This window comes from Apis mellifera, linkage group LG1 (genome assembly GCF_003254395.2).
Source record: "Apis mellifera strain DH4 linkage group LG1, Amel_HAv3.1, whole genome shotgun sequence".
In the NCBI taxonomy this organism is placed as follows: Eukaryota; Metazoa; Arthropoda; class Insecta; order Hymenoptera; family Apidae; genus Apis; species Apis mellifera.
This window is the reverse complement of record NC_037638.1, coordinates 26,092,737-26,329,155: the sequence shown is the minus strand read 5'-3', so window position 1 is coordinate 26,329,155 and position 236,419 is coordinate 26,092,737. Positions and strand designations below refer to the sequence as shown.

At 36.5% G+C, this 236,419-nt stretch overlaps 9 protein-coding genes and 2 long non-coding RNA genes across 16 annotated transcripts; 5 read left to right on the top strand and 6 right to left on the bottom strand.

Annotated features, from left to right (window-relative positions):
* Positions 1-12,484: 12,484 nt before the first annotated feature.
* On the bottom strand, positions 12,485-37,921 carry LOC113219249. The gene is made up of 3 exons (XR_003306103.1): positions 37,113-37,921; positions 34,031-34,301; positions 12,485-14,814 (listed from the first exon to the last, which is right to left on the bottom strand). It is a non-coding gene; the product is annotated as an uncharacterized LOC113219249 (long non-coding RNA).
* Positions 37,922-42,950: 5,029 nt separating this feature from the next.
* LOC100577577 (peritrophin-1) lies at positions 42,951-43,966 on the bottom strand. The gene is made up of 2 exons (XM_003251743.4): positions 43,831-43,966; positions 42,951-43,462 (listed from the first exon to the last, which is right to left on the bottom strand). The coding sequence occupies exons 1-2, from the start codon at positions 43,835-43,837 to the stop codon at positions 43,179-43,181; spliced, it is 291 nt and encodes a 96-aa protein (XP_003251791.2). The 5' UTR covers positions 43,838-43,966; the 3' UTR covers positions 42,951-43,178.
* A 28,471-nt stretch (positions 43,967-72,437) lies between these two features.
* LOC102655819 (extensin) lies at positions 72,438-81,551 on the bottom strand. The gene is made up of 2 exons (XM_006571742.3): positions 81,111-81,551; positions 72,438-75,864 (listed from the first exon to the last, which is right to left on the bottom strand). The coding sequence occupies exons 1-2, from the start codon at positions 81,123-81,125 to the stop codon at positions 72,877-72,879; spliced, it is 3,003 nt and encodes a 1,000-aa protein (XP_006571805.1). The 5' UTR covers positions 81,126-81,551; the 3' UTR covers positions 72,438-72,876.
* A 15,268-nt stretch (positions 81,552-96,819) lies between these two features.
* LOC107965634 lies at positions 96,820-109,784 on the bottom strand. The gene is made up of 3 exons (XR_003306522.1): positions 109,175-109,784; positions 108,278-109,118; positions 96,820-98,621 (listed from the first exon to the last, which is right to left on the bottom strand). It is a non-coding gene; the product is annotated as an uncharacterized LOC107965634 (long non-coding RNA).
* Positions 109,785-116,043: 6,259 nt separating this feature from the next.
* On the bottom strand, positions 116,044-133,182 carry LOC408607 (SEC23-interacting protein). 2 transcript variants are annotated; one of them, XM_003251734.4, is made up of 9 exons: positions 132,809-133,182; positions 122,210-122,659; positions 120,153-121,834; positions 119,553-120,038; positions 118,899-119,076; positions 118,382-118,821; positions 117,885-118,248; positions 117,489-117,810; positions 116,044-116,994 (listed from the first exon to the last, which is right to left on the bottom strand). In XM_003251734.4, the coding sequence occupies exons 1-9, from the start codon at positions 132,939-132,941 to the stop codon at positions 116,757-116,759; spliced, it is 4,293 nt and encodes a 1,430-aa protein (XP_003251782.2). In that variant the 5' UTR covers positions 132,942-133,182; the 3' UTR covers positions 116,044-116,756. The 2 variants fall into 2 exon arrangements, with proteins under 2 accessions (XP_003251782.2, XP_006571761.2); XM_006571698.3 differs by having other exon boundaries at positions 118,899-119,049.
* LOC100576425 lies at positions 122,666-132,246 on the top strand. Of its 2 annotated transcripts, none has more exons than XM_006571697.3 (13): positions 122,666-123,901; positions 124,114-124,202; positions 124,267-124,358; positions 124,420-124,542; positions 124,646-124,775; positions 126,058-126,270; positions 128,829-128,929; positions 129,026-129,313; positions 129,844-130,181; positions 130,860-131,019; positions 131,085-131,211; positions 131,503-131,676; positions 131,925-132,246. In XM_006571697.3, exons 1-13 carry the CDS (start codon positions 123,669-123,671, stop codon positions 132,110-132,112), a joined length of 2,256 nt encoding a protein of 751 aa, XP_006571760.3. In that variant the 5' UTR covers positions 122,666-123,668; the 3' UTR covers positions 132,113-132,246. The 2 variants fall into 2 exon arrangements, with proteins under 2 accessions (XP_006571760.3, XP_026301971.1); XM_026446186.1 differs by having other exon boundaries at positions 123,661-123,901; positions 124,267-124,353; positions 131,925-132,112.
* A 1,181-nt stretch (positions 133,183-134,363) lies between the features above and the next one.
* LOC724199 (early nodulin-75) lies at positions 134,364-135,707 on the bottom strand. Its single transcript, XM_016917951.1, has 2 exons — positions 135,578-135,707; positions 134,364-135,038 (listed from the first exon to the last, which is right to left on the bottom strand). The coding sequence occupies exons 1-2, from the start codon at positions 135,582-135,584 to the stop codon at positions 134,440-134,442; spliced, it is 606 nt and encodes a 201-aa protein (XP_016773440.1). The 5' UTR covers positions 135,585-135,707; the 3' UTR covers positions 134,364-134,439.
* A 1,893-nt stretch (positions 135,708-137,600) lies between these two features.
* LOC551530 (putative U5 small nuclear ribonucleoprotein 200 kDa helicase) lies at positions 137,601-144,249 on the top strand. Its single transcript, XM_026446345.1, has one exon. The coding sequence runs from the start codon at positions 137,837-137,839 to the stop codon at positions 144,239-144,241; it is 6,405 nt and encodes a 2,134-aa protein (XP_026302130.1). The 5' UTR covers positions 137,601-137,836; the 3' UTR covers positions 144,242-144,249.
* Positions 144,250-145,491: 1,242 nt separating this feature from the next.
* On the top strand, positions 145,492-148,984 carry LOC724240 (flap endonuclease GEN). Of its 2 annotated transcripts, XR_003305726.1 has the most exons (7): positions 145,492-145,794; positions 145,882-146,158; positions 146,226-146,512; positions 146,600-146,761; positions 146,868-147,033; positions 147,120-148,527; positions 148,602-148,984. XR_003305726.1 is itself a non-coding variant. In XM_026443919.1 (6 exons), exons 1-6 carry the CDS (start codon positions 145,637-145,639, stop codon positions 148,239-148,241), a joined length of 2,172 nt encoding a protein of 723 aa, XP_026299704.1. In that variant the 5' UTR covers positions 145,492-145,636; the 3' UTR covers positions 148,242-148,984. The 2 variants fall into 2 exon arrangements, 1 of the variants encoding a protein (XP_026299704.1); XM_026443919.1 differs by having other exon boundaries at positions 147,120-148,984.
* Positions 148,985-151,146: 2,162 nt separating this feature from the next.
* LOC725725 (peritrophin-1) lies at positions 151,147-152,227 on the top strand. Its single transcript, XM_003251731.4, has 2 exons — positions 151,147-151,293; positions 151,730-152,227. The coding sequence occupies exons 1-2, from the start codon at positions 151,287-151,289 to the stop codon at positions 152,011-152,013; spliced, it is 291 nt and encodes a 96-aa protein (XP_003251779.1). The 5' UTR covers positions 151,147-151,286; the 3' UTR covers positions 152,014-152,227.
* Positions 152,228-154,604: 2,377 nt separating this feature from the next.
* On the top strand, positions 154,605-235,683 carry LOC410755 (tyramine receptor-like). 3 transcript variants are annotated; one of them, XM_006571623.3, is made up of 9 exons: positions 154,605-155,236; positions 171,887-172,074; positions 222,706-222,935; positions 224,223-224,360; positions 230,805-230,917; positions 231,815-232,148; positions 233,686-233,881; positions 233,999-234,103; positions 234,407-235,357. In XM_006571623.3, the coding sequence occupies exons 3-9, from the start codon at positions 222,780-222,782 to the stop codon at positions 234,580-234,582; spliced, it is 1,218 nt and encodes a 405-aa protein (XP_006571686.1). In that variant the 5' UTR covers positions 154,605-155,236; positions 171,887-172,074; positions 222,706-222,779; the 3' UTR covers positions 234,583-235,357.
* The last annotated feature ends 736 nt before the right edge of the window (positions 235,684-236,419 follow it).

Below are 236,419 nucleotides of genomic sequence, written 5' to 3'. Positions count from 1 at the left end.
TATACACGTTTCGATATCGACGAAGCATTAATCTGGTCGAATAAATATCTGTTCGTTCGTTCATTGTTTATATCCTGGGTTTCTTAATACGCTTTGATTTACGTTTACGTTGAAATTAGTTTAGTGTCGTTCCTCGAGTCGTACACGTCGTACAAGCTCCATATAAAAGAATTTTTATTAAAGTGCATAATATTGTTGGATCGATGTGAAGTTCGACGCAAATATTTGAATTATATATATATAAAACTGTGTTAATTACGCGTGTTTGCACGTATTTTAATATCAGTGGATATTAATCCCGTCGATTAAATATTTACTCGTTTATTTCGAATGTGTTTATTTATAATTAAAATTTGAACTGTGTAAAACGCACGGAAAACGAAAGGAATATCGAAAGCAAGGAATAGGAACGTGGAGGGCGAAGAAGGAGGGCTTTATCTTCGGTGGATGCGCTTGACGAGGCCTCGAGGAAGAAAGCCGGGTATCTGTTAACAGAAAACACGGGTGGAGGGAGGAGGAAGGGGCGTTAATATGGAAGACAGGGTGAAGGAGACGCGAGGCAGGATGCGCTCGAGGCGCATTTCGCGCAAAGTTCCGCCGACTAGGTACAAGTTTTAGACCGAGCAGCTTCCTCCATCCTGCGTTCCTTAATAGGACCCAGTTTGTGGGCCACACCTACCGTCAACCACTGCTCAAGACCATTCTTCGTGTCGTGTACACACCTGTCCTCGACACCCTTCCTTTTCTTCCTCGGACGTCCTCTCCACGACCGTGCTTCCTTACGAGCCTGGTTCAATGGCCAAAACCGTGTGGTCGTCTTCTTCAGCAGAAGAAGATACCTTTGTGATGACTTTTGCACGAAGAAACTTGGACATTGCGCGAGTGTATGTCTTCTCTTTATCTCTATTATTTCCTTCTCTGATACGCTCTTTGGAAGGAACGAGGATCGATGAGTCGTGGAATTCTTTTTTTTTTTCGTGTTGTATTATTAAATCGTTAGAAATGTATCGTTTGCAATTAGCGTCGTATATTTTCCTTCAAATGTGTACGATTCTCTGCGCGAAAATGAAGAGAAAGAAAGATGGCTAGTTAGATTACTCGGTGTAAACAAGAACTCTTGAGTTTCGCGCGGCTAAATACGATTTTGTCGAATTTTTTCAGTAAGCAACATCTGTGTTTTTCTTTCTTGTTCGAGGGATAAATAAATCGAACGTCTATACTTGATTAATTAATATTATACGACGCAAATTGTTACTTTTCCATCCTCGAATGAGCGAAAAAGTAAGATACAGTTTTTAAACGTTGTGTTTTGTGTTTTCAAACGATATCGGTATATCAAAACTTTCGATTAATCCCGAAACGTGTCGTCAAATTCGCAATATCGATATGTTCCATTCAACGAGAAAAATACATATACGTGCGCATATATACATACATACATACATATGTACATTTCTTCGTGTTTTATCCGATAAATCGATCACCGTTTCAATTATCCTCTATCAGGCAGGCGCGTATATACGTTTCTTATGGAACAACGGAGGCATTAACAACTAATTGTAATTTCGCATTTCGGTATTTAGCAGCTTGCCAACGCAAAATTGAACCGAAATCCGTGGCCGCTGTTTAATGATCGTATACATTACAGTAACTATTAAACAGGGTTTAATGATAATTCGTGCATATGGATAGCTGGAAAGTTATAGAAATCGCAACTTAAAATCACCGCGATTAGCATAAATCCCATTTACCCCCACCCTTCCCCCTCCCCTCCCCTCCTCCCCTTTATTCCCACGAACGAACGAGCGTAAAAACGTACATTATTACGCACGGTGTATCGGTGTATCGAATTATTTCCAGTATCATCATCATAATCATCAGATCTCCTCCAGGATTTCACGATTCGATTTTTCTCCCTTTCTCTCCTTCTCCTCCCTTTTCTTTCTTCCTCCCTAAGGAGGAGAGCAGCGCGTTAATGATCGCGCGTTGTCGCGAGAAACGGGGAGGGGAAAGGGAGAAAAGGTGGCAGTGTTTAAGGCCAAAGGGGTTTTTTCTTTCCTTTCTCTTTAATAAGCGACCGACACCCTTCTGCCTCGATCCGCTTACCAACCCTTTCTTCCTCGTCGGATAGAGACAAATATTCGGCCAAAAGGGAGGGGGGAAGGGAAGGGAGAAAAAAAAATAACGGAGACTCTAGGGTTCTGCCCTCAAGACTCATCCATCCTCTGGACTGTGATAAATGCAGCTGGTTAATAAAAACAAAAAAAAGGAAGAAGGGAAGGGAAAAAAGGAGAGGAAAAGGCGAAAAGGAGGAGCACGGGGCGCGAGAGAGTTTAAACGCGAGAAAAAGGCCGATTTATATCGTTCATTTGGACAATACCTTTTTCACCGCGTGGTTTCAAAACGCGGTGTCGTCTGAAAAAGGGTTTGAAGAGGTGAAACGAGGTGTATACCCCGGATTTTGATTAATTTCGTTTGAATTGAACGTTTGTGCCTCGTTATATCGGACGTAGATTTGGGATTCGATTAGAAATTTGGGATTCCAGCATTCCCCGCTGTTAATAATTCCGCGTTAATGACGATCAAATCGAGAGGCGTGAATCCGGAGAACAGAGCGAATAGAAGAAGCGACTGTAACTTGGCCAAGATTAAGATTATGCGGGGAGAGAATTTATTACTCGAGGAATGATTAAAATGCAGATTCGTAGCACAAATCATCTCTCTTCTTTTTCTTTTTCTCGCTGGCCAATGGCTAGCTTCTTGATCTTGAAGGAAAGTTTCTTGCTTTAAATCTTGGATTAAATATATTCCTACATTGAATCGAAGATATTAGAAGAAGAGTAAAGAAGGAATTCCTTGGATTTTACAACTGTTAAATACAGGATAATACATCGTTCGATTAACCAGTTAGATTTATGGAGGCCGGTAATTCTGCAAGGACGCGCGCGTTTAGTGGTTTTCCAACGACGGTGACTCTCTCCCATGGGTATACTGAATTACATCCTGAGAAAAGGAAGCTCCAGAGGGCTCAGTCATTTAATCAAACGTAACCAGAGAAATCTATGAGCATACGATTAACTTTATTTACGATCGTCCTCTTCCTCCATTTATATAATGAATCTTTAATCTTCGCAATAATGTTATATTACAATATTAATTTCGCATTAAGAGAGAAGATAATAAATAAAGATGGAATAGCATGTATATCATTATTATTACCAATCGATCGTTTAAATCGATTCACCAAATAATAATCGGAATTTTACCATTCAACGCTTCGAAGTGAAATCACAAGGTTATAATGGCGCCAAGTTTTTTACAACGTCTGGAATAAATGATCGATGATGGATTTTTCAATATTATATATCGAATTGGGAATAGGTCGAATGAAACGATTTGACCAAAAGTAACAGTAAGAAAGAATATATTTCATGCATAAATATTCATGCATAAATATACGAGACATATTTTTACATGTATAATCTTAACAGGATATACATATATACGTTTAAGATTGGACGAAAATAACGTTAATGTCGCGAGAAAAAACTCATCCCACTGGTCGTATATTTCATAAATGGTAAAAAGAAAAGGTGGGGTACGTGTATCGTGCCCGTGCACGTGTATTATTAAAAATCGTAAATGGGCGGCTCTCTCTCGTTTCGGCTTTTGTAAACCAATTATGATTTCATATTTAATCGGATCGCGGGACGCGCGTTTGTTTTATTTAACCTCGGCGTGCACACCGTATATTTTAAATATACGGGGAATGATGACCGAGAGTCATGAGAACCGAAAAGGTCGAAATTCTATATACATATATAAATAAATATATGTATATGTATATGTACCAATACAATTAGCGTGTTAATGGAATTATCCTAAATGGAGATTAAAAATTAAAACGGTTGAACCCTGTCCAACATGCCAATTGTCACGAGAGCATGCATAAAGATAGGCTAACGAATGAAAAATGGGGGAGGGGAGAAAAAAGGAAAAGGAGAGGGAGAGAAAAGAGCTAACATGGGAGCATTTTGATACAAATTATCGAAAATCACGTACACCGATCGTATCGACGATTTTTGTTTAATTGATTAATTCAATAATCGTTTGTTGCAGCGCAACGTATGGCGTTTTAATGGAATTCGCCATCAAGCCGGCGTCGATAATGAATGCATCTCCATTTTGCGAGGATAAATATGGGATCTTTTTTTTTTTTTTTTTTTTTGATTCCGATGAATATTTATGCGATTCCATTTTTTTCTTTCTTTCTTCTTTTTTTTTTCCCTTAATTTGTTTATCTTAACAACGAAGAGAAGGATTAAAAAATTTATTACGTTTCGCGAAGATGGCGGAAGGGAGGAAAATTGTATCCCATCTTTTAATATTTTAATAGTGATGGGATCCGTCGAGGGAATACGTACAAAATCCGCTTTATTTGGACGAAAAAGCGAATAATTAACGAGTGTTTAATTTCGAAGAGAAATTTTTTGTTTATCTCTCTCTTTTTTTTTTTCCCCCAGAATACCCCCAAAAACGGAAGAAAGATTTAAATTTTTAAAACGGACGGATATTCACGCTTTATATCTTTGTTCGACCGATAAAAAAGTATTAAATCTCACCGCTTGTGTATACAAAAATTGTATCGAACTTGAATAACCGAATTTGAATATTCGATCGCAATTGTAAATAATTAAAACGCAATTTTTACGATGATATAAATATTTCATGAGATGCAGATTTCCAATTTACTAAAACTACCAACACCTGGCCAAATAAACGTAAACGTACGTACGATGATAAAAACGTTTAAAAAAAAAAAAAGAAAGGAAAAAGAACTCGATCGAAAGCGAGTTTATGTTATCGATTATTATTCGAATCGATTATCTTCCCTTCTATAAAGAAATACACTCCCACCCAATAAACTCGCGATTCTTTCTAACCACGATCCTTCGAGATAAATGGATGGAGACGAGGAGAGGCCAGGTTGGGAAAGCAGGTCGAAAATATAACCTCGGTCCCCGGTCGGAGCAGCGATCCAACGAATTGATAGTTAATTACCGGGAAACGGGGGTGGCTCGGATAACGGATGGGACAGGATGTCGGTGTAATTCACGGGGAACGGATTTTCGTGTTCCTTTATACGGGACGTAACGCCCGCCGACCGACATCAAGCCTCTCGACCCACCTCCTCCAATCTTTAACCTGCCGGAAACTGAATATTTAACCTGTCTAAGGGCGGAGGGGACGAGCCGAAACAGAGGGAAACACTTGGTCCACCGACCGATGGATGTTCCTCTCTCCGTTTTTTAAAGACGATTCACTTGTCTAACGGAATTCCAATCACCTCTTTCCGGACTATCTTGCTGGATCTGTCGAAACTATTTTGCCAAACGAATCCGAAGGGGATGTTCGAATTAAGTGAATAGGTGTCGAATTTGTTTACTTTTTTTTTTCTTTCTTTCTCGTTTAGAGGAAATCTTCAACGAGTATATTTTAATCGTAGCAATTCGATGTTGCATCTGCAATGTTATTTCTTTCGAGGATATCTCGACTTGCATATTTTTATTCGCCTAGTTATGATGATGAGCAGCAAGTAGGCAGGATATCTCCTTTACCTTTCTCCCTCTTCTTCGTAAAGAGCTTTTAAGCAAAATTAATAGCAGAGATCGATAACAGGCACCAAGTTTTTAGGTTTCTTTTCTTTCTTTTTTTTTTTAAGAAGGAAAGAAGTTCATTTAAGGTTGAAAGTAGGCTGTGAAAGTCTTTGCGACGTGTCAAAAGTGTAGGTGGAATTTTTTGAATGCTTCTTGCGGTACATGTAACTTCATCCCCGTCGTAATTTTAAACTATAAGCTCGAAGGAAGAAGTTTCTTCGTGTTTAATTCCCCGCTTCCTTCCTTCCACCGGTATTCATCCCGGTGGAAAAGAGGGATCCTTATCACTCTCGAGCTCTATTAATTTCGCGAAACAATGGTTAACGACATGTAACTCGTAAACTCTTCGATATATTGTTTCTTCCCTTCGTATCATTCGAATCTGTTCAACCGATTCAAACGTGAATAATTTGAACAAGCTTTGATAACGTAATTTAATCAGATCTGCCATTTTAATTTTTCATCAAGTTAGAGGATTGACAAACGACTCTATTCACTTGAATGTTATTCAAAATGAAACAGAAACGCACGTTTTTTGACTCGAATTTCTCAGAAATTCGACGAACGAGAATTTCTCGCGGAATTATCGATGCAAATTTACACCGCGATACTCGTTTACATACTTATTAACGGCATCACGTTGGAGATGAACCTTTCTTTTTTTTCTTTTCCTTTTTTTTTTTCTTCCCTCCCCCCCTTTATCAAGGCTGGGTTAAATGCGCATCATATTTCAGATGCACAGGAATAATACTATTGTCACTGCTGCCAGCTGTTACTAAATGACGCTATAAAGTAACTTTATTCCAGCTGTCGCGTTCATATTATCCGCTAAATGCCCTACAGTACACTTTACACCGAATTTAGACGTGAAAATATGCAGTTAATCTTTTAACTCGCTCGCGGGGAGGGAGGCGGATCGAAGGAATCGTTGTTTTTTCCCGTATAACGATTTTTTAGTAAACATTCGCGAATCTCTTGCATTAATTTCGCATCGGATTTTTGTCTAACTTAACTGTGCCATTAATAATCGAATAATTCGTCGATTTAAATTTAAATTTACTTACTCCCGCGCGACGAACGTGTGTAAAATAGATCGATGAAAGATAAATAAAAATGTATGGGTTGAATAGATATATTTTGATCATACGTAATTGCGCGTATCTGTTTACGAAACATTTGAAATATCGAAGAAAAACAAATACCAACTATGAAAGCAGTGCTGGCAACATTGAATGATAAAATCATAAATAAAATTTCAGTTAAGTTTAAATTCTACAACAGAGTTAGTTCGTAACAACCGTTGAAATATTATCGTGCCAAAATTATATGAACAAATCTATCCGTTTATCGTTAACGTGGGCCGACAGACGCTGTGCATCTATCTATCTATCGTTCACGGGCGGACACTTATCGTTGCCACTGTGTCGAGCAATTATCTATTGAATCGAGTAGTTTATCTTATTGATTCCGTTTGACAGTGATTGGCTCGACTGATTAACACTAATTATTGACGATTGTAAACCCGGGGTTGGAGCCCCGTCGAATTCGATTCCGCCTCGTGTCGCGGATACGGATATTAAGCATTCCGTATTCGAATGCTAATTAAATCAAGCAAAGCGATCGTTCCATTACGATCTCGTGTATACAATACTTGGGAGTGATATATCTCACGGAGAACGAAATTTTCCCATCGATAACCCACCAACGATACCATGATATTTCATGACGATTCGAGAGAATTGGAGGGAAACACGTGGAGCAAGAGGAATCCGAGAAGGGAAATCTCGAGAAATTTTCCTATCGATAACCCATCATCCATGATGATCATGATATTTCATGGCGATGACGATTCGAGAGAATTGGAGGGAAACATGTGCAAGAAGAATCGGAGAACTACTGAAGGGAAATCTTGCGAAATTTTTCCATCGATAACCCATTATTCAGCAACGATGCTATGATATTTCATGGCGATGACGATTCGAGAGAATTGAAAGGAAACACGTGGAGCAAAAAGAATCGGAGAACTACTGAAGGGAAATCTTGCGAAATTTTCCCATCGATAACCCATCATCCAGCAACGATGCTATGATATTTCATGGCGATGACGATTCGAGAGAATTGGAGGGAAACACGTGGAGCAAGAGGAATCTGAGAAGGGAAATCTCGCGAAATTTTTCCATCGATAACCCATCATCCATCAACGATATTATGATATTTCATGGCGATGACGATTCGAGAGAATTCGAGAGAAACACGTGGAGCAAGAGGAATCGAAGAACTACTGAAGGAAAATCTAGTGAAATTTTCCCATCGATAACCAATCATCTAGCAATGATACCATGATATTTCATGGCGATGACGATTCGAGAGAATCGGAAGGAAATACGTGGAGCAAGAGGAATCCGAGAAGGGAAATCTCGCGAGTTGCGTCGATGAGCGGTGCAAGAAGAGAAAGAGAAAGAGAGAGAGAGACAGAGAAAGAAAAAAACGGAGAGATCCTTTATATTCTTTGGAACGAGGCAGCGCGTTCCGTCTAAATGAAGTGTTGAAGAGCTCTGTCAACACGAATGCGCGCTGGTAAGAGTAACACGCGCTTTGAATCGCGCAACTACAAAGGGCCGCCGCCGGGCTAATTTGTCTGAATGAGCGAACGATGGACTATAGGGGTACCACGGGGGTTGGACCTAATTCTGGATAAACACCCTTTCATTATTTCCGGACTGTAGCCCTTCCCCCAACCGTTCCACAGCCCTTTTTCCCAACCTTTCCACCGCTTCTTGTCCTTTTGTTCTTCTTTCCACGTGTTGTCCTCGAGGAAGACACTACGCCCGCTTGTCGATCCGCGTTTGTTCCGCCGAAAGAAAAAGAAAATCCAGGATCGTCTTAAGCTCCCTCCCTCTCTCTCTCCCTCTTCTCCCTCACTCCCTTCCCTCCTTTTTGCTTAATTGATTCGAGTCGGGCGAGAACGGGAGGTTTTCGATCTCGCCCTCGAGAGATCGAGAGGATCGTTGGCCGAAGGAGGGAGGGGGAGCGTGAATGTGATTATTATTGACAGAGTTATAGAGAAGGGGGAGGGGAGGAGAATGATTTGTGTCGGTTGCTCCTCGCCACGATTGAATTATCGAACCGTGGAGGATTATCGATACGTTACACGAGGGAGGGAGGGAAAAGGATTTATATGCCGCGTATATATATATATATATATATATATATATATATATATATATCTAGCTTCTTTCTGATACGTTCGCGAGTCCAGCGATTGAAATTAAATCTTCGTGCGAAATGTACTCGGTGTTTTATCGAAGATTGCCCCCCCGATATTCGTTCGATCGAACGATATATATATATATATATATTTCTTTTTTGTTTAGAAATCCTCCGCGATTCCATCGAGAGATTAATTACACTTGCCATTGTTCCCAGCGCACGAATCACAAGGATCGAGGAGAATTAAAAGTTTCTCAAAAGATTCTGATCTTTGTAATTATCCGTTAAAAAAATAATTAGAGAAATACGACGAAATATTATACGAGAAGAAATCTCTTTTTCCAGGTTTGGATTAAATTATAATCGATTAAGACTTAATTTGCATGATTGAAAACGCTAGATCGATCTATTAAAGTAGATTAGAGGTCTGGTTAAAAAAAGGAAAAGAAATCGATCGAAGGGGATGTGAAGGGATCGTGAAAGGATGATCGAAATACGTCCGCTATCGATATCGAATAGCGGAGGTATTTTCACGTGTTGAGATTACCGCGGCAAAGGACGAATTAATCGGCGATCCCTGTACGTGACAAAGTTTCGGCTCGTCTAACTTGCGGTACGCAGTAACGGATGCGAAGCTTGGTCTATACGTATACACGTCGTTGGACGCACGATGTGTACGTCAACTGATTTAATTAACATGGATCGCAGCAGGCAGGCCGTGCACGCTTAATGATGAGAACGGCTTGCGGCTCAACCTGTGCTTCCTGTTGCGTTGTCTGTAATAAACAACCAACGGTATCACGCGAACTGAAATTCTAACCGAGCTACTTCTCTATGCACGCGTCCCTGTCTGTCTGTCGACATTATTCCCCCTCCTCTCCCTCCTGCCGGTCCGATCGAAATTTTTTCCAGATCAGTGTTGAAATATTAAAATAGTAATTCGTGCAAAAAGGATATCGTAAGGATCGTGAACGAATGTATATTTGAACGAAACGAGATTTGTGGATATTGGCGAAAAGAAAGCGACGAAAGCTGGAGAAAAGTTCAAAAAAGGTGAAATTGTACTCGTCGAATTTAAATTTTGACACCTAATTACGAAATTTTTAATATCTCAGAAGAGAGGCGGGACGTAGATATAATTTAATTGGAAAAACGTGATACGTTTCGCGAGAGAAGGAAGACGTGAGTGAAGGTGAAAATGTAACACGAGGCTGGTTAGTCGCAAATAAAAAAAATTAATGTCGGAGACGGTAGAAGAAACACGGTCCATCCGGTTCTAGCTATTACATTTAAGAAATGAGAGTACGAACGTTTGATTGATAAATAACGTTATGAAACGCGAAACCGACCATTCTTCTCGAGACCATTCGTTTAAATAAAAGTCGTCTCAAATTTTCGTCCCGTTTCTTCACATTGCGTTCAACCAATTTCCATTTTAAAATGCAAACTTAATCTAATCCCTTAAAAATCTACTACTCTCGGCTAAGAGTTTCGTTCGACGACGTATAACTCTGTGATCGAGCAAACGAATACAAAAAAAGAAAAAAGAAAAGACCGAGGATGGTGATAACGTAAAATCGTAGAAGAAATTGGAGGAAGACGGTGGCAAAAATTAAGGTGGGAGGGGGCGAAGGAAGGAAGGAAGGAAGGAAGGAAGGAAAGGGTGGAATTGGGCGATCGTAACGGCATGTCGAAACAAGCGGGCGTAAAAAACGGGATGCAATTGGCGTTGGCTTAGAGTAAGTCCTCCTCCTCGAGGCCAAAACTCTCTTTCTCCGTTTCACCTCGGGGCTCACGGGTGCGCCGGCACGAGGGTGAAGCCCCCGGCTGTAGCCCACTCTCTCTTCGCGGCCCACCCTCCCGTAATCGATCAATTGAGAATCGTTCGAACGACAATCGATTTCGAATCAATTGGAGCCACAGTGTAAAACTAACTGGATACGTATTTCTCCGCTCGCCACCCTCTGCCCGCACACCCGACTTTCTCCTCTCCCCTGCGATTCCTCCACCATTCCTCCCAGCGTCCCACTGCTTTCTTCCCTCCCCGACCGTGAAACGAGACTCCCTCTCTCGCCTCCTTGCTCCTCCGCCATCGATGCCTCTGGTCCGTCGCTCATCTGGCCGCCCCTCCGCCAAACCTTTCCCGTGTCAAACCTCTCTCTCTCTCTCTTCGCTCACCTCCCCCCCTCTTCCTTCTCGCGCCGTCGCCCATTTCCCGATCAGTCAGCTCTTTGTTTTCCATCGGGCGAACACAATTTTGGTTACAGTTCATTCGATTCTCTTTTATTTAATTTCCATTAGAGGGCAACGTGCATCGGCCATCTGCTCTTCCTCTCTCTCTCTCTCTCTCTCTTCACCTTTTATTTCCTTCGCGTTGATGCACGGTTCTGTTTCGTTTCCAACTCGGCTCGATCTGACGCCCTCGTTTTTTTTCCTTTCCTTTTCTCTTCTTTTCTTTCTCTTTCCACCCCTTTCATTCCGCACCCTCTGCATTTCTTCCCTTCCCTTCCCCTCCGTCGTCTCTACGTTTGTTTCGTTCGCTACGTCGTCCAATCTCTCTCCTTTCTCTTCTTTTTTTCTTTTATATATATATATATATATATATATATATATATACCAAGCCTCGTCCGAACAAACGACTCGATTACGACTGGTTGCGAGTCTGACCTGTACTCATCTTCTTCTTCTTCTTCTGCACAACTGGTGCTCGATCGTTGCGGGCCCAGCCAATTTCGCGTAAGCCCCTGTTCTCGTTTAGATGCGAGTTTCGAAGCGAGCATCCGCGCGCTATGAATATATGCAAATCGAGGAATGTTTCGAGAAAAAGAGAGGAAAGAGAAACCTCGAATCTTTGAAATTAGAGGGAAACGAATGTCGTTGGAGATTAACGGCGATCAAAGATGCGAAATCTCCCTAAGCCATTAAAATTCCACCTGCTGGTACATTCAAGTTTCTCTCTTCTCTCTTTTTTTTCGCCTTATCTGTCTCTCGATTTCTCTTAAAATATCCCCTTTCTCTCTTCTCTTCCACCATTTATCGCGATAATTCTTCCTCTCTCTCTCTCTCGCTTCGTTCTTTCATCTTCTCTTCCTTCTTTCCTTTCTTCTTTTTTCCCTTTCCCGTACTACTTTTCAGTACCGCTGCCTCGATATTCCCCTTCTCGCTCTCTCGAGGCCGGTAGCATAGAATTTGTTCGCCGAGCCGCGAAGCACCTGATAATTTAAATCGAACGAAAACGAGGTACGTGTAATTCTGAGCGCCGCGAGCTAAACGGTCACTTGGCAATGCCTGGCAATCTGCAAAGTTCGCGAAAACGTAGCCCATTCCCTTTCCGTGGAAAATCGTCCATTAATCTCGCCATAGATTTCCTATTATCTCGGTAATGCGATTCGTTGAAACGAGAAAAGAAAAAAGAAATTCTTGGTTTCGAATGGATTATTATTCCATCAAAAAGTAATTCGAAATTTCGATATATATATTAATCTCATAATTCGATCTACGTTTTAAAAAATTTAACTTCGATTCAACACTCGACGATCTCTCACAGAGATCAGCATCCCTGTGTTCCCAAATCTTATAATTGATTTGATTGATGCTCGAATTTCTACACGATACTTTCTACACGATACTTTTTATAAGGATAGAATATTCTATCAATGCATTCCGTCTTTCGTGTCGAATAGGAAGAGCTCTTCGAAATTGGATCGTTAACAAATATCATTTCCGGAAACGGAGGGGGCACCATTAGGAAATTAATCGTTTCTCGGGAATACATGTCCCGTGTATCGCGTTGAGAAGCTGGGGGAAATTTCTTCTTTCTTCTTCCCCGTTGCCCGTTTTCGTTCTCCCTCGAGGAGAGGGATGAAACGCGCGAGACAGGAAGAGAGGAAAGGGGTAAAGAAAGGTCCGGAAAGGAGAGGATGGAAGAAGGATGGAAAGGGGAACTTAATGAAACGCGTCTGACGAATAGACCAACTAATTGTATCTGAGAGGAATTAATAAAAACGTCTGACGGGGCCGGTACCGGTGGAGGAGTACCAGTCAAGGGCCTCGCTTCTCCATCATTTATTTCATTTTTCACAAACTAACGGCAACTCCGTTCTTCTACACCGCGCCACTGATATCCTGTCTGTCATTCAACTTCATAAGTTATCAGCTTCGAAACGTAATCCTGCTCCTCCTTCTCCCCTTTTTCCGCCTCCCGTGTTTCGCTCTTCAACGCGAAGGGAGAGGGGAGGGGGCACGTGCCTTTGAAAAAAAAAAGGCGAAGAGATACGAGGGAAATGATAATTATGATTGATCACGTATACGTGACTTTTATCGATTTTTCACGAATGTGTTAATTCCTTATGTTACATCCATCACACTTGTTTCTTTATTTTAAGAATGCATCGCGTTTCTTGGAGTTCGAATTCGGATCTGGTCCAGCGTTAATTTTCGATAAAATTCAATACGATTTTTAACACGGAAAGCAGATCGAAGCGGATCAAAATATCGGAAACGAGCTTAATTTCGTGCAATATTCGAAATACGGATTCGCTTTCTAACAACATCGTGGCGTGTTTGAATGAAACACGCAATTGACACCATCGCCGGAAAATCGATCGAAAGCATCGAAGCGTGGACAAAATTAAAATTAAAATTTCTCGAGCGCGAAAACACGGAGACCCAATTTCGAACGATAACATTCCAGCGTGCTCGACGCGGTATTCGAGGAAAATTGCTCGACCCGACCCGAGTTCGTCTCGGTGAACGATGTCAGTTGGAGAATTCTACGAAATCTACGAAATCGTCACGTGTTTCAACTTTCGGCCAAAGTGCAGCGAGCTTTTTGCGCGCTTCGAGCTCGGCCACGAATGAATTTCTGGCCGGGCGAGGAGAAGAGAGTCGAAGCTGCGGCCGGGCGGCAGACCAAAAATAATGGCCGCCACCGGTGAAACCAAAAATAATCGGGCGCCGCCTGCTGTTCCCTCACTAAATCACCCTTCTCCGCTCCAGCTTTGACCAGCTTCCGTCTCTCCTCCTGTTGTTGCCCTCCACCTGCTTGCTTACCACCGTCACCCGCCTTCCGCCATCTCATTATTTCCCCTAATTAGTGGCAATTAACAGATAATTAATCGGTGCGAGCGAGCGGAGCGCGTGAAAATACGCGCGAGAAAATTCTTTTTCGACGAACATTTTTTTGCCTAGCGGGAAGGGGAGGTGGAACGTTTTTGATCAGCGATGCGAAAATGAAATTTTGCTCGATCGAGATGTTTCGCTCGTTCGAGTTTTCCCATCGATCAGCGTGTGAAACGTTTCTCAAAGTGGTTTAAACATTTTTTTCACCTGGACATTAAAGTAACACAAAAATTTAAGAGAATGTAATTTAGAGAATGTAACTTTTCCATACATACGAACACGTGGTTACTCTCCTTACTTTCATTCATAAAATAGTAAAGTTAAAATACTAGATCATTTATTAAACATTATCCTCGAGGAAAAAAGAGAAAGAAGAAATCTTTCTCTCTCTCTCTTTTTCTCTCTCCGTCGCGTTATTTCACGAAAACGTCCACGAAATAAATTCCTCGATTATTCCAAACGAGTAGCATTAGGATTTTCCGCGGGGCGGGGGGAGGGGTAACAGCGGCTAAAAAATAAAAATGCGCTATAATAACGACAAGCCGCGTGACGACGTAGAACGAGGCAGAAACGTCCGCAACGCTTTGGCAAATGCATCTGTCAGCGATGGAATGGCTTTCCTCCCATCCTCCCCCTCCGTGCCCGTCATCCCCTCGCCGTCAAACCCCTCCCGAAACCGGGAGAGGGCTCCAGCCTCCCTCGGCCGAATCCACTCTCCTCCTCCTCCTCCTCCTCCTCTTTCGACCTCCTCTCGCTTCGATCGCTCCGTCCCGCTCGAATCGGACGGGTTTCGCCTCGCTTCCCCTCGCTATCCCTCCGGCAATTACTATAAATCAGAATCGCAGTCAATATTTAATCCTCGTGGAATGGTGTTCACGGGGGAGGGCAAGAGGGAGGGAAGAGAGAGAGAGAGCGGTGACCACCGCGGGGGAGGAGGTATAGACGGATGGGAACTGATGCAACAATGCCAGTAATGCGATAAAATATACTACGTGTCGAGGGTTGGGGGTGAGAGGGACGTCCAACATTTTCGCGTACGTCCGTCGTTCGTTCCATCGTGCTCGTTGATTCGTTTGCGTTTCGATCCTTTTTTTCGATCCCGTTTTTGTCGTTCAAGATGGACCGCCTCGTTGGAAAAAACTGCGAGCGAATCTATGTATATTGTCTATGTATATGTATTCCATTTTATCGTATCGCGCGATAATTTCGAGAATCGATTTATTCAATCTTCGAAATGAATGAAGCGAAAATGAGAAATGGAAAAAACGGATATTCGCATAATCGATCGTGTGCGATCGATAATAGGCAATAAGTAGTTGTAGAAGAGAATGTTTGATCGTGTTACGAGGTGACGAATGTTTTTTTCTTCCCATGATCGATGCACAGTGAAAGAGGAATCGTGTGACCATCGAGGAGAACCTTCTCCCTCGTACGGCGGCCAATATTTACAACAGGGAGTGATCGCGTGCCGTCCGACCATAAACAAGTTGGAATTGCAACAACTTGTGTTTTATTAGGGAGGCAAGTCCGGCAACGCAGCAATCCCGATGTCATTATTGCGGGAATAGAGGTTCGTGATCTTATTATTGTCGTTATTGTTGCCATCGTTAAATCGGTTAAATCGTGTACGGTTTCGCCGTGCGATTCGAAATTGGATCGGTCACCGCGTATTTTAATAGCTCGATCCATCTAATTTGAAAATGATCGATCGTTAATTTATAGAAAAAACCATCCCGATTCTTAACTTTCGGTCACCGCGTATCAAAGTATTTTAATAACTCGATCCATCCGGTTAATTTGAAAATGATCAATCGTTAATTTATAGAAAAAACCATCCCGATTCTTAACTTTCGGTCATCGCGTATTTTAATAACTCGATTCATCCGGTTAATTTGAAAATGATCGATCGTTAATTTATAGAAAATCGTCCCGATTCTTAACTTTCGGTCACCGCGTATCAAAATATTTTAATAACTCGATCCATCCGGTTAATTTGAAAATGATCGATCGTTAATTTATAGAAAATCGTCCCGATTCTTAACTTTCGGTCACCGCGTATCAAAATATTTTAATAAACTCGATCCATCCGGTTAATTTGAAAATGATCGATCGTTAATTTATAGAAAATCGTCCCGATTCTTAACTTTCGGTCACCGCGTATCAAAATATTTTAATAACTCGATCCATCCGGTTAATTTGAAAATGATCGTTAATTTATAGAAAATCGTCCCGATTCTTAACTTTCGGTCACCGCGTATCAAAGTATTTTAATAACTCGATTCATCCGGTTAATTTGAAAATCATCGATCGTTAATTTATAAAAATCGTCCCGATTCTTAACGTTCGAACGTAAGAAGCGTAATTTCGAGGAAATATTTCAAGAAGATGATGGTGTATAGAAGGTGAGTAACAGGTTGCTCGAACAATTGGTCCCGATTATATTTGGGAAGCGGTGACGGTGACGCGTATCCGTCAATAGCGAACGCGAGTTGGCTGGGAATGGAGATGAAGTGGCTCAAGGGCAGGGAGTCATTGCGGGCAGAAGAATGGTTTCTCAAGGGTTGCCTCCTCGGGGAAATCAGAAGCAGTGGGCCTCCGGGATAAACCGAGCAAGATCTCGACGAAGGGGAGGGGGTTCGGCAAAGTAGCTTGTCAATAACTTAAATCTCAATCGTAACTTGCCGCTCCCAACTGATTTCCGTTTCTGCGACTCGTCCTCGCCTCTTCTCCTTCTTTTTCCACGTACGTTCGTTCGTATCTTCGAGCGCGCGGTTACAAAGACCGTCCGCTCTTTCATTTCTTGATCCGCAAGAAACCACCGTTTTTTCCCGCACATTTCTATTTTTTATCGAGAAATAAAAATCTATCTTCCATTCCTCTCTTACGAATCAGAATATTAAGCGTGTGTAAATAAGTTCCTTCCCTTATTTCTTTTCACGATAGTTACTTATGATCGAATTCGAATTTCTTTACTGTTCTTTCGTTTTTTGAAAAGAGTCGTGATGAGAGTTTTCTATGCAACGATTTCGAACGATATTCGTTTACTTCTTGCATTTCAGCTTAGATCAGCTGTTGAACCTATTGAAATAGAACTACTACTAGTTAAAAAAGATTTAAATTTGGAAATTTTAATTCCAAGACGACGTTAAACGAATGAAAATCCGATCCTGAAGAATCTATTCGACTGAAAATCTATCCGATCATCTTGCACCCAATTTAATCCAATGAAATCTTGAATTTCGAGAAAAAAAAAAGAGAAGGAGAGAACATATTTTAAAGCACGTCTAATATTTTTGCAATCAGAAAAGGGGGAAACGATTTTGATCAAAGGGCGGTTCCTCCGTCTTTTCTTCCGATCCATGGGAACGGACGAATCCTCTGGCCGAAAGAAGAAACCAAGGAAGAAGAAGCGGTAGCGTGAAGTAGAACGAATTTCTGGCCACGAACGGGACACGAGGAAGAACGATGAGTTGCATTAACGCTCGAAAACTAGCAAGAAGGGAGGGAGGGGGGATGAAACTCGGCGCGATCAATCTGGAAGTGGGAGATGCGACGTCTCGAGATGCTACGGGACACTTTGTTAATTCGATTCGAGGCTGGAAAGGTTGGAAATCGCGAGGAGGAAGACGCAGGGTAAGGGGTAGGGGAAGGGGTGGGCGAGAGGGGTTGGCGCGCCAACTATCTCGGATCTAAGGTAATTTCACGGTGTTGCCCCGCATTAATACGAAAGTAAGTCGGAACGAATGTGTGCCTTAAGTACCGCGTGTTCTCTTTTGTTCAAGGTTGCCGCGACGAGGTATTTCACGGACTTTTCGCCACCGTTTCGAGATTGAATTTAAAGCATCCCCGATAACCTCGTTACCTCGACAATCGGTGCATCACTTTCCTCCTCCATCCCCCTTGTTTCGTTCCTCGCATCCTCGTCGACTTTACTTCTCTGCTGCTCTCTTTTTCCCCGTTCGATTCGACGAATAGATATATTTCGATTTCTCTATGTGTTGGAGTTTTTTTTTTTTTTTTTTTCGTTTGGAAAATTTGATTCGTTATTATTGGATTTGTAATTACGGGATAAATACAGAGGCGAGATAAATCGATATTGTTTTTTCTCTTTTTTTTGGAAATAGATATATTCATCGTTCAATTAATCTTAAAATTCAATAGGATTCTATTAAAATTAGAAAAATTTTGAAATAACTTGGAAATCTTTTTCGATTTATCTCGATAAGAATTTCAGTTCTCTTAGATTCGATTTATATTCGTGTAAAGAAAAGAATAATTTTCAATCATTAATTATTTTTTATCATTTATTTTGTTTCACTATTCCAAAGTCCAAACAATCACGAATCCATTCATAATAATAGTCTCAAATAAACGTTGAATGAAAGTTCGAATCCTTACGTCTCGTCGAGATGAATCAAAAAGTTTAACACGATTTCGACTCTGAATAAGTTTTGATGATAAAATTTTTAATTTTTCCTCGCGTGTTTTTCACGCGAGAAGTCAAAGTTTTATAATGCAATAATCCGACGCGACGTAAGGTGTGTACACAGATTTGACATCGTTAAACGAGTGCGAATTTGCATAAATTATAGGTTTGGGTGCAACGTTATTACCATATTTAACAACGCATCATCTTACAATGCATCGATTCGAAGCTAGAACCGTTTAACCGATATATCGGACTAACGTTTAGAAATTCAGGCAAACAACCGACACGGTTGACCTATTTATCCGTGCGATTGCCAATTTGACTAACCGATTAGTTACTCGGCCACGTGACTTGGCCATTCTAATCGTTCGCCGCTGTTACGCAATAAAATAACGTTACACGCCACTACTACATTTCCCATTTTGCCGTTTTGCTCTTTAATCCTGAACCAAATTATCCCCATCCACCAGAATTTCGAAAAAAAAAAAAAAAAAAAGAAAAAGAACGAAATTGCGCGAATAACGCGATATGAACAACCACAAACGTTTTATTATTATTAACATTTCCCCTCTCTCTTTCATTCCATCCTCCTATTCTTCATTACGCTCTCCTCTCCCTCCACGTGATAAGCTCCTCGTTTTTATTTAGCATAAAGGGAACATTTTTTATACGTGATAAAACGCAACGATGTTAGCAGGGCAACATCGCGTAAGCCATCCCGCCTTCCTTATCAAACGCATCCATCGGCGTAATGTCTGGAAATGGAATTGCCAATCCATCTGTCCGTCATTTAATTTCAATATGAGCTGTATTGTACTTGTATCACCGATGCCGAATGACCGCCGTTGCATTCTCGTACAGCATTCAGTTAATAGATCCGTTACAGTAAGTAATGCGCGTTTCCTGGTTCCCCTGTGTTTGCACCACACACAACACGGACACAATCATCTTAAGTGGATATACGTATATCCTCCCTGTGTAAACCGTCCCCCTATAAATCTTGCTCAAAATATTATTCGCCATCCGCTGTTTCCTGTCTCTTCTTCGAATCCACCAACTCTTTTCTTTCGAAACAACGTTTCGAAAGAAAAATAGATCCAAGAGGAAAGAATTTTATTTAACTTAACTACGCACTTGATTGTCAGGATTAAGTCATTCCCTATGAATGAAACACGCAATAAATTCGTACGAGAGGATGCGCATCTTCTTCTCATCCACGAACACTTATTTTGAAACAATCGTCGAAAGAATCGTTCGAAAGAAATATAGATCCAACAGGAAACAATTTACTTAACTTAACTACGTACTTAATTGTCAGAATTAAATCATTCCCTATGAATGTACACGCAATAAATTCGTATGCAACATCTTCTTCGCATCCAACAAAACAACGTCGAAAGAATCGTTCGAAAGAAAGATAGATCCAAGAGGAAAGAATTTATGCTTATTTAATTGGCAAAATCAAATCATTCCCCGTGAACGTACACGGGGCAATAAATTCGTAAGGATGTTTCGTATGCGACGAGGGTATTCCGTGTATCGGACCCTCCATCTCCACCTTAACGGAATACGCCGTGGTAATTCACGGTGGTGTGGTATCGGTATCGGTCATGATCGACAATAACGCGGAAACAGGGCGGCAAGCGACGCATCCTATAAGGGGTAACGAGATAACGGCGACGTGACGGAGCCGATTCCGCGCGGCATTGTTCCGCGATTCGGCGATGGAGCGCGGGGAGGATCGTGAATGCGAGACGGTATCTCGGCGGTATTAATAATCTTCCGCTTCTCGCCAGGATTACTCGCCACGCGCGATCGCGTTCGTCCTCGTTCGTCGTCGTCGTCGCCGTCGTTCCTCGACCCACTCCTCGGCCGAGAGTATAATTCGAGCTAACGAGCACCGCGTTATATATATGTGTGTGTATATATATATATATATATATATATATAGGAAGAGGTGGAAGAGGGAACGAGGGGATAGTCCGGTGGTGGTATGGGACACGGGGGTAAGTAAAGTAAAGTCGGCGGGTGTATCGCGCTTAAACTTGGGGTTAATTCTCCTCGTTACATAGCGAAATGTTTTCCTTGGTAGCGATCGCGCCGCTCAGCTGCACGCTTAGGACCGCATTGCGGAGTAGGCATACCGTACCACCGCCTCGGCCATAAGAAATTCCAACCGGTCTCCTTCCATTCCTCTCTTTCTTCTTCGTTCGCCAGTGAAATCTTTTTCTTTCTTTCTTTCTTTCTTTTTTTTCTCTCCAACGATTCAATTTATAAAGTCGATAGACGAAGAAGAAACGGAACGAAGGAGAGGAAAGAAAAATTACTTATAATATCGAATGACAAAGAAGGCGGAATACCATTGTGTCCATTTGCATACGTCGTTAGTCGAAACGCGGAGGGTAGGCAGCGATGCGAGGAGGAAAGGTGGAGGAGAGGGTGGTACGAGGCGACGAGTGAAAGGGGTTGGCGTGGCGCGCATTAGTTGGCGTATCCAAGTTCCAAGGCATCCAATCTATTACGACCAGTTCGGCATTAGTAATGTGTCGACGGTGGTAGCGGCGAACTCCGGATATTCCGGTATATAGAGGGGTTGTCTGAAAGACGGGGGTGGCGGGGGGGGGGGGGGAAGTGCTGGTTGCCGCGGAAGGTGGAGGAGCCGTGTTCCTCCGAAGGGTATTCGACGTGGCCTTGGTGAGTAGACGCGGGGGAAGGACGGGTGACAGAGGTTCCAGGAGGGGGGAGAGGAGGAGGTAGGCGAACACGACATCAAAACTTGAGCGAATCTAAACTAACCGAGTAACTCTGCGCGTTACTCGGTCCGCGATGTACGTCGCGGAGGGGTAGCTTGAATCGGGGTAGCTAGCGACTGTTGATGGTGATGGTGGTATGAAATGGAGGAGGCCTCGCAACGCGAGCCAAAGGGGTTTAGAGAAACTGCGAGACGACAGTTGGGTGCGAGACAGGTAGATGAAGCATCTAACCAGGATGAGGCAAGAATCGGAGAAGAAAGGAGACAGGAATGGAGGGGGCGGTCGGTGAAGTTATGTGTGTACGTAGGAGAAGAGGAAGAGATAGAGAGAGAGAGAGAAACGAGGGGGAGAACGAGGTAACTCGAGCGTATATCTCGAAGCATGTATAATTCTGACCGCATCCCACCAAACTATGACATATTCGAGCATTAGCTATTCCAGCTGGATCCCAATACCTTCCTCTCAACCTCTGCTCAGACACCTCTAGCCTTCCCTCTCTCTCGTTCTCGTTCTCACCCGCATCGAGCCTTCTCTTCTAAACCGCATTCTAACGCCCCACCGTTGATTCCCCCCCGCAACCGACGTGCACCGCGAACACGGCTTGTGACCGTCAACGAGCGAACTTTAACCGTACGTAGAGAATTGGGGGAGGATGGGAAGGAAGGTGTGGGGAGGGGCGAAGGAACGCGAACCTCGGTTGTTCGGTTGTTGCTTGCTTCGAGGCTGCAAGATCTCGAAATCCCTAGCAAACTTATCCTATCCTCCTCCTCCTCCTTCTCCCCCTCGAAGCGGTTTCGCTCGCGCGCCATGTTACCACCGCGTGTGACGCGAAGAAAAGCGACCTTCCTCTTTCTATCGAGAAGGAATTCAAACGAACCGCTCGAGGAAAGGGGGAAGGGAAGGTTACGCGCGTGGCCGCGATAAAACAGCTGTAAACTGCGAATGAAAGATAAACGGTTGCAGCGGATGAAGAAAGTGGATGAAGAAAGTGAATGATACAGTGGAAGCTGGGGTTTGTTGAAGCTCTGTGATGCGGTTATGCGAACTCGATGCGTGGCAATTCATTTCCACGTAATGATGATGGCAAACGTTTTGTTTCCAATATCTTATATAATCTTATATTTCAGGATTTTACTCTTCATCGTTTATCTCGACCGATTTATTCCTTCTCTCGTCCTGTTACTTTTACCTCTTGTTAACAAGAGATCCTGACAAGGGAGAAGGAGTTAACGAGGAACAAGAGGAACAATGGCGGTTTCTTTCAGAGATTCCCTTTTGAATGGAACGAATCGTAAAACGTTATCGCGCGAGTTTATTCGTATGCATCATCGTTACGTAAATATGGACACGCGTGTCGTACAAGTTCGCGATATGTGACGTTTCATCTTCGCAATCCTTCAACAATGCATGCCGCGACCGGCCCTACGTTTATCGCGTACCGCCACACGTAATAACGACGGTTTATCGCCCTCCCCTGGGATCGGGAGAAAGAGACGCTGTAAATTTTATTAAGGTCCACCCTTCCATTGTGTACACGATGAGAGATACACGCATAATTTCCAAGGAAACGCCGTTACACATCCTTTATTTCCAAAGGATACAAACGAAGAGTTTCCATCCTTTTGAGAAGAGATGTAATCGCGGCAACGTAACGTAAATTTACAGCAAACATCTACTTCGCAACTTATTATTATCTTTCGAGATTCCTCCTTTCGAAGGATATAACAGGAAGTTGTTTTTCCACAGCGAATTCGGGAAAAGCGTTGGGGAGCGCAGAGGAGAGACCGGCTACTTTTGCCTCGAAAAAAATGCCGCGATAATGGAAAAACGCAGCTGGGCGTAAGTTAATTACAAGTAGCTGGTCGCAAGGGCGTTAATTACTTATTGTAACTTTCGCGTTAATTGCACGGCCGGTAATTGCTTTTGGTAATTGACCATCCCCTTGCCTCCGTTTACCTATGTAATCTCGATATCCTGTGAGAGAGAGAGAGAGAGAGAGCACCGTTAAAATATCAAAATAGTGTGTACGGAGAGTTGATCTTCAACTTACTTCTTTAACCACCTTGGTCGAAGTGTCTTGGACGAAGGGAAACGGAAGTCGAGAGAGAGAGAGAGAGAACTGTGACCGAGAGCGTCGAGCGAAACAGTGGGACGAAGCCGTCCAATTTGAGGAGTTAGCGCGAGATCGAGAATTACTGCTAACTTTCCAAATGAGCTCCACTCAGTTTTCAATTCCTTTAATCCAATTCCACGACCTCTTATTGATTTACCGATCGAAAGCGAAGCGGAAATGCGTTTTAACTGCGAGCGAACGACTGTTCGTATTTTGACGTAGGTTGGATCGTTAAGAGGGAATCGTTCATCCTCTGTCGTCGTTTCGTTTCACACGAGTTGGACGATTGATAAAAGTGAGAATAGCTCTGTCGAGGGAATTACAGGTGCGTTTGAAAAAAATTTGATCGAAATGTTTCCACGCACGCTTGACATCTTTTTACATAAGAACTTTTTCAAAAGAGATCTATTCGAACGATTCATTTTGGTGAAAAACTGCGAAAAGCGCAACCTCTCTCTATCCCGAAGTGGAAATTGAGGAAAGCGTCGAATGTAGTAGAATCGAACGTAGTAAGTGAATCGAGATGCTAACAACGTGGAAAACAAGACACGATTGATTACATTTTTCGGAAACGATTGTGTTTCCGAATCTATGTTTGCTAAGATTTTTTTTTCTTTTTTGTTTTTTTTTGGACACCATGTATACAATTCCATCAATCTCCTTCCGTTTCGGTTATCGCGTTTCAACTTTTGCTTGAATTTCCTCGCGTTCTCGTATTAATCAACGAATCGTACCGCCGTTCTTTCGTCGAGCAATTTTCCTTCTCAAATAACTCGAAACGTTTTTTTTTTCTTCTCCTTTTTTTTTTTTTTTTTTTGAATACACGATCACGATAGAGTTTCGAAATCGTTAGGCGGAAATTGGAATACACGGTTTAATTGTTGCAGGCGATAAAGATTTTTAATGAATGCTATTTAACGCCGGTTCTTTCGCCGTTTCGTTTTTTTTTACGCGAAAACTACTCGGCAATTCATTATTATTTACGAGCGCTGCGCATTATCCGGAAAATATGTGATATTTGGCGCCGTTTCTACCGTCCATTAATCTCGGTGACGAAAATTGGTTTGCATTTCGAAAACCCTCGCCTTCCTCCCATCCCTTTTTCTACCAACAACAGTTTTTCTACGTAAAAAAAAAAAAAACCATATTTCACTCTCGATAATTCGATCGATTTATTTAAGGAAATATACGTGTTATAATTTCAATTTAAACTAGGGAAATTTGAATCTCGATTCAAGGAGGTATCGAATCGAAATAAGCAGACTACACCCGTGAATAATAATAAGGATGCCATCCCTTTCTACGATCGTGATGAATTAATTTCGTTATAAACCGCGTTAACGTTGGAAATAATATGGAATATCCACAATACTGTAACAATAACTGCTGCGCGCTATTAATATAATTGCGTACGATCCGGATGCTTTTAATCCATTAATTATATATAACAAGTTGTAGTTTCCCTACAACCTTCGTTACGTTAGATAAATTCGTCCGAAAACGATATTCCGCCAACTGGAGTGTTCCATATTCGATCGTAAGATCGATCCCTGTTACGTCGCACGATCGGATTAGAAACGCGCGTCAAAAAGCATGGAAAAAAAAAAAAATCCATGAAGAAGAAAAAAAGGAGTGAATTTGGAACGAATCCTCGTTTCCTCGATCACGGAAAGAAAAATATCTAACCCGGTCAATTTCCACCGCAACCGATTTAACCGAAAACCGATTCGACGACTAATCATTCCACCTTCGGAGTCCCGGAGCCAATTCACCAGTCACCGCTTACAACTCCACCGCTTTTTCCCGAAATCAATTTGCTCGCTTCACCGACTAATTTACCACCACTCCCCCTCCTCACTTTCTCCCGCGAACAATTTGTCAAGCTGTTACTTAATCGATCGTTTCCACTCCTCTTTCCCGAAAAGGAGAAAAAAGAAGAGGAAGCAACGAAAAAAAAAAGAAGAAGAAAAGGAGGAGGAGGAGGAAATCACGTAGCAACGGAGAAACAGTGGTAACAACTTCGTTAGTTTGAACGATTCGAAAGCGCGTGTACTCGACTCGAGTATCCTACGACACTCCTCCCTCTTTTTCGAAAGAGGAGGGGGCGATGACGCTCGACAACGCGCGACAATATCGACAGATATTGACAGAGCGTTGCAAGGCGGGAGCGGAGCATTTCGATCCGGCGGTGCATTTCGGTGAACAACGGTGTGCGGGAACGCATTAGCCTCGCTGTTTGTATTTGGAGGGAGGAAGAGAGGGAGGCGCTGGACATTGTAATTAGGCACGACACATCGCGCCCCTGGGATCGCCACGAACCTTCACCCTCGATCATCCGCTCTACCCCTTCCTGCGCTGCTTACCAGGAGCCCGGCTCGGTCCCAGAGGCGAGTCGAGGAGGGAGAGAGAGAGAGAAAGGTTATCCTCTCCTCTCCAGGAATTCGAAGGTGCGTTGTAAGGGAGATAATTTGCTAGAACGGATCATACGGCATACCAAACATTCCAGTGCGATTATTGCTGACCGCTAATCGCCATCATCGTCGTCTCGGCTCACCTTTCACCTCCAAGTACCTTCTCTACGCCGAGATAAGGATTGCTTCGATTTCCACCGATCGACCATGCCAGGTGTAGCGACGCGACTATATATATATATATATATATATATATATATATATATATATATATATATATGTTTGTGTGTGTATATGTATATATATATATACATATATGCACGTTCGGGGACCGTCCAGCTAAATCACTCCCTAATGGATCGACCGGTTAATCTCTGATAGACTGCACGCTCTCTCCACCCTTCCTGCCCACCCCCGTCCCGGGCCAACTATATCGTTTCCTCTCCAGCCTAGATTTCCGCCGGTGGATTCCTCCTTCCTCTTCGGATCCGCGCGTACTTATGGAGGTGGCGGCGGTGAACCCTGGCGCCAGCTGGGATCGAACATGCACGCATGTGTTGCACCGTTAATTCTGCCCTGGGACCCGGTGTCCGTGCCTTTTGTTACCGCTCCCCGCTTCCAGGTTACTCCCCAAGGGATTTAACCCGTTCCGACTAACAAGCGCCCCGCTCCTCTTCTTCCAGAAGAACGTGGAAATTTTTTTTTGATCTCCCCTCCGATTTTTCCTATCGCATCGTATGGATAGTTGTGGATTTTGTTGAAATAAACGTAGAGGCCTCGAAATTGCAAGTAATGAAACAGGGTAATGTTTAATTAATTATAAACACGTGTTAAACAATATAGGCTTGAGAGATAGGCAATCTCGAGGGGATCCTCTTTCTTTCCTTGACTCTGTGTGATCGCCGAATATAAATTCTTCGAGTCGTTGGAGGAATTTAAACCGCGATCAACGGTTGAAATCACGCGAACGAAACGAAAGAAAAATAAGAGGGACGTTAAAGCGTGTGCATAACGCAAGCGGAGGGGGAGACGCTTTTAAATACGGGGAGGGAGGGAAGGAATGGGAGAAAAAACGATGGCTCGGGAGAGTTTCGTAGCGCGAGCCGCGAGCTTTGAAAGCGAGCTTCTCTCCGAGGACACGAAAATTTCCCGGAATAAAATTCCGTAGCCAGGACTCCCCCCTCGTCACGCGATCCAACATTCCAGCGGAGGAGGTTCGAGAGCACAACAGGGAGAGGAAAGTTTCGCGCGGTGTACCGCGGTTAAACAACCTCGTGTGTATATTTTTCCTCCCAATTTTTTCCCTCTTCTCCTCCGCCCCTTCATCGCGTCGAGGAGTAACAACAACGTGCGGATGTAACAACACAACTCTCTCACTGTGCTCCACGAGAAAGGTGTGTTACGAAAGGGGAGAGATAGTTGAGGCCTGGGGAGAAATTGACGCAGAAGAAGAAGAAGAAGAAAGTTGGCGTGCCAGGGGACGGTAAATTTTCGGTGTAGGTTGAGAAGAGGGAGAAAAGGGCTTGCATAAAATTCGATCCAACAATCAATTAACCCGCAGGAAGCCTCGATAATCCCGGCCTGGTCGATTTTCAACGAAAATGCTTCGAAAATGCTTGGGACTTCCTATCACGAAACTACCCCCGTTGCGAAAGGAAGGGGAGGATAGGGAGAGGGGAGGTTAGGTACATCGTGAGTGCCGATCCTTTTATCGCGATCGTGTATTCAATTTTGAGAAATGGAAGGAATTAGGAGAACATCCGGTTTTCCTGGTTTCGAAACGCGTTTGATAATTATCGATGTATCCGTGGTGTTCCATGATACTCGATATATTGGAAATAGGGGCGATGAATTCGTGAATAATGGGTATGGCGGAGGATTATAAATACGTGCGGAGTAGTTTTAGTCGATTCGAAGTTTATGCACGCGTATGTGTTTGTAAAATATGTAAATTACAGGCAGATTAATGATTAAAAGCGGTACTTGCTACCCGGTTACGCGATCGATGGATTGCAAATTTAAATTATTCATCAAAGTTCTAATCGATGATGGTGTGTAAAATCAACGATGGCCAAAGTTTTCTAAACCTATTTATCCTTCGAATTCTAAATACCCGTTAAAATACAATATTAATCTCGCTGATAATAAAATCGATAATAAAAATAAAATCTCAAAATTCGTGTGAATCGAACGAACAATTCTTTATCCAATGCAAAAGACGTATTATAACGAAACGTGGATCTAAATTTTATCGAACTTGAATTTTCCCTTCTGTCTCACTTTGCGACTGATTAAAAATACTTAAAATCGAACAAAGAATCTTTCTTTATCAATCCAATGCAAAGACACGTATTCAGCGAAACGTGGATCTAAATTTCACTATTTAAACTCGAATCATCTTCCTTTTATAATTGATTAGAAACACGTAAAATCGAACAAAGAATCTTTCTTTATCCCATACAAAAACACATGTGTTTAGCAAAACGTGGATCTAAATTTCATCCTCCCTTTTGACTCACTTTGCGACTGATTAAAAATACCTAAAATCGAACAAGGAATCTTTCTTTATCAATCCAATGCAAAGACACCTATTCAGCGAAACGTGGATCTAAATTTCACTCTTTAAACTTGAATCATCTTCCTTTTATAATTAATTAGAAATACATAAAATCGAACAAAGAATCTTTCTTTATCCTATACAAAAACACATGTGTTTAGCAAAACGTGGATCTAAATTTCATCCTCCCTTTTGTCTCACTTTGCGACTGATTAAAAATACCTAAAATCGAACAAAGAATCTTTCTTTATCAATCCAATGCAAAGACACCTATTCAGCGAAACGTGGATCTAAATTTCACTCTTTAAACTCGAATCATCTTCCTTTATACAATTGATGAAAAACACGTAAAATCGAACGAAGAAATCTTTCTTTATCCCACGCGAAGACACATCGCCCCACTTTTCGTTTACCTCGGCCGAGAAGAGATGGAGGACGAGGGTGTAGCGGAGGATTGACGGGGCGAGCGATCTGGCCAAGCGATCTTTACTACCGAAAATCCATTATTTTTCCCCATTAGATCGGCCGACCCGATCTTCCGGCGCAGCCATTTTCGTTTAGCAGTTTTTCTTCCGACTCGCGTCTAGTCTGCTTTATGACTACCAGCCTGCTCTCCCCCCTCCCCCCTTTGATCGCCCAGCCGTTCAGCCGCTGGGGGAGAGGAGGGAAGGGGCCCTAGCCCCGCGACGCGAGGCTATCTCGCGCCTTCGACAGCCGCCCGTTTCAAGCCGGCCCAATCTCTCGTCGATCTCTCGTCGCTCCTCTCGCACCCCCGTGGTTTCGCCGCTTTTTATCCCCGTTTACCGTAAGCAAAACACTCGCCCGGTGTTTGCACGGGTGACAGGGGTTAAAGGGGAACGTTTTCGTTCGAGAAAGAAAAAAGAATAAAAGTGGATGGATCTGATTTCGAAGAGGCATTTAAGGGAGGCATTCAAGGGTGAGAAATTTAAGGGTGAAGATGAAGATGAACTTTTTATTTATTCTTTTAATTTAACGAAACTTGGAGAACTTGTACTCAATATTTGTCAATATTTTAAATCAATTCGATTACTCTATCAGCTAAGAAAGAGTTGAATTTTTATATGTGATAAGAGAAAATTTATTATTTCTCTGTAAAAGATCTCTGTTCGAATATTGAACACGAGCCACTGTGTGTATATATATTGTTTCGTTAAATAAAAAGAATGTATAGAATAAGTATGATTATCGACGTTGGATTAAATGCGCCAAGGCGGGGAAAACTTTGTTAATCGTAACTGGTATCGCGGAGACCAGTTAGCTAAGCGGTTAACGCGGCAAACAGGTTAATGAACTAAATAGGTCAGCCGGTCAAATTGATTAATCAACTGAATTGGTTACCTAATTAAGCACACTGATTAAACCCGAGTAAATAATCGTGAGCATATTTTATCTCGTTTCGTTATACGAGTGTATTATTATAATGAAGAACGATAAATACGGAAGCGCTGTTATTAGTGTCATTAACGGATTATTTAAATGCATAACGCGTCATTAAAGAAGCGTGCAATTATAATTCAAATCTGAATCTAATTCGACCATAATCAAATATATATATATATGTATCGAATATACGTAATTTACCGATTTTTCGTGAAACTAATTTTTCAAAATTTTATTCCGCAACAAATTTTCAAAATTGATCTCCGGGAATTTTGTAACGATGAGGGGTGAGGGGAGGAGATGGGAGAGGAGGATTGGTTACAGTTGTTGCATTTAACTACTCTACATCCATCTATTATCCGTTATTAAATTAGTTGCGCGCGCGCGATTATTGGTTACTAGTAACGTAATTAAATTTGATTCATGCGAACGTAGTGATTGAAAATGATCGAACGATTACGAGTTTATGACGTTTATGGATACGTTTATGGAAAAGGAAAAACGATCCGTAATAACGTTTCGATCAGAACGATAAATATTAACGAAATATATCTTCGTTGACCATAACTCTTGTATAATAATTATTCGTTAATCGTCTAATCTCTGTGCCATTAACCGAGACATAAATTTCACGACAAAATTGTTGGAAAAGTGGGATCCCGATGAAAATTAACGAGGATCGATCAAGCGTGAATTTTCCGAATTTTTTTTCATTCGAAAGAGACGAAAAAGTTACGTTAAAAGAAGAGAGAAAAGAAAAGGAGAATGTCATTTCCTTTTCCTTTCCTTTCTTTCCTTCTCGATCCAAAGCGTTTGAATACGTTAACGCATAAATCAAAGATGAGTTTCATAAATTTGCATTTACCCTCCCCCCCGTTCGTTATTTTTATATTAAATATTTTCTCGTAGCTTGAGCGCGATCAACATAAAGCCGGCTTCCACCCGTTAAGAGCTTCCACGTTGTCCTTAATGCAAACGATAAAAGTGTACCAGGTGATCCTGTACAGCTTTTTACGTGGCGGCCCCAATGTGTGATATAAAGTTAATAAATTTCCCCGGCGAGGAAAAGTTTATTCGCAACGGTGAATATGCTACCGGTGGATGGACCCCCGGATGAAAGGAGGAGAGATACGTAGATAGTTAACCAAACGAACATTTAATCTTGTGATATAATAAAGATCGTAAAATCTGTCGTACATAAAACTGATAAAGTAACGAGTTTGATGTAGCCCGAGGTAATACAGCCGGCTGTATATTTTCGTATATATATATCCCTGCATATTTGAAAGATTTTTATTGCCTGAAATTCCCTTTTTTGGAGGGAGATGCGCTTTTGGAGGAGAATTCGAAATTTCCATCAAGAATTTTATCCGCAAGAAATGAATAACCGGTTGAACGAAATGATGAGAGCACGCGAGAATTTCTATTTGTTCTTCGTGATGCGTTGAAAAGGATGGGATTTATTTTTAAATAAATAATCACTGTGCATAATCAACACTGTGTCTTATATCGAAAACGATTTATCTCAAACATATTTCTCGTCGTATCGAAATATAAAGCGACGCTTTCCTTTCATAGAAACAAAAAAAACAAAAATCCCTCTACCCTTCGACTCGTATACATAAACCGAAAAAAAAAAAAAGAAAAATATAGAAAAGAAGAAAAAAATCTGCACGCGATATACACAAAACGTCTCATATTCCGAAGTAAACTCTTCCATTTTAGCCGAACTAGAGGCACGACACTCGTTAGCGTCGATAGAAGCTCAAAGCTTGATGGGAATGAAAGGTTAGGCAGGATGGAATTCGAGTTAAAAGAGAGAGAAAAAAAGAAAAAAAAATTTACTTCCCCGAACGTTGATAGGGATGTCGAATCCACGTGTCGCGAAACAATGCGTTGGCGTTTTGTATATAATTCTTAAAAAAATCGTGAAACATTTTCGACGAGGAGAAAGGGAGGGGTTTTTCCAGGGGGGTTTCCATGACTGGATATATTCCTCTATCCATTCATCGCTGGGCCCCCGTGAAAAATCTCGGCGCGACGATATTCGAGCGACAATGTATAATCCTCCTGTTGTGGCTGATGTTGCAGGATGTGCGTAAAATATTATGAAAATGCGTAATAGCCGATGATGGTTAAGCCACACCAACTTTTATGGGTTTTTTTTTTTTGTTTTACAACTCCGTGGAGATCTACGCGCTTCTCCCTCCCTCTCTTCCTCCCGTTAGGATAATCTTTTCTGTTCTGGCTACAACCGGAAGCACAAAAAGAAGAAAAAAAGGAAAGAAAAGAAAAGAAGGGAAAAAAAGAGAGGGGGGAGGGAAGGAAAAAGAGTAAATGAAAAAAACGTGGACGCTGCCGGTTGAATGCCGCGTTATGGACTGTAGTATCTAAAATGGGTCTCTTGCGAGTCTGCCATTCAAACTACCGCATTGAAGTGTGCAAATAGGCGTAGCCGTGTCCACGGGCGGAACGTACGAGCGTTTGAATACATACTCGTGCGTGTATTTTCATTTTCGCGCCTTCGCCCGAAATTCCGACCGAGCCACCCCTCCTCTCCGCTTCCATTCCTCTTCTTCCGATCGTTTCGATGGACCAATCAATTTTATTTTCTCTCCGCGCGAGTACAATATTTCCGAGTACAAATCTTGGAATAATTTTTGAGAAATTGGGAATTGGGAATTTCTCGAGAAATGGAATTTTTATATATATATCTACGAGAGTTTTATTGACAAACGACGAGGATAAACATGACATTTAACGCGAGAATGAAATCGATAAATTTGATTCTGACTTCTGTCGTAATTTATGGATCAGATACCGGTTCTTTTTTCGTATGCGTTGATGTCAATGCATTGACACAAGTTGACAATATCTTCCAGATATTATAGATATAGAAAGGTCCGTTTTGCATCGATCAATGATAAGAGCCGCAAACATTGGATCCCATTCGACAGCTGATCGAAGAGATAGGGAGGAGTTGAAACTGTTAAAATATTTTGACACTGCGTGATAACGATTCTACCAGAGATCATGCGCGAAAGATCATCGCATTAACTCGAAAACGAAACCGAAATAATAATAGAAATTTATCGCGATCGTTTCGAAGAATACCCTTTTTCAAAGGGTAGAAAAAGAGAAGGCAAAATGCAAAACTATTAAACACGTTTCGAGCGGAAACGGTTCAGTTCGCATTCTCTTTCGTTCGAAAATAAATTTCCCCGCCGCTTGTATTTCCTCAATCGGCTTTACCAAAGAACCACGATCACCTACCTATGTATATATAGCTGTTTGTATATCTTGGCAAAGTAAAGACGACGGAGAAGGCCGTTTCGTAGTCGTTTCAGAAGCGACTCGATATCGATAAAAGTGTTGCTACCTTTTCCACCCCCTTCCCTCGTTTCCCGATGCTCAGCCACCCTCTCTCTCCCCGGATCCCGCAACAGAACCCGCTCCCAAACCCCAAACCCCACCAAGATCCTCGAAATCCAAATGATTCGGTTATTTCTGGAAGGTTGCTCGAGGCGGTTCTCCTCCACCGCTTGCCCTGTTGCAAAGTGATTTCCCTCGTACCCCGTAATCCCGAATTCGAATCGATCGCCTCGAAGCGTTGAACCAACAACCACGCTGGGTGGATCGTCATTGGAAATTTTTAATACCCTCGCACGATAACCAAACAGCGATCGAAATCGAAAGGCCCCAATCAAACAATAATAATAATTCTATTGCTAAGAGGATAACTAGGAGGGAGAAAATTGGAGAGGATTGATTATAAATTGATTTTTTCCTCTCTGGTGTTAATTAATTTCATTGGGGAAAAAATTATCGTCTAATTGTAAAGGGAGAATTTACTTTCTCTGTCGACCAATTTTAACTTAAAATCTTAATTTTGCCTGGTCGTGGTTTTGGCAGGAAGGGGTGTGATATCTTACGGGTAGGAGGTATCCGGGAATAGGGAGCAGAATAAATAAAGAGAAACAAGAAGAATACCGAGAACGTGTGCAAAGTATATATATATATATATATATATATAGATGGTCAGTTTCTGGTACCAACGTGAATGCCAACATAGGCCTGAATAAGAGGGTGGATTTCAGAAGCTTTAATATGAATAGGTATACTACGTATGTACTCTATTTCACCTACTCTGCAGCTATGGATAGAAGGTGGATTGTGGTCTTGCCAGAGAAAGAAAAGGAGAGTCAACGAGGGGGAGAAATGGGGGAGGAACGAACGTCTATATATATATATATATATATATATATTTTTCAGGGAAGAGGGCCAGCCAAACGCCTAGAATTGCCTCGCCTCTTCCGTGTTGGTGTCCACTACGATTCATTACCTCTCTATTCATCGACATTACCGGCTGGGTACGTACCGTCGGGCCCTCGAAAATCACCCTCCACTCCCACCATCCCTTCCGCCACTCTTCAACGTCCTTTGACACTTGGCCTTGCATCAGCTATCCTTAATGCGAAGCCAGAAATGACGTCGCCTTGTTCCATCCTTTATTCTTGCCGCTGGTCAATTGTCGACCGAGCCAAGTGTGAAAGATGTGGCTGCAACCTCTCTGTGATAACGAGATCCGGACCTCTCTCTCTCTCTTTCTCTCTCTCTTTCTCTTCATTGTTCCCTTCGCCAAGATATTTCTACAAAATTAACCGTCAAGTGCATTAACAGCTTATTATTACAAGTGGAAGCTTTTCTCTCTCTCTCTCTCTTTTTCTCTCTCCTTTTTTGATACGTTTTTTTTTTTTAGATAAAGATGAAAGAAGAATAAAATTTCCTTTTCGAGAAATCGATCTTGTCTAACGATTAACGCGGAGGAATATGAAAAATTTCGAAAGGCCATTTGCTAGCGCGTCGATACGTTTAATTATACTGCCCGTTAAAAGCTGGTGAAAACCAGGGGAAACGTAATGGTCGCTTTTAGTAGGCGTGTTTCATACGCGTGATGTTCAATTGCCAAAAATCGTACATAATGTACGCGCCGCTTCAACTCGTAATAAATTAAGAGGCTTTCAGCAGCCGCGCCTATTAACACCGATGGGAAAACAAAATAATACTGGGAGTATAATTCAATATTGTGTGCATGCAGACACGCGTATCCCCGTGTATTACAGTCCACGCTCGAGACGGAAAAACACGGGAAACACGTGGGAATGTATCGGGCAAACACGTGCAAACGCGCGTTTGTGTCATTGTCAGTGATCGTGATAGTGCTGGATACTGTGCACGATTGCGTGGGTCGAGGGCGTGTAAAATCACGATGAAACCAAAATCAAAATTATATTTCGACTCGAGTTGTTCATTTTAATTTCGACTGTGAGAAAACCGATATTCCATCCGAATTTTAAATGTTTCAGAAATTCCACGTTAAAAAAAAAGAAAGCAGAACATTCTCGCTCTCGAGTAAGAAAACGAAAGCTTTGGAAGATGTTTCTTCGAGAAAACGAAAAGAAGGAAATTTGTTACGTGTGCAACGATCGCGTTCCTCCTTTTCAACTTTACTCTCATTCAAGACGTAATCGAAACGTTAACCCCGCGTATATATTTACAAGAAAACGAGGCTTTTTACCAAGAATATTAGACAATTGCGAGCAAAGGTGTTTACATATCCAATATCGATGGTATCCTCTTGTTCAACCTTTCCCTCGATGGACCAGAACAACGAACAAATATTAAAAACTATAAATTCGTTCGTTCCGGACGGAGCTTCTGCCTCCTTTTAATGAAATTTGCCACCTCTCCTCTCGAATTCGACTCGCTTCCCCTTACGGCGATGAAAGCCCCTTTCGAGGGCTAATGAAACAGTCCTTAATTTGAAAATTGATTTCAATCGCTTTTCTCAAATATATTTTCCAGTGCTTATATTTGTATTTTTTTTCTTCTTCTTCGTTACAAATCGAAAGAAACGCGAAGTTCGAAGGAAGAAAAAGAGAAACGATTCGCTTTCCTTTTTTCTTTTTTTTGGAAAAGAAAATAATTTCTTCTAAATATTCATAACGAGCACAGGTGAGAAGTTTTCGAGTTCCCGCGAAGAAAAGGCGAGCCCGTGAATTTCCCCCGTGGAAAATCCTTGGGAGAAAATAATAGCGCGGTCGCCCTCTCCTCGTCGTCGTTTTAAACGATCGAATACGTCCGCGCCACGCGACGAGATTTATGCGCCGATTATTTATCGCGTCCCTTTTCGTCCTGGAAAATAGAAAATATGCTTAAAAGAGAGAGGAGGAGAAGGAGGAGGAGGAGGAGGAGGAGGAGGACCCTCGCGCACGCGTCTCTCAACAACCCCACCGCGATATGTATACTTAAAATCTCATTTATATTGTCCTTGCTATCTGCCGGTACATAAATTTATCCATTGAAAATTCGCCCTACCTGTTATAGAAATATCGCCACCCACTTCGCGGCGAAAAAAGGTTGCGAAGGGACGCCATGAATGCGCGTACTCAGCTTCGTCTTACATCTCTTCGAGCAATTTATGCATCTCGTGCTCTGGAATTAAATCGGTCATACGAAGGGACGAAATTAATTGTTGGGATGGAATGATATTGTGTCGATAAATGGCTCGTTTATTATTTAGAAAGAAAAGTTTTAAGGGAGATTTCAATTGACGAAATCGTCATTTACATTTCATAAATGTACGCAGATGAAAAAATAAATTGCAATACGTGATAGATTTGGATAACTATTATTCTGAAAATTGTTTTCTGCTTGTAAATAGCCTCTATACGAGAGATCGAGAATTGCAGTACAATAGGTATAAATATTCTCTAACTTAAGTAACTTAAAATAATATGAAGTTATAACGATTTTTCTGTAGACTTGCTAGACTGTGATTCTTCAAATAAAGAGTTAAAATTCGCACCTATTCGAAAACTGATTATCTAAGAGAAGTATTCGAAATCTTCTCTCACCTTCCTTTTTATACATCGTCGAAACAATCGAAAACACGCATCTTAATTAAATCGAAAGAAGATGAGAAGAAGCTCGCCGTTAAAACTATGGCTAGTAAATATTGATATTTCTTCAGTCAGGCAGATCGAATCGATATGAAAAAGGCAAGTGGTAACCGGGCCGCGAATAAACGGCCCCTCCTCTCCCTCGCAATCGTAAGAATTTATTGGCGTAAACTCGGCTCGGTGGATGGCATTTCCCTACTTCGATAAGTAATGCAACGATGTTATAAAGGACGCTCATAACTTATTCCGACAAGTCCACTCGTATAGGCGTGGGAGGGAAGGGAAAATACAAGATGTGGAAATAAATAAAGGAAGCCGATCTAACGTGCTTACGGGGCAAGGTAACCGGTTTGAGATGGTTTAAAGGAAAGGGTCTCGGTCTGGGGTCTGGGTTCAGGTGGTGTTGCAACCAATATCGTAAATCCAGATCGACTTGGAGAGAAAGAACGGTTTTTCTCTTTCTCTCCTCCTTCCTTCCTTCCTTCCTTCCTTACTTACTTGCTCCCTTTACAACCGCCTTCTTTTGCATCCGTGCAATATCTTCATAAACTCGTCGATGGAGGATTATGAGGCCACGGATTCTGCACGAATTCCATCGACGGCCACCTTTCGAACACCGGCCGCTCTTCCTTCTCGATTCTTCGCGCCAATACGATGAGTCTGATAAATGGTCACACGATCGTGGAATATTTTTGATATTTTTCGCCAATTCTCACTTCCCCTCTTTTTCCACTCTTTTATGGTTACGTAAGAGACGGAGATATATTTCTTATCTTATTTCCAGTGAAATTGGAAGGTAACTTCTTATCCTGTATCACGATGCAGGAAAATAATTTCTTTTCGTAAGAAAATTTGTACACTTTGAGAAACTAAAAAAAACTCTCTCTCTCTCTCTCTGTTTCCTCATTAGATATATAAAGAATCTTTTTCGTCGAAATGTTATAGCAATCACGTAGTACATTTGTGAAGGGAAACAGATAGATTCCCATTCCGATACAATTCCCAATCTCGATCTTTCAATCATACATCTTATGGAAAAACGTTTAATCCATTAACGAGTATATTTCGTGGAAAACGTACTCGAAAAACTCTGATACGAAGCTTCGAGTTATTTATTTAATAACTTCGTCATCGTTCAAATAACGATCCTATACACGCTCTCTCTTATCGCTTCTCTCTCTCTCTCTCTCTCTCCTTTTTATCACAAAATATCTCCACCGATATTATCGCCAACTCTTATATACAACACGGATTATCTCCAAATTTTTATTTTTCTTTTCCACTCGTCACGAAATATTCGAAAAAAAAATATACATATATTCTCGTTCTCGAGAAATATAAAATATCACGCGTAAAATTTCGATCGACGGAGGAATCGAATTCAGCGTGGACATCGAAAAAAAAAAGAAAGGAAAAATCATATCTCAAGGATATGCGCAGAAAAAGGAGTAGGAAGATTTTCCATGTGGAAAGTCTGGACGAAATTTTGGAGAAATAAGGAGGAGTGGCGGCGCATTTTTTCGAGCGCACGCACACACGCGCGCATTCGTGACTCCGCGCAGGGCCGAGAGCAATTGCCGATATCGTGGTTGTCGATCAATCGATGCGCTGGTTTCAATAATCCGGCGGCCGATTGTTATCGGTGCCTCGTACATAAAACTCGGCCGGAATATATCGCGCGACATTCCGTTGATAACCGATCGAATTTTAATCGGGGGAGGAGGGGGGGGGGGGGAGGGAGGCGGAATTGGATAGCCGACGTGTGATCCTCTCGAAAATCCACGTAAAACGCGATATGCCAGAAATCAATCCCCGATGTGTCATCGTCGACTTTGGCCTTGCGCGCAGTAATACATAACCGATTCACGACCGATCCCACTCCTCCACCTCCTCCCTCCCCGCGTGTTTCGAATCAGAGAGAATATTCGACCAAGTACGTTGCGTCGTTTGTTCCCTTTTCGTCTGTTGTTATTTCTGTCGTTCTTTTTTTTTTGGTTTGCCCTCTCCTTTTTTTTCCTTTTGACATTGAATTATTATTAAAATTCGTGAATTTTTGGCAACTGTTTTTCAACAGATCTTTAAATCGATAGACAATATTTTGAATTATTGTAATTTCGTAAAAAAGAAAAGAAAAAAGATGAAAATTTAACCTTTCTACTAGATTCGATCGTAAGTACAATTTTCTCTACAACTAATTGAAATTTTCGAATTTTAAATTACGAAAGTTTTCTTTCACGCTTTAAAACTAATTCAAACTGATTATTCTTTTTTTTTTTTTTTACAATAATATAATCGACTCGATTTTTCGTCAAGTATCGGTTCGCTTTTTACCACGAATCAATAAAATTCTAAGGGAATCCAGCCATCCATCCATCCATCCATCCATCTTTTCACGAGGCGCACAAATCTTGATCGATATAAAAAATCTCGAGAGATCTTCTTTGGTCACAAAAAAAAGAAAAAAAAAAAATAAAAAATCGGTGTGCTCAAAAATTCACTGCGCGCCGTTGAAAAATGTTACACACGCGAGAAATTCGGTTATTTACGAAGTTGATCGCGTTAGACGAGCGGAGGGCAAGCCGATGGGCGAGTAATTAAAACTCACGTTGCTCGCGGTGGCCGTTGCTAGAAGTGGCCCGCCTCGTTGAAAGCGTTTCTAAACTGGCCAGGTTTCGAGTTTTCGCCACGCCACACCCGGACGACAAAATTGTTTTCCCTCGAAAACGAAGCGTTTATACAAAACGTAAAAAGTCGCGCATTTCGGTGTCGCATTCGCAAATCGGGCGATCTATTAAATTTTGATGAGCCTTTTCTCGACGACGCTTTTCCTTTTCGTTTCGAATTTGTATTTCGACTGAATCACGATGGAAGAAAAGAAAGGAAAAAATATGGATTTAGAAATGAAATGGAATCATTCGAATCGCATTTCTGAAATTCGTTTCTTTTGATCCCTCTCACGAGACAAGAGATATAAAGAAATATGATGAAGTTTGTCAATTGATTGGAAATAGAGAGCATATCATATTATAAGGTAATTTCTTATGGAAATATAAGAGAGATAAAAATATAGAATGAAATTTTTCATTGAAAGTTTCTCATGAAAATCGAAAATTGAGTTTGAAAATTGTTCGATTATATCCATGACGGTGAAATTGACTAATAATAATTAGACACGAATTATAATATATTCTATGAAAGTCTAAGAATTAATTTTCGTTTAAAAATTTTCTCTCCTTACATTTCCGTAATAGAATAGCCTTTTAACCGGATATTTCGCTCGTAAAATTTAAAAACTTAATTTTCAAATTTGATGAAATTTTCTTCTAAAATCTTGGACGAACGAAATTTTCTTCTATCTATCTTTTTCCTTCCATTGATGGTTCGTATCGAATTGAACAATCGTTCGAAAAAAATAAATAAATGAATGAATAAATATCCCAATTAAATCACAAAAATATATATTTCGAATAAAATAATTATCTCCTATTTCCCCGCGATCTCAGAGATCATAAATTTCCGGGACAATGGCTCCTATACTGGATGGAATCCCCATAAGTTTCTACGGCATTCAACGGTCAACCACGAAATCCGTTGAAGGGTGTACGAAAAGGGAGAAGGCAGGGGAGATAGGGAGACAAGAGAGGGACGGAGGGCGGAGGGGGAATGGAGAGAAGTATGCACGTTTAACTCGGTTCGTAATGAACTTGTGAATATTTAGTGGAGTAATTACCCTTCGTGGCGTGTCTCTGGTACGTCTACGACGATAAGAGGCGGCTGAACAAAATTCGGAAGCAAAACCAATATCAACGGGCCACCTGTGCCCCGCCTTCTCGTTACGCCGTTCGCGTACGTGTGCGCCACCGAGGCCTTACTCTCCCTCCCCCCCTCCCTGTTGATAATTCGATTTCCTAGGGGATTGCCGGTGAATGACCGGCGAATACATCACAATTTTATCTCCTCCCTTCCTTCCGCTCTTCTTCCCCTCAAAGATTCCCCACTTTTTGCCCGATCCTTTCTTCGAAAGTTCATTCTTCCCAAGATTTTTTTTTATAATCTATGGATTCTCGTTTCACCCTCTTCGCTCGAAGAAGTTTGGACCCGTTGAACACGATTCGAGTTCCGAATCATGGAACGAAACAAGGGACAGGTTTATATATAATAATAATAATAAACTGGTATCGAGAAAGAGTTGGAATAGGAGTTTTCCGTGTACGTTGCGTTACTTTATCATCAGGTGGCCGAGTTTTTTCTTCGAATATAACGCATAAATCAGTCCGGGAAGAGAGTGACACGCGAGCACTCTCTCTCTCTCTCTCTATAACGGCTATTAATCATAACGAGTCGCTCTTGCCACTCGGGTGGGGAGGGATGTGTTTCCACGACCCTCGAGGGGTGGCCTCCTCCCCCTCCTCCCCAGTTGCTCGTTTATTTCGCGCGCGGAGACTTTACAATTCAATCTCTTCTCCGCGCCATCCATCGAACTCCGTTTCGTCCTTTTCATGAATAAGTCGAGCCGTTTCCGCGCGAGCGAAGCCGGGGAACGGGCACGCTCGATTCAACATTATCGATGCGATACGATTCGATTCGACTCGACTCGATTCGATTCGATCGATGGAGGGAGGGAGGGAGGAGGAGGAAGGAAGGGGCGCAGAGGAACGATGAGGAACGGATGAAAGGGGGGAGGGGAGGCTTACGAGGGGACTTTCGAATTCTCTCGGGGGGATTGGACCGGTGTATCGTGTGCAAAACAGGGGGAGGAAGGATGGAGGAAAGTGGGCAACGGTGAAAAGGAGACGCGGGTGTGTAAGGAGAGAGATCTCATCAGAGACAGCCGACACTTAAATTCCCTATTTCGATACAGCCACGTTTGTCGCTTGCGTTCCAAGCCTTCGCTGCTTCTCACCGACCTCTCTCCGTCCTAGTTAACGTCGTATTCTCGATGTGAAGAGAAAAAAAAAAAAAGAAAGAAAGAAGGAAAGAGAGAACGATCGAGAGAGGAAACGAGAGTCGAGACCTTCTTATCGGTACGAGTCAGCTCTACCGGGTTAGTCTCTTTTTCCCACCCTCGGCGCGCACACTCCCTCTCACCGCCGATTTCCCGTCGATCACCAAATCAATCTCTTAAATCGTGGGATGTTAATGGAACCTGTTCTCGGATCGGATCCGGACAACTCCCGATCCCTCGTCATAAACGATCCAGCTGTGTCTTCGCCTTCGAAACGAAACGAACAGTAGAAAGCGTCGAATTTGTATTTAAAAATTCGTCCATCTCCAACCTCGACAATTGTATTGGGACTCGAGAGAAAACGCCTCGCCTTCTCGAGTTAAAATAAATCCCTCTTTTTCTTCCTCCTCTTCTTCTTTTTTACAGATACATTAGATCTAAAAGAATCTTATTTATTCTCGAAAGGGTGACGGAGCTTGGAAAGTGTGTCCCGTCAAAGCTTATCACTTTAGAAAAAAAAGTGGAGCCAAGTTTCACCGGAAACCGATGCTTGTTTCTTTTCTATTATCGCTATATTATCGCGATATAACGTCGCGTATACGAGAGCGGCGTACCTTTCCTCCCCTCTCCCCCTCCCTCTTCCTCTCCCCAGTTATTATATCGCGTTTACATTTGCATTTCAACGACATGAGAAATGCACTCGCGATGCGGCATCCCGGTTCATTTCGAATCCTTTCCGCGTTGCCGCGCCTGCGCCCCACTTCTCCCTTTTCCTTTCCTCGGATCTCTTCTTCTTCCTTCCATTTCTCACTGCAGAAACGTAACAAAGGAAATTCGAAAGGCACGATCGGGCAGTTAATTTATGCTGTCTGTCTCGAAGGTGGAGGTACGTTCCGTCAAGCCGGCAGGAGGCGAGATCAAATTAATAGCCAGGCATTTTTCTTTTTTTCCAACTGCGAAAGGTGAAAGGGGATGAGGGAGGCAAAGGGAGAAGAAGGGGGTAAAGGGGGAGGAAGAATACCGATTATAAAACGCTCAGATGGCGTGCAAACGAAGGCGTTCGCGTTTCTTCTTTCTCTTTCTTTCTTTTTCTTTTTCTTTTTGCTTTTTAGAGGGACGCGCGAGCTCGAGCTTGGCAGAGATTGGAGCTTTGTTGCGTGTCTTCGTCGAGACTTGTACATTTATTACACGACTGATAATTCTCGTAGCGGGTGAATTATCGTTTTTTATAAATTTAAACGCTTCCTTAGATCCTAATTTTTCCTATTAAGACTGGATCTTTCTCGTTAATAATTAAGATGATTCAAGTTTAATATTGTACATATATAGATTATGAATCGATTCGAATATCGAGAAGTGATTGGGAGGTTTTTATTAAAACATTAATAATAATTTATTTAAAACAAGCGTTCGTATATATATAATCGATACAATTATAGAGATTGGAAGATATATAATATTTTAATATTTTTCTTTTATTCCGCTTCAGATAGCTCGATTCATGGATGAAAACGCGAAAGCAGATTACAGATTAGATTTGGTATTTTACATAACATTTAAATCGTTAATCGAGCGATTATTAAAGATTTCGACATATCGACTTAGGTATTGTGAATCCGTTACAATCCGTTCAATAAATCTGCGTTCTTCGGGCATTCCTTTCTCGGTTTGCATTTCACGCGCCATTTGAAGTCGCAAACTTGTTTCTTCTCGTCGAATTGAAGACCAGCCGGGCAATCCATGGGAATTGGTGGATCCGTGGTGCACACGAAGAACGTGCTACAGTTGCACGGGTGTACGATCATCGTGTTGTTCTCATTTAAATCTTCAGGGCACTGTGGTTTCAGATTTTGATCAGAGTTTACGTAGACCATGAACACAGCGATAAGAAAGATGAAGAAGGCTGGAAATAAAACGAGTTATTGTTTTTTTTTTTTTTACGTTGAAATACAAAGTAAAAATACGTAACGTTCCATACTGTTGTTTACAAATTTAAATTTATACGCAGCAATTTAATGGCGAGACGAGATTTAATCCGATTAACGAATAAATAAATAGATCGAAGATAAATCCGTGTTTTTTTTTTTTTTTTTTTAATACGGATATGAAAAATCTCGATTTCTTTATTCTATTTTTTTTTTTCTCTTTAGAATATTTAAAATACGAGTATTCTTCCTTATCTCGAATTCTTACGCAATTTCTTCTTTTTTTTATCGCGTAAACGATACTAAAGTCGAAGTCGATTTTTAAAAAAAATTTTAAAAGCCTTACCTTTCATCTTGTATCCGTGAAGCAATACAAATGTTCAAACTCTGTGTCACCGTAGATATAACTGGTCAAATTTTAGATTCGCTTTATATACTCGATCGATCGATTATTTGTCATTATCTATACACCGATCCTATTCTATTTTTCGGTTCGTTCGACTTTTTTTTTTTTTTATCAATCACATCATTATATGATAAATGACATTAGAATTATTTATCGAGATCGTAGATAAGAGAAATTCGCGATTAAATCTTTTCAAAAATAATTCGGTATTTCTCAATGGATTTTTCTACACGTTCCTTTAAATTCAACCTTCTATTGTTTTCTTTACCAACATTTCCTATTAACTTTTAATTATTGTCCTTATCGATATAAAAATAAACAATCAATTTTTATCGGCAATATTCCTCCTTTCCTTGATCAACGAAAATTTTTAAATTTGCGGTATAATTAAAACAAAAAAAAGAAAAGAAAAAATCACTTCGATAGCGTAGAGATTAGCGTGATGAAGGTAAGAAAATTTCAAAGAACGTTGCAGGAAGCACGAATACTCTCACGTAGAAAAGAAGAAATATCGAAGATTAAGACAGGTTTAACAGGATAATCGCTGTTAAGAAAGATTTATTCTTCTATTTTCAAAACAGACGTTTAATTACCCTGACGAAACTAAGAAGAAAAAAAAAAAGAAGAACCTTTTCTCGATTTCCTCGGCCGAGATCCGAGATCATCCCTTAAATTTTTAGATACCTGTAACACCGCGCACGATACAGCAAGGGGGGCAAGTAAGAGGGAGGGAAAGAGAGCGGGAGAGGGGGAGAAGGAACTTTGGCTGACATTCGGACAATGGCGGCGTGGTGCTGTCGCGTTCGGTTCCTGGTTATGGCGGGTGCACAATGCCTATTGTCGAGCAACCCAACGTACAAACGTGTGTGCCAACGCTTCCACACAACGGGCCACCACCACCACCGTCACTCCTCGTCCCTCTGTTTCTCCTTAACGGCCACGCACGCCGCCACCCCTTTCACCCTTACGATTTTTTCGCAACTTCTCTTGCGTTTGGCAAGGGCAATAAGATCGCGCCGCTGGAAAAGGAGGAGGACGAGAAAGAGAAGGAGGGCCGATACCGACTTTCTCCTCTCTCTTTCTCTATCTATCTTTCTCGAAGGAAATGAGCAGATCCAAGAACGACGCTCTAGAATCTTGGATACGATGAGGAGTTGCAGGATTTTGCACGCGAAGGGAGATGGAGGGAAACCTTTTTCGACGTTTTAAAAGGAGACTTTAATGCATTTTCGATCGGCGAGACGCGTGGCGAAATATTCATCCCGTTTTCGCTGGAGTTGAACGCGTATAACGCGAGTTTTCGTCGAATGGAAATTAAAAGTTAACTCTTTACGTTTCGTTCTAAGGAAAAAAAAAAAAGAAAAATAATACGTACCCTATGATGATTGATTCATAGATTAAATTTTTGAAATGGAGATTAGAAGTTGACTCCCCTTTTTTCTTTTTTTTTGTTTTTTCTTTGGCTTTTGGTCATTTTAAATTGTAAAAAAAATAATATTACATTAGGAAAGATAAGATTATACGCGATGATATCGAATTTGTTTATTGGTGATTGTAATAGGTTTGTAATATTTTCATAAGCAAATGGCCAATATAATAGGCCAGTTTAATCGACAATGGACGGAATGTAAGAACGTAGAATCTAAACGAGGATAAGGAAATACACGTGTAAGAAGATTAATTTCTCCAAATCTTATCGTTATGTCACTCGTCACCGATTACGTTATTAAATTCACGATAAAAATCGAAACGCAGTAGTTTATATCTTTTCTCTAGCGCAACTATTCAGACATAATACCGTGACAAATCAATGTTTCGATTCGATCTTAAAAAAAATCAAACATCGATCATTGCGAATATCGTGAAAGATTAGAGGAATAATTACAATTTATTTTTGGCATTCGTAAATAACTTTTAATTTTAATCTTATTCGCTATTATTTAGAAGCTTAAAAGTTTAACGAAAATAATAAACGAAAACCGTTCATCATTGGTAACATTGGTAGATAGATAAGATTATTGATGATTTCATCGTTCGATAATATCATTGTAGCTCGTAAAATTTTGTCAAAAATATTTCTTCGATATCTTACAAATTTATCTATCTTAACGTTTAAAATCAATTTTTATGCGTGTTTTTTTATCCAAATTAAGCGTATTTCCGAAATATATAATATAAAATTATTTCGCAAATAATTATCTCGATATTACGAAACTCGGTATCGATGAAAGAAAACGAAGAGCGATTTTTATTTATTCGACGCTGTTTGACGTTTTATTTATTATATAATGCCATTAATTTTTAGAACGACACGAGTGTTCTTTCCATTCTAATAGACAAAGGTTTATAAATACTGAATATTTGCTAATTGACAGCTCGTATAAAAATGTGTTGCCAACATTTATCATACTCTACACGACGTGAATGATGGACTTTTCATTCCAGTCACTCGATGTGTTTTAACGGCAGAAAATTTATATCTGGTGGTAAAAAATATTTCGCGATATTATTATAACGCACTCTTAAACACATTTAACGATTAGCACAAGAAAAATATATATACATAAATATAAACTTACAATCGATTAATTTAATGTAAATTATCTTTTCGTGAACAGAAACAAAATTATTCGACGAATTTTCCAAAGAACAAAAAAAAAAGTGAGGAGAGAAAAAAGAGACAACTTCTTCGAATTCTCACCGGATAATCTAAACACGTTTAACAATTAACAAGAAAAATATATATGTATAAGTTTAATCTAAATTATTTTTCAATGAAATTAGTCAAGAGAAAACAAAAAAAAGAGAAAAAAAGTAAACTTGGAAAGGAAAGGACAACTTTTTTTTTGAATTCTCCAAATACGAATAACACGGGAGGGGATTAATGACAATTAAGGGAGAGGGGAGAGTTTAATTCAAAATTATTTTTGGGCAAGCAACGGTATTGGTTCGAAAGGAATCGACGAACCCGTTCGGGAAGAGGGAAAGGAGTGGAAGAAAGTGGCAACTTGTTCGAGTTCCCGCCAGAAACTCTCAGCAGGATTTGAAATTCGAATTTAATCACACTTTATTGTTGGGAAACACGCGAGGAATCCTTGATCGCGGGGAATCGCGCGTCGTGTCCCATCGCCGTAACGAGATGTACCGAGTAAACGAGAAAAGAATTCGGTTCGTTACGCGGTGAGGAGGGAGAGGGGAGGAAGAAGGAAGAGGAGATTTCCCTGTAACCACCCTTCACCCTGTCCCCGCTTATCGCGATGCCCATAATTTGAATTCAATCATTTGCAAATGTCGATCTCTTTCGACCGTTGGAGCAGATTGTTCCCAACGACGCGGAAATTGGGTTCACTTCGGGAAATGAGACATTCCGATTCTCCCTCTTTCTTTCTCTCTCCTCTTCCCCCCGATTCACTTCCGTCGAGACGGAATCAATCGCGGCCAACTCTTGCACGAGATCTCGAGGAAAACGTACGTGCGTATGCGCGAGAAAGAATTCATCGTGGGAGAAGGGAAATTTTGAGATACGAGGGAAACGATTATTTCAACGATCTTCAATGTTAATCGATCTAATGTTATTCAAAAAAGAAAAAGAAAAAGAAAAGAGAAAATATTACCGAACAATTTCTAACGAGAGAAAAAGAGAGAGACAATCGAGGAGGGTTTCGACGAACATTTCGGGCGCAACGTTAACGTTAATATCTGGATTTTGCTCGCCGATTCGTACGAGCGAAGGGGGACGGGAGAGAAAAGAGCGTGGCAGCCACGCTCGCCATATTGGCATACACGCCGCCTGCATTTTACGGCCGTATTCAGCGATTTTGCATATCGAACACCCCTGCCTCTGTATGCGTATATATATATATATATATATATATATATATATATATGTGTGCGTGAATCGCGGAGCAGAGAAAGAGAGAACACGAGACAGAGAAACCGAGATAAAGAGAGAGAGAGAGAGCGTGATCCACGAGCGCGAGGCGAGACTAAAGATGGCAAAAGAAGAGAAAGAAGAAGAGGAGGAGGAACAGGAGGATGAGGAAGATGAAGGAAGAGGACGGAAAAAGGGACACACCGTCGTTGTGATTTCTAGAGCGAAAGACGGAACTACATATCCAAGCCCCATTCACCTTTTCCACATCGATTCGCGTGTATATATATATATATATATATATCGCGAGGGAATCGCAGACCTCCTTGAGAGCTCAATTTATCGCGAAACGGGGTGAGCCACCGGCGGGCTCACAAAGCGAGCCGGTGCATGGAACGCGTACCGATCTCCTCCTCTCCTTCTCCCTTCGAGCAAATTGTCATAATTGAATAACCAGCGAGATAAGCGTCGCTTTGACCGGTCTACTCCCCTTCTCCTCCTCTGCAACTCGGCTCTGCTCCCGCCTTCATACGGGCCGATCCATTTAATCCTCGAGTGTCTCGAGTCCACTTGATACGCGATCCCTTCCCCCCCATTCATTGTATTCGCCCTGCGTCCCGTGCCCGCTTTCATTTCCGCGGAATCACCCGGTTAATCAATTTGCAACGTTGCCTCCCCCTCCACCGTTCGATCCGCCTTTTTCTCTCTCCCTCTCTCTCTCTCTCTCTATTTTCTTTCCGCCTCCACCCCCTCTGATCGAGCCCATACCACCCGCTGATCGAGTTCGGTTCCGTTAACGAGCGTATCTTGAAGCGCCGCGAGCGATTCGTGCGGGGAGGGGAGAGGGGAGGTGGAGGGGGAGGGATAGTTGAAGAGTTCGCAACGAGATTAGCGTCGTCGTGCACGCTTTGTTCTTCGAGATAGCGTATCGACGCGAACCGCGTTCCTTTTTTTCCCTCTTTTCTTTTTTTTTTTTTTTTTCCCCTCAACTCGATGGCCCGCTCGGCTAACAGGCCATCGAGCAACCGAAATTGACCTCGCTTTTGTGATTCGTTTGCTCCATCGAGAAATTCCAGGCTACGTGGTTGTAACTCGTTGTTGTTCGCCTCGGTGGTCGGTTTTCGTGGCGGTGCAATTATGGTGTAGCGTGGTTTAGTTAGCCGTTATCACGGGGGTTCGGTTGATCAATCGATGAAATATCGGGATATAACGAACGAAAAGCAAATTTCTTTCAAATTTTCTTCGAATGTTCTTTCCTTATTCTGCTCTTTCCTTTCTTCTCTGTATCGAATATAACAAAAGTTATACGAGAAGAAAGTTTCTCGTCGAGTGCGCAACGCGGACGATTTTACAACGTTCAATTTATAGGTTTTACATTAAATCGTTGTAATCAAGGGACAATGGCCGCCTGATACGATTCCGTCGAAAGGCAGGGAAGGAACAAGAATCAACCGAAATATCTGACGGAAATATCTGAAGGGAGAGGAGTTGGAATAAAACGGAGAAGTGGAAGCGGAGGTGCGGATATCGAGGGTTGCTTTAATGGCCTTTTGTTTGGTTAACTGCATTGCTTCCACGACTCGCCGTGGTAATTGCCACAATGCGGGGCGAGGAATCGAGAAGAAAAGAAAAAGAAAAGAGAGAGAGAGAGAGAGAGAGAGAGAATAGCGAAACCGGGAAATCAGGGAAAATGGTTAAATCGAACGACAAGTCGATCCCTAATTTTCCTCTCGAGACGCATTCCTTTCATTGTACTCTTCTCTCCTCCCCTTTCATTTTAAATAAAACGGGGACATAAAATCGTGAAATCGATCTTTATCACTCCATGATATGACGCGATCGCATAACGTTCGAATAAAGCGTCTCGTAAAAAAGCGTGTTTCCCTTATTATCCCTCCGTACACTTTTGCGGAAAATTGCGGATGACTATGTTGCCATTCGAGGCACGATCGGGCCTCGCGAAAATTTGGATTGACCCTCCTTCCCTCCTGGCGTGGAACACCAATTCTTGGCTTAGTGGCTGGGGGAGAAAGAGGAGGGCGGGGGACGGTAAAAATATCTGACCGCAGTGGCGTAACATCTCTCGGCGGCAATCTCATATTTATGAACAGCCTTTGTGACTCCACGGGATTCCATTCGAGTAATACAAAGTACCCTCGGTACCGTTGCCGGAACCATAACTTGGGAGAAAAATAGGGGACAAATCGAAAACGTACGATCGGATGGAGGATATATATATATATATGTATATATATTTATGGATAAAAAGATTCGTATTCATCTTTCGTATAATTCGAGAGATCGAAGGAAATTATTATTATTATTATTATTATTATTATTATTTATAGATAAAATCGAATATCGAACTATGGCGTAGTTACAAGTATCTCGAACTATCTATAGGCGACAAATTCGAGTTTTTATTGAATAATTAAAAACGTCAGTGGCAGATCTGCTCGCTCTTACGATCTCGAGTGGGGAAGAGGTCCCTCTTGAAATTTGCATTCGCTGCTTCAACGATGGGAGTTTCGGTGAAATATGGGGTTTTATTATTTTCGAGATACTTCACCCCTGTTAAACGGGGGCGAGCAGGATGGAAATAAGCAGAAGAAAATGATAGATAGATGGACAGGCCAAGCGGAATCGTTAGTTTTCGTACAATTTTTCTTTTTTTTTTTTTTTTCTTTAGATTTATTAAAATTATTATACTCGATCGTTATAAATTATTATTATTATCTCGCGAATACCGTTTGAATTTTCTTTAACTGTCTGAGAGACAGCGGGGGTTTAAAATTTCTCGCACGGGATGGAAAGAGAGAAAAACGGTGTCCACCAATATGCCAGATATTGGCTGACCAGTGCAGAAGATACTACTGGCAATGTACCGGTTGTGCAGACGATATAAAGTAGGGACCTGATAAAGCGGCACATCGGCGACGTGACGTTTATCACACGTGTTCCACGTGTCGACACTGCGTTTTCAAATTCATATTTTACGACTCGACGACGAAACGGGTATGAAAGAACCGGACGGGAAGAGGAACGAGGGAGAAAGGAAGAAGAGGGAAGAAGAAGAGGAGAGAAGAGAGACTCGATGCTTTTTTCGTTAATTAATAAGAAGGAGATATTTCATCGATATTAATCGCTGCGCGAGTGCGTTGCAGTCGATCCTTCCAAAGAATCGAACGTCCAACGCGGATGATGCAATCCGCGGATATTCGGTGTGGCATTTCAGGCAATGTCCAACAACGAAACGTACGTGCGTTTTAAACAGCGTCGGCGGAAAGGAAGAATAGTCGCCGGAGGAGGCTCTATACGCCAGCGTGTTCGCTATGAATTTTTCATTTCGAGATGTCGACCTGTTTGAAATCTTGACGCATATTCAACGTTTCGAGAGCCTGCGCGAGATACGTTTATCAATTGTTACTCCCGCGTGCGTACCGTGCACTATCTATAAAATTCTCTTCTCAACTTTTCTGCTTTCTTATTCAATCCCTCTAATGCTTTGCTCTAAGCGAAAATCTATTTTCAACCGGAAAATAGATTTCGTGTCTTCTGAATCCCTCTGACGATGCTCGATAATTTGATATTTCCTACGAGTTAAAAAAAGAAAAGAAAAATACATATATATATATATATATATATATATATATATATACATACATACGTTACAACTGTATTCAATTACGTTTCTCGTTTCATCTCGGCAATCGCGTCCATTGTGGGGGTAGAGCGAACGAGAAACGGAATTTTTAACGAGGGAAATTTCATGCGTCCAACCGAAATATTATTAAAAAATTCAATTCATCGCGGCCCGACGTAGACAACGCGGCGCGTATATACGCGGTACGTAAGCCCGGACCTCTTTGAAACGGGAAACCGCGTCAATGCGATTTAACATGTATATCCGCAAACAGCAGTAGGGATAGGATAGTAGGGGGTGAGTCTATACCCCTCTAATGCAACGCGTGTATACGTGTGCATACATGCATAATGCATGCGCACAGAGGGAGAGGCGAGGCTGGAAGGATCAACCCGGCCGGCTCGAAATTTCTTCGGCCTCTGACTTGTGAATATTAAGGACGTCCCGGCGAGCAACGTCAACTCGCCGCTATTTACTCGATTTTCAAGGCCAGTTTGCGAATTACTCTCGCGTCTTGCCCTTCTCGGTCACTTGGCAAATTTCACCGTCGCCGTCCTCGTCCTCGTCGTCACTCGCCGCTAATCATCACCATCGCGCACTCCACGACAAAGTTTCAAAGAGAAATGAACTATTCATTGCGGTCGACCCTTACGCCCTGCACCCTCTCTCTCCCTCTCCCTCCTGCGCAGAGCTCAACTTCCTTTGTCGCTCTCCCTCTTTATCCCACGCTCGTTAATTCCGTCGTGCTCCACCTTTCTCCCTCTCCTTTCTCCTTTCTATATATACTCGAGGGTATATCGAAGAAGGTAACGCTGGGGCGGTAGTATCGTGGCTGTTGCTCCTATTACCGCATCCCTCCGCGACGCTAAATAATTCCATTTAATTACTCGCCCTTCGCCCTTGGCGCGCGCCAATGGCCACCGGGATATTATTTATCGCGCTTTCTCTCCACTCCGCTCCCGGAAGAGGAGCAACGGCTTCTTCGTCGCGTCCTTTAACCCTTTCCACAGGAGGGGATGGTTTAACGGAGGGATTTAAAGGCCGATCTCTTTCGCCGTTACTTCGTCAATTCTACCCGTACATCTCTCTTCAAAAGCTCGTGGAACGAATTCCTCTCCCTCGATCGTGTTTGTCCTTCGTTCGAATTAGTTTCGTTTCGTTTCCCGTCGTCGAGAACGTTTTCGTAATTTTACTTCTCCTTGGGGATCGCGGCACGATTCCCTCGAAGCAAATCGAACGTGACGTAGTTCGATACAATATCGTCCGCCCCGTTCACGCCTTGCTCCGGATCCGTCCGACGTTTCATATGTCAAACGCACGGATGCCAATACGCGCGAACCCCTTTGCAACCGGGTTCCAAACGCAACAGTTGGAGAAACATCGTTTCCTCTTCGAGAACGTTGCACGCGAAGTTAACGAATAATTGGACAGGCGAATCCTCCCCTCTTTCCTCCTCCTCTTTGGATTCGGTATGAAACCTGCGCGCTCTTCTTTAAATAAACTTTCGAGCGTTCGACGTTTCAAGGGGGGAGGGAGGTTAACGGCTCATCCAACGGACAACGCAACAAGAATTTAACGGAGGCGTGCGTGGAGGGGAGGTGAGAGGGTCATTTCCGATCCTTGGAAGGCTGATTCCGCCGATACAACCGAGTCCAGGATGCGATGCACGATCGCTCTTAATGGGAGGGGGGGCGGAGTTGGAAGAGGAAAGGGTGGCGCAAGTTTGCCCCTTTCAAGAGTCGTGGAGCGAGCAGGTCCCTTAATCGGGCTTAAGGCGGGCAAGCCCGCCCCCTTCTATTTACATTAATTCCCAATAATCGGACAACAGCATCCGTCCTTGGTACGGGTCCGCCTTATGGAACGATCTCCTGAAATCGTTTAACCCCGTTGCACGTTGCAACGCGCGATCACGACGACACCTACGAGTGTTTCCCTCCAACACCTGAGAAGGCCGAGTTTCTCCATTTGCATCGAGGATGACCTATTTCCATAATGTTTTCCGCCGTTTCTAACCGGTTATAACAGCCCGATGTGTTGCAGCGAATTTTCGAAATTGCCCGTCCTACGCTCCACGTGTATTAGGCAGAGATTACAGAGGTTAGAGACACTTTTATATTCTCTCTCTCTCTCTCTCTCTGAATTCTAGACGTCATCTTCTTCCTTTTTATTCGCCTCCTAGTTTGTAAAACTATGAGTTATACGTTATGAAGCTGGATCTAAGATGGAGTTAAGATGAAAGTTAAAGAGTTAGTTGAGGGAGATCCGAAATTTTCGGATTCGAAAGAAATTCGATCTACATTGTTCGAAACATACGAGTTGTTGTTAGATGTGCAAACGTTTATTTATATTTTCGGATTATATTTTCGGATTATTGAAATTGTTGCATAGGACTGGAAACTCTCTGGAAAAGCACTCATCACGACTTCTCTTTTTAAGAACAAAAGAACGGTCTTTCGGATGAAAATAAAAAAAGGGGAAGGAACTTATTTATGCATACATAATATATTGCTTTTTCGTTTGAAAGAAAAATTGCAAAGGTAAATCGGAAAGATTTGGAAATAAGAAACGCGTGAAATCGACAGAGATGATCATTTATTCTTTTTCGGCATTTAAGCAGAAGTATTTTCTCATTTCGAAACGATGTACTGTTCACTGATGAAAAGAAGTTTCGCGAAAGGACATCTAATTTCATCTAGTATACTATATTAATCCAAAATGACGATCTTTGTAACGATACTTTAATTTATAAATATTATTTTAATTAGTTAAGATAATTTTTTTCTTCTTCTAATTCTTTAAAATATTCTTACGTTAATACTAAAGAATACTGTTGGCATTCTTTTTCGCAGCTGACACGATATACAAAATTATTCTATTTCATACATGCGTACGGGCATTCAACACTTTGAATAATAAAAGTAACATTCTACAGATAACATCAACATTATATCCAAACGATAAATAATAGTTTAATAGAAAATATTTCAGTTTCCAATCTCAGATGATTATTAATTCAAATTATAACTCTACGCAGCGCTCGATGTAGATCGTCGAATCGCAGAAATAACCGATCCAAGGTCTCGTCCCTTGTGCCCCCTTTCACCACACGCCACGTTTAAAGACCCAACAATTTCTTCTTTCGCAATTGGCGAAACGCGCGCTCCACAAAGGAAACCGTACTGAAGGAACTTACCAACCCGAACCCAAAACGAAACTTCGCTTCCACGAAATATTTTCACGTCCAGTTATCGGACAATCGTGCAACGAATGTGAGAGAGAGAGATAGCCAGATAGATAGCCAGAGAGAGAGAGAGAAGGGCACAAAGCACGGATGGAAATCGATCGACATTCGATATTCCTTTGATCTAACCATTTACCCTCCCTCCAAATTTCCCCTCCTCTTCCAACGGTGGTTGGCCTCGTTTAACCGATCGCCGAACCGCTCACTTTGCTCGCGTAGACACTGGCCCGAGTCTCTGCTTCGGCGGAAATTCGTCGTCGCCTATTTTCGCGCAGGGAGGAGGAGGAGAAACAATGAAATGAGCGAATAACTAGATTCTCACGCGCAGCGGAACAATAATAGGGAGGGGAGAATTTTTCACGGGCCCGTGGGCAAAATAATTTTGGCAACAGATGCGTCGCGCCGCGTTTCCCGAGCCACCCGACCAAGAGTAACCGGGCAGGAGTGGATGGGACGGAAAAGGGGGCGGCAGCCTGTTCGCCCACAGCGGGGCCGGCACACGATGCGGTGTCGCGTTTCCTCCAACTTTTCCCTCCTTCGATATTTAATTCCGTTCCGAGTATCAAACGCTTCTCAAGAGATATTCGAGGGAATAATTGTGTCGCGCGCAGGCGAATCGACGCGTCTCTCTTCCTTCGTTAAATATTTTCGAGAACGCAAGAGACGGACTATCTTTCGTAAGGAATCGACGAAGAAAGGGGATTCTTTTTTTATTTTTAAGCGAAGAAAGGAGGGGAATATAAAATTCGTATATGGATGTACGTGATGTAAACGTGGATACGCGTGTCAAAGAGGGGGACGAGAAACGATAGATTTTCGGAAACAGTGTCTCGACGTACGTTTCGCGAATGTAACGAAACTGAGTTGAGTGACAAACTGCTTTTGATTTTTATCGCCCCGAAACCAAGTGTCGCGTTGAGAGGGGGAGAGGAACGATCTCCCTTTTTATCGCGCCACGACGCGAGAAACAATTTTCTTCCACCCCTTCTCTCTCTTCTCTCCCTTCCTTCCCGTATCCTCGCGCTATCTCGTCGAATTGGAATCTTGTCGACGACGGATAAACGATTTTCGCGCGTTATAAACGTCAATCGTGTATCGATAAGGGGGGAACGCGTTTCACATCCGCCGTTACATCGACCGAAAGGGAGAAAAAGGAAGAAAGATCGACCGAGAATAAACAATTCCACTTCGAGATTGTAGTACGACAATTAAACTGCAAAAAACTTGGAAACGAAATTGGAAAAGTGAGGAGAGGGGAATGATAATCGTTGGATACGTTCGTTGAATGTAACGATATAAAAATATAATAAATAAAAATGGATATCGAGAGAGAGGAAGAATCCTCTCGGATTCGGCGCGCGAGAGAACGATCGTTCCTCTTGTCCGGGCGGGAAAATAATTCAATGAACCGGGTCGAGTACGTGGGTAAATGCGAGAAACCACCCTCCTCCTCCTCCTCCTCTGCTCCGTTTCCAAATGAATACCTGATGCCTATTGCCCCGTGGCCACTGTTCTTGTACCGAGGAACCGGGAAACTGTTCGACCCTTCGATCGTCTCCCGGCCGAGAAAGAGAGAGAGAGAGAGAGAGAGAGGGAGAGAGAGACGGACGGAACTCGAGCTCCGCTCGAACGGCGGGAAAAGAAGGGAGGGGCGCAACTTAGAAATAACAAGGCCGAATGACAAGAAAACAGTGGAAGAAGGGAAGAAGACTCGTTTCGTTCCTCCGTGGAAGGCTGAGGGTGTAAAGGAAGGAGGGGGTGTAAAGATAAGGGCGTTACGTGAGCGACTCATTAAGGGATGCAAATTAACCAGAGGCAACGATGCCGGTGCCTAGCTCCCTTGAAACTTCGCCTCTGAGCACCCTAGACCGCCTACACCCCCCTTCCCCCCCACCTAGCCTCCCCTGTAAGTACAACGTGCTTCGAATCGGCGTTCGAGTATGTGCCGCGCGAGTACACCGGCCGCGTGTCCGGTGTTACTTTTATGAGCGAGGAATAATATCACGGTTAAAGCTGCGCAGATTTGCATAAACCGCAGGAGGGGGGGAGAGAGAGGAAAGGATAAACCCTGTCCGTCTGATATCCGAAGTCGAAGGATGGCGAAGTGATCCTTCTCTTTCTCTCTCTCTCTCTCGGTTCCTAGACCGGGTCGGATCATCTTGGAAGAAAACTTTCGATGCAAGGTGATCGAGCGAGTTAGACGGAAATATCCTCGTTGCAACGCCTCTCTCGGCATAGAGAAAACGTTTCGGGCGATCGACCAAAGGCCCTTAATGCCTTTCCTCCCGGATACGTGAAACCTCTGCGATAATCCTTTGAACGAGATGCGAATCGAACGTTGAAAGGAAAAAGTGGAAATTCGATATTTTTGGAACTCGGTGGAAATTTTAGATGGATGTAGAAAGGATGTGAGAAGGTAAACGATATCGATTGTTTATGCCTTTTCTTTGGATAACACGCGAAATCTTTGCGACACGAGGTGTTCCTCTGGCAATTCTCTGACTCTGAGGATTGACTCTGAGATATGAATCGAACTTTGGGGGAAAAAAAGTGAAAATTCGATTGTTTTAAAGGATTTAATTCCAGATGGATGTTCGGAGTAGTAATAAGATAAACGATATCACGGGGTTGTTTATCAGATTTCAGCTAATTCAGCGAAAGCTTTTTTGCCCAAAAGGTTTATTTCGGCCAAGGCAATTCTGAGACTTCGAAGGTCTCCTTTGTAAACGATTGTCCAGCTGCCCTATGATTTATACTAGCTTTTAGTCGGTGCCCTCGCAAAAAGCCACCCTCGGGTAGAAATATGTCCCTGGACAGTAGAGGCGAAGTTTTCGCGATACGTCGAGAAGCGAAGAATATTAAATTGGCGAGATTTCGAGAGAGGAGATTGTTCGAGAATTTGAAAAGGTTGATTTGAAAAATTTGGGAGATAATTGACGACGATGTCGGAGATGGAAAATCTTGAAAGATCGATCGATACCACACCCTGGCCAATAGTGAATCGGGAATGGGGATCTCTAAATGCTGGCAAATCGGCCGTTGGAGAAGGGGTCTCCTAATCAAGAAGGAATGCATTCAGTGTTGGTAGGCAGATACGAACTGATGGGGAACAACGTTCCACAGCTTCCACTAGGCGTTCTTAGGGAGTATTAGTGACCACTCTAGAGATCACCCTGGGGCTTACCCTACGAATTTCCGCCCCGAACTACCCAGTTCATTCGCCCTATTCCCACCTCTCGTCGTTAATTCATCCCTGCTAGATTGACTGAGGATACAGGGAATTCGACAACTTAAGCCCTTGTACGACTGCATAAAGCAACGTTAACGCGTTACTCTCCGCGTATCTGTTACCCTCCTTTCTCGCATTCCTCCTTCGCTTTGAAAAGGAGTCCGCTTGGATTTAAAAAATATTGTCGATCCATGTAATAGTTTTTATCAACGATTGTGATATTACCTTTTCCTTTCACCTCTCGAGATCCCTTTCGAGTTAACAAGAAATAATATCTTCAAGTAGGATTAAAATATAAGTCCCAAAGTCTGTGAAATATAATGCGCTATTCGAAAATCGATGTTCACTATAAAAATTATTGTTCCCGGAGAATTTATCAATTTTTCTCAAAGGAGATATGTAAACCATAGAAACTTTATGCGACCGTAAATTGAAGGGAATTTTCAGCTTTTCGGATAACCGCATAATTTCCGTAATGTTATACCGAAATTTTCTTTCCAACACACTTTTCCTTCGTATACACATATATATACGTATAGAAAAGGGAATGAGGAGGGAAAAAGGGAGAAAGAGACAGGGTAGAAAGAAAGTATTATACGGGAGGGGAAGAAGGGAGGGGGAAGGAACAGGGACGGAAGAAAAGGGGTCTGAAGGGGGTCGTAGCTACCAACACCGTCACCGCATCTCCCGCGCGTCCTAATTAGAGAAATTTAAATTCATAGCCACCCCATGCCGCTCAACTTACCCCCCTGCCTCGCCCTCCCTCCGCCAACCCGCCGTCCGCTTTTCGTCCGCGTGCCGCTTTCACCTTCTCTCCACCGTGCCTCCATCTTTTTCCACTTTTCACCTCTCCTCCCCTCACCTCTTTTCCTTTCGCCCTCCGCCCATTCTTTCTCCCCGACGACCGTCTTTCCGGCTTTTATCCCGCGTCCAAGCCCGAAGCGCGACGCACATTCCTTAACTAAAGCAATTACGAATCGCCTCCCTCGTGACTCGGCCGACTTACGCCAAAAGATAACGTCATTTTCCATCAAACCTTCTTTAGCAGCCTTTAGCTATAACCCTTCCTAGAGAAAGCTTTCACGGAGACCGCGCCAGACCCGAACGACGAAACCTTCTCCTCGTTACGAGATGATTAATCGGGGGTAATATGTACGAGTGACGAAGCTCCATTCCGGGGGAAAAATCTTTTTTCGTAGATAAATCTTTCGAGATATCTTTTGAAAAATATTCAGGGCAGCGATCTTCGATCCAACGCGGTAGTAAAAATTCGATAATTGCTTCTCTCGGGAATGGGATATCTTTTGAGAGGATCCAGTGTAAAATCTTTGATGTAGTTCTTTTTTTGGAAATGTTCGAGAGTAATTTTCCATTCGACGTAAAATTCGATGGTTAATAACTCGAGAATGAATATTTCTCGCAAGAGAATCCATTCGAAATCTTTGATAATTATTCTTTTGAGAGTAGACATCTTTTGGGAATTAATCGAGATTAATTTTCGATCCAACGTTGTATAAAATTCGCTAGTTATCGTGAACAGATGTCTTTTGTGATAATCTATTCGAAATGACAAATTTTTTAACAGTTATTCTTTTGTTCAAGAATAATTTTCTGTATAAAATTCGCTAGTTACTCTCGAGAATAGATATATTTTGCAATAATCTATTCAAAGTGGCAAATTTTTTGATATTCTTGAGAGTAGATATTTTGCGATAATCCAATGGCAAAATTTTTGACAGTTATTCTCGAGAAAAGAGGTATCTTTTATTTTCGATTCAACGTTGTATAAAATTTGCTAGTTACTCTCGAGAATAGACATCTTTTGCTATAATTCAATGACCAAAATTTTTGACAATTATTCTTGAGAGTAGATATCTCTTATTCGAGAGTAATTTTCGACCCAACGTTGTATAAAATTTGCTAGTTACTCTCGAGAATCTTTTTCGATAATCCAATCACAAAATTTTTGACAATTATTCTTTTGTTCGAGAATATCTTTTGCGATAATCCAATGGCAACATTTTTGACAATTATTCTTTTTGTTCGAGAATAGAATATCTTTTGCGATAATCTAATTGCAAAATTTTTGACAGTTATTCTCGAGAGTATCTCGAGATATCTTTTGTTCGAGAATAACTTTCGACCCAATGCTGTATAAAATTCAGTAGTTACTCTCGAGAATAGACATCTTTTGCGATAATCCAGTGACAAAATTTTTGACAATTATTCTTTTTGTTCGAGAATAGAATATTTTTTGCTATAATCCAATGACAAAATTTTTGACAATTATTCTCGAGATATCTTTTGTCTCGAGAATAACTTTCGACCCAAAGCTGTATAAAATTCAGTAATTACTCTCGAGAATAGACATCTTTTGTGATAATCCATTCGAGGACAAAATTTTTGATAGTTATTCTCGAGAATAAAGATTTAAACACTCAATTCACAACATACACATAAATAATTTTCATAGTATCGCAAACTTCGCAAAATTCTTTAATAACTCTCAAGAATAGATAAATGGAAATATTCGTCCTAGAATAATTTTCGATTCATCGAGATAAATCTTGGCTAAATTCGCAATTTACTCTCGAAGGTAGATATGTTTCGCGATTATCTATTGAAGATGGAGTTTTTCGATAGTGCTCATTGTCCATCAAAGGAAGGTAACTCACGTTTCGTCCTCCCATATTAGAAATATTGAACGAACGAATGGTTGGGAATGCTATGATGGACGATAAGATAGTACGGTGCGTATACACGGTTATAATACAACCTAGGAAAGAAACGTTTAAGTTTGGTAAAGCAATAATTCAGACAGCTCCTGATTCTACTTACCATTACATTTTCCTTACGCTTCCACGCGAAAGTGTGGAATTTTACTCTTTATAGCCCGGCCGTCACAAGTTGCCAGAGGAGCGGACAAGATAAATAGTGAGCAAGACAAATAGTTCAACTTTTAAAATCAAATACATATTTCATCGTATATGAAATCCTGTTCACCGAAACACTACCGTTATTATAGTATACCGATCTTTCTTCCCTCCGTCGAATCCTCGCGCGAAAAATTTAAATTTAAATCTTATTTCGATCTCCATCAAATTGGATCCTTTCTAACTAACTAACGAACCAACCAATAATAATTTCATTCCAATAATTTAACATCGAATCCTATATCGCATCCCCGCCACAAATCCTTCCTCTGTTTACACTTTTATTTACGTATTTACATATTTACATACGCGCGTGTGTGTGTGTGGCCGTATCCATGGCCATAATACAGTGGCAGCCGAAGTAACTCAAGCAAAAGGTGGCTCGCGTTCGCCGTAGTTGACACCACCTGACTCAGATTTGTTGCTTCTCACGTTCTAACCGAAATTTATTTGATGCCGGCTCGCGTGGTGGGTTAATTAACGCTTCCTGGAAAAAGAGACGCGCGAGAAAGGAGGAGGGGAAGAGAACGAAACCGCGGAAGAAGGGGAAAGGAGAAGAAAAGAGGAATGGGAGAGGGAAATAAGAAGGAAATAGTTCGAGATTGAGCAGGGAGAAAGGAGAAGGAACTGTTCCTCCGGCGAAGAATCTCTCTCTTTCGTGTTATGAACGCGATAAGTGGTACGACTGTACGTGTGATCAGCCTGGATATTTTCTTAAACGTACTTTCAGATCAGTTTAAATGTTTTTTCTTTTTAATTGCGATCTAATTAACGGTTTCTTCAGGTACGAATTCGAACGTATCGATCGTGGAGGGATGACAAAAGATCGGGGTGGAAAAAAACATCTGGATAAATTAAAGGGATCCGCTTTCGTCGTTATCCGTCCGAGCTGGCTGAGTCGTAAGGGTAAGTGAGGAATTTTCACGGAGTTTCCAGCGGCCATTAGCGAGCCGAACTCGACGATTCGAAGAAAGTTGCCGCGGTGCATACATTAAGCCGTGGTCGGCTCTGTGTATGCGCGCGCGCGCGTGTGTGTGTGCGAATCTTAATTCTTTCTTTGTTATCTCTTTCCACTAATTCACGAGAATCAGTGACGAGGGGAGAGTCTCTGGAAAGAGGAGAAAGAAAAAAAGGAAGAGAGGAAAGAAGGGGGCTAAAGCCAACGTCCTTCCTTCGTCTTCTTCTTTGTCCCCAAAGATTAAAGGCTTAAAAAACGTTCACACCCGTATTTCGTTCCTTGAAGCAACTCGATTTGGACGAGTTCGATATTTTCCACGAACAATCTTTCGATAATCGAGCCTTCCGACTTTTGAACATTTTTTTTTTGATTAAAATTTCGAAAGAATTATCGTTCCGGACTAATCGACTTTTTGAAAAAAGAAAAAAATCTGGAACAAAGGGCGGAAGAGGAAAGGATGTTAATAAACGGCCGATTATTCGCGAAGGCATTCGCGGCGAAATAATCGAGCGATAAATTTAGAGTATTCCCGGTATATTAATTAGAAGCGTGAAAATTGGTATTGGGATATATAGGTATCGTCGATTTCGTATTTCCAATTAAAGACTAAACTACAACCGAATTCATAAAAATGCGGTAATTAAAAGTATTGATTATCGAAGGGTGACCGATGCGAGCAAGCTCCTCTCTCGATAGTACGGCCAGTGCGGGAGCAGGTTGCCCCGTACACCTGTTCATTAGGTAATGAACTTATTAAATCAGAGTGGCGCGGCGCAGTAAAAAAAAAAAAAAAGAAAGAAAAGGAAGAAAAGGAAGAAAGAAAAAAATACCTATCCTACCTATCCTCGCGACCTTCGATCTACCGCTCTCCTCCTCCTCCTCCGTCATTTCTTCAATTACCGCGCCGAAAGGAATTAAAACGTTATTGGATACGGTGGATAGTTTATCGGCCGAGCAATAATACTTTCCAGCGCAACGCGGTATTGAAAATATATATACAATGGAATAAAAAAAAGGCAAGTAAAAATTGTCGAATCGTGGCGAGCGAAATTGTGATAGATTAAAGGACCAAAAAAAAAAAAAAAGAAGAATTTTAATCGTTGATCGGAGAAGAAGCACGACACACCATCCTCTTCCCACCTCGTAAAACTAAATCATTTCGAACTTACGGCCGAGCTTATTCGCTTGCTCGGACCCTCGTCGTATTATCACGTCTCCCTTAACCTAACCGGTATCTCCAGAGAGGGACGGTATGGGACAAGTTTTCAGAAGAGCTAACTGAAACGCTCGAAAACGGAGGGTCTACCCTACCCCCCTCCGCGCCGTATAACCCGCATAACCGAATTAACACCGGTGGAAACGTTGGTGCAGGTTTACCTCGCTACAGTTTAATCCTTCGTTCGGCGCAGCCAGCGTCCACGAGGCGGCGATGCTGGTCCTTTGGCCGATCCCTCCCTCCACGAGGTGGGGCTGGAGGATCTGGTGGAAACTGTGCGACGTTAAAATTTAAGAACCCGCCCGCATTAAAATCACCGCCTGGCCGAAACCACCCCCAGCCCGTCTCTCTCTCCTCTTATATTCTCCGCGGAAAGGGAGGGGCGGGCGAGGGGAGACAGAGTGTATAAAGGGTGTCGCAAAGTGACTCGAATTGCCGCACAACCGACTTTACGAGACTTTAGCTATTGCTAATATCAGAAACGTAAGGGTCGCTCCTCTATCTATCTATCTTTCTCTCTCTCTCTCGCTCGAGTCGATAAGATCTAGCGATGGGATCGAGTTCGATGCGAGCATCAAATCAAATCGATCAAATTTTGTACGATTCATCTTGTACGACTTGTAATATATATTTTAATTGAAAGCGTTCAAAATTGATATTATTTTGATTTTTCAAGCATCGATTTTTCAAGTCGAATAGGAAATGAAATATCATCATTGGTTTCTTTCTTTTCTTTCCTTCTTGTATAAAATTAAAGTGATTTCGTATTCGTATTCAAATTCTTGAATTCCGTCCGGATTCTACATATTCGAAAATAAAATTTCAAATTTTTGGCAGTAATCATCTTGGTTTCGATGCGCTACGCTTGCTCAACTCCATCGCTAGAGGATCTTACCCTTCTCTTCCATCCCCCCATTGGAGGGGAAGGGAACTCGAACATCTCTCGGAGAATCTCTCCGCGACATTTTTAGTGGCCATCAAAAACCAACGGTGGCTTAATTATGAGAGCGGAAGCGGAAATTCTCGTGCACTCCTGTCACCAGGTTGGCCGCACACGAAGACACCAGACTCGCCCATTTCGGTCCATCGTCGTTTCGCCGGGGATTCTCGATAGTCCTCTCGAAACTCTGCCGTACGAACGCCTCGAGGAATCTTTTGTCAGTTTCTGTTTTTCTCCCCGTCCCCCTCCGAAATGGAGAAAAAGAGGGCGGCTACGTACAATGGGATCTTTTTCGCAACACGGAATAACCGTGGAAAGACAGTAACGACAGCAACTTTTGTTTCCTCGTGGTGGAAATAGATGAATCGTGAATTCACGTTTCGTAAAAAAAATTGTTGGATAAAACGAAAATGCGCGAAATTCGAAATATCGAATAACCGAATCTGGGAAAGAGATTTCTCGTTTTTCACCAACTAAGACTTTCTTCTTCTTTTTAGAAACGGTTTAAAAGAAAAATGACGTGTCCCGTCATTTTTAAATCACAAACAACGTAAATATTCCCTCAATCCCGAGTTTTCCGCTGGCGCAGATTAGGAAAAGATAAAAATTTGTATGAAAAGGTGGAGTGATTAAAGTAATCTACGAGGTGGAGCTTTAAAATACCGTGTTCTTTCAACGTCGTTTGCATTCGTTTGCTTCTGAAAGAGAAATGCAGAAATTATAAAACATTTCCATACTTTAGTTTCAACTATGAGCCTCGAGAGAGTATATCCTGTCCCGTTGAAGATTCTCGAACTTTTCCCAATGGTCGTTACGAAAAAAAGTTGGAGCGACGAGGCAAAGGATCGTTAGAATGCGTTACGAATATTATAAATAAATTTTCCAGATAGGAATGGAACATCTTTCCAAATCTCGTTGCAAAAATTGCAACGAGTACATCTTTACTAGCAGTCTAGAAAAGTGAAAATGGATCATCATAGATATACTTTATTCATTAATCGTACTCTACATACTCGAATCTACATATCGTATGTCGGTATTGAATATCCCAAAGATACGAGTGAAAGTTTTTAGAGATCCCCCCATTTTTCCAATCTTTCCAACCATTTAATAATCGCGCGTGTTCAACCGTTTCCAACCATCGATTCGACCCATAAACAATCGATAACACAATTGCAAACTTCTGGCCAACTAGTTCGCGTCGATGCGATAGAACGCGTTCCGAGTTTGCTCCTCGTACATTTTGTCCAGTTGAGCAGCAGTTACTACCCCCTGTAAAGCGTACAACCTTACCCCGTACAACAGGTTGGGAGCACGAGTTACCACGCATTGCAACGAGAGAACGTTTCTTACCTTTCGTATCCTTTAATCGTTCGAGAGCAGTTATTTTATAATTCGTATCTGAAATCTTCGCCGGCTTTGTACACGCCGTTCCAAGTTGGCCAAAGTGACGGCAGTTTGGCAAAGAGACGAGAAACTTTATCGACTTTTTCGCCTCGTCGTGAGAGAAGGGAAACGCGGGAAAATTTCAACTTTCACGAATCGCGATAAGAGAAGGACGGGGAGGGAAGGGCGTGAAGAAGGGAGGGAGGGAGGAAGGAAGGAAGGAAGGTGTGAAGGGTGAAAAACATGGGCGTAGCTGCGCGTGCATATTGCGGAGAAAATAGCTTAGTTTCGCCGTGGGACCGAAATTAGATTTCGTTCGAGAACACGTTCCAAATGTTCGCTCTCCGACCTTCTTTCCTTTATCTGTCGCGCGCCACCTCCCTCCACAAATCCTCTCCTTCATCTTCCTCCTTCACCTGCCATTCTCCTTCCATCCCATATATATATATATACGCACACACATACACCTATCTCCTCTCCTTTCCCACCTTTTCTTCCAATTCGTCCTCCTCCTCGTGCCGGGATTCCCGTTTCCCCCGGGACACTCGACGACGTCGCGACGCTCCTCCACATTCCGCGGTACTATGCATATTTCACCGATTTTTATGGAATTCCTTCTCCAGGCCCCTCCTCCACCACCCCCATTTCTCGCGCTCCCTCTCGCACTCGGCCATCTCTCCCTCGTCTCTCCCTCGTCTCTCCCTCGTCTCTCCCTCGTCTCTCCCTCGTCATTCGTTGTTACGCTTAGGCGTGTACACTTGGGTAGTCGTAGCCGTAGTCGTCGTAGCCGTCCCCCTCGCCCACCCCTCGGGGAGCTGGATTTTCTACGGAGATTTTCCGATTAACCCCGTTGAACTGTCGATCGATCAAGCGGAACAATATTCCGGCCGACGTCTATGAATTCCCCGCGAAATCTTCCGGGGGGATTGCGCCACCATTTGCCTCGGCCGAAGGAGAGAGAGAGAGAGAGAGAGAGGGGTGGTGGCTAAATAGGGCGAGAACAGGGGGAGAGACTTTTCGCGAGTTCGGATCTCTTCTTTTAAAGAGAGAGGATTAAAAAGGGCTCGTGCGAAAGATATTTCGGCAATTTTGAATTTTGATACGGCGTACGAAGATGATTTTATATGGAAGAATCACAATGAATATAAAGAAAGTAATATCGAGGGATAATAAAAATATTATAATTTATAACGGGGATTCTTTTTCTCAATTAAGTGGATAAAGAGTAAATAGAAGATGGCAAGATGGAAAAGTTATGGTTGGATATTCGTGACTAAAATACGGCGATGTATTATCGTTGGCCGGTGTCACTTGTGACGGGTTATCCGGCAATAAATTAATTATGCAAATGAAATAGTGTATCGCTAATTCGATATCAACTTAATGAGAAATTGTATACGCGTCAATTTAAAGTTGTCACATCCTTAAATTCCTAATATTTCTCAATTATGCAGTTAATTGCAATGTCACTTGGCAAGTGACATTTACAGCTTCCATCAGCTTTAGAGCCTTCTAATAGAGATTCAGTAACGCGAAACGATCACATTAATGACTATCTAAATCACGCGTTGCGCGTAACAGTCATATGCAAATTGACGCATAATGCGCGTCGCGTCACGCGATTACGTTTACATATAATGCATCGTTTGTCGTTATGCACGTGTACGAAATAAGAGAATTACACGGATCGTTCCCTTTTCGTTTGAAAAATTTTCTTGGGAAAGGTCAAGTATTCTGTTTTCAGTAAACGTTCTTTCCTTTACCTTTCTCCACTTACCGAGTTGGAAACGAGCTACATTCTCCTCCCAGTGATACAATAGTACGTTTAACTTTCATCCCAAAAGTTCAAAAGTCACCTCTGAAAGTTTAAAATTCAACGGGATACAAAAATGAAGGAAATTTTTATATTTTTATTATTTATTATTTTATTATCGATCCAACATCGATCGTGTTTCCGATCGATCGTCCATTTGGAACATCGAATGCGTAGATACTTACTTAGAACGTGTATAGTATAAGAAGATAACAGTTCTTTCAACGTACGGAGTACAAACGGTTCATTATCAGACATTCCGTTACTATTAAATAGCCCCTTTCATGCTACCGTCTGTAAAGGTAATAGAAACGAATCACTCACGAACGAGAAGTCGAGATAAAAGGGGCTTCATGGGCGAAACGTTCAAAGTAACGTTCTTAAAAGAACGTCACAGACGTGCGCGTGATCCTATGGGAAGACTTTCTTCTTCTGCACTAAAATGAAATATTCAGACCGATTCTATTCCGGGTGACTGAACTATTGTCTTTTTCAATACGAAAGAAACGACCGAATCATTAATACCACCAAGTGTCGAAGAATAATGGAAGAGAACGTCTAATTTCAGAACTGAAACGAAAACTTTTTATTCCAACAACGAGAAAAGATATCTTAAAACTCGATTAAATCCTATCCTAAATTAAAAAAAAAACTATGAATCGCTATAACTCCGAAGATAATGACTTCCGGTCAACGAGCGAGAGATCATTAGAGGCGCGAAATTTCGCTCTTTGAAATCCTTTTCGATTTATCCCGATACGACTTCCGGTTCCCGAGATATCTTCTTGTAAAGAGAAGAACAATTTTTAATAATTCACTTTTACATCTGGTCAATCCTATTAAAATTAGGAAAACTTTGAATCGCTATAATTCCGAAGATAATGACTTCCGGTCAACAAGCGAGAGATCGTCAGAGGCACGAAACCTCGCTCTTCGAAACCCTTTTCGATTTATCCCGATACGACTTTCGATCGCCGAGATATCGTCGTCGAGAGAAAAGCGTAATTTTTTGATCGTTTATTATTTTCATCCTCGTCATTTATTCGGATCTCTCGCTCGCACCTCGTCTCGCTGACTCATCCCAAACTCCAGACGAGCGACAGACATAGGTTCTTAGAAATAGTAAGCGCTTCTAGAAAAAGATCACGAGTCCATTTTATATAATTCTTACACACCTTTGGTTTTAAATATACGGACGCTTCGAATCGTTACATCTCGAGAACCGATAGAGATATCGGGATGAATCAAAAAGGAAATTAAACGGCACGGTTTCCCCTACATTTTGAACAACATTCGACGAAATTCTAACTTTCTTCTGTTGTCTTTTTTACATCGTTATCGTAACGCGAAGACGTAATATAATAAAATTCACTTAATTTCATACGCGACTCGAATATATACACGAATACGACGGATGCGCGAGACAGAGAGATACGGAAAATCGTGGAAACAGTTCTGGGAGAGATCCCGTGGGGCTATTTTATTTTCTTAGATTTTTACTTTTAGCGACTATTCGCCGTACCAAAAGAAAGACAATTTTGCCCCGGGCGAACAGGCTGCGCTAAGCATACCGACCAACGATACGCCTGAGACACTCTCTCCCTCCTTCTCTCTCTCTCTCATATTCCCGTATATAGCACCCGGGAGGCAGCCGACGTACCTCTCGAGATCAGTATGACTGTCGGTGTGTACAGATACCGACCCGCTATGGAAATAAAGCACTTCTGAGCTCCGCGAGAAATGCATACGTTCCCCCTGGCTACCCGTGAAAACCCTCCTTCGAGATCTTCTCGCCGATCCCTTCTCGTCAACCAACCTTTCCGCCAACAACCCGCTGATACCTTCCCTCTCCCCCTCCCCTCTTCTCCTCGACTCTCTCGATTAAAGGTAGAGCGCGAGAAGGAAGTCGCAGAAGGGCTAACGAAATTCGACCTTCGTAGAATGTCGCGCGTCGTTGACGCGGGCAGCATTTTCTCCGCCATTTCCATCTTTCTTCTCCGTTTCTTGTGTTACGGTGTAGGTGTAGGTGGAGGGTTCGTTCGTTTCGCGAAAATTCCGCGTGTTGGAAGGGGAAGGGAAAGGATGAATTCTTCAGATGCTTCTTGGATGCATCCTGTTGCGTAACGAAGCGACAGGAAAGGATATGGAGGAGGGAGAGATGGTAATGCGGACGGATTAAGACTCGTGCCCAATCGTAATTCGTTGGATTTAACTTGCAAATGAAATCGAGGGATTCTTCGAGGCGAGATGATTCGGGAATTTTCGCGACCAGCGAAATTTATCGCATTTGGGCAAGAATCGGAAGTAAGGAGGGAGTAAGAGAGGAGGTTTATGCAACGCTTGCGGAGAAAGTGCGTTGTTTGCTGGAACTATCGAGGGAACAATTGACGCGTATTTGGAAATAACGATCTTTTATATAACCGAAAACGGATTATGGATTATATTATTCTTGTGATTCGAGTTTCAGTTTCAGACGGAGGAAGCGATCGCATTGTCTCGCCGCGAGAAGGAATAATGGAGAACCAGGATCGCCAATTTTAGAATAAACGACAGTCAACTGCCACTTGTAAACTCTCTGCTCAACCTATATTTTGCTTGGCAAATATTTTAAAGATGTCTCCTTGCGATATCTCCTTGATAAATTTTTTTTTTTTGAAAAGTGAACGATACGATGTTATGCACGAACGAATTTAGAATATTATTCTTGTACGAGTTATCATTATCGTGGTGGTTTCAAAAATTCAGATCTGGGGACGAGAATTTAGATCGAAATGTTAAACGAAGATAAATTGAAAGTCAAAGTGGAAAGAGTTGGAGTTTGAATGACAGTTTTCAGACGTCGCAAAGTGAAAAAATTCGAGAAGGAAGATCAAAAGTTTGCAACTCCATTTTTGAATAGAATGATAATCATAGTTGATCTGGACAATGATTGGATGCCAATGAAAATCCCAAACGAATGTCGAAACCATTATAGAAAAAAAGTTATGATAATTGTACGATGATCTAAATAAGAATAATTCATTATTCTTTCCTGAAACGAGGAGCAGCATGCCAAGAAATTGATTAAGAAACAACCAGTATTCTTCTTCTGCATCGCAACGCTCAATCATAACATCAGAAACCATTATATTCGCCACATACTTCACCAATCGAATCATCATTCGTTATTAGTGATTTTTGCAAAATAAAATATTCGACGCTGAAGAAGAAGGTATAATCACAGTGTTCGAAGAATTTCTTCACCGTGAAGTTTTATAAAAATGTCGGTTGAGAAAGGATCATTAAAAGCAATGGCTGGTATTTCGTATGAAGATTATAGTTTCGAGCAACAAAAACGATAATTTCGTATGGCACGATCTAATAAAAGTACGAAACGATTTCGAACAACTTTGGAACACTGTTTTATAAGATAGCATTTCATTTACATATTCTACTTGCAATTAGTTACGGAATTTTTCTTTTTCAGAGCGTCTCGTTGAAACTTTTCTACAATAACAGAATATATTTTATCATCTCTAATTTTCAAATTTTAATAAATATCCTGACTGAATTTTATTTATTATTAAATAATGATGAATCATTCAAGGAAGATCAACTCTCGATGATGAATCTCTCCCGCCTTGTTCGAGGCAGTTACCGTGGAACAGATCCGAAAGGTGAATCTCGGTCGCTGAAAGTCAGAATTACACGGAGCGGAATGAGCAACGTGAAGGGAAAACAGCGGCGATCGAGATAAACGGAGGATGGAAATTCTATCGGGTGTCCGTGCATAAAGTGGCACTCGAGTTTAAACTTTTAAAACCGCGCTCGACAATTGCGGTTTTTTCCCCCTCTCTCCTCTTCTAAAACTTCCTCTTAGTTTTCTCTTTCTCTCGGCGCCTTAAAACGTTCGCCAATAACAGGTGTTGCGAACGTTTTATTCTTGAGAGTGAAGGACAGGGATGAGAATGATGATCGTTTCCTTGCTTCTCTATATTTTTCGTAATTAGAGTGCCTCTCGTCGACAGAAACGAGAAAGAAATCGTAGAATTTATAATTTCAACGAGTCGAGAATAGGGAAGAATAAGATAGAGCGTCTATTTACAAATAGTAGATCGTATATTTACATTACTTAAAAACACAAACATATAAAAAGGGGTGCAGTCGTACACGCATTATGCTCAACGAATAATAAGCATCGATCGCTCGTTACCATATGCACGAGACGTACACGTAAAATAATAAATTAATCCGTTTAAAAAAAAAGAAGGAGAAGGAATGAAGGAAAGAAGGAAGGAAGGAAGGAAGGAGAGAGAGAAGGAAGAAGAAAGAAGGGGGTGGATAGAGGAGTTAGAGGGGGAGGCGAGTTGACGTGTTTTATGGCTTGGCAGTATCGTCACTGCGTATTTCTTAACAATGAGCATCTCTCTTAAGCTTATATACGCTCTACTTATTTTACGTATCTGCAATACACCAAGTTATGCATAACCATTTGCCAGGCTAGCGCTATAAAAGTGGAAGAGGAGTTCAAGATTACTCCGAAATACGGAATAACCTATACGCATCCCGGGTTTTAAACTCGCGTCGATGAGCGCACATGCGAACGCGTCAACGTTTTATTATCTACATGTATATATATAGACCAATTATTACAGTGCATTTGTGTGTGCATGCTTGTGCTTATCAACGTCGATTGGATTTTTGGATACTTGCAACATGCGCAATTCTCCGTTTCAAGATTGGAAAGCCTTTTCGTGTTTTGCAAGCAATTTAAATTAAACCTGTCGATCGAATATAAATATATCTCGCGCTATTATTTCCACGCGAAAAGGGAACGAAAACACTTTCCAATGCTCTATAAACGAGGCTACTTCGAGGCGGTCGAAAGAACGGATTCTAAGGTTCTATTTAAGAGCTTAAGTAAAGTGAAACTGTTTCTATCGAAATCTACCTAAGAATTAACGCGAGCCTACTATTATTAACGATATCTCGTTAAAAATATCTCACAACGATGGCTCTACTTTTACTCGCCGGTCACCACCGGCCTCGAGGCGTTCCAGAAAAGGATAGGAAAGGGAAGAAACTCGTGATCCCCCGGCGTGTCTCATCGCGAAACAACGGACTAGATATACGCGTATCTCATCGTCGCAAAGTTATGCATAAACCTGTGTGCATCGGGCGCAGAGTGGAGCAGAGTGTGCGCGTTTCACTCGCGAAACGAGGTATCGCGAAGCGGTTCGACCAGCTTCTCTGAACTTTCACCTCGGTGAAGGTTAAAGACGTGGAAGAAGCGCGCGCTCCTCTCGACGATGAAAGTTGCTCGGCCCTCCTCGGTCTGTCTTTTCTTTTTTCTTGTTCCTCGAACAATTCGCGGTCGAAAGAAAAAAACGAAACGCGCCGCGTGAATTCGTTGGAAGATTCGTGGAATCGGCCGCGTGATGCGATTATCGAAGTCATAGAGGTAGAATCGAAACTCCGATTAAACTCCAAGGCGGATAAGATCTATTTCTTTTCCCGCGCGAACAGAAATACAGAGGGAAGGAAGGAGATACCAGGCAAACGTTCTCGTCCAAGATTTTTCTAACTCGTCTTCTTCCTTCACGGTGTATCAAATATTTCGTATCTAAAGAACGATCGAAACTCGAAGTTCGAACTTTGTCGATCGTGATTACTCTTACCCTTGGTCGAATCGAGCGCGCGATCGAATTAAATTAGTAACGAACAAACCTACTAAAATTACACTCGAATTACTCCCTACGTAACCGAGGGAGAAAGATCTAGGAAGACGCGGAAGTTTGGTCGGCGTTTCGATCGTTCTCGCCCACCGATCTTACCTCCTTCCTCGCCCCGTCGCCGTACCGATTGTCGAAGAAAAGAGCGACGGCCTCCTTTCTCGCGGACTCGCTGGCCGACTCGATCGGCCCGCTCCCGTCGCCTCGACCCTCCCCCTGCAGCTTCGCATCTTTCCTCTCGCCTGCCCGCTCGACGTAACGCCCCTCCCCGTCCTTGGTCCCGATCGCGTCCTCGCCGTACACGCGTTGCAATTGCTGCGCCTCCGGCCGACCTTGCACCCGCAGCACTTGCCCCTGGTCGGGCTGCTCGATGGCCGCGAGGATATCCTGGAGGAGGCCGTTGGACAACACCTGGTCGTGCCTCACGCTCCCGTCCGAGTTCTCGGTCCCGAATCCCCCGTCTGCCGCCTGGATCTGCAACGTGTACGTCCCCTTGGAGCCTTGGACCTCGAACCCGTCCCCCCCGTTGACGACCAGGCCCTTGGCCGCCAGGGAGAGGGCCTCGCTTCCCTCCTGGGTGTTGAGGAACTGGTCCACCTCGTTCCTCGCCTCCTCCCTCGACCGATTCTCGCCGCTCTCGGGGGCGGGGGGCGGCGAGAGAAGCGAGTTGGCGAGCTCGACCGACTGGCTGCTCGACAGCGCGTTGTCCGCGTAGCTCACGCCTATCGCCGCCCCGTAGCTGTCCCTCAGCTCGGCCCTGGGCTGGTGGTAATCGCGAAGGGCGAGCTGGGCGAGGGGCGGGGAGGCGAAGACGGCGGCGGCCGCGGCCGCGGCCTCGTTGAACGCCGCGGCCGTGGTCGCCCCGTCGCCGTCCAGGCCCGAGTACCGGTGGAAGCCGCAATCGTGGCCGCCACCGGTGGACAACGGCGAGTTGACTACCGGCGTGCCGTAAGTGGCGGTGGCGCCGTTCCCGAGGCCGTCGTACAAGTTGTTGCCGAATCCGGTGGAGGTGGAGACGAAGGAGGACGCGGGGCCGAAGTTGGGCGCGCCGTACGTGAGCACGGGGGCCGGGGTGTTGAAGCCGCCGAAGGACAACGGCGTCCCGTAGCGGGCGTTCGGGGCGGCTATCGGCGGGTCGGGGAGGGCTTTGTTGAAGGCGAGCGGGGCGTGGAGGGAGGGCAGCTGTTGCTGCTCGACGAACGCGGCGGAGGAGAGGGCGGGCGGGGGGAGGTGCGCCGCGTTGGGAGATTTGGCCTGTTCGTGCCTCGGCGGCGGCGGCGGGAAATATCGGTTCAGGTTGGTCAGCAAGCCGGTTGGGATCGGCGGAAATTCCTTGAACTTGACGGGTTCCCGGTTCCTGGGCGGAACGAGGGAGGCCGGGGGCGAGAGGGGGTGCCTGGGGGGAGGGGGTCGGTGGTGGTGCAAGGTCTGCTTGTAGAGGGTGGAGGAGTGGAGGCCGAAGGAGGAGAAGGAGGAGGGCGGGCGGGCCGGGGGCTCGGGCGAGGGGTAAGGGCCGTTGGGCGAGTAGGAGGAGGGCGGCGGCGAACCGTAGGAGTCGAGGAGCGAGGGGGGCGGGGGCAGGGGTATTCCAGACTCGATGGAGTTCAACTTGGGGGCGAAGGGGAGGGGTGGCGGAGGGCCGTAGTTATTGGACAAAGCGTTGACCGACAGCTGGGACAAATCGTTGGCCGGATTCTGGAAGGAGCGCGGGGCGTCCGGGGCGGTGGGGTGGAGGGCGGGATCGAGGAGCGGGAGTTTCAAAACGGGGAACGAGGCAGGGCCGGCGAGGGGGTCGGCGGCGAGGGACGGGACGGTGGGCAGCAGCTCGAATCCGACGGTTTTGACGAGGGAGAGGGGGTCCGCGTTCGCGGCCGGCTCGTAGCGCGGATTCGACGGCTGGCCTTGTTGCGCGCCGCTCGTACGATGATCCTCGTGGGGCGGTCTCTCGTTGTGGAACGGCTCGTACTCGGGCAACGGCGGAGGCGGCAAACCTTTGTTGCTGCTCGACCCTGACTTGACCGAGCTCTTCAAGTCTTGCGCCTCCGGGCTGTGGATCGGCACGCCGTAAGAGTCGCTGGGCACGTTCTGCGAATTCTCGAGTCCGTTGCCCGCCGACTGTTGAACGTGGCCCGCCGACGACAACCCCTCCAAAGCCTTGTGCTCGTCGATCGTCGGCGCGCCGTACACCTGCACGCCGTTCCCGGCCTGTCGATGATCCGACGACGACGACGACGATCCCGCGATCGGTTGCCAACCGTCGTACTTGATGTCGGGGGGTGTCGGCGGTGCCGGGACGCCGGGTGGCGGGACGACGACGGCTGGAGGCGGCGGTCCGTAGAGATCGGCAGCGGCGAGCGGCGGAGGTCCGTGGTCGTGGTTCGCCGACTGGGGAACGAACTGGACCGCCACTTTTTGGGGGAGTACCTCGTACGTGTCGAACGACAGAGGGATGGTGGGGCCGTGAGACGGTTTCGCGTTCGACCCCACGGATACGTAGTGGGTGTTGGAAAGGGAGTTGGCGAATTTGAAGGGTGGGCCGTAGTGGGGTTTCGGGGGCCTCAAGGAGGACGGGAAAGAGGAGTAGGGTGGGCCGTACTGCTGCTTGGGTGGACCGTGGTGGTGAAGTTTGAGCGAGGCGAAGGCCAGCTTGGTGGGCAGGGGAGGGAGAGGGGGGGCGAAAGTTTGTTTCGGCGGCTTGACGTTTCGCGGTGGTCCGTAGGAGGACAATGGCGGCCCGTACGCAGGGGGCGGAGGAACGTCCGGTGGCGGCGGTGGATATATAGGCGTTGGTCCGTGATCGCCGACCAGCTCCGGGGGGCCGTAGACCGGCGCGGGCCCCTTCGAGCCCGAGCCGAGAGGGGGCCCGTAATCGTCCGAAGGTGGACCGTACGAGTTGCTTATCCTGTCGTCGGCCTTGATCTCGTTCCGCTTCTCTTCCTCGTTGTTGGCCGTCGTCTTGAACTGCGCTTTGTTAACCACCGCGCGAGCTTCGCGTCCGATCAGCAACAGGACGCAGAGCAGAGAAATTGTCATCTGGAATGAAAAGCAATCGGATCCTTTATTCCATTTCGATTCGTTGATTTATTTTTTATTTTTTTAACTAAATTACGACCATAGCTGAGCACGACTGGCAGTGGAGCAATTCGATCCAATCAGAGCGTAAACGTGACATAACGAGATGAGAATGAGAGAAACAAGTTTCGCTGATACATAAATATATAACGTATGTATTTGTCTTTGCAATTTTATTAAAAAAAAAATCTTTCTTTAAAAGCGAATAGAAAGTTGGAGGAATTTCTAGAGTTTCGAGAGTTGTAATCGTGACTAGCGCAACGCCTTCTCCTCTTCTAATTAGTTGGTTGGAAACATAAGTGTTGCTTCCCTGGTATCGTGGTACATCGTTTTACTCGTGCCAACACACATTGTCTAGGGTTCGGAATTGAAGGCCGTGAGAGACTTTAAGCTAGTTTACAACCTCGGTTGGCGCAAGGCGAGCCACTCATCCCGACGTATGTATGCGAGTATTATGTGAACCTGCATTTACTCCCTCCAACTATTAAACTGCGCGCGCCCGTGATAACTTCGTTAATTACAAAGATGGCGCGATGCTAAAAGAAATTACATTTTCTCTTTAATCCCCGATTGTTCCCAACTAAAATCACCGTGTTATTAAGCGTCGTTCCATTAACACATAAATCGCCTCTTACGGGAGAGAGAGAGAGAGAGAGAGAGAGAGAGAGAGAGAGAAATGCTATTCTTTGATCCATTTTAAACACGTTAAACGAACTTCGTTCCATCGAAGAGTAACGAAGAGTCGACGTTGCTGCGAAAATATTTTTAGCGACGTTAATATTCGAAAGTAGATTAATCGATCTATGGATGTCGCTACAAGCGTTGTAACCGTCGCGAGTCTCTCGCAGTTTTTGACGAGCGGATAATGAAAAATTGCGGGAGATATCTTTTTCCATCGAATGGAACGAAGTCGAGAAAATTGGCCAAATTTTTTATTACCGAAATTCCGAACAAAAATAAAACTGGAAGCGATTTTAGCGTTCTCTTTTTGTTTTCTTTTTTTCTACGATAACAACCATTCCCCACCCAACAACCAGTTTGTTTTCCATAAAAGATATTAGCCGGAAGGGAAAGAGGGGGGCAAGAAGCGGTGCGCAAGTTTGAAGCAGTAAATGTCATCGAGAAACCATTCTTGGAAAAGTCTTAAGTGGAACGATGACCGAGATGCAAGGTTAACATAATATGCCGCACTTTCTCCCAAGTGCATCGAGGAGGACTGCGCGAAGTACGTTCAAAGAAGAGTATACGGATATCTTATCCGTACATTTATATACGCTCTCGTGTATTTCTAATCGATCTTCTTTCCATCATTTTCATTACATTTCCGATTGATTCGTTCGCGATCCTTCGTTCGAAACGTTCACTCGAAACGTTCATTCGACGAGCTCAAAAATAAAACGTCCAATTTTACAAAAAAAAAATATATACATCACGCGAATTTCAGTCATTTTATTCTTTTTTTTTTTACAAATTTATCTACCCACCCCGCACAGGTCGCGCGAAAATACCGTATAACGCGTAGATGCAATCTATGTAAATATGTATCCATCCTCGTTCGCTTTATCTTGGTAAATGTAAAATACCTTTCTTCCGTGTCGCGCAACTTTATGTATATTTAATTGAAATACTTCCTACTTTCCGCGACAGACAGAAAAATGTGTCGAAAAATTGTACGGATTTATTATTTCAGACGAATCTTCCGTTTTCCTTTCTTTCGTCGATCGTAGAAACCACGAATATCAATAAAAAAAAAATCACATTTACTTGTTTCTATCTTCCAATTAGAATACGAATTTTTGACGAAATTCATTCATCGCGGAAATAACGTCTTTCGTTTCACGTAACTACGTTCCTTGTCGCGATTGGTTTATCTTATCGAAGGGATAAAACGATTATATCGATTGAAACGTGCATGTCGAGTCACCTCTTTCTTAAATTGTACGCATGGACACGTGAACGTTCGACAACGATTCCGATCCGATGATGTCCTCGAACAGCGAAAGATTAAGATGCGCGCAAATCGAGTACAAGTCGGGCCTTGTCGTCGAAGGAAAATATAGCGCGCATAAGAAAAGAAAGAAGGTCGAGGAAACGTTGCTTCGGTTAACTTTCCTTCCAATATTGTATTCGCGTCAAACTTTTCACTGCGAAACGCTCTCACGAGATCGGTAAGAAAATTAGTTCGAAAGGTGAACGAGGAGAGTGATTCTCATGGAAGCGTAGCCTAAATGTATTTTGGATACGAAATAATGTTACAAATGAAAGGAAAGTGCGTGAAAGGGAAGAGAAAAACGTTGAAAAGATGAGGAAGCAAAGAGAGATCAAAATTAAGATAAATAAAAATTCGTGTTGCAAGATGATTCGATACGTGACGCGTGGCGAAATAAAGTTCAATTAAATTTCATCTTCGGAATTGAAATTTTTCTCGGCGAAACGGGGGAGTTTTTCAACTTAGATTAAACAACTTGAAAGTACGCAATCACACCCGAGCAAAAAAAAAAAAAAAGAACAAAAAAAAAAGAAAAAAAGAAAGAAAAGAAAAAAAAAGCTTCTGTAAACAGTTTTACCAAGTTTGATCGAAATCTAATTGGTAGATTATTCGGAAAGTTGTATCAGATTTATTAAGAAAAAGAATCTAGAATGGTTCCCGCAAACAATTTCGCAAAGTTTGATCGAAATGTAATTGCTAGGTTACTCGGCAAGTCCCGTTAGATTTATTAAAAAAAAAAAACAAAGAGAAAGAGAATCTAGAATCGTTTGTACAAAGGGTCTAAATTTTTTAGATCCTAATTGAACACATTTAACGAACAAAACACAAATCTGAAATCTATTTGAATCAACACGTGTTAAGGGAAACTCACTTTGATTCTATTCTATCTTTATTAATTTCACACGAACAAATTAATACTCTTTCAATCGATAATTAAATAAATTTATCGTCGAAAGGACAATCATTATCGACTATAACTGTAACTTGGAATAAATATTTTCGATCATTTAAAGTTTCGTTCTAATTCAATCTCAATTTTCCAGTAGCTCTCGGCCTCTTTCCGTATCACTTTCACGCGGCAAGCCTCCGCTTAACGAAGCGCGCAATAGTTTACACGTAGGCAGTCGAAACAATCGAGCGCATCGTGGGCAGATCGCGACTAAGATCAACAACACCTCCTTCGCGCGCATACAGTCGTGCGTACAGTTATGCGTTATTGGAACCGCGTGGAGAACCGCGTGGAACGTAACAGACATCACTTGTTATCGACGTACGATTCACTGCGGAAAATTCGATGTTCACTCCTTCGATACCTTTCGATGTATCTCGTGCAACCTTCTCTTTCGAAGAGAAAATTCACTCGCGACTTTTGATCGGTTAAAAGAAGATCTTCGTTGGAGGATCTCGTTAAAGGATTGAATTGCATGAATATGGGGAAAAATGCGAAACACGGTCGAGCGTTGCGTGAAAGTGTGCTACCGCTTACGTTCGCGTCTCGAGCTGTTGCTTCGAGTAATCTTCTCTTTTTCCTTTTTCCTTTTTTTTTTCCTTTTTTTTTTTGTACGTTTGCCCGGTCGATTGCAAAAGCGTGAATTCACGTGACTCGAGTGTTAAAACGTATATATAATTGTTTGACTATATAATAATGAATTTCAACGCGGGTGTTTAAAAACCTTCCTTTTCTCACTTCTGAGGTGACGAAATTTTTATCGCCAAGGTGGAAGGAGAGTTAAAATATCGAGACGGTAAAGGAGATGGTAATTGGCCGTGCGATTGAAAGACGAGTGAATCTAGTAAAACGGTTGCTCTTTCGATTTTTAATGCAACAATTTGTTCCGTCATACTCGTTAAGTCAGTTTCCGCTCGGTTGAGTTGGGGACTCGGTTCTTTGGGAAAATATGTGAATATCTATCTTGAATAGATGGATAATGATAAAAGATAACGCGAAATTATTGAAATTCGCGAATGTTTCTTCTTCTTCTTCTTCTTCTTCTTTTCAACGATATATTTCTTTGTATCAATCGTCATAGTTGAGATTCGAAAGCGCGTCGATTAATTTTACGCTTGTAAAATTTCTCTAATTATATTTTAATATCTCGCCATCATCCCTACGCCAATAATTATCCGTCGATTACGACGTCAAACTGCAATCTATACTTGCTTTCTATACTTTCAAACCTTAATTGAAGAGCAAAAGGCTATAATCGCTTTCATCACGTTTTAGTTATCCTCATAATGTTGATGCAACAGCGTGCCAAGGAACTGTAACATTGTGTATGATTAATTCAATCGTTAAAATTATTTTCTTTTTTTCCTTTTCTTTCTTTTTTCTTTTCTTTTTTTTTTACTTTCACATTAAAAACATTATAGTTTCGTTAACCCACGTTTCTCAAGAGTTTCACTTTTTGGTATTTGTTGCTCGATGCAATTTAGATTAATAAAATTGATATTTCTCTTTCATTTTCCTTATTTTCCTATATATGTTGATAAAAAGTTGCGCTTAATAACCGATATTCACGAGTTGAAACAAGACCTAATTAAGAATATTAAGAAACCTGCAATTAATCTTTGCTTCAAAATCGTTACTGTGCAATTATATAATAATAATAATACGTTTTACAATTTACGCCCTCTTTTTTCGCCGAAATTTTAATTCAAACGTTGCTACTTTTGAAACTACATTTTTTCTCTGTCTTTCTTTTTAATTTTAGGGACAAGTTTTGAGCAAAATTTTGCAAGAGCATCGTATCTCAAAAAAGTAAACATTCTGCCATTCGATCGATTAAAAAAAAATTTTAACCGCACTATTTCTCTTTGGATCCGAATCCAAGTCCAAAAAAAGAAAAAAAAATTAGGAAGAAGAAAAAGAAGAAGGACAACTTGCGAAACGTTTTTGCTCGCGTCTACAATTATTTTCCTCCGCGACGAAAGTTCTTCCGCTCGACGCAGCGTTTCTCGAATTCGTGCGCCTCGATCGCGGATATCCCATCTCTAAGATCCCCCATCTTGATCATCACTTGTAACGAAGAAAGAAACAGAGAGAAAACAGAGAAACTCGAATTCCTTCTCCGTCGAAGCACTGAACGAACAACACAGCAACGGTCGTCGAATAAATGAATAAGAAAAAAAAAAAAAAAAGATCGATCGTCATCGATCGTTCGACGAAAGATCATCGGAGAGCGGAGAGATCCCACCAGAGATCCCACGTTCCACCTACCTTTCCTCGTGGCATAGTTGCATCCGTGCACTATCCGTGTGTACGCACAAAAAAAAAAGAAGAAGAACGAATTCTTGCTTTCTTCTCTTCCTCTTCTTCCCCTCCTCCTCCTCCTCCTCCTCCTCCTCCTCTAATCGACGACACACCGGAGGAAAAAGACAAAAGAGGGAACGAACGAAAACAAAAAAAAAGGAAAAAAAAAAGAAAGAGAGAAAGGGGAAGGAAGAAGATTTTTTTCTTTTTTCTCTCCTCGACGACGATTTTCCTCGACGACGGTTTTTCAATCGAACACGGTTTTTCTATCGTGTCGCGTGGTGCACACCATCCTGACACACTCTTCAACTTCTTCTTCTTCTTCTCGCAGAGCGAACCTCTTTGACGGAGGAGACCCGTCGGCTCCGTCACTACTAACACAAAAAATGCTCGGTCTCGTATGAACACTCCGCTTATATAGACTCTGAGAGGGGTACTAGCCGGTGGAATTCTCGGCTGAGCTTGTTGGGCAAATCGAGGAAACGACACGGGCCGAGAGAGGAGAGAGAGAGAAGAGGGAGGGAGGGAGTGAGAGCGCGAGAAGTAATGAACGGAGACGGGAGGGAGGGAGGGAGGGAGGGAGAGAAAGAGGGAGAGAAAGAGAGTTCGCGGCGATGTTGTGAGGGGAGGGAGAGGGGAAACCCTCACACATCGGTTAAAAATTCTCTTTGCAGAGAAAGTAGGCTAGCCCTGTCCTCTCCTCTCTCTGGCGAGGAGGAAAGATGCGCTGCGAGAGAAGAAGAAGTATCGGATGACTGTATCGGAACATGTAAAATTATATCGATCAACTTTCTCGCGTCACGAACTTCCTTATGGACCTAACCTTGGCCGTCGAGATCGTAAGTGTAGGAAAGTTGTCGGTTCGATGATCTAATGTTACCTGTTTCCATATTTATTCGTCCAATTCCTTTCAATTTTCGATCGAGGCGGATCGAAGGAACGGGGATCAGATTTATTTCCTGTAAAATGTAATAAAATTCGGGAAATTTTTTCTATTACGTATATACGTTATAAAAAAAAGGGAAAAGAATTAACTTGTTATAACTTGAAACTTTCTTGGAATAAAAATATCCGTTTTTCGATTCGAAGCGAAAGAATTCGAAGAGGGCGTCTCAACTTTTATCAAGACCAAGAAATAAAAGAAAAATATTATGTAGGCAAGATTTCGGATCGTCGTAAATAACATGCTGTTAAGCATCCAATTAACAAATCGTGTTAAAGGAACTTTTCATTTCTCAATTTCATTCATAAACTCTCGTCGAGCCTCGAATCGGGACGAATTTAGAAGAAAAATTTACAATACAATTACGCTCAACAATTGCATAGTTCAATTATCACAATTTTTTAACTCTTTGAAAAATCGTATTTCCGATTATCGAGCAAACCACTCGTCGACCTCTTAAAATTGTCTTAATACCAACATCGTTTGTTTGATTTCTTGACAAATAAATTCCAGCTAACCAAAAACCTCGTGTGAGGCGGTTAATTACAGCTCGACGGTAACGCAATTCTCGCACGAGCGCGAAGCGAGTGCGCAATGGAATAGAAACGCGACCCAATGTTTTCGCGAGGTATTCGCGAACGAACGATTTCGCGTGTCAAAATCGAGGTGAACTCGATTAATTTCGCCCGTTGTACAATTCACGATCTCTCGTAGCCGAAAGGCTTCCATTCGACCTTCGATCACGAGTGAAATTCAACTGTAGGTGTAAGAGGTTGGAGGCCCGGTTACGAGGCCTTACAGACTCGCTTCCGGTTCTGTCTCGTGTACACGGCTCGTGTAACGCAAGCGCCTCTCTTTCCGCCTCCACTTGTGCAAACTTGTGCGAATTGCGCGTAACGCGCCTTCTCTTAATTAACAAAACGCGGTGTAAACGTGTATTTCTCGAAATTCGACTGGAATTCGCAAGTTTGCACACATTCGATTTCCTGCACGTCGATCGAAAGGATTTATCATTTTTTTCTCCCTTCCAAATGTAACTGAATTCTACGCTTTTTCTCGATTGATAATAGTGGATTAATAACGGAATGCATCGGATATTATATTTCGAAATGATTGTGTCAAAAAGCTCAGAATGCTGTCCATCTTGGCCTTTTTTTCTATCGTCAATCGAATTTCGATTTTTTCTCCGATCTCGAAAAACTTTCGTGTAATTTAATATTAATAATTTTGATTAATTTCGAAAATTTAAATAATTCAATAATTTCGATCGAATATTCCGTTTCTTCGAAAGATCGTTCTCGTAGTCAATGTTTTTCGATTCCCTTCCCTTTTCTTCCCAATTAAAATTCCTTTTTTTTTTTTTTAAATCAAAATATACAGAAAAACTGGACGGAGGACAGAGGAATTTTTCAGAGAGTGGCCATTAAACGAGGCATCGATTCTCAGGCAGAGAGGATAAAAGGTCAAAGTTGGGATTAATCCGTGGCTCGTCCAAAGACGTCGTGGTGTAGGTGGGAGAGGCGTAGTTTCCGGGCGCGTGCATGCGAGACGAGGGCTCGCGTGTATATCTGCGCAGCCCCATTCACCTCCATTACGTTGACATCAATAATTCAGCGCAAAAGTGCCGCCCCTCGCGGGCCTCGCTTTGCACGACCCGTCCACGAGATGCATCCGTCCCGGCCTGCCTTCGCCCAAACCTCGAAATAACGGGGAGGGGAAAAAAAAAAAAAAAGAAACAAAATTGTCTGCGCGAAAAAAGAAGATCTTTATCCCATTTCTTCTCTATTTTTTTCTACGTTGAATACGTTTTCGATTCTACGTTTGGGGATTCATACGTAATTTGAAAATAGAGACAGAAACGATCGACGCGTTGATACGTTTATATTTACGACGTATTATGCACGAAAATATAGAAAGTATTTTTTGCAATTACGCAATTGGATCGAGGAATTTTTCTAGAAATTATTTAACGCGCGTTTTTTAAAAGATGGAATAAAACGATAGCGGAGAAATTAATTTGCGTGGATAACAGCAAGACGAGCGGGTTAAATAAATTTTTACGACGTAAAATTGATATTAGAGAAGATCGAACGGGAGACGATCAAATAAATTTTTCAATTATAAATGCGGTATATTTAATTTTCTCTGTTTAAATCGTGGAAGAATGCCGTTCAAACAAGCATTGCATCAAGTTTCACCGCGAGTAAATATCGATATAAATATAAATATATTTATAAATTTCAAAATCTAAGATTTTCGTATAATTATTTCTCGCTTGACTCATCGTGTTTATTTCGCGCGAAACAGCCAAACCTTTCTCAACTATTTTAAAAAAGAAAGAAAGAAAGAACGTAAATTAATTCCATTATTATTCCTCTTCTCTAAATTTCAACGGCATAATAAACACTTGACACAGCGTGTGTGACGTACGGATTCGATTGCAAAGCGGGAAGCAAATCGGTATCTCGTCGCCCGCAAAGAGGTAAGTGTTCCACGAAATGAATCACGCGAGAGAAGGCGCGTTCCGAACTTTCACTGCGCCTCTTCTCTCGATCCATTACACCGCGTACCGTATACACGAAACCATAGCCATAAGCAAAACCTGTTGGACGAAATCTACAACAAAACAAGCCTCCGGGTAAAACCCGTCGGCCGAAAGTTATTGGGAAACGATCCGATCTCGGCGGATGGATCGAAAACCGACCACTTTCTCGCACTCTCGGGAACTTCTCTCTCGCGTAGACTCCGTGTCGTTTCGGCCCAGAAATTTTCGCTGAATATTCAAGAGGCGATCACCGACCCGTGCGTCCCTTCCCTTTCGACGCTCAAGGCCCCCACGTGGAGAGGCTCGCTCGTCTCGCCTCGTGTATGTACACAGTGCATACGGACACAGGCAAGGTGAAGGTATCGAGTCCTGGTCGAGCTCCACGGTCAAGTTGAACGTTTGTTGCGAGTTCGTGTCGTGTATCGAGTTGAAATTTTTTTAGGGTCACCTCGAGTGGAATGCGCGGCAGGTGCGGCAGCATCTCGCATTCTCGAACGCCCGCCACAAACTTTCTTCTCTCCTCTCCTCGTTCGCCGAGGATCCCCGCCGTTGGAAGAAATCGAACGAGGAGGAAACGTTTCTTCATCTTCCTTTTCTTTGAAAAATTCTAATCGACGAGACAATCGTCTCTCTCTCTTTCTCTCTTTGTGTCTCTGATAGGAGGAAACGTTTCTTTCTTTTTCTTTTTATTTGAAAAATTCTAATCGTCTCTCTCTTTCTTTGTCTCTGATAGGAAACGTTTCTTTTTTTTCTTTGAAAAATTCTAAAAACTTTATCGACGAGAGTATCGTCTCTTTTTCTCACTCTCTCTTTGTGTCTCTGATAGGAGGAAACATTTCTTTCTTTTTCTTTTTCTTTGAAAAATTCTAATCGACGAGACAAACGTCTCTCTTTCTCTCTTTGTCTCTGATAGGAAACGTTTCTTTTTTTCTTTGAAAAATTCTAAAAACTTTATCGAGAGTATCGTCTCTTTTTCTCACTCTCTCTTTCTGTCTCTGATAGGAGGAAACGTTTCTTTCTTTTTCTTTTTCTTTGAAAAATTCTAATCGACGAGACAATCGTCTTTCTTTCTCTCTTTGTCTCTGATAGAAAACATTTCTTTTTTTCTTTGAAAAATTCTAAAAACTTTATCGACGAGAGTATCGTCTCTTTTTCTCACTCTCTCTTTGTGTCTCTGATAGGAGGAAATGTTTCTTTCTTTTTCTTTTTCTTTGAAAAATTCTAATTGACGAGACAATCGTCTCTCTCTCTCTCTTTGTCTCTGATAGGAGGAAACGTTTCTTCTTCTTCTTTTTCTTTGAAAAATTCTAATCGACGAGACAAACGTCTTTCTCTCTCTCTTTGTCTCTGATAGGAAACGTTTCTTTTTTTTCTTTGAAAAATTCTAAAAACTTTATCGACGAGAGTATCGTCTCTCTCTTTCTATCTCTTTCTCTTTCTGATAGATTCTTAAGGAAAGATGGATCGAAGAGAATGAAGGAGGAGGAAACGATCGTTGGCCCAAGGGGTGAATTAGTTAAATCAATATATAGGGGATCGTAGTGGAGGATTAATTAGGAGGAAATTATTATGATATCGGAAAATCTGGTGAACACCAGAGTCATTTATCAGAGGCTGTTGCCTTATCGCACCTGATCTCGCCAGCTAAACGAGGTAAATGTGTCCGGATGGGTTGGATACACGAGCGCAGCTGCTATCCAATTCGGTCTAGCAGTTAGGTATCGAGGAGTGACTCGAAACGAATTAACGTATTTGGTTTACGTCTTACGGTAAAAGTAATAGCTGCCAACGAAACTTTACGAACTTTACTTCTGTTAAAGCTTGGATAAATAACACGTAGAGTGGACATATCGTCGCCAAAAAAGGAAAAAAAAATCTCGTTTTCTTCAGGCGGATAAAAACACATACAATTTAGTCGACCGATTTGTTTCCTCTTCCCCTCTTATCTTTTAATGTTATTGATTTGTTTTCAATTCGAATATTTTCATTATTAGTTATGGAGCTAGAAAAGCGTTATTTTCAAGATGGACAATTTTCGAAACAGTTATGAAAAAAAAATGTTTTATATGTTTACTCGATCTCGAGAAGCAGCGACATCGAATTACATAAAAATTCGAAATAATTGGCAAGACCAGTCCCACCAGTTCCTTCCTTCATTCTATATAAAAAAAAAAGGGGGAGGGGGAAAAAAAAGGAAGGAAAAAACACGATGAATACGTAATGGTATAAATTAACATATTCAGGAATATGCACGCACGCGTTGTTTCAACCACGTAGAGGAGAGCGACGTGGCTCGCGTGAAGCGCGAGAGCCCACCGCCAGTTTTGCGACTGCAGGAAAAAGGAAATAACGCCGGTGGAGATATTTCCCTTCCATAAATTCGTCCTCGTAAAAAGGAACGCGAGGAGGGCGAGGAATTTTTTGCAAAACAACGCTCATGATCGAGCATTGTAACGAGACATTCGAGGGGCATCGCGGCGCAACAATGCAATTCCGTGCATCAAGTGCTCGCTCGAGCACCCCGTACCTCACTTCCGTTTACTTCGATCCCATAAATTAAACAAATATGGAAGAATCGTATACGTCGTCGTTGCTGTACACCCGTTTCCGCTCGACAATTTGCACGAGGGACGCATAAGTTGAAGGGACGTGTAATATCAATGTTTTTCAGAAGGACGTCATATCTTTTTTTTTTTTTTTTTTTTTAGTAGGACAGATTCTTCGTGAAGAGATAAGTGAATAAGTAAGTATTTATTTCTTCAATTTCTAATTTCTAAGATCATTGATATTCTAGGATTATTCTAATGGAAGGATATGAAAATAGGAAAGAAGAATGAAATTAATTTTAGTTTTCGATAAAATAAAATTCGATCATTTTCGCAACGCGTTTCAATTCTCGATTCTCTGAGAAAAAGCAAGAATGGAGGTTAATCTCACTCGTAATTAAAAAAAAGTTTTCCAACTGACTTTTGAAAACAAAGCGAAGAAGAAAAAACATTACTCCATTCATATTTTCACGTATAAATAATTCACACTTTCGAAATAATCAAATCAAAAGGAATTAAATTGATTTGTTAATTAAAATCGTTGCAAATTATTTTCTTTTCCAGATAAACGATTGAAACTAAAAACTTGACCTCTGGTTACCGTTTTCTTTTTTCCTTTTTTCCTTTTTTTTCCTTCCTCGTCAACAATATATCGGGTAATGACGCGGGCGCGAAATTGGTTTGATGTCGGCCATTATCGGAGAAAGTTTACAGCGTTCGTGTTTTACCGGAGTTTATCACCCGGCTTGCCTCCTCCCTCCCCTCTCCGTCTATCATCTACTTCGTTCTACTCAGGTAGAAGCCGCCAGTTAAGGCAAGGTTTTATTCCACCGCGGTTTCTCAGATTCTCGGTTTTTTCGAATTTCGTCTCTCACTGTGAATGACTGTCCCGCCGAATCTGAAAATCCATTCACCGTTTCCGTTCATCCTTCGACTTTGCCTCCGCCTCGTTCGCTTCGAACGTTGCAAAACGTTCGTCTTCTTGATTCGATCGGAATAATTAAATCTCTCGGCAGCATACCGTTCACGTGATGTCACGATCTTTCGAGCGCGAATAGCTGGCTAAAAATTATCCATCCAACAATAAGGCACAAACACTTTGTTCTCTCGATCTTTGTCGACGACCTCGAATCGACGATCTTAAATCGATCGAGCGTACGCTTTCACGGTATACGCTCCGTGTATATACCCCGTTCTTTCTCCCGTGATCATCACATCAGCGCGATTCTTGCGCGGGCCGCGAAAGCGGCCCACGTCATCAGCCGGAAGCGGCCAGGAAGCGAGTTGACGACCGAGCGGCCATTCTTAGCCGCGCGGTTTTGGGTCGAATCCTCGACCGAATGCGATCGAAATTTACAATTTAAAACCGATCTCGGTTTTCACCGCTCCAACGAATCATTGAAACGTTGGAAATGGAACTGTCGTTGTTCTTATCTCGTTCGAAGAGGAATTTTAATTGAAATGGAGATAAAAAGGAGAGGAGAGAAGAAGAGCGTTCAGATTAAATCTTTCGATATCCTCCGTTGAAGGGGTGGAACGTTACGTTGCGAAATTAGATGAATGAAAGTGAAAGCGTACGCGTGGTAACTTGTTGGTAAGAGAGACACGTTTATGAATGGTGAGGTTAAAAATTTTTCTCAATTTGTTCCATTTAACCTTTCAATAACCTATTCCTAATACGCGAGGAAGAATTTATGCAAATTTATCGTTTTTTCTCTCTCTCTATCTTTCTCTCGAAGAGAAAATCTTCGTTTGGTTCGACGCGGCCAATCTTCTTAGCAGAACTTCTTCTTCAGAAGAGCGCATTCTACGTTCATACTCCGTACATACTCTCGATTCACTTTCCTCGAGGAACAATTACCACGTTTCACAGGTGTGTCGCACGCGTTTAAAGAAATTCTGTCGTCTTACTTGCTGCGCATACTCTTCTCTTCTCTACGCGTGGAAATATTTAAGTTTTTTATCACGGAGTGGAAGGACTTTCCGCGAGCGAAAGTGATGTTCCGGGAAATGGCCGTTCCGACCAATCGCGAGTTTTGTTTTATTATGCTCGAAACACGCGGAACGTAATCGTTCCTTACAAACAAAAGAACAAAAAGACACCTCTTTTCCTAGCTTCCAATCACCTATACCGAATCTATTGAAAACGATAAATTTGTTTCGAAACGGGTGAAAAGAGAAAGGAGAGAGAGAAAGAGAGAGAGAGAGCAGATTTTTTCTCTCATTTTCTCGACAATTTTTACAAATTTTTCTCCTCGATTTATTATCCATTCAACACTTTCTTCGAATCGCAGAGAGAGAGAATTCTTCTTCTTCTTTTTTCAAGCGTAATCATTAAGAAGAAGAAGAAGAAGAAGAAGAAAAGAAAGTTTACCAGGCCACGTTTACTTTTCTTCTCCGTCCCTCGTCTCGGCGACACCGTTCATTAATATATTCCCTCCTCGGCTTCAGGGTCGATCGAGTTGTACTTTCTCCCGAGTATCCGAGGGAACTGAATTCCGTGCACCGACCGAGCATCTATCTCCGCGTACACGTGTATCGAATCATTTTTACCTGGGCGGACATGACGGGGGAATCGCGAGACACGTATTCCTCGCCGCCACGCAAGATTCTTCTCACGAGTTCGTTCATCGTGCCTGTCAATACCTGATAAAACGGCTATTAAACTTCGTATACCCGTTAACGATAAATATAATATATATTTATAGAATATTTATAAACTTGTGCTACACGTTCGTATCATTATCCTCCTCGATTTATTATTTATTAATAAGTTAGTTCACGCTTTCAACAATTTAGAACAACGAAGTTAAATTGTTAAATTGTTCCATTGCAAAGAAAACGGTGAAAGCGTCCTTGTCGCATGAACTTGATTCACATCTGTTATAACCGGCCCCGTGTTACAAGCGAACCAGTTGGCCACGCATCCGTGTTTATGATCGAAGAAAAAAAAAGAAGAAAAAGCGGAGGAGTGAGAAATTTTGCGATATATACGATTTCCTTCTGGAAAATTTCGAACCTTTCGAAAAATCGTCTACGCTTTTGACGTAAGAAGAGAGAAATAATCAAAGTCGGGAAGAAGAAAGGACGTTGAATAATCGAGAAAACGATATTCGATAAAAATTAATATTTGTAATTGTTCATCGAGTTAGAAATTACGACGAGTAATTACGTAGTTACGTAAAATACGTAATGGACACTTACACGTTCCGATGAAAAGAAAAAAGAGAAAAAAATGAGCTTTTTCGAAATGACATTTCCCCCCCTTTGAAAGAATAAAAATAATTTCCCGTTAACAGGCGTGAACAAGAAGGATCCTTTAAACGAAATCAACGGGATAACAATAAAATCAATCTCGCCGCGGCTTGTATTATGTTCACGCGAAAGCCTGGCCGGAAAAGAATCATGAAAGCGGAGGACCGAGGGGGAGGGAGGAGGGGAAAAATGGCACGCGGGACGACAATGGGAAACCGAACGCGGCCATCCAATGAACCCCGGCATCCGACAGTTTCATCATGCCTGCAGCAGATCTGATCTCCCACCCGGAACTTTCATTCTTCCATCGATCAGAGAAATCGTAGCCACCCGTGGCTCGTCGCGATTACACGTATCCGACTCCTTCGTGTGCCGACGTGTCATCGTGAACGTTGCGTCACGAGCCAGCCAGCCAGCCAGCCCCGTTCCCGGGAAAGGAAACGAGCGGAGAATATCTAAGGTGGCCGTGTTTCTCGAATTCTCTTTTAACGGCTCAATTTCTCGAAAATTTCTCCAGATTCCTTCCCTTTTCCTGATATATTTCTCGCCTCGATCGGAGCCTTCGATTATTCGAACAATTGGTGGGACAAGGAATATTTAAAGTAACCGTTGTTTCTGTTTAATCTTGTTTAATTTCTCGAAACGAAAGATCAGTTTCTATGGTTTTGGTAAGATTTTTTCGATCAGTATGTAGAATTTATTTAATTCGAATTATCTTATTGGAGGATCGATGGGATCGGTCGAAGAAAGGTGAAAAGGAAACATTTTCTTTTGGTGTCATAGAACCATGTTGCGTCACGCTGTTCCCAGGAAGAGAAACGGAATATATAAGGTAATCGTGTTTCTGAATCTTTTTTAATGGTAAATTTCTCGAAAGATCAATTTCTTTTATTTTCGATCATATAATACGTGGCATTTCTTTAATTCGAACAATTCGATTATCTTATTGGAGGATCGAAGAGATCGGTCGAAGAAAGCTAAAAAGGAAACATTTTCTTTGGTGTCATAGAACGTTGCGTCACGCTGTTCCCAGGAAGAGAAACGGAATATATAAGGTTTCTGAATCTTTTTTAATGGTAAATTTCTCGAAACGAAAGATCAATTTCTTTTCTTTTGGTAATATTTTTCGATCGATGCATGTAACACGTGATATTTCTTTAATTCGAAAAAAGATGAATTTCTGAATCTTTTTTAATTTGCTAATATTTTTTGATCAATGCATATAATACATGGTATATTTCTTTAATTCGAATAATTCGATTATTGGAGAATTGAAGAGATTCGTTGAAAAAGTTGAATTTCTGAATTCTTTTTTAATTTCGAAACGAATGATTTCAATTTCTTTCTTTTTTGGTAATATCTCTATAATCCGAGAATAAATGTGACATTTCTTTGATTCGAACAATTCGATTATCTTATCGAAGAAAAAAGAAATATTTCCTTCGGTATAACGTTGCCGCGAATCTCCTTCAAATTTCTCGAAACGAAAGATCAATTTCTTTCCTTTTGTTAATATTTCTCAACGAGCGTAATACGTGGTATCTCCTTAATTAATTCGGAGAGGATTGGATCGAAGGAATCGGCACTGCGCTTTCTAAACCGAGCGCGAGCTAAATTTCCCAATTCTGTTGCCCAAAACCAATTAAACAATCACTCGATCAAAGTTATTCAAATATTTATTCTACCAGCTATTATTACATCTTTCATACGTAACTCATTCTCAATTACAATTACTTCCGATTATTATCGCATTACATTCGGAACAAAAATAATCGAAAATTAAATAATCGAACCAACTTTAACTTAAACTATTGGATTGGCAACTAAGTAATTGCGGATTTCACTCATAGATGGCTTCAGTTGAATTTTTAGGTTTGCTGGCGTAGTCCAAATGTAAAACACATTTTGTTATTTGATAGTTGGCAATTCAGCTGTCAATCGGTAAAAAAAGTTTTTTGATCGGTTGCGTAGTTTTCGTTTGGCGTTCGTTGAAAAATGGAAAATCAAAAGGAACATTATCGTCTTTTTTATTTTCGCAAAGAGAAAAACGCATCGCAAGCTCACAAAAAGTTATGTGCTGTTTATGGCGACGAAGTCTTAAAAGAACAGCACTGTCAAAATTTTGACAAATTTCGTTCTGGTGATTTTTCGCTCAAAGATGAAAAACGCTCTGGTCGTCCAGTTGAAGTTGATGACGACCTAATCAAAGCAATAATCGATTCGGATCGTCACAATACAACTCGTGAGATTGCAGAGAAGCTTCATGTATCACATACATGCATTGAAAACCACTTAAAACAACTTGGTTATGTTCAAAAACTCGATACATGGGTTCCTCACGAACTGAAAGAAAAGCATTTAACGCAACGCATTAACAGCTGCGATTTGCTAAAGAAACGTAATGAAAATGATCCATTTTTAAAACGAATGATAACTGGCGATGAAAAATGGGTTGTTTACAACAATATCAAGCGGAAAAGATCGTGGAGCAGGCCACGTGAACCAGCTCGAACAACATCAAAAGCTGGTATTCGTCGAAAGAAGGTTTTGTTATCAGTTTGGTGGGATTACAAAGGAATTGTCTATTTTGAACTCTTACCACCCAACCGAACGATCAATTCTGTTGTCTACATCGAACAACTAACGAAATTAAACAATGCGGTTGAAGAAAAGCGGCCCGAATTGACAAATCGAAAAGATATTGTATTCCATCATGACGATGCAAGGCCACACGCATTTTTGGTTATTCGGCAAAAATTATTGGAGCTTGGTTGGGATGTTTTGCCACATCCACCATATAATCCTCACCTTGCACTATCTGATTACTTTTTGTTTCAATCTTTACAAAACTCCTTGAATGGTAAAAATTTCAATAACGATGATGATATCAAATCGTACCTGATTCAGTTTTTTGCTAATAAAAACCACAAGTTTTATGAACGTGGAATTATGATGCTGCCTGAAAGATGGCAGAAGGTCATTGATCAAAATGGACAACACATTACGGAATAAAGTTCTTTAGTTCCATGAAAAAATTGTCTTTGATTTTCTAAAAAAAATCCGCAATTACTTAGTTGCCAACCCAATACTTGACTAATTAAATTCTCCTCTCTGCCCCATCGAAAATATAAACCGTGAAGAGATTACTCGCTCGAGACGATTCCGTTCCGGTTCCGTGGACGAAGGGGTTAGGTAAGGAGTTGCTCTCTGCGGAAAATCCGGTCGCGAGGCGATTCGAAGCGTTGGTCGCGCGTGGAAAGGGGGGCAGAGGTGTGGACGGAAGCACGGTCGAAGCGCGACGAGGATCGGTGCGAAGCACGAGGCGAGGGGTGGGGTGGGGGAGGCGAGGGTCGTGTGCTGGCCTGGCATGAGAACTACCTTCGCCGTTCCGGACGTGGCCAAATGAATTCGTTCCGAATGCAATTCGCAATTTGTCGTTAACGGTCTCGCGCGAGACAAATGCCTCTTACCTCTGTCGAGCGTTGTAAATGCTCATCGTGGTGTAATTAAGTTGGAGCCCCCTGAATAAGAATGCTGTGTACACCCGATTTGGCCCGAATAAACTGTCACGCGCACCCTGCCGCCACCGATCGATCGCCGCCACCTGCGAGCCGGCTGTGTGTATCGTTCACGATTTCGAGTCGAGTCGAGTCGAGGCGAATCTCGGACCTCGACCGGATACGTGGACGGACGCGAGAAAGGAGTTGCAAACCTGCCAATGCATTTTGATCCCCGTTGATTAAAGTATTCCCGAATCTGAGGATTCGAGGGTTGAAGAAAGATTGGGGGAGAGAGAATGGAGAAGGGTTAATGGAATTGGAAAAATTTCGTGTCAATGTCCTCCATGAAGTTTAAGTCTCGGTAATTTTGGAAAAATTAATTTTCTATTAAAGCGTTTTAAGAAGAATCTAAGGATTTGGGAAGGAAGATGTCAGTCGAGATTAAAAGTTTGGAATTTGGAAAATATTAGGATCTAAGAATTAGAGAATGAAATTAAAAAAAGAGAATATCTTTGGAACAATTTGTAAGATCTGTAAATATTATTCGATCAATAATTTAAAGTTGTTAAAAACGTTTTACAGGATCTAAAAATTCGAGAAAAAAGATGTAGAAGATTACTCGAGATTAAAAGTTAGGAATTTGGAAAATATTAAGATCTAAGAATTAGAGAATGAAATTAAAAAAAGAGTATATTCTCTTTGGAACAATTTGTAAGATCTGTAGATATTATTCGATCAATAATTTAAAATTGTTAAAAACAGAATCTAAGAATTTGAGAAAAAAGATATAGAAGATTACTCGAGATCAAAAGTTTGGAATTTGGAAAATATTCTGTAGTATCTGGTAATTCGAGAATGAAATTAGAAAGGTGAGAATATCTTTGGAACAATTAAGATCTGTAGATCTGTAGATATAGATGTAAGATCTGTAGATATTATTTGATCAATAATTTAAAATTGTTAAAAACGTTTCACAGGATCTAAGAATTTGAGAAAAAAGATGTAAAAGATTACTCTACTAGATCAAAAGTTTGGAATTTGGAAAATATTCCGTTGTATCTGATAATTCGAGAATGAAATTAGAAAGGTGAGAATATCTTTGGAACAATTTATAAGATCCGTAGATATTATCCCATCAAAAGTTTAAAATTTGTAAAATATTACTTAGAATCTGAGAATTTGAGAAAGAAATTAGAAAGAGCGAGAGATCCGTAGAACTGCGTCGAAAGTTTGAAATTTGTAAAATATCGCCTAGTATCTAGACTAATATCTTTGAGCTGAGAAAGAAGTGTGAGAGGGGCGAGAATATCATTAGCGCGGAACAATTTTTTATAGATAAGATCCGTCTCAGCATAGTGTGCACCCTTCGAGTGCAAACGTAAGAAGAAAGGGCAAAGGAGATGAAGCAGTAATCAAACTAACAAGTTGTTTCGTGATTGGTATTAAATAAAATTTACTTTCGCAGAGGAGCGGAAAATTGTAAAGGGATAAAACGAAAAATAGACGAATGGAGAAAAGAGCGGAAAGAAGAAAGAGAGGGAGAAAGAGCGGAGGAGAGTGAGAGCGACGAGTAGTTATCTCGGCACGAAGGAACCTTTACCTCCATTCACGGTATTGCGGATGTGTCCAAATGAATTCGTTCCGTATACAATTTACAATTTGTCGCGAGGCGTGCGTAAAGTGAGATAAATGGTGTTCTATATCTTAGGATGGCTGCTAGACAATTAAGTTTCAATCTAGCCGAATAAATGAATAATTCGATTGTTGAGAGAGCGAAGCTGCTTGTGAAAAGGCGTTGCGTTCGTTTTAAACATTTAAATAAAGAAAAAAAAAAAAAAGAACATTTAAGAACGGCAATCAACGTCGAATCAAAGATCAAAATTGTTTACTCGTAAAATTAATTGCAATGAAAGTTTACTCCTTCCTCTATCGATCCATCGAAAAATTAATTTATATTTATATTTATGCTCGTATAAAAAGAAAAAAGGAAAAAGAAAGGAAGGATCACAGCCGTTGCTGTCAAATTTACTCATAAATATTTAACAGGATGCTCGTCGATTCATCGTCGTCAACGTGTTCTACAAAGGTCAGACAAATTAGTATTCCTTTTTCGCAAATGTTGACTCGATGAAAATGGGGGAAATTTTTAACGCTTGACGCACGCTCTTGCTCGTGTCACTGGTTAGCCGCGTCGCACCAGATCGGAGAGTGCATTCACGTATCGAGAGAAATTTTCTCGTTGCACAGGGCCATCAGGGCCGCTTTCCTTTCCGATATTCTCTTTTCGAATCGACAACAAGTTGCCGCGAAAACTTTTTCACGTCATCGTTTCGTCTCGAGCGTGTCTCTCGATGAATCACACCGTTCGTTGACGTAAGTGGTGAAAATAACACCGATGCTCGATACACCGGCGTCGGCACTTTTTATTTATCACGTTTCTCTCCATCTTATCTCACCAATATTTGACGATTCGAGATAATTTTTTTTTCCTCGAGAAGGAGTTTGTTCCTCGAATTGAGAAGAGTATCTCGTTCAAACTTTTCAAGTCGAGAGAATAAACTGTTCGTTTATCCTACTTTCACTTCAAATATTTAGCATTACCACGTACTATAAGCGTTCGATAATACGAAAAACTCATCCGTTCGGCCAAATGATTTTTTCTCTTGGTATGCAATTGGTATGTATATTTATATTACACGGATTATCGGATGAAATAAATCATTCTTTTCAACTGTAAAACCAGTTTGCTATTAATTAAGAAATGCAACGTTACGACACTTTTTATCGTGTAATAATACGCGATAATTAGAAAGATAAATAATTAGAAAGATCGTGATGATATTGTGTAAGATTTTATTTATCTTAAAAAAAAAGAAGTTACACCGATAATCATAAAATATAAGCGACGAAGTAGATTTATTATGTTGTCTATTCTATGATAATATACGGATGGAAATATTTCACAATTTCTCAATCTCCAAATCCGATAATTAAACACGTATCGCGTTTACATCTGTCTAAATCAAACACGTTTTCCCTCTTCTCACGGTTTTGTTTCAATTCGAACGAGATCTTGCAAGTTTCGCCCAACCCGTTACGCGATAAACAAGTATTCCTCTTCGCTTATCGCTTCTCTGTTACGACATTTCTTTTCCAAATGAAAAGAGATAAGTGGAGAGGCAAATATTAGCGATTTATGTAACGAGAAGGAAAGCGCTACAAACGAATCTGCAAATTTAACGCACTTATAAAAGAAAAAAACGTATTGTAAAATTTCATTTAATAAACTACGGGTATTTATATGCAAACTTTAAACATTCTTTCAGGAACATTAACATTCATTCTTTCACGAATACACGTGCAAAAGAAATTTTACAAATTTTAAATCATCTCTTACTCAAAATCGTAAAGAAAAATTTCCAATTCTATTTCCTCTAATGTTTTATAGATAGATTATACAATCAGATTTATCACGCATGTAAGAATATAAATTCGACTTTGCTTGAAAGAGGAAAGAATGGAGGGAAATAAGTTCGATCGATTAAAAACGCTGTTTGTAACAGTTTCCAAAAATCGAGATATTATTACCGCAAGAAAAATCTGGTATCGGGACCACTTTCTTATTGGAAAGGACGCCATTCACTTACGAAACGAGAATTCTGACATACTCCCTGGGGCTCGTTCATGGCCCACATACGAATACCTTTTGAATACGATTTCCGGACATTTTTCCAAGATTGTGTGTATCCCCCTGCACTTCGGGGGTCACCTACTTTTTCGTAATTTTTACTCGCTTCCATCGCGAGGGGATGGGGAGAGGAAGAGGAAGGGAGTATAATACGAAAAATTTTATTTTTGCGAAACAAGTTTTCCCCTCCACCACCGCTCCTATCCCTCCTCTTCCTCTCGCCGATTCCGCGGGATGAAATCTGGAAATATCGGAGGGGAGGAGAGATGGACCGAAATTGAAAAGTTTCGTCGTTTGAGAAAATTGCGTGGCCTCGGTTTCCAACCTTTCGATTTCGAAGTTAAGGAAATCTATATTTCGTAACAATTTTCGATTCTTATTTCACGGGGATGGAACTTCTCGCCGCGATTGACGTGTAATTTAACCGCAGAGGAGGAGGAGGAAAAAGAAGAAGAAGAAAAGAACTCTTCTCCCAGTTTCCTCTATAATATAATATTTGGTGGGATTAATTCAGTGTTAAAATTAAGAGGAACGAACTAATTCATGCATTGGAGCGAAAAGTTCAAGGACATCGAGATTATACCAGAAATCTGACGGACAGGTGAAAGTTTCAGAAGTAAAAATACCGAGATATGTAAATTGTCCGGCTTCGTTTTTTAAATTGAACGCACGAAGACGAAATTGAAGGAAGATTGGGGAAAAGCGGGTTAGGAAAGAAAAAGGATCGTAATTTTCGATCGAATCGCGTTAATTTAATCTTCGATCGATCCATCTTTCGAGCCGAACCACAAACCACCTCTCCCCCTCCCCCGAGTTGCGGAATTCGATTCGATTGCGATCCTGCCACTGTCACGGCTACGTAACGAGATGGAAGGGCAAAAGGCCAAGGTGTCGAGCTGTCACACGTGGTCGAAGGCCTAACCGATCGTAACCGTAACCAGACAATCCAGATTCCTGCACCCTTGCCGGACGATACGGAGCGTGAAATCAGCTTCGTGTTCCTGTAATGAGGAGATCGATTCATGTGTAGCATATAAACACGGTGCAACGATCCTTACGATGACGTAAGGGATTTTTTTTTAATCCTATCTTATTATTTAAAATTTCACCAGAGATCGAGAATTGTGATCGACAGAATTGGATTGGATTGAAAATAAGAAAGCAAGGAATAAGGAATAAAATTTCGTTTCAAATGGACGAGAGCCTCGTTTTCCAGAGTTTGAAGATTTTTTTTAAATACATTTTTTTAAATAATTGAAATCGATCAATTTTCGATCCAGTGACGAGTCAATAAGAGAAATAAATAAATAAAATAAAACGTAAAATAAAATTTTATCGTTTTTCTTTTCGAGAAAATCGAGATTGAATCGTGTATATAATCGACAATTTCTACGAATTTACATTTTCGAGAATTAATTTTTAAACGAAATAAAATTGATTCTACATTTTTTTCTTTTTCCTTTTACTTATTTTCACGTGTAGAATAATCGATAATTATTCGTTCGTATCCAATTGTGAAATTATTAATCAATTTCGCTTGCAGTCAGAAAAATTTTATTCCGTTTTTTTTTAAATAAAATACGAAATCGTCAGAGTGTCTCTTACAAATGATCATGATTTTCGAAAATAGCGAAAAGTTGGAGAAAAATTGTACGTAGAGAGAGAATTAAACAGTCTAGACATCTGGTCCGACATGTAAATATGTCGGAAGTGATTTGATTTTAAGGTCGCTTTCATTTCTTTGAATTAAACATTTCGAGTTGCTGAAAGTTACCCGATATAACGAGCTTAATTGCTGGAAATTAAATGGCGCGAAAGAAGAAGAATGCAAATGGCCGATGCGGCTCAAGGTTATGGATGTTTCTTGGAAATATGTGCATAATTTATCCGGGATAGATTGCGAAATAGAGAAAAAGAGAATGGTGCGGGTGTCGTGCGTGTAAGATGCGTGTGGAAGGTATGAAAGAAATCGTTGAGTAATAGTTGATCAAATGGAATCCTTGAAAATGTTAATTACCTAATGATACTGATTGTGAAAGTACATAATATAATTGACTTAATAATCTTATCTCGTTCAATTTACAATTTTTTAATATACGTATCTACGTGATGAATCTTACAATTCCATCCTTGTTTCATAGAAAATTGTACAAGTGAAAAAGCAAAAATTTCTATTCCATCCAATCATTATCGTAATATACGATTATTGGTGCGTGTATCATCGAGGAAAGGAATTTAATTTTTTTCAAGAGATATCAAAATGTTAATTTTTCAATACTTTTAATCATTAGAATGGAATACTTTAAAAAAAATCAACGAACACGATGACTTTTGTAACATCTCGTATATATATTTGATAATTCCAGAAAAAAAGTTTTAAAAATTAAGGAACGTGTGTCTTATCGAATTCACCTTGAATTATATACGTACACAGATCTGAATGTAAGAAGAAGAGGAAGTAATAAACCTGGATGGACCTTGTTCTATAATTGTGTACTCTGCTTATCGAATCCTGGCAAAGAAACTGAACGAAACTTACTCAAAGCACGCACAAATAATTTATTTACCAAATTCGCGCATCAAGTTCGATTCTTATTCGTACGTAAAAAATAACGATACGAAATATCGTGAAATATCACTTGTTGTACGCTCACAAGTGTGTACAGAGACTTTAATTAAATTTTTATTATCGCCCAATAAACTGTTGCAAAACATTTCGAGTAATAAAAACTGGAACGGCAACGATTTACCACTTATTTACGTCGCATTTAATAAACGCATTTTCATCGGGCGATCGACGAAGGTTGGAGGAATATCGGTTGCAAGAAAAATAAAGCCATAAAACTGTTGTCGAACCTCTTTGTCTCTTTGAAGAAAGGGAGGAGGGGAAGGAAGGCAACAAATTCGATACTCCCAAACCACAAAGTTGATTGCTTTATGTCGATTCCCCTCGAGTCGAGTCGAAGACATTTCAAAGGGGAGGGAGAGGAGAAGGAAGAGGAGGAGGAGGGAGAAAGAGAGGAGGGGAGTAGAAGGAATCGACAAAAGGAGAAAGTATCCATCCTCTCGTCTCGTGACCGATCTTTCGTGCTCTCAGCTTCGTTCCAGTCATTTGTCGTCTATCATAATCTTCTTATTGCGAAGAATGGATTTCATCACGTAATACACTGTTCACAATGAAAAGTCGAGCGATCGAGCTCGAGGTAACGGAGCTCTCGTCGATCGTCGAACAGAAGAGATCGAACATTTGTTTTCCCATTGTTTAAATTCGTTCTACGTACGCCGGTACACGATTTTTCGACGCTCCTTTCTTTTTCTTCTTCTTTTTCCTCTTCTTCTTTTTGTTTCTTTCTCCGAAACGGACGATTCGATTAAGTGGGGCGCGCGTGAAATTTTGTACGCGAGAGCAAAAAGAGAGGAAATGCGTGCTCGTAATTGCGAATGAACGAACGAGAAAAAACAGTTTTTGGAAATTTTCTAATCGACAAATTTCCTTTTCGAAAAGGAATGCTATAAGGGATGTTAAAAAAATTTCGATTCACGAACTGTGAAAGTACTCGATCTGTTAATTTGCAACAAAAGATTACCCTTTGAACTATCAAACTTTAAAACGATCACGATTCACGATGAAATAATTCAGACTCGTAAAAATTAGTCATCTATACGTTTCCTTTCTTGCTGTGTAGGCACAAGTTTCTCAGGAAAAAAAAAAAGGATAGGGTAAAAAATTTCAACAAGCTCGTTATATATTAATGTCGAAGTGGTGTAACAAACGCATACACCGACCGATGACGATGTTACGACAAGGAAAGTTCCAAAAACTGGTGTCGCTTAAAAAAAAAAGGAAAAAGAAAAAAGGAGAAACACGAAGTTCGAGAATGTATTAGGTCAGCGTGGAGAGGAAGGAGCGCAGAAGGCTTTCTTTCTTTCCTTCTTCCTTTTTTTTTTTCTCTCTTTTTTCTGATGAATATTTCAGCGGGAAGGCGTTGTAAACTGTGTCGACCTGCAATACCGACTTTTAAAGTTATTTAATCAAATGAAACGAGCCCCCGGCCGTGCAAGTTCGCTCGTTACTCCCCCGTGTAAGTTTCATTAATTTGCATAGCTCCGTTTCGAGAAGGAAACTATGATTTTTATAAAGTCGCTCGCGCACGTTCCATCGAGAATCATGGAACGCAACAGTGAAATGGAACGGATCTTTTATTAACGTTTAACATTTTCCGTTATTGCCACGACACAAGCGAGATTGATGATACCTCGAAATGGGAATATTGTGTAACGAATTAACGAAAATATTAAATTTGTAGATAAACGTTCTTGCATCGTTTAAAAATGAATTTCTGCTTGCAACGATTTAATTGATACAGGTAGATGATGGATCGATTTCAATTTTTGAATCGAATTCTTTCGATATATATTATAATTCCTCCTCAACTGTTATTTTTCTCTTCTACTGCAAATAAAATAACTGTAACCAGAAAGCGGTTGGAAAGCGACGTCGTAACATTCTCTAATTTTTTCTTTTCCTTTTTTTTAAGCACAAAGAAATCGTTCCCCTTCCGCTCCATTTGATTCGATACAATTTTCGATCCCACGAAAATTATTTATCGTTGCATAAATAACGAAAGCGGGAAACTGCTTTCTTCGTGCAATCGTAATCGTTAAAATATTATTTACGTAATGAATTTTTCTTCTCGACTGCAGAGACAGAAAGGGGGGAAAACTCGTGGCAAAAGAAATATCCATTCTTTCTCCTCGTTCTCGCGAATAATCTCGTCTCTGGAATCTTTTTACTCTTCAACTCGCTGTCCCTTAAAGAGCAAAACAAACAGTCCACGAAAGAAGTAAGGAGAGGCAAAAAAAAAAACAAAAAAAAAAAAAAAAATACTCGCTCGCAACAAAAAAAAAAAATGATTTCAATTCATTAACTCGAAACGTATATCCAGCTATATATATGTATACGTACTTTGAAAAGTCAAAAACGCGATTAATTTTTTTTAACCAATCAACAGTATTCTTCTCGTCAAACGTAGCTCGAATTAATTCAAATTCAATCGATACGTGGGTAAGATAGATATCGCTCGCTCTTTATTAAACGTCAGATTTAAGGGACTTGCTGTCCCTTAAAGAGCAAAACAAACAGTCCACGAAAGAATTAAGGAGGGAAAAAAAAAACAAAAAAAAAAAAAATACTCGTTTGCAACAAAAAAAAAATAATTTCAATTCATTAACTCGAAACGTATATCCAGCTATATATATGTATACGTACTTTGAAAAGTCAAGAACGCGATTAATTTTTTTTAACGGAACCAATTAACAATATCCTTCTCGTCAGACGTAGCTCGAATTAATTCAAATTCAACCGATACGTGGATAAGATAGATATCGCTCGTTCTTTATTAAACGTCAGATTTTTATATCTCTCTTCTCTTCTTTTCTTTTTTTTTTTTCTCAGCCAGCATAGATCGTTCGTTTAATTTCCGCGTCAGTCAAGGACGGGGCCAAGTATCGGGGCCCGGTTCCGCGGGGGGATGCGGAGGGGAATGTGGAAACGAAATCGAGAAGGAAAACGAAGGAAGGAATGGAAAAAAGAGAGCAGCGAAGAAGAGAAGGCAAACGAAAGAATTCCCGGTGCCGTTTTCCCCGAAGCTTTTGTTTGCTTCGTTTTCTCTCTCGTCGTAAAATGAAACTATTGCTCTATCAATCGCCATTCCCCTTTCCTCGTTCCCTCTGCGGCCGGCGAACGAACATCCAAGCCTCGCTCGCTCCCTCCCTCGTTTGCTACCTGTTTCTCTCTTCCTGTCTTCTTGTCCATCCATCCCTCCTCCTCCTCCTCCCGACTGACCTTTTCACGCTTGCCAACGTTCGAACGCGCTCACGCGTCTCTCGTCAAGTTCGCAAGGCTGAGAACCAAGCCCACCTTCTTCTCCTCCTGCACACACCCCCGCCGACTGCTCGGATACCTAAGATTCCTTCAGAGATTGCGGACGGAATTTTCCTCCTCCTCGTCTTGTCTTATCTTAGCCCTGTCGGTATTACAGTCCCTCTCGTGCCCTCCACGGATATCCCTCCCCCCTTTTAGACAGATAAAATTCCTCGAGGAGAGGCGAAAAGACCACCTCCCCTTTTTTCGTCCCTCTGGAAACCTGAAACCGGTGCCTCTGTACTAGAAACTACTACTACGCCATTACCACCGACCGCTGCTACTACTACTGCTTACTCTACTACAGAATCCTGCCGGTATCCTATCGCACCCAGTGTTTTCCAACCTATCCTCGCGAATAAACTCGGCCGCGTTTCGTCCTTGGAACGCGATTACCAAGATCCGAGGGACGATTATGCTTCGTGTAAGAACAATTGAAAAGCGAAACGAAGCGAAACAGAGGAAGAGGAGGAGGGAGAGGGAAGGAGAGATGACGAACGAGGGAATTGAGAGCCACTGTTTTCTATGGGAACGGTGCGTGGATATACCTTTCCCTCCTTGCCGAGGAGTTTAAATCGAAAGATCCCCGTTTAGATGGATCCATGGTTTCGGGACGGGATATCCCGTCGAATCGATTCGAAATCTTGGAATGGCGGAACGGTCCAATCTAATAATTCGCACGGATTACGATTGCTCGGCGTAAGGCGTCCTGTGGTTAATTGAATCGCGTTCAATGAGACGATCGATTCGATCGATGACAACACGTGGAATTTGGAATTTTTCGTTCGGGCTCGGAATTCGGAAATTTTTTCTGTTTGACGATTCGAAACGGTTTTTTCGCCGAGGAATTCTTTTTTTCTTTTTTTTTTCCCCGTTCGTGGAAAATTTGTATCGGGATTACGGGAAGCGGATTAATCGTATTTCGTCAAAGCGGGGGCGGAAATATCGACGCTTGCTCGGGAATGAATCTTGGAATTGAGCGAAGTTTTCTTTGAAATAAATGTTTCCATAGAAATTTTCAGCTTCGCGCCGTAACCCCGTTTCCCCTCATCCGTTCAGGATTTCGTGGTCGGAATCGAATATTTTTCTATTCCCAACAGTTTTATATTTTATTTTTATCCTTTACGTACGTACACGTTGGCCCTTTTTTTTGCTCAACTTTTACCAGTAGGCAGTCCACGGTCATCGTCCATTACCGTGGACGGAAACACGACTGTACCTGTCGGTTTGTGTTTCCAATCTTGTTTTTGGAAAATCGAATCACGTGCGATTCGAAACCCACACACATGTATACATCTAATATCCTATACGCATAAAATAATGCCTCGATTGTAATTGAAACGAACATTGTCAAAATATCGTATAATTATTGATAAAAGTTTCTAAAATCGATGAAGAAAATCATTTATTGTCGATTGAAATCGTTTCACGAAGAAAATGGAAAGAAACTTATATCGAAAGTCATCGAGTATCAAATGCAAAAGTGAAAGTCGTCCAGTGAATTAAATTTTGGCAATAATTAACGAGTTAATACAAAGAAGATGTTCAATCGAGTATTTAATTTCAATCGTGGAGATTTGCATTAATTATTTCACGAAGCGTCGATCGAGCGTCTATTTCACACGTGTTACTTAAGAAAACAATTCGTCTGATATTTTACAGCTACAAATCTGTTGCTTCCAGTAGAATCTTTTCACGTAATTTCAACGATGAAAAGGAAACTCGTTATTAATCAGAATCGAGAATAACATTCGCTCAACGCGCTCTCGCGCCGAGTAAAAATCGGTAAAAATGAAAAGACTCATTGTGAATATGTATTTGGAACGTGTGCCCTTGGAAGACGGATCGCGACAAACAACAATTGATCTTCTTAACTTTCTTTCGATCGCTCGAATGAAAAAAAAAAAAATTCGTATCTAATTACGCTTTACTTTCTCCGTTCCGTCTTTGAAATATTAAATATTTATGAAATCGAGGAAAAAGAAAGAGAGAAAAAAAAAAATAGTTTTTAAAATAGCAACGTACAACGGACCGATTTTCGAATAACATTCCTCCGAGCACGAGACTCATAAATAGAATTACAACCGTCGGAACCTGTTTGGCGAAGAAGAAAGTTGATGGTCCCAAACTTGAGGTCTCGAACATTGACCTCATAACTTTCCTCGTTGGCCTCGTTTTCCACGTTTCGTTTGATTTCCTCGTCGCCGCCCTTCTTCTTCTTCTTCTTCGATATCGTAGCAAATTTATTCACCACAATTCGCAATTCGTTTCGAAATTTCTCTTCAAAAAAGGAAAAAAAAAAGAAGAAGAGGAAGTGAATTTTATTCCACATCTTCGTCGAACATTATTAATTAAAAATTGGCAAAGGATGATAATTAATTAATTCTAATCGCGTCAGGACGCGCGGCTTGCAAGCGACAGGGACAAAAGTTATTGCGTCGAGATACGTGCTTGCGGTATCTGGCGATAAAATTTGCATTAATCGTTCCCCGCTGTGTGGAGAAACGAAAACTCGAACGGCCGAAGACGCGGGTAGATTCGGCCGACAAAAATTAATTACAATCCATGTGAAAAAGAAGTCAAGTCTGAAAACGAGCAAAAACGAATTTCGTTCGCACAGAATCCTCCTCGAATAATCGAAATTTCAGAAGAAATAATTCATTTTTTTCTTTTTTTTAAATTCAAACTTTCTTCTATCTCGTTATATTCTTTATAATCAGTTGCGGCGATTATAACCTCTCCCCTCTCCCCGTGCTTTTCCCGTCCCGTCGGATATTCGAGGCGGAAATTGGTCTTGGTCGGAGATATCGACAGTTAATAAAGTTCCATAATTACCGCACAGTCGGAGAAATAAACGGAGCAAAATAATTCTCGAAGCGGGGGGGAGGGGGGAGGAGGAATGAAATTTAAATAGACACGTCGCGATCCCCCTGTTCCCCCGCCGTAATCATAGAAGTAACATTTTTCCGGTTAATTAATGAAAAGCCCAACTCCAAAGAGTTTCCCACCAACTAATTGACACGTTTCTCCCCCGCTGTAGCGTATCGCTTGATTAACCCCCCCCCTCCCCGCCCGAATGGAATATAATTGCGCGTTACACTTGCGAATTTATATCGTTTGCGAACACCACTATTTGACCATCGCTCTAATTAATCTACTAATTACTCGCGGACCGCACGGATCGGCAATTGTGCGCGGCAATAGGAACGGTGGAGCATCGTTTTATTAACCCCGTTGTTAAGCAAAAAAAAAAAAAAAAAAACAGATTGAATGAAGGATATAACGCGATCGTTGTAATTAGCTTAAAAATCGTGTTCGAAAAAGAAAAAAGAAAAATCCCTCCCCCTCCCTCAATCAGAATGAATATTCGACAAACTTTCTCAACTTATCAACGTATTTTATTACTCGATTACGGAATTTTAAATGTAACCGCCTCTCGTCTCGCGTGATACCCCAGGTTCGGAAACAAAAGAATTTTATCGATAATTAAGCTCGCCGGAGCTTTCTCCGAAAAGCATTATAGTCGATTGGGGAAAATTCAATTTCGAGTTAACTACCGGGGATATATTAAAGTAAATATATTAAAAAAAAAGAGAGAGAGAGAGAGAAAGAAAGAAAGAAAGAAAAGAAAAAGTACTATGCTTCGAGGTTTAATAAAACCTGGAACGGTTGTATGAAACGGTTGTATGGAAGGGTGTATTTCGTCCGTTCAACCCTTTATTTCTAGCCTTCGATTCGATGTTTTAATATTTGATCCCCCGTGAATTTTAACTTTCGCGTTTAATTAATATAATCCGTGTAGAATAAGAAAAAAATATATATATATATATTTCGCGATAGAGAAGAGGGGATTTTGGTAATATGATGAAAATATTATATGCAGATATCTCTCTACATACATACCTCTGGAAACGGCGTTAGTTTGGAAGAATTAATGAAAATTAACGTTACGAAACGTGATTGGCAACCCCTCAAACGATCCACAGGTTGGAAATCCGCGAAATTTTAAATCGAACTCTTCGTCGATGGACGAAGAACAAGGTTCGGTTGTTCAAAATACAAGCAGAGAAAATAGGAAACAATCCAACAACACTTTGAAGTCCGACACCTTTGCAGCGTGAACTTTTTATTTATGAACTAGCCGCGATCGTTGTAAATTGTGTGTGTGTGTATACACATATATATATATATATATATATACGTGGATCTAGATGGCGACTGGTACGAGGAAAGGGTTGTTGTAACAGCAGAGGAAGAAAGGAGCACGAACGGCGTCAACGAATAAAAGGGTTGTGGGATGGGTCTGTGGAAACAGGGAGGAAAATAAAAAGAGGAGAGTAGGGGGGGGGGGAGGAGATGGGAAGAAGGAAACAGAGGCGAAAGTAGCGCGCGGAACGGCATTACGTAGGTGCAAGAAGAGCAAAGGAAATGGAAGAAAGCGGCGAAGCTGAAGGCAGGCAAAAGGGAGAGAGCCGCAAAGGCCACAGAGTCACCCAGTGACTGCACCTACACCCTGGCCCGTCTCCAAATCTACTCTACAAGCTTTTTCTATTTTAGCCCCTTATTTTTCCGTTCTTCTGATTTATCGTTTTATTGTTCGCCACCCGGTCGTCAGACCGCTAAACCTCGCCCGCCCACCCTTTGTTCTCCTCCTAACAACTCCTCGATCCTTTTTTTACACTCTCTCTCTTTCTCTTCTTCTTCTCTCTTCCCCCGTTTGCACAGAGGTCTCACCTCTGATCGACACGTAACGACGCTCGTCCCGGGGCAGACCTCATCCTCCCTCACCTACCACCGATGGATCCACAAGTCTTTTGGCACAGAAATATCGATACAAGCTTTGCTCTTGCTGGATGCTGGCCATATCTTTTTTGACGCGTTAACGAGCGTCAAGAGTCGTTCTTAATCAACGATTCTTCATCTTTTTCTATCTTTTATCTTTCTTCGTTTATCTATAAACGAAAATTATTAACTTTAATTCGTCATCTTAGATCATTTCCAATCAATGATAATATATTACACCATCGATCGAATATAATGATAATCTAATAATCGATATTCTCGAATAATCTGTGCTTCCAATCGAACGACGATCGAGTAACGCGACGAATTATTTCGAGGAACGTTAACGTGACCGAATAGATACTTTATTCTCGAGAAATCGAAGGAGGAGAATAACTTTTATAAGTACCACCACCACTACTACTACTATTACTACTACCGCTATTACTATCTCGTAGCACTTTCGAGTCGTTTCTTTCGGTCGCGCTGTCAAATCATGAAAGATTCTCCTTGTCGTCGGGCTGCGGGCGAGGCAACAAGGGCAAGACGCGTCCCATCTTGGCTGGATATCCGCCAAAAATCACCATCCCCGATTCTCAACCGTCTCTACCATCTATTCGAATCCTAGTCCACTTCGTGATCCGACTATCAGGCCACCCTCTATCTTTTCACAGGGAGGCTCGAGTGAACTCGACTATATTGAGAACCATCGTGGGAACGTCGATCACCACGAGGAGAGTGGTTCTGCGCCTCGTTTGCCAGATACCAGCGGCAACATCGGATGCGGGAACATCTTAAATCAGAACTAACAATAAACTTACTTACTTACTTACTTACTTACTTGCTTACTTTCTCCTACTTTGCATTCCGTATCCTCTTTTTTTCTTTCTTTCTTTCTTTTTAAACGTCTTTCTGCCCGCCGTGATAAGGCAGAAATCCGCGGGGAGAAAGTTTCGACGACAGAAACCTCTGGTTTAATTAACCGTGCTTTTTTCGCTCGAGAACTTTACGTTTTACGATCGCGAGAAACAATTTTTATTATCGTCGACGAGTTTCGAATATCGAAAAACAAAAAGAGATAAAATTTATATTGTCGTTGCGGAAGGGATGAATCCATGAAAAATCTATCGTTTTCTTTTTTCCCTAACTTTGTGTGTTCGTTAATTTACTTGTCGTCGAATCGAACGGGGAAAATTTCGTGACGCCGTTCGTAACAGCTACACCGTCGCGGCCCGTTTTCGTGGAACACGCTATGTTTTTCCAGCTACGAGGGAGGAGGGAGGGGTGGCTTTTAACTTTAAGGCGGCTCCCCCCGTTTCTATTAATTCGAATTACGGTCGGACTTTGCACCGCGACGCGGATACGTGCGACGTCTGTTTAACGATGTTTCAGCGTCGTTTGTATGCCACGCGTTCTATTCTCAGCGCCGTGCAACCATTGCGAAATAAACACGATTATACGCGGAGACTGGCGCAAATTTCGAACTGGTGCCCAGCGTTATAGTTATTTCTGTTTAAAAACGAAATAAAAGTGTGCAAGGAGGAAACAATTCGAAGGAGAAATATAAATAAAAAGATACGAACGATAAGATCGCCTTTTCGTTTATATCATCCGATTATGATTTTTCGTTTGATCAATAAAGGGTTCCGAAAAAACTTTTAATAATTTTAGCAAGTATAACAAATAATACTAATGAATTAATTTTTTTTTTTTTGCTTATTTTGTATCATATATATGTATATCATCCATTTCTATTTATATTCTATGTAAGTGGTTGGGGATAAAAGTAGCTCGGCTAAAATTTGAATAATCAGACGGTACGTAAAAATACAGGGTACATCTTTTAGGAGAATGGAAATTTTATTTTTCCTCGCATATTTTTAATATTTAATTTTACATAACAGGGGAGTAGCAGCGATCGATGTCGTCCATACCGATCGTTTCAAATTTAAAATGCGCGCAGTCAATTTGAGCGTGAAATTATCATTATCGAGGCAAAGAATTCTTAATTATCCGTTAATTAATGATAAAATCGATACTCCTCTTCCCTGGATTGGCCGCATAGTTTAAAACATGCCAAGTTATCCGCGTCTTTAAAACGTCGTCTTCACCCATCCAGAGATGATATTCTATTAATTTGAATCACGAACGGACTTTGCGTCACGTGCGACGTCTGTTTAATTGCGATCCCGTGTATTTCGCGAATGCCACGAATTTAATGTCTATGCCGTGGCCGAGAGTAGTATCGAGAAGTATCCGGGAATATTCGAAAATTTCGTTAAATTATTTCAAGTTCACCGTGCGTAATTTAACGCAATGAAATGAATTCGTTGAATTTTTACAATGATTTTCATATAACGGAAATTCCGAATAAATGCGAACACGAATTTTTCGACAATCGTTGAATGCACCAACGATTCGATACCAGGATGTTTAAGATGGCCGAAGAACTAGAAAAGTACTGGAAATTTTAAATACTTGCTTGGTATGCTTGGCAAGGAAGCAATAATTAAACGAAGATAAAAAATAGGAAAAAATTTTAGACTTTACCTTTTTAATAATTGATAGAAAATGAAACCATTATTATTATATTACAATTTATTACATATCAGTTACAATTTAAAAACAAGCCAATATGAAAGAGGAAATATACGAAGAAAGCTATTCTTTTCTTAAATATTAATTTCTAAATATCAAAATAATTTCCATGCATTTCCTTGTGTCGTATATTTAAACGGTATAAAATACTCGAGCAATCTTCAGCGCATGAAACCAAGTTTCATCCAGAAGCGTATCTCCGCTAAGCGTAAGTTTGTGAACCGTAAATCTTACGGGGTTGAATCTCACCTGCAAGGTTTTATGGTTAATAAACGCAAATACTTGGCGCATTGCTTATGCGAATATTGATACACATTAACTGTCGAAGCGATAGGAACATTGCCGACGACAATGGCGGGAAGAACGGTGCCGCAAGCACCTTATTGAACAACGATATTAATGCTCCGTGCGCGTGGAAGTTTGCAAACGGTGCTGGGGACGCGTAATCGCGTGAAACATCGCAGTAAGGGTTGGATTTAACGACTCGCCAGATTCCTTCGCCTCATCTCGTCTATTTCAGTCCCGAAATCGCTTCTGTGATTGCACCCACTCAAATTAGGGAAGCACGGATATCTATAATTATAGCGAAAAATCGTATTTATGTATATTTTCTTTTCCGTTTCTTTAATTTTTACTGTTTAAACGAATTTTTATTTCAGAGATACAAACAAATATCGATAAAAATCAATTTTTATTTGGCCTTTTCTTTTTCCAAAAGTGAAACGAATATTGAAAGAACACCATTTCGCGATACTAAGCGTAAGACACTAATAGCAGTTTTTTAAAATTCCATAAAATCACTTTCAATATTTTTTTTTCAACGGTGGATAACACGAGAAATGCTCGCTTCTTTACCGTATGGTAAAATTATTTAGCATGGCAAGCGACATAAAAAAGAAGGAAAGAAGAACAGGTGGCGCGATGTGCACACGAAGCTGGATGATGTACAAGTGTTAAGTCGCGCGCGAGAAGCATGCACGTAAGACGAGAGCGTATGTTTCGCGCATGCAATCCACCGGTATGGAAGAGAAATAATATATAACGAGCAGGAGAAGATGAAAGGTGGTGGTGGTGGTGGTGATGATGGTGGAAAAAAATAAGAGGCGAAATTTACCGAGAATCAAGGAGAAAAGTGTAGAAACCTTGGTGGTTCTTGACGTGCCCGCTCTTTTTCGCGGTTAAGCTTCGAATGGACCCGTCTCTCTTTTGTCCTCGCACAAGTTCCCACAACTGAACGCGTGGCTGTGCCTCTGAAAATATTAACCTAGGTCTTAAGAAAGCCATGGTTCCTCCAGGTTTTCGCAGTTTCAAAAGTTAAGAACGCAACGAAACAATTCACATGGCTCGGCTCGTTGCTTCGTGCTTTTTTGCAAATTGACTGCACAACCGATGAGACTTTAAGGTATGGGAAAATGAATTGAATGTTTATTTATATTGTTCATTCTCTTTGCTTTCTCTTACCAATCTTACTTTCGTTAGATAAGTCATTAATATAAGTAAATATTTACGAAAAGGTAACCACTTTCCATCTTGATGATTTTTTATTAACTTCCTGCATCTGTTATTATGGTGAAAAGTTTATGAAAGTTTTATTTGGCGTTGTTTATTAAAAAGTTATTAACTTAACTTAACCTAACTCAAACTGAATCATAAATCATGAATCACCAGAAATTAAATAAATTTTTATTCGAGATTAATTAATTTGACATGGTTAATTACAAATTTAGTTTCACGCCAAATTAAAATTAAATAAAAATTCATTATATTAGCCGATTTAATGGTTATCATTGGGTTTAATTTTTTTAATCCAGCCATCTCTTAATTACATATAAAATTATATTTAATCTAACTTGATTTAAATTATTTCAAAAAAATTTTTTATTATATACAACTTTTTGTATGGAATAATAATAATCTTGATAACATATTAAAAAAAAGAAAATATCAAAATCGAAGAACGAATTATTTTATAAATAATTTTATAAATTTTTTTAAATCATTTCAAAAAAGAAGATATATATTATTCAAATCATGTTAATATATTTAGTCATAATATGATTATATTAAATTTAAATCATATTTATTTTATAACATAACGAATATTTAAAATACATTTTCGTTGCGATTCAACCACAACGCGTATCCTGCAAATGACAGTGTGATACGCAAAAGAATACATGAATAAAATATGATTTTTGTCACGTAACAATTTCGATGCATTAGTTATGCTGTGTTAAACTTCTTGCATATAAAAAAGAAAAAAAGGATATCCTTCTCATGGAACATAGTTATATACAATAAAAATAAATTATTATATTACTTCACAACCGTTATCCGGTTACAAAAATTGTTATTTCTGCGTACAAGTTGACTTACAGTTAATCATTATCACAGATTAATATTCGAATATCAATAATATTAATATTCCTATGATAGATAATCAATAATACGAACGAAAAGTTAAACAATAAGATTTCTTGCGAACAAAATGAAAAATCATTTATAAATATAAATAACCTAGCTTTGAGAAGCTGAAATTATTGGAAATATTTCACGTTAAAAGAGGAAAAAAATAAAATAAAATTAGGAGGCGGAAGAGGCGGAAGAGACGACATCCGACATGTAATTTATACTCTTCACTCTCTGCGATGATCTTGCAATCTTGATGACACCGATACGCGCATAATGAATCCCCCGAAACTCTTTGATCTAAATTTTTGACGTAACTTGGAAATTGGGGAACGATTGGATTAATTCTGCTAAAATATTTCGAATTGAAAATTTTTTAACGTCTTAATCATTTAAATATATTAACATAATTTTGTTAATTTCTATCTATTTAATATTATAATTTACAAAGATTCGAAAAGAAGAAATATTATAAATACACTTATGTGCGATACACTTGCAAAAGAGAATGCGTGCGTCGGGAAATAGGAAAGTACGAACAATTTCATGAGCCTGTTATCAGTGTCAGCACGTTATTTTAGCAAATGCTGTTTCACGTTAAGGCGGTCATAAATGGGAACGGTGGCCAAAAGCCGAAGATTAATTCGAAACTCGAATTTGATCGCCAAATGTTGATAAAGAAAAGCGGGGAGCGGTCTGTAATTCCAGAAAATAGCGACAAATGGATGCGTGCCAGGAATCCGTGTAGCTTGACCCACTCGGTCAAAATGGACACCGGCAAAAATCCAAATTTTCAAAATGCGTCAAGTATTGTTAATGTCTGTACACCGACGGATTCTCTATTCTAGGATGAGTGGGACAAGAATAGAGCAGCGATGAATGTCATTGACGTTAAAGGAATGGAATTGTTCTCGATTTACCTTGAAAATTATAAAAAGATGACTAAAATTAATTCCAACTGGTGTCGTTGATTCGTGGACGATGTTACGAGTTTCGTGTTACGTTTTACGAGCTAAATCGATGATTTTTATATTCTTATTCAACGTTTTGCATTCTAATAAATATTAATAACAGAATATAAATTATTAATTAAATCGAGCTCAGCCAAATATTACCAAATAAATCGCTGTGGTGACGTTATTTTAACGTTGATCAATGTTGAAACAGTTTAATTCGACAAATTATTTTTTCGCTACGTTACAATATAACGTTTAATAATTAATTTTAATTTAATGTAAAACATTGTGATTTTTTAATTAATTAGAAATTCTTAATGAAGAAAAAATTCTTAACAGCAGTGGCTATGAGTAATTCTACGGCTAGATACCGTAAATGTCGCGCAGTTTTTCCAAGGTGTAAATCATTGTTGCCGAGTCCCGTTATAAAATCTTATCCCTACTTCACTTTCCAGCTACAACAGCTGGACATAAACGTCTGTCCTCTGATGTCTCTATATATATATATATATATATTAAAAGAGGAAAGTTATATTCAATGAAATATTACAATTTTACGTACATCATAAACAAGTATGCAAAGAAGATTTCAGAAAGGAAGATAAACTTGAATTCTTCTATGAAAAAGAAAGTTTTAAAAATTATTATTGAGAAATTCTTTTATTGCGCGATTAACGCGGCTCTACTCATATATAAAATATCGTGATGTGGTAACATTTCAAAGTTAGAGATATGGCTATTATAAATATCGATAATGATTAAACTATACATATAGAAATTCATTTCAAACGAAAACCACTTTAATGGTAATTTAATGGTATCAAATTTCTTATTAATTGAGAAGTTTAAATTATGGTTATCTTACATTAAACGTTAACATCTTAGATGGAAGAAATCGAGACGTAAGAATAATACGTTTGAAAGCAATTTAAAAGAGTTTACACCGTATAACATTCGTCGATTAATGATATAGGGTAAAGCAAAGGAGTTAAACACTATAGTTGCATGTACAAAGGTATTACCTTTCAGAACCTTCGAAGTATCGCGAAAAACTTAGTTTTGCCGGGGCGATAAATCATCTTGAAATTCGCCGGGCTGACAGGCATGTAGTTTTACGAAGACCTGCACGCAAAATGCAAAGCAGTCCCCAGCAGGGGCCGTGGGCTTGCACCGCAATTAATTAGCGTTTCGTGATACTACGTGCATGTGTCGAATACTCATATTCTTTTTTTTTTATATCAGCTAAAAGTAAAAACCACTCGCACGATAAGATGACGCTATTAGATGATCCGTGGGATATCAGAATTCTCAAAAGAGATTTGATCCATGATTAACTATGCTGTCGCGGAATTTTTCGAAAGAGACAAGAAAAGGATAGCGTTTTTCTTGATCGCGATGATCCTTGAATTTTTGAGATTCTATATTTACGTTTATCGTAATCATATTCTTTTCTTTTCTTAAATAATAAATTTATTCTTTGAATATTGATATAAATATTATTATTTATTTATTAAAATTATCAACGACACACCATAATAATAATAATAATAATAATAATAATAATAATAATAATAATAATAATAAAGTAATCAAATTCATTTTTTTTAAAAATTCCCAAGACCAATTTAAAATAAAAAATATTTTCAGAGATTAAATTAATAAAATTAACAAATTAATCGGTCAAAAATAAATGAACGGCATAAAAGAGCGCATAAGGGGAATAAGGTATGAGATACAGAAGAATTTGCCAAGTAAAAGAATAGGGTTTTTTTTTTTATTAAAATTCTTGCATGAGATGAGAATCGAATGAATTCTCATAAGATGCAAGCATATTTTGAAAAACTTCATATATTCTATATATTTACTTTATATCCACTTATATAATCATGTATATTTACAATAAACAATATGATTAATCTTTATAACATATTTTTTTTTTCTTTTTTGTATTACAAAGTCTCACTTTCGTTCGCTTCTCCAATATATCAATATCCCTAAATTTTTAATGAATATTTATAACATTTTTAATTTGCCGAAATGACGATATTGCGAATAGTTCGACTATATGTATAATTTTTATATCACATCTAAGGATTAAATTGTTTACGATTTTTACTTTAATTATTATTTTTTTTCTTTTTCTTAATAATTTTTTTTTTTTAATTACTTTTTCAGTGCTTGAACGTTGTTGTTGCGTAGGCCGACGGTGAATTTGAGAAGATACGAGGAAACAATCCACTTGGGTAATATTTTAGAATGTTTCGGCAGATTCGATAACAATCCCGGATCCCCAAACTCTCTTGCAGAATATTTTTTGATTTTCAATAATTAAAATTTGTTGAACTCGCGTTAACATCAGGTACAATGCCCGCATCAACCTGATCGGCAGCAATTATATGATTCATGACAACATCTTGTCCTTCATTGTCGTGAAACTTTTCAAGGAAGTTAAAACGATTCCGTTTCGATCATGATTTTTTGACAAATCCACTTTTAGGCGGCGGACCAACAAGTTTCTCGGATACAGGCGCGGTAGGATCTATTCCCATAATAGGATTATGCAATAGACCATCCGTCTCGTACACTGTAGAAGAATTTGGCGTCGGGCACACTTGCAACGATAATGCTGGAAGTTGAGCATCCGTTTGGATACCAGTTGAGCCATATATTTCCTTTAAAATCAACAGCATGGTGTCCTCGGACTCCCTGAACAAAAATAGACACATTTTTGAAGATATTTTAATTGATTGAAACTTATCTTTATCGATAATTGTGTACATATGATTCATTCGTATTGAACAACGTTTCTACTATTATAGTACAGTTAATATAACTATACTACATTATAAAAATGGAATTTTAATTGAATATTTTCTATTATTAATACATTGAATTCCTTTAAATTTAATATTTTTAAAACTTTATTTTATTTAAATTTTTGTGATGTTTAAAATTAAAAATGGAATTGAATATTTTGTATTATTAATACATTGAATTCCTTTAAATTTAATATTTTTAAAACTTTATTTTATTTAAATAAGTTATAAAAAATTAAAAATTTAAATAGTTTAATTTAAAATATTGATTTGTGGGATCAATGATATAATATAAAATTATTTTAAATTATTATTAAAATATTAGTTTGTGGAATTTTATTATCTGGATTTAGAAACTAACTATATACTATTAATTATACTAACCAATAACAAACGTGACTCGTCAAAGCAAAAATATACTCGTTAATGTATTCGAACGGAGCTTCCTGGAGAACGTAATCTATTCTTCGCCCATTATTCAATTTGCCCACTTTAAGTTCAACACCGGTGTCGTCGTTGGCCTGATGTTCCGGAACGGTTTGATGCAATTGTTCTTCCATAACTTTATCAATTTCACGCTCGAGCGTACTGTTATCCGGTTTGTGAAACAACGCCAATTGATAAACGGAGTTCCATGTATTTCTCACGGAATCGAGCAACTTCTGTTTCAGATCCGCGCCGACACGCGCCATTGTTTCTTTCAATTCTACGCAAAATGCACAACCCGTCAACATAATTTCTTTTAATTGTAATTCGAGGATAATTGGAAACGCCCCTTACCCAAATGCATTCTTTTCCGTCCTTTGTGGTGAGGGATCAACATTGGTCGATATTTAGGAGCATCCGGATTAATGAGCGCCTCGATCCTGTAAGCTACAGGATCGAAGGGGTGGAATATATTGAAGAAAGCAGGACACGTTGGCAATGCAAAGTCCTCTCCCAGCATATCGATGCCTCGAACTGTCACGAACATACCAATCGGGCTACCAAAGGCGAAAAAGGCACGTGGGTGAAAATGTAATTGCGTGTAATGTATGTAAGGCTGACCAGTCCCAGCGGCGCCTATTACGTAGCTTATTTTTTTACTGAGACGTCGTTTTAAGACACTATTGGGTAGTTCAGAAGAATCGACATCTTCTTGTTTCTGAAAGAAAAAAAACACGATTGTTTTAATGTTTTAGATCATTTTTAAGTTGGAAATAAAATTTATTAAAAATCATCTCGAATTTTCCTTTATACACATCTCTTTCATAATTGGTTAAACGTGATTTAATCACCTGTTCCTCGTTAGATTCGCTATCATTCTCACTGGATTTATCATCCGACAATGGTTTCTGATGACACAGAAGATCAAACAAAATTAAGCTGCCCAAAGAATGGCCGCCAAGGTAAATTCCACCGTCGAAATCTGGATTTCGTTTCTTGAAAAGAGCATACAGCCTGTTCAATTCATTTCCAACCGTTGTGATAATAGTTTGACAATACACAGGGCTGGTATAAAAAAGTATGTCGAGCAACGTGTCGTTGGTGAAGTGTCGTAATTTCGATATACTATCCAAGGTGATAGCTTGTAACTTCTTATCGATACCAGTGTCGGAATGGAGCGTTGTATGCCACGAGATTGGTAAAACTTCTATCCTATTTACAACTCTCTGCTCACTGGCCGTTCGATAATGAGATTGTACCAATTGCAACGAAATACTTCGAAATTCGTCAACTGTAAACACGAAAATGTTACGCATATAACACAAGATTTTGTATGATAACTTGGTGAAAGTAATCAATTAAACGTACCGACTTCTTCCACAGTTCGAAATTTCAAATCGCAGACGCTACCAATGCCGTGGACGAGGAACAGAACGTGATCTATTTTCTCGGGCTCGCCATCTTCGATGTGGAACTCGTTAAGACCTCTTTTTATCTCCCTAGGTCTACTACCAGCACCCTGTAAATATGTACTGTCCTCTGAGCCCTGTACAAATTGCGATTGAACATTTCTAACAGAATCATTTGTGCATAATGATAAAAATAAATAGAAAAAAATTGTGTGATTTAACGCAAAAGAAAAAGCAATGCAGAAAAATAAGTTTGAAAATAAAAATTCAACAAAATGACCAAACATACAATTTTATGAAATGAATATACATATATTAGGTAAAAAAATAAAAAATATAATGCAATACTTAAATTGCATAAGATAAGACTGAATTAAAAATATTAAATACATCAAATATAAAACAGTTTAAGATAATGGAAAAATTAATCAATTATATATATATATTATTAAAAAAAAGATATTCTTTTATCTCACTTCTTAAGTTAAAATAAATCTTAAGCATTTTACATACTTTTTTTTGTGTTAATAATAATTGATATTTGAAAAAACTAGCAATAAAGATGGAAATTAATAAGGAAGTAATAAAAAATTAAATAAAATATATTATTTACCGCGGTATTTCCCCACGAAGCAGCCAATTCCGGTGAGGCAGCCGTCAAATAATGGACCTGAACAGAGGCACTGTGGAAGATGATGTATTCCCCATTGTTCAAATCGATCCTTCGATTCCAATTGTTGAGCAGGCACGCTTGTTTATACTCTTCCTCGAGTTTACAAGCGGTGTTCTCGTCGTAAGGAACGTATCTCGATTCAGTGGGCCCTTTGAAGAACCACGAGCATCGCCTCACCTCCGTCGATTCTCCGCTCCAATAAACGGGAGATCTCTGACGTCGTAAAATGTCAACGTCGTAACGACCTCCATCCGTGGCCACTGTCGTTTCAGGGGTAATCTCCGTGGAATTATGAACCCCCTCCAGGCGCAAACTGTCTTGCATAGAGAACGGAACCCATAACACTTTGTGCTCCACTTTCTTCCGATAAAACCAATGGTGATACACCCCTCTGTACTGCATGCGTTTATCCGAGGAACCGGCGGCCTGAAGAAAAGAAAGAAAACAAAGGTAAAACAAGAAGACGAATACAAATAAATAAACGAACGGGATAAACTAGAAAAGAAAATAGAAATATTTACAGATCCATGGTATATTTACCAAATTCTGGAAACTTGGAGGCACACCGTCCGTAACGGCGCGTCCGCTCAGCGGATTAATTGACATCTGGACAGGATTTAACGTAGCCGAACCCGTGGGCTCGAGCACGGTCATAGAAGGCGGGGTGGGAAATTCAAAATTCCCGATCCCGCTCGTTATATCGGACGTATGCGTCGATCCGGTAAAATTATCGAAATAACGTTGACTCGTGGCCGTTGCCGGTTGCGCGTACGTCGGTATTTGTTTCGGCAGTTCGTCTTGGAATTGAGCGGGATTGTAGAACAAAGGTTGTTGGCCAGCCGATTGGGCAGCCGCGTTACATGTTGCAATCACAATCTCCGAGATCTGATTGGTATCCCACGAGGATCGAGATACTTGAGGATCGTGGGCGAACGTGGGATCGATCGGGTTGTTGCACGCCGCTGCAACAACCGAATCGTTTCTCGAGGCGGCCACGTCTAATTGGCGGGCATTCGCTGTACTTTCCTTGTACTGGAAAACGGGGAACGAGGCGCTACTCTCCGGCTTGTTGAAGAACGAGCTCGCCGGTTGCGTGACGATCCTCGAGGGATCGGTATTGGTGGGAGGCGGGGGCTCGGTTGCAGGGATGTAAGTCAGATTCGATGATCCCCGATGATCTGGCACTTCCGCAAAGAAGCCGGCGCTCGATGGGAGGAAAGGTTGCGGCTGATAATATTGTTGTTGCGCGGTTCGCACGTTCGTTGATGCACCATGACTCTGGCGCGTTCCATTGAACTTTCCTTGTTGTCGCGCCTCTTGGCGAGTTATTATCGTTGAATGCGTTATCTGTGGACCCTGTTTTCTTGAAAACACATTGCTCGATAAATCGTCGGGCCTCGATAAATCGTTCAGCGTTCCCTCGACGCCGATCAACTTTGCATCGTCGTAATTTGAAACGGGCCGACGCTCCGTCACATCCTCGATTTTCGTTTCGTCGCAGGGAGACGGGTCTTCTTCTTCTTGTACTTCTTCTTTCTCTTCCTCACGCTCGGCGAGCAAGTGTTCCAACTTTTCCGTGACTTGAACCGCGGACACAGGGGCGAAGGTTACGCTAGGCTTCGCTTCAACGCCCACAGATTTCGCTGTACCCTCCTCTTTCGGGATCTGCAACGATGCCTCTATCCTGTTCTTCCCCGGCGCTCCTCCCCTCTCCGGGTTCTCGACCGCCCTCGGGGGGAAATCTCCCCTCCCGTAAGTATCGTAGCCGAAATAATTAACGTTGGCTGGAGTATTCTGCGGCGTGGCCGGTTCCGCAACTTGGTGAGGGATCGGTTGAGCGGTGGCGGGAACACCTAAATTCGAATTTTGATTCTGAGGGGTGACGCTTCTCGATGTGTTAGCTGTCGAGTTATAAGCAACACCAGATATCGCGACCGGACTAGATCTAAACGACTCTTGCAAAGAGTTAGCCTGGGATAAGTACTCTGGTGTGGAGCGTTGCAAAGAGGGTGAATTCGTAGAGATCGATGGTTCGACGGGTTGTTGGCAACTTGGGATCGTTCCAACGGACTCGTTTGGATTAAATATATTCGGTGTCGAGATCGGGTTATGGGGTGCGAGAAGGGGTTGAGTCACGGGCGAGGAATATTGTTTCGACGTTAAATCGGGCGGTGGTGCGTACTTGAGGCGTCTCTGATTGCCCAAACGATACGATACCGGACCTGAAAGGAAAGAAGAGGGCAAAGTTGAATTATTCCGTCGAATTAACTCGTTTATTTTACGATCTTTGATACTTGAGAATTTTCGTTAAAGGAGTTTACTTTTTCGTACCGATATACATTCTAAAGACTTTCCACTTTTTTTACATATTTTATCAACGATGATAAAATAAAAAAAAAAACGTACAAATATATTATTTTTTTCGTAATAATTAACGACCACGAATACGAAGTAACTCGTGCAAAATATTATTCGCAATATAAACACAAAAAAAATTCTCTATTCCAATTTTTCTTATCTCTTTTTTAAGATTAATACGATGATGGTCGGATTTCACAATCTGTTTATTTTCTCGTTAACAGATCTAAACAATTTACCATTCGTCGTGGAAGGAAGCGTAGGCGGCACCGTCGACTGTGGCGGGGCTGGCAGCTGCAAGCTTCCACCACTTCCGGGATTAACCTCGGCGAATCCCGTGAAATTTGCGCGCCGGGAATCGTGAAAATTGGCGATCACAGGCGGTGATGTGTCCCTCAACGAGTCATGGCGATCGTGCAAAGGGGCCTTCGTATTTTGTACGCTCTCCGCTCCCTGAACCGTCCCGGAACCGTCGCCTGTGATCGACGACAAGGATAAATTCGGCAAAGAGGAAAGGATCGAAGTCAGGTAACCCTGCTTCGTCGGCTGGCACGTTGGATTCTTGCTCTCCTCGGGATGCAAGGGGATCGGCGTGAATTCCGTATCCGTGTCCGTGGGCACTGCCGTTAAAGTTTCCGAATTGCGCAAATTGGTCGGCTCCTGTTCTACGAAGTTGTTCGATTCAGCGTCTGAAAACAAAAATGTCGATGAATTTTTTTGGTACAGTTTGTTAAAAAAAGAAACGATGTCAAGGAATGTACAAGATGTTTTTATGATTGATGAATTACAAACATCTCTCTCTCTCTCTCTCTCTCTCTCTCTCTCTCGCCAAGTTTTACAAAACAACAACATCTATTTTCGCCGAAAGTCTAGAGTAGAGTCTTGCGCAAATTAGATCATTAGAGCAATTTCTAAAAATATCCAATTTCTCGAATATTTTTTTATTTAAGAAATAACGCGCGTGACCTCGCATCGCTGTTATCGAAACTACATCATAATTACAAACAATATACGTAACAATTTTATCGTCATCTTTAATCTTCCATAATAAAAATCTGTTTAATAGAACAGAAACACGTTCTTAACCGATTCTTAAAAAGAGCAAAATAAATAAACGAGATCCGAATTCTCGAAAATATCCGCTAAGTGTAATCCGTACGTATGACGCGTGTGATGAAAGCGTGTAGCAATCCACCACAGGCTCGGTTTATCACGCGACGACACGAGGTTAAAGATCACAAACTACTCCACGATCTCTTTCCTCGTAACGTGACGTATTATAACCGTGACACCCTAGTGGAATCTCGGCTGGATTATTCACAGTGTGTCAATATTGAACAGGATACAATGAACGCAACTCCCTCTCCCTTCCCTCCTCGATGACAAAGATAATGGCCTGTATCTCTCACGATACGCGGCTGGCATCCTGTCAGATCTCGGATTACCGATTTCTATACGCGGCCCACACACATCCTGTACATGACACGCGTGTACACGCGTCAAACATACACACGCGATTGTGCAACAACGCCGCGATTTACACCTAGATTTACTTTGTGTTATCGTCCACGTAATTGGCGGACACCTTACCCTTTTTGTAAACGCTAAGCTACGCCCGCAACTTTATAAGTAACTGTCTCGTTTTCACGGCGAGTCTTCTTTCCCCGCAACGAGCGCTCGAAAGATCGATCGAACGACATGCGAACGTTTTATACGTGTTTTTGGTTCACCTTGATTTCCTGCTACTCGATATGCATCGTGGCTTCGGCCGAGGATTCGTTCGAGGATTCGAAGGAAAATCGGGGGACGATTTCGAGACGATCGTCGAGCCTCGAAGATGAACGGCAGATCGAACGGGGCCTGCGACAAGATTTCCGGATATCGAACGATTCCGAGGAAAATGTCTTTTTCTCCACGGATAAGTGCTCCAGGTGAGATGGGAGATCGAGAGAGTGTTAACTTTGGAAAGTGTTAAAGAGAAATTGAATAAATTGAGTATCGAGGGATCTTATTTATTCCGATGTGATGTAACAAGCAATGTATGTGTAAAAGAGATATGAAAGATAGATTATTATATACTGGGAATAATTCGAATAATTGGATTTATATCGAATAGGAAATAAAATTTCAATTTGTTCTAAAGGTATTGTATCAAAAGGCAGATCGATAAAAACAATGGGAACGGTGTACAAAACATTAATCTGTTCTGGACAAATGGCATCGACGCAACGGGTAAGATAATGGGAAAATATACGGGTAATTGATGTAAAGTATTAATGTTCAAATGTGTTCTCAGATCGATCGAAAGATCATTCGGAGGTTCTGTCGAAAACAGAGTGGACAGATGCAATCCGAAATCCAGGCATCGTCCAACATAGAAATTGTCAGGTACGATTCAATTAATATTGTTATTTCAATAATATCCGTGATTCTCTCTTTACATTTTTAGATTTACCTTGACCTGGATTGTAACATCACCGAGGCGATAATTAATTGGAATCGTGCGAACGGGGAATTCCACTTGGACGTGGAAAACGATGGAAAGAACAAAGGGAAGAAAATTAGAGATATTGTAAGTGTAATTATCAGATCAACATACTTTGAATCATACTCGTGTGTCAAGCGCGCACGAGGAGCGCATTGTTCTAACACGAACTCGATCGACCTTTTGCCAGATAAAAATAGCAGAAAAATACAATTTGACCGAACAGACGCAAATGAACTTCTCGGTCTACAACACGATCCATAGAATCGTCATAGACATCGATGGAAACGTTTCAAACGCATTGCTTCGAATACCTATGAGTAAGTTCCTCTTTTAATAAAATATTTAAAATTTAGAGTAGAGCAATAATCGGAAAGAAAAAAAAAAAAGGAAAAAAAAAGAACGGAAAATAAATAAGGAAATATATAAACCGTTTACGTCAATGCAAAGGTTGCACTTCGATGCACGTGTTTTAACACTATAAACACGGCCAATTTCATCGCGTGTCGTAAACTAAAAATAATTTTCAATGGCTGGTAAGAAGGTGACGTGGCGATTAATCATCACACAATCACATTTTTGTATTCGTGTATTCATTGTTCGTTGACATGCATGTTATTTCGTACATGTAATAGTCATGATTTTATATGTGATGGTCAATATAAAAAAAATATATATCCACGTAAAAATTTTTTACTCTTTACGCCATTTTCGAAACGAAACGTTTAAATATATTTTTCGAAAAGACCTTCAAGTTGTTAATTATTTCTGTAAAGAAATCTTATCTTTGCGTATTATTTATAATCACGTATAAAATTTAAACAATTTTATTCAATTTTTCGTTCATTCCAATTTATAACAAGAATAATTAAGATTGCGGACGAATTCTCGAATTTTCTCGAATTTTCTCGAATTTTCATCGCTCTCGCCATTTAGAAAGAAATTATAAAACGATAAATACATTCACATACCTAGATATTGACTAAGCCTAATAATAGAACCTCGCAAATAAGTTGAAATATTTTTTAGTTTCATATCGATAAATTATTTAGCTTTCTTTCTTTTTTTTTTTTTCTATTATTTGCAAAAAAATATCTTTCACTAGCAAATTCACTACTTCACTGTACCTTACACACCACAAATCTTTTACGAAATGAAACAAACCTTTCCAGGTATACAGTTTCTTCAGTTTCACCGAGAGATAATCCCCAATGTATTATTCTTTCCTTTTGCTTCGTTTACAACCACTTTCATATTTTCAGATACATTCGGTCACGTTTATAATAGTATCGACCGCTTCCTCGTCTCGGTGAATCCCGTCTGCATTCGTTGCATCAACCTGAACGATTCTCATTTTAGATAGAAAATATCCGTCCACTACGTCGTCGCACGCACAAATCCATCGATTGTTTCGCTTATATTCATCGTCGATTCTCTCTTTCAAACTACTCGAGACGTTCGATATCATCTAGTTCCTTCCAAACGTTCTTTCACCAGCGAATTGATCAATCCGGTCATCGACATTGGGAAAATAATGAATTCATCGTTCATTCGAAATTATTCGAATATATGCACAATAGCTTATTGTATTCCAATTAACAGACACAACAGTTTCGAGGCACGGAACGATCATATCTTGGACGAGTAAGGGCGATGCGGAAGGTGTGCGAATCGAGACGCGGAATCCGCCATCTGGCGAGTGGCGTCTGAAGCTCGTAGGGGAGGATGGTTCGAAATATCAATTGACGGTGATGGGTTTCGTCGGTGAGAATTGCGACCAAATGAAAAATCTTTCTCTGGAATCAGAGATGAAAGGTGAGTACAAATTTTTACGAACGATAAATAGAATTGATCGAGACGAATTTCGTTGTTTTCCCTTTTGACCCATATTACTATTCTTCGTATTTTGTACAATGTGAGGAATAAATAAATAAGAGAACGAAGGAAATTTACAAACGTAACTATTACACGTTGAATGAAATATGTAATATAATGTTTATGTAACATGTTTATATAATATGCGGAAAAGATAAGAATGAAAGTGAAGTCAAACCGTAAAATAATTCAAGAAATACGTTAAATAAGTATTATGAAGTATTAGTAATATGATACTAAATCAATATTATCGATTTCGATTTGTAAATTATGATACCGTATTGAATAGTGTTAAACTATATATATATATATAAAATCTACGTATGAAACATAATCGATAATTGATATCAAAATATAGATAGCCATTGTTTTAAATTATAAATATTTTAATAATTCATCAAAATATCGATATTTTAATAGAAAGAATTAGTTAATTATCATTTTTCTCTTTAAAGATAAGAAAATCGATTGTTTTCATCACAGTTATTATTATTAATTATTCTATAATATTCACAAAATTTTAGCTTGAATATAAAATTAAATGAAATTTAATGATAAAATATTATCTAGAAAATATATTGATAGAATATTTACATAATATAAAACTATGCATTAGATAAACAGTCATATAAAAAATTATTTTCTCTATCAAATAACAAACAACTCCAAAATATTTATTATATTATTCAGTCGCAGATAAATATATGATGATATCATGTAAATGGAAAATTTATAATTAAAAAAGATTGAATATTCCGGACAATCCCGTCATTCCCGGGTGCATAAAAACGTATCTTTAAAGCAGATACTGAATTTAAAAAAAAAACGAAATATACATAATACAAATTTCATGAATACCGTGTATAGCATATCATTTACATATAAATAATATCTTGATTGATATGTATTTATAAAATTTAAAAGAATTCGTATTCAATACGTTTGTTCATAGAAAGCTAATCTAATATTCAACACACATATATATATATATACAAACACATTCATCAAAACTGATATCAAATCGATATAACCATTAACACTTTTATCATTCACTGTCAAAGACGTTATCCTAGAATATTATCATTACACATTAAAAAAGCATCAAACGTGTTATTTGACATGGAAACACATATACATATTATCACGAAGATTCAGACAAAGTGTTCAAGTCTGTCATTTTACTTTATTACAACAACACGATAAATATCGAAAATTTTATTTCACAAATCTCTCGTGAATACCAATTCGCGATATCGAAAGTTCACCTAAATAATTTTAATGAGAAAAAGTATCAATCGATAACAACGTGTGAAAAAGATTCCAAAGATGAGTTACCTATATCCAAGATTACCAAAACGTTTCGACGAATGCATATATCGCGAGCAAACAGCGTCGTGTTCGCTTTACGTTTCCACCGTTCGTACCGCGTACGAGACTTGTTCACGCCGCGTCGTCTGTCTGACAACAACTGCCAACAACCGACTTCGTTTCTGGCTCGAAGATGCACAAACTATATTATGCAACACGTGACACGACAAGTTGCCCTTTGATCAGCCAACATGCAGGTTGCTGACGCATTCAGGAAGAAAAACGAGTTTTATCCTTTTTTTTCTTTCTTTTTTCTCGGAGATTTCTGTTCAATGGTCAACAATAGTGATCAATGGAATACAGAGAGAACAAGATTTCTGGGAAAAATGCTGAAATTGCGAATTTCTACGCAGTTCTATTATTAAGCAGATTATACCTTATATCTTACTTCCGATTTCGCATGCGTTTATGTGTCGTGTGCGCTCGTATGCGAGAACTGTCGACACGTTTCAGATCCGTTCTATTCACGCTCACTGACCGAGTTTACTGGCGATGAACATCTTATCTTGTTGAAAGTTTTAATTTTGATAAGAAGTATTCTCTTTTTCTTTTTTTTTTTTTTTTTTTGTTTCAATCGTTTGATCATACAATTGCAAACGAAAGAAACATTTATATCTGTTTACGTATAATTTACATAGTTAGTTAAAAACTAAAAAATAACGATATAATTGATTAATCGTTAAACATGCGATTATTTTTTACGAATAAATAGATAATAATTTGATATTACATTGTTTTCTAATATTTCGCTATATTATATATGTTAATGATTCCTTAAGAATTAGAATCTATTAAACAAATACTATGTTTTATAAATTAGATAAAATTAATCGTTTTTTTTATATAAATATTTTATTATTCCTTAAATCGTGATAATCATGTATATAATTTTAATGCGTGTGTTATTTTGATTTTTATCTTGGATTTTAAAATAATTTAAAATTATTTTTAAATATTTTTATTTATATATAAACATTTAGTAAATATTGATAATATTAAATATCGAATAAAATGTTATTACTATAATTCTAATTTTTAAGTTCCCATATAAACAAATTATTTAGAATTATTTAAATAAAGGATATATGAAAATTTGTATTCCATCTTATAATGAAATTGCTTGTTTGTAGAAAACATCAATGAAGATGCGATTAAAAATTATCGTATAAATATTAAGATGAAGGATGGTATTTTAGAAAATGATAAGGAGACATTTAATAATGAAGCAACGGTAGTGTATATGAAATTTGGAATAAAAAATAAATAGTATCAACATTATTATCCATAAAAAACAATTGTATCAACGCATAACATTTTTTTTTTTCAGAAAATTAATTCTGAAAAAATTATGGTGAAACAACAAAATTCAAATTCTTCGATGAATTTCAAAATGATGGAAAATAAAAAAATAACTCAAGAAAGATCATTGACATATCGTATGCGAGATCAAAAAGAAAACAATCGCTCGAGAAAAGAAAATTTTAGCGATAATGATTTATCGATAATCTCTACAACTGAAAATATGCTTATTAATTTCGTTGAATACGTTACTTTCGTAGACGTTGACAAAAATGTAATTACTACATCGAATGAAAAATTTTTGGAAACAAAGGAGGTAAAGAAATTAAAATTGATATAATCAATATAATAATAACATATAATATTATAATTATATAATAAATAAGGTAAGTATTTTATTTATTTCATTTCTATTTCATGTATATATCGTAAAAGGATTTTAATAAATGAAAAAATATTAATGATAGCAAAAACAATATGAGTTAACGAATAATGGTATTTTCAAATATATAATTCTCAAATTAACTTATGACTTTATTGAATTATAATCCTTTTAAATCATATTTACATATTTAAATATTTCTCATTCATAAGTTTTATCTCTAAATTAAAAATTGTAAACATTTATATATACGCATTTATATATATATTTATTTATTATCATTCTATCTATTATCATATTATTTATTAAATTACATCATCATATTAGTATCAAAGAAAATTCAATAATATTTACGAATTCAATTTTAGGAAGTCTTCACGCTAAAAAAGTTAATATTAACCTATCGCAAACATTAGAAATATCATAAAACAATGTTCACACAATAAAACATATCGTTGATTCAGGAACAGGAAAATCTTCATACAAGACCCTCGACTGGAGTAATTGAAAACCTCGACGTTAAAAGAACTCCAATACAGAAAAATATTAACATATCGATGAGAATGATCGAAACTCTGAATAATAAAGAAATGTCCGAAGAATTGGTAAACCATGTCGGTAAAAACATCATCGAGAAGAAAAAGATGCTGATTGAAGTTAACAGAAATAGCAATTTGCTTGTGATTCCCGGAACTATACATAGAATAGTATTCGATGTGATGAACAAATGCGTTTTACCTGTTAGATATGCATTCAGAGTAAAGAGCAGTCCTTTTAGATTATACAATATTCAACCATCCTAGTAAGTTATTAGATATTATTATTATAATAAAAGGGATTAGAATAAAAGGGCAGATATTGATTAAAATTATTTTTTTTTTAAATTATTCCAAATTAAAAAATATTTTTAATTATTTTCATTTTTTATTATCTTTTATATGATAGATAAAGATTAAAATTATATCTGCAAATTTTGAAATAATATGTACTTGAAAATTAAAATTAATTTTTATCATGAAAATACAAACAATAATAAAAAAAAACTCTATTTATCTAATCTAATCAGGAAACAAATAATGAACTGAAATCCATGAGGAATTCAATAATTCATCTTATTAAGTTCAGATAAATCTAATTCAATTAATTGAATAAAATTTCGTTCTATTAAAAGAAGTTTTATTCTATTTGAATTTTATGCACATAATTTTATCTTTTTCTATTGATAACTTATACACTTAAAATATATAGTTATCAATTATATATGTAGTAATATAATTAACATCAATATCAAGGATCTATCAAATTTAATTATATGTGTATCAATTAAAAATTATCCATATTTTATTCATATCAAATCATTAATATCAGTTAATCTTAACCGATGATTATACTTCTATTTAATACTATATGATTATTAACAATATCTCAATTTTTTTGTGATAATATTCTATTTATTATTTACTAATTATTTATATTATAGCGTATGGATTTATCCTGGACAGATGAGCAATGTAGCAATAGATTTGATTGTACCCGATAATGTTGCACCAGATACAGCTAATACAGTCACCTTATCTATCTCGGGTACTGAAATAAAGGAAAAATCTGTATATTTATATGTACAAGGATCACTTTCAAAGGTAATCATTAAAAAACTCGATCAGAAAAACCAGTAATTTTCATTATAGTGTGTTACAATATTTAGCTAACAGATGATATAAAACCAACTATTGAATATTCTTTCAATGATAATTGTATTGGAAAATTAGAAAAAGATCGATGCTATAAATCTTATTGGAGCGTTGATGTTACAATTCAAGATCATGATTCAGGTATTTTATAATCCAATATAAATAAATTAATAAGAAATTATCTTGTTACTTTATTATTTATTTAATATAAACTTGAATTTATTTTTATATATATAATAACTTATATTATATATTAAAATATTATAATATATATATATATATATATAAACTTATGCTCAAACTTTTTAAAAATATTATTAAAATGATATTATTATATCATTATATTTTATACCATAAATTTTATATTTTCAATTTATTTTAAAAATTTTATTTATAATATGTTTATAAAAAAATTTTATCTTTTTTATGTAGGTTTAAAATGTGTAATATCATCATTAAATGATATCTATCCACGTACGGATTTCATTAGTGGTACAAGAAATCCCATAACATTTTATTATTCTGCTACATGTTGTGATAAGACAGTCAAAATTACAGCTATAGATTTACTAAATAATTATAACACTATAATTATAGATGTTACAGGTAATTATATTAGTATTATAATATTTGTTGATATAATTTATTATTCAATAAATAAATATATAAAGCAAATATACAAATATATAAATAAACATATAATAAAAAATATATATATATATTAATGATACAAATTTATTATTAATAATATATATTACAAATTTATTTTAATGTTTTCATTAATTTAAAAAAAAAATATTACAGAAATATTTTCTATTTTTTTTAATAAAAAAAAATGTGATCTATCCTTTCAGCATGGAACAATTTATCAGAAGCAGAAATTGCAGCTATTACAACGGGAGCATTATTAGCTTTGTTGCTTATTGTTTTAATTGTTATTCTAATCATATACTGTGTTCGAAAAAGGAAAAGTCATGATTTGCCTTATACACAACGATATGGATCTAGACCACCTACACAATCAGAAAGAACTAATTTCTAATCCTTTATTAATATTGAAATATGTATATTAAAATAATATACATTGAATATACAAAGTTTATTATTATAGAAGTTAATATTATAATTATTACAATTAAATTATATTGTTATAAAATATATCTATAATAAATGTACATAAATTGTTATTAAATTTTAATCTAATATAAAATTTAAATATATAATATTATGATCTTAACATTGATACTAAGTTAAAGAATTAAAGTTAAAAAAAGTTAATAAAAGAATATTAAGTTAAAGAAATTATATATTTGTAAATTAAAAATATTTTAAATTATTTTTAAAAAAAACAAAATCTGTTTCAAATATTTTGAATATTTATTTCTATTATTATAAAAATGAAAAATAAAATAGGTTTCTTAATTATATAAAATCATATACAATATTAAATCTAACACAAACTTAATTTTTAAATAAAATAAATATATTGAATTATTAAATATTTTTTTTTTATAAAAGATTTTTAAAAAATTAATAAAAAAAATAATATTCATATAACAATGTACATAATTACCCAAATAATATTTGTAACATGAAAATCAAAAATAAAAGAAGAAACACAATTGTGATATTAATTAGTTTTATAATAAATATCTATTCACATATTTTATCATATGTTAAGATTACGAAAATATGAATCTGTAAGAGCCCCACCCAGGCACTTCATTAATAGACTCACCATCGCGGAGTACCGCAGGTGTCGCAGGCGTAACAGGCACCAAAAATGCATTTTCAGTATAATTTTCAAACGGAAAGCCTTCACCAGCTGCTGATAATAATGGATTTTTCACTTTACGTGATGCACCACTCATATTTGTAGTGACTTTGGCACTACGCAACTTAAAAATACTGCCATCCAAAGATAACTAAACTACAAATTGCAAAACACTGTCAATTCACCATAAACTATAAACATTTAACCTATACTTTATAGCGCCACGTCTACATAAGTAAGTAGTACATATATGTGTAATAGAGGTCGCATATGAAAGATAAGCAAAACTAAGGAATTAATATCTGAAAGACTTAAAGATATGCTGTTGCTCTCTGTAGAAACATATATACGCATGCGTTATTTAATACGGCTATCTTCAGAGAATTAATCTTTGAAAATTAATTTTCTTTAACTGAAGGAAAATTATAAAATATCTTTTATTTTTCATTTTTATATATTTAATAGAAATATTAATATCATTATAATATTCAGTATAAAAATATATATTTTTTTCTATTTAGAAAGATAAACATTTTTATTATTCTTCGACGCGGGAATTTTAAAATAATTTCAAATATGATTTCAATTTTTTAAAAAAGTAAAAAATTTTCTTTTTTCGAATATTATATAAAATTATATAATTAATTTATTATAATTTTGTTTTACATTAAAATAATAATAATTAAGTGCGTACAAAAAGTATAAAATTGTATAAAAATAATTATTAGTGATAATACAATAATAATATTGATAATCTATTGTTAGTTATAATTGTTTTAGAAGAATATACATAAAGATACATATACGAAATATATATACATAAGTAAATATACATATATATAAATACTTTATAAATGAAATCTCATGAAGTCATCAATAAAATTATATCATATTTAATTTAATATCATTTAATAATTTAATTGATAAATAATAAAACTATGATTCTTCATTGAATTAATATTTTTATTTTTAATTTTATTTTATTATCTAACTTTCTACTATCTTATTTCATTATCTAATGGATAATTTGTAAGATAAAGTTTAAATATATATAATATATATAAACTATAATATATATAAATATATATAATATATATGTTCTATTTATTCGATAAGATTCCATTATATTTTTTTCTTTGCTTTTTACTATAATATATAGTATCACTTTTTATATATATTGTACGTATATAATTAAAATACATCTATTATACATATAATATCATATGTCTTTCAACAGTGAAATTAAATGAACCTGTTAAATTTTTTAATATTTTTAATCTCATAAATTTTAACAATAAAAAATTTAATTTAACATTTTAATAACAAATAATAAGTTGTATCAATCAATATGTTTTTTTAATTTAATCTTTCTTTTTCTTATTTTATTATAATATAAAACTGAATCTTGTAAATTTGAAAAGGTTGAATGATGAACACAAAAAATAAAAATTAAATTTAAAAAATGCAATTTTTATTACAATTTTACAATTTTATAATTTTTATTACAATAATTAATACATTTTATATTATCAACACATTTAATATATTTTAGATTAATTTCAATTTCAATATAATATTAACAAGTTGTGCCAAGATTACTCTTCATCTGAATCATAATTGTATTCTTCATTTTCATATTCTTCATTTTCATATTCTTCATTTTCATAATAATTTTCATAATATTCCCGTGGAAGAATTGGAGAAAAATATGGGCTAGGATAGAATTGTGGTAAAGCATAGGAAGGTTTCTTGCATGGTTTCTTTGGTTTGCATGGTGGACGTGGTTTTGGTTGACGGCATGGCTTTGGTGGTTTCGATGTAGGACGTGGTGTAGGACGTGGTGGTGTAGGACGTGGTGGTTTCGGTTTCGGAGATGATGAAGGATGATGTTGAGGTTGAGGTGGCTGACTTGAGGGTCGATTGTTTGGGTTGTTTGGATCGAGATCAGGACGATGTTTGCAAGTTGCATTGGGATTTGGATAATCGCATACTCTTAGTTCAGGATTGTATTCAAGTCCTGGACTGCATTCCAATAAGAATGGCTTTCCTTCATCGCATTCATAGAAGGTTGAACAATCATCTGGATTCGGAAGTAGAGTGGCATCATCTCCATTTACTTCTGGACATTTAGGTTCTTCGGCGGAAACGAAAGCCACCAAAATTGCAGCAAATATTGCTATAAGTGCTGCGTATACTGAAATAGATGTCAAATAATCTTGGTTAATATTAAATTTTGCAATTTATTAAATTAATGTAACATTACAAATTTCGATAGAATTTTTACATAAAATAGGTAAATATTATAATATAACGTACGTCTCGTAATGCATAAGTTTAAAAATTTAAGAAATGATTCTTCCGATCAAATCAAAAGACAAAATAAGAAAATCAAGAATATTAAAATTGCATTTTCAGATTTGTTTTTTTAATTATTGATAATTAAAAATGAAAGAAAATTTTTACTTTTTTATAAAGAAAAATCATTAATTTTCCTCCTGAATAAAATTGAATAAAGATCTTCTCATTATGTTTTAACTGATTAAATTTTTGTAATAAATATAAATTTTATAATAAAATTTTTAAAAAACTAGAATAGTTTTAAAAATTAGAAATAGAATTATTTATTTATAGCGAAAGCGAAATGTATATGAATATATAATGTTTATTTCTTTTGTTAATGACTTGTATGAAAATCATATATGAATTTATTACGATTTGTTAGAATTATCTTACCTTTCATTTTCGATGTAAAGACGTACAATTTCGTATTGTATTCTTTTCCTCACTACTGTGATTTTATTTCTTGTTCTTCCTTTATATATTTAATAGAAATTTTTTTAAAAGATTATCAAGAAGATATAAAATCATTTATCATTCTTAACATATTATGATAAGCTAAAAAATAAAAAATTGTATATTGTATGATCAATTTATAATTATTAATTGTGAATCATATATTTGTGAATCATAATATTTTTCATTTTTTACTATTCTATTTTTTACTATTCTTTTTTATATTTTTTATTTATTTTTAAATAAATTTTAATAATAAGTTAATATACTAATATATTTGTAAATCAACAAATGAAGAGTAATAAATTTATTGTGTATTAAATTGAAATATAACTTAATTATAAATATTAAATTTTATATTTTTTTTAACGTATAATATTATTTTTTTTACTGTTTTTTGACATCGAAAAATAATAATAAAATAAATAATTTTAAATAAATAAGAAAATAAAGATAAAAAAATGAAATTTAATTTTTAATATTCATTTAACAATCACTTAAGAAAAGATTTTTATGCAAGAATTTATATGCAATAAAATATTAAAATATTTCTAATATTAAAATTATAATCATTTCAATATTCTTTAATAAATAAAACAAAAATTAAAAATAACAATAATATTATCTTTCTTATCAATTATTTTAAAAAAATTACGATTAGAAATTATGTTCTACAAGAATTTCTTGTAATTTATAGATAATTATTTTTTTAGCTTTTCATTGAAGTCATAATATCCATTATAACTGATGTAATTTCATTTCTAATCAATGTAAGTATAAGTATAAAGTTATTTAAAATAAATTAAAGATATATATACGTATATATAACTAATAATATAAGCAATATCAAAAGAAAATGATAACATATTTTTAATCATAATATATTTATTTTAATTTAATAGATAAATAAAGATAAATATGATAAAATTAAAATGATTAAATAAAATATAATATAAATAAATAAATTTATAAAAAATGTTTTACAATATATTATAAATTATATACATATATTTATATTTTTAATTAAATAAACATAACAAATTTGATATATGTTAAATATACATACAAGATATAATAATATATAATTTAATTTGATTTTTTCGAATATAAATAATCAAAACTATATAATTATTAGTTATAATTATACGATTTTTGTTTAATTTATAATTTTTACCATACTTTTACAAAAATATTTGAATTTATTGCAAATTTTATTGTGTATGAAATTTAAACAAAATATTATTTGTTATAAATAAAATCATTATACTTTGTGGTCTAATAATATGTCATATTTTTTATTTGTTATTAAAATTTTACCAATCGTTGATATATCATAATGTCATGAATAAAATATGTGTAAAATAAATTATTGTATATATAAATATTGTTCATATGATTGCCTATAAGATTGCCTATAAATTTTCTAGAAAAATTTTTTTGGGAAAAGAATGAAAAAAAAAAATAATTCAGTTAATATACATTAATTAATTTTCCATTTATTTCACTATCATATTTTTAATATTTCAATATTTTATTTATTCAATATTTTTACATATTTTTACATACACATTATTATTTCATAATTATTATTTTTTCTTATTCTTCTATCTATAGAGGAAATTTTTTTAGTAATATTGCCCTAGAATTACAAAGAAATACAAAGATGTAAAATTTTTTTTCATACGTATCAAAAAAGAATAAAAACTTTTGCACAAAAATGAAAAAAATATCATCAAAAGATTTTTCTTTTACTTTCTGTAATTGAATTATTATTATCTGTATTATTCATTATATTAAGATATATTAAATAGCAAATAGATTGTATTATTAAATAAATTATTTTAATAAAATAAAAAACATTTTCATATCTTTTATAAATAAAGTGATTTATGAAAATTAACCTTTAAATTACAACCAATCAGAAAATTCTATTTTCTAATTGGTAAAAAAGATTTCTTTCATGCGTATATCAAAGACGCGATAGCTACGCTAAAATTGTTCGAAGATCGAATAGTAGTAAATTTGATAAAGAAAATAATAAACTTGCACTTATTAAGTAAAAAAAATCTATTATTTGAATAAAAATATTTATAATTTGTAATGTTTTATAATTATGTGTGAAAATTATTCTTAGTTTATAAAAAGGAAGTGTAAATAGATAATAATTTGTTTCGTTTTGATTAAAGAAAAAAAATAATTATGGCAGACGCTGCAGCAAGACAATTGCAATATGAATATAAAGCTAATTCTAATCTTGTATTACAAGCAGATGTAAGATTAATAGAAAGAAGAAGTAGAGATGAAGCTACTGGTGAGGTTATGTCACTTGTTGGCAAACTTGATGGAACGCGAATGGGTGATAGAGCACAACGTACTAAGCCAGGAAAAGCAGAGGAAAGAAAAGTTAAACGTCAAAAACGAGATGAAGCTCAATATGATTTTACACGAATGAAAGGTGCAACATTGCTTTCAGAAGGTGTAGATGAAATGGTAGGAATCGTTTATCGTCCTAAAACTCAAGAAACACGACAAACTTATGAAGTATTACTAAGTTTTATTCAAGAAGCCTTAGGTGATCAACCAAGAGATATTCTTTGTGGTGCTGCTGATGAAGTATTGGCAGTTTTGAAGAATGATCGACTTAAAGAAAAAGAAAAGAAAAAAGAAACAGAATTATTATTAGGTCCATTAGCTGAAGAGAGATTTGCATTACTAGTAAATCTTGGAAAAAAAATAACAGATTTTGGAAGTGATGAGAAGACTACTACAAATGAAGAAAATATTGATGAAACATATGGAATTAATGTGCAATTTGAAGAAAGCAGTGAAGAAGATGATGAAGATGTTTATGGAGAAGTTAGAGAAAATGATGACGAAGGTGATGAAGGTGAAGAAGCTAATGATGATAGAGCTATTCATGCAGAAAATTTAGGTGGTGCAGAAGAAATGAAAAAAGAGAAGCCATTACATCCTTTGGATATAGATGCTTATTGGTTGCAAAGAAGATTAAGCAGAATATACGATGATGCAATGGTCTCACAAGCAAGAGCTGCAGAAGTACTAGCAGTTTTAAAGGATGCTGGAGATGATCGTGACTGTGAAAATCAATTAGTACTTTTATTAGGATATGATTGCTTTGATTTCATTAAACAACTTAAGAAATATAGACATACAATTGCTTACTGTACTATGTTGGCATCTTCACAGTCTGAGTCAGAACGTCAAAAAATTCGAAATAAAATGAATGATGATCCTGTATTAGCAAAAATTTTACGACAATTAGATACAGGTAAAGGTGATGATGATGCTGATGAAACAATGGAAGCAAGGGCACAACGTAAACGAAGAGAAGAAAATGAAGATACTGGAGGTCCAGGTGGTCAAGTTCAGGGTACAAGAAATCTGATAGATCTAGAAGATCTAATATTTGCACAAGGTAGTCATTTTATGGCAAACAAACGTTGTCAATTACCTGATGGAAGTTTTAGAAAACAGCGTAAAGGATATGAAGAAGTTCATGTACCTGCTTTGAAACCAAAACCATTTGCAGAAAATGAGAAACTTTATCCTATTGATCAATTACCAAAATATGTGCAACCAGCTTTTGAAGGTTTTAAAACATTAAATAGAATTCAGAGTCATTTGTATCAAGCTGCATTAGATAGCGATGAAAATTTATTACTGTGTGCACCAACAGGTGCTGGTAAAACCAATGTTGCTCTTTTGTGTATGATGCGTGAAATTGGAAAACATATAAATGCAGATAGTACAATAAATGCAGATGAATTCAAAATAATTTATGTTGCACCAATGCGTTCTTTAGTACAAGAAATGGTTGGAACTTTCAGTAAAAGATTATCCACATATAATTTAACTGTATCAGAATTAACTGGTGATCATCAATTAACAAGAGAACAGATAGCTGCAACTCAAGTTATTGTATGCACTCCTGAAAAATGGGATATCATAACAAGAAAAGGAGGTGAAAAAACCTTTACTTCATTGGTTAGATTGATTATTATTGATGAAATTCATTTACTACATGATGAGAGAGGACCAGTTTTAGAAGCTTTAGTTGCTAGGACAATTAGAAATATTGAAACAACACAGGAAGATGTAAGATTAATTGGTCTTTCAGCAACATTACCAAATTATCAAGATGTTGCTGCATTTTTACGTATAAAACCAGAATCTGGTTTATTTTATTTTGATAATAGTTTCAGACCTGTTGCTCTAGAGCAACAATATATAGGTGTAACAGAAAAAAAGGCATTGAAACGTTTTCAAGTAATGAATGAAATTGTATATGAAAAAACAATGGAACATGCTGGGAGAAATCAAGTTCTTGTTTTTGTACATTCGCGGAAAGAAACAGGAAAAACAGCACGTGCTATTAGAGATATGTGTTTGGAAAAAGATACATTAGGACAATTTCTTAGAGAAGGATCTGCATCTATGGAAGTTTTAAGGACAGAAGCTGAACAAGTTAAAAATCAAGAACTTAAGGACTTATTACCTTATGGTTTTGCTATTCATCATGCCGGTATGACAAGAGTAGATAGAACATTAGTTGAAGATCTTTTTGCAGATAGACATATTCAAGTTTTAGTATCCACAGCAACTTTAGCTTGGGGTGTTAATTTACCAGCACATACAGTTATTATTAAAGGAACTCAGGTATATAATCCAGAAAAAGGTAGATGGGTTGAATTAGGTGCTCTAGATGTATTGCAAATGTTAGGTAGAGCTGGTCGTCCACAATATGATACAAAAGGTGAAGGTATTCTTATTACAAATCATAGTGAATTACAATATTATTTATCTTTATTAAATCAACAATTACCTATTGAATCACAATTAATTAGTAAAATGTCAGATATGTTAAATGCAGAAATAGTATTAGGTACTATACAAAATATTAGAGATGCAGTTACTTGGTTAGGATATACTTATTTGTACATTAGAATGCTTCGTTGTCCAAATTTATATGGTATAAGTCAAGATAAAATAAAGGAAGATGCATTATTAGAATTGCATAGAGCAGATCTTATTCATTCTGCCGCAGTGGCATTAGATCGTAGCGGTTTAATTAAATATGATCGAAAATCTGGAAATTTTCAAGCTACTGAACTAGGTCGAATTGCATCACATTATTATTGTACTCATGAAACAATGGCTATATATAATCAATTATTAAAACGTACTTTGAGTGAAATTGAATTATTTAGAGTATTTTCTTTATCTAGTGAATTTAAACATATAAACGTCAGAGAAGAAGAAAAATTAGAATTGCAAAAATTGATGGAAAGAGTACCGATTCCAGTAAAAGAAAGTATAGAAGAGCCAAGTGCAAAAGTTAATGTACTTTTACAAGCATATATCTCTCAATTAAAACTTGAAGGATTTGCTCTTATGTCTGATATGGTATTTGTTACCCAATCTGCATCACGATTAATGAGAGCTATTTTTGAAATTGTTTTATTCCGAGGTTGGGCACAACTAGCAGATAAATGTTTATCTTTATGTAAAATGATAGATCGAAGAATGTGGCAATCAATGTCACCTCTTAGACAATTCAGAAAAATGCCAGAAGAGATTGTAAAAAAAATAGAAAAAAAGAATTTTCCCTGGGAAAGATTGTATGATTTAGGGCCTAATGAAATCGGTGAATTGATTAGAGTACCTAAACTTGGTAAAACTATTCATAAATATATTCATCAATTTACAAAATTGGAATTATCGACGCATATTCAACCAATTACCCGTTCTACTTTAAGAGTAGAATTAACTATTACACCAGATTTTCAATGGGATGAAAAAGTGCATGGAGCATCAGAAGCATTTTGGATTTTAGTTGAAGATGTAGATTCCGAAGTTATACTTCACCATGAATATTTTTTACTTAAAGCCAAATATGCAACAGACGAACATTTGATAAAATTTTTTGTTCCTGTATTTGAACCTTTGCCACCACAATATTTTTTACGTGTTGTATCAGATAGATGGATTGGAGCGGAAACTCAATTGCCCGTCAGTTTCCGACATTTAATTTTACCAGAAAAAAATTTACCACCAACTGAATTGCTTGATTTACAACCACTTCCAATTACTGCATTGCGTAATTCAAAATTTGAAAGCATTTATGCAGATAAATTTCCACAATTTAATCCAATACAGACACAAGTATTCAATGCTATTTATAATTCAGATGATAATGTTTTTGTTGGAGCACCTACAGGTTCAGGTAAGACAACTATCGCGGAGTTTGCTGTATTACGTTTATTTACTCAGAATCCAGAAGGAAGATGTGTATATATGGTTAGTAAAGAAGCCTTAGCAGAATTAGTATACATGGATTGGTCAGCAAAATTTAATCAACAATTAGGCAGAAAAGTAGTTCTTTTGACTGGTGAAACAGGAACAGATTTAAAATTACTTGCAAAGGGACAAATTATAATCACAACTGCGGATAAGTGGGATGTATTATCACGAAGATGGAAGCAAAGAAAAAATGTACAAAACATTCAACTTTTTATTGTTGATGAGCTTCAATTAATAGGTGGCGAAGAAGGACCTGTATTAGAAGTTGCATGTTCAAGAGCTCGATATATCTCTTCACAATTGGATAAACCAACCAGAATTATAGCATTATCAGCTTCACTTGCTGATGCAAAAGATGCTGCGCAATGGTTAGGTGCACCCGCTGCTGCAACTTTTAATTTTCATCCATCTGTTAGACCTGTACCTTTAGAGTTACATGTACAAGGAATAAATATTACTCATAATGCATCTAGATTAGCTGCTATGGCAAAGCCAGTATATAATGCAATACTTAGACATGCTTCCCATAAACCAGTTATTGTTTTTGTACCTACTCGTCGTCAAGCCCGATTAACAGCTATAGATTTATTAACATTCACTGCAGCTGAAGGACAACCTTCTCGATTTTTTCATGCAGAAGAAGCTGATATTAAACCATTTTTAGATAGAATGACAGATAAAACATTGAAGGAAACACTATCTCAAGGTGTTGCGTATCTTCACGAAGGATTATCTGTTGATGACCGACATCTTGTTGAACAACTTTTCGATAGCGGTGCAATTCAAATAGCAGTTGCTACAAGAGATCTTTGTTGGGGTTTATCTATTAGTTCGCATCTTGTTGTTGTGATGGATACTCAATGTTACAATGGAAAAACACATGCTTACGAAGATTATCCTATTACAGATGTTTTACAAATGGTAGCACGTGCAAATCGTCCATTGGAAGATGACGATGCTAAATGTGTCCTTCTTTGTCAGAGTTCAAAGAAAGACTTTTTCAAGAAGTTTTTGAATGAACCTTTGCCTGTAGAAAGTCATTTGGATCATAGACTGCACGATCATTTCAATGCAGAAATTGTGACTAAAACAATCGAAAATAAACAAGATGCAGTTGATTATCTTACATGGACATTCTTGTATAGACGACTTACACAAAACCCAAATTATTATGGATTACAAGGTGTTACTCATAGGCATTTATCTGATCACTTATCTGAATTAGTTGAAAGCACATTAAGTGATTTAGAACAAGCAAAATGTGTTGCTGTAGAAGATGAAATGGATACTTTACCTTTAAATCTTGGAATGATTGCAGCATATTATTATATTAATTATGCAACAATTGAATTATTTAGTCTATCTTTAAATAATAAAACTAAAATCAGAGGTTTATTGGAAATTATTTCAGCCGCTGCTGAATATGAAACTGTTCCAGTTCGACAACGTGAAGAAAATTTATTAAGAAGCTTAGCAACACGGCTTCCACATGCACCTCAAGCTTCACGAATGGCTGATCCTCATGTAAAAGCACAACTTTTATTGCAAGCACATTTATCTAGAATACAACTTGGTCCAGAACTTCAAAAAGATACAGAATTAGTATTAAGTAAAGCTATAAGATTAATACAAGCTTGTGTTGATGTTCTCAGTTCATCTGGTTGGCTAGCTCCTGCTGTGGCTGCTATGGAATTAGCACAAATGGTTACACAAGCAATGTGGTCTAAGGATTCTTATCTCAAACAATTACCACATTTTACAGCTGAAACTATTAAACGTTGTACAGATAAAGGTGTAGAAACAGTATTTGATGTAATGGAATTAGAAGATGATGATAGAAATCGTCTTTTACAATTATCCGAGACACAAATGGCAGATGTTGCTAAATTTTGTAATCGTTATCCTAACATAGAAATGTCTTATGAAGTTCAGGATAAAGATAAATTACGCAGTGGTGGTACAGTAAATGTCATTGTACAGCTTGAAAGAGAAGATGAAGTTACAGGTCCAGTTGTAGCACCTTTCTTTCCACAAAAACGTGAAGAAGGATGGTGGGTTGTTATTGGTGATCCAAAAACTAATTCTTTGTTATCTATTAAGAGATTAACATTACAACAAAAAGCAAAAGTTAAACTCGATTTTGTAGCACCTGCTCCTGGCCAACATTCCTATACTCTATATTTTATGAGTGATGCTTATTTAGGTTGCGATCAAGAATATAAATTTACTATTAATGTAGATGAATATGAATCGGATGTCAGTTCAGGATCAGAATCTGATTAAGAAAAAAAGAACTAATTCTTTTAGAAATGAAAAAAATAACTTTTTAAATAATTTTTAAACATTATATATTATCTTATTATTTCATATTTTATCTTATTATTTAAAATTTGTATTCTAGAATTTCTGTGAAATCATAAAGTAAATTTTCTAAATTTTATATCATCATCTTCTATATATTTGTTTTTTGAAAAAAAAAAAATATATCATCATTAAATATGTCATATTTTGTATAAAAAAAAAAATAGCATTCATTTTGCAGTGAATTTATTTCTATCTACTTATAGTATTGTAAAATATTGTAAAATAGTAAAGTATATAAAACTAGTCTGAAACTGATTTTTTTGACATCAAACAAATAACAAAATGTGATGTTTATTGAATGTCTTTTATTAATAAAAAAAATATACTTTTTATATTTATAACAAGTTTGTTTTGATTTATAAAATATCTTGAAAATGTATTTAAATAGAATGTTTTTTAATATGTAATTATTCATATTATAAGATATATTAAAAATATATATATAATATAAAATATCTATATTGTTTAAGTTATAAAAATATAAAAAAAATATATATATATTAGTTTTTCTATCTAATGATTCCTAATTATTAACTTAATGTTATAATAGTAACAAATGTTGAAAAAAACATAGATATGTTATAATTTATGAATAATATGGATAATTTGGCGCCATTTCAAAGAAAAGAAGATTAGGAGAAGGACAAAGAGAGAATAAAAATTCAATAATCAACATCATCTTTAAAATGTCATAAATAAAACAAAATAAACAAATTGTAAGAAAAAGATATAGAATAAAAATTAACTTTCAATGCCATCTTTTAAAAGTTGAATGACATTTTCAAATTTTTTTAAAATAATTTTTATAAAAATCTTCAAGAGAGATTGATCCTCAATTTTTATTTTACTTGTTTTGAAGAAGTATTTTTGGCATTCAAGAAATACTTCTTCAAAATAGCGTTTTTTTATTATTTTTTTACTTCTTTTATGTGTTTCATTTGCAGACTCTTCAGATGGCGCTGATTTCAATATTTTTATTCTATCTGTATCTTTATCTAACTATTTATTTTCCTTGTCTATGTAGTTGATATTTATACTTTTGAAAATTTATATTTTCAAAAAACATAAAGAATACAAATTTTAAAAATTATAAATAATAATATAATAATTTTAATTATGAGAAAAAAATTTTATTTAAAAAAACTAATTTATATTTTACAAAAATAAAGTTTAATTTAATATTAATAGGGATTTATATGTGGACCAAATAGGGACTTATTTTCATTTTCTATACATAATATCATTTAAACTCTAGTAAACAGAAAAAGTTCGTTATGAAGATTTGTTTACAAACTCTAATTTAAAGTTATAAAAATGGGAGTAAAAGATCTTTGGAATATTTTATCTCCTTTATGCGAGAGAAAACCATTGTTTGAACTCCAAGGCAAAACGATAGCTATTGACCTCAGTTGTTGGGTTGTAGATAGTCAAACAATAGTTGATCATTATGTTCAACCAAAAATGTATCTTAGGTTTGTTTGAGTTTTTATATTTCAAGTTCTGATATTTATTATTTTTTTTTAAATTTAGAATTAAATAAAATTAAGTAATTATTGTAGGAATCTTTATTTTCGTACAATATTTCTTCTTATGCAAGGAATATTACCGGTATTTGTGTTAGAAGGAAAAGCACCTGCATTGAAATATAATACAATTGCTAAAAGAAATGATATTCGTTCTGGTTTTCAAGAAAAAAAATCAATTCAAAAGAAAGGAAGAACACAATTTAAAAAAATCCTCAATGAATGCAAAGAAATGCTTGAATATATGGGTTTAGCATGCGTGCAAGGACATGGGGAAGCAGAAGCAATGTGTGCATATTTAAACGAAGATGGGGTAATTGTATTTTTGTGTATAAAATGTAAATCATGCTTAATTCTTATTTTCATAAATATTTATATAGCTTGTTGATGGATGCATAAGCCAAGATAGTGATTGTTTTTTATATGGAGCAAAAGTAGTTTATAGAAATTTTTGTACAAGTGCTCAAGGAAATCGTGGAGGTACAGGAGGTGCTGTAGATGAATACAGACTAGAAAAAATAGAGAAAGTATTGCAACTAGGAAGGAATAAAATGATAGTGTTAGCTTTATTATGTGGCTGTGATTATGATGATGGATTAAATGGAGTTGGCAAGGAAGCTGCTATGAAACTTTTTAAAATTGTAGAAAATAAAGATATTATTGAACGGTATAAAATATAAATTGAAAAATTATATTTTATAATTATATAATTGAAATATATTATATAAGAATATGATATTAATTTTTCTTTTAGAATAAAGAATTGGAAAACTGATACTAGTTTAGATCGTAAGGAAGCAGAATTATTGAATTCAAACTTATGTTCATCTTGTGGACATAGTGGTAAAATTCAAAAGCATGCAAAATCAGGTTGTATAGATTGTGGTACAGTTGTAAAATGTAATAATTCTTACAGGTAATTTATATAGCATTAGTTTACTTTTTGTAATATTAATTAAATATATGTATATTATAGTAGATACATATATTGTATATTATTTATTTTGTTATATCTTTTTTAGGGAAAAAAAAGCATTATTATTAAATGAAATTACTTTACGAAAAAAAGCACTTCTTGTTGAAAATTTTCCAAATCAGGAATTAATAGATGAATATCTTCTTAGGAAAGATCCAGTACCTAAAAAAATAGATATTCAATGGAAACAACCACATGTGAATGAATTCATAGTAAGTTTTTGTATAAAACTTTATAATATTTTAATCATATATATTTTTATCGAATTATGTTTATATTATAAATTTATTCATATTAGGCTTTCATGGAACAACATTTATCATGGGAACCACATTATGCATTTGAAAAAATATTTTCTTTAGCAACTCGCTGGCAATTAATACATCTTCCAAATATCTCTGCTGAAAATCGTTTAGTAATACATGATTTATACATACCTAAAGCAATAAAAAAAATTCGAAATATTAGAAGTGTTGCGAGTTATGAAATTATTTGGAAAACTGATCATAGTACAATAAAAAAAATTAAAGAGTATATGGCATTAGATAATGGAAGTGATGAGATTAATGAAGATATTTTATCTGAATTAACAAGTATTGAACCACAGAATGCTGTACAAAAATGTTATCCAGAATTAGTTGAAATATTTGAAAATGCAAGAAATGTAAAAGTAAAAAAGCGTCAACCTAAAAGTAAAGTGAAAAATATTACAGATGGCAACGATGGTAAACGTAAAGCAGAAAAGAGACGTCAAAAAAAAACTGAAAAAGTATTAACAAATGTAGAAAATAATAAAAAAATTGATGATTTTATTATGAAAGATAATCCTATATCATTAGAAGAATCTTTCAGAAGAATAAGTATTACACCGAAAAGATCTAAAATGTTAGATTGTCCAGAAGAAAAAAAAAATCAAGAAAAGAATGATAAAATAAAACGTGGTCCACAATTTAATAAAATATTGCAATTAGAAAACATGAATTCAAAATTAAATAATACGTTGGATAGGATGTTTAATGAACTTTCACCAGATGATTTCATCAGTGATAATGATCATGATTTAAACATGTCAGAAATAATTGATAATATATGTAGTCAAAAAATTTTTCAATATAATGTTAAAGAAGATATGCATATAGATGAAAATAATTTATGTGAAAAAGATGCTAAAATTTTAAAAACAATTGATAATGTAAATAATTTTCAATCGAAATTTAAAGAATATTCAAAAAATAATGTAAATTGTGATCAAATAGATGAATTTGCCGATATAAATGAATCTTACATTCCTCTTAATCAAAGAATAAATTACAAAGAAACGGTATTTCAAAATACTTCTACACCAATAAATGCTAAATTTAGTCTTGGATTTGATGCTCTCATGGATGATACTAATCCGAAAAATCAATTTATCACGTAGTATATAGTATCACATCTTTATGCAATTGACATTCATTAATATATTAAAATAATTTTATAATACTGTGTAATTCTTTATCAATCATTAGGTTCACAGTTGATCAATAGTGATTTCAGTTATTTTTATATATTACATATGAGAAGAGTATAGAGAAAGACTTTGTTACAAATATACAAATACATGTATCCGACATAATAGTAAAATATAGAAAAATGAAAAAATGGAAAAATCTTGTTGTAATGAATAATTGAATTGTTTTTTTTTTGTATATCTTCGACATAGTTAAGTAAGTATTGATACTTTTTTTTTATATTTTTATATTTATATTTTTATAGCAAAATGAATATAATCATTTTTTAGTTTCCTAATGAAGAATTTTGATCCTGTTCATTCTATATTCTAAATCAATCGATTTGGATTGAGTTATTATTAAATTACTTCATTGAACTTTATTAAATTCTGAATTAAATTGTTCTTCTATCTTCTAAAGAATATATATATAAAATAATAATTAAGACTATTGGATGTAAGCATTCTTAATAGGTATATTGCAATCAACATCTTGTTATTCACATGGATTTCGATCAATTGATCGAAAATGGCTGGCTATTGGAACTTAAATTATAATCATTTATGTATCTAAAGCATTATTTATAATTTAAGAAGATATTTTATATTTTTGGATAACTAATTTGTTACTATCTTGTATATTGTCTTCTAAAAATATAAAAAATGAAAAAATATTTATGTATATATTTATAAATATTAAATTTAAATATAAATGTGTATTGTTTTATACAAAATATATATGATAATAATAAATGAAAAAAATGAAATAAAATAATCATTATATTTCCATTATTTAAAATAAATAATTCTGATGAAGAGGAAAAAGAAACAAAAAAAAAAAAAAAAAATTTTGAATGAATTCATTTGTAAAAAATGCATAATTTTGAGTTAAATTATTTCGAAAGAGAAATAAGATTTACTGCTTTTTTATAATAAATAAATTTTTTTTATAATATCATTCACTTTTTTATAGTATGAGTAACATGTCTCTATTTATTTTCTTTATCTACATGTATTCTAGAAAAATTTCATAATATATTTCATAACATGAATAGTTAATAAATTTTATCATTTTACTATATATCTAATCAATCAATTAATCTATTGAAAAATAATAATAATAATGTTTATTTTATTTTTTTTCTTAAAGATAAAAAAAAAGATAAAGAATAAATTTTTATATATTATATTATATATTTATATATTATATATTATATATTATATTTATATATTATTTATATATTATATTATATATTTTATATATTATAATTTTTATATCTTATAAAGAATATTCAATTCGAATATTCAGATCAATGATTAAAAACACTAATAAATCTGACGAATTATATAAAGATAAACTATAAATCTCAAACTAAATTTATTTAAAACATTAGAATCTAAATTTAATCTAAACTCTATATCATATTTTTCTAAATCGTCATTTTAGATATATATATATATATTTTTCATGTAATGTGAATTTCATTATTATATATATTGCGTTTCTATTCGCTTAAAAAAAAAAAAAAAAAAACATAGACAGGTAAGAAATAAAGAAACAAGAGAGTATTGATTGATTATTTTTTAGGTAGTATATATGGTTCCGTTTATTAATAGTGTTATCCATCGTGCTCCATTCGTATGTTGTTTCATTCCTTGTTTTGAAAAGTGAACTAAATTTGATGAATTTTTTGAAAATACAAGTACAAATTATTATACCGTGTAAATTCTAAATAAAAAAAAAAAAAATGTATTTAAAAATCACGAAGAGTGATACAAATAAATCATTTTCCGATTTTAATCAATTATCAAATATTTAGACAATTGACAGATTAAAATATCAAAAAATTTAATATAATAAAAAAAAAATTATGAAATATTATATCTATATTACATTTAAATAAATTGTAAAAAATTAGCAAATTAAATCACATGAAAATATTATCATATGTTAAACAATTGGAATAATTTTTAAAGAAGAATGATGAAATATTATGAATTTGTTAATCATAATATTGATAATTTGACATCAAGTATCATGATAAAAAAAAAAAAACTTTAAAAACGATGGTACGTAAATTAAATGAAATTAAATACTAATCATAATTAAAACATCTTTTAGATTGTATTTTCCTTAATTTTTCTTAGATCAAAGTTTCGTTTGCTGCATTATTATATTAACTATATTTATCCCACTTATATGATAAATTTTGTGGATTTTCTCAAAAATTGGCGACAATATGAACGTGAAATTATTTAGGATCATCCTACAAGTTTCATTATGAATACGTATGTAGCTGAATTTAAAGCGTTCTTTGTGGTTTCCTCATTTTTCAGGATTAATTATTCAGAATTTTAGAAATAAAAATATTAAAATTAATGTTACATACACATTTACACTATTTATTTTTTAATCAAATCTGCAATTAAAAAGCTATATAATAACTTTTATTTAACAGCAATTTATTACAGCGAAAATCATCTTTTGTTAAAAAATAATTTATCATAATGAATTCTTATTGATATCTTACTTACTTTTTTTTTGTCGATATCAAAACAATATCGATAAGATAAAATTTATTATCAATTAACAGGAAATGTAATAAATGTGAAATAATAGTTATAAGTGTTTAAAAAAATCTAATTAAGTTTGTAACATTTTCGCGTTATTATATTGTTATTAAATTGATATTATGTTATGCTAAAAATCGGAGTGTATTAAATCATTATACGGAGTGTATTAAAATAAAAGAAAAAAAAAAAAATCTATTATTATCTATGATAGTTCAAAGAATATTGGTCACCGTTGTTATCAGATGTTAATAAAATGCCGATAAGCGATTGCAACACGTAACGATAAATTATGAAAAAAAAGATTGGCAAAAAATATATAAGAGGATCGATATCGATATTATTAAACAATCACGTTGCACGCTGTATCAGACGAACAGACTACGATTAATATTTGATTCAAAGATGAAAGGTAAATTTATTTTTTATTTAACAACATTCAACTATAACTGTTTGTCAATAATACAACTTTTTCACGTACGTTTGATTCTAAATCTGTATCCATGTTTACAGAACGTATTTTCTCGTTATTATTATTATTATTATTTTTTTTTTCTATCAATTGCGGATATATTAATTTTCGATGAGTAAATTAATTAGAAAACAATTATTGGAAAAATTCGAATGAAATTCAAGATGGTTTCATCAACCGAACTCTTGTGCAAAGGCAAACTCTTTTTGATCTTTCATATTTTTTCTGTTTTGAAAAATTGATGACGCGATCAAAGAATAGGAAACTGCTGCTTGACCCGCATATCGAATCTTTGCCTCTCGAATCTTTTAAAAATTACATCCACACCATCGGCATTACATTACTACAACAAAGAAAATCAAAAAAATTTTTTCAGCGATACTCGCGCTAGCCCTTGCCACTATTTTGGTAGCCTTTGTCTCCGCAACTCCACCACCTAAGTGTCCGCCGAATTCAGGCGAAGACGAAGTGATCCTACTTCCGAATCCAGACGATTGTGGATCTTACTACTCTTGCAACAGAGGAACGCCGTTCTTGATGAAATGTTATCCAGGACTTGAATTCAATGCCGAGTTAAAGCTTTGCGATTGGCCAGAAAACGCGCATTGCCAAGTAACCGTGCAACCGACTTCGGAACCATCTTCGACCCAAGCATCGTAAACCGAATATGACGAATAAAGAATAAAAAACCTGGAGTGATCCAACATCTAAGGAATCACATCTTACATATAATAACTAATAAATAAATTATTAATATGCATTATTATTTGTGGAATATCGTTCAAAAACTAGCGGCTAAAATTTTGTTAGAAAGTTGTTAAATAAAATGTATAAAGATTCGTTGATACGTTAAATATAATTAAATTATCGTAAATCTACAAATTTCTTCCTTTCAATCCTTGTATTTTTCAATAACAATTTGATCCAATTATATCGATCTCTTTAGATCATAATTGATCGATCAATAATAAAATTGCTAAGGTTGGATTGGATTAAATATTGAAAAACGATTATTCGACGAGAAAAGAAGAACGAATAGTTTTATCGTTGTTATGGATGGATGATTTCGATCGAAAATTATTATTCGTACGTACGTAAAGAGAAAAGGATTTTATTCTCGGGATCCATTAAAGTATCTTCAAAGGTTCGAGACGTTTAAAATTTTTTCGAACGATCGAATAGCGATCAATGAATTTTTTCCTCTCTTTCTTCGACGATTTTCCAAGATACTTATGAAAGTATATATGCTTATGAGTTTATGGGTATCAATCTGAGCACGATCTCCTTTTTTGAATCACTGCATCGTGCGACGCGACGACGATCAGCTCGGTGTAAATAAAGCACGATCCATATCTACGTGTACAACTTCTTACTCTTTATTTCAATCTAATAATCTTCAATAGAAAATAAATAAAGTTTAAACGCAAATAAAGTGTTTTCTATAGTTTGTGGATAAAAATTGTGATACGTGAGAATTTTCCAACAACCGTTTTCCATGTTATTGCAATTTAAAATAGAAAGACGAATTTAATTCTTAATATCTCTTCGCGAGGTCGCGTGATATAAACAATATTATAAATATAATCAAATAAAATATAGTATGCTAGTTATAACAACAACGATCCATATTTCCTACAACGTTTTACCTACAAAATTCTATTTATATTTCACTTCTCTCGACGATACTGAAATCTATCTACCAGTTGCCGAACATGGTAAATAAAAGTGATCTCTCGTTCGAGAGAATCGCGTTCGACTAGTTTATATACATATATTGGCGTGCGTGGCGATGGTGAACGTGAAATTTTAGAGGTGTAATTATGCACGTGCACGTGCAGCAATGTCAATATTCGTGGCATAGTTGATCACACAATTTCGAGTTACTGATTTTCAAATTACTAACTCGGGATCCAGTAATTAAATCGAGTTACTACTGTTTAATATGGCATATTTTTTTTCTCACAAATTGTAACCACCTTTCACGCGATAAATTTTTTGTGGTTTGAGAGAGAGTGGAGGTGTAAATTTTTGGAAAAAAATTGAAAGAAAGAAAAACGAGCGAAATTTTCGACTAACAAGAAGAGAAGTTTGGAACTTTAAGTGTAACTTTAAGTTGAAAATTGTCGGATCGAATATACGTTATACGAATTTTGTAAAAACTTACTTCTTGACGAAACAAATTAATGTTTGATCTTGCAGGATTATATTCCATAAGAATTTTTAAATCGCTAATTTTTTCTTTTCCGCAAATTGAATTTCTTTCTATTTTTACGTGTATTTTATTATCTAGTACAATAAAATGTATTTTAATTATCGTATTAAAAATATATATATTACAACGTAAAATTAAATAATCGGAATTTAGAAGAATTAAAGAAGAAGATTGAAAGAACGAGTATTATCATTAAGGTAGACATTTGAGAAATGTGAAACCTCGACTCAAAACGTCCATGCAAAACGTTCATACAAAATTCTAGAAATCAAATTCTTCGAATAAGAATTATTCGTTCATTTATATCGCCTTATATAACCTCTTTCTTCAACCATCATCGACACAATTACACACGTTTAATCGAAAATATTAAAAAAGGGGACAATTCTATTTCTTTTCTTCGCAAAATAAAACGATCATCGATCATCTTTCCTCGTTTTACTCTCAAAATTAACTCTCTCCGACAGACGAAATTCAAATGGAAAGGAAACGAAACAAAAATCTATATATAAAACACAAGAAGAATAATGAACGCGAAGCATCGCGTGAGCGAGACCGTACAGCTGGACCGTGACGATAGCATTAAATTCATTCGATCCACCCTCTCCACGACGACAATGTCTCAATGACAATTACTTTCCACGGACGGTGTTCAATTCACCGAAACGCGCATACACGTCTGCCTAACCACGAGCCACCCCCTCCATTCCTGGGGACCGAAACTTTTCTCCTCGAAAAACGTTCTGCCCGATAATCCGAGCATTCAATAATCGCATACAATGGCCTGATAGATCCGTTGTCGTCCGTCGATGCGGGGGAGGGAAAGAAAAAACCAGATCCTACAGGAGAAGAGGAAGGATTTTCCAAAAGTTTTTTTCGAAAGGTGGAGGCAAATATGCGTGTTCCGATATATGCTTACACAGTTTTGCAGCGGATACACAGACACAGAGAGAGAGAGAGAGGTGTCTGTATTAGAACGGGGGCGGTTGGGGGAGGGTCGATGGGGGTGGTTACCGGGATTTTCAGTACGCGCGCGATCGCCGTGCCGAAAACACGGCCACAGCGACGTGTTCCGCTCGCGCGACTTTCTCGGGGGACGGGGACGTTTCGTCCTCTATCCTTCTCGAACTTCTCGAAAATAAACAGATAGTGAGATAACACTTGGTTTAACACTTGGTGAGATAGAAATTATAATAAACGTACAGTGGATCTCGTTTCCGGATTAATGGTGGTGGTGAATCTTATTGAATCTTATCGAATGAATGAACGGTAATCAAAATCGTGGTAATATATATTGTTCACAAACGTATAGATAAATTGTGGACGAGATCGTGAAATAATAGTGGGAAAGAAAGATTTGGTGAAGGGGCAAATGATCCAAGGATCATCACTTTCATCATCGTATTGGTGGATCTATCGAAGGTTCGATGCCGTTCGAAAACGAGGCAGAACGAAGTAGAAACGAAGTGGCGATGAGCGAACGTTATCTTATAATCGACGATTCCCGATCGTAAATAATAGGCGAGCGACGGAAGATTTGCTCCAGAAGATTAGCTCCTCTCTCTCTCTCTCTCTCTCTCTCGTCTTTTCCAAACGACGATGCCCGGTTGGACGCGCGAAGAGAATGAAGAGAAACTGAGAGGCTGTGAAGGGGGAGAAGCTGTGAATTAGGTATGTAGGAGAAGGAGTTTGGATGGTTTGGAGGATAGAAGATGAAAGAAAGACGCGCTTTTTTTTCCTTCCATTCGATGGACAAGATTGAAAATGAATTTTCAAGACGACGAATTTGCAATTGCGATTTGCTCTTTTGTTCCAAACAAGGGGACGGGGATGCTTTTTTTCGCACACTGCACAATTGTCGTGGAAATTCTGCGATACACGGCGGCTACACCGTGTCACCGATGTGCTAAATCCGCGATCGATTTAATCTCGAAGGCGCGATACGATTTCGTTCCCCTCGTTCGAAAATTTTGCAGGGACAGAAAGGTTGCAACAAGCTGGTATTACGGGTTATCGTTTGGTTAATTGATGAAATTCGAAGGCTTTTTCTCGATCTTTAAGGGGGATGAAGGGATGTTATTGCCTAGGTTCCCCTCGAAACTTTATCCCGCTCCTCTCTCTCATCCTTCTTTCTTGTTATCTTTTCGTGCGTTTGTTTCGAGTTGGAATCGATATCCGGTTTCATTGGTCGAGCTTCGATACGGCGCGTTATCGATGGATTATAGAAGTGTGCGATACGATGGATAAAAATCAAACGCAACTGATTGAGGCGTATTTTTTTTCCCCCTTTCTTTTCTTTTCTTTTTTTTTTCTTCTCTAAAAAGAAAATTTTGTAACTCGATACGAAAACGATACGTGAAATTAATTTTAAGATAGAGTTGTTTTGCCGATTTTATCGTCTCAATCAAGTTGTTGAAGGATTATTCGATCAAATTTTAACGATAAAACGTTATTCAATCGACGCGTGAAGGCGCGTTTGACGATTAAAACGGATATTTAGTCGTCAATCGGATTAAAGGATCGAGTTATTTAGTTATAATCGTCGTAATTACGCTTACGATCGGTTATAATGATACGTTTCCCTCCGTTAATTTGAATCTAAGCTTGCGTTTTAACAATTTAACAATTTGCTTTAATCGTTTCATAATCGGGATATATAATGTATCGAAATACACTTTTCAAAGTGAGAAACTCGAATATTTAACGTATTGATAAGATTTACATCACAAATTAATTGTATTTCGCGTAATTAATATTAATATTATTGTACACAGTTTACATTCGATGGTAATTTAGACGTCGAAATTATCCGGTAAAATCGATGAAATGATTAGTTAATTCGATATATTGCATATATATATATATATATATATTTGTATTTAATAATTATCCAATGTAATCTAATAATTTATTAAAAATTTACTTCCGAACAAATATGATTCTTGAAATAAGTAAATAATTTTTGTTATTATTAAGAATCTTCCAAGCTAAAAGATCTCGAGTTTGAACGTCTTTTTCAACAATAATGGGATAAGAAAAATCTAACTCTTGCAGATAAGTAAATAGTACACTCGTGGGATTTTATTACTGCATATATATATAATAAATTAGCATCTTTATCTTCGTAGTTTTGTCACATTAACGTAAAAAAGATCGATGATACATATCACCAAGAATTATTAATTATTTCTGATAAATTACTTGTTAAATAATATTTTGTCTGTAACATGCATTGTCAATTTAAATGATAAACGGGAAGTTTAATTTCCTGTCTGTGAAATTTTTATTTGAGATAACAAAAAAAAAAAAATCAACAATTTCTTGGATCTTTTTAAGCGTTATTGAAAACGATAGCAGGAATTAAAAATATAAAGAATCACTAAAAGTGTTTAACGACTGATAAAACACTTGTATCGACTTTCTTTAATGGATTTAATATCTAAGAGGAAGAGACTTCTCTCTTCTCCTCTTTTCTTGAGTTTCATATTTTTTCAAATTTTATTATTTTATTTAATAATGAAATATAGATAAAATATATCACGAATTCGATTTGTTCTTAACTTTTGAACGAGTGAGAAATAAAATATGTTTCTTTCTTTTATTATTTCATCTTTTCTAGGGCCATTATCGTTTTATATTTTTCACAGACTCTTCGAAGATGAGCTTGATAAGGAGATATAAATTGTCCACAATATCTTAATTGTGCTATTTCTTTTACTTTTTTTTTCGCTTTTTTACGATACAAATTACTTCCCACGTCGAAATTATGTTCGAGTGGGAATTAATATTATTAACGATCGTTTGAAAATTGGCGCCATTTTTTCTTCTTCGTCTACGAAGCATCATTGTTTCAAAAAAAAAAAAAAAAGAACTCTTTTTACATCATAATTTTATAATTATCGACGAGATCTTTTTGATTCTTATGAAAAAAATTAATAAAAAAATTTCTCAAAATTCGAGAACCACGTTCCGAGCCGTTAAAACCAAGGGTTATCGGATCCGTAAGTTGGCGACCACTGAGCTACAATGTCAGTGGAAATCATCCATCACCAAGTAGTCGTTAGATGACGACGATGGCGGGTTTTCGATTTGAAATGTGAAAAATTTGACGACGAAATTTGAAGAGAAATGTACAAAGACAATAACAGAACGAAGCGGATTTCACGAGACACGCCAGATGTTCGATGATATTACTACATCTTGATAACAAAGGGATTTCTTTTATCAGCGCGATTTCGCCCACTGGCGTTGCGCCAGGAAACGATACTTTCGAATTGTCTCGTTAAATTCCCTATGAGTACTTATTGCTAGTGTCCACGAAGATTTGCGAAGATTAAAAAAGATTATCGTTCTCTTTTTTTTTTCTTTTTTTTTTTTTATTTCTTTTACCGTACAAAATCGAGTTTTGTGCATACGAGTATTGTAAATTGTAAGTATCTTTTCAAACAATCGGAATAATCCGATATTAATGCCACTTTGTCTCGTTAAATTTATCGTAATTAGATACTTATTAAAGAGATTTGCGAAGATTAAGCAAGATTATCGTTTTATTTCTTCTGTCGTACGAGATTGAGTCACATGTATAAAAACTGTTGTGAATCGTGAGTATCTTTTCACTAGAAATCTGATACTAATATTGCTTGTCTTTTTAAATTCGTCATAATTAGATACTTATTTAAAATATTATCGTTCTTCTTTTATTTCTTCTTTGCCATACAAAATTGAATATTTGCCAAAACATGTATAAAAACTGTTGTAAATTGTAAGTATCTTTTCAGAGAATCATTAGTAATCTGATATTAATGTTGCTTGTCTCGTTAAATTCGTCATAATTAGATACTTATTTAGAATATTATCATTTTTCTTTTATTTCTTCTTTGCTATATAAAATTAAATATGTATAAAACTGTATAAAAATTGTTATGAACCGTATCTTTTCAGAGAATCATTAAAAATCTGATACTAATGCCGCTTGTCTCTTTAAATTCGTCATAATTAGGTATTTATTTAGAATATTATCGTTCTTCTTTTATTTCTTCTTTGCCACACAAAATTGTTGAATATTGCACATGTATAAAAACTGTTGTGAATTGTAAGTATCTTTTCAGAGAATCATTAGTAATCTGATACTGTTATGTAATGTTGCTTGTCTCGTTAAATAAAATTCGTCATAATTAGGTATTTATTTAAAATATTATCGTTCTTCTTTTATTTCTTCTTTGCCACATAAAATTGAATATTGCACATGTATAAAAACTGTTGTAAATTATAAGTATCTTTTCATTAGTAATCCGATACTGATGCCGCTTGTCTCGTTAAACTCGTCGTAATTAGATACTTATTTCTTTTTCCATACAAAATTGAATTTTGCACATGTATAAAAATCATTGCGATTTGTAAGCAAGTGTATCTTTCAAGCAAATGAGATGAGATTCGATACTAATATTATTTAACCTAATTTATGAAAGATTTTCGTTTAAGAAGAAACTTTGCTTCTTTATCTTTTCTTCGAGGATATTACGAGGGCAGAAATGATTATGAGACAGATATTGCAATAACTGGAAACTTTGTACGAGTTGGCCACGCTTTAAAGGATACGCAATAATTACTTTGCGTTGAAACATTTAAGGCGTAATCGCATCGTTGACTTTTCCTATTTTCTTGAAAGTTTGTGGAAATGGATGTACATTCGGCGCGACGGTGTAATGCGAAAGTTGCACCTCGAATCGGTAGAAAATCTGTTTAATTGATAATTATTCGAGTTGAGTAGTTTCCTCTTCTATCAGAGAGGTGCGCTTCGATGCTGTTCTTTGCTTCTGAACGAATTAGAAATGATTTAATTTCTGTCGTGGAATTATTTTCTTTCTTCCAGTTTTGTTATTTAGTTAGAGATCAAAGATCTGATCGATGTGAAAGTATTTTTTTTTACTAGAGAAAGATATTTTCAAATATGTAAATGAGATAAATTGATAGAGAATCTGTACAATCCTTTCCTAATTTTATATATCCAGAAAACAACGTAAAGATGTTTAATCGAATGCTTCATAAAACTTAATTGCCGATTTGGAAATGGAATAGGTATTTAGCGTAATAATTATACGATTGTTCGACTATTCCAGTAAAATTTTCTATCGATATATAAAAACTTACAATGGAAAGTTTCAGTGACGATACAGAAAAATCTGTAAAATTTTTTTTTGCATATAAAGTATAAAAAAAAAAAACAAAATATTTATAATCTAATCTAACAAGTATCATATCGTTCTCTTTTTCCTCTTCAGTGGTTCTGTTTGTTCAAAGATTATTTAAAAAAAAAAATGTAAGAATAACTTTATTTTATTCAAATCCCTACATCATAATGCAAAAACAGTGAACATAGCGAATTTTTATAATTGTAACAATTTGATTTATTGCCAACATTTATTATGTTTAATTATATATGGATTTGAAAAGTAGAAACACAAATTGGAGGAAATTAAAGAGGTATAAGAATAATGAAAAGTGGAAACAAATTTAGCGCGAAGGATGGTTATAAAAATGTATATTGATAGATCGTTAACAAAGATTCGTGTGCAATTGACAAGGATTTATAAGAACGATGCTACGTCAAAACCACGTATTTCTGATTGATCAAAACGGTATTCAAGTGGATTCGTCAAAAATAGTGGGCGATGTCTTTCAACGATTCTGAATCTTTTAACAGTTTAAATATTAGATTTTTTTCATTGATAAAATTCAATGCAATGCAGCGTAACATTGATAAAATATATTTGTGAAATGTATCGGAAACATGTTACACGAAACATTCGATAATAAACGGGTGCATAAAATTTCAAAGAGATTTCATTGTATCCTCGCATTTGTTTAATTTAAAAAAAAAAGGTTTTCAAATAACTTTTTACAAAATCTTTATCGTTATTCCTGGCAAATAAATGGACCACATTATCGTTTATAATTTTCAAATATTAACCACATGGCTGGCTATCGACCAAAATCGTGAAAAGTCTTCTACGTTCTTTCGAAAAAACTTAAAAAAAAAAAGAAGAATTGTCATCAATGCCACAAACACGATCTTTTTCCATCGCCCTTTTTATCACCAACCCTCGAATCTAACAGTTGAAATAATGAAACGAGATGAATTTTAAATACAATCACCGTGGGTGTGCAAGATTATCGATCGTCGCGATATGGAAAAAATTTATTTCCATATAGCGCGAACGATTGTCAATAAAAAAAAAAAAAATATCGTTACGGAAAAACGTGCTCGATGTAACACAATTATATCGGTTCATAATTTTTTCATTCGTAAACGCAAACACGAGAGTTTGTTTGAAAATTTTTAATAGCGTTCGATTTATCGAGCTTTCAATTGAACGAGCGAAAATTATTTCGCACAACCGTTTGTTCCATATCTATTTGTCATCGCATGGAAAATCGATTCCCGATATTTCTATTCTATCTCACCGTATTGACCGTGAAATCATTTTTTAATAATTTCGCAAATAGAAAAAAGGATGATTGCGTTTCCTCTTGATGATCGATTCCGGACACCGGAATGTGCAAAGAGTTATCGCGTTCGAATTAAAATTTAATACCGAAGGCGAGGTTTTAATAATGTGCGTGTTAACTGCCGCTGTTTCATTTTAACGGATTAATAATTAATTGAAACCTAATGAACAGACAGCCTCCCCCGATAATACGATGTCCGAGAAGTGGCGATTTTCCATTAATTTTCGTTGCTCGTTAATTACATACATACATACGAATACGAATTGTGTAAAAATAATCGAAAGAAATTCGAATCGTTCGATTAATGGATACGATTGGAAGAATTAAAATTCGAAAATTGCATGCGACGATAAAGATAAGAGAAACTAGGGAACACGTCGTTGGATGATAACGATTGAGAAAATCACCTTGGGATTGAAATATTAGAGGAAAAAAAAAAAAATAGAATCGAACGATATGGTATCGATTTCAACGATAAACCGTTGGAAGAATTTCAGGTAGCGTTGATTAGATTTCCCAGACGTCAGTATATACGGATGCATCAACTCGTTTCCAACTACTTTTTCCACGTTCTTTTGCTTTTGTTTCTTCGCAATTTAATCCCATAGCCGTCTACCACCTTTTTATTTCCACCTTTAAATCCGTCTCGAAGCGCGGAGGAGGAGGAGGAGTACTCCTCGTCGAGTAGCCGTTTCGTGTCGATTAAGAAATCTCGAAAAATCGAGGCAAATTGGTCCGTCAATTTTTCCATAATGATAGAATTTAAATTGCTCGAGAAAACGATTTTATCGTAAAAGAAAAAGAAAAAGAAATGGACAATTAACTTTTTTTTCTTTTTTCTGGATTAAAAAATTCCTCGTATACTTATGTCAATATTCCCTCATTATTTGCCCTAAGAACCTACCCCTTTTTAGAAAGGGGTTTGTCGTTAAACGTTCTTGTCAAAGCTCCCAGTTCGAGTGAATTGTTTTGCGCCAGCACTGAACAAATTCTCCTTTCGTTTTATTATTTTCTCGAGTTTTATTTACTCATTTATTTATTTTTTTTACTCATACATTTTTTCGAAAATTCTTTGAACACTTTTCATCATTATTGAACCTTCAATAACGTTCCCTTAACGAATCTTCTAGTCTTAAACTAGAATAAAAAGTTAGGATGGAACATATTTTACTCGATAATAATAATAATAATAAAACAACAAAGCTAATAGAAAGAAAATAGAAGATGTACAATATTACAGGAATTGACGATTACTTATAAGGGGATGTAGAAAAAGAAGAAATGCCATTAAAGTCCATTAAAATATTGTACACCCGTATAAACTGCGAGAATGAAGTTTACTCCTTTCAATTTACGAGAAAATAATAGAATAATGGGATATATTAATTGGATAATGCCTGGAATAATGAATGCTCGAATAACAAAAGAAAAGTAATATCGATATCGATGTATCCCCCTGATGTATTATTTAATGTCTCTGCGACTACGCGAGATACGTGACGAGATTCTCAATTAATTAAAAAAAAAAAAACCGCAAAAAAGTTTGGAACCGGGATGTGTACATTGTGATGGTTCAACCACGAAAAAAGGAGAGGGGGATAATAAAAATGGGAGAATTCGATCGAATTATTATCGATGAATCGTAAGAGGGCGAGTCGAAATAAATGAATGGGTATCGTTGATAAGCAAGTAAACAAAACGAACGAGAAAGTGAATCCAAGTGGCAAGTGTTAGCAATCAGTGTTTCAAGTCGTTGCAAAGGATGGGTTCACTTGGTTTTTATCATTTACTTAGAATTGAAGCGCACAATCGATTTATCTCGTTTTGTCTTCCGTTTATCCATCCCCCGCCTTTGCGGGGAACTGTGCGCCTTCCGGCAATATATAATACTTTTAGGTTATTCGGGATTAACGTTCTCTAAAGAAGGAACGAAACGGAGTGGAAATTAAGGAAAAGTGGTAAAATAACGAAGTCCGCTGGTTCGAAGCGTAATTTCCAAGTTTTGTCCGTTTTTGTCCCCTCGTTACTGAATGGTGTATTATATCGAAACGTTTCGTCATTTTTTAACGAATAATTCAGATATATTTATAAGAAATTCAAGAAACGAAAGATATTTTCAACGATTTATGTTCAATTATTTATAGTCAACGGGAGTCAGAAACAAACGTTTCGCGTTTTAAAAAAGAAAAGGGAAAAATAGTTGTTCGATTTCTGTTAACAGAAGTTGGAAGAGGAGTTGTAATTTGCATATCTCGATTTGTTCGATCGTTTCGGGACTATCTGTGCATTACTAATACGTGATTATTCAGGTCACGTACAATGTCAGTTATTTGACCGGAAATCTGATGAAAAATTCGAATCAACACGCGTGCAAATTGGAATTAACATAATTCGAAAAATACACTCGACTACGGAGGGAAAATAAGCCGTGAAAATACTCGTATTATACCCAAATACTATTCTATTTGTCACGCGGTTTTTAAAGAAACCCGATTTATTCTGAAATTCAGAAACCGAGGCGGGAGAAATTGAATTGAAAACCCGATGAAATTTCCTCACTTTGCCGTGGAATTAAAATTTAATTTTTCTTTGATCGAGATTGAAACTAATTAAAAATTCATTCCAACGAACTTTCATTCTTCGCAATCCCTTCTTCTAATGCAAACGAGAATTGTATACACGTGTGTCGTATGAACGAATAAAAATTGGAAGGAAAATTTCTACGTAAATAATTAAAAATCTGCATCTTCTTTCTTCGAACGATATGAATGGATACGTTCGTTCTCGTGATTCCATCGAGTAATCAGTCTATGTTTCATTATTTTGAAACAATTCACACGGTAGAATCTTTCCACGAGAATTATTTTCTTTCTTTCTTCTTCTTCTTTTTCTTTGTCTTCCCTTTCCCTCTTCATCTCTTTCCCTCCCTCCTTTCTCATTCATCAGTGCACCAGTTCTCAGAATGTAATTTCTCTTGTGCGTTAATAAAAATAAAACAATCGGTGTTTTATTTTTTGGTGCGCGTCGTACGTGGATATTCGACGACTCTCTTGTCTTTCTGGCGTTATCCTTTCATTCGAAAAATTGCAACATGTCAGAATCCTAGAGATCCTTTCTCTTTGTCGATTTGTTCCCTGCCCCGATCGCGCGTAGAATCTCTCACGACTATTTGTTCTTTCCCGGGGAATAAAATCTCATTCTGGGTCGAATGCCTCTCCCGCCACGCTCTACTTCAGTCTATACGTAAAATGTTTAAAAATACGCAGGGTCTTTTGAAAATTCTTCGCGATCAAACGCGATGAAAGAAATATTTTTTTTTTTTTCTTCGTTGAAAAAACTTCTTAAGCTTTCGAAGATAAAAGATCTTTTCATAGAGATCGAGGTATTAATAAAATTCGAAGGTTAGATATTTATCATTGCTTCTTTTCAAAGACAAAAAGATCGAAAGTTTTTTTATATGAAACTATTGTCAAAGTTTGAAATAGAGATGCGAGATGGAACGCTGCAGAATTTCTATAAACCAAGTGAATAATACGTATCTGAAAATGATTGAAACAGCAGCGGAAACGGTCGACGCATGGCGGGTTGCCAGTCGGCTGAAATTTACATATTTTAAAGCTCTGTTGTTGGATTGGAAAATAAAATGAAATTAGATACATATTTACTCGATGAAAGGCATTCCTTTAATTATTACCCAATTAAATGATTGCAAAATTGATTTCAAATATTCTTTAACAATTATCTTGAATATTCAATCGATAAATTAAATATTTATATCTTGCAACGCTCGATTAATTAAGTAAATACAATGCGAAATTATATATTATATAATTTCTGTAAGCACGTAGGAATTATAATTTATCCGATTTAAAATATTTATTTATTCTTCTTACGTTACTTTAATATAAATTTTTCAATTCGTACATTTTATTTTTTCATTTCGTATATTCTATCTAAAATTCTCATATCAGAGAATCCTTTTCTCGTCAAAGATCGTTTAAACTCTTTGACTCGAGATTCGAAGGACAATGACTCACACGCTGTTCCAAGAAATGGCAAAAAAAAAAAAAAGAAAAACAATAAACTCGATAAGAGGACCCCCAATGGCGAATCTCTCGTTGTCGAGATCTTTGAAATATTACTCCATGACTCCCCGAACTTGTCCTTTTTTTATTTGTCGGTGGCGCGCGACACCAGAGAAATTTCTTACTTTGATTTCGTTCCAATTTCACGACTAAAATGTCAAATGTTGTACGTGGGACGCGAGCTGCTGTTGGTGGCACTTCATGGATGTTTATCGGACGTTCAAAGTGACCATTTCGAAAAATTGTCAATGTTTCGCGGTCTATTTTTCTCTTTCTGATCCAAAGTGCTTTTGTGCGCGTGCGTAAGCGTCACGTAAAATTAACTTTTCTCGAGTGAAGATATAGAGAAGATATAGAGAAAATTGACAGAGGACAATAAGATAAGATCGATGAATTAAAAATCTTCGTGAATGATGAATAAACGAAAGAATAAAAATAACGGTGTCATTCCATTGTATAATATTAATAGTAAGAATTTTCTTTTCTTTTCTTCTTTTTCGGATTATTTTATAATATTTATATTCGAAGGATGTGACGAGCGTAATTGAAAAAAAAAAGGGAAGATATTCTAGAGGAAGCATAAAATTTAATAAAATTTATGGTTGACGAGGATAATTTGACATTTGATCAATGATTAATAGAAATTGTTAACATTCATCCTGATCTCGTAAACATAAATCATTTTTTTATCTCCGGAACTATTAATCGTACAGATCATTTTTCACTTGGGATCTAAAATTTTTACAATAATAATAACTTATTCCCTTCCAAAAGATCTTTTTCTTTTTCTCGATAATATTAGTAACAATACGTGTATATTTGATCCCAGAAATTAAAGAGGATTTATATATATATCCTTTCTTCGATACATTTCGAAATCGAACGATAAAGAAAACGTTTCCAGAAACATTTTTGAAATTGAAACGAATTTCGCTTTCGTAAGTTTGTGCATGAAATGAAATCTTAATATGAAACTTATCGAAACCGTTTATCGAAATCGGATAAAGATATATACATTTTTATAATTAATAATAGATAGATTTAAGTTTTATTTTTTAAGATACTTTTATAAGAGATCTCGAAACACTAACTCGCACTTTACACGTTATCTTTAAACTTTGAATCACGTCGTACAATTTCTTTGATTGGCTCTATTTTTAACGATATATCCAAGTGCGTATATATATATTCATCTGCACAACACTTGTCGAGACAAGTGGACGCGAAATAGGACGAATATATTGAAAATAACTTGAATCGAATTATTCCTTCCCTTCGATATTAATATGACGCGCAAAGCGTAAAAAAAAAAAAGAAAAAAAAAAAAGCATTGTTAAATTTACATTCGAAATGTAAAATTCATCTTTACCTTCTCTCGTCTAGACGAGAAGGTGAAATATATATATATATCGAAAATAAAATATAATGTTCAAATTCAATCGATCATGGATGTATCAAACAGTTGTTGATGTAATCTAAACACGAGACAATGACTTGAATTGTAAAGCGTTTAGTATCACAGAGCTCAACAGGATATTGTGCTCCAACAATAAGGATCGGAGGAGGAGATGTATTCTATCGTTCTATTCATCTTGATGAATCCGTTTTCGTTCTGTCAACAGCCCCCTATTATTTCGAAACACGTATACTTTGCTAACCGCGTTACCTTACGTTACCAATATCATATTTCTAACAATTGGGATATTGGGATTTGTCGAAGAATATTTAGAAAAGAAAAGAAAAAAAAAGAAGAAGAAAAACCGAATATGAAGAGCACAAAGATATATCTTTCTTCATCGTTCTTCGAAATCTGTTATTAAGCACAGAATAATTTTTTCCCTTTTTTTTTTCCACGTTGGATAGAACATTATCGTTTCTAGGACTGATGGAGATTCGCCAAGTTTAATTTGGCCACATTCCAACTATAATCCCCTCCCCTGAGAAAGTGATGATGTTATCTTGAGACATCGATCTTGATAAAATTCATATCTCGATAAAAATAGAAAGTTTGGTTTAGAGAAAATTATTTTCCGTTTCATCGTCGAGATCGCAAAAATCTTCTTCCTTCCTTTGAAACTTGATCAATAATGACAATTATTGTCGCCGTTTTGTCAACTATCATCGTCGATTTAAGATAGATACATGGATGGATACGAATGGGATATTTCATAGCGTTTTAATTCAATTTTAACTTTCAATTTTGTTTCAAATGGAAACTGATATTGTTTCGACGAATTGCAGAGATATAGAAGTGGATAGCCAGACGGTGAGAGAGATCGTGTCAAGAGAAGTTTGCGGTCTATGTCGCGTAAAATTGCATCATGCCCCTACAAAGGATCAGATGTGTCGAAACGTCAGCCGGGAAACGATTTTGATCAGTGCCGATCAAATTTGATTTACCTTTGTCCGCGTCGTGATACGACGCCATTGGACAAAATCCGAAATCGATTCCTTTCCTCCCGATCGATCATCCATGTATTTTCGAATTTTAATCGGTTGCATTAATACGATCAACAGGGTTAAACACCGAGATAAAATTGGAACAAATACTTATCAAGGGAAAAGTAAGGAGCGATTCTTTTTCGTTCGAAGAAATCTTGGGGAGAAAGATTAGGTTACGATAAGGATGGTAAAGATTATTCGAGGATCGTGTCAAGGTCGTGAAGGAGGTCCAGGAGATCGCAGAGGTATTTATGAGAGAGAGAGAGAGAGAGTAAAAAATTTTGGCAGAAAATTTGTATCCAAATATTCGTTTTTACCGGTTCGGGTCAAGGGGAATTGAAAAGTTTTTCGTAGATCGATAAGATGACAAGGATGAAATATTTCTATATACACATATACGTACTTCTCGGGGCTTTTTCCTCCATTTTCCAATCATTTCCGATGGAAGTTTCGAATGCTTTCAATGCAATTGCCTGCGTTCCCTCAAAATTTATGTCTCATAATCGAATATATATATATATATATATATATATATATATATATATATACAGGTCATATTGTGCGAAGAACTTTTATTTCAACGAGTTAAGTAGAATGAGAAATATTGATATATAATTCGCTTTCGTTTTCGAGATTTTATTTCTATATATTTGTGATATAAAATTATATAAAATGATGAGTACACTCGATATCGAGTACACTGGATTAATGAAAATACAGAGGTATAAATGATCTCTATAAAGAGATATCATTTTCGATCGATACGATAATAAATATCACGTACGTTGTGATTTGTCAAACGGAATTTCGCATTAACGATATAAATGAAATAATATAAAGTTTAAAATAGCTCGAATGAATCTTTTATTACTCGTGATTTACGTTTATTAATTTTCGTCGTTTCTTCTCAAGATTTTTCATCTATCCTCGAAACGAATCACGATCGAATCACGTGTGTCATTATCTTCTCTAGAAAAAAAAAATATATCTCACGTGTCATTTAATGAAACGTGACCTTTACCTGACCTTAATGTCTCCACTTAACAATTTTCCCGGCTACGACTTGTGATACATTCCACTCTGTTTCCTGAAAAATCTCTTAAAAATATTTTTCGCTGTCCAATTTACTTTTCCTCTTCTTTTTTTCTTTTCTTTTTTTTTTCAAATACAATCGATTAAAAGTATTTCCTTCTTCAATCGCGACTCGAAATTACGAAGAAGAGAGTACAACAAATGTATGGAAAATATAGAATAAATAACATATATCTTTACAAATCTCCTTTACGTACCTTTAATACGTACGTTTAAATAATAAGTATTAATATACCTGTGCAGCGTGCTTGTAGTGAAATTGTACAACGAATACGTTACGATATACACGAGTGCATTAAACTAAATATAGAAGAGCTTTTGAAAATTACACATGCTCTCGTATGCTCGCTCCGGGCAATTCCACCACTTCTGTATTTCTTGCACTTCTTGTACCCCTCTTCAAACAAGTTACATATAATTAAAGTGATACGGGAGATCCAATTTTTTTTATTTAACAATTCGAACATAACAGTTGGTTCGAAGGTGGCGAAAATATTTTTACAGAAGGATCGATAATTTGATGTTAAATTACGTGAAATTAAAAAAAAAAAGAAAAAAAGATATTATATTTTACGTAAACGCGATTCGAGAACGCGATCGTTTTTTGATAAAAGAAAATAAATAAAAAAAAAAAAAAAAAAAAAAAAGGCAAATAGCAATGGTGGAACGAGATTTTCGGATGTTTGGAAATTTTAACCCCTCTGAATTCCCGGGACGGAATTGAAACGTTTGTAATTCTATACGGTTGGACACGATAATGGCCCAAGTCTGATTGATAGTGGGGATTCTACTCTAGTTTCTTTTTTATCGTTTAAAAAGAAACTAGGTTTTTCGGTTCTACCACGCTTGTCCTGCTATTATCCCAACGATGTAAAACCGTTTGCCAAATACCGCATCGTTTATATTTGTTTCGAAAAATGCATTTTAGCTTGCGGATAAATGGGCAATGTTTGCAAAATAATAAATAAAAACAAATATGCAATTCTATTTCTAAAATTTTCTCCGTTTCTCCCTCTCTGCTTTCGTCTTTATCCATCCAAAATTTTTAATCCATCGATATTTCTATTTTCTAGTTTTATTTTTTTTTTTAAATCCAGATTTTTAATCATTTCTTCTTTGACTTTTGAATAATTCTAAACATTTCGAAATTTCAATTTTTCTCTCAATTACAGTTAACAGTTGGTAGATTTCGACTGTTTGGTTCTCTCGTTTCCAAATCCAATATTTTTTATTTATTCATCTTTGCCATAGAAATTTTTACATTGATCGAGATGTAGTTGAAGAATTTTAAAAAGCATTAATTGGTTAAAAAATTTGTATCAGATTAACATCGATATATTAGAACTTATTTTTTATTATCCTGAAACGACTTTTTTAAAAGCTTTTCATTCATTTTCTTTCCATTACTATCTCAGTCGTAAATTATACTCAACCCGCATCCCACAACCTGGGCTGTTTACGATCTTAAGTTTGCAATAAATCTTGAGGCACGATTAAACGAATCTCTGTTGAGTTGGACTCTCGCAAAGCGCGAGTGAAATCTTGAAAAATATCTCTGTTTTGATTTGGTTGGCGATTCAAAGGAAATTCGAAAGTGATATACACTACTTCGAGAAATTTTTTTACCATATAATGTTTTCCATCCATTTTTCAAATATTATTTTACCAAACCGAGCCGATGACTGAAGATATTTGAACATGGAGGAAGATCAAAAGACAAGAAGAGGAGCAAATTAAACGCAAATAACGCGATTTCGATCAACACGGTATCAAATATAAGTATACTAGAGGATATTTATTTTTGGTAAAAAGAAAAAAAAAAGAATTTCGTTCAAAAAATTTCAACGAGAATGATATAAAAGCTATATATATATGTCTGTTTAGATAACATTCCTGGATATTTGCACGAAAATCGTTCAATATCTATACACACGTGTACATACATACATACATATATTCGTATTGGTTGACAGAGATCACTCGTTTATGTGTATATACATATATGTGTGTATATATTATGTTATATATTATATATAAATGTTGCAACTTTCATAACGTTATCGTGGTTCACAGAATGTATTTGACTTGAACCGCATTTCATATTCACGGGAATCACTTTACTTTTTTTTTCGAAATATATCGTTTCACAGTTTTCTCCTTCTTTTTCTTCTTAAACAATTCGATTTTTAAATTTCGAATTTCTATCTATAGATTTTTCAGATTTTTCGTCTTCGAATTGCTCGACAACGTTATCCATCGTAATTTAATGACTTGTGCACTAATATTTCTGTGCACTTGCCTATGTAAAATTAATAAATTTATCCTAATTTTTAAATTTCAAATTTCTATCTATAGATTTTTCAGATTTTTCATCTTCGAGTCGCTCTCCAATGCTATCCATCGTAATTTAATGACTTGTGCACTAATATTTCTGTGCATTCACTTATGTAAAAATAATAAGTTTATCCTAAGTTTTAAATTTCGAATCTATCCATCGTAATTTAATGACTTGTAACTTGTGCACTAATTTTTAATATTTCTGTGCACTCGCTTATATAAAAATAATAAATTTATCCTAATTTTTAAATTTCGAATCTATTTATAGATTTTTCAGGTTTTTCGTTTTCGAATCACTCTCCATCGCTATCCATCGTAATTTAATGACTCGTACACTAATATTTCTATGTACTTGCTTATGTAAAATTAATAAATTTATCCTAATTTTTAAATTTCTATCTATAAATTTTTCAGATTTTTCGTTTTCAAATCGCTATCCATCGTAATTTAACGATTCGTGCATTAATATTTTTATGCACTCGCTTAAAAATAATAAATTTATTCTAATTTTACGAATAATACAGGAATAAAATTGTATATATATTGAGAAACAAATATAGCTTAAATTTCATCGTGAATATTATACCAAAAAATTATGATTCGTATTACTCGAACCTGAAGAAGGGTATCAACGCTCGCGCACTTCCTTATTTATGTATCGCTCGCCGCACACATAAGCCCTTAGAGAGAAAATGTAAGACGTTATTAAATTTACGTAAAATATTTAAGATACCTTTATCAAGACACGGGATAACGACAGTGTGTAAAATGTTAAAGTATATTATTTTACAAGTATTCGTTTTAAATTTTTAACGACATTAAGTCAAGTGTACATTTATCTTTTTGTTTTGTGCAGAATGCGGACGATTCATCGATTCGTGAGAATGCTTCGATTCGGTTCCGGCTCGTGAGAGTACAAACAGGACTGGCCACAACTTGACAGATCGGTTTGAAAACCTGCCTTGCCTATATGAACAAGAGAAGGGCAAGAAAAAGATACAGATCTTCTCGAAAAAACAGGCAGACATTCTTCGATCAATCCAGGTATCCAACGATTTAACGTTTCCCGGATAGTAAAAAAGTGATCAAAAATCAACATTTCGTCCAATGTTCTAGTTCCCCTACTGCATTCCCCATCCTCATTACGTAAAGCCGAGAAATACGTGACTTTTGACTATTCCTACCATGTTACGTGATCTCGTCGAGCTATTAACGGATATTTCAATTTAAGAAAAAAAATATTAAAAATTCATTGTAAAAAAGGTATTTTTAAAACGTAGTCTTTAATATATATGTGTGTTCATTTTTTTTCTGCATAATTTCCTTCGAAGTGAGAATTCTGGAATACAAGGATCGTTCTTACAATTTTTCAATTTTAACAAATTAACATTGAAATGTTTATCAAAAGAAATTCATCATTTGCACGATTTACTCTTTAACATGTATCATTATAACATTATATATTCTTTAACATATATCATTTATCGTCATATAACACATACCGTTCTTACAATTTTCCAATTTTATAAAAATATTTATAAAAATGTTAAAAAATCATTGCAAAAAAATTTTATTTTTAAAACACATCCTTTAACTATATTTACTTGAAATATAATTTCCTTCGAAGTGAAAATTCTGGAATTTTTCAATTTTAACAAAAGTTTCAAATATTTATATTTATCAAAAGAAATTCATCATTTTATGTTTCGTTAAAAATAATCTGTTAAAAATAAACTCGTAAATTATTTGAATAAATATAATATATGAATGCAATCTCGATGGAAAAACTAAACTATTTATACGATTTTCATAGATGTATATATTTATATATATGTGTGTGTATATCTACTCGATTCGAAATGCAATGTGAAACATTGAAATCCTATTCCCGCTAGAATACTGTCAACTACATTATCATCGTAGAGAATACGTGACTTGTGAGGATTTGGCGAATGATAATGCCTGTTACGTGCTCTCGCGGAACAGACTTCGCATCCAGTCGCTTTGATACTTCTGCCGGGATGCGAAATTAGTTTCTGTTTCAAACTCCGTTCAAACGATTGACGAAATGAAAAGATCCATGTGAACGCGCCTATTTTTCACCGACTTTTTTCCCTCCCTTTCTAATTCTTTTTATTCCATCCCTCGATCCATCGTCGTAGCGCGGGAACATGAATGACGAGGAGGAGAAATATATTTAGACGTTATCGGGAGGAAGGATCGAATGCGCGATCATTTTTGTGAACTGGGTGTGAAAACGACGTGGGAACAGGGCGAAAATAGAGGAGAATAGGAAAATTTCCCTATGAAAGGTAAACGTTTTCCACTTTTGATTTATTAGCGTTATCTCGTATGTATGTGTATATATTGAAATTTGTGCGCACGAATATTTTTGTATCAGAATCGTGATACGATATTTTATATTTCTTCCTTTTATATTTCAAAGTATCGATATTTGGAACTTTTCGATGTCAAGTTTACGATTGATTTTGTGATCCAATTTCCATCAACAGTGAGTAGATACAAGTTAGTGAGAAAGTTGTGAAATCGTTGTGTCACTTGCTCGAATATTAATGGTTTCGTTAATGCAAGTATTATGGAGATCGAATTTAAAAAATATGTATATATAGAAAAATTTGTTGGAAAGATTGATACGTTCGAATATCTCTCTAAACGAGAAATTCTTCACCGTATAATACATCTTTCGAGGGGAAAATTTCTCTCTTATGATCCATGAACTCCCATTACCCGAATATCTCGAACTATCCCAACACTCTGTTATTCGAACATGTTCTATTACAGAGGAGGCGGTATATACGTAGCTACATAATTCAGTTTAAATTTAACAGTGGACCCCATTTACATAACGTTCTAACATTATCGATACACGAACGCGTTCTACCAAACGCGTAACAATTAAATACGATTGTTCTTCCGAATCAGCCAGCCTGATCTCCGAATTTAATCCTTAAATTTACGATTTATCGGTTGAGATATATGATAGAAAAAATTTTCAATTTCCAAACTATGTTATAAATACATGTATATATATATATATATATATATATATATATATATATATATATATATATATGTATATTTATATTTTCTTTTTAAGTAAAATAGACAAGTTCTTCGAGTCTATATATATATATATATATATATATATTATATAGGTTATTCGAAGAAGAAGCTTGACTTTCGTTTAATCGAAAAGTGGATGGCGCACTCGTCCTTCGAGTCTTCGCACCAGATGCTCGTAAAGTTGAATCGCCTGGCCACCGACTTCCTGATAAAACCGGAAGATGCATCTCGGAAAATGGACGCACCTGCGCCGTCCTTGAAACTTAGGGGGTTTAACTCTCGATAACGTCGCACTCTTAATAAAATAATTCGCTATTCACTTTGAAAAGGATTTTGTCCAGGAATTCCGCCGATTTTACTATTCGTAAAAATTTGTAACAATTTCGAATTTGTAACGTTGTTCTTCGAAGACATAGAGAATTACTTGAAGTTGACTCTGATTTGATTATTAGATTTATTTATTAGAGTTCGAATAAATGATTTTTAAAGGATTTCGCCGATTATTCGTAAGAATTTCGTAATAGAAAGATAAAGAATTTCTCATAGAAAGCGAAGTTTCTTCGAAGACATAGATATTTGACATCAGATTGAAATCAGATCAGAAATGAAGAATGGAATAGATGTTTGATCGTTGGAAGCTATTAGAGTTCGAATAAATGATTTTTAAAGAATTTCGCCTACTATTCGTAAGAATTCGTAACAATTTCGTAATAGAAAGGGAAAGAGTCTCACATAGAAAGCAAAGTTTCTTTGAAGACACAGAATTAGACATTCGAAGCTGACATCAGATTTTAATAAATGATTTTTAAGAGATTTCGTCGAGGAATTTCACCGATTATTCGGAAAAATTCGTAATTTAATAAAAAGGGAATGAATTGCATGGAAAACGTTTCTTGGAAGACAAAGAGAATTACTTGAAGCTGACTCTGATTTGAAATCGGATCAAAAATAGAATGGAGTAGATGTTTGATCTATTGAAAGTTATTAGAGTTCGAATAAATGATTTTTAAGAAATTTCGATTATTCGTAAAAATTCGTAACTTCAATGCAATAAAAAGAGAATGAATTGCGTGGAAAACGTTTCTTCGAAGACAAAGAGAATTATTTGAAGCTGATTCTGATTTGAAATCGGATCAAAAGTAGAATGGAATAGATGTTGGAAGCTATTAGAATAAATGATTTCGAATAAATGATTTTTAAAAGATTTCGTCGAGGAATTTCATCGATTATTCGTAACAATTTCGTAACAATAATAGAAAAGGAAAGAGTCTCTCATAGAAAGCAAAGTTTTTTGGAAGACATTTGACATCAGATTGAAATCAGATCAGAAATGAAGAATGGAATAGATGGTTGAAAGTCATTAAAGTTCGAATAAATAATTTTGGAATATTTTATCAATTGATTCCACGAACGAACGAATTTTCTAACTTTTAAAAAAAGATACATATATAACACGAATATACACGAATAAACGAATGATTATTAACTAGCGCAATCCACGTAGAACATGGAAATGGGAGAAGAGTAGAAAAAAGAAAATGGACGAATTCTGCCAGTATCCGATGGTGCATCTTCGCCTCGGTCCTAACAAGCAGAAGTTGAGTGGATGACCCAAATCCTGAAACAGCTCGTTCGTAATTAGCAATAAAAATGAGGGGAAAAAAAGTAGAACGACTGCCAGGGGACAGGAAACAGGGATGCAAGGCAAGAAGAGATTCTTGCTACGCTAAACGAGGAATAAGTAGCATGTTGTTTACGGAGGGAAAACTAGGATAGTCGAAAGAATTAGTTTAAGAAATTGTCCAAAAGTGTGTTGAGCAGGAAGCAATTCTTAATATTGACAAAATTTTATTGGTAAACTTAAAATGTCAAATTAATATAGATATATATGTACAATAACAAAGTGTTAATATTACTTAATTAATTTATTCAAGCATTGCCAATATTACAAATTATAAGTTACACAAGAGTTTTTCCTCATTTGCTTGATATCGTTCCGTTTTTCAGTCGATAATTACTTCACTATATTATAACGGTTTGATATCGTAACTTCACCTTAAAAGGTGCTAAATTCGTATCGAAAACGATTCCAGCAATTGAAACATTTCATCGTTGAACTTTTGCGAAAACTCGTGCAAATATTATAAAATTCCAGTTATGAAAATTCGTTCAGATGATTCGTGTTTGCTTTTGTTCCTCGAAACTTTGTTAACAAAAATTATTCCTCGTTGAATCTCTCTCCGTGCACGCATAATAAATTGTTCGTTTTCTAATGGAAAAAAAATGTAGCAAAAAGAAAAGAAGAATGACAAATTAGAAGAAAAAAGTAGACGAAGAGTGAATTTTTAAGAAGGACAAATAATCCGTGCAACACACATTATGCACACTTTTTAACGTTCATTATGGAAATAACATTACTCGTCCTTAATTTTCCATACTAATTGATACAACGGATGGATGAAAGTTCAAAATTATTCGTAACGCTTTTACATCCTGTTTGATAAATGACTGTTTGAAAAAAGTAGCCAACTCAATTTACCATCTTACATCTCGTCGCAACGTGATAAACATCGAAACACGTTTCTCGAGTCTTTACGACAATTTTACGATATTCCTGGGATTATATCATTTCAAGCATCGCTCGTTATTGGGCAACAACAAGCATCGAGTAAAATAAATATTTTACGAAATACGCGATCGTTCGCCGAATTCATTTCCGCGCGAAATTCCGCGGGCGAAATAATCCGCGGAGGAAATGCAATTTTTGTCCGCGCGTTAAACATCCGCGCAAAATTATTTTGTAAATCTAAATTGGCGACGTGGGGGGTGGGCGGGCGTCGGCGTTTTTATGGCCATTATATACGCCATGGCCCGGACGTTAAGTTATTGCTCGTTGCGGCTAGTTTACTAGCTTTAATGCTCCCGCGAGAAACCGTATATATTTCCTGTACGAAAGCGAGAATGTCGGTGATGTCTCGCCCCGTATAAATGTCCATATAGATGCTTTCGTTTCGGGAAGGGACGTTTTTAAGTAACTTGGAGTTTGATGGAATTGTTACAAGGAAAAATTGGATCGAAAAATCAATATATTAATTGAGTGTATCTTTGATTCGAGAGTAAATTAAGTTTTTTGTATTCGAATGTGTTCATCCATTCACAGTTTTCGGAAGAAAAGAACGTTTTTAAGTAATTGGTTTGATGGAATTGTTACAAGGAAAAGATTGAAATTGGATCGAAAAATCAATATATATATATATTGATAATTTATTTTACATATACATATAAATATTGTTTTGCTCATTAATCGAGTGTGCCTTTGATTCGAGAGTAAATTAAGTTTTTTGATCGAACGTTTATCCATTCATAGTTTTCGAAAGAAAGAGACGTTTTTAAGTAATTTAATGGAATTGTTACAAGGAAAAGATTGTTGGAAATTTTGAAAATTGGCAATAGCATTCAATCGAAAAATCAATATATATATATATATATATATATATATATATATATATATATATATATTGATAATTTATTTTACATATACATATAAGTATTGTTTTGCTTGTTAATTGAGTATATCTTTGATTCGAGAGTAAATTAAGTTTTTTTTTGTCGAATATGTTTAATGTTCATCCATTCACAATTTTCGAAAGAAAGGAACGTTTTTAAGTAATTGGAATTTTGATGGAATTTTTACAAGGAAAAGATTGAAATTGGATCAATTAATATATGTATATATATATATATATATATATATATATATATATATATATATATATTGATGATTTATTTTATATATACATATAAATAAATTGTTTTGTTCGTTAATCGAGTGTACCTTTGATTCGAGAGTAGATTAAATTTGTTAGTCGAACGTATTTAACATTCATCCATTCACAATTTTCGAAAGAAAGGGACGTCTTTAAGTAATTGGTTTGATGGAATTGTTACAAGGAAAAGATTGAAATTGATATCGAAAAATTAATATATATATATTGATAATTTATTTTATATATAAATATTGTTTTGCTCGTTAATTGAGTATCTTTGATTTGAAAGTAGATTAAATTTTTTAGTCGAACGTGTTTAACATTCATCCATTCACAATTTTTGAAAGAAAGAGACTTTTTTAAGTAATTGGTTTGATGGAATTTTTACAAGGAAAAGATTGAAATTGATAAATGAAAAATCAATATATATATTATATATATTGATAATTTATTTTACATATAAATATTGTTTTGCTCGTTAATTGAGTGTACTTTTGATTCAAAAGTAAATTAAATTTTTTGGTCGAATATGTTTAACGTTCATCCATTCACAATTTTCGAAAGGAAGGGATGTTTTTAAATAACTGGTTTGATGAAATTGTTACAAAGAAAAGATTGAAATTGGATCGATTAATAAATACATATTGATGATTTATTTTACATATAAATATTGTTTTGCTCGTTAATCGAGTGTACCTTTGATTCGAGAGTAAATTAAATTTTTTAATCAAACGTATTTAACATTCATCCATTAATAGTTTTCGAAAGAAAGGGACGTTGTTAAGATTCGAGAGTAAATTAAGTTTTTTGGTCAAAGCGAACGCGTTTAACGTTCATCCATTCGAAGTCCATCCTCGTTCTAAGCTCGTTCTAATTCTTGTTAACAAAGGCGGAGTGTCAGAGTGGGGATAGATTAGAATATTTACTACGTGGAACTGAGTTATATTCCGTACACATAGTATATAGCGTACAAGTCGCGTGACACTGTATGAATTCAAAATTTAGGTAGATAGGCGAAGGTTGAGGATGCGAACTGGTTGAACTGACCAATTAAGATGAGCAGTACAATGGGGTAGGTTGCCGTAGCCATAGCGGCTATAAGTTGGTACGTGTACAGGCTGAATTATAAGGTGCAACGCTTTCGTGGCAAAGTGGAGGGATGGAAATCGCAAATTAGTAACTGCTCGATTGCAAATTTATTCGGCCACGAATATTTTAATCCCGAGACGACGTTCTAATTTGCGCGGATCCGCTTTTATTGTTCATTTCCCGATGACGCGTGTGATAATTTTTACGATTCCGTCTGTAATGTGTGTGTGTGCAATCCTTGCGGGAACAGAGAAAAATAAATAAATAATAATTAAAAACGGGAGAGAATTTCGCTTCCTGATAGGTGGGTGGATGAAAATAAAAACTGTAAAAGTTTTTAAACAACTTTGTTAAAGGATAGAAAAATAGTATCGCGTAATTACGACTTTCCAATAAAAATTTCCAAGCAGCTTATGTAAGTGTTAATTAAAATTCGTAATACGATTTTTAATTCAACTTTGAATAACTGTAATCAAACTTTAAATTTGTCTTTCATGTATTCTCGGCTTGAAGATTCTTTTTTTTCCTTTTCTTTAATAAAAATCTACCAATAAGGATTAACTTTAAAAGAAACGATCTCTTATTACAATCACACCTGTAATTCGAATCGAAAGTTATAATTAAGATTTCGTATATAAAGCGTTCCTGAGTAAAGCCATGATGTTTGACTTGAAGATTCTCGTCGAGAACGCGAATTTCCTTTGCGCCAACGACTTGCGTTAAACTTGCGTTATTTATTGGAATGATACATTGACCGAGCATATTATATATCCAAAATGAAACGCCGACCAATTTTTGCATTGTCGATTTCTCCCAGAATGGGGGGAAACAAGGAAATAGCTGCGAATTCCTTTGAAATCTCCATTTCCCTTTTTATCCTTTGATCGTTTGATAATGTTTTCGATATTCCTGAACGAATAAAGATTGCTACGCTTCCACCCGAACAAATACAATTTGTTCCAACTCTTCTATTATTCGTTAGGATCTAGTTATTCTAGATATTTCTCTGCCCGTAGTTAATTAAAGTTCTTCTATGTTTTATATGTATGAATATATTTTGTCAAAATTAGAAATTTTGCACGACGAAGAGTAATATTTGTGTATTCGCGTGCTCGAAGAAAATTAATCTGAAACTATTCGATAATAATTATAAAATTTTAATGTGATTTAATGTGGTTGTGCAATGTATTCGTCCAATTTAGAGAATAGAGAAAATCATGTCGGTGAATTCCTTTTTTGATTTATCTCGATATCTCGATCGGTTAGCGAGATACGAGGGTTCGAAGTTTCCGTATCGTTCATAATGCACAGGGTTTATGAACGGAACCGTGACTCATCGGCCTTCCACTTTTTCCTGAAGGCGAGTACTATTTCTAGGAATCGCGTCTGTCGCTTGTCTGGAACTTGAGATAGGACAGTGAGACGAGGCGCGAGCGAGAGGCCCGAGTATGCGACAAGGACGAGGATAGTAATAGATTAAAAATTACCCTTTTCTTTACGCGACGATATCTCGGCAACCGGAAGTCGGATCGAGACGATTCAAAAAGCGTTTTAAAGAGCAAGCTTCCGCGCTTCTAATGATCTCTCGTTCGTTGACCGGAAGTTATTATTTTCGAAGTTATAATGATGCAAAGTTTTTCTAATTTTAATTCGATTCGTTAGATTTAAACTAGATTATTAAAAATCATTCTTTTCTTTGCAAGAAGATATCTCGGTAACCGGAAGTCGGATCGAGACGATTCAAAAAGCGTTTTAAAGAGCAGGCTTCGGCGCTTCTAACGATTTCTCGTTCGTTAGCCGGAAGTTATTATTTTCGAAGTTATAACGATTCAAAGTTTTTCTAATTTTAATACGATTCGTTAGATTTAAACTAGATTATTAAAAATCATTCTTTTCTTTGCAAGAAGATATTTCGGTAACTGGAAGTCGTATCGAGACGATTCAAAAAGCGTTTTAAAGAGCAAGGTTTCGCGCTTCTAACGATCTCTCGTTCGTTGACCACGAGTCGTTATTCTCGAAGTTATGGGTGTTCAAAGTTTTTCTAATTTCAATACGATTCGTTAGATTTAAACTAGATTATTAAAAATCATTCTTTTCTTTGCAAAAAGATATCTCGGCAACCGGAAGTCGGATCGAAACGATTCAAAAAGCGTTTTAAAGAGCAAGGTTTCACGCTTCTAATGATTTCTCGTTCGTTGATCGCGAGTCGTTATTTTCGAAGTTATAAATGTTCAAAGTTTTTTTAATTTTAATAGAATCGATTAGGTTTGAAGTAAGTTAAAAAATATGATTTCTTTTTCCTTGATTCGTTATCTTTGGAATTATAATGATTCAAAATTTTCCTAATTTTAATAGAATTAATTTAATCGATTTTTAAGATGAATATATCGCGATAAATATATTTAATAGAAATATTATTCGTATAATAAATAAACGAATTTATTATTAATATGCGAAAATCTGAATTGATTTAGAAGTCATTTTAAATTTCTTTCTTATATTTACGTAATTTACATAAAATATATAAAACACGTAATATGAAAAAACATTTAAAAATATATATAATAAAAATTCACAATTCATTGATGAAGAATTATAGGCTTCTAGGATGTTTCAAAGTAATTTAATTTAACAAATTCTGCGATCCGTGAAACCGTTCCATTCGAATGAATATGAATTAAATAAAACAATGAAATATCGTTCACTACGCATAAAATATCGTTACTGATAAAAATAAAACGCTGACCTAACGATACAACGAAAACTGTCTCTAATAAATCTATCAGATATAAAAAATTCAAACTATATTCCTTTCCATTTTTTCTATCTCTTTTTTTTTTTCCTTTTTTAACTCATACCGTCAAATCATCAGCACTCGAAATTCTCCGTTCCTTTGACGAATCTTATTAAAGCTTCACGTATAAGAAAAAAATCAGTAAAAATCTATTGTTTATAAATTAAATATTAAATTTTTTCGTCGATAACAAATATATACATATATATAATAAGATAATCTTAATATATATAAAAATCTTCTCGCTAAGAATTAACAGCTCAGAGTGATAATTACAAGTCTTTAGATAGGGTGTAACGTCCATTCTAATTTGTGGCACACCTTCCTCGAAGCCTTCCATTCATTACACAGGGACATTGAACGAAGCACAGGGCTTCTCGTTGCGTAAAATTAGCGAATCGCATCAACCCGGTCGAATTAGTATGCTTTTCTTTTATCTTCCCTCCCTTTGATTACATTTGCCTGACGGATTAATTTAACATAATCCCCATCTCCCATAAAATTAACTTCCTCCACCTCTTCCTCCTCCGTGTTTTTATTTCATGCAACCGCGTACTATCCTGCTTTCAACGCTTTCCTCGCCGCGTTACCGAAAAAAAAAAAAAAAATGTTAAAATAATAAGAGTTTTATCAATTATCAATTCGATCCCCTTTCGGGATATATTAATGTCAAACTTTAACGTTTATGATAAATCTGTTATTTTAATAAATTTCTAAGGACAAGAGTAAACGGAAGATTAAGATAATTTATCTTGATTTATTATCGTTCGATGATAAACGAGTGTCGCAGGTGCAAGGATATTTTATTTATTTTTTTAAGAGGGGTATCTTTCGTAGGGGATGAGATGATTCTCGATAAGAAATAAACTCGTTTCGTTAACGAATTTAACGAATTTATTTCCATTATATAAGTTTCGTCTAAGAAAATATTTAAGATTTTGAAACCGATAATAAGATGCGATCTTTGCTTGGAAATCTTTGCTTCTCGAAATAAAGGCGATGGTGTCTCTCCTTTCCAAAGAGAGAGAGAGACATTAAAATGTAAGCTCGAGCGTTCATTGTCCTGTTTAAAATGAAACAGCTTTTGCCACGGCGTTGCGTCAACTTTAAGCTAAAAATCTGAATTTTAAAGTCGGCTCTGGAATGAAGAAAAAATTTTAAGAAACTTTTTCACGCTATTAATTCTTAATTATACTTTATTAAAGGTAAACAATGAATCTCTGATAAAATCCTTGCTGTTTTATTTCCAATTACAATTAGAAAAACTCTAATGATAAATAAACAAAGATAGAAATTTTACGAGTTCGCCTTCGGCCATGTTCAATTATAACAGATTCTTTGAGTCGTAATATTTTCACACAGTCCTCATTTCTCGCTTCATCAAACGAATCGACAAAAATTAACTCTTCTTTCTCTTTTTTCAAAAAAAAAAAAAAGATTCAAACGAGATCAACGTGTAAAATTAAAAATCTTCTCGGTTTCGCGAATGACACGTTTTGACACGTTTTATCATGGATAACCAGATATCCAAGGAAAAAAAAAAAAAAAAGCATTTCGAGATTGCAATTTTGTTTAAATTTTTGCTCTCACATCCAACTTTTCATATATGTGTTTTACATATATATGTATATCGCAACGATGACATTCTTCGTATATCTGTGCACACGAGTGCATCTCATTTCACGGAAACAATCGTGGCTTTCGTGCAAAAGTTTCGGATCGATTTTCTTTCCGTCAAATCTTAACTACTGTTGCAATGATTATATTTTATGCATTGCATATTTATATTTTTCTATCCAACGAAAATTACAGAAAAAAAAAGAAAAAAGTTATTGCTTTTGCTACAGACAACTATTATAATTAATCAAGTTATAAACTCAATAAACGAAGGTTTAAAAAGCTTCATTAGAAACGAGATTTATACATACTATAGATACGTTTGCCATTTTTCGATTATGAAAAAGGAGGATTAATCGATAAACCATTTTATGGATTTATTCTTTCGATCCATACATGATTTACTTAATCCTTTTAACTTAATCCTTTGCGGATCATGAAAGTTACAATCGAGCAATATTAAATTAAGTTTTTTTTTTTTCAACTCTCCCCCAATGATGAAACATTTTGAAAACAAATTTGAAATAATTCCAGCTGTTTTTTCTTTATTCCTGATATTTAGATATTTTTCGAATTTGTTGTTCCTTTCCTCCGCAAAAAATATATCTCGTATATCCGCAGAAAATCGGAGAGGAGGGTACTCGTCTACGAAAGGTTAGAGTACCATTCCATGGATCATTTTGTGAAGGGTATCAACGTTGTTGAAACGTTTTTTCTTCTTTTTTTTTTTCCTCCTCCTTCTTTTTGCAACGATTACGCTCTAAAACGAGAAGCATTTTCGATCACGTTAACCGATAAAAATACAATCTGTATCGATTTCAAATGCGTTTATAAAATTTAATAAATCCATTCATGGATCATTTTTAAAAGGACACGTTGAGTTGATTTTGAAAAACTTGTTTGCAACGATTATTAAAAAACGACGTTAAAACACAAATTCGTTCGATCTTTCCAACCCATCGAATCCGATGCTCGTTTAATCGTTTAATTTAATGGATTGACATGGATGATTTTCAAAAGAGAGGATCGATACTTCAAACTTCCCTTTCTTTCTTCCAATTTTTCCCCCTCCTCCTTCGATCAACAAGTCGACGACACTATATACGATATAATAATAATATCATTTATCGATGGATCGATCCGAGAAAATGTTTGTAATGTAAATATCCGATGGCAATTAACGGCCTGTCTGTCCCCCTCCTCAGTTGTAGTTTCTATCGTTTAAGTTGAAGGCGCATGAATACTTGATGATAGGAAAGCGCCATATAACCACTTTGGAAGTACAAATGGAATCCTTTCATCGGATATTTACTCTTAAATTTAAATCGCGGGAAAAGAAATCGTTCGGGTGATTTAACCGGGCGTCCAATTTCAACGTCCCGATTCTTTCGCCCCTCGAAGGATAGAATTCATAATCGTTCGACGGGGATTCTCGAGAGAGGATTCATTTCGATTTTTAGAAAAGAAAAGAAAAAAAAAATCGGCGAACGACGCTTCGCTCGAATCTTTATCGGGTTATCGAAGGCAACAAACAATATTTGCCGAACAATTGGTTGGTTAAGGTAAAGATTGGATCCGTATTTAATGGGAGCAGAGAGATGGATCATCTTCAATTATGTAGCACGTTATACCACCAACGTGGGGTTTATACAAAACCGTGTTAGGCAAAGTTTGATCGATAGAAGTGTCGAACACTCGTGAAAAACTTTCTCGAAAACTTTCTCTATACGTATATATATATATATATATATATATATATATATATACACATCGAATACCCACAATTTGCATAGCTTATTTTCAACTTTACAACTTTCTCTGCCCGTGCCGAGCAAGGGAAAAAAACGACGTGATCGAAAATGATTTCAAATAGGATTTTAAAAAACGCGCGAAGAAAAAAAAATTCTAGCGGAGAATAAAAGTTAAACTCGAAGAATCTTTTAAATCTTTTCCTCTTTTTTTTTTTTTTCGTTCCCTTCTTTTTTTATGGCGCGAAAATAATAGTCTCGAAGAGAAATCGAATCGTTCGCTCGAGAAAAACCACTGCGGAAAAGAGGAGAGAGATATTGAGGAAATGGCGCGCATGCGTCGAGAGATTGACGTTACCACCAAACTTTCCCTTCTTCTCTGCCAAAATTTCTTTGTACGAAATTATATAATAAATAAAAGATGGGATTCAACGTATCCGTTCCCTAAATTTCGTTAAAACTGTTGTGGAACGATTTGAATTGTTGCAGCGAACAAAACGACGAAGAGAGACGAAGAGAGAAACAGAGAAAAAGAGAGAGGGAGAAGAAAAAGAGGAAAGGGATTAAACGCGCTATTATTCGGAACACGTGCTCATTTCGAAGCTCATATCGCGCAAGAAAAGTTTTCGTTCGAGAGCTGCGCTGCCTGAACCTTTGCCTGAACGAAAAAAAAAAAAAAGAAAAAAAAACAAAACGGAAAGAAAGGAAAAAATCAACAACTCCTTAATTTGCCTCGCGTTCTCGCGTTAAATTAATGAAGAAATTAATCGAAACGAGGCGAGATGGTGGTGGTGGGTTACACGTTACAACGCGTTACGAGCTTAATTACGCAACGCATTCGTCTAGCGTACAGTAATTGAAGTAAATTGAATTCTTCCCCCCTCCTTCTCCCCCCTTTAATTTACTTCAACATTTCCTCTTAACGTTTTGCAAAAAAAGAAAAAAGAAAAACTCTTAATTTCACGATTCTCTTCATAATATAATTATAATTATAATACATATATTCTTTCGTGGTCGTAATAGATAAATATTTATTCTATTCCTATCCAATCTTTTTTTCCATTTTTCGAGAAAAATCATCACCAATCTCTCTCTTTCTCACGAGAGATCTCTTCCATCGAGTTTTATTCGCTGTTGTTTATCGATTCATCACGATGCCGTGCATCAAGATGTAAATGTGAACACCGGCTGTTCTCCTCGCGAGGCGAGGCGAGGAGAGGAAACTTTTCTCCCGACTAAGGAACGGGAGAAAAGTTTTTCGAGATAGGGGGAGAGGAGGCAAATAGAGCGAACTGTATAAACGTATTATTCCGCGGAAATTACACAGAGGGGGCTAGTAGTAGGATAAGTTCTCGAAAGAGATTAAACGACAAATAAAAACGTTGTTGCGAGCTAGCTACGTCTCTTTCCTTCTCTCAACGTTGTGATTCATAATAATATTGAAAAAGAAAATTGGGGAAAATTCGACGAGGGAGAAGGAATTTCTTTAGAGAGAAAAAAAATAATAATTGATATACTCGTGACTTTTGTTCTTCATCGACGTCTTAAAAATTTTTGGACGAAAAATCGAACGGAAGAAGAGGAGGAGGAGGAGGGAAAAAAAAAGTTGAGAAAATATTTACTTGCCAGTTTGGAAGAAACTATTCGTGTCTCCATCGTCGAAACGGGGTTAAACATATACGCTCACCTTCGAATCTATGGAAGAAATGCATTCTCGAAATTGTTATTTCCGATATACACGGTGATACAGATGCTACGTATATAAATATTGCTGAGGGAAAAAGGATTTTTTTCTCCCCTTTTCCTTTTTTTCGAGTCGGAAAACGGATCCAATACAGACGCGATTAAACTATTCGAGACGACGCTCCCTCCATTGTTCGTCCCCTCCATTTCTTCGCCTTCTCTCCTTAAGATCCCCTATCCAAACTGACCGAGAGAAGGTCTAATGCCTTCGTAATTCGAAATCGTTGATCGAAACCATTACAATTTGACTTCTCTCGGGAAATAGACTCGACCTTCCCCTATTTAAAAAAAAAAGCTTCTTCCTCGAAAAGAAGGAACGAACGAACGCTGGTTTGGTTAATGGTCACGGTTGCCAATTGAAAGTTTTGGCAATCGAAACTCTTTAGCCGTAAATCTTTCACGACTTGGATCATTTCCAACCGCCTAACCACATTTTCCAACCTGTGTTTTACATCGCCTTCTGAAAAAAATTTCTTCGAAAGAAATTACAATATATACTTATATACATGTAAGTTTTTCTTCCTCGATGTCTCTCTGAAATTTCTTCGAATATACGCGGCCAGTGTATCCCGCGTTGTTATGCGCGAATTGAGCGCCACTGATCGCCGTTGTTTCGATTCCGTTTTCTCCTTGAATCGTTGTACAGCGAGCTGGGCGCAATAGAACAAAGCCACGATCCATTAAACATATATTCTTTCTCACTATTATTCGTTCCAATCGTTTCACAATCTATTCCTCGATAATATTAAAAATACTTCGTCTTCTTCTTCGTATAAAACGTGCGAGAAGAAATAGAAAAAAAAAAAAAATTGATACGATTTCATGGTTCGTATTATAAAATAGATGGCGACACCGGGGTAATTATTTTACGACAATCTGCAGATTGGGAACCACTGTTCTGTGGTGAATCGAAAATTCACGGTGGTTGCCTGTTTGAATCGTGCGTATCCTTTAAAAATCGCACATTCGAGGCAACGAATTTCCATCCGCGAATATACGATCCGTGTGCCGCAGCAAACCGCGAAACTTTTGACTGTCAATCTAGAAAATATATATACACCGTATAGCGAGTCGGAAAAATCTTGCAAGGAATTCAATCTTGAAATATCCGATTTTAATGAAAATTCACGGGTACATATATTTGTTCCTCCAAAAGATCAACTTTCAAATTTTCATCGTCTCATCGTATCGTTTCGTAAACTATTTCATTATCCTGGAAAACGATATCAACATTTTTATGAATAATCTCTGTACAGAAAATTAAAAATTCCTTTGTTGTTTTGATAACTTGATTAACTCGTACTAAAACTTTCGCGTATGTATAAATATATATTGGAATATATACATTGGAAAAGATAGCTTTTACCCGGTAAAATATATCCGCATATATCCGTATTCCACGCGCGTCAGGATCCTCAGGCTGTTACGAATTTCTCGTAGTCGAGCTTTTACACGTGGCTCGGCATTTTCGAGACTCGGAGGATGCGAAGCGATTTCCATGTAGCCCCATGGCGGGATAAACCCAGCCGATCGACCCTGTTTAGCCTCGAATTTTCCCTTTAATTTTCGTTTTCTAATTTCCAGTCGGCTGAAAGCCGAGACTCGCTTTTTTTCCATTTTCCCCGAATCTCCCTGCTTCTCGAAATCAACCTGCCAGCAATTCCAATCTCTTTATGCCGGATTTCTGTTGATATTTCCCTGAATTTTCACCCGTCCGTGGATACGTAAAACCTTGTCCATGCGATTTTTAATCATTTTCTCAAGTTTCTTCAAATTTTCTAAATAAGTAAATATGTAATTACGTTGCATAAGCTTTGCTTCTGTGATTTTTAATATTAACGGTTTCCAACTAAATTTTGATAGATTTTTTTTTCATAGAAATGTTATGGGTTTTTTCAAAAAAGAAAAATTTCATAATAATAAATGATTGTGGGATTGTAATGATTAATGGAGCGGATAAGATATCGAGTATTCATCGTAAGGTGGCAACATTTATTATTCGCTTATCATTGGTTCAGGCTTCGATCAGGTTGAAAAATGAGTACTATTCAATTGATCCAGAATTTTCGATCCAGCTAGGATTGAATTTTACTTATATTCGATTCGAAATTCGTAACGAATAATTCTCTCGCCAGATTTACAATAGAATTTACGTACAAATGTTAAAACATTCTGATATATTAAATTATCAATTGGCCAATTATTTTCAATTACTTATTTTTCTAATATTGATTCAATTTTCCTTAAAATTATATGATAATGAAGAAAAGATAATGAAGAATTTATTTAATCTTACATAATCGAATACAATCATCTTCAAAAGAGTATAAACGGATCTAGTTATAAGTTTTCAACGAAAAAAATTTAACAAATATAATAAATATTTCGAAGCACCGTTTTAATAAAATTTTTCTTCTCTCGTACGAAACTTTTTATCTTTCGAATTATACATATATATATGCGATATTATTATATGCAAAGCGATGTTTACTTTTCGCATCATATATCGAAAGTTAAAAGGAAACTGTGGAAATTGAACGGTTCATATACGCCGAGATATTCATATTATCATTTGAAATTGGAAATATTGCTCTCTCATTAATTCAATTTCTTCCTCGTCTTGATAATATTTCGTTTGTATTCTAATTATTACGATCAATCGTTCTAAAATCGCATCAAGATATATATATATATATTTTTGCTAAAATAATTTATTATCGTGTAACAAGTATATATACGAATATAAATAAAATTACGAGATGCATCATCTCGAGGAGAAACTTTTTCTCTTCGAATTCGGGTTAATGCTTGAGAAAGAGAAGCTACTTTAAGAGAGGGAGAGAGGAAGGGTGATAATCGAAAATGGTAATGGTCGGTGTTTCGGTGTATTATACGGTGAAAGATACGGCGAGATACCAAGGTTAAAGGAGAAGGAAATCTTCTTTCTTTCCATCAATTTTCTTTATGCTCGAAAGAAGCAGTGTATACTTTTATTTACCAAAACTATTTTGCAAAAGAAAAAGTGAAGTATTATCAAAACTATTTCGGGAAAAAATTAAGGTATATTAAAGATCTCGAGATATCTTTTTAACCGGAGATGGGTTCGATAATTGGAACGAAAAGAAGGAAGAATAAATAAACGAATAAATTATACGAAAAAAGAGATAGAATAAAAGAAAAAGTTTCTTTCGAAAGGCAAAAATTGAGATATCATCGTCAATTTCTCGAATCGAGGAATGGCCGTTTCGAATCGTAATTTACAACAATATTGCGCCCCTCGAGATTAAATCGATATAAAATTACAAAACTATTTTACGTGCAAACGTTTCGACGCGAAAACTTTGTATGCAAACGATCTCTTCGCGTCGATTTGCATAACTGATTTAAAAAGAGAGATGAAGGAGGGGGAAGAAAAAAAGGGGAGAGGAAACAGAAGAAAATCGTTCCTCAGACGAGACGCGAGGAAACCCGATCTTCCCTTTAAATTCGATTCGAAACCCTTTCGAAAATTTGGCGCGACAACCACCACGGGAAATATCCCGAAATATTTCTTTTTCATGCCTCGGGCCATGGTCGATTTTTTTCCTCGACGACTAAAAAAAAAAAAAAAAAGAAGAAAAGAAAAAGGAAAAACAGGAAAATCCACTACCTCTGGAGGAACACTCACTCGAGGCCACGCATCTATGAAAAATTTATCGCGCGTAAATTATGCAAAATCGTTGGAATTGTTAAGATTCCTACGGGCGTAGACCGAATTCTAGACCGATGCGAACGTGACTTTTTCCCTGTTCGTCGGACTCTGGCGACAGCGTGTTAATGCCTTGACACTTTTCTTTCTTTTTCTTTTCTTTTTTTCTCTTTTTTCCATTTCTGTGTGTACGTAGGAGCCCTTACGATTTAATTAGAGACCCGGAAAAAACTTATTATTATCGTGTCCAAACTTTGAGTTAATTTTAAAAATCCTCGCTTCGGATTACTTTTCGAGGGTTTGAAAAAGAAAGAAAGAAAAAAATCCTCTTGAAAATCTCCCTAATTGAGATTTTGAGTATCTTCCATCTTTAGATTATTTATCTTGGAAAAATTATTTCGATCTTGAAACGTCCCTGCGTTTCATATCAAGGATCAAAGAAATGTTTATTTTACAAATATGGCATCGTAGCGGAAGCGATGACACGCAACTGTTCCGATTGAAACGAGTCCCCTCAAGCTGGGAATGTAATATTCAAAACGAAAAAAAAGAAAAAAGGAAAGGAAAGAAAGGGCGAAAAGGAAGACGCGAACAAAGACTTTGAGATCTGATGTACGAGTTAGGAGGAGTTAATTTTGCGTAAACTGCGACCTTAAGATAAACTTAATTTACGTAATAATAGTATGTCTCGACTTGGAAAGGGTTCAAACAATTGTGTAGAAATACTTGATAAAAACCTCGTTCTTTTCCCAGCTTACATAATTTTAAAATTCAACAACCCGTTGATTCCGACCACCCTTTCCAATTATTATTAACTCTTTCTTTTATTAACTTAATTATAAAATATTTTCGCTTCATTTATCGAAACCGCAAAATTCCTTCCTTTGCCACACGGATCCTTAAATATTTTATATCGTAAAAATGCAAAACTGATCTTTTCTTGATTGAAACATTTTAGGCGTGTTTTCAGACGAGCGTTGCCGGTCGAAAATAATTTGATTTATTCTTAACGGAGGAAAAAAAGGAGGACGAACATGATCGACGTAACTAGCTTTCGGCCAATTACGCACAACGCTATGAAACCTGTGCCTACGTCTCGGAATCACGATTATCGCATTATCTGCATAACTCCGTCGAATGCGGGCATCGAGGTACAAGCACCGCACCATGTCGGTTCACAATACAATCGAGATGAAGGCCGATTTCAAACCGGGCGAATACCAGCCTCAAACAAAGCACGCGACAGAGAGGACAAACGAGAACCCGATGAGAAAGAGAGAGAGAGAGAAAGTAACGTAACATTCTTTTCCCCCTCCATGTCGAATATAAATAACAACAGGATTAATACTTTTTTTTTCTTTGAAAGTAACTCGTCTTCCGACTAATGAATTAAAAGAAAAAAAAAAGTTGCGAGAGATCTCTGTCGAGGTTAACGAACGAAACAAAAGTTGAAAGGGAATGAGAGAAGAAGGAGAAAAAAGAAAAAGATGGTTTTCGATCGTTTTCCCAAAAATTGAGCGATAAGGGGATAATCTCGTTGCCTCTGGTCGACAGGAATCCGCAAATGAATGAATGCATGTACACGCGGAATGCAAAGCTTCTAATGGTTTATTACAGTTTCGCCCGGGCTGACCCGATTTTCGTCACAATTCCCTATCGATTTATTTGACCCTGAAACGATACGATATACAAGATTAAATACGGTATTTAATCAAGAATTGAGAAGATTGCTTCTGATGTTAATTCCTCCCTTACGATTATTATTATTATTATTATTATGTAATTTCGATCGAAATAATGAATAATATTGAGCAGCGGTTTTCATTTGTGTATTCGTGGTGTTCGTTTCCGAAAACAAGCCAAATTGTTCGTTTGCATAATGCAAAAACGAACGCAACACGGACGTGTCCCCATCGATTCTTGCCTCGCCCGATTCAACGTGTAATTATTATTTAACTAACCGCCCTCGATGCTTACAAACGCGTTAATTGTCCGCGTTAATCGTTCAAAACGGGAATTATTTATTCCCCTTCCCTCCTCTCTGATAATTAAAGTTCAAAGCCGACGGACAAACGTTTATACTTTCGAACGACGAGGAACGGCGAGTTTGTTGTTCGCAGGATTTTTTTTAAAGAAAATCTTATTTACGGATTTCGAAAGAATTGCGCCGCTGCACGATCCGCGTGACGCCCCGTTACATTTATGAAAAAATATATATATATATATAAAACCACGGTTGAGAGAGACAGTCCTCTTTGAGCCATCCACTTCTCATTCACGACCATCCACTTTGAACCATTTTTCCTCTGACATTTTTTTTCTAATTACGAGCGAAGGGGATAGGCGCGAGTCACGTCCCAGTTGCGCTTACCATTCTGTTCTGATTCGAAACATATAACGAGCAAAGTACAGGCGGGTGATCAAAAATTTTCACGTTTTCGCGTTAATTTAATTTATCGATCGATTCCTTCCAGTTCTCCTCCTCCTCCACCGGTTAATTTGTTTCGAGCGGGGATAAAAATTCCGGAAGAAAAAAAAGATTTGGACCCGACTTGGAGCGTTGGAAAATCGCGCAACACGCGATTCAAACCTCGTGCAGCAAACACAGCTGGCCCAACGTAAATAACGCATTAATGGGAATTATGCAAACAGCATTGTAATCAACTAACCGTTCGCTTTAACGCCGGCCGACCGGTTTCAATAGGAATAGGCTTAATCCCCACCCGAATTCGAGAATTAATAGGAAAAACGGATCGTTAAAAATTCTTCTTGCTACCTTGTTATTGGAAGAGGGACGATTCGTCGTTCGAGGATAAAATGTTGCGGGATACGCTTGCTTTTTTTTTCTTTTTTTTTTTAAGGTATGCTGCAGGGACGAGAGTAAAAAGAGAAACTTGGCAACGCGAGTGCAACTTGGACAAAAAAGAACGACGAGTTCGTAAAGATAGAGAGAGGGAAAGAAGAAAGTTATCTCTAAACGCGATATTTTTAAAAATGTTTCGAAAAACATCACTGTCCATATTCCACGATCTCGAATCGTGTAATATCTCTGGCCAAGTAGATCTATATCGAAGAAACGGGACAAAAGATGAAACCTCTTGGAGATATATCTAAAATTCGATTTCTTTGCGAATAATTATTTCCACGTGCGTAAAAAAATTGTGAATCACTTGTTAAAACGATGAAAATAATACGATAACTTGTACATCCTATTTTCTCTTGTTTTTCTATTTGTCTTTCAAAGGGATTTTAAAAAGATCAATTATCCATTCAAGAGAGATATTGTACAAATTTATTATTCAAAAGATGAAACCTCTTAGAGATATCTAAAATAATTCGATTTCTTTGCGAATAACTATTTCCACTTACATAAAATCGAATTTGATCCGCGACAAACTTTCCAAAAAATTGTGAATCACTTGTTAAAAATAATACGATAACTTGTACATTCTATTTTCTCGTAATTCTGTTTGTCTTTCAAAGGGATTTTAAAAAGATCAATTATCTGTTCAAGAAAGATATTGTACAAATTTATTATTCAAAAGATGAAACCTCTTAGAGATATCTAAAATAATTCGATTTCTTTGCGACTAACTATTTCCACCTGCGTAAAATCGAATTTGATCCGCGACAAACTTTCCAAAAAATCACTTGTTAAAACGATAAAAATAATACAATAATTTGTACATCCTATTTCCGTTTATCTTTCAAAGGTGATTTTAAAAAGATCAATTATTCATTTAAGAGATATTGTACAAATTTATTATTCAATCAGCAGCGATTGACACGTTACAATTCGGAATATCCATCGGGCTGTATAATATTATTCGAGTCTCGAATCGTTGGAATCGTTAAAATTGCAAAGGTAGCGAGAAAATTTTCCACTAGGATGGATTATTGCAAAAACTGGTAAAGCCACTTAAAGCTGATTAAATTTTTGGATAGACAGTGGTGGATCATGAAGTGAAGATACATCGGCAGGCGATTATTAAACGAAAAAAAACGATCGGGTAAAATATATCGAATTAAAGAAGTCGGCGTTTTCAAAGAATCGCCTCCGTCTCTTTTCCTTTTCTCTCCTTCTCTTTTCGCCTCCTTTATTTCACCGGAGGCGGATGGGTTCGGCCATGTTGGAAACAGAGATTAAATCGTGGCGCAGCGCAGCCACGGTGGGTAGGCGCTTCACGTGAATCACAATAACCGGTTGCTTTGCATCGCGCAAATCCATTGTTTACACTTTCAATTTGTTTGCATGCATCTGCCGGTTCCCGCCTAATTCCTCCTCGCCGAGCCTTTGCGGAACGCAAGTAACACGTCTCTCGTGTTCGTTTACTCGCTACTTGCGTAACGAGTTTTCGTTCCGATGCTCCTTTGCAACGTTTTTCTACTTCTGTGCCGCGGGAATAAGAAGAAGAGGAGGAGGAGAGGGAAGAAGAAATAATAGAATGGATAAATAACGAAATCGAGAAGTTGGAAGTTTCTCCGAGTGAACGGATCTGTGGAATTTTCCGAAACTTTTATCTTTAAACCGCTTGATACTCTCGAAATACGACAGTTTCGGATAAAACTTCTTAGAATCGATCTCGAAGATTGGAATTAAATTAAAAAAATAATAAAAGATCTCCTTGCTGTTATCCAAATTTAAGTTTCGATCGATAATTGCAACGATGGATTAACGAATCTCGAGTAATTACAAGAAGAAAAGGGTGGTATCGAATATCGATAGAGTATACGCGACAGAATATAGTCGAAAAAAAAAGAAGAAAGAAAAATTCTCATATCGCGGAATCGATCGATTATCTACCGTTTTCTCTCCGAGACGAGAATGGGAAGAGAAATCTCGATTGTTTCGTCGGATAAGACTTTAGCCTGCGGTGAAGCTGCTCCCGATTTCGAACGATACGAGAGATGCAACTGATCCAGGAGCGCGGCTGACAATTCGACGCGAACTCGAAACCGCGTCTACTATTTCTTTCGGTCGAAGATGGCCGCCGCAATTGCGATCCTCGCGTGCGAACGAGGATTACGTCGATTATTCCTTAACTATTACAAATGGGATCGAATCTTTTCCTTCCGTTTACTTCCGCGGTTCGATGAAAATTGATTACGTTTCAAAGGTATTTGTTGTTATATCGTTCTTATATATATTTATGATTCAATCTAAATTTACTCGTAATAGTAATATTATTAATAAGAGAGATTATAAATATTATTTTCAAAAAATTATGTTTCGTCGATATATTCGAGCGAGATTAGAATAAAATTCGCGATGAATATATTTATAAGATAAATTTACAAGTTTTTTTACAAAAAGTTATTATTCGGAATTTTTTATAGTAATATATTTCAAATTGATGAGAATTTACGAGAAAGAAGTAAAAGGACGTCGTTTCGAATAATTGATCCGTTTATATCGTTGGAAATGAATATTTCTCACGATCATTATTAAAAATTCGTCATCCAATGCGATATAAGCGATATATTGTTCGATTTGAGGAAGAAGAGAGCTAGTTGACTTTCAATGTGAAAGGATTTCTTCCATACCATACCGATTTTCGTGTTATCCTTATTATGGAAGTGGATCGGACTATGCGCCGTGTATCCATGGTATACATTTTTACCAGAAATTCGTATGCAATTTGCAGCACGAGTTATGCTTCTGTTTATCCACCTTTTCCTCGACAGGAGATAGGAGTATCGGGTCGCAGTGTGTAAGACAAGAATACAAAAGCTCTACCGGTAATTATTTTTCTTACCGATTGTTCCAATTGATAATCGAATTCAGTAGTTTATTCGAAAAATGTTTATTCCTTCAGATTATATTTTCGTTCTCGAAATTGATGTTAATTGATCGATCGATCGGGTTACGACTAATTGCAGATTCATGCAATAAAATGGAAACGTGAAATTATTTTTCTTACCGATTGTTCCAATTGATAATTGAGTTCAGTTTATTCGAAAAATGTTTATTCCTGTTCCTTCAGATTATATTTTCGTCTCGAAATTGATGTTAATTGATCGATCGATCGGGTTACGACTAATTGCAGATTCATGCAATAAAACGGAAACGTGAATCGTTTTTGATATTTTTCGGGTTTAAAACGGTTCGCGATCAAATCTTTTCCCCTCCGCGTGCAATAAAATCGATATTGAAATTGTAATTCCATCGGATACGTTCGTTATTTATATATATATATATATATATATATATATATATATATATGTGTGTGTACATCGACAGAAATATTTAGAGAATCTATGAAATCGTAGTTCCGGTTTATACGCGATATACGGCTTATAACGATTTAGAAATTCAATATTAACATCTCTATCCCTGTATATGTATTTTGAAGTTCGTAAGTGGCTTGATATTAAAGGGCGCGGAATATTTGCGCGTCCAATATCGATAGTGGATTCGGAAAGGAATCGGGTAATCTTACGGATAGACGAAAACGTGAGAGATTGAAATAACGAATTAATTTGCCGTCTGCGTATTATAACGTATATTTAATGATATAAATTTTTAATAATAATGTTAATCCATCGCGATTACGAGTAATTTGATAGGCGACTTTTCCATTTAAATACGCATCGAACGGATAAAAGAAAGATTATCACAATTAACGAAGCGAGGGTAGATTTATATTGCGAATTAATACTTTCTTTCGAATCGATTGGTATAATATAATATTAATTACACTCGACGTTAAGAATATCTTATTTATTATATATCTTCATTTTTGTTATTTATTTACTCGATTGAAATTTTTAATTTTAAGATCGAATCGAATATCCTTACAACGTTGGTGAACGTTCACGGTTTGTCGTCGATATCGCCGTTAATAAACTTCTATCGGTTTATTAAATAATAAATGAAGAATGGAGCATCAAGCGTGGAATTATTTGTTAATTTTACTGATTCTGACGAGTATAATTTATACACGAATATTCCTCTTTTAATCTTCCTTAAATCTAAGTTATTGAAGTTAAATCCCTAATTAGCCTACAGTATCGGGGAAAGCATTGTTTATGATCTTCCGCTCGGCGAGTTTAATTATCGAGATCGTAATCCTCTTCGGGAGGGCGTAGCCGCAGCAATTATAATCGATGACGACAACTTGAAATACATCTTACTTGAAATAAATCTGCAAATATTTTAATTTTATCATTACCGGTCGCAACTTGGAGAACTTAATTTTCTCCTCTGCTTCATCTTCCCTCCAATTGTTCGAAAAGTTTCTGAATCGATAATTAAGACTGTATATAATTAAATGAAAATACGATAGCAAACTTTTCACGCGACAATCTTTGATCTTTTTTACACGAATGAAATTAGTTTTTCTTTTTTAAAATTTCATCGCCTCGCAATCGAATCCATTCGAACGAAATTTCAAAAATGAGATAAATTACATCCAAAGAGTCTCGAGAGGTAAATTATTAATAAATAATGGTAAAAGCTGAAAAGATGATGGTACGCTCCATTGTACGATAGCATTGTAACTGCGTGGAGAAGCACGGAATCGAAAATAACTGTCCGGCCTGCGTGTGCGTGATCGCGATTCGCGACAATTCGAATACCAATTTAGCCCTGATATCACGTCCGCTTGTGTCTTTTTTCCTTTTTTCTTTTTTTCTTTTTTTTTCATCCTCGTGATATTCAACTGGATGGAATATTGCGCACATATGCACATCCAGTGGAAACACGGATCTCACGGTTGGGAAAAAAGAGGAGGGTGAAACAACGCGAGGAAGGAGGCGGGATAATTTTATTTGTTCTTCGTTTATAGGGGAAAAGATCGATCGAAATTTTGCCACTTAAATTTGATCAACGGTAACGTTGATTATAAAAATTCTAATTTCTGGTGTTTTTTTTTTTTAATCGATCTTCCTACGACCGCGGCGTGCGTGAAATTTCAATCTACAGTTTCCAGCCGGGAGTCAGAGGGGGAGGGAGGGAGTCGCCCAATTAGCATATGAAGTAATATGTGAAATCAATTTAATTCGATATTCAACCGAGCGGCGAAACGTTACGTGCAATCGGGATAAATCGTCGAATAACGATGAAGGATTTACATTTTAACTTTAACTCCCGTGCCATCGGCGTACCGATGGTAATCGCATTACATACAATTTCACGGATCTACTCTTCAAATGCAAGCAACGCGATCGAGGAGCCAGCTTCGTTCTTTCCTCGAAACACGTAAACTCGTTGGTTTACATTCATACGTGCGATATAAGCATTTAAAAAAAAATAAAAGAGAGAGAAAGATTGGACTTTTCGTTTCTTCCATCCAAAGTTTTTTTTATTCTTTTCTTTTTAGATACAATAAAAGAAGTTAATATCTCTTTACTATGAAAAGAACGAAAATCAATTGATAGTCGATTGATATATTCTTTTCTTTCTTGATTATTATGCCCAGCAATAAGAAAGTGTTCTCTATTAGTGATCTACCCTTCTTAAATCCTTCAATGTAGCGCTGTAAGTTGTTGATATTTTTTTTTCTACATTTCGTTAATATTCAATGTCTTCGATGCAATATTTCCTTTACATAGATCTCCCGTTTAAAATATCCGGATTTATACGAAACGGATTTAATCCGTCCCCCCCTTTCCCCTCGATAACGCGTCTGTTATTGGCAAATCTGTACGATATCGAATATGCTATTCGATAATTTAGTCTCCTCCCCCTCTACGAAATTCTTCATCGCAGCATCGATGGAACAATACGTACTTTCGCCATCAAACAGAGAACCTGGCTTCCACCACCCTCTTTGATATGGTGAAACGCTCGTAAACAATATACTTTTCATTTTGCTCGCGTTTCACGCGACAGGTTTTTGAAAAAAAAGAAAAAGTGCTTTCTTTCGTAGCTCTTTTTCTTCATTTTCTTTTCTTTCCTTTTCTCTTTTTTTTTTCGTCTCACGAATATCATTTAAGGGATACTTTGGTATTATTGAATGCTATTGTTACGTTAAAAGCGTGAATTATTTATAATTATTCCTCGTAACTAAGGGAAATAATAGGATCTTTTTTTATTTGAAGTAAATCAAGAATTCTCTTGAGAAGAATTATAGAAAGAATAAAGAAAGAAACAGGTTGTACGTGAAAAGTACAATTTTTGAAAGTGAACAAAGTGTTTTCTTTCGAAATGGATCGATTATTCTAGAATAAAGTTTGAAGAGCAGTTTGTTCGTTTAATTAAATATCGTTTGAGATTTTTTTAAGATTAGGAAGAAAATAATTAATCACAATAACTTTTAATCATGTATATAAAGTGCATTCTACAGAACGTAGCACAATTTCGTTCATTCATGATGAAAATAAGTATACAGATTCCACTTAACGTCTAACATCGCAAGTATTAAAGTATTACATTATCTCGTAGCTGAGAAAATCTGTATATACACTCATCGATCAATCTCACGTAATAGTATATTTATCATATACGTGCTAAAAAATTGATTTTAAACTAAATATATTCCCCTCAAAAATACCGATAATCGATTTAAAAGAGAAAGGATGTCTATGCGATAAATGAGTTGAACAAATATATTTATTGTTCGAGCTTAATAGAAATATAAATTGTTTAAATTCAATCAATTAATTACTCGTAACTTCCAAATTCCTTTACATTCCGATGCTGTTAAAAAAAAAAAAGAATGTTACAACGAAATTTTTCCAAGTTCAATTATTTTCTTAGCTTTCACGTTCTAAATATCGAGTACAATGTTCGTTCATAAATTCATTTTTATCGAAGAAGATCGAAGATGATTAATATTAAAATAACTTCGATATCTTATTTTACTTTTTCTTCTTTTTCTTTTTACAAGAACGAAAGAAGAATGGCGAAACTTGAGAAACTTCTCGAATACTCGATTTAGGTAATTAGAGATTCCCCTTTAAGTTAATTCCGGATTCACTCGAAATTTGAATATTACAATTTCTTAAATAAATTCTTATTCAAGTGAAACGGCGAGGTAACATTTGCTCATCGCGCGAGAAATTAAGTTTCGGCCGGTGGCAATCGCGCAAGTGCACTGATAACTTGCCACTACGCTCTCGCGGCTTTCCCGTCAACATCCTTCCCCAAAATATGCGAGAAGTCGTCTAACTAGAATAACCATTCAAACTTCCGACCGACGTATTCCACGGTTTATCTTCCAACAAAATTTCTTCTAACGAATCGTAAACGGAATATACGTATAAACGTTTCGAGATCAAATTCCTCGAGACGAACGAGAAATCATTCTTTATCCAATTTATTCATTTTCAAGTTCCCACGATCTGTAGATTTGCATCTGACAAGAGCTTGCTGGACAATGATTATAATTGTGTCGATTCGAACAAAACAAATTTCAACTTTGTTGTCGTATTTCATGAAAATACAAAAAATGATTCTTAAATTTCATCCAACTTATTAAATTCATTCTTCATTCCCTGTAGATCTGAGAATTGAAAAATAAGAACAAATAAAATACGTCAACGAAGCAATGATTCTAAGGCGAGATATCTTGGATCTAATCAGCGTTAGATCGAATTACGTGGCCAGGCTTCCCTGCTTGCTCTCTTGTCCCGCTAATGTAGCGGTGAATATTGGCTCCTTTGGGGCACAATAACTAACGCTCGTGTTTGGTTTAACGATATTCTAACGAAGCGTAGCATTTCAAGCCACGCGAGGAACGATTTCGTGGAAAAGGGAGGGGAAACTGACCAATCGCGCGGCATCGTTCGACGGATTCGACCGAGCGAAACCGTGATATTTTCTACCGTGATATTTCAATCGTGTCCGTCACGTTTCCACCGCGGCAAGGGTTTCGAGGGTTTAGTTTACAATCTCGTTAACGTCTCGAGAACAGAGCGGACCGTCAACATTTATTCAACTTTCGAATACGTTCAATCGGGAGTGATTGTCGGGCAAACAGCAAGCTGCTTGGAAACGCGTTAATCGGTTTTGCGACTCGACGAGTGTAGCGCGACGATCGTATTCGTGAAAGGAATCCCGTTTGTTGTTATTTTTCGAGAATATTATTATTATTATCTCGGAGAGATTCGTTTCTTTTAGCTTGGATGTTTTCGAAATTGCATTGAGAAAAATTGCATCCTCTCCTCTCGTAACCGAAAAATACTCTTTCGCGCAATTGTGCCGGCGTTCTCTTTTCGAAAACTTTCTCCCCGGGATCGCCATTAGCTGCTTTGCCGCGTCCTTTCTAACTCCGTCTATTGTTTCAGACCTCTTTCCTCTCAATAACGATTTCCAGCTTTGGGGAAAAAACCTCGGGGAGAGGAAAATCTGGATTGCAGGCGGTTGTAATGCAATGTCCGAGAGAACGTGCTAGAATTCGAGTGGAAATGTACTTATTCCCTTTCCAAAAATTGCACGGATGAATTTTTTCTTCTTTTCCGAATTTTATTTCGATCTAAAAATCTTATATCAGATTATCGGATATTTCGGCGCAGATATTTCTCTCAGCTGGATTTCTCAGTTTAATCGAAAAATATTGCTTAATTTCGCAGCACGAGAGAGAGAGAGAGAGAGAGAGAGGGTTGTTACGTTCAAGGGAGAGATTATCTTGTTTTTTCGAGGAACGTCCATTTTGCGTACAATAGCAGATCCCTTGAACTGGCTTACGTTTTATAACCGAACTGGCTTAGCTATTTCGTGCTCGGAAAATCTGAAGAATATTAACTCGATATTTCCTTCGAAATTTATTCTTTTGTGCTCTCTTTGCTCTCCCAGAAATATAATTTTTCCCCTCTTAAATATCCAATTAATAATAAACGTGTAATAAAAATTTCTTACAAATTTATAACACGCAGGCAATTGTTGCTCGATTGCATCGATTCACATTCGACGAAATTCTACGATGAATCGAGTTAAATTCGCAAATGAATCGATATAGAGACAACATCATAGCACGATAAATACCGATTGCCTATTATTGTTTCCCCCTCTCCTTTTCTCTCAACGTTTCCGATAAATTATATAGGATTTCAGGTAAAGTGATTTTGAATTTTAATCGTAACATTTGAATAAAAATAAAACTCGTGTTGCGAAACAAACAAACTTGGTAAGAAACTTGGTAAGAAAAAAATGTAGTGCAAAGTAGATGTTGAAAAACTACCAACGTCCCTGATACAAGCCCATTGTTTCAAACTTCAAAGTTACCCGCGCTCGACAAAAATCTTACAATTTACCTCTTTCGCTACCTCTTCCGTATTTGGGAAAAAGCTGGCTGCACTTACAACAAAGGATTGTGCAACAAAGGTCTCGATAAAGCAAGTGCTTATGTATTATATGGATCTTTATATATATATAAGTATGTATATGCGTCTGCAATATACTGTGACGTAATAGATCTAATCTGGATCATTTTTCGAATATTTATTATATCCATAAATTTCTTTTAATATCTGTTCTTCATATCTTATGTACACGTTATGTTCATTTCGAATGATAACAAATTTAATTCGATCGATTTGATTTTTATCGATTTTGACAATTATTATTCGGATTATTTCGAAGGAAGAATTTCCTTTTTCAATTCTACAATAGTGAATAATGTAATAAAACTAAAGATCATAGAACTGAAATATTTAATTTTAATTTTGCTCCATGATAAGTAGCTAATCATCTGAAAACTTTAATTGCTGTAGGAACAGCAATAATTATTGTTGCGGAAGTAAAATATGCTCGAGTATCAATATCTAATCCAACAGTAAATATATGGATTCGAACAATAAATCCTAAAAATCCAATACCTAATAAATTATACCAAAAATTTCTTTTTTACCTCTTTCATTTATAACAATATGAGAAATTAATCCAAATCTAGGTAAAATTAAAATATAAACTTCTGGATGACTTCTGAAAAAATCAAAATAAGTGTTGATATAGAATTGGGTCACCTTCTCCTATTGGATCAAAAAATGATGTATTGAAATTACGGTTAAATAATAATATATATTATATATTATTTTATAATAATTTTATAATATTTTATTTTTTGTAATAATTAATATTTAAAAAATTTTCCTTCTACTCTATATGAAATCTCTTATATGAAATTCCAAATATAATTTCCAATTCCAATTATCTATGTTATTCGTTCCAATTGGTTTTAGGATCTCACATAATATTCCAAATAATTCGAGAATATTTTTTCAAAATCATTAAACAATTCAATGAGACGAAAGTGACATAAAATAGATTTCCAAGATCGATCTTGGAACAGAAAGAAAATGGAAAAATTTTCAAAAGATTTGCGCAGAAAGATTTTGTCGGGAAAATTATTGACTCATTTCCCTTCGATCTTCTTCTCTTGGCTCGAGAAGAATAATGCCAATAAAAAACCGCGAAACTCTACGAACTCTCTCTAAAAATATCAATTTCATTCTTTCCTTTTCTTTTTGGAATTTCAAAATTGTAATCGACTCTCCACTCGTCGAGAATCGATCGATTTTCCAGAAGAATATTTAGAATTACGTGAAATTAATTTCGACACCTGGTTGCATATTTTCTAATCATTTCGAGATACAGGCTGCGCGCATTTGTCGTGTTATCGCGATGAAATATGAGCGCGAAAACGCGGAGGAGCGTGACCTATAAAGCTTATTATAAAGAGGAAGAGGAGGAGGACAACAAAGAAAAAAAAAAAAAACAACGCATTTGTATTCTCGATACGAAATAAAAATGCTTGTGGCAGATGCTCGTGAATCGTGAATTTATCGATGATTTCGTTTATAGTTGGAAATTTACGAGTTGGACTTGGATTATCGACACGGCATATATATATATATAATCGATGATGAATAATGATCGAAGAGGAAAAGTTTCTGAAAAAAAAATCCTTTCCTTTTTATTATAATTATACGTGATGTCTCGTTTCGATATTAGATTATTAAAAGTTGGGGGATTTGTCGGGACGGAGGCGAAGAGTTGGAAGGTAAAAAAGGAGCAAAATATGTAATAAGATTGAAAGTGGCGTTTAATCTTATGAATATTTCAAAAGATTTTTAATACGTGCAATAGTTTATTCAAGAATTTGTTCGTGCTTCGTTAAAAATTAGTTGGGCAAAGTTTCGAAACTTTGTTTCGGATGTAAAGATTCTTTTATTTGTGAGAGATAAGATATAATACGAGATAGGAGGAAAAAAAAATCCCTCGAAGATTGATTTTAAAAACGAGAATAACAAACAACGAGAAAGTTTATATATTTTTTTTAAATGATATATTTAGGAAGAAGAAATCAATATTTTGCGTCTGTATTCTGTCAACGTGATTTTGTCAGATAATTTGTCTTAGTTGATCTGAAATAGAACTAAATTTCAAGCTTCTTCTCCCCCTCGTACGCGTTTTCATTCCATTACGTTACAACTTCAACCTTATCAGCATTCAAATGTAATATGTTCTAATTCCTAATTTCCTTTGTCATCGCGTTCTGTTTATTTTCACTCTGTCCCTTTGTGTATAGATACACGCAATTAGAATTAAGATCAGGGGCCTAGTTAGAACTAATTAGATACCAAGATTCGTAAAATCTGTTCGAGTTTATTCAAATTACTCTTCTAATTTTACTAAGATACAATTTGATTCATTTAAGAAAATTTTCAAATCATTTCCTTTCAATCGTTAATTTGTACATTTAAAAAAAAAATGAATCCTCTTCGATTGTCCAAATATTCCGAATAATAACGAAATTAATAAAATTCCTAAACTGCTTGAAATATCGCTGAATCTTTCCAAGTTAAAACCGATTCGAATATCTCTACGAGTATCAGACCACGACGTGTACAAATGCACGTTTCAGACTCGAGTCCATTCCCCTTGCCACCTATGATTTATATACCTCTCTTCGAACTTTATTCCATCGAAAATCTATCGTTTCGTTTCAACAATGCACGACATTATTATCTTGGAAGAAGAAAAATAATTTAATTAAAAAATGCGCGAAAAGAAATCATCGATACAATCATCAAAATCTTGTACAATGATCAAAACCTTTGAAACAATGATTTATCAATTTCAGAGTCCATTGTCAGCTATGATTCACATCCCTGTTCGAATCACATCTTCTATTTCACTTAATGACAACATTTTCTTGAGAAATTTAATTAAAAAAAAAAAGTATGAAAAGAACCTTCGATATCTTTGGAACAATGATTATTTATCAATTTCAGACTCGAGTCCACTATTAACCATGATTCATATTCGTGTTCGAATCATTGTCTTCTATTTCAACAATGTACAATCATTTTCTTGGAAGGAGAAATTTAATAAAAAAAAAAAAAAAAAAAAAATTCGTGGAAAGGTAATCGAATCTCGTGGATAAAAACGTGTTATCGACGATTGCCTTCGATATCATATCCCTGTTCGAATCGTAGCTTTCAACAATGCACGATATCATTATTTTGGAAGGAGAAATTTAATAAAAAAAAAGAATGTGCAACAAGAACCTTCTATCTTTGGAATAATGCATATTTATCAATTTTAGACTCGAATCCATTGTCCATTATGATTCATATCTCTGTTCGAGTCATAATCTTCTATTTCACTTAACGACATTGAAAGAAGAAATTTAATAAAAAAAAAAGAATGTGCAAGAATACTTCGATATTTTTGGAATAATCCATATTTGCCAATTTTAGACTCGAATCCATTTCCCTTCTTAGCTATGATTCATATTCGTGTTCGAGTCATAGTCTTCTATTTCAACAATGCACGACATTATTATTTTGGAAAGAGAAATTTAATAAAAATAAAAGAATGTGCAACAAGAATCTTCGATATCTTTGGAATAATGCATATTTACCAATTTTAGACTCGAGTCTATTTCCTTTCTCAAATATGATTCATATTCGTGTTCAAGTCATAGTCTTCATTCTTCATAGTCTTCTATTTCAACAATGCACAATCATTTTCTTGGAAGGAGAAATTTAATTAAAAAAAAAAAAAAGAACGTGCAAAAAGAAATTCGTGGAAAGTAATGGAATCTCGTGGATAAAAACGTGTTATCGACGATTGCCTTCCATATCTTTGGAATAATGTTTCCACTAATTCCCTCGAGCCGCTATCGGCCGTATTGTATGGATTATCCGAGGTAAATCCCATGCGTATATATCTTAGAAATACGCGTAGAAGGAAATATCAGTCGACTGTTAAGACGAATAACAATATAACTCGATAACTCGTCCGTTCGATTCTTTTTTTCTCTTTCCTTTCCTTAAATTTTTCTTCCATCCCTCGCATTCTTCCCTCCCCGTTCATTCAAAAGGAACACTCGTGTTCACCACCGAATTCTTGGTACGTTCATTTACATCTCGCTTCCATCTCGTAAGTACTCATAAACGTTCGTCTTCATCGTTCCATTTCATTTCATATTCATTTTCCACTGAACAAGGATTGAAAATTTCTCTACGTAAATAATTGGAGATTTTAGATAGAATTTTGATGAGCATCGAGACGAATTCGTGAACCTGTTACCAGTTGATCCGCGTTCAATGAGAATTCCTTCCACGAAGGAGAATCGTATCGTTTGGAAATTGTAATAACTAGAGATATCCGATATCCGGTTCGAACGGATCGAATCGTTTTTGACGAGAAATGAAAAATTCATTTTGAAATTAAATCTTACGTTCTCCTCTTTGGAAATTGCAGCCAATAAATGTCACGTGGATGGACTCTTGCCAACCTTGGAAATCGGAGGAACACTCCAGTGTTCATTTACATTTTCATAACTTGAATAAATGCTATGAAAACTTGACCATCTTGTAATATTTTCTTTCTTATATATAACAGTAGCTATATTAGCATAGAAAAAGGGAATACAACTCCAAGTTGAAAACGTAAATTATTCCATTAATTTTGTATAAATATATAGTTCTCTGTAAATTTAAAAATGATCCTGTTTAATTCCACGAAATTAAAATTACAATTTGAATAAATGCTATGAAAACTTGACCGTCTTGTAATATTTTCTTTCTTATATATAACAGTAGCTATATTAACATAGAAAAAGAGAATACAACTCCAAGTTGAAAACATAAATTATTCCATTAATTTTGTATATATATATATATATAGTTCTCTGTAAATTTAAAAATGATCCTGTTTAATTCCACGAAATTAAAATTACAGTTTGAATAAATGCTATGAAAACTTGACCATCTTGTAATATTTTCTTTCTTATATATAACAGTAGCTATATTAGCATAGAAAAAGGAAATACAACTCCAAGTTGAAAATGTAAATTATTCCATTAATTTTGTATATATATAATTCTTTGTAAATTTAAAAATGATGATGATGTTTAATTCCACGAAATTAAAATTACAGTTTGAATAAATCTATTCGAAAAACGGAGATTTCGATTGAAATTTCTGTCGGTTTCTCGAACAAGAAAATATTTGACCGGATCAACAAGTCGGTTACTTTTATTACGCGCCAAGTCTGGGAAAGGAACGGACGAGGGAAGAGGAAGGAAACGATAAAATGAGCACGATGATGCGACTCCATATCTACGATTCTATAATTCAAAGTCGCACAGCTGGTCGGAAATTATGATTTCCATTCTGAAAACTGATATTCGGTTATTTAGCCGATTCCTCGATCACATATCTGCTGCTAGGATTATTCTTGCAACAAGCCGATGTGCGTCCCCGAGAAATATAGAACCGTGATCCAATATCACCTACGCCTTAAAGAATATGCGTTTCAATAATGCACGAACGAACGCGCGTCTTTCTCCTCGTTCGTAGATTAAAGATTCTTGTTGCGCGTTGCCTTTTCATTTTTTCATAAGCATCCAACATTCGACACGTATACCTTTCTCTCTCCTGCATATTTTAAACCTTTCTTAAATTTTGATTTTTTTAAGAAAATTTAAGAAATTCGATACTCGATCCATAATTTTTACGTGATTAATTTCGAGTAGAAAAGAATTCGATGATTAAGATCGGGTTAAGAGGGGAAAGAAGTCAATTTCTGAGATCACTTTGACGAGAAAACGTGTTTATTTCGGGAAAGACAGTTTTAAAGATGCGACGTCGAAGAAAAGGAGTGACGAAACGGAAGTTAGATAATTAAACTCATCCTATTTTCGAGTTACGAATTGTCTCGAATCAAGTTGATCCGATGGGGACGCATCGATCGAATCGAGCCGATGATAAAAATTTCACGGGACATCTATGTTTAAATAACCCGAAGACCTTGCTGTCCAAACTGCGAAATAACTTATAAATGTCAAGGATTATCCCTTCGAGATATTTTTGACGTTTTTGAAATCTTAATCAAATCCGCGGTTCGTGCATTCGGGTCATCTATTGTTGTACTCGTTACGATATAATTGAAAGTTTAAATTGGAGAAACGAGTTTTTGAACGGGGTGAAAATTACCGGATAAAAGCGCTATATTCGTTCGTAAAAAATTATTCAAATTATTAATCGCCAAAAATTAATATTTCCTGCTGCCAATAAAACTTGATTCTCCGAAAACGAATTAACAAAAAGAAAAAAATCGAACGTTTCCATTCCTCTAAATTAATCGTTCGAAAATAGAGGAATAAAAAATTTGGATCACGTTTCGAAAGCTGACAAGATAATCGCCTAAGATCGTCTATTGCACCATCTGCACGTGATATTTCGTTTAAAGTATCCGTAATATCAGCGAATAAAAGCAGGCTTTCTTAGATTTTGCAACGCATAAACGTTACATTGTGAATTTTATCCCTCCGTATTTTTCCACCGCGAACGGAAGGAAAAGAAAGAATTTTCTTTTCCTTGGAAATATTTCCACGCACCAGGCTGGATACCTTTCAATCAAACAACGCCTCGCGACGTGTGGAAAATTTGCAAAACTTGCTTAAACCTGCTACATCGTCGGCTTTATTTCGAGGAGGAAAAATCTGGCAAAAGAATCTGGCAATATTTCAGTAGTGGATTCGTTTCAAAGATACAAGCGCAAAACTCGGGAACGTCATTTTGTTTTCAAGATTGATATCTCGATTCCCGAGACACCGATGCTGCTTCAAAGGGAATAACGTTTGGGATGCGCGACGACGGATGACGAACATACGGAATACATGTATATATATCCAGAAACGTAACCTTAAAAAAAGAAGAAGAAAAAGAAAAAAAATAGATACGCAGCGTTGTTAAGTATACGTAATATTAAAAAAAAAGAAGAAGAAGAAAGAAGAAAGAATGCAGGTACAGCATTTTCCATTCCAATTGTCCAATATGGAGGAGTTTAGGTTAGGTTAGGTTAGGAAATCGGCGGAATGGAAAGATCCAATGACGAGGGACGGGAAGGGAAAGTGAAGTGTCGAAAATTACGGCGCGCTTTAGACAGCAATATCTCGGCAACTGAATGTCGTATCAACGCGAGACAAAGAACATTTTGAAGGAGATAGTTTTCCGCTTCGTGTTACTGTTTTCGCGGCAATATGCCGCGGCAGGCTCCTTTTGTTCTCCCTGAACGAAAGAGGATGGTTGTTCGATTGTTTCGCGCGAATTATTGTTTATCTTAACGTGTACCCCTGATGCGTAAATGGTCTCTTCGATCTCTTCGAAAGTTGAACAATTCGAAATTTTGGAAATACGATCGTGATTTTTTAATTATACAATATTTGTAAAATTTTTGTAGCAACTTTTGCTATACGATTCGTATGTTTCGTTCAGCTATTGTTTATCTTGGTATGCGATCTTTCGATGATAAATTTGACAAATTTTCAGGTTTTATTGATTATCTTTCATATAAAGATTCGCGAAAGAAGAAACATACGAGAACGTTAATGTTTCTCTCTCTTATCGCGCTGTTCTTTCCTCGATTTCGCATTGGTGTTATTATTCACGCAGGATGTGTAAGGTGTAAATCACGCGATCTTGACATGATCTTGGCTGCTAGTTTCACTAGCAGAACCATGTGTGAAACTTAATAAGTATGCAGAATCCATTTCGTGCAGAAATGAGAGCAGTATTTCATACTTGAACCCTTCAATTATTAAACACGATACGTATACTTCTCGCTTTAAATCTTGGAAATGATGATCACCTCGGTAAAATCGTTCATCCCTTCAAAATTTAATATTTTTCGATCAAAATTCATTCTTGGAAAAATGCTATTAGGAGAAATTTGAAAGAAAATAGATTAAATCGAATCGAGATTTCAAAATTCGACAGAGTAAACACAAAGATGCGAAAATATAAAAAAAATTTTAAAAAATTTTTTCTTTTCTCTTAAGTTTATTTCTTTATAGATTTAGAAATATTTAGACAAAGTATGCAAACAAAATGAAATGGATCGTATCAGAATGTAGAGTTTCCTCGGTCGAAAAGAATTTATTGAAAATCGAATTCTCGTGTATATATATATATATACATACATACATACACATATATGTTCACACAGGCTCGAAAATGGCTGACCCTTGCTACTGGAAAATTGTTTCCGGAGAAGATTATTGCATCCTTGATTTAATCGAGGTCCGACGGAAGTTTAAAATACTTCACTTTCGTGGTTGGACGCTGTAAGAATAAATTAAATCCTCACAAAGAAGCAAGATTTTCACGTGGATAATATCTTTCGCAATTTTTCCTTTTTCCCCCCTCTTTCGAGGAAAAAAATTCCTTTAAAATTTTTATTCAAGATTTAATATGTATAATTTACAAGAAGGGAAGAATTTTTACGCAACACGATCCTTGAAGAGCCACAAGTGGCGCCAAGATGTAACAGACAATATTTTTCGAGAGAAAAAGAGAAAAAAGAACAATAAAATAGACGCTTGATAATCGTTCCAACGAATACGAAGCAATCGGTGAAAAAATTAAAAATGTTCTCTAAGAATTTCGGAATAAAAGACAAGAATCTTAATAAATAAATTTCGTAAATTTCAAACAATAGACTCTATTGATATAATACTGAAGATTGTAAATTAATTAACCATCTCTACGAATGTTTGTTGAAATTACAGCGGTTGATAAACGGAAGAGACACAACGGTACGAAATTCTAGCATGCGAGCACGTTTACACGCGTGAATGTGACGTACGAATTTAACGTACCTAAGACTCGTTAACAATCTCTCGTTCGAAAATGGCTCGACTCCGTTACACGTAGTTCGCGTGGGACGAGATGATATCGGATGACGCGTTCGCACGAACGTGTCCGTCCGAAGGAGAACGAAAAGCGACGATCCGGTTAGAACTGGCAACGTCACACGCAACCCCCCGTAACCCGTGAAAATATTATCGCGAATTTCGCGAATCGTGCGGCCAATCGGAACGTGGAGTTTCAAACCAGCGTTGCCAACATTACGAAGGAGAAGCGCAAAAGTGGACGTTGTTCTATGCAACGCCAGTTCTCGAAAGTTTCGCGTTCACGAGGGAAAAATACGCGTTGGAGCGAGAAATATTGTCTTCACAGCCGAGTGAAACGACGATACTTGGATCCAGTTAATTTTTATCCTCGATGAGGATAATGGTTGGCTTCGTCCGATGAATTCGTCGTTTCGTTGCTGCAACTGATGGAATTGCAACGCTCTAATGACGGTTTTTTCTTTCCTCTTTGGAACATTACACGAGGATATTTTGCAAGGGAAAGTAAATGGAATAATTGTAACAGGAAAATTTAAGTTGGAAAATACATGGTGGAATTTTCTTGCATGGAAAATTGAATTAGCGATGGAATTTTTGCAAGGTTGCCAAGGTTATGATGTTTTCTGCGAATGACGTTTTTTTTTTTTCAAAACATTACACGGAAATATTCCGCAAGAGGTAAATAATTGTACACGAAAATTAAAGTTGAAAAAAATATAGTAGAATTTTTTTTGCTTGTCGAATTTTCGCAAAGTTTCTCGAAACTTCTCGTTCGTTTCGTGAAGAATTAAAATTTTAACAAATCTTGACAATTTTTTTAAGGCTTAAGATCGAAACTTATTTCGTAATTGTGTAGTATAATAATTCTACATATGAAAAAGTAAAAAAATATAATAGAATTTGTTCGTATACGGCTTCGTAGAAAATTAAGTTTAAATGAGAGATGAATTTTAAAAATTATCAAAGATCAAAATTTGGATCGAAATTATGGAAAATTTCCGATATTCTAATCCTTCGACGCGAATGAAAGTTTCATTGTACAATCGTAGATTGTAATGCCAAGTAACGAATAAGTCCTGCTGTTGATCTGACAGTCATTATCTTCTTGGGGATAAAGTGGGATGGTTTTGATACGTGTTCCGGATCCTGTCGATCGTATCACCGTTCTCAACACCTGCGATTGTTACGCGAAATTCATTTTTCATCGTGACTCGACGCTACATTATACAAATAAATCCAATTTATATTTTTTCCAAGTTCCATCCATTTGTTCGAGCAAGAAACTTCGATATTTCACCAAGTTTCGATTTATTCGAAACTTTGCAAATTTCTTAATATGCATCGAGATAAATATTTCTTTTTTTTTTTTCTGATGCAATTCAGTGTATTTCTTCGAACGTAGAAATCGTGTTGAATTTAATGGACGATCGAACATTCGTCTCGATAAATTCGAGGGAAATGATATTTCACGCGCAGGAATTTAATAATTTTGAAGGTGAAAATAATTTGTTTATAATGGACGTTATATCGCAAGATTCTAATGGAGATCGCATTTATTCAATGCCACTTCGATTTCGAACGAATTCGTAGAATGGCAAAATTTCAAATACAACGATTATCGATAAATTTGGAACAATACTTTGAACTGTGTTTTCATAGACGTCGTTGTAATATTTTGTATCACGAGTTATTAACTCTCTCTTAAACAAATGATGCGACAAAAGTTGACCGTCGATTTGCCTTCCAAAAAAAAATGCTTGGAAGAGAAAATCATTTAATCTGTAAAATTCACGAGGAGTCACGTAATTTTCGGATCGATATCCGAGCAATTAGCGAAGATGTCGGGCAAATTCTCTGCTGATTCAAACTCTGAAAGAAAGAAGAAAAAAAAATGCTATATCCACGATGTATAATTTCCCTTTCCCCAAAAATTATTTATTCTCCGCAATTCTCCGAGTTTCGAACGAGTGTGTAAAAGGGCAGATAGAAATTTCTCTCTCGAAAAGGTAACCAACTTTTATTAAAAAAAAAAAAAAAAAAAAAAAAAAATTGCGACAGACAGATCACGTATCGTGACGTCACACACGTCACACAGATACAAAGAAGACAAATTTCACGAGCACGGTTCACCACCGCATTGCTTTTATCTCTGAATTTCCTTCGGCTCTAATTCTTTAACCCAATCCTTTAACCCCCGAACTCGAGAATTCAACAGACAATAATGACTCTCCTTTCCGAACGGTTGCAATCTCCATCCCTCCGCGTGACATTTTGCCGACGCATCGTTTCAAAGGAGATGCGTTCTTTCGTAACGTCGTTAGACCGTTTAATCCGGATCGCTTATGAACCAACGTTTTCAACACTCGTTGCTTGGAACACGAACTCGTGAAGAAAGAATCGAGCGATTTTTGGAACAATTCGCTCGATAATAATTTCGATCATCGAAGTATCTGATAGATATTTGACGATTGGAACGATAAATCTTTTTCTTTTTTATTATTATTATTAAAAAAATTCAGAATCCTTTCGGAATCTTCAAAAATTGTCAACTTTTTTTTTATATCGCACTGCCGAGATGAAAATTTTGCAATCGAAAGAGAGGATTATCGAGCGATAATCGAGAATAGTTTTATTTTTCTTTTTTTTTTTTTTGTCAATCAATCAAAAGAGAATATCTGCATGAAACCGCAAAAAATATACTGGAAAAATAGGAATATTCGAATATTTCGAATAGAGAGGAGAATATCGAAAATTTGAGATTAAATTGCAAAAGCAAAGTGAGTAATTTCTAGTCTATAAAATCTTTCGCACAGAACAAATCTGTATTACATCATTTATCCGTACGATTATCAATTTCGTTTGACGCATAAACTCGACTTTATATTATCTTCGAATCTCCAAAAAAAGAAAAGAAAAAAGAATCGTTAAAACGCTTCTGGGATTTATTCGATTACGCAACAGAGGAATATCCTTTTCCTTCCTCCATCCTCATGTATTTCCAAAGGCAATGGCGACGATCTAAGGACTCGACTCGAGTTCGCTCGTGTTTCGGTTCAACCGATCCAATTTTATGAATCGTATTTATGTTTTATACATCGTGAACCGGATCAACCGTGCAATTATTTATTATTAACCGGGTATCCCTCGCTTTCCACTCCTGGGAGCATCTCTATCACTATTTGATCGATCGAAATACGATTGGTTCAAGGCCGATCCGCAATTGGATTTCTCTTCCTTCTCTTTTTTTTATTTATTTTTTTTTTTTTTGATCGTGGAAACGGACGTATCAATTTTCATTGAAGATATCATCGTTTAATAATTCGTGTCGTTCAGGCAATTTCGTTTCGTTGCTTTGCATCGGTAAAAGTAAAAAAAAAAAATTTCAAATTTGCTTCGATCGAATAAATCTAGATCTCTATCCAGGTGAATTATAATAATTTTTCTTATGTAAATTTATCACAACGATTAATAAAGTATTCGTTTTGGTATTTTCTTGTTAAAAATTTATATTATTTGAATAGTGCCACAGAAAAGCAATTTTTTCGCATTTTGTTAGAAGAAACAGATAGGAAGAGTTTAGCGGTAGTTTATTTCTTTTCCAGGAAAAAAATTTACGAAAATTCTGAATAATAATTAGAAGTTCGAGTCTATAGTTCCTTTTCAATAGGAGGCTCAATAGGATGAACAAAGAATGAAAATCCGGGCCAGGTTCGTGTACGGTGATTCAGTAAATCAAAGGAACATAAAGCCTCTCCTCACGTTGCGCATATTAAGTCGTCTGGAAAATGGAGGAGGATTTTTCTAATTACATGGAATCGCCTAAGATTTCGCCGGGAAAAATTAATAGCGACATTTTGGAGAGGCTGGTAAGTAAAGTAATAAAGTAGGATATCCAAGACAGATATTTATTTTTTTCTTCTTCTTTCACGGCATCTCTCATTTTCTTTCCTTTGAGGACAAAGTTTTCGAAAAAGAAATAGGATTTCTTAGTCGCGAAGTAATAGCAAAAAGGAGAAAAAGTATTTTTCCACATGTTATGTGTAACGCTTGAAATACAATTTTTCCAGTTTTTCGAGAAATTATTACGAAAATTTTAGAAAAATTTCGTTACAAATGTTCCTTTCCTTTTTTTAACGATAAAAGTAATTAGATGATAATTTTGCACGAATATAGCTGAAACCTCGCTAAACCTTCGTCGCTCGAGGCTAATTTCAAATTCATGATGCAATTTGTTGCAGCGTTATCTAAGCTCGTGGAATCACAAAGTCATAAAGCATCCGTCTTTTACGAGGTGAACCGATCCAATCAATTATCAATTATGTACCCAAATCGTACGTAACACTTTAGAATTTTGAACAATCTATTTCTAATTATTTCAATTGATCAAAAAATATAAATCATATTATACGTTTAATCCACGAGATAATTTTATCTTATTAATGACGAAATTTAATCACGTCTAATCCTAATTACACGGGATTAAACGATTGATTCAAATAATGTAACGCGAAAGCTAATCTTGGATCTTGCAATCTCAAGAGGATCGACGATATTGAGAGGATCTCATCTTGATGAACCGACGTGTTGAATCGGCCAATTATTATATCGTATTAGAAGATTAGAAGAACGCATCTCCGATTTTTTATTTTAACGAGTCACCGTTCAAGAGACAAAGAAAAGCAAACTTTATTTAACCGCTAATTGAATTCTGATCGAGTAAGTGCAAACTTTGAATATTTTATTTTTGAAGAAAAGAGGGTTTGGAAAGAATACACACAGTGAACATGATTAAGAGTGACGTAGTGGTTGTCAAGTTTGGACTGATGATGGATGTTGCGTAGAAAGTTGAAAAAGCTTGCGAAAATATTTGTATACACGCGAGCTCGCGAACGAATAAACACGCACAGTGTTGCACAGAGCTTTGAAAACTGTTGCTTTTCGAAAAAAAAGAAAAAAGAAAATTCTCTCTTTACATATTCGCTTCCTTACACCGTTATCTTTTTTTAAATCATAATTGTCAAATCATAATTGTATAATCATCGACGCGATCCTTCACGATTGCCTCGTTCCATTCGACACGATCGATCCAATTTACTTCTGTCTGATCACAATTGGCGCATACACACTCTTTCACCTATCCAATCGCGGCCAACTTGCATCGATCACAGCTCACACTCGCTTTCGAGCGCAACCAAGTTCTTCTCGCTCGAAATTTCGATCGAGAGCCGGCCTTCTTTAAATCCGACTCCTCCTCCCTCTATCCCTCCCCCTCTGTTCTCAGAGACTCTCTGTTCTCTCATGAAAGAGAACGGATACTCACGGATGAAACGTCGAGAAGAAACAAAGATCCGATATAGCTGGGGCGCAGCAGAAATCTCTCAACAACCACTTGACTCGGGCCGCCATAAAGTCAAAGGGAAAACTTCCACCGTGATAAATTCGACCGCGCCCTGCATTCTTTTCAAGACGGTTTCCTCTTTAACTTGTGCACACAGGGAAACGTCAGACCTCTTCGTCTGCAACTCGATTTTTCAACCAATTGAAGAGGGAGGGAGAGAAGAGAGCTTTCTTGCCTCCTTTCTCTCGGCTACGAAAAGGAAAGGATTAAACCTCGACTTTCGCGAGAGGATACATTTCCCTCCTTCCTAGCTTCGAATATTCCACCATATTGTGCGTATACACGATGTATATATATATATATATATATATCGCGGAAAATTAAGCGAGGAAAGAGGAAAACGTTCTGAGCTTTCGATGAACCTTGTATCTCGTTACGTCTCTACGCGTCTGTTACTCGTAATGGGAAATTCTTGCGTCACGTTCCTGCCTTCTTTTTTTTTTTTTTATTATTACTTTTCGCTGCTTTTCGATCTACTTCGTCTTTTTTTTCTCTCTCCTTCTTTTTCGAGACGAGACGAGTGGGGAGAAGAGTGGAGCGGATCGGAAAGTGACACGTTAAAGGCACTCGAGGTAACTCGTGGAAAGTACGCTCGAGCGCTTCGTTTTGATTTTATAGAAAACTACCAACCGTCTAAAAACTTGGGGAGAAGCAAGATATATATATCCATTCGTTTAAATTCATTCCGGTGATCGGAAATGGAAATTTAAAAAATATCTCTTTCCCCTTATTTAATTATATATCGTCGCAACGATTCGACGCTCTCCCCATCCCCTCGTCCTCGAGTCGAAATTAAATCGAACCGGTTTCGCAGAAACCGCGTTTTCAACTTCTCGAGCCGTGAACGGTCGGATTCAAATCCACGCTATTTACATTAACGCGGCTGCCGTTTTGTTGTGTAGGAATATCGGGAGAGCCCTCGAGAAACGGTCGAATCCCTCCCTTGAATAATAATAAATGCGAAGACAATCGTTTTCGATCGAGAAACGGGACAAGGAAATACGCGAAATTCCCGTCTTCTTTGAAATTAACATTTAAAATAGTTGAATTGTAAGCGTTATTGGAACAGCGGGATGATATAACCAGCAGAGCTGGTCGGTTACGAGGATGGCATAAGCGCGCGAGTTGGCTTCGCTGGCTACGGCCACAAATTATTCCGCGCTATAGAGTCAGATGTCTCTAGCTTTATTACAAGTGGAAATTTATAGCCATGGTGGCCAGGCTTAAAACTCTCCTCGGTTCAAATATACCTCTTATATACCGAAAATAATATTACACGAATTTTCTTCCAATCTCGTTCCACTGTTTCCCGGGTAAAATTTTCGAATAGCGGTTTCCCAATTAAATTCGAATCGATAATCGCGAAATAATTAGTGTCAATTGTCCCGGCAATTATTCTTTTCTATTTTCCATTCTTCCCTTCTTTTTTCGTTCTCGACACGAATTAAACGCTTCGGATCTTCTAGTAAAACGTAGTAGTAGTGTAACAAACGAGGTCGTTGCGTCAGATTTATGTTGTTTACGTTCCAACTTAGCTACCGAACGGATAATTCAAGAAGAGTGGAAAGATGTAGATACGAGTTTTTTCCTTTCCTTTCTTTTTTTTTTCTTTTTTTTTTTCCGCCGATGACGCGAAATCGATAACGCGGACTCGCTAAATTTTCCTTCAACTTTTTAAGTACGTTCCCTTCCTTTTGTCGGCGGCTTATTTAAATGCAGTATTGGTATAACGAAGTTTTAAGTTTTTTTTTTTTTTTATCATTCATTGACAGCTTTTAAATCAGCTTTCGAATAAATCTTCGCCTCGAAGAAGGGGAGGAGAAGGAAGAGGAGGAGAAACTTGTCTTGTCCAATGTATTAAGGGGGAAAAAAGATATTTCCTCGATTATTTATTTTATCAACAAAATAAAATAATAGAGAGAAAATTATGAGAAATTTGGAAACTTGGAAAGCTTTTCAAAATAATAAGTGCAGGAATACAGGAATAGGAAAATGTATTATTATTATTATTATTATTAATATCGTATTATTATTAATCAATAACATTCCCCGAAGAGCGATAAAGTACGAAAATGTACATGATATTATTATATTGAATTATTATTAGTGCGCGTTCCATTTTCGACACGTGTCTTATTAAAATATCAATAGAAAAAAAAAAAAGGAATTATGAATCAAAAAGAATTGGAATTTAATCTCTAATCACAAAACTTCCCCGCCACTCTGATATTCCTCAGATCATTTATCCTGAAGGGTAACAAAATGATTTATAGATTTCCTTTATCGCTTAAAAAAAAGTATTTTTCTTGTGGCGATGTAGGTCGCGGGCAACGGTTCCTCTATATAACGTTCTAGTGGAAAAAAAAAATAACCGCGTTACTATATTACACGTTCAAGAGAGGAGGATTTCTTTTTTTTCTCTCTCTCTCTCTTCTTCTCTTCTTTTTCTCTTTTTTTGCAAATTTTTTTATAGAGAGAAAAGTAACGCGATACCTGGACAGGTTATTACTTTTCCGCTAGTGTACATGATGGCTCGCTTGAAGCAGTGACAGTTACAAATTTGAATGAGAAACGATTTCATTACGCAAGTTTTACAACGCGAAAGCCTTTTTTTTTCCATTATTCCGCGATATCGTTATCGTGTATTTGGAAGATTATTCCATGAATTAAAGGTCGCGCGCAAACGATAATAAAAATCGATATTTTAAACTAAACGTTATCGAAATATGGATCGGAAATATGATGCATTGTACGTGCATATAGTCGCATTGGAAAATTATATTTACCTTTTCGATCGAGGGGGGGAGTGGTTTATGTTTCGTAGTAGATAAGAGCGAAACATCGATATAATTAAAAATGATGAACGTTATTTCCCGTACACGCGCATTAGATTCATTTTTCCATCATAATTCGAGAGTTGTATTAATTAATTTCATTCGTGTAATTATCATTATTCGATCATTTTATCATATTACGATGTATTGTTGGTAAATATTCATTCCGTTATTTCCATATTATTTCGATATTTCGTTATTTTATTTATGGTGTATTGTTTATTTCTCAATAACAAATTCCTTCGATTAGAGAGAGAAGTTGAAAAAGAGAGAAAAAAATCTTCCAAGTTTTTCGCATGGTCGATGTTTTAATCACTCTCGACCCTCAACCCTTCGATTCGTGATTTACGTATCGATACGTACGATTTTCCGAAAATTACGGATCCTTCAGCACGTTAATTGCCAACTGTGTCTCGATAATGAGACTCGCACCAACAGAATTTACCGTTCTTGTTTCATCAATTTCAGAAGGTATTCCATTCGAAACTCTGATAATTTTCTTCTGTAATTTCAGCGTGCGTATAAAAACCGATACAGGTGATATTGATAAAAGACGATAGTTATTTCTAGAAATGATATTAGCACGTTTAGTGTGTTTAATTTTAACTTTATTTAGAAAAATTTTAATAATTTTTAGAGATTCTGATATTTTCTTTTTTCTTTTTCTTTTTCTTTTTTAAATGTCTTTCTCTATTTTTTCAGCCAAAGGATATCTCTTTATGAGCAATTTAAAATTCAAAATGAAGTTCTGCTATTTTCATAAAAAATATTCCTTTTCTAAAATAAAATATAATATTCGTGAAAATCATTGATTCGAAGCTTATGATATTCTTTGAATATTTGTAAACATCGATAGCTCGATTTTTAATCGTCTTCGATCGGGTTATTTTGAATAAAATTTCTTTCATTCCTTCTCTATTTTTTTTATCAATAGTAATAAAGATAGAAAAGAAGGAAAGAAAATCGAGATTCCAATTAATTTCTATTTATTACGATTAATCGATGTTTAAGAATGACAAATTTGACAAATATAAATGTAACGATCGAGGTATCAATGCAACGATGCAAATTTTATTTCATTCTCAGAAATCACCGATGGAATATACATATTTCTACGAATAATGCCATTCATATTTCGTATGAAATAAATTTAACGCTTTACTATGAAATGAACTAAAATACAATTAACGTCGCAGTTTCGCGCTAATTTTATTCATCCTTTTCTTTTTTTTCTTTTCTCCCGTTCATCTTGATGGAAATATCCGCATTTTGTTAAGCAAGATTCTTAAAAGGAAAAAAAGAACGCCATAACTAAAAATGCAATTAGAAGAGAAAAATAAAATTCGAGTAATCGAAAAATGTTCGACATTCATCAATGTGCGTGTTTATCAAAAGCGGTAGACAAAACGAATCCTTCAGACGAAAATACTCGAAACGGTATCCGAGAGCTTTATATACGAAAGGTCGTTTAACTTTTATACGGCGAGATTTCGTTCTTTCCTTTCGTGAATCGCTTCATTTTCCTAGATACTCCTCTTATACCTTCCTTTTATAATATACTTCAAACCCTTTGTAACATCGTGTAACACATTGTTTATATTCGTTAATCCAACCTCGAATACATATATATATATCGGAAGAAAGTAAAGCGATGAGTCGTGTTGTATAAGTCGACTCTTAGTCGTTTCAAACGGATGATTCTACTCGAGATATTTCTTGAAAAATATAATCCAATCCCGTGTCCCGTCTCTCGAGCACATCTCGAGAACTGTTGCCGCGATTTTCGATACAATTTAGCAAACGTTACTTTTACGTCAAGGATACGATGAAAGTAATACAATTCTTTCGTTCCTTCGATACCGATTATAATTCCAAATGGGTTGTGATATACATCACAAAGTGGCGAAAGAGTTGAGATATTACTCACAGGTTTCACTTGGTATCATAAAACGTATCGTGATTTTCGTAAAAGTTCCTCGATCACGTGATCTCGAATATGAATGTGAATATACGAGGATATATCAATCAATTTAGAAAAATTAAACACGAATGGGTGAAAGAGTAGAGTTAGTGACACGAGGAATCGAAGGAGAGGAATAATTTGTTCAAAGAGTTTTCTCTTCGTGTTTTTTAATAATTTCTTTTATAGTATTATTCTTAATTGATGGAAATTTTGGAAATTGATCAATTCCATTAATATTGGGATCTTCAGATTCTCACGAAATAATATTAGATTTTGATTATTATTCTTATAATTAATACTATTAGTAATGTATATCCATCATTATATTTCTTACTTATATCATCATCATCGATCGATTTTGGAATTTTTTTCTTTTCATATATTCAGGAAATTCATCAGGATTATACATTAAATTTAATAGTTATCATTATAATAATAAAAAATTGTTAAATTATGATGAAATTTCATCATTTCCATGATCAGTTTTTATCACACATTTATTTTTACTTATATCATTACACGGAGAATCTCTTTTCCGACATTTCCTTTTACACTTACGATTTATTTCTCGCAATATTTTTTCCATCCCCGATACAAAAAAAGTGTCTGAAAGTACACCCATTTTCAAAAGCTTGCTCCAAAACCCATTGTTCTTTTCATCCATCCATAATCTTGCTCTTTCGGCGAGGAAACGAATACAACACTTTCGCGGCAATCGAGACAGAATCGCGACAATACGAGATCGACGAACATTCCTCCCTTTCTTCACTCCATCCATCGAAATCGAAGGAAAAAAGGATCGATACGATCCTTTCATCGGGTAAAGGTAAAGAAAAAAGAATATATCTTTTCGTGTTCCAGGAGAGCGCACGATGGACGGAAATGCGGAAATCGCTGAGCGGAAGTCATCGTCAATGGAGCGGGGGTAAAGCGCCATGGCGAATCAAACGGCCAATTACTATGGGGACGTTTATCAATGGAATCACACGGTGTCGTCGGGCGAGCGAGATACGCGGACGGAATATTATCTACCGAATTGGACGGATCTCGTTTTGGCGGGGCTGTTCACCATGTTGATCATCGTCACTATAGTAAGCAACAATTAAGCGAGCTGTTACTCTGCTCTATAGGAGTGGAGGAGGAGGAGGAAGAGGAGGAGGAGGCTTTGTACCCGTGGTTGATGTATCGCTATGATACGATACCATTTCGATGCCTCGTTTGCGAAATCGGGAGAAAGTTGTCAGGAATTGTCATTAAGAAAGGAGTCAAAATCTGATATTATTTATTCGAGGAAATGCTATATCAGGAGAACCTAATATTAAAGGAATTAATCAATTTCCAAATCCTTCAATTAAGAATGGTATTACTATAAAAAAAATTATCAAAAATGCATGACTAGTTACGAGTTGTATTGTAAATTTGATCATTATTAATTCTGATCCTGGGGATCTTAATTCTATACGAATAATTAGTCTTATTGAGGAACCTAGTATTCCAGACCATAAGGCTAGAATAATATTCCAATGTTTTTATGATTGGTTGATATAAATCACTTTATAATTAAGATTTAAAAATTACTTTTTATTTTTAGCATAACTAGTTACAATTGTATTGTAAATTTGATCATTATTAATTCATGATCTTGGGGATCTTAATTCTATACGAATAATTAGTCTTATTGAGGAACCTAGTAGTATTCCATAGACCATAAGGCTAGAATAATATTCCAATGTTTTTATGATTGGTTGATATAAATCACTTTAAGTAATTAAGATTTAAAAATTACTTTTTATTTTTAATTTTGAAGATAATAGTTTAAAATTAACTTAAAATCTTTTAAATTTATAAAATTTAAATTGTAACTAAATTTAAAATTTAAATTAATTATTTATTTAATTTAGGTTTAAAGTTAAATAAATTATTTAGTGTTAAATCTTAAAAAAAGAGTTAAATTGTAAATTTAAAAATTGAAAATTAAAATTTTTCTAATACTATTATATAATTATTATAATGGATGGATATCCTACAAGCGCAATTCGATGTTAATAACTCGGTGAATCGTTAAACAACCGATGAATATTTATTCCGAGATAATTATCGGAATAAATATCCTTTCCTCGTCCCGTTCTTGATAATTCTTCCCATTTATTATTATTCCGTATCGAATTATTCATCGAATTATTCAGTTTCGTATCGAGAAAAAAATTTGCAAACAACGGGCAACAATCGAGTAAATGAATGGAATATACTTGAATTCCGGGGAACACGAGTCGAAGTGAATTATTAAATTCAGGCGAGATTAGACGCGTGCGGCACGAAAGATCGAGCGCAAATTATTTGGACAAATTATTAAACGTGTATTTTTTTTTCTACGACAGGTGGGCAACACTTTGGTAATTGCCGCTGTGATAACAACTAGGCGTCTACGGTCCGTTACTAATTGTTTCGTGTCCAGCTTGGCCGCTGCGGATTTGCTGGTTGGTTTGGCCGTGATGCCACCAGCAGTGCTGTTACAGGTATATAAGAGTATTTAAAACACTAGAGCGTAAGAATAAAAAATATTAGGAGACAAAAATATGTATTTTTTTTAACAAACTCGATTTAGAAGTATAAGATACATATGTAGATAATGTAGAATTGAAAAAGAATAGAGAAATTAAGTGAAACGAATGGACGATCGATGAGGATACGTCTGAGATATTTCGTGGTTCTCCACTCGTTGCTGTCACGTAAATCAACGGAGAGATATTTCCCGCGCGATCGATTGGGACGATGTATCATGCTATAAAAGTCGAAGTTAATAAATGGTCACTGCGTTACTCGCGCTTTAACGCCGTTTTTAAAACCGATAGAGATTGTAAAACTTTACAAGACAATTACAATTATTATCTTTTTTTTTTTATATATATAGATAAATAAATATGTAAACTTGTATGATATTTTCTAATCGATAAATGAATTTCGAAACGATACATTAGCATTATTAAAATTAAATCAAAAACCGGAGAAGGAGAGCGTTTTAACGCACTTAGGAAATAATATTCCCATTTTATTACGAATGAAAATCTGCTAAAAGCCTTACATTAATAGAATTAAAAATTTAATTAACATTGAGTGCAACACGTAAAAGGGAAATTTATCCCAACGTTTTCAATTAAAAATTCCGTATCATTTTCGTTACACAGGTATCCCATTAAAAAGGGGATCCAAACGCTCTATCTAGATTTATTCGTTTTAGAAACGAATGATCTCTTCGTTTTTCTCGACACATTAGCCATTCTCCCCACTTTAAAGTGACGATTACCAACACAGATCGTTCGTTCTTCTTCCACCGTGAATAGCAATTTTGCATATAGATTGAAGCCCACAGTCGTCCCGTAATGAACGCTCTTCGATACGGAGCTATCCAATCAACCGGATGCTGCGGGGACCATTCTTAATGTCCGCGATTCTCAATAGAGGCGATTACTCTTTTCCGCTTGTATCGAATGAAACGTTTTGATAAATACGAACAATGGAGAGGGAAACCCCCATCGAAAATTAATTATTAACAACCCAATTCGAAATATAGTCGATATTTCCTTTATTTACGCTAATTTCATCGATACGATTAAGCGTTAAATAATTTTAAATAATTTGCAATTTAAATCCTATTCGCCTGATTCGAAAACGAATAATGGAAACGTGTCGCATAAGTTGATAGAACATTGATTGAATTATCCTCCGTCGAATTCATTATTTTCGTATTTACATATAACGATATATTTTCAACGCTCCCGTCGTTGTTATATTTCGATTTATATTATACGATTCCGCGGTTAATTTTCGCGGTGAATTCGTTTCGAAGAGGAAGCAATGAAATTCACGGTGTCAATCGAGTCTTCCCTAGATGATTGCTTTGGTAACTCGAGTAAAGTAAACTAACACGATATCCTGAAGAATTGTTTGGATAAAAGTTGTGAGGGGAAAGGAGAAAAAAAAAAGAAAGAAAGAAAGAAAAAAAGGAAATATCGATGAGAATAATGAACGTCGCGGTCACGAGAGGCCTCTTCCGGCCAACGAATAATTTATTCCTAGCCTCTTTTCGCCAAACGAAATTAAAACGTTCCGTGCAATTAACCAGGTCTCGGTTGGTGGAGGAGTACAATTCGTAATCTTCTGTACAGTTTGCCTGATTATTACAGTTGGAAGTCTTTAAATGATAATGGAAAAAGAGTCATCTTTAAATGAAACTCTTACCGATCCTTTCGATGGACGAGAGATTAACGACTCGATCAGAGTGAGAATATAACGATTGTTTCCTGAATTTCGTTAATGGATCTCGATGACGATTGATTTTTTTCTTTGGCGTAAGATTTTCACGAGAAACTCGTAAATTATGGGATTAGTTGTAAATTAATCACAATTCGATTTGAAGAAGTGGCGGAAGAAGTTAAAGATTGGTTCTAAAAACAGGGATAAGGAAAAATGTTCTTGTTTCCTCGTCCGTCTTGTCATCCTCAAATTGTCATCATCAATCGAATTGGGAGCAATAAAATCACAAGTCACGAGAAAGTATGCTAATAGTACAGAAGAAATATGACGTATCGAATATTGGTTACGGTCGAAAGAAGGCAATCGAAAAAGATTAAAACATCTTTCTTAATGCGATTTTTATTACATCGGCAACAATGATAAGACTCGTGAAATCTATCCGAAAATATCATCGTCAAAAACGATGAGTAACTGAATTCAAATACCGAGAAAGGGGGAACCGAGTTATCTCAAAACGGTAGCACGTGAATTATATTGCATTGCGAGATATTACACAGCTTTGCACCAATGATTTTGTATTGTAAGGTATTTCGTATGAAAGACATTGTGTTACAAGATATCGTCTATTACGATATTAAATTATATCGTAATAAATCACGATGAGACATTTTGATTTGTTACAGATTATCGTAACTTTTATATCGATATAATTTTATATTTAGTTTAAAAATCGAGTAAAAAATATCTTTCTCTAGTCGATTGATAATTTATTGCTTTCGTTCGATGAACAAGTTTTCTTCTAATTTTATTTTTTTTCTTTTTTTTTTTATATGAACGCATCTCGAATCTTTTGTGTTGAAGATCGAAATAAAAGCGAACTGTATCTCAATCTTGAAAGACTTTACTCTTTCAAAGTGAACTCGAATATAAAGGAACATAGTATTTCTAAAGATTCTTTTTATTTCTATAGTTATACATCTTTTATCCGGATTTTTAAATCTTGAATGAAATCGAAATCTTTTGTAAATAATGCATCGCGTATAATTGTGCCGTTACGATTAAAATTAAGATCGATCGATCGAATTTCTTTTTTAAAGACAAAGAGGTTTCATTTCGTTTTGTCTTTACGTTTTTAAAATGAAAATTTGAAAATCCATCGTCTCGAGACATTGTAAAAATATCCTATCTTGTAATAGGATAAAGCATTAAAAGATGCACAATGCTTTGGAACACCAAGCCAAGTCACGTACGTAATACACTAACAGAAGTTCCTTAGAAAAAGAAGATACGCGGACAATGATGTTTCACATTCCCTTTTTCGCCTTTTTGTCGCGTTACGTGTTACAAAAGATGGGCAAGATGAAAAGTGCTACGATCTGAATAATGATGCAACACGCAAAACATTAATCTCAAAGTGGTTTAAGGTGAATGACACAACCCTGTTTCGATAAAGTAAATGTAAAACAATTCAACGATTGTGAAATAATATTATCATCGTTATAACGCGAAACAAATATTTAATCTCTTAACAAAGATCGATTAACTTATATAGAAAAATAAAAAAAAAGTAACAAATAATTTTCCGATTAAAATTTTTGGACGATGAAACTTTTTCTTTAACCAATATCGAACGAATCAGAAATAAGATAAATTTTACACGGGGAAACGAGTGTTTAACAGGTCGACATTAATCTCTGTCAACGACACACTGATGCTCAACTTCACTTTTCGTTCTATCTATTGACAAATTGCTTCGATAAATTCCATAAAAATTGGCTAAAAATAATTGGTGGCCGGGTATATCGAACGGAATTAAAAGTATCATATTTTCTCCATAACGCTTACCTTATCTTCTTTTCTTATACACAATATCCATTCATTCTTTGCTTGCAATACGAGAAAATCCTTTTTCAAATGTTACAGATCTTTTTCCGAGTCGAGACGAGATGAAAGTATTCATCATAATACACATTCTCTATTCACGATCTTACATTGTTCTCGTATTGTCAATGCTTTTTTTGAAAGATTAAAGATTTTTTTTCTTCGAGATGAATATCGAGATGAATATAATATCTACGATCTACGATTCACGATTTTCGACAATAAGAAAGTATTTTTTTCAAGACGAAATCGAAATATCCATCGCAATATCTACAATCGTACGATTTATACACCGTCAATAACAGCAACGAAAGTGTTTCTTTCTTTTTTTTTTTTTTTCAACAAATTTTTCTATGTCGAAAAATCAAAATTGAGAAACGAAAATATTGATAGATCGAAGATTAAAGATTACCTTCGTCAAAATTTCACGTAATACCAGCCAACTCGATCAGATGGAAAATGGAAACGATCTTGAAAGAGGTTAGGTCGCCCCCGCCTATCCGTAAACTCCAATTGTATCGGCTTGGATGGTGCTTTCTCCTCTACCCATTTACAGATTAAAATGGAAGGCCGCGAGCACAGCAAACGAACGAAAACAAACTTCAATATCCCCGAGACACTCGCGCGGAATCATTTGCAACGCTAACGAAACTATACACTCGCGTCTAGTTGCACAGGTCAGCTGACATTGTTTGCAAGAGGGAGCTCTTTAACCTCTTCGCTCGTAATTAGAGCTTTAATCGTTGTTAGCATGGTTTGTCGCACGATTTTTCAATTTAAACGCATTTCTATGAAATGAAATCTTGATATAACGATCGTGGAATTTGTTTTTTTCCTTCGTTATTTTTTTTTTTCTTTTTTTTTGAATATGAGAAAATTATTAGTTTTGAAGATCATTAAATTGTTTCTCTTTTTATTTATCTTCATATCATGGAAATTCTTAAGGGGGAATATTCAACTGACGGTTTAGAACTCTCGTATTTCAAATAGTTGAGGGAAATATTCATATCTTCATCTCATAAAAATTCTCTTATTCTCGTATTTCCATGTATTATTATATTCCTGTTGCTCGGATGCATAATTCTAATGACCAGGGCATTTCAGTTATAACGAACAAGTAAATTATTTCCGATATTGGAAAAAAAAAAATAAAAACAAAAACGAAGTGTTCCAGTTTTTTCAGCAAAATATCGGTACATTTCACAAATAAAAATAGATATAACGTTTGATTTATAGTCCACCTAGTGTAACACCTAGTTTCTCTTATCATCTATTTCAACGGTTTCGTAAATATGTTTTTGGAATGGATAGTGTGCAATGTATTCTAGCAGAAAACGTAATATTGCTTCTTGTGTGGTAAAAAAATTGAAGTTATAGTTTCAAAAATTATTACATTATAAATTATACTTACCGACAAATTGAACAGCATTGTATCTCGGCACCTGTGTGAGAAATATTAAAGCAACATAAATTTCATCTGTATCACATTTTACTTTATTGAAAACTTTAATAGTCGTAATTCGAGAAATACATCGATAATAAATAATAAAAACTAGATATTTCTTGAAATTGACGAATGACTATTTCAAAAATTCTTGAAATTCTAATTTAATTTTGTTTTTCATATTGTTTTAATATATCAACAATAAAAATAATTTACAACATAAATAAAACACCTTGTAAATACACGATCGTATTAAATAGTTTGAAGGAATTAAGGTTATGTAAGTTGCTTCAGTAGTGATGCGGGTCAGCATCTGTGATCGTCTCATGGGAGGAAAATAGCTAGAAGAAACTTAAAAGTTAGATAATAAAATTGGTCACTCCATGGACTAAAATAAAATATTCGATGAAGTCAAAAATTCTAGATAACGTCGAAACATGATGAATCAAAAATTTTCTCGAATAGAGAAAGCAAATATAAAAATACACGCGATACGATACTCGGCTCGAATATTTTCGTGACTAAATCTTATGTAAATTTTCGCTTGAACAATTATCTTCGTATATTTCTTGCAACAATTACACGGTTAGAACAACTCGGAAAGCAATCAACGCCACAATGAGATCGAAGTCTAGCACGCTTGCGTGTGTACTCGTCAGGCGAATGGGTTCAGCTCGCGGCTGTTTAACTGTTTTAAGTGGTATAGGCGCGTAGCAAGTCTGTCCGATGAATACCATAGAAAGCATGAGGATACGTATTCAATATCGTCAGCATAAATCGTGGATGTAGTGAAAATTAATTTTGAAACAGAATGAAATAAGATAGAGAAAAATATCTATAATTGGTGAAAAAATGTGATTGTTTGAACAATAATTAATAAGTGAGAATATATTTAATTGAAAGATGAAGAATGATTATAAAACGTGTTTTTTAACAGTGTAAAAATGTAATTGCAAAGCAATAGTTAAAATAGAACAATAGCACGATACTTAGTCTCAATCATCTTTTTATCTCTAAACTTTAGTGTAATTTATCATTTTATTGCCTTATCCCAGTTGAATATTTAGGTTATGTTTACATCGTTAATGCCAGAGGTTAGATTTTTCCAAATTTGTCGAATCAATTTCTTCGTCTATTCGATCCCTTTCTTTTAAATTAACAGTATCAAGTATCTATTTCTGAACGTCTCGTCGAAATATATATTTTTTACTTGTGTTCAAACTTTTATTTATTTTTATACATACAAGCTCGATTGCATGAATTCTTTCTTCGTGCTGTAACAGTAATTAAATTGTCCAAACGCTAATTTATTTAAGAATTAAATTAAAAAGAAACTCATGAATTTTCGCGCAAAATGTCTAATAAAACGAATTTGACGAAGCTCACAGGTGGTACCTGGGAGTTGGGCCCGATGCTCTGCGACTCGTGGGTCTCCCTCGACATTCTTCTCTGTACTGCCAGCATACTATCGTTATGCGCCATATCCATAGACAGGTGAGTACGTTGCATTACCGAATCAAGGCACGTCGAAACGAAATGAGATTACCGCGGCAAATTTTACCGTGCGGGAATAGAGTGGGCAAACGCCTCGCCTATGCTCGAATACCAATAGACACAGTAGTAATCCTGATCTTCTTCTAGCGTTGAAACGAAATCGTTTAAACTTTACAGGAGATTTTCTGTGAAGAGAGACACGATCATGTACCATTTGTATCGATCGGTGTTTAAACCTGTTTTCGAACTCGTAGCTGAAAAAAAATTAAAAAAGTTCTTGATTTCGAAGCCGATATAAGATGAGTAAGAGTGAAAACATGAAACGAACGTTAACTGTATTTTCCAACAATTTATTCGATGGCATGTTAACTGACAAAATTTATAGATCGAACGGAACTATTTAAAACATAAAACTTTACTTATCATCTTAAATCGAACCTATTCAAACTTTCAACTATCTCAAAATTTCCAACTGAAATTACGAAAGACGAAGTGACACATTTATTTTAGTTAGATTTTATTGATCAGTATTTTTTCTAATATGAAATAAATTTCTTTTTATCATTGATTCGATTGCTGAAATTCTAGAAGTAACGAATTCATCGAAATGCTGCTTGATCTTTAAAAACTTTTTGTCAGAAATTATTTAAATTAAGAATAATAATAAGAAATTACTTAAATTACTTAAATTTAAAAAAACGATAATCCACTAGAAAAAAGAGAAGAATAAGATGGATGAGATAATATTTCATAATCTAACCTATTTAATTTTCATTCACATCACTTGTCAAACTCAAAACGATAAAAAACCGCAATTATCCTCACACCATTCTACTTTTATCTCAAAATTACACTTGATCCCGTCTTATGTGATTTCCAAATGAATTTTCGTTCAAGGTATCTAGCTGTAACTCAACCGTTGATATACAGCCGAAGACGACGTAGCAAGAGATTGGCCGGTCTAATGATCGTCGCAGTATGGGTGTTAGCCGGCGCCATCACCAGTCCACCTTTGCTAGGATGCTTTCCACGTGCGACGAATCGCGACATTAAAAAATGCTCGTATAATATGGACTCCTCGTACGTGATATTTTCTGCGATGGGTTCGTTTTTCCTACCGATGCTGGTGATGCTTTACGTTTACGGGAGGATATCTTGCGTGATCGCCAGCCGCCATAGAAATCTCGAAGCAACCGAGAGTGAAAATGTTCGACCACGGCGCAATGTCTTGGTAAGCATTAAAAATCTTTTAAAATGTTATTCTATATATTTCGATTCGGTAAAAAATATTCTTTTATTTTTCTTCGTATTTTCCGAGATGCGTTTTTATAATCGCATTTGAAATACGAGAATATTATTCTCAAACAATTTTAACATGGTATAAAAATTATTCTTTCTATTTATATTTTTATTTTTTCATGAATTTTTTATTCATGTGCTTATATTTATATTTATCGATTCTCTAGAAAATTCTCTAGATATTTTTAATCGTCAAAATTACTCGTGCATGAAGATTGCTCTTATTTCCAGTCCTAGTTTCTGAAATGCAGTCGTGAATAGGTTAGATTAGATAGGTTAGAATTTTGTTTCTTGTCATAATTTTCAATAAGTTACATTATATCTTATATCTATGAAATGGTATATTTCACTAAAATTTGGTCGACAAATTTACCCATAACATAAATAAATTGTATAATTTTGAAAACATGTGGATCATTGGAAAATTCATCTGGAATCATTTATCTGGAACGTTCTACATTATTCTAATTTTTTATACAGTTTATAATTATACAAATATTACGCGTTAAATCATGTTTGAATTTATTTTATAAGGGATAACGGCAAATAGAAGAAAAAAAATAAAAAAGGATAAATTATGGAATAAAATATTGAATTTGGAAAATATTAAAATACCGTGAAATTAGCGATTGCACGGATGAATCAAACGCAGATTTGCATGGGAAGACTGACGAGCGCGTATAAATGAGAAATCGATTTGCAATTTGAATCTATTGATACTAATGCTTACAAACCTGTTACGATGACACCGTTCGACAGATTTCCACTACGTAATGCGAAACTCATGAATATGGAAGCGTAGACTTGTTCGATATTACTTTCGACGGTGGCATCAAAATCTTGCGCTCGTCATTATCACATTTTTATAAAAACTTAACAAAAATCGAGAAATTAATATTTAATATGAATGATAATATCAATTTACGTAAAATTGTCAAGAAAATATTTAATATTCGTTAAAGTCATATTGAATTTTAATTTTACATCATATCTTAAAATACTACGTATTATTTTTACTTTAACAATCTCATTAAACTTCCTTGTACTTTTACCATTGTGTATAAAAATGTAATTTAAAGTTTTTTAAAATAGAATAACCAAGACATTTATTTCCAAGAACTAGTTAGCCGGATAATTACGTCTTTTCTATGAATATCACTTGCCTCATAAAGAGGATGACATCGAATAAATTCCCCTTGAGGAACCGTATTACTCGAGGGAGAGATATCTAAATTTTTCTCTTTTTATTATCTTCAGATTCTTTCTCAGTATCTTGCAAACATTCTTCGCTCGAAATATTTTTACATTGCTCGCGTCACACACGTGACATAATCGATAACAACCAGTCCCACGATATTTCCACAAAATGTCTTCTCGAATTAAACGTACTCCATCTAGATTCACCGCTCTACTGTCTCTTTTTGCACCCTGTTTGGAAAGGATTTGAACCTAAGCTCAATTTGCCGCAGATCGAACGCGCGAAAAGTATCAGAGCGCGAAGAACGGAATGCGTGACCAACAGTGTGACGTGCGACAGACCATCCGACGAGGCAGAACCTTCTAGCACGAGCAAAAAGTCCGGAATCGTTCGCAGCCATCAGCAGAGTTGTATCAACAGAGTCGCTCGAGAGACAAAAACAGCTGGCACTTTGGCGGTGGTCGTAGGTAGGTCAGAATTGATCCTAGTTCATTATTTTGAGTATAATAAATGATAAATTGTTAGAATATAAATTATCGAAGTAACTTTATTGTTAATTTTAATCGTTTTGTAAATTTTTCTAGGTGGATTCGTGGCCTGTTGGTTACCATTTTTCATCCTTTATTTGGCCACTCCTTTTGTGCCTGTCGAACCACCCGATATCTTGATGCCTGCGTTAACTTGGCTAGGTAGCGATCATTCTGCTTTAAGTAATTGTAATTGTAATTTGCATGGAATGATCGTGATTCAATTTTTTAATATTAATTATACACATTCATAAATATGAAAGCGATTTGAGTAAAAAAAATAAAGATATAGAAGAAAAGTACTACAATTTAACTGCTAGCTTTACGCTTGTCTGGTAGAAATTTTGTTAATTTAAATGATTATTGGAGCAAGAAAATTGAAGAACATCTCGATGGAAAACGATCTTCCTCCATTCGTTATTTTATTATATGTTATCATTCAATGATTGTTTCGTTCGATTTCAGGGTGGATTAATTCGGCTATAAATCCATTTATCTACGCCTTCTATTCGGCCGACTTTAGGCTTGCGTTCTGGCGATTGACTTGTCGAAAATGTTTCAAAAGTAGAACCAATTTGGATCCCAGTAACCGGAAATTACCAGCACCGGCTAATTGGAAGAAAGACACAACGAGAACGTGAAGATAGGGGAATGAACGTTGATACGACCACCCCTTAGGTCGTGATCATAACGAGGATCACTGTGATTTATTTAAGCGCGATTCACATCGATCACATTCACCTAATTTATACAAAGCGTACATTCTCGCATTCAAACTAAATGAATTTTTTTAATAATTTAAGAAACAGATAAATAACAGGTGCATATTAATGCGAATATCTTTATTATTCGGGAGATCGTACCAAATGTTATAAATGCAAAATGATACATACTATTGCGAATATAATTAATATAGAAAATTTTTATATAACAGAATCTAATAGAATATAATTTAGAGGTAGATCAAATGAAAAGAATTATTTTTTATTTCTTTATTCGATTCTCCTTTTATACAAAACAATAAGAAATTGCTATTTTAATATCGAAACCGAATATAATAATAATCGTCATCCGAATGATACATTTATTCGCAAAAATTCAAGCACTTTACTCGAACAATCGTGCATACACACGCACAACGACTGCACAATGTAAAATCGAATAAAAAAAGCAGACATAAAGAAAATTTATTTATTTAAATAATGACGACACTTGAAGTTTGTTTACAATTGGTTATATCGAAACGATGCATACGTAAGATAAAATTCGTAGAATCCAACAAAACAATAAGTAATAACCGATCGTAGGGAATAGTCTTCCTTTTATCATTACAGTATATCTTGTCTTGTATTTATCGACGCATAGATATCTGTAAATGTAGAAAGTATGCAAGTATACGGATTTTATAACGTCCCACTGAGTTGTTTCATTCAATCCCACTCCTTTTATTTTCGACTTCATGTTCAGATGCTAATTATATGACACTGGCTTTGTAGCCTGGTATCGTCGTAAATTAGCTCAATGAGATATTAATTAGCCCTCTCTCTGTACAAAAGCTGTTTGTTCTTGGTTAGTCCAACGGTGTCCAATTGCATTGCTTTGTGCATGACATAAAAGAAAATGTATTAAATGTAGGTGTAAAAATTTTATTGAGTAATTTTAACAAATGGAAATTGTTAATACGAGAAAGTTATATTAATTATTATTAATAATAAAAATGAAATTAAATTGTGCAAATTTTATTATGATATATAAGTTTTATATATGAAGAAGAATAAGAAAGTTTTTTATATTTATCTAGAAAAAATAAAAATATAAATTTTCTTGTGAAAGAACTATTTAATTTGAAAATAATAATAAATCAATCATGTTATAGAAAATTTTCTTTTTTGATTTTTCTTTCATTGTATTTTAAAGAATTTAAATTTTATTAATAAAAAATGTAAAAATTATAAATAATCATGTATCCAATTATTTTAACTTTCGTATCCTTATTCATAATTTTTATAAAAAAAAAAATGGATATACATATAATATTCTGATATTAATAATTTTAATATGATTAAAATTTGTACAAAAATTTATAGAAAATTATTATACAATACCAAATTAAAAATGTTGAGATTTATAATTAATAAGTTGGACAATGATACAATAAAGTTAATCAGAAGAAAAAAGCAAATTGAGAGTGAAAAATAAAAATAAAATAAAAATATTGAAATCAGTGTTATTTTCAGACTGCCGCAACATATAAAAAAAAGAGAAAAGATAATGAGAAAAGGATAGAGATAGCATAGAAATCAGATTACTGGCGCCATCTGTTGAGTGGTAAAAATATAATAAGTTCTAAGAGTACTCGAGAGATGGCGCCAAAAGTTCTATTTTTATATACGCATATTAATTATTTTGCATTTTTTTTAACTTATCGATTAAAAATCTCAATCAAAATAACTTTTATGTGCTTCTGTGTATGTTACG

Excerpts from the sequence above, each read along its gene's own strand:
- LOC100576425 (XM_006571697.3), top strand. The coding sequence starts at position 123,669 with ATGCGAACGTTTTATACGTGTTTTTGGTTCACCTTGATTTCCTGCTAC. Across the intron at positions 124,543-124,645 it reads GGAAGAAAATTAGAGATATT|ATAAAAATAGCAGAAAAATA; the intron begins GTAAGTGTAATT and ends ACCTTTTGCCAG. Across the intron at positions 126,271-128,828 it reads TCTGGAATCAGAGATGAAAG|AAAACATCAATGAAGATGCG; the intron begins GTGAGTACAAAT and ends GCTTGTTTGTAG.
- LOC408607 (XM_003251734.4), bottom strand. The coding sequence starts at position 132,941 with ATGAGTGGTGCATCACGTAAAGTGAAAAATCCATTATTATCAGCAGCT. Across the intron at positions 119,077-119,552 it reads CTTCGTGGGGAAATACCGCG|GGCTCAGAGGACAGTACATA; the intron begins GTAAATAATATA and ends CAATTTGTACAG. Across the intron at positions 118,249-118,381 it reads GCGAATCTAACGAGGAACAG|AAACAAGAAGATGTCGATTC; the intron begins GTGATTAAATCA and ends TTTTTCTTTCAG.
- LOC551530 (XM_026446345.1), top strand. The coding sequence starts at position 137,837 with ATGGCAGACGCTGCAGCAAGACAATTGCAATATGAATATAAAGCTAAT.
- LOC724240 (XM_026443919.1), top strand. The coding sequence starts at position 145,637 with ATGGGAGTAAAAGATCTTTGGAATATTTTATCTCCTTTATGCGAGAGA. Across the intron at positions 146,513-146,599 it reads AATAAAGATATTATTGAACG|AATAAAGAATTGGAAAACTG; the intron begins GTATAAAATATA and ends TTTTTCTTTTAG. Across the intron at positions 147,034-147,119 it reads CACATGTGAATGAATTCATA|GCTTTCATGGAACAACATTT; the intron begins GTAAGTTTTTGT and ends TATTCATATTAG.
- LOC410755 (XM_016911467.2), top strand. The coding sequence starts at position 222,780 with ATGGCGAATCAAACGGCCAATTACTATGGGGACGTTTATCAATGGAAT. Across the intron at positions 232,149-233,685 it reads GACCACGGCGCAATGTCTTG|ATCGAACGCGCGAAAAGTAT; the intron begins GTAAGCATTAAA and ends AATTTGCCGCAG. Across the intron at positions 233,882-233,998 it reads CACTTTGGCGGTGGTCGTAG|GTGGATTCGTGGCCTGTTGG; the intron begins GTAGGTCAGAAT and ends AAATTTTTCTAG.